This window comes from Leptinotarsa decemlineata, unplaced genomic scaffold (assembly GCF_025532065.1).
Source record: "Leptinotarsa decemlineata unplaced genomic scaffold, Ldec_3_MD MMD2_P_RNA_scaffold_7, whole genome shotgun sequence".
Lineage (NCBI taxonomy): Eukaryota > Metazoa > Arthropoda > Insecta > Coleoptera > Chrysomelidae > Leptinotarsa > Leptinotarsa decemlineata.
The window spans coordinates 4772778-5057704 of NW_027412534.1; the positions used below are offsets into that span (position 1 = coordinate 4772778).

The window sequence follows — 284927 nt, forward strand, 5'->3', positions numbered from 1 at the left end:
AGGGAACGAGACTGATGGAATGGGTGTCATGAGAAGATGGGAGAATAAACGCAATAAGCCCAAAAAGCTGCAGTGTTTTCTGGAGACTTGGACTAAATAGACAAGTCAGTCAGCTCCCAAGGTACAAAAAAAATAGACCAGTCGCTTTGCTTTCAGTAATATCAAAAAGCATGGAGAAAGCCGTAAACCAGCATATCCTCAAATATTTGGAAGGCTTCAATATCTTGAGCGATCATCAATATGGTTTTCGGAAACAAAGATCAACAGGCGACCTTTTATCGTATGTCAGCCATATTTGGAATAATGCAATCGAAAAACATGGAAAGTCAAGAGCTGTTGCGCTTGATATTTCCAAGTCTGAAAAAGTTTGGAGATTTATCTCTCTTCTATAGATACTTTCACGGGAAGTTTTCAAGTGACTTGGCACATTTTATTCCACCAAGAGGGGTGCATGTCAGATATACGCAACGGACTGTAGCTACTCATCATTTTGAGGTTCAACTCAGTACACCTCGAACTTCACTGTTTAAGAACTCTTTCATTTGGAGAACGGCGTTTATGTAGAATACACTTTCTGAGAACGTTTTTTCGAATAAATTCAATCTTCAGCGATTCAAATTCAATGTGAATCACTATTTTCGCACAAGCACCGCTCTAAGAGCGCCTTAAGAATTTTCCTGTAGTTCTTGTATTTTGTCCCTGAAAAAATAAAAAAATATGAAAAGTATGTGTGCGCATTTATTACGATACTCAATTGCAACACTCTTCTCCTGAAGACACCAACCAAGTTGCCGTCTTCAGGAGATGAAATACATGAATTCCTAGCTTGAAAACTAGAAAACTGGTCTCAAATTATATCTAACAGGGTACGCTTTCACTTTCAGACACACATCAATGATTTCGGGTGAAAAAAAAAAGAAAAATTATCAAATGATTGAAAGAGAAAGATGTTTCATATTTGAAAGCAGACAAAAACCATTATGAATGTGATATTGAACAAATCAGATTACTATGCGAGAATTGATATGTTAATTGAGGACGGTCCCTAAAATGAATAACCATGGAACTCATTGCCAAAGATTGTTTCAGAAGTGGAAAACACACTCAAGAGGTGTCAAAATTTGTTCTAACCGACTTTGAACAGTAGTGATTGTTACTCAGTTAACAGCTAACAGAAATCGAAACAAGTCATATACTAAAATGAAGGGGTTATACTTTTAGGAGTGATTCATTTTTGGAAAAGAAAGTTTTTGGCTTTCTACTACTCCATCTTGATAAAAAAAATGTGGGAATCTTCCAAAGAAAGGAAGGAACTAATCAATTCGAAAATAAGTAACCCTAAACATGAATGTATAGATCATGCAAAGGAGCAACTTTCAGGCACAAACTGGAAGAAAGCTCTCCAGAAAATTAATCACTCCTAAAAAGTGAAAAAACAAAACAAAGAAATTTATTTAGGAGACATAAACATAAATTTATTAAACATCCATAATAATGAAACAAATAACTACTTGAACATTCTAGGTTCCTAATTATTTTATTTAATATATAAACAAACCAACCAGAGTAACTAAAGATACGAATTCCGCTATTGATCATATATTATTTTCATAAGACAAGACAGTTGTTTAAAAAAAAGTTTCTATTTCACTTTTTGACTTTCGAAAAGGTAAGAGGTTCTTGGAAGATCAGACCAATTTTTTTTTTGTATAGACAATTTGGATTCGTGAAAAACTCAACCACGGAGAATGCCATAATGGATGTTCTCCAAACCACTACGAAGGCTATGGACAGGCCAACCAAATGCTTGGCCGTTTTCTTGAACCTGAGCAAAGCCTTCGATACAGTTGACCATGAGCTATTGATGAAAAAAATTGAACAACTATGGTATTCGAGGCAATGCTTTGGCTTTGATGAAGAACTACCTATCAAATCGAATCCAACGAGTGAAAATTGGACATGAAATAAGTAGCGTACAAATTGGTATGCCACAAGGGACCGTTTTGAGACCGAAACTTTTTCGAATTTACATTAACAGTATAACAAAAATCAACAATTTCATAGACGATACAATAGGCTATGCCGATGATACTGCTCTAATTCACAGGGAAACATCTTGGCATGGAATAAGAGAGACAGTAGAAACAAATTTACAAAAAATATACACGTGGCTAAATAGTACTAAACTATCACTGAATGTCTGAATGTAAACAAGAGAAAGTATCTGACCTTTTCCTCCACCCTTCGTCATCAACCCAAAAACTACAGAATAAAAATGCATATATCGCCCTGTAATAATCAAAATACTTGCGACTGTCAGACCACAGAACAAACCACGTCTGTAAAATACTTTGGAGTTATTTTAGATTAGCACCTAAATTGGACGGAACATATCAACTTTGTAACAAAAAGGCTCCGAGTATTAATGCATTAATTTTTGTGAACTACGTGACATACTGTCAAAAAAATTTTATAATACTCTATTTTTTCTCTCTTGTCGAATCTATAATAAAATATTGTATTCCTGCTTGGGGTGCAACTTTCAAAAATGCTTTTAGCCCATTACAAACCGCTCAAAATATTTTATTAAAAATTATTTTAAAAAATAGACTATTTTCAACAAGAGAGTTATATCAAGAAACCAAAATGTTAAATATTCATTCACTATATATTTATCATTGCCTAATAAGAATGTTCCATAAACGAGCAGATTTCGCGCAGAAACATTCAAGAGATACTCGATCAAAAAGAACCAGGACGTAAACATTGAATTCTTTAATAAAACGGTCACCCAGAATTCCTTTTTCTTTTATGGTCCTAAAAATATAAAAGATATAACATCCTTCAAACTATTCAAAAAAGAGGCGAAAATGTATATACATAATCACTCAGAAAAATTCCCAACTTCATACTGAAATGAATACTTACTTATGTTTTGTATATATTGTGTATATAAGCACTACAAATACACTACCAAAATTTAACAATAATACCACAATAAGCGGTTATACCCCAATCGAAATGATTCATATTATCCAATCTCATTTGAATCCTAATTTTAAATTTTCTCTCTTATCTTCTTTCTATATTCATAAAAAACGTAACAAAGCTTCACTTACATGTGAATACAATTACATAAGATATACAATTGTACAAATGCCACGCTGATTTAGACATCGCAAAACAAGCTACATTTGCCTAGCGTGAGTCTACTTCAGTGAGTCATTTTTTTTAAAAAGAAACCCATTCAACTATTCAATATCCATTATTTTATTTATTTTATTTATTTTCACATTATTGATTGTTTTGATATTAATGATTGTATGTAAAATGATTTTGAAAAAATAAATTGAATTGAATTGAATTTCAAATAAAATTCCTCCTGGCTGGAATTTAATCAAATAGGTGAATGAATGTCATTACGATGTCATCGATGACATAAGTAGATCAAACTTATTCTGTGACATTGAAAATCGTAATTCATGAATGAATTGTGTGTATTTTCTATAATGTTATCCAATTTGGCACTGAAGAGCCCTAAGGCAAGTGTCATATGGCGAAACATCGATGTCTAGCAGTGAGGATGACAGTGTTCCATGTAAGTGCAATTTGTTACCATTCATTTAAAGTAGAACTCCTGTGAATGATATCTGATTTTATTCCATAATGAATGTTTGAAATACAAACTGAGTAGAAAAACGTATCTTCTGTATAATCTAGTGTTCATATAAAAGTATTTGTTTCGAAAGAATTATTTTTCTTTCGTATAATCCGATGTTTATATGAAAGTAGCTGTTTCGGGAGGGCTTTCTTCCAGTTTGTGCCTGAAAGTTGCTTCTTTGCATGATCTACTTATTTTCAAATTGATTACTTCCTTCCTTTCTTTGGAAGATTCCCACATTTTTTTGTATCAATATGGAGTAGTAGAAAGCCAAAAACGTTCTTTTCCAAAAGTCATATACTGCATCGAGAAGAGATACATACTTATAAAAAATATTTCAAAATCAAATCTCAAAATATTTATCTCTCCGAACGTACCTATACAGTAGGTTCTAGTAAATGCAAGCCGGAAAACAGCTACTTCTACGGCTAATACCACGTTGAATATTGAATTTGTAGCATTAGCCGGGAAAATAGTTGTTTTTCCCGCGTGAGTGACAATAAATTTGTTTGAAAGTGATTTTCAATGTTTCATGGTGAATTTTACTAATACGGACTTCCATTGTCTGATATGATTCGAAACCATTAAGCAATAAATCGTGAAATGAAAATACAATGATACGAATGAAATAATCATGATAAAATTTTGTCCAGATTTTTACTTCTAATTATACAACCACTACAAGGAAAAACTCCATCATTTGTGAATAATTCAAGGCATTTTATAGAATTACTAAAGGCAATCGAAGTCACAGAGCAAGATCAATTAATCAGTTTCGACGTAGAAAGACTTTACACCAACGATCCCGTCGAAGAAGCACTTCAAATCATACAGAGGAAGCTATCCGAAGACGAGAACTTTGAAGATAGAACGAACTTATCTATAGAAGAAATTGTCATAGAATTACTAGGATGATGTGTATGCAACTGCTATTTCCAATTGAAGGACGAATTCTTTACGCAAGATGAGGGGCTGCCAATGTGATCGGTATATATATGAAGTGGTTTGAAACTCTAGCCATTGAAGAAGCCCACAAGAAGCCCTGAGTCTGGTTGAGATATGTTGATGATACCTTCATGGTATGAAACCATGGGAATACAGAACTAGACACCTATCCGAAGTACACCAACAGCATTAAACCTTCCATCATCTTTACAAGGAAGTCCACAACGAATTGCCATTCTTGGACGTATTAGTGAAGAGGACAGACACTAATGGGGAAACAGCTGTATACCAAAAATCCATTAACACAGTACAGTATCTAAATCACGAATACAACCATCATCAATCTACCAAAAGGTTTATCATCAAGACTCTAGAGGATCGTGCTTTCGGGCTCTGTAATACCACGGAACGTCTAGAGAAAGAATTAGGAATCATCAGAAAAGATCTTCAACGGCATGGTTACTCCAAAGTGGTGGTGGAACAGACTTTGTCTAGCAGACATCAAGGGCCTCGCAAGGAAGAGAAGCTGTCACAACCAGTGCTTGCCCTTCCCTACATCAGAGGATTGTCGGAGAAGATAAGAAGAATTGGTTTCAAGTACAACATCAGAACCTGCTTCAGATCCGGTAACACTATCCGTAGCAGCCTCACGAAAACCAGGCCACCAAACGCGGACTGCGATTCCAAGAATTGCATTTACCGGATACCCTGTGAGTGCGGAAAATCCTATATTGGTGAAACTAAGAGGTCATTGAATGTTCGCATTGCCGAGCACAAGAAACACACACAGCGAGGGGAAACCAGCAAATCAGGAATAGCAGACCATGTTTGGACCCATCAACACAACATCGAGTGGTCCCAAGCTGAGAAACACCATTCGAAGCAGCCTCACGAAAACCAGGCCACCAAAACGCGGAATGCGATTCCAAGAATTGTATTTACCGGATACCCTGTGAGTGCGGCAAATCCTATATCGATGAAACTGAGAGATCATTGAAAGTCTGATTTCCCGAGCGCAAGAGAAACACACAGCGAGAAGATCCCAGCAAATTGGGAATAGCATAGCATGTTTGGACTCATCACCATAACATAAAGTGATCCAAGTCCACTAAGGGCACATACTTTTCAGACCCAATGATCACTTATCTCAGGGTGTGGGGAGTGGTCATTAGATGATAATGCTGGCGTGTCCTGCGAGTATATTTGATGAGACCAGGACCCGACAAGCGCAACCATCAAGAAACATAATAATAATGATAAAACGGACGTAGTGGAAATAAAATAGTTACATATGCTTCATTAGGAGACTACAAAAAAAATACGATTGTCAGACTTCAACTTTTTAAATATAGGGATTGTTCTTTCACGTTCTGAAATTCAGTGAAATAGAAATATTGAACTTCAATATATTTACAAATGTTATCAAAATTGTTTTTGAGAAATGAAATTCAACAAATAAATCTTCATTATTTATTTAGCCAACTATACACACCTAGACAAATAATAACTACCGAAGTAAGTTGTTTTTCAACAGAGTTCCATTCTGCTTTGTTCTCTATCGCATTTTTTGCATTCCGATAATTCCTTATATCCCTAACAAATTTCTGCTTCTACAGCTATGATTATTTTTGGGTCCCACGACCAGATCGGTACGTTCGTGGGCAAAACGTAAAATCAGACGATGGGCGTTCGCTGGTATCGGCAATCAACTAAAAATGGGGTAGAGTTAATTGGTGGGAACCATATTTCAACTAACAGGAAAATTTTAAATTTGTTTGAAGCCGTTCCTTCCGTAATTGAGATAAAATATATCATAAACTCTGAACGTGCATGGAATTGAACTATATAAATTCATGGTCACTTTGGAATTATTATTTTTCAACCTCAATTTAGCAAATCTCGAAATGAATTAATTTTCAAACTTACGATATTTCCTTTTTAATTCTCCGATTTGCTCGCGGATAGTATATAAAGTTTGAAAAAAATGATAGTTTTTTCAATTTGGAAAATTTGAACCAATTAAATAGTTCTCACAGTTCTGATTTGTTAAAAAAATAAGGTTAATGTTTAAATTTTTTGGGCTAGGTACATTCGATTGTCGATTTTGTAGTTTTTTTATGTTGTCATACTCGTTTAGAACATATATTAACAGTCTCAGCTGTCTAGAATGTTTAGTTTGTTTGTGAGAGACATTAAAGTTAGAAGTGTTTCGCATGTCCAGCAATTTTCTGCTATCGCAAAAAACGGATCAACGAAATTGAATAGAATATTGTGTTAAAAATGGAATTGAGTGCTCAAAAAACTTGGACTATTGACAGTGTCATACGGTGATTATACTCTGAGTCAGAAAAATATCAACAAGTGGTATAGTCGAAGTAACCGATATAGTAATTCTTAAAGCTATCGGCGAAGTCAAAGGCCAAAAAAACCAATGCAAAGAAATAATGCCGCTACGAATTAGTCCACGTGGACTGAAGAATTGGCGGTTCGTATTGTATAATTTTTACTAACCGAGTTTTATGATTGGCTGAAGAGTCATAAAATTAAATTTGAAGTCATGTTGCGGTGACCAATAGAATGTGAGGATGGTTAGAAGAGTTGTGTTGTCAATGTTCAGTTCAGGAACTGATCGCGATTTGAGTGTTGAAATTCGATATTGGTGAAGTTATAATTAATTTTTGTTATTTGTTTAAAATGTGGCGTGCTTGGACAAGTACTAATAGTAATATCGAGTGTGATAACAACGCAGACTTTTTCCTGTGTAGTGATTCCAATAGCGCTGGTGAACAATACGAAAAACAGATACCAGTAAATAAGATTCGGATGCATTTGAATATTGAAACACAGAGAGTATGTTTCAATGTATTTAAGAATCTACATATCAAGTTTGGTTTCGAGGGAAAAAACTATTACAAGCAACATCAGATTTGACCGAAATTCCTTTCTCAATTGTACGTAAAATAGTCAAAAACAAACCTTATGAACGCAAGACGCGATTTGATGCGGGATTATCAAAACCTTTAGATGTTCATCTAAAAAAATCATTAAAAAACAATATACGACTGTTACAAAAGCAATGAGATTCCTACAATTGAAATCATCAGAAAGAAATTGAAAACTTCCGGCCAGAACGTGAGCTGCTGTGACAAAACTCTTCAGAATTGGATGAAGAAACTAGGATTTAGATTTAAAAAAATAAACAAACGTCAAGCAGTTATGGAAAGCAGAATAATAGTGGAACTGCGTAACAAATACTTAGAACAAATAACTAAATATAGACAAGTTCAACGGCAAACTTTCTATTTGGACGAAACTTATTATGCCACTCACGACACAGTTACGAAAGGGTGGACTGATGGTTCGAGAATGTGTACGCCTAACATGCCTGCAAACAAAGGATCGCGATTGATCATTGTGCATTGTGGATGAAGTAAAGGATGGGTTCCGGATTCTTTGAAATTATGTGGAAAAAACTTGAGGACTGCAATGTTGACTATCATATATATATATATATATATATACATATGTGTATATATATATATATATATATATATATATATATATATATATATATTTATATTGGTAAAGGGGAACTGCTGGAAGGTAAGGGGCACTATATCGTTTACTTGAACTATACAAGCGTTCCACAGAAGCTCGAGAACATGTGAATGACGATGCTTGCCCTGGATGCCCCCGCACAACCGATGGCCTAAGATGAAAAACAGAGGTTGTATCTTTCAATGCAACCAACTGATCTCCAGCCTTTCCCGATTCAGTAAATGTTCACTTTTATTTATTGTATCATTCTGGGAATAAAGACCTATTATTATTATTATTATTATTAAATGTTGAGAAAGTGGAGAAAATTGTTATGGAGAGTCAACGAATTACTAAAACAGAAATTGCTGAGGATGTCGGCATATCGATTGGCGCTTGCTATGCATTTTTTTCGGAATATTTGGGCATGAAGCGTGTGGCGGCGAAGTTCGTTCTAAAATTGCTGAAATTAAAAAAAAACCGTTGCATGAGCATCACTTAGGAATTGTTGAATGTCGTCCAGATTTGCTTGAAAGGGTCAAAGCTAGTGACGAATCGTGAGTATATGATTATGAAATCGAAACCAAAATCCAATCGTCCCTACCAAAGAGCCCAAGAGGGCCAAGTCCAAAAAGTACGTAAAGTTCGATCAAATGTCAAGGTTTGCTCACTGTTTTCTTAGATTACCGTGACGCAGTGTATCAGGAGTTCTTGTCACATTGTTGTACGGTTAATAAGGAGTATTATCTTCAAGTTAGGCGCCGCTTATGAAGAAGTAATACGAAGAAAACGTCCAGTATTGTAGAAAGTGAATTCATTACTTTTGCATCACGACAATGCACCTGCTCATTCATCATTGCTTGCTCGTAATTTTTTGCAACTTTTTTCTGTTCCCAAGATTGAAAAGACGGCGTTTTGCGACGATTGGGAAGATAAAAACCGAATAACAATAATAATAAAATATCTATCCAGATCACTCTGTCAAGATGATTGTTCTGATTATTGGAGTCCTTGGTGGAATAATGTCCTTTCTACCCTCGAATCTTAAAATCATACCGGCTTGTCGCACTAAGGCAGAAATCTTAGACGCACAGATGCAGAAGGCTGTCATTCTTGACTCACTATGCTTGCTCAGGGCACATGATTCTCGGACAAAATGATCACTTACCCCACGGTGTGGGGAGTGGTCATTGGTTGATAATGCTGGCGCGCCCTCCCGAATGTATCGGGGCTTCGGGGGATAGAGCCTGACCAGCGCACACTACGGTGAAAAAAAATAATAATAATATCGTTTAGAATGCATAAAAAATACATTAATACATAAAAGGTAAAGGGTTAGCCAAATGCTATCTTCCACGCCTCCCAAAAATTATACAGTGAGTGTAAGAAAATAATTATAAAAATACTTATTTACTATCATAACAATGATAGAGAAGAGAAAAAAATAATAGATCATATAGTTGCTAATAACTCTTAATATCCTCAGCAGTATTTTGGTCAATTCAACAATTTCATTGCACTACCATACATTGCTTGTTATATTGCGGCAAAAAATTGTAAAACACCGAACAACAATACTCGATATGGGGGTAAAAAGAGTTTTAACTAACCTGAATTTCATTTCTTCTGATAAGTGATACTTGAATTTGTATAGCGATTTGAGTTTGAAGAATGATATTTTGTTAATGTTTGTCACATGTTTATGGAAAGACAAATGGTTATGCCAATATTTTTAGCACTGTCTACCCAGTCAATGTCTCTGTTATCGAGAGTGAGCCTAAAGTTACACTGAGTTTTTACTATTTGTCTTTGAGACCCTATGCATAAGGCCAAAGTTTTATTTGGATTAATTTTCAGTACATGATTCGCCGAGTATAGAAATATTTTCTGCAAATCTGTGTTTATATTGGCCACGCAACTTTCTATATCGGTGTTATGAGAAGACAAATATAACTGTATATTATCTGCGTATAGATATACTTGACAATGTGATAAGAAAGTGGGGTGATCAAAAATAAACACTGAAAACATCAAGGGTCCTAAAATACTTCCCGGCGGTACACCTGAGATTGTTTTTTTTTAGGAATGACCATGAGTAATCATCCAGTTTGACCCTCTGTGATCGGCCTGTGAGATAGCTGGTCATCCATTTAAGAGAAATGTCATCGAATCCTATGAATTTGAGCTTGCTGATGAGTAAATCGAAATGAACTGAATCGAAAGCTCTACTTTGATCAAGTAGGTAGTACTAAAATGGTGACTTTTGATTGATCTCTGAATCTCGCAAGATCGTCCATTACTTTCAAGAGGGCAGTCTGTGTTCCGTGTTTTTTGCGGAACCCAGACTGCTCGCACGGGAGTATTCGATTTTCTTCAATAAAAGCTCTTATTTGACGGGAAACATTTTTCTCGAATATTTAAGGAATGAGGACAGAATGCTGATAGGGCGTAAATCACTGAACGTGGTAGGAGCATTCTTTGTCGGAATTGGAATTATATTAGCAACCTTCCAAACATCTGGAAAAATACCCTGTCTGAAGGACTCGTTGAAAATGTGTTTAACTTCATCGATACAGTGTGATATCACTAAAGAAATCATCTTGATATTTATATTGTCAATACCTAAAGCATTAGATTTTATTTTTTTGATAGCAGTCAGAATATCATCATCACATATATCGGTGAGCGAAAAGATCATAGGAGTGTTCAATTTATTAATATTGTAGAATGAGAAAGTGTTATTTACTATTGAATGTCCAGGCACGTTTAAAAAATATTCATTGATTTCTTTAGGTCTACGTAGTTCAATTGGCAGGCTATTGGTTTTGCGAGGATGATTTTGTAGTAATTTTTGTAGTCATTTTTGAATTATTTTTATTTTTGGTTCAAAACAAATTGTATATATGCTGTTTTTTCACTTTTTACTGCATCATTGACGTAGTTGCGTAAAGTTACATAGTACTGTCTAGCGGCTGCTGTCTTTTCTTTAAGATATTTAGCATGAGCTCTATCACAGGTTTTCATCATCAATTTGATATTAGAAGTTATATAAGGGGATGCTTTATGTTTTCTATTTACAGTGCAAATTGGAGCATGTTGGTCAAAAAGCATAATGATGCATTCGTTGAGAAAATTTAGTTTGGAATTAATATCTTGCATAGCATCTTGAGAAAAAAGTTCGTGATTAAAATTCGTGAAATTTCTATAAAAAATAAAGTTATCATAAGTATCTTCACCTTCGAAATCAATATCGCAAAATACCATCAGGTGATCAGTTATACAATTCATATCAAGTGTATTAGAATTTCTTGCCATTACTTCCTTACTAATGCAAATGACATCAATCAGAGATTCAGAAGTTGTTGTGATCTGAGTAGAATTTTCTACAATTTGGTTCATATCGAAACAAGAAACTAGGGCAGTGAATAGTTGAGTGTCGCGAGAGTCACAGTTTAACAAATTAAAATTAATATCACTAACTAACACCACAGTAGACGTTTCCAAATACACTCGTTCCAGTACATCACCTAACTCCTGCATACACTCCCCTACATTTGTTCCTGGTGGTGGATAAACAACTCCACAGGCTACTTTTTGTTTGTTTATATCGATTATAATCCATAGCTGCTCCAAACCATTTGCTGAAATAGAAGAGTAATATAATTTGTATTTTACAGCGATTTAATGAATAAACATTCTCCACCACCTCTACCATTATGGTCCATACGTATCAAGTTGAAGTTAGGTATAGTAACAAATTTATCTGGTTATTCTGGAGCGAGCCATGTTTCTGTGAATCCAATTATTGAAATTTTATTATTATTTATAGGATCTTTGAAATCACCAGAACGATTATTCAAAGAACGAATACTCACGTGACTGAATCTTATATTGAGTTTTTTTATTTACTGATGGAAGGAACGCCATAAACATATTTAATGTATATTGCAAGAGAACGTTTTTCAAATATTCACGTTGAAGAATTGTCTTATCGGTACTAATCTGAACATTGTAGTTGAAATTTTTTAGTCTATGTTTATTTTTCAATACCATATAGACGTCTTCTCGTCTATTCAGAATTACTTTCAGTGGTGGTAGTTGAACACCTCTTCTGCCAATCCTGAACCGCTGAGAGAGCTCAAGGACACATCTGGTTATTATTAATCTTACCTGAAATTTTTGTATATCAAGCCGAATAACCGATTTTTGAAAATTTTTGAAATTCGGCTCTCAATACAATACAAATCAACGTCAATATAAATTTGTCCAGAAATTGAAACAGTAACAACAACAAAACATGCAAATCAAAACTGCTTCTAGGATTGGAAAAAAGGCTGACATAAATGTTTTATATCTGAGAGGTACTACTTTGAAGAGGACAGAGCAAAAATCATCTCATTTTTTGAACAGACCTCGTACAATGAAATGCAATTTAGGTATATCATGCAATAGTTTGAGTGGATTGTTGTTTAAACTAAGGAGTTAAAAATGAGTGTTTCACTCATGTTTTGTTTGTATCAAAAACAACTTTTAGGGGGGGCAAAGTCTTCTAGTTAACGTTAGAAAACAAAAAGATTCATATACTATACTTGAAAAATACTACCTAACGAAAGTCCATGGTATAATAATTATTCGATACGCCATCAATGTTTTATGTTCCGAAATCTTAAGAACATTTTGTTACGTGAACAATTATTCGTATTATATCATGCACAAGTAGCCTCCCGATTACGATATGGCCAGAGCCGTAGCGACAAGAAAAACCAAGGGGGAGGGAATCCAAATTTTCCCAACCCCACCAGGAAAATGTCATAACTTTAGAAAAAATTAAAGCTGAGGGATTAGTTACCACTAAAATATATTTATTTTCTTACTTAGTTATCCAAAGATTGGCTGAATACTTATGCTCGTTAGGGTATGCACAAACAAAAATAAATTTTGGTAATTATAAAAATAATAATAATTCTACTTTGGACCAAAGTCCTTGGTCTTCCACCATATCGATCACGTATAGGAATATTTGATACAAATGAAAGGAAACAACACTTAAATAATATTGTGCTTATTGTTTTCTACTATTATTTTTTCTATCTTCACGGCCCGAAATTTCCCAACTTTGCCAAGTCGAAAAAACAGCGAAAAGTTGGGAATTTTGTAAAATTGTCACTTCAAAATTTGTGGACTGTTCAGGACTGTTCTCTTACTTGGGAGAAATTAAACTTTTTTGTTTTTAAAGAACTCAGAATCTCAAAGTATGGAATCTCCAAGTTATGCATGTTGGGAAATCCCAACCTTCTACTGGTTCTTTCCCTTTTCTTATTACCTCTCGCTTTCTTTTCTCTCATTTTTATTTTTATTGTTTTTATTCATTTTTTTACTATTATTTTTTTCTATCTTCACGACCCAAAATTAAAATTAAAATAAAGTTTAAAAAAATTTAACAATGACAAGTATTTTAATTTTATAAATGTGTGTATACGTATACACAAATAAAAATAAGTTTACTAGAATTCAACAAGTCCGTAGTTTTAATACGAGGAATTGCGCTGATTTCCACATTCCCTACTGTAAATATGTTGTATCTTGTTTTACAAGATACAACTATATGTTTTATCATCTTTGTTTCATCATATTATTATTATTTGTTTTACAGAAGTATGCGCTAGTCAGGCCCTATCCCCCGAAGCCCCGATACATTCGGGAGGGCGCGCCAGCATTATCACCCAACGACCACTCCCTACACCGTGGGGTAAGTGATCTTTGGGTCCGAGAATCATGTGCCCTGAACAAGCGCAGTGAGCCAGGTATGACAGTCTTCTGCATCTGTCCGGCTAAGATTTCTGCCTCAGTGCGGCAGGCCGGCATGATTTTAAGATTTGAGAGTAGAAAGGGCATCATTCCACCAAGGACTCCAATAATTAATCGGAACAACCATCTTGACAGAGTGGTCTGGATAGAGTCTGCGGGATTCGAAGAGAAAATATCGATATTTTATCCGTTTCTCCTCTTCTTTTCGGAATATATTCGTCTCGCCAGGAGCTGAAAACTCCACGACAAATATCGTATTGTTCTGATGGTCGAGAAGGACTACATCAGGCTTATTAGCTTGTATGAGCCTGACGGTGGGGAACGAATAGTTCCAATAAATTCGGCACTTCTCGTTCCCCACAACGGATTCAATATCCTCCGGAACATAGGGCAACACCGGTGTCTTGTCAATACCGTAAGAGTGCCGTAGATGGTAATATAGCACTCTAAGGGCTGCGTTATGTCGATGGATATAGGCCGAGACCGCATATGCTAGACATGCTGATAGTAAGTGCATTAGGGTCTCGGGCGCCTCGTGGCAGGCCCTGCACCTTGTGTCAGGAACCTCCATACCCATCACGCGACTGCGGTAGACTGAAGTGTTGAAAACACTATCCTGGCAAGCCATGATGAACCCCACAGTTATCATTATTAAGATGGTAATAATCTAACACATTTGTCTGTAGATTACTTATCTAGTAATTTTTTTCGGAGTTTGAGTGGAGGATTTGATGACGATTTATAGATATTTCAGAACAAAACAAATTTTATATCAACCAGAAAAAATTATTTTATTGAAAAGACATCAGAAGATCACATTTTTCAACAAATAAATTTAGTTTGACCAAAGTGGTTAACTGTATAAAGTTGAAAAATTATGTGTCACAAAATTCAGCACCTGAGGTAAATCTTAACTTCATACCAATTATTTTGATATTACCAATACAATTGAAGAGTAGGTACAGTAAGAACATAACATCTTTGAATTCAAATATTTGGTTTTGAAATATTTGGCTTTTTACTTCTCAACCATTGAAAAAAAAGTGGGAAACTTCTAAAGAAAGGAAGAGAAAAAAACTTTCTTTTTGTTCAACAATGTTAATGAAATCAACAGATATTTTTGGATATAGAGTTGAATACTTGAGGATACGGGTTGAATTTGCTGAACAGCATATAACATATATTACCGCTGATGCTAGCAACGTATTTTTTTGGTTTTTCAAAATTGACATTTTAGACGACAAGACTTCGACCAACAATGGAAATATTTTGCGTTGCCTGTGATCACGAAGATTATATTTCGAAATCCCAGCAACGACTGAGACGCACAGACTACTGATCATTTCTGTCGTAGTAGCAGATGAAACGTTTAGTAGTACTACCAGTTCCATTTGAACACGGCCTACTAGCCCAGATTATTTTCTCTCAAATTGTGACTAGGGCCGTGAAACCCAATGTTCTCACAATGGAAATGTCATATTGTAGCTTTATTCTTTTCAAACCCGAAATAGCCAATAATCAAATTTGAAGGGGGGTTTTAGTAAAAGGTAAAATTGAAACCTTTGGTTTAGGATAAATCCAAAACAAGCACCTTTTGTCACCAGAAATGCAAATCTCTTCTCTTGAGTTGACGTCTCCAGAAGATAAAGAAAACTCTCCATTTAGGTTGATTAATTTTTTTTTCATCTTCTGAACAACACAACTTGGATGAAGAGTTTTCTTCATCTCCTGAAGACGTCAACTGGGTTCGTGAAATGTGCGGTTATATTTTGTAGGTAGTGTTTACTTCAGCTTTCTGCACGGCATTAGCTGGGTTGGTTGTTGTTTTTCCGTTGGGTATCTGTGTAATAATAATACTTTGATAAATTCAAATTCAAATATGTCAGGGAAATTACCGATGAAAAAAATCAAATTGATTCTCAACTAGAACAAAAAAAACCGTTTCTTAGCGCGCATTGACATATTAGTTATTATGTTTGAATTGAACGGGGTATGAAAATGTGAGAATTTTTCAAAGAAAAGAAGAAAGCAATCGATTCCAAAAATGACTCTTCACCAATATACAAGCCGTTGTTTTATCATGTGGTAATATTGCTATATTCTAAACCGTAACAGATACGAAGACGATTGAATGAGAAAAAGGGTATCTGTCATCGGGAACTATACAATATAAAATACATTTAAAAATATAGTCTCACAAAAAACATCAAAACTAAAAACAACATTAACAAATCTTTCTCAGTAAGATTTTTGTCATAGGTACATACAAACATATAGTACAAAATAAATAAATAAATGTATGCGGAAATACGCTCGCACATGTACGAATACATACTATAAGTAAAATAAACAAGAAATATCAATTAGAGATGGTCATCGTAAAATTCCTGCAAGCTATAATATGGCTTGCTGATTAAAATTCCTTTGATGTCTTTTCGGAAGTATACAATGTTCAGATTTGCTTCTTTGAGGCATTCAGGCAGGTGATTGTACATTTTAACACCGTTATAAAAAAAAAGAATCCTTGATTAATGCGGAGGAAGGGATAGGCAGTTTTAGGTTATTTTTGTTACTTATGTGGGTGTTGTAATGGAAATAATTGTTGTTATATCGCAATATATTTTTTCTAACGAGACACACAGTTTCCAAAATAAAGAGTGCTACCACTGTTAATATTCGTTTTTCTTCAAATATTAGCTTGCATGATTCACGTGGATTAATCTTGTATATGTGTCTGATTGCTCTTTATTGTAATTTTAAAATAGAATCAAGAAGGTGGGAACTGCACACCCCCCCAAAAAGGTATACCGTATCTCAGGTGCGTCTCTATCATAGCATGATATGCAGTTCTTGCTGTAGAGCTTCCAAGTTCTCTAGATATAACTCTCAGTGCATAGCACCCCGAGGTAACTGTAGCCCTCAGTTTTTTTATGTGGTTTTCGAATTTCGGACCTTTGTCTATATAAAGTCCTATAAACCTAGCGCAATCTTTATTTTCAATAGTTCCGTTAGCTAAGGGTAAATTGTCAAGATCACATTTAAAAGAGATCATATTTGTTCTGCTGATGTTGAATAATACTGAGGATCGGGCCTAGTACTGAACCTTGTGGTACACCGGAATTGATTTCTAGTTTTTTTGATAGTTCGTTTGTCCTCACCATCTGACTTCGTCCCGTTAAATATGACTGAAACCACTCGAGCGTTTTTCCTCTACAATCATAATAATACAACTTATGCAGGAGTAAATTGTGGTTAACACAGTCGAACGCTTTCGCAAAATCGCAGAAGACTGCCGCGGCTACATCTCCAATGTTAATATTTGCATATACCTCATACAGAAAACTGAAAATTGCTTCATGGGTGTTTTTATTGGTTTGGAAGCCGAATTGATTTTCATTGATTACTTTGTGAGTTACAAGAAACTCTTTGAGCCTTTTTTTGACGAGTTGTTCGATAATTTTTGCCAACGTAGGTGTAAGGGAAATTGGCCGATAGTTTGAAGGGTCTTCAAGATCGCCACCTTTGTGTAGAGGAATGACTACCGATAATTTTAAGAAAGATGGGAACAATCCACTATGGAATGAAAAGTTTTTCAGTAACACAAGAGTTTCAAGGGCTTCAATTGGGAGATTTTCAAAAATTTTAATTAAGATGACATCAAAACCTACTGCTTTTTTATTTTTTTTGTCTTTGATCACTTCTGCAAGCTCATAAATATTAGTGTCTTGCAGTGTAAAGGATTCCTTAATTGATAAGTTTTCAAGGTGGATTGGTGGATCATGCGGTGGAGAAATATGTGTACTGAGTTTATTAGCAATTGTACAGTAAAAGTTATTGATTTCATCTGAGCTGATAGGAATATCGGTGAGTCTTTTTTTTTTATTCTTATCTTGTATATCGTTAATGATAGACCATGTTTCCTTCATTTTATTATTTGATAGATTGATTCTATTTTTATAGTAGTTTTCTTTTGTTAATTTTATTAGATTTCTGTATATACTACGGTATTATTCATGTATAGCAGGATTATTTGTGAATTTTTTTATGTAATGCAAGGAGCGCATGTTTTTTGAAGATACTTTAATTCCAGCTGTTACCCAAGACTTTTTCCGTTTCATTTTGATTTTTTTCAGTGGGAAAGATACATTGAATACTTCCATAAGTTGACAGTAAAAAGCAAGAAAAGGTTCTTGCGTAGATAGGGTACCATTCCAGTCTAGATTAGCACACTTTTGATAAAACCTATCATAGTTTACACTACTATAGATTCTTCCAATCCTAATTTTATTTTTTGGTAACATCTCATGAACAATATTACATTCTATAACCTCATGATCCGAAATCCCTGAGGATGTAACAGAGCATAGAACATTTCCAATGTCAAAATTACTACATATATAGTCTATACAAGATGAGGAATATTTAGTGACTCTGGTGTTTGATTCAACATGCATATTCAAATTTAAAGAATTAAACAAATTTATAAGTTCTTGTGTGGTACAAGAGTTAATATTTGAGTAGTCTATATTAAAATCTCCGCACAGGAGTATGTTTGCATGGATGGGCAAATCATTCAATATTATCTCTAAATTAGTTAAAAATAAATTTACATCAGATGTAGGTGATCTGTATAAGCACAAAACATCCAAATTGATGGTTTTTAGATAACAAACAGAGCACTCAAATGCTTTTTCTTCATTAAGGTAATTAAATTTTACTATATTTTGAGGCCGATATTTGGCCAAAGATTCCTCCTCAATTAAGATCATAGTGCCGCCATATAAGGCATTTCGACAAAATTTGGAGAGATAGGTATAATTCCCTAAATGGCAGGGCTCACTGTCCTTAAGCCAGTGTTCGGTTAGAAGTACAAAATTCGGATTATTCTTGTCTTCAAGAAATATTCCTAATTCGTCTGCTTTGCATCGTAAAGATTGGATGTTCAGCAATATTACAGAAATAGCGGATTTGCTTATGCTATTTATTACCTTTCCTGATGTTGTGGATTCTGGATCTCTAAAAAAGATGTATTGGAGCTTTCTTGATTGGAGGCTCTTATAGTTCTGTTTGGGCACATATAATTTCCTCGATTTGGTAATTTGTCTCGGGAATCTTCTTGTTCAAAACAGTATAGAAATTAGTTGCATATTGATCCCCTATAATCAGTATTTTTCTTGGGATTTCAGAAATTTTGGATATGCAATCATATCTTTCTTCATCAGATCCATAGTTACTTGAATTCATTACAATATGTTCATTTTCTGAGATATTTAACTCGGAATTTGAGAGGCACTTATCTGTGGTCTCATTAGAATCATTGTTGTAAGTTTTATCCAAACTTTCTTCGTCGGAATTTTCATTCTTGTTATATTTTAATGCATCATGCTTTTTTGCCACAGATATGTACTTTGAACAAGAGCTCTGTTTTCCTACTACACTATCAGACTGAGTATTTAATGTCTGGGTAAAGCCATCCCTAAAACTACTTCCTTCCACGCCAATGGAAAGGTCATTCATTAATGTGAATTCGTCATGTCTTTTTATGATGTCGGTTTGTGTGTGGACCTCCAGCTTATCTCTGTGGTATTTGCTTATTTCTTTTAGTAATATTTTTATTTTATCTTGCAATTCTTTTGTTAAGTTTTTTTGTTGCTCTAGTAAATGAGTTAGTTTCTCTTCCGCTTTTGTTGCTTTGATAACAAATAGTTCATGATCACTTTTTAATTTTTTATGTGATTATCTCTGTTTATACCTTCTTCATGCAGGTCGCTGATTGTTTTTTCAAGGAGATTCATATCTTCCGAATTAGAGTTATCATTATCACTGCCGGATTCATTTTTACAGCAGATCACTCTGTTACCCTGGTCGAACTTATATTTGCTTTTATTACGCACTACACAACTCCTATGAAATACGTTAAAACACTTTGTACATACGTAGGGAACAGATGTTTTATTTTTGCAGCATTTAAACACACATAACTGGGAGCAATCTGACTGAGTATCTGCTCTGGTAGCCATTTTGTTGTTGTTCTACTTTGGGCTTTGCATATGTGGCAAGTGTGATTTGGTTCTTGGGCTTTGCACGCCATAAACCGAATGTCAGATACCCATGGACGACGCTATTTAATGTAGTCAACATAATAATGAATATTCAATAAAACGTTTCGTGTCAACATGGCCACCATGGCCACGTTGAAGATCATTTTTGATGTTGTACAGTTACTTCTCGAGACCTTCGTGGTTCAGATACTGTCCCGTGTGAGTAGGTTCTCGGTATGCAGATGTTTCCCATTAGTGTCCTTCCTCTTCACCAATACGTCTAAGAATGGCAATTCGTTGTGATGGAAGGTCTAACGCTATTGACGTGTTTCAGGAAAGTGTCTAGTTCAGTATTTTCGTGGTTCCATATTATGAAAGTGTCGTCAACGTATCTCAACCATATACGAGGTTTCTTGTGGGCTTCTTCAATGGCCAGAGTTTCAAACCACTCCATATATATGTTGGCTATAACTGGCGAAAGTGAGGATCCCACTGGCAGCCCCTCATCTTGTGTAAAGAATAGGTCCTTCAGTTGGAAATAACAGTTCCGTACACAGCATCCTAGTAATTCCATAATTACTTCTGCAGGTAAGTTCGTGAAGTAACTTGGCTTGGACTCTCTTAATTTTTTCTTCTTTTCCTCACTTTCATTTTATTTCACTGTAATCTCATTTCAGGTTTTTTTTATTGTAATTGTTATTTTCAGCTACTGTTTTTAATTTTTCATTTGTATTGGTTCTTTTAGGGATTTTAAATCATTTTATATAATATTAAACAATGGAAGTCTGAACTAATGAAATTCATCAGAGCAGATGCTAATATTTGCTTGCCAAGTCACTGAATCTTCAAAGTGTTGTGACCTCTTTCTGAATGTGTTTTGTTACAACTTGGGAGAAAATGCACGTTCTACCCCAAAACAAGCCAAAAAAAATTAATGTGCGTGCGAGGGGCGTGTTCGACGTGAGTGGCGGTCTGACCTTTCACCTCGGCCGGTGAGAAACCTTCATTTTCACCGCTCGTTCTTTGGTCTGACTCACTGACTGTCCCTCCATGGGTCGGCATTCCGATTCCACTTTCTGAAGCGCGCTAATCACATTCCTCAAATGTATAGCTTTTACTAAGTTAGAAAACATAAAGAATGACCAACTGCCACAATTTAGATGAATGTACGTAGGTTTTAGATGAGTGTATTTGTTCAACATATAACAATAGAAATAATTCTATTTTCTTTCTATTCAAAACGACTTATTTTGAACTGTACAACCATATTTAGTAATATAGTGTGGACGCAAATATTCTCCCCTCCCCTCTTAGCTTTTGAACGGGGCAAGATATCAAAGTCGAAAATATTTTTATTGAAAAGGAATTATTTTCAGAAATTTTTTATAAAAAAAAACAATGGTGCTATTTTTTTGCTCAAGAAGAGTATTCAACAAGAATTCGGAACAATCCTCTTGTTGTCCTAACGAGTATCTAGTGGACTTCAAAGACTCCAGGAAATCGGTTGGAGGGAAAGATGATACATTCTTACGAAACTGCAGCTGCTCAGGTGTTTGAGTTTGATGAATAAGTAGAAAACATTCCCGTTCTCGTTCATCATTAAAACCTCATTTTTGAAATTCTTCGTCATGAACAACACTTGTAAAATGCTTTTCATGTAGCAAGTGTTTCCTAAATTATCCAATCCAATTTTATTCTCTAGATTTTCAGGACAACTCTTTACTGATTCATAAGGAAGAACATTTTCACATAATCTCCATAAGAACAATTTTTCAAGCTGCGATCGATCCTTCCACGTATAGAAGGGTTTCGTAGTGGAATCGATTCGGCTCTTGCTTCATGAAGCTCTTCCTCTGAAAGGGAACCAGTTCTACGAGGACTACAACTCATATTTGGGGGGCAAGAATGACCTGAGTCCACTGACCGCACTGAAAAATAAGATAACCTTGATAGGAGACTGATGAATATCCACATATCTCGGCTTGTTTCGAAGATATTTCAGTTTCGTACTGAAATTAGGGCAATGCATGATCTCATCAAAATTATGTGAAGGAGGAAAAGTTCCAAGGACCGAAGCAGCATTGCCACGTAGAATAGCAATACTAATTCTTTCTATCAAAAAAGAGGTAGTTGATGAGTTTTTTCTACCTTATTTTTACTGTTTTCAATTTGTTTCAAATAATAGTTATTTTTATTTAATAGTTTATTTAGTTTATTTCTATAAGTTTTGTATTCTTGTTCCAATTCGTATGTGAAGTGTTTGTTTAGTTGATTCTTCAATTTGTCCCTATTTCTAATTGATACAATTAAACCTTCAGTTATCCATGGTTTTATTTTCATGTGTTTTTGGTGCCATAATTTTATACTCGTGGGTATTTTCAATAGCAGTATTGAATGTATTTACGAAGAGATCAGTTCCGAGTTTAGGGTCCCGTTCACTTAATACTACATCTCAGGTCTCATTTTGTAATAGGTTCCCTAATTTTTTAAAGTCGATTTTTGTTGTGAAGTTTTCTCTGTTTATGAATAAATTGTTTGTTATTGTTAGGTTTTTTAAGAAAAATGTGATCAATGCCTGATTTAGTTTCAGGAGTAATATTTGTAGAGTTCAGTATGTACCTATGGCACAAATCAATATTTAGCTAGTACAGAAATATATGTATTTAGGTAAATATCGTTTTCATTTAATAAATTATTATTGATGTCACCAATAAGAACATCCATTTTGTTGGTCTGGTTTTTGTCCAGATATAAATCAAGTTCATCAATAAACGAGACCAGATTAGTTGGGTTAGGCCTGTATAAAGCAATTATTTTACAGGACACATTATTGATTGTTGAATTTATGATACTTAAGGAGACACATATAGTCAATTTGTGATTGGAAATATTGTAGTGAAGGTTTGATTTGATTGAAATCAAAACACCATCGTTTCTATCAAAATCACCATCATTATGTATTGTTGTATAACCTGGTATATTGCGGTTATTCAAAGATATATTTTTAAATCATCCACTTGAAACAAAAATGTCACGAGTTGAATTATATGTTTGAAGGTGATTGACAATGTTTCGTGATGAATTTCACTAGTTCGGACTTCCATTGTCTACTATATAAAATGATTTGAAATCCCTGAAACAAGTAAAAAAGGATAATTAAAAAAGAATAGTTGAAAATAACAATTATATTAAGCAACAATAAACCTGAAATGAAATGATAGTGAAATAACCTACAAGTAAAAATATAATAATTGAATAAATAAAAATTAAAGGAGTGAAAAAAGAAAATAATTAAAATAAAAAGTGTAGAGATTCCAAGTCACGTTATTTCACGACGTTTCGATTGTTGGTATCTACAATCGTCTTCGGGTGATGACTGGACTGATTCCTCCGAGAGATGACTATTTTATAGGCCGTTGAAATACTTTCACTTTCTCTACTTTCCATTTTCCGCTTCACTGATTCCGTGAGAGATGACCGTTTTGGCGGGAGTTGGTCATTTTTCGTTTGATGATGGGTTTCCATATGTTTCGTATATCTACGCTGGCCTGGCTGAATACGTTGTTGGACAACATGTATGCGGCTTCCTTAAATTTTCTCCTGAACCAATGTTCCTCTCTGTGCAAGATCTCAGCTTGGGACCACTCGATGTTGTGTTGATGGGTCCAAACATGGTCTGCTATTCCTGATTTGCTGGTTTCTCCTCGCTGTGTGTGCTTCTTGTGCTCGGCAATGCGAACATTCAATGGCCTCTTAGTTTCACCAATATAGGATTTTCCGCACTCACAGGGTATCCGGTAAATGCAATTCTTGGAATCGCAGTCCGCGTTTGGGGGCCTTGTTTTCGTGAGGCTGCTACGGATAGTGTTACCGGATCTGAAACAGGTTCTAATGTTGTACTTGGAACCAATTCTTCTTATACTCTCCGATAATCCTCTGATGTAGGGAAGTGCAAGCACTGGTTGTGACGGCTTCTCTTCCTTGCGAGGCTCCTGCTGTCTTTTAGCCAAAGTCTTTTCTACCATCGCTTTGGAGTATCCATTCCGCTGAAGATCATTTTTGATGATGTCTAGTTCCTTCTCGAGACCTTCCTTTGTATTACAGAGCCCAAAAGCACGGTCTAATAGAGTCTTGATGATTCCTCTTTTTGTCGATTGATGGTGGTTGGATTCGTGGTTCAGGTACTGTCCCGTATGAGTGGGTTTTCGGTATACAGATGTTTCCCACTTAGTGTCGGTCCTCTTCACCAGAACGTCTAAGAATGGCAATTCATTGTGGATTTCCTTCTCCATTGTGAAAGTGATGGAAGGTCTCACGCTGTTGATGTGTTTCAGAAAGGCGTCTAGTTCAGTATTCCCATGGTTCCATATTATGAAGGTGTCGTCAACATATCTCAACCAGACTCGAGGTTTCTTGTGGGCTTCTTCAATGGCCAGAGTTTCAAACCACTCCATATATATGTTGGCTATGACTGGTGAAAGTGGCGATCCCATTGGCAGTCCCTCATCTTGTGTAAAGAATTCGTCCTTCAGTTGGAAATAACAGTTTCGTACACAGCATCCTAGTAATTCCATAATTACTTCTATAGGTAGATTCGTTCTCTCTTTCAGGTTCCTGTCTTCGGATAGCTTTCTACACAGGAAGATCAACTAATTAGTTTCGACGTGGAAAGCCTTTACACCAACGTTCCGGTCGAAGAAGCACTCCAAATCATACAGAGAAAGCTATCCGAAGACAGGAACCTGAAAGAGAGAACGAATCTACCTATAGAAGTAATTATGGAATTACTAGGATGCTGTGTACGAAACTGTTATTTCCAACTGAAGGACGAATTCTTTACACAAGATGAGGGACTGCCAATGGGATCGCCACTTTCACCAGTCATAGCCAACATATATATGGAGTGGTTTGAAACTCTGGCCATTGAAGAAGCCCACAAGAAACCTCGAGTCTGGTTGAGATATGTTGACGACACCTTCATAATATGGAACCATGGGAATACTGAACTAGACGCCTTTCTGAAACACATCAACAGCGTGAGACCTTCCATCACTTTCACAATGGAGAAGGAAATCCACAATGAATTGCCATTCTTAGACGTTTTGGTGAAGAGGACCGACACTAAGTGGGAAACATCTGTATACCGAAAACCCACTCATACGGGACAGTACCTGAACCACGAATCCAACCACCATCAATCGACAAAAAGAGGAATCATCAAGACTCTATTAGACCGTGCTTTTGGGCTCTGTAATACAAAGGAAGGTCTCGAGAAGGAACTAGACATCATCAAAAATGATCTTCAGCGGAATGGATACTCCAAAGCGATGGTAGAAAAGACTTTGGCTAAAAGACAGCAGGAGCCTCGCAAGGAAGAGAAGCCGTCACAACCAGTGCTTGCACTTCCCTACATCAGAGGATTATCGGAGAGGACAAGAAGAATTGGTTCCAAGTACAACATTAGAACCTGTTTCAGATCCGGTAACACTATCCGTAGCAGCCTCACGAAAACAAGGCCCCCAAACGCGGACTGCGATTCCAAGAATTGCATTTACCGGATACCCTTTGAGTGCGGAAAATCCTATATTGGTGAAACTAAGAGGCCATTGAATGTTCGCATTGCCGAGCACAAGAAGCACACACAGCGAGGAGAAACCAGCAAATCAGGAATAGCAGACCATGTTTGGACCCATCAACACAACATCGAGTGGTCCCAAGCTGAGATCTTGCACAGAGAGGAACATTGGTTCAGGAGAAAATTTAAGGAAGCCACATACATGTTGTCCAACAACGTATTCAGCCAGGCCAGCGTAGATATACGAAACATATGGAAACCCATCATCAAACGAAAAATGACCAACTCCCGCCAAAACGGTCATCTCTCACGGAATCAGTGAAGCGGAAAATGGAAAGTAGAGAAAGTGAAAGTATTTCAACAGCCTATAAAATAGTCATCTCTCGGAGGAATCAGTCCAGTCATCACCCGAAGACGATTGTAGATACCAACAATCGAAACGTCGTGAACTAACGTGACTTGGAATCTCTACACTTTTTATTTTTATTATTTTCGTTTTTCACTCCTTTAATTTTTATTTATTCAATTATTATATTTTTACTTGTAGGTTATTTCACTATCATTTCATTTCAGGTTTATTGTTGCTTAATATAATTGTTATTTTCAACTATTCTTTTTTAATTATCCTTTTTTACTTGTTTCAGGGATTTCAAATCATTTTATATAGTAGACAATGGAAGTCCGAACTAGTGAAATTTAAATTATATGTTTCAATGAGTGCCAGGAACTCATCAAATTGTTAGCACTTCGAATATCAAAGTGTGTAATGTTGAACAGTTTATGTTTTGACAATACAAAATTTTTAGGTTCTACATATTCCCTCAGATGGTCTTGTTCTAGTAATCTTAACTTTTGTAAGACGGTATCTTGGGTATCTTGATCCACTAGTACCAATAACAACTGTAGTCAATTTTACTTTTTGTCAGGTTGATATGGAACTGTAGACCAACATTATTTTCCAGTTTGTACTTATCATTAGATTTGATACAATTGGCACTTTTTTCAAATTTTCGGACAGTCTTTTTGTCCACGCTCTCCATTATATAAAGGACAAATCAGTTCATTAGGGCAATTTTGTTTTTTATGATAGAACTCTTGACACTGGAAACAGCGTGGAACTGTAAGATCTTCAAAAATTCAATAGCGTTCCCAACCGATAAAAACCTTTTTCAGTCGCATTAGTTGTCTGAAAGATTGTTGACTGTTATCTCTTCCTTTTTTTAATAAAGGTTATCTTGATTTCGTCTACGGCTTCGTTTTTTTGTGAAATTGAGGTTTCAGTTTCTTCGTTCGATAGAATTTGTTGAAACATTGGTATTTTTGATGTTTCAACATTTAACCTATTTTCCATTTTATTTTGAACTTCCTTCTCCAGAATTTCAGATTCTATCTTGTTTTTGCATTTGATAACAATTGCGCCAGATTTCATGCCAATTTTTAAATTGGATGGATTAATTTTATTTATTATTTCCTCCTTAGTTTTTTCGGTATCTTGGGTAGTCTTGGGTTTTATTATTATATCGGGAACATTTTGCAGAGTTGTGGTAGGAAATGTGTTGGAGCTTCGTTGTATAGTGTCGGCGTAAGTAGGTATTGTGATATGGGTACGTTCTGTTTCGTAGTTGTTAAGTTTATCTCGTTACATTTTTATAATTTCATTCTTATTATTCATTATTTCTTCCTTATCTTTTATGATGTATCACAAACTTCCAACATATTCATTGTTCCTGCATTTTTTTCAATTAAATTTCAATGTACGTTTTTGTAGTGACATGCATTTCAATTAGGATGCTGTTATGTCGGAACTTTCTGTACGAATCAAATTTGTGCAAGTATCACAAGAAAAACAAGGAGATTTGAACTCTTTGGTTGGTTGTTTCATTACTTTGCATAAAAAATACTCCATAGTTTGCTATCAGCCAGACACAACACAAAAAGTTTGTTTTTTGTAAGAGACTTATTTTTTGCAGATGTTGAAATTCCTTTGTGTGCACAGTAAAACTGTAACTTTCTTCTATCGTTTGAAGGGATTCACTTTATGTGTTACACAAACTTTTAGAATTGTCACTAAGCTATGGATGTGTGAAAATTCAAATTTTTTCCAATATTATTACTGGTGAATTAACAATTTTTTTCGGAGCTCTCCAAAACACGTCAATTACTTGAAAATAAGGACAATATTACTTTTTTTATCAAGCAGCATCGACTACTAGGTCATTAGCTACTATTTCTCAGCTGGGAACGACAATCTCAGTTATATTTTTTGGTAGAGGTCAATTTGTTTTATAAAATTCAACGTATTTTTTATTCGGACCACATCATTCAGTAGGCTTTCTTGTAATGTGTTAAGAGTGAGAGGCCCGATTTTGCCGGGTATGCCTACAGACACGTACGCTTCATCAAAATGTGTAATCACAGACATGTTTAAAGGATTTCTGTTCATTTCATTATATTCAGAAAAGGGCATGGAAGGTTTGGACGAAGATATTTTTTGAGAAAATAAAATAGTTTTCCAAATATAATTGTGTGAAATGTCTTGTTTGAAGGAGTTTTATTGAACTTCTGCACAGGATAATGCTTACTAAAAATTCAAATATGTCTTCGTCCGAACCTTACAATGCCTATTTAGCTCACAATAAGACACTCAGTTTTCAAAAAAAATTAATTATACGATCATATTTTGCAAAATTAAATTCATACAAACGCCACTAGTTAGGCAAATTATTCACATCAGATCATCGCTAATTGGCAGAAATAATCAGAGGAAGTTTGCGGTAGTAGCCACGCTTCTAGAACAGCGGCGCGCGAATACATATTGGGAATAAAAATTTAGGACTGGATATTTCACAGGAAGTGGTCAAAAATATAATTACGGAGCGCATAACGTATATTTAGGCAATATTTTATTTATACGCTTGTAGGATTAGGTTCACTTGCAGGTAACAAACTAACCAACAATGTAAGAAATTCTGCAAGTTGAATTTGACCCAGTTCTAATCATCCGATTGATTTGAAATTTTGCAGGTGTACATAATTCCGGTGACAATGCATTATGAAATTTTTGTTAACGGAAAAAAAACAAAATGGAGGCTTCATATGGCGAACGAGTTTTGTGATTATAGTCCGATTCGAATCAAATTTGGTATCTAGGGGTTTTTGAGGTCAAAAATTATGATTCTCATGTCAACATTGGGAAATTCAACGTGGTGGCTCCAGAATGGTGGACGAGTTTTGTGATTATCGCCCGATTTATTCAAAATTGGAATCTGGAGGTTTTCAAGGTAGGCGATTATGATTTTTTTGAAAAAAAATGACGATGGAGGCGAAATAAACGAAAAAAAAAATTATTTGTAGTTGTCAATAACAAGAGAACTGGAAAGTTAAAAATAAAAATCATAAAAAAAACATTTTTAAACAAAAGCTCCAGAATGATGGACGAGTTTTGTGATTATCGCCCGATTTATTCAAAATTGGAATCTGGGGGTTTTCAAGGTAGGCGATTATGATTTTTTTGAAGAAAAAAATTGGCTCTATTCATCAACGTAGTCTCCATCAAGAGCCACATAATTATTCCAGCGCCACTCTAAAATCTCAATACCACTTTTGAAGAACGATTTATTTTTTGTTCCAAAACAGACCTCTGTTTCAGCAATAACCTCTTCCTCACAGCAAAATATGCGGTCGTTTCCTTGCAATTTCGGCCTTCAAACGCTTCAATATTTCTATATAATTTCACTATCTTCTCAAGCTGGCCGATGAATATTGCACAACGCACATCCAAAAATACCGAAGCCATTACATTTCCAGCCGATTGTTGTGCTTTCAGACGCTTTGCATGCAGATGACGATCGTTTTGATTCCGGAGTGAAAAGATGGCTCCTTGATTCATCCATTGTCACACATCAACCCAATAACTCCGGTTTGTTATGTTTAAACAAGGCCAATCACTGCTCAGAATCATCAAGACGTTCTTGTTTTTGGTCAACAGTGAGCTCTCGCGGCACCCACTTTGAACAGAGCTTTTTTTATAGTCAAGCGCTCATGCAATATTAAGCCAACACATTCTATTGATTTAATTTTAATGTTAGCTAACTCACTCATCTTCACTTTTCAATCATTGAAAACGGTTTAGTGGATTTTTTTTAATGTTTTCTGGTGTTACTGCCTCATTTGGACGTCTACCTCCGTTTGAAGTCAGCAAATCAACGTTAAATTATTGTTTGTAATGAAGCGGAGTCCTCATAATACTTCTCGAGCTATTGCTGCGCTTGAACAGTTTTTTTCCCATCAAAAAGCAGTATAAAATTAAAACAGGAAATTGTTTCTGATCCATTGTTTTGAAAATAACCAAAGTGTCTATTAGTACAATAACTCGCAAACTTATGAGTTTGCTTTCATTTGAATGTTAGTACTAACTAAAAAAGCGGTGAATGCAATAAGACTGTCATCTGTATGTGTTAGGCCCGAGACTTTTGATCCCACGTAGTATATTGTGATCTCTTCTTCTTCACTAATACATTCAGGAAAGTAAGAAGGTGTGTTAAGAATCTGTTTTTCCGTTAATCAGCTGTCGCCCCTATACGAACGACAACTCTCAGAAGTTGAGAAACTTGTGCGAGCTAAGGACTAACGAGGTCTTACCTTTTAACGTGTGATTCCTAACACGTGTGGGTTAATAGACTGGAGAACCAATGGAAGTAATAATTGGGCCTGGAGAAAGTTTTTTCTTCCAGTTTGGTCGCTGTACAGCTATAACAGTTCGCCTTATGAGAAGACGCCCTGTATTTTATTTTCAATTTTGTGGTTTCACATATTTGTCTAAATAGGAAAAACTGAAGTTCATGGGGAATCGAGAAATGTCGGAAGATTTCCCAAAGAAAACGATATCTTACTGAACGGATGTATATTATATGATTTGTACGTGCTAAAGGCACGTTTCTTAACCACAAGAAACAGTGGATTTTATTCATATTTACTTTGTAAAGGCCAGACGAAAAAACTCATTATTATTGATAGCTGGAGACACTTTGTTTATGAAACACAGTTGGGTCTTTTGAAAAGTCAGCGATAAGCTGGGAACGGTACGCTAAAAACAAATTAAAGATGGCCGAAATACTCAACGAATCACGAAGCGATCGAAAGACCTAAGTGATAGAATTGAATGTAATTTTATTCAATTTTAAGAAGGGAAATATCCGCTGACCTAATTTTGGGAAGTCGAGAGGTGTCCGTCGGTGGTTTTGGGTCGTCGAAAGGTCGAGTTGAGAAAAATTAATTAGAGGAGAATTTTTTGTGGGGGGATAAAGTCGGAAAACTAATAAAGTATTCGAAAAAAAGGGGCAAACAAGAGGTCAGTCGCGAGTTATTCGACTAGTGTGATATTCGAGGTACTTTTGGGAGTTTGGGGAAAAACCCGGTTTTTCTTTCCTTTTTGGTTGCCAGTTCAACCAAGTGAAATTCTGATTTGGTGTTTTGTGTTAAATTCAGTAAAACATAAAAGGATTAGCCGCTATCTACAGTTAAACGGAGAAAGAGAGCTATTGGTAAGAAAGTTTTAGGGTTTTTTCATCTGGTGGCTAACCATATGCTTTTATTGAAATACTGTGGGTGAACATTCATTTAAGTAGCTTGTCTCATATAGAGTTGCCGAATAAAGGGCATGTTTATGAATATTCAATCGAATGCCGGTTGAGCTTTCTCTTATGGTCTGACTAGGTTAATGTGTTCCTTTTGATGGTTTGTTTTTTTTGTTTATTTTGTCGCTTACATCATATTTGTGACTTTTGCATTTCTTATTTTTTTTAATTATACTTATTAACTTCGAATACGGTGTAGTATTGCTGATAATTATACTGGTAGGAGAAACAGGTGAAAAAGGGTAACGTAGCGTTTTTCATATCTCACATAAATAAGGGAACTCCCTAGAAAAAGTTTATATAAGAGGTATCAATGGCATATCCCGACAAAGCGCATGGAAGGACTTAGGTGAAAAAGTTTTCTATTCTAAAACAGTATCTATTTGATAAGGAGAAGCTAAGCCAAAGCTTTGGAGGGTGATCACTTCTGCAGGCAACATCTGAGAGTAAGTATCATTCTCCATTTCTAAATTTCAAATGGTGACAGCGGCAGCTCTAATTTTAAGTTTTGGCTATAGTTTTTCCTATCAAGACTGATAAATATAAAGATGAAGGTATTTTTTGTTTGGGAAAGTATCTTCCGCTTTCAGAGTTCAAACCCATCATAGGGGTTACACAGCGTTGACATGAGAGCCTTGCTTTTCATAATTCTTTTCCATTTTCCTCGGTATTGATGGCATTTTGATTTTCTACTAATAATAATAATAATAATAATAATAATAATTTTTATTGTCCTGTAAGACAATCAAAAAGGTACATTGTGTAGGAATAGTCAGAAAAGAGCTTGAAAGTATAACTAAAAACAAGACAATCCACTAAGAGTAATGCATTCATTGAAATTTTCATTTTATTATTCAATCCTTCCCTGAAGGGAGTAATAGGTTTTCTCTAGTAGAAAAGACTCAAGTGTAATTTTGAAGCTGTGGATAGTACTAGAGTTTTTCAGTTCAAGTGGTAACAGATTGAATAATCTGAGCCCTATTACATGGCATATGAAAGTCTGTCTTGTACCTGGTATCAATAGAATGCACATTTTCATTTCTTATGAAACAGTTACGGTTATCATATATAAAAACACATAATTCGAATATACAATACAGGCATGGCAATGTTAGTATTTCAAAATTTAAAAGAATGCTTTTACAGCTTGTATTTCTTGAGACTCCTGCTATACATCTTATAATCTTTTTCTGGGCGACAAAAACATCTTTGCATGAAGAGGAAGCTCCCCAGAAAGTAATACCATACCGAATAAGCGATTCAACTTGAGCATGATACAGCATAATCAACTGTTTCTGGCCTGAAATATTACGAAGGTTTCTCAGAAGATGATTCATGGAGTTCAATTTTGATATAACTGTTCCACAATGAGTTTTTCAGCTGAGAAATTCATCCAAGTGTACACCTAAAAATTTCACCGTAGAGCACGGAGAAATTTCATCATCTTCAATTTGCAAGTTGAATCTGACTATTTCTTTTTGTCTAGCATGAAATCTTATCAAACGTGTTTTTTGATTATTCAAATGTAGGGAATTTTCCTTGAACCAGGTGTTTAATTTTTGCAGGATTAAGTTACCTTTGGTTTGTAGATTTTGATCTATTTTATCTGATATAACCAGTGATGTGTCATCTGCATATAGTGTAAAATGAGCATATTTGGCGATGGATTCCATATTATTTACATATAATAAAAAAAGTATAGGGCCCAACACTGATCCCTGTGGGACACCTACATTAATATCCACATAATTGGATGTATATAACTTTCTCACATCATTATTATCATTGATGATACTGACATATTGCTTCCGTGTTGAGACAAACGTTTTCAGCCAGTTAAGTACATTTCCTTGTATGCCAATATTATGGAGTTTTATGTAAAGATTTTCGTGATCAACACAGTCGAATGCCTTACTGAGGTCACAGAAAGCCCCAATAGGGCACTCGCCCCTGCTAATTGAATTCAAGACGTTAGAATATAAAGAATGAATCACATCGGTTGATGACTTTGAATTCTGAAAACCATATTGGTTTTTGGATATAATGTTGTTCTCATTCAAATAAACGTTCCCGTCTATTCAAATATGCATATTCAAAGATCTTAGAGAAAACAGATGGCACTGTAATTGGTCGAAAATTTGTCATGTTATTTGGATCGCCTTTTTTATATATGGGAATGACTTTGCCCGTTTTAAGAAGATTCGAAAAAATTCCTGTACAGTATGAAATATTTATCAGATATGATAGGTGAGATAATAGAGCCTAAAATTTTTCTTAATAGAAACCCCGGAACTTCATCAAATCCAGATGAGTAGGTGTTTTTTTTTTGTAATTTTGGCCATAATAGCTTGTATAATTCATCTTGATTATAAGATAGCAGTGAGAACTTATTTGAATGAGTATATTTTTCTAGTGGATTGAACAAGTTTGTGGAATTCTGGGTTTTTTTAATAATATTAAATGGGGCATTTCTGAAAAAATTATTGAAGCTATTCACAACTAAAGTTGGATCTTCAATCCATTCGGCGTTTCCATTCCTTATTGATATGTTATTGTGAACCTTTACTTTGTTAGTTCCGATATAACCTGCCATGCTGATTTTGTGGGGTTATCTGAGTTGGTGATTTTACCTTGGAAATACTTTTTTTTGGTGGATTTCACTAAACTGGTGTGGATTTTTTTCTGTTGAATATAGAGTGGTTTCATTTCAGCAACAGTCTGGGACAGGAAATGAAGATTTTTCAAAGCTTCACTGGATTGCCGTACTTCGTTATTCAGCCATTTGCTACTTATATCATTTATTATATATTTTTTCTTTAATGGAAAATTAATATTGAAGTAGTATAAAAATATATCCATGAAAGATTGGAACGCCATGTTTACATCAATATTTGCGTATATACCAGACCAATCTTCATTCAATAGATCTCTCAAAAAATTTGCAATTGAGATATCATTGAAATTTCTTTTATAATAAGATTATGACCTCTGTTTTGGAGCTTCAATATTGAAGTCCACATAGACGCTTCTATGGTCTGATATGGTATTGTCAAGAATGCAGGTAATACTGTCATTAGTAAAATTCGTGAAAATATTGTCTATAATAGTTATACTGTTGATTGTAACTCTATAGTTGGCCATCTGACTGAATTATTGTCAATTTTAAAGAGGGCGCTAAGATATTCATCAATTTCAGGTAGTCATTATTTGATGTTTTTGCATCGATGTTAATGTCGCCGCAGATCATAAACTGCACATTTGGTTAGTATAAGTAATTCAGTACATCATCAAGTTTTTCTAGGAATATTTGCAAATTCCCAGATGGAGATCTATAGCAATTTAAAATGAGGAGTGTATTACTTGTTTTAGATTTATATGAAAGTGCTGAGACTTCAAAGTCTTTCTCTCAACAGAATTTTTTTATGTCAATATATTTTATTTTAATATTATTTCTAACTGACTTTTCAGAGAATCAACTGCGTTTGATCCCTGTCAAGTTCACTGTGAATATAACAGTCCAAAAGGGCTTCAATCTTCAGTTTGTTTCATTTGAAAAAGTCTCAAATCTATAAACTAATGAAAAATGTTTTATTGTTTTTCACATTTTCCCTTCAGTTTCTTATCCGTTTTTCTCTTTTGAAGATAAATTATCTGAACAATTTGGACTATACTACTTATGTAGTTCTTCACCTCTTCAATTACCATGATCGTGTATTTCAATGAATTATCACAATTTAATATTTTTATGGGGGGCAAAGTATCACCAAATTAAGCAAATTAGTAAACCCTCAATTTCACTTTAACAGACACATTCTCTGTCTTGATTTCCTTTGGAATTTTTTGTATGGACGCTCTTGAGGAAGTACTCAGAATGAGATCCGTAAGATTCATTATGAGATAATATTATAGTAACTATAGAAAATAATTTCGAGGAAAACCATTCGCGTTTACCTATATTTTGTACGAGATGAACAAGCTTGAGGTATCTCGAAAAATTAAATGCAATTTCATGTCTGTACACCCACAATTCTAGTTAATTCGTCTTCGGTACAAGATTGCGGGAGTGCACATATCACATAAAATTAAATTGCTTGGTAATTTGATGTTATCTGCAGAATACGATCATGATGTGGGTTGTGCCAAGCAAATACCGTCCCGCGATAACCATCTCGGATTTGAAATTCTTTCTTTGATTCCCAAACAGATGTTTATGTGAGATACATGTGTATTTCCAATTTTGACTTGCGTCATCTAATTACTACCTTCGATGCGATTCCTAATAACCAATTTAATTATATTGTTGGGAGATCTTATACATCTGACACTCAATAAAATACTCCGGTGTCGAGATTTGAAAATATTTTTGATGGACTCACATTTTCGTTCTAGAACAGGAAATAAAACCTATCCATGATAATAATTAGGTATACAATTTTCACAATAAATTGTATTTAACACGCGAAAAGATGTGTATGAAACTTTTATAGAAAATTAAATTTGCTACAAAAAATTTCTCTGAGTAAACACTCCAATCAACAGTTTTTGAGCTGCAGAGTTGGGAAGTAGAATGTTAATAATCAGTGATACTAAATTTTCTTTAAAATAAAACTTTTGATCTCACATTGAATATTATTTACAATAAATTCTACAGAGTTATTGAATTGTTGATTTTGGAAACGGCATTTTCTATAGATGAATTTAAATCCATAGTTTCCATGAAATCATAATATCAGTGAAAAAAAATTCAAATATTCAAGAATATTAATAATAATAATAATGATAATATTCATTTCTTTGGATGAAAAGTACAGTTGACAGAAATCAATGTACACTGAACAGAAAAAAGGTCAATTATAAAAGTAAATGTAAAAACATATAAACGTAAATAACTACATATACCCATTTTATAAAAGTCAGTCCAAATAATATGTAACCATATTATAAGTCAGTCAAAATAATATAAACAACACAATAACACAAACAGTGATAAACATTCATAAGTAATAAGAGTAACATATGAATGTAACTAGTTATAGACTATAAAAAAGTCAATAAAATATAATCAACACACAATTTCTCGAATATTTCTCAAGTATTGAAAGTAAACGCTTCAACCAAATGTGCTGAAGCTCAAGATTTCAGGTTATTTGATTGGTGAATTCTTGAATGGTGTAACAAGTCTTTTGATGTAGCATTTTTTCCAGCTGACTTCTGAACACATTAATATTTGGAGAATTCTTAAGAGCTATTGGAAGCATATTGTATACAGTGTGTAACAACGAAAACTTAACAGAGCCGTTTTTGAATATAAAAAGTAAGATTTTTAAAAAAAGCTCGGACACGTCGATTTCTAATTAAAGGGAGACACCTTTCAGACTAATCAGATTTTTTGTAATACGCACCCCCTCGGAGGGGTACGTCCGACGACCCTTATTTAGATATGGAAAGTAGGTCGAGTGGCACCTTGTTTTAAAGGTCTTCCGAATACTTTTACAACTCTGTTAAAAGAAAATTTTTGTAACGATTAGTTTTCGAGATAATTTGAAGTTGAAATTGCCATGTTAATAATTCATTAGACAGACCACTCGGTAACTTGTATGCCTAAATAAAAAAAATTTCGAGCAGTTCTTCTCATCAGTTTTTTGTTAAATAAAATCCCTTTTTTAAAATCAATACCCACTCCTCTTCTTCCACTTTTCCTTAGTACATCGTTCGATTGTTTTGTTTAAACGGGTCGTGTATTGTTATTTGTTTGAGTTATTGCTTTATTTTTTGGCAACGACCAAAACGCTAATAGAACATCAATTTTACTTAACGAGCAAAACCCTAGTAAACATTTAAGCAGAAATCACGTTCTGGATTTGGTCACAAAATTCAGGGAGACAGGTTCGGTTCTAAATAAGAAAAGAAATGTTCAGAGAAGGGTAGTGAATGACGATAATGCGATTTGAGTGATTGGTCAAGTCATCGCCAATCCCAGGTTAAGTACCAGAGGTTTATCAGCAATGTCCGAAATAAGCCATATGAACGCATGGAGAATCCTTAAAAACCAGAAATTCCATCCTTACAAAATTAAACTTGTTCATGATGAGGATGATTTTGACCGAAGACAGGAGTTTTGTGAGGGCATGAGTGAGAGATTAATGCAAAATCCCGAGCTGCTTTATAACATCTGTTTTTCGGAAGAAAGCTCATTTTATTTAAATGGTTGCGTGAATCGTTATTGGTCGGATGAAAACTCAAGACAATACGCAGAAATACATACCCAACATCCCCAAAAGTTGAATGTCTGGGCCGGAATATTAGGCAATCATATTATAGATCCATTTTTCATTGATGGAAATTTAACCCGTGATTCTTATTCACAACTTCTTGAAGAGGCAATACAACCTCGTATAGTTGAAATAATTGAACAGGATCCAAGATGTCAAGATGAATTAATTCATTTTCTACAAGACGGTGCACCACCCCCTTATGCCCAGCAGAATAATCATTTTGAAGGACAATAGATTCGCAGAAGAGGTCCAATTGAATGGCCAGCACGATCACCAGATTTAACACCACTGGACTACTTTTTGTGGGGATATTTAAAGTCTAAAGTTTATGCTACACAGCCAGCCAATTTGGATGAATTACGTCGTAGAATTATTGATGAATGCCGAGCTATAACTCCTGAGATGTTGAATAATGTAAGAGCAAAATTCGAACAAAATCTTTATTGTTGCATGGAGCAAAACGGCGCACATTTTGAACATTTACTCTATATTTCCTATGTGAGTTACCCTTATTAGGTGTTACTTTTTTTGTGTGTGCTTTAAAAACAATTATTGGGATTTATTAACCCTAAAACAGTTTTTTGAACTTTTCTGTGTCATCAGCATTCAAGGAAATCAGCAGGTTGTATTCGTTGTGTAGGTAAGTTTTTAGTATGATTCACTTTTTCATCAGAAGCATAAAATATCCACGTCAAAAGGCAACCTTCATAAGGAGGTGCCACTCAATTTACCTAAAATGTAAGGGTGGTAACCAACCCCATCTCCCGAAAAAATATCATCGTAATAAACAAATAATTCTTACTTTTTTTACGAAATCAAATGGACACGTATTAGCAGGTTGTCATAAAAAGCAAAAATTAATTTTTTTATGAAAGTTCTGAACGTAAATTGTACCCTAGAAACAATTTGATTTATTTTAAAAAGAGTTGAACTCAATAAAAATACGTTTAAATCTTCAAATTACCTCGAGGGGGTGCGTACTACAAAAAATCTGATCAGTCTGAAAGGTGTCCCCCTTTAATTAGAAATAGATGTGTCCGAGCTTTTTTTAAAAATCTTTCTTTTTATATTCAAAAACGGCTCTGTTGAGTTTTCGTTGTTACAGACTGTAATTTACACCCACTGTACTCTACGCTTTTTTCATACAAAGAAGTTCTATGAGCGTTTAGTACGATTAGATCTTGCAAACGAATATCGTGGTTATGATTTGGAAGAGAGGACTGAAAATTAGATTTATTTTTGAAAACGTATGCACTAGCCTCTAGTATGTAGGTGAATTTTTAGCTGTTTAAAAGCATCTCTACATGAATTACGCTACCCTAGCTCAGCTTTTATTCTAACTGCATATTTCTGGAGGAGATATATCCTTTTAACAGAAGCACTCACACTCTAGTTGAGAATGCTATATCGAAGGTGTGAATGGAAGTTAGCATGGTACAATGTTAAGAGTATACTAGAGCTGCAATGATTTGACATGAATAGCAGCTTTTCTTCAGTTAATCACTTAACGTATCAATATGTTGATTCCATATTGATTTTTTATCTAAAACAATTCCTAGCATATTTACAGTTTCTACAGGACTAATTGATTTTTCACTATTTTCATATAGTATCACATTCGAATCCCTTTGAACACGTCTGCTGAACAATATAGTGTTAGTTTCAGATTTGTTGAGTTTCAAATTGTTCTTTTCAGCCCACAATATAATTTTATCATATATATCCTCAGCAGTTTTATGGAGTGCCTCCATGTTGTCTTCAACAATCAAAATATTTGTATCGTCAGCATAAGTTGTAACGAATACCGAGTTCGTTTTACTGATGAACGTAATTAGATCATTAGCAAATAACAAGAAAAAAAAGGGCCTAAATTCGAACCCTGGGGAACATATTTGTAACTAACATTCCTGCAGTTTTGCCCTATAAGGCTTTTTTCAAACTAATGAAAAAAACTGTATCAGTTTGAATCAATGTATTGGATTTCCTACCACGTTACTCGTGGTAGAAAATCATCATGAAAAATGAGGAATGAAACTTTCTATGTTTTACCACTTTAATTTGTAATTGAAGTTATTAGAGTTTCGTCCTATTATGATATTTTCAAACGAATACAATACAATAATTCATACTAATATAGTTTTTTGTATTAATTTGAAAATATACCTATAAGACGAAACTGCAGATACAAATAAAAGTGGTGTGATTTTACCGCGACACGCGTCGCAGTTTTTGTAAAATAAACTGTATTAATGAATTTAATATGGATTTTCATCAAGAATCGGCCAGTTCTATTCAATTAAATAATTAAGGACAACATGGTTTTTAAAAAATATATGAGGCATTTCTTTTTCCAACTTTTTTGAATAAACATGAATTTGCCTATAACCAACTGAATTTTTGAACAAATTTTAGCTGTCTAAACGAATTCCGAAAGATTGCGAAATCTTGTCGAACAATTTGTTTGGATACTGTTTTTTTAGGCTTATAAACCTCCACAATTTGAAAAAAAGAAAGCTGAATCGATACAGAATAAATGGACGAACTGAAAAATTCACCCCGAAAAGTTACTGCGTAATATCTCAAATAATCATATCTGGAAAGTTAATTTTAATCCTGTGAATTTTAAATATTTTATATTGTAGACCTATTGACTGATAATTCAGACAACATTTCTTCTTCAATGGAAATTCTTTCAATTGAATACGACTAAGATGATAATAATAATTATTTAATTCATTGTACAAAAAACTATACGCTCACCTGTGAATGGCTTTGCCCGAAATGAAATATATGAAATGGAATAATTATTGCCTGAATGACATAATAAATGAGAATGATTTGTTTTGGGGTTATTTTTCTGAAAATGTCGTCTGTTCATTGAAAACATTTTTTATCAGTTTTTCAGATTCCCATTGTTTTCCGAATTTCAATCTGGACTTAATTTTTGACAGACCAGTTTATCCCATATTTGATGACGAGTGGTCAGAAGCGGTGTACGGTGATAGTCGTCTCCTTAATAAACATAGTTAATTCATTAGATTGCAGTACAAAATAAAATATTTTTGCTGAGTAATATTAGGTGGCAGTGACATTATGATAGCTACAATAGATATTCATTAAAATAGTCGGTGTAAAGTGCATTTTGGAACGGATTTATTTTATAGACAGTAAACTGTGAGTACCTACCCAAAATCCAATTTTGCTTGAAAGTGATACGATTGATAAGAAAACCGCAATATGAATATTTGCCCATTTTTGCTGGGACCAAAGAACTTATCAGTTGATTCGTGTTTTTTGGTGAATCCAAATTGTTCGTGATGACCACCACTAATGATGATTTATACAAGTTGATTCAGAAAGAAAATGCAGAAATAAAGCAGGAAATTAGGGCCCTACAAGATCATTTCTCTGATGAAATTGAAAATTTAATTCGTAAGAACTCCGAACTTGTAGTCGAAAACACACGTTTACGAGAGAAAATTGAGCGTCGGCAAAAAAAATATAATCTCATAGTTTATGGGATCTCTGAATCCGATAATACTTCTTCATGCAGATATAATAGACCTATGCACGAAAACATTGAACATCAATTTTTCACTGTCTGATTTTTGAGATATCTATCGAGTTGGTAAGAAATCTGAAAATGAAATTCGGCCGGTAGCTATTGAAACTTTGAATTATCAAATGAAGTTGGATATTCTAGCCAAATCAAAATTATATAGAGAGAATTTGACAACTCGTAACATACACATTGCTTTGGATCTTATTTCTGAGGATTATAATGCTAATAAATTTCTATTAAAATACTAAAGACAAGTGAAAGTCTATGATACAACATCTAAAGTCGATTTGAGAAGAAGAGTACTCACTACGAATCTGCCTCCGTCTTCAGAAATGGATAAAAAATTCGAATATATCCGCAGTTATTCCTTTTTTGATAGCTTATTTCTTAACTTCTTCGACATCTGTCGAATTTTTTATCCATTTCTGAAGACGGAGACAGATTTTGGCCTCCGAAACGTAAAAGATAAGTATTATTTCTTAATAATTTTTTTTGATAGGCAAAACTGTTAAATACGACAAGTTACTGATGAATAGAAGATTTTTCCTTGTGAAAAATACTTTGATTTTTACGCAGTAACTTATCGGGGTAAACTAAAAAGTTAGCCCTTCTACACTTGTATAAAATTCTCCATTATAATTTTTATATTTTTTCAGATTGTGGAAGGTAAAAATTACCCAAAAAAGGTCGATAAAAAAACTGATTTTTTCCTCCACAAAAAATGACTTTCGTTGAATACGGAAAAATTCTTACATTTTGTCTCTCAAATTCGGATTCCGAGTTAGTCAACGAAGAAAATAAAAAGAGAAAAATCCAGTCTTCTCCTGGGAATTCGGATCACCCCCGGAAAATAACCACTCGGTCGTTATCCCAACGTCCAAAATATTAGAATTCAATCATTTCATGGAAATAGTGTGAGTAGATATATATTATATTCTACTTCCGTGTTTGCATTCATCGATTTTTTGTTTCAATTAGGTGATATTTTTTAATTAAAATGAAATTTGGCCACATTAATTTACGTTCAATATACACTGGATTCGATGTGCTCCGGAATACGGTAAATAATAATGATTTTGATATTCTAGCAGTATCTGAAACATGGCTAAGACCTAATTGTGATGTGTCTATGTTCCAAATACCTTCTCACAAATTTATTCATGTAGCTAGAGGTACTAGAGGTGGAGGGGTGGGACTTTTCCTTAAGAAATCATTTCATTTCAAAATCTTAATTAGCGAAATACATATATTGAACAATTGTGGGTCGAAATTAAATACAACTCATCTTTTTATATTATTGGTGTTATATATAGGCCTCCAAACACGAATATTTCTGACTTCATAAATGACCTTGAAGAGAGCCTAACCATAGTCGCGCCGCATTCTGACAATATAATTTGCATGGGAGACTTTAATTTTAACGGGTTGGATATTACAGATAGGAATTATATCCATCTCACAGACATCTTAGATACTTACGAATTGAAAAAAATTATAAATTCGCCAACAAGAGTAACACAATCATCATGTTCTCTGTTGGACTACATTATCGTTCACGTTAATTTCAAATGGTCTGATTGTAGCACAATGGACTTACATCATGTTTCAGATCATTTTCTAGTTTATTGTTATGCTCCTGAAATCATTGTAAAACACAACCCTGTTACGCGAGCTTTCCGAAATTTTAAAAATTTCAACTATGTTCATTTTACAAATGAGTTAGAATCAATCTGCTGGAATCCCTTGTATCTTTCAGAAAACATTGATGAAAAAATCAGTTTTTTTTGTTTTCAAATCCACACGTTGTTCAATAATCATGCACCATATGTCACAAAAATTTTTACCAAACCTTATACACCATGGATTACAGACAATGTGAAGTTTATGATGAAAATAAGAGATAAAGCCAGAAACAAATTCAAAAAAACCGGTAAAGCTGAAGATTGGAATTATTACAAAACTCTTAGAAACTTCCACTAAATCTTCTATTGAGCGAGAAAAGAAGGCTTATCTAGAATACATTGCCTCAATAATAACCATAATAATTCTATGGTTGAAACTAAAAAAACTTGATATTCACAATAAAAAACCTATATTGAATCTTCCCTCCCATTTATGTGATCCTAACAACATGAATGATTTTTTTATTGCTTCGCAACAACGGTGTAGTAAGGTTGACCCAAATCTGGAACAATTTTACAGTAATAATGTGAATGATTCTATCACATCATTTCTTGAATTGACATTGATCACCGAAAATGAATTGTTAACCTTCATATCACAAATAAAAAGTAGATCAAAAGGATCTACTTTTTATTTGTGAGTAGTATATACTAATCGAAAACAATTTTTTGTTTCTTTTTAGCTCATTACTATATGATGTTGTTAAACGATTTTCGGTCAATTTTTCTTTGCAAATTCGATTTGAACCAAAGTGCTGCACTGCCAAAATATCCCGAAAAATTAACCAGGCATTTGGCATTGGTGGTGTTAACACAAAACGCACTGTTCAACGTTGGTTTGCCAAATTTCGTTCTAGAGAGGTAAAGTGGTCGATCTACAGTAATCCACGATAAGGATTTGAAGGCCTTGGTAAAGACTGACCCTTCACAGTGCGTGGGATGACACGGAAAAGCGATTCGAGACGTGTCCTAGGGTACATTATATTGGTCAGACTGGCAGAACATTTGGGAACCCAATCCAGCAACATCATATGAGCTATGTAAATAAGAAAACAAGTTCAACATATTCAAATCATCTTTTAGAAGAAAATCAAATCTTTAACGAAGAGTTCGAAATTTTACACATAGAAAATAAAGGTTTGAAACTGAATCATTTGGAAGCAATGGAAATTAACAAACTTAAAAATCCAAACATTCTAATGAATGACCAACTAGATTTGAATAGATCACCATTATTGAACTTGGAAAGAAAGAAAGAATTAGTATTATTGATGTAGAAGTGAGGTTATATGCTTCAGGTGGTCATAATTGAAGAGGTACCACAGGTAGAGGTTTAGGTAATTTGTTGGAGGTAGTTTCAATTATGGTTACCTGTAGTATATAAATATTAGTGTAAGAAGCAACTAGTTGTATTCAAATGTCTGGGGTGCAGATTATTCATGCCAAATACATATATATATATATATATATATATATATATATATATATATATATATATATATATGGAACCAACAAATAATGGGGCTAAGCAGCAAATGAAAGAGTACTCTTTAAAGTTTGTCCAAGCTTTCGGAAATTTAATAAATTGTTTCCATCATCAGGGATGCTACAATTTGAGCCCTCCCGAATGCTTCGGGGGATAGGGCCTGACCAGCGCACACTACGGTGAAAAAAAATAATAATAGCCTTTATTTCAGTTAAAAACCATTTACAGGGTTAACTAAGTTTGTTAAAAAAAAGTAATATCGATCCTTATATTTACAAAGTTACAATTTGAGAAAATGAATGAATATTATATAATAATTAAATAAAGAAAACTGTACCAGAAAATTAAAAATTCTTCATGAAATACTGTTATGCTGGGTCACCAATATATTCTAAGGAATCAAAATTGATATCACGCAAATTTGAAATTAAATTGAAATTATTGCAAATGCTAAAGATAGGTTGACTTTAGATACAAATTGGTTCTGGCCAGTCGGCTGTAAAAAGTGTTTGTACTTCTAGTTCTAAAATGAGGAACACAGAAATTCATAAAAGATAACACCTCCATAGCATCCACATTGTTGTGCAGTAATTTATACAGAAAAAGTATTCCAGCAAGTTTTCTGCGTAATTCAAGACTTTCAATATTGAATGTTATGGTAAGAGATTCATATGGAATACCTCTATCAGGATATTTACTATAAGGATTGAAGAGAGGAGTCGCTGGAGGTGAAGAGAACCTGATCATCGATATATATGTAACGCAGGATTCGATATGCGGTACCCGACAAAATAGTGAGATGCATTGAACAACTGACACTATTGCCATTATCCGTTGCGCTCAGAAATACTCGAGGGTATAATTACGACTTTGAAACTCAAAATTTCGACTTTAATCTCGAAATATCTACTTCAATCTCGTTATTTCAAAATTATGACTGATAGATTTTTGTTCTCGGACCTTCGAAGAATTTTGATCCGGGGGTCATAAACTACAGCATATCAAAATTTTAGCCAACTCGATTGGAATCCATTTTCGATATGATTTTTGCGGAGTTTGTTATTTTCGCTATTTTGTGGATTACGTACATGAAAATAACCATCCCTCACCAAGAAAAATCTCTAGAGGAATTTTCAAAAATGTACAGTCCCTAATCTGCAGAAAATGTGGGAGAAAATAGTTTATGTGGAGTCAAATAACACTCTTAGAAATTGCCCAGGTATACGTCTGTCTTTTTTACAAATTACATTACATATACTTTTATACACAGGTGTACGCAATCCATATGTACGCAATTGAGATAAAACCCATTCCTTGACATATTGAAAAATAATTGAACGATTGATGAATGAGAATACTCTCATCCAGGTATAACTATATAGCAATCCACTGATTGGATTTACCTCAACCTCAGTCTTCACGTCTGTACTCTTCAGTTGCGCGCGATGAACGTTTGAATACGGTCGGCATAAACGGATATGTTCATCTAACGTGTTTCACTGGTTCCCTCTTCCGTTTCATAAAATGTAAATGTGAAAATAGTTACTATGACTAGTATGTGATTTTTTTGAAGTGAGTCTTTTAGTTATTACATTTATTCATTAATTTTCATTGTACTATATCTAAATTTTCAATCAATGAAATTCATAGATTATCGAATTTTGGATTTCTGTATAACAATTATTTAGGACATTTTCATTGTGATATTTAATTTTATCTTCAACATTATTGCACTGCTATTGGAAAATTTACAATATTTTTCAGAAGTTTTAAGCGGTGTGTCTCACTAATTAATCACTCCTGAATATTCAACAGCAAAATTATAAAAAAATAGCATAATTTGGCTTAGTTGCATACTTATCATGAGTCGACCTTCAGAAAACTAACTCTCTTCAATAGACAAACTATTAATTGATGTTTTTGTAACTAGTGAAAATATTACCCCCTATATGTTACATATAGAAATATCTATCAGTTTTTACTTATTTACTTACATCTGTATCGTATTGTCAATGACAGTGAAATATATACCTATTAAATAGTGTTAGTTCCGATCATTTCACTTTTTTGCTCATGCGAATTTTCTTTTTTTGCAACTCTCAAGAAGGAATTTGAATAACCATGTTACATGCTTTTAATTTTGTTTTGAAACGAATACACAATATATGAACACACTCTGAAAATATTATAAAACTAACATCAACAGCTTTTCCATGTTTCTCATATTTTTGACACGCCTATATTATTAACACACTTATATTAGCTTCACTTGTGTTTGTTTTTAGTTTATAACCGACTCCTTTGGACTCGATTTCAACTAACTTCAAACGGACAGATCTATTTTAAACTCTTTACACTTATCAAGAATTGGCGACAATACAATAATTGCATAAGTTTATTTCATTATTACGAAAGCGTTGAAGGGCCACACAAAAATATTTTTTTCGATTTGTATAATTCTGACTTTCATCTCAGAATTCTGAGTTGCAAGACGGAATTCTGACTTGAATCTCAGAATTCTGACTTGCAAGTCAGAATTCTGACTTGTATCTCAGAATTCTGACTTGTATCTCAGAATTCTGACTTGTATCTCAGAATTCTGACTTGTATCTCAGAATTCTGGGAAAATAGGCATTTAAGAAAAAAAAATGAACATCGTCGGAGTGCGCTCAGTGAAGAGATCAAAATAAATGTTCTTCTCTCTGTCGAAGAAAATCCCCATGTCCCCACTAGGCAGATAGCTCGGGAACTCGAAATTAGCCAGTCTTCAGTGGCAAGAGTTCTTGTAGCTGCAAAATGTCATCCATATAAAATAACAATCCTCCAGGAACTTACTGATCCAGATAGAAGGCTTCAGTTTTGCGAAAAAATGATGGATCTACTAGACAGGAATGTTGTACATAAAGAAAACTTATATTTTCTGATGAATCAACGTTTTTGTTGAATGGTGTGGTAAATCGTCAAAATTGTCGTTATTGGGCAGACAGAAATCCACACTGGATGAGCGAAGGCCACACTCAACATCCAGAAAAAGTCAATGTTTGGGCGGGGATCGTTGGTGATCGAGTTATAGGACCGATTTTCTTCCAAGAAAATCTCACTGGAGCAAGATATTTAGAATTCTTGCAGAAGGACCTAGTTCCGAATTGGGCTATTTTGTTCCCTTGTCCTATAGAAGCTGACGTGCCAAATAGAAACATCTGGTTTCAACAGGACGGCGCGCCTCCTCATTTTGCAAGACCTGTCCGTGAGTACCTGAATGATGTATATCCAGGCAGATAGATTGGCAGAAGAGGACCTTATGAATGGCCACATAGGTCTCCGGATTCAACACCTTTGGACTTTTTCTTATGGGGTTACTTGAAGAGCAAAGTTTTTAAAACCAAACCGGCAAATATTGAGGATTTAAAAGAAGGAATAAGACAGGAGTGTAGGCTAATTTCCGGCGAAGTAATCAGAAATGTTCAAAACGAGTTTCAGTTACGTTTAGGGTATTGTCAGTTAGTAAATGGACATTGTAAATGGACTATTGATTTTGAATTCATTTTTTGAATTAGATAATGTTTGTTGAATATCTTTCAAAGGACAAGGAGTAAAAAATGAAATTTGGCAGGCATGTGCAAAATTAAATTAAAAAAAGGGTTGTCATTAAAAAAAATATCGATGACGTTATATCTCATATTTGAGACACACTGTATAATTTTTGTTGCATTAAAATAAGGGCACTTTAAAATACTAATCGACGTGTCCGAGCATATTTCCGAAAGAAACAACACCTTTGATTTAGTGAATTTGTTCCATGTTAGAGACTCGCACTGTTTAAAGTATCATTTATATCTTTTTTGAATATCGAGATTGCGTCAAAAAATAAATCTGCTGTAACAAGATATTCACTGGCAATCCGACAAAGTCGATAAATAGGACTATTATGACTTAGATTTGACTGAGGTGTTGGAGAAACATAAAGAACGTTGTATTATTTTTTTCAAATTAGGAGATAGCTTAGATAAAAATTGAATACAGTTAACTTTTCCATTGATCACCTTGTAAATGAAAATTAAACTGGCTATTCAGCATGTCCCCCTCGTAATGTTTTGAGGATTTTCCATTATAGTTTTATTGGTTAATTTTCAAAAAATATCGCTTTCTAGGTCGGCATCACTAAGAAATCAATAATCGGAAAAGCACATTTGTTAATAAGATATTCAATGGTTTACAGTATAAATGAAAAATATTAATTTATACCTACACTTTCAAACTCAAATACAGAACTAAATGTTTTTTTGAGAGTGATGATTGGCATCCTACCCAGAACAACATACTGTAATAAATACTGATTCAAAATACTACAATAAACACTATGGTAGGACGTTTTATCTGTTGAATAACAGATCAACTCGGACAACGATGCAGGCATAAAGCTAGTCGACTACAAAGTCAGAATTCTGAGATACAAGTCAGAATTCTGACTTGTATCTCAGGGAATAATAATGATACATTCTGTATTATAAGGCAGTTTTTTGCATTTATCAAAATATGAAGATTGTGAAATTTTTCTCATTGTTTGAATCGCTTCTTTCGATATAACTGGAGATACAATTGCGGTATCGCCAAAAACATATGCAGGCATTTCTTCTGCGAAGAATCCTGCACTGACACCTATCGGATACAATCCCACGCCTTTCGTAGTATTAGCCAGGGGAGTAGTTGTGTTCTGACGATCTCACTCCATTAAACTACTGTGTAGGTAAATGAAGACTGGCACACACAAGTCACTTATAAGTCAGAATTCTGAGATACAAGTCAGAATTCTGAAATACAAGTCAGAACTCTGACTTGCAAGTCTGAATTCTGAGATGCAAGTCAGAATTCTGACTTACAAGTCAGAATTCTGAGATGAAAGTCAGAATTATACAAATCGAAAAAAATATTTTTGTGTGGCCCTTCAACGCTTTCGTACATTATCCTGATCAGGATCGCCAGGAATAAACTATTTTCTTACACAGTTTCTGTGTGAGAGCATGTGAGACAACCACACTGTTTGTGCATGCGTAAGTATATATTTTATATAATATAAAATAATGATAACAACGATACAAATGGGCTTGAAATAGCAAGCCAAACTAAAAAGTGGAAACTGAATATTAATATTTTAACAAACTAAAAAATACACGCTTTAATAGCAACACAAACTAAAAATAATTCAAATCTAATTCAACTTTGTATATCACTAGAGTTTTTCCCAACACCAAACCGTTATTTCAACACCTCGACTCGTGTTTCGATCAACAAGTGATCATCTTCAAGAGGAAGATTAAACTAAAAATACGAACAATGTTATCCTCATTTATACCATAGATACCTCTTCACCTCTTCTAGGTACCTGCGTCTTAAGTGTCTTAAATTAATTTCACAAAATTGCCTGATCTACTAGTTTCAAACGAATATCGTCAGAAAGGAGGAGGAAATACGGATAAAATATCGAGATTTTCTCTTCGTACTCCGCAGACTCCGCAGATTACTCCGTCAAGATGATTGTTGTGATTATTGGAGTCCTTGGTGAAATGATATCCTCTCTACTCTCGAATCTTAAAATCATACCGGCTGGCCGCATTAAGGAAGGAATGTTAGCCGCACAGATGCAGAAGGCTGACATTCTTGGCTCACTGCGCTTGCTCAGGGCACATGATTCTCGGACCCAACGATCAGTTACTTCACGGTGTGGGGAGTGGTCATTGGTTGATAATGCTGGCGCGCCCTCCCGAATGCATCGGGGCTTCAGGGGATAGGGCCTGACCAGCGCACACTACGGTGAAAAAAAAATAATAATAGCCTTTATTTCAATTAAAAACCTTTTACAGGGTTAACTGAGTTTGTTAAAAAAAAGTAATATCGATCCTTATATTTGGTGTTGGTGTTGGAGAAACATAAAGAACGTTGTATTATTTTTTTCAAATTAGGGGATAGCTTAGATAAAAATTGAATACAGTTAACTTTTCCATTGATCACCTTGTGAATGAAAATTAAACTGGCTATTCAGCATGTCCCCCTCGTAATGTTTTGAGGATTTTCCATTGTAGTTTTATTGGTTCATTTTCAAAAAATATCGCTTTCTAGGTCGGCATCACTAAGAAATCAATAAATCGAAAAGCACATTTGTTAATAAGATATTCAATGGTTTACAGTATAAATGAAAAATATTAATTTATACCTACACTTTCAAACTCAAATACAGAACTAAATGTTTTTTTGAAGGTGATGATTGGCATCCTACCCAGAACAACATACTGTAATAAATACTGATTCAAAATACTACAATAAACACTATGGTAGGACGTTTTATCTGTTGAATAACAGATCAACTCGGACAACGATGCAGGCATAAAGCTAGTCGACTACAAAGTCAGAATTCTGAGATACAAGTCAGAATTCTGACTTGTATCTCAGGGAATAATAATGATACATTCTGTATTATAAGGCAGTTTTTTGCATTTATCAAAATATGAAGATTGTGAAATTTTTCTCATTGTTTGAATCGCTTCTTTCGATATAACTGGAGATACAATTGCGGTATCGCCAAAAACATATGCAGGCATTTCTTCTGCGAAGAATCCTGCACTGACACCTATCGGATACAATCCCACGCCTTTCGTAGTATTAGCCAGGGGAGTAGTTGTGTTCTGACGATCTCACTCCATTAAACTACTGTGTAGGTAAATGAAGACTGGCACACACAAGTCACTTATAAGTCAGAATTCTGAGATACAAGTCAGAATTCTGAAATACAAGTCAGAACTCTGACTTGCAAGTCAGAATTCTGAGATGCAAGTCAGAATTCTGACTTACAAGTCAGAATTCTGAGATGAAAGTCAGAATTATACAAATCGAAAAAAATATTTTTGTGTGGCCCTTCAACGCTTTCGTACATTATCCTGATCAGGATCGCCAGGAATAAACTATTTTCTTACACAGTTTCTGTGTGAGAGCATGTGAGACAACCACACTGTTTGTGCATGCGTAAGTATATATTTTATATAATATAAAATAATGATAACAACGATACAAATGGGCTTGAAATAGCAAGCCAAACTAAAAAGTGGAAACTAAATATTAATATTTTAACAAACTAAAAAATACACGCTTTAATAGCAACACAAACTAAAAATAATTCAAATCTAATTCAACTTTGTATATCACTAAAGTTTTTCCCAACACCAAACCGTTATTTCAACACCTCGACTCGTGTTTCGATCAACAAGTGATCATCTTCAAGAGGAAGATTAAACTAAAAATACGTACAATGTTATCCTCATTTATACCATAGATACCTCTTCACCTCTTCGAGGTACCTGCGTCTTAAGTGTCTTAAATTAATTTCACAAAATTGCCTGATCTACTAGTTTCAAATAATTTTTTTTAAATGATTTGAATTTTAATTTCACAATGTTTAAAATTTATTGTAATAAGGCAATATGAACAGAGAACAGGTCACAGTGGTAGATGGCGTGAGATCAAACGCGAGAGAAATACATCTAGGTGTACCCCAAGGATCCATTCTGGGACCGCTATTTTTCATTATTTTTATAAATGATATTAAAGATACCTGCACTTTGTCAAATCAGATGATTGACTATGCAGATGACACAAATATACTTATTTCAAATAAAAATACTGAACAACTAGTAAAAAAGAGTAATGTGACCTCTAAAGAAATAAGTAACTACTGCTTAAATAACGGTCTCACGATGAATGTCACCAGAAAATGTTGCACCCAATTCTGAGCTATACCTGGTAGTCTCTGCCAGTTCCATTCAGAGTAAAAAAACTATAAAATTTCTGGGTCTCACTTTGGATCAGAAAATAACATGGGAAGCACACATACAAACATTGTGTTCGAAAATGAGCACTTTCTGTTATATAATAAGAAACTTAAGAGAAACTGTTTTAAGAACATTTTATTTTGGGTTAGTTCAGTCAGCCCTACAGTATGGACTGATCTTCTGGGGTTCTTCCTGTCATTTTAAGGAGGCATTCCGTGCACAAAAGAAGGTATTGAGGACTATATTTAAAGCCCATCCAAGTTCAACCTGCAAACCTCTATTTGAACAATTTCAAATAATGACGCTGCCTTGTCTTTATATATCTCAGTTAATAATGTTTGTGAAGGAAAATGAAATAGAGTTTAAAAAAATCGTGATGTTCACTCGTATTTGACTAGAAATAGAGAAAATTTTTACCAGCCTTATTCTAGACTTGGAGTATTGACAATAATAACACTATTAATATTTTCAAGAAAAATTTACATCTATTTTTAACTGATATCTCATTCTATAGTATTGATGAGTTTTTAGACTTTTAGACTTTTAACTTTATATAGTCTAGGTAGGTCTATCTCTCTTATTTTAGTTTTGTATGATCTCTCTTTAGATTTATACGATTATGTCTCTCATTATGTGAACATATATTGTGTATATTTTTTTTCTTTGACTAGTCCGATAAATGTTATGCATTTTGTAAGTCAACACAGTTTGTATAACCTTTGGTGATGAATAAATATGAAATAATATGAAATATATTGTGAAATTAATTCAAGACAGATTGGACGCAGGTACTTAGAGGGGGTCTCTATGCTATAAATAAGGATAACATAGTGCGTATTGCGTAGATTTTCACTTGGTGATCGAAACACGTGTCAGGTGTTGAAATAACGGTTTGGTATTGGGATAAAACTCCAGTAATATTTCTTAACCCCATACACGTTATCACCAAATGACCGATTGTGCTTATCAGGTCGTTTACCGACCCTGCACTTTGAAATAGGGTAATATCGGTGATTATTTTTGTTGAAAGACTAGAGCAAACTGATAGAAATAATAATAAAAGTAAATCTTTTCGAGAATGGCCCACTCAATGATTTTCGGTGGCATTAAACAATTTCGTATATTATAATCCAGTCATTTAGGCTTAAATTAGGTAAGAATCTCGGAATTCGAGATACCCAGCTATAAGTCTGTAAATACTTGTATATGGGTTTTTTGCTATTTGTATTTATTATCAATATTGTAGAATATAAAATTCTCTACAAATCTTGTTTGAAAAAATTTTTTATACGGTGAACCGTTTTCGAGATAGAGGGCGGAGAGCGCGCGGTCACAGCATCACTTCAGGTCAACCGGTGCCTCCGGTTGAAAACGCGCCATATATAGTTGCACTTTCAAAAACGTATGAAGTTTGTTTCGATGAAACAATGGTTGTACCAGTTACTCAAGAAAAATTCTTAACAAATCGAAATAACAAAGATAAGTTCATTAATTATTGTTGAAACTGCAATTGAAGAATCAAAGTCTAAAAAAACTGCAGTTATAATAGGACAAGATATTGATTTACTTGTCATTTTAATTGGGCGTACACTGTCTTACGAACAAGAAATTTTCTTTAAAAAAGTTGGGAAAGGTAATGTAAAAACGGAGATATACTCGAATGAAAGTTTTGATAATTATCCTCATTCTAAAAAACATATTTTATTTCTGCACGCATTAAGTGGCTATGACACAACTTCTGCGCTTTTTAAAAAGGGAAAAATCATTTTTAAAAGTTTTTGAGAAACTAACAAATTTGGATGAACTAGCTGCAGCATTTGAGGAAGAAAATTATTCGGCTCAGAGATTATTAGAAAGTGGAACTCAAACCTTATTGGCAGTCTATAATGCTCCGAAATCTGTGAAAAGTCTCGATCATCTTCGTTATATGCATTACGTCAAGTCTACAAAACTTAATAAACCTGTGCAGCTTTCAAATATTCCACCAACAAGTGCAGCTGCTCATCAACATTTCAACCGTGTATATTATCAAGTTCAAACTTGGTTAGGACATGATTTGGAACCCCAGGTATGGGGTTGGGCAATGCGAAACGATTTTCTGGAGCCTATCATGACAATTTTACCACCTGCTCCAGAATATTTGCTGAATACAATTTTCTGCAACTGCAAGAGTGGTTGTGGTTCGCAATGCGGATGCAGGAAAGCGGGCTTGCAATGCTCTTTAGTTTGTGGCCAATGTAATGGGCAAGCTTGTCTCAATGCACCATATCAGAGCGACATTAATGAAGATGGAACCTTTGACTCCAAAATCATGGAAGAACTTGAGACAAATGTCGTTGAAGACGATAATGAAGACCAGTTTGAAATTTACCAGCAGCCAGAAGACGACGATGAAATTGTAGTTTTTGTACCCTTTATTCAATTTCTTTACTTTCAATAAAAATAAATGTATTCAATGATATTTTTTAATAAAAAGATTAATTCACAATTTATTTGTTTTTTTTTCATCATGTAAGAAGTTATAAATATAAATAATAATATTAATATTGCCTTATTCAAATATAATTCCTATATTTTCATTAACAATTCTGTAATTACATGGGCAGGTAAGTGTTGTTAAATAAATTAATACTGAATAAAAAGTGGATAAGTTAGGAAAAAAATGATAAAATATAATATTATACTTAATAAAAATTGACAAATATTTATAATCATTGATTTATCGATAGTTCATCAACTATATATGGCGCGTTTTCAACCGGAGGCACCGGTTGACCTGAAGTTTTTCAAACAAAATTTGTAGAGAATTTTGTATTCTACAATATTGATAATAAATACAAATAGCAAAAAACCCGCTTTTTTTGGAAATGAGATATTTCCAAAAAAAGCGCAAAAAACCGATTTTTGTGACCTTTGACCTTTAAATTTAATAGTTGCTTACACCCTACCATATGTAGGTTTTGAGACAACTTTTAGGGTGTCAATATACAAATATTTACAGACTTACAGCTGGGTATCTCGAATTCCGAGGTGAACTTACTATAATGACTGGACTATTATAGGGATCTACGCTTCCAGATCCAAAAATTGTAATTTCATTAACAAGTATTCCTAATTGAGAGAAGGTGAATAAAAAGCAATGCATTATGGACTTTCTTGACGAGCGCTTTTATCCCCATAATTTTTCAAACACAAACATAAATCCTATCACTGTCATGCATTTTGTTTGATTCCTCTTCCTCTTGCTTTATTCGTACAATATCTACGAACAAATCTCGTATGAAAATATTCTCAAAAAAATTCCCTCCACAACTCCCATATTGCCTTTTTCATTCCTTTGGTATAGATCGTTGAAGCAGCTCCCAGGCAACTGGGTGCTGTATATAGCCCTCCCAAATATTATTGCTCTCATTTGACTGACACTGTTATTCAAAGATACTTGTTGTTGTCGATCAGTCAAATAACTCTTCAACAAATCATGAACTCTACCTCTTATTCCATAAGCGTTCAGTTTTTTCAATAGAATGTCATGTGAAACAGTATCAAATGCTTTAGAGAGGTCTATGAAGATACAAAGTGCTGGTATTCGATTATCTATTGCTTCATATATTTTTTTTGATAATGCACAAATAGCATGTTCAGTTGTGCAACCTTCTCTGAAGCCATCACAAAACTCATCACAAAACAGCGTCGGCTGTTTCAATCCGCCAAGGTCTTATTAGTGGTACTAGGCTGAACTACGAATATATTGCTGCAATCAACTGTACTTAACGAACAAACCTGAGAGAATAAAGGCGATGGCATCTTCAATTAAAAATTCCGCAATCCGATTGCAGTTGAATCTGATTGACCAGCATAGGGAGGCTTTTTTATTTTACTCAATAGATGCAAATGTGCGTGGTGATCATGCTTTGATTATCACACACATTTGGATGGATATAGTTTAGATGTCATTGCCTCTCCTTATGGAAGTTTGTTCTTTTAGAACAGCAGTGTCCATCAATACGTGGTTCATTCGAACATCACTGATCGTCATCGCTTTTCCTTACTCAAGCTTGTCTCTCAACAATGCATTCGTGGCTCAGCTTAGCATCACTTCTACTGTTGATGTACTGGCTTCTTGTTCGTCGCGTTGTCTTCGGAGTATAATTTCTACGATAATCTTCATGTATTGTCACAGATTTCTGACTTTTCAGATATTCTGAAAAGTCATCTACTCTTTCGATACTTGCATTGATTAATGTCTTTATACCACGTTCAACAGTTACCTTCAGTTAAAAGTTTTTCGCAAATAAAACAATATTCCGACATTTTTATTACAAAACTCAAAACAGCACGAAATAGGTTAGGTTAAACACGTGTTTTCACTACATCGTGATGCTCAAGACTAACGGTATTTTATTTATTGGACATTCTGACACAAAGCAGGTATACGACCCTAGCCACGCACACAAATAATTATGTATACCAATAGAAAAATATTTTCACTTAAATTACAACTTCAGAGATGTATATAGGTGGCATACTTATACATATAATGAGGATTACAACTTTTTCAACTTTTGACTCGTCGTATCTCAGAAATGGTGGCTCTAAGAAAAAAAGTATCGATACATTTTTTATAGAGAATTTTATGATCTACAATTTTTATCTGAGGTTATCTTATGATAAAACCTATTGTTTTCCTGAAAATCGCGAAAAACCAATTTTTTTCGAGATTTTAGACTTTTGACCTCGAATAAATTTTTTTCCAGGCATCGCAATCATTCTGAATTTCAAAATCTCATTTTGAAATATGTTTTGAACAATTACACGCATTTGCAGCTTGTTGTAAATTTATGTACCTTCACTCTTATTTTTTAGTCTAATTTGACCGGACTATAAGCTGAGTTTGATGATTTCTATTGAACTACATAAGGAAAAACGCGATTAGTTTACTTACAGAAGTGTATGTTTTGAAAAATTTAATAGTTTGGTATAGGTGAATTATGTCTCTGATAATGAAAATTTTAGGGAAAACAACCTACTTTGTTGCCATCAGTGGGACCCCTATAACAGGGATCTCACAAAAAAGCCCACTCACAACTCAAACTGTGTATCAAAAACAGATCAATCAATGTTTAGCATATATTTCTTCATATATACAGGGTCTAAGTAAGGTACGAAACTACAGGGGGTGATTCGTGAGGCCGTTTAAAAAAGTTCTAATAAACATATTATGTCCTGAGCTGCTTAATATCGGTTGAAATTTGCCACAGTTATTTGAAGTAATGAAGCGCTTATTTAGCCCTAACTAGATTGAAGATGTGAAACTAGTTGCACACGATCATGGATACCACAGTCGGCTTGTACGGGAAGTCATAGAAATCCATAAACATATGGAAAAGAGGAGGCGATAACGCTTAACTGGATGTGGAATCCCATGCTAAAAGATGCTAAGGTAGCAGCAGTCCAACGCAATGTTACAGGTAATAACATTTCGGCCGAAGATCCTATTTCGAACAGCCCTTTGTTTGGTAATATACGTAATAATTGTAAACAGATAAATATTAGAGATAATCACTAGCATGGAGGAAATACATAACACATTATAGGTTTTTATCGACTTTTTTTTGGGTATTTGGTACCTTCCACAATCTGAAAAATATAAAAATTATAATTGAGAACTTTATACAATTGTAGAAGGGCAAACTTTTTAGTTTATCCCGATAAGTTACTGCGTAAAAATCGAAGTATTTTTCACAAAGAAAAATCTTCTATTTATCAGTAACTTGTCGTATTTAACAATTTTGCTTATCAAAAAATTGTTAAGAAATAATACAATACTTATCTTAACGTTTCGGAGGCCAAAATCTGCCTCCTTCTTCAGAAATGGACAAAAAAATTGGCAGTTATTCCTTCGACATCTGTCGAAGAAGTAAAGAAATAAATATTCAAAAAGAAATAACTGCCAATGTATTAGAATTTTTTTGTCCATTTCTGAAGACGAAGGCAGATTTTGGCCTCCGAAACGTTAAGATAAGTATTGTATTATTTCTTAACAATTTTTTTGATATGCAAAATTATTAAGTATACGACAAGTTACCGATAAATAAAATATTATTCTTTGTGAAAAATACTTCAACCATAATGATCTCCTAAGGACGCATACTTGGTTAGCGAAACGCGCGTCGAGAGACCGTAATTTTTGTTCTGGTATTGTGAAAGTGTTTTCAATAGATTTATTTGTGCACTTGGTTTGAAATATTTTATTTTTTTAATTTTCATTTCTTGTTAATAAATTTTTAATTTTCATCTAGTCTTAATAGGTCAATTTTTTGATTTTTCGGTTGTTGCTTGTATTTTATTTCATTGTAATTTCAGTTTTCTCGCTCAATATAATTCTTTCAAGGATATCAAATCAATTTATATCATATTAGACAATGGAAGTCCGAACTAAAGAAATACACCACGAAACATTGTCAATCACCTTCAAACAAAGATCTATTTGAATCATAATTAACCATGTTTCTTGCATAAAACTGGACTTATTTTTATGTGTATGTGAAAGGGCGTTATCTGAAATTGGTTTTCTGATTTGAACAACATCCTCAGATCATCTTCTATCCAGTCTCCTGTTGAGATTATTTAGTCACTTTTGTCCAGTCACAATTCAAAAACCAGATGCTGGTTAGCCATTCTAGTGTCTTCAACCATCTCAAACAAAGTGATTCCTACATTCCAAAATAATGCAAATTCGAAACAACTTTTGGCAAAATTGAAGATTTTGGAATAAAGCATTCAATCCAAATCTGCTCAAATATTTCTTTTGACAATACCGTTCCAATCATAGAACCTTCAAAAATGTCATCACCAATACAATAATGAATTTACAACAATATAGAGAACATTCAAATTATCATTAACACAATGAATCCTGAGTCTCATTGATATCTATAGACTACAAACTCTTACATGAACATTTCCACGTTCACATAGTGAGAGAATGATAAATTATTGTTGCTTCAAATTCTTGCACAAATTTGAACATTATTGTGTTTAATGCATAAACATCTCAGAATAAGTTCATCTCTTTGTATGTTTATAATTATTGTTCTAGCACATTGGTGAGTTGATAAACACTACTTTCCTTCTCGGACAATAAGAAAGGTAAATTACGATTCTTGGAACGTTTATATTCACTTGTACAATGATGAATATTAATTAGTAAGATAATATCGTGTATAATTTGGTTTGATTTTTTACATTGTTATATGGAACACGATACAAGATCTTTATAAAGATAAACAAACAAATACGCCAGATGATTGTTTTGGAATACTCATACATTCGAATATCTTCTAGATATAGTTTGTATGAAATCAAGTTATTGTGATTTTTTTGGTACTTTTCGATAAGATCTGAAAATTGTATTCAATGTTGAGATATTAAAATAAGGTATAATTGCTATGAATATCCAGAAAGACTGAAAAATGAGTTATATTTTGAATTTGAAATTGAATTTGAATTATAAAAACTTCACAATACTCACGCCTGAAACGCCTGGAGATGCTATTTTATAGCGAAGTACGTGTCGAGGTTTTGTAAACTGTCGAGTGGAAATCTCACGTTAGAGTGTTTTTAAATACGCCAACCATTTCTGAAAATAATATTTTCGAAGAATTCTTCTCAGTATGTAAAATCTGCGTGGTATTATAATCCATTTTATGGTCTTACTGAATAACGTATTCTACCAAGGCACATAATTGAAGGATTAATATTGTATTGTATGTGTCTTGAGAGAACACTTTATTCGGTATGACCATAATATGGATTATAATAATACCAATATTCTACATACTGAAAACTCTCTTGAAAAATATTTTATTTAGGAATGACTGACATAAATATCGAAGACCAAGTCATAAACAGAAAGTCATACCTCAACAATCTCAGTAAAATTTATACATTCATTCCATAAAATCAAAATGAAAAATGTACACTCTCTCCTATTCGAAATCAACCAACCAATCTTGTGATGTACTGTTTGGAACCTTTGGTGTAGTAATGAATATTACTAGAGTTTTTTCCCAACACCAAATCGTTATTTTTAACACCTCGACACGTGTTTCGATCACCAAGTGATCGTCTTCAAGAGGAAGATAAAACTGTTTTATCTTTTTTTTTCAGTTTTATCAGTTTTATCTTCCTCTTGAAGATGATCACTTGGTGATCGAAACACGTGTCGAGGTGTAAAAATAACGATTTGATGTGGGGAAAAAACTCCAGTAATATTCATTTTAACCAACCAATCATTCAATCAACCAATCAATTCACCTTGATTTGAAAATACGCCAAAGTGAGTTTCATTATTTCATTTCATTTATATTGAAAAAGGTGTATTTTTAGGGGAGATACATTTTTGGGAGAGAATGGTTTTGGCCAATAAGACAAGTGTTTAAGAGATAACAGTGTTTATGTAAGTGGAATTTCACCTCCTTCACTTACTATATTGTGGAGCAATCCTGTGAGTGATATCTGATTCAATTCCATAACGAATGTTTGGAATACGAACTGAATGGAGAAAAGTGTTCTTTGCATAGTTCAGTGTTCATATAATAGTATTTGTTTCGAAAGTATTTTTCCTGTGAATGATATCTTATTCAATTTCATGACCAATGTTTGAAGTACAAACTGAATAGGAAAACGTTTTTTTTATATAATTCAATGTTCATATAAAAGTATTACTTTCGAAAGTATTCTTCTTTCGTGTAATTCAATGTTTATATGAAAGTAGGTGTTTCGAGGAAGCATTCCTTTCAGTTTGTGTCTGAAAGTTACTTCTTTGCATGATCTACACATCTTTGTATAGAGTTACTTTTTTGAAATTGGTCACTTCTTTCCTTTCTTTGAAAAAATACAGTGTGTAACAACGAAAACTTAACAGAGTCGTTTTTGAATATTAAAAGTAAGTTTTTTAAAAAAAGCTCGATCACGTCGATTTTTAATTAAAGGGGGGCACCTTTCAGACTAATCAGATTTTTTGTAGTACGCACCCCCTCGGAGGGGTGCGTCCGACGACCCTTATTTAGATAGGGAAAGTAGGTCGAGTGGCACCTTGTTTTAAAGGTCTTTCGAATACCTTCACAACTCTGGTAGAAGAAAATTTTTGTAACGATTAGTTTTCGAGATAATTTGAAGTTAAAATTGCCATGTTAATAATACATTAGACAGACCACTCGGTAACTTGTATGCGTGAACCGTCACAATTGCCGTTATTGGTTGGATGAAAACCCAAGACGATACGCAGAAATACATACCCAACATCCCCAAAAGTTGAATGTCTGGGCCGGAATATTAGGCAATCATATTAAAGGTCCATTTTTCATTGATGGAAATTTAACCGGTGATTCTTATTTACAACTTCTTGAAGAGGCAATACAACCTCGTATAGTTGAAATAATTGAACAGGATCCAAGATGTCAAGATGAATTTAGCCATTTTCATCAAAACGGTGCACCACCCCATTATGCCCAGCAGGTTCGAAATTTTTTGAATAATCATTTTCAAGGACAATGGGTTGGCAGAAGAGGTCCAATTGAATGGCCAGCACGATCACCAGATTTAACACCATTGGACTACTTTTTGTGGGGATATTTGAAGTCTAAAGTTTATGCTACACAGCCAGCCAATTTGGATGAATTACGTCGTAGAATTATTGATGAATGCCGAGCTATAACTCCTGAGATGTTGAATAATGTAAGAGCAAAATTTGAACAAAATCTTTATTGTTGCATGGAGCAGAATGGCGCACATTTTGAACATTTACTCTAAATTTCCTATGTGAGTTACCCTTATTAGGTGTTACTTTTTGTGTGTGTGTGTGCTTTAAAAACAATTATTGGGATTTATTAACCCTAAAACAGTTTTTTAAACTTTTCTGTGTCATCAGCATTCAAGGAAATCAGTAGGTTGTATTCGTTGTGTAGGTAAATTTTTAGTATGATTCACTTTTTCATCAGAAGCATAAAATATCCACGTCAAAAGGCAACCTTCCCCCCAACCCCAATCCCCGAAAAAATCTCCTCGTAATAAACAAATAATTCTTACTTTTTTACGAAATCAAATGGACACGTATTAGCAGGTTGTCATAAAAAGCAAAAATTAATTTTTTTTATGAAAGTTCTGAACGTAAATTGTTCCTTAAAAACAATTTGATTCATTTTAAAAAAAGTTGAACTCAATAAGAATACCTTTAAATCTTCAAATTATCCCGAAAACTAATCGTTACAAAAATTTTCTTTTAACAGAGATGTAAAGGTATTCGAAAGACCTTTAAAACAAGGTGCCACTCGACCTACTTTCCATATCTAAATAAGGGTCGTCGGACGCACCCCTCCGAGGGGGTGCGTACTACAAAAAATCTGATTAGTCTGAAAGGTGTCCCCCTTTAATTAGAAATCGACGTGTCCGAGCTTTTTTAAAAATCATACTTTTTATACTCAAAAACGGCTCTGTTAAGTTTTAGTTGTTACACACTGTATATATATATATATATATATATATATATATATATATATATATATATATATATATATATATATATATAGTTGTTACACACTGTATATATATATATATATATATATATATATATATATATATATATATATATATATATATATATATATATATATATATATATTTATTGAAATAAATCTTGAAAAAATCTTGAAAATTTAACAATTGTATAACTTTTGAAAAATCATGATGAACTTTTTTCTAATGAGATTTTATTCTTCGAAAAGTTCAGGTAACCGCATATTTCATTCAAATTTCAAAATTTATTCTAAAATACCATTTAAAAAATATTTTTTGTGGTATTTTGTCATAAGCGGCCATACGGCTATACCATAATGGATGCGCGGTGTCCTATTTTCGGCATTAGATCAAAATCATAAATAATAGAGGTGAAGTTCCGGGAATTAGGACTTTTATATTGTAAATTACCTCCTCTGTCAGATTTTTCTTTAAATTCTCAAGTATTGACATTTTTTTGAGTTACTGACGAAACGCTGAATGCTTTTTTGTGAATAAAAATTGCAATATTTCATGTGTTGTGAAATCATTAAAATACAATTCTTAGCTTGCACAAGTTTCTACTTCTGAGAGTTGTCGCTCGTGAGGGTGCGACAGCTGAATGGAGAAACAGTTTTGAAACAAATTTAAACGGACAAAAAGAAACCTTGACGACAACCCGTTGTCTTTTATGCCAATACTGTTTCTCTAATGATGGGCAGGTATATATCGTACCAATCTTTCTGTAAACTCTATCCATCCAACTAACAAAGTAACCCAAACAATGATATAATAGATACGTGATCGAAGTATGATCACCACGCACATTGGCATGTATTGGATAAAATAAACAAGCCTCCTTACGCTAGCCAATTAGATTTGAGTGCAATCGCTTGACAGAATTCATTCGGGTATATCGCTACAGGGTCATAGTGGTGAGTTACGTTTTAACGCATGTTGTGTGTATATATACGGTATTTCAAAGTTGAAACTTTTTTAAAATTGCTAATTCCCCTTCCTACACTCCACCTAAAAAAATGTTCTATACACAGCCGCATATCATCAAAAAACATTTCAGCTGTTCCTTAGTGCGACTCTGTACAAGAAGCTTTGTCTGGGAGATCACGTGCACTATGCATGATAGTGTTTTGGAGCACTTTTTTGCTTAAATGGACAGAATATGAGCATGAAGTTTATCCACGTGCAGCGTGTGTCATCAATCTTTCTTCTTTTCCACGCCTCAATGATTTATTCCAATGCTTGTCTCATAATATGCTTTTTTACAAGCAACGAATTTCAAGTTCTCAGCAAAACAATTATTGATGAACAATGTACCGACTACAAAAGGCTCCAATTTAAAAGTTGAGAAACTTGTAACCTTTGTTTTAGACATATTTTGTTAAAACTTTCTCTTCTAATGTACAGAGTGTTGAAAGAAAGCCACTAAACTTATTCAGGATTCAAGGGTCGGATTTCACCCCGCCGAAGAGGTGGAAGTGACAAAGTTCAATACATAATTGGAAGATTTCTATTTCGAGAGAAAAATCGACGGGTGCGAGCAATTTTTTCTAAAGACCAAACATAAGAAATCGGCCTTGTTTTGTTTTCATTGATCGACTCAGTTACTACAATTGACAAATTTTGTACCTCAGCTTCGAGTTTTGGAGGAAGATGGTTTAATAATTAGGCTGGCAGTATATTGAGTATAATTTCAAAGAAACAGTATATTTGTTTTTGTCTACCGAGACCGTGAGGGAATTTGTCATAGTCAATTTGTCAGTCAATAAGCCAGAAGGCTTATTAATGAGACATCACAGGTATGCCTTCTATATGTTAGGTAATAACATCGCCCGATGTGTATCTTCCATTGTTTCGCAACCAATCATTTCCGGATAAACTCATTGAGATATATAAATGGTTTTTCTTTTCCATAAAATATAGATAGAAACACATTATTGTCTTATTAGGCTTTATGTAGCAATTACCATACTGAGTTTTCCTTTATTCAAAGCATTTGTCCTCAGCTGACCATTTACCGTCAGATTAACATCATATTGAAATGGTAATAACAACGTATTTGTAAAGCAATGTGTGAATATATTATCGCCTGCCTCTACAAATTATCAGCTCCAAACGAGATTACACTTTGTTTCGAATAGTTATGCTAATGCATATATGATATCTCTTCCTGTTCCTGGGGCTATCATCAAGAATTGTTTTTACATTCACGGTATTCGATAAATCCAAGGTAATGATGTATACCGTTCAATTATGTATAATAATGATCCTTTGAAATGAAATGGTCGCAGTTCTCAAATAATACTTATCAAAATAATAGTCTTTATTGAAATGACAAAAAATATCCAGCATATACTTCATTTCAATTATTTTTTTTTTCAGAGCTATTCAACTTCGAATCTCTATTTGGGGACCTCGAAATGGCGAGTGACTCTATATCAGAAATAAAGGAATGTCATAGAATTTGTAAATTTCATTTTTGGCTGCAAAGTGTTTTTTCGCAAAGATATTCAAAATCTGTTTGTATTTGGCCACAGAAACTCTCAAAAGGCTATCAGAGAACTTTCCAACATTTTTAACAATGATAATCAACAGTTTTTTTTATTATTTTCAAGGCAATAACTTTGATTCACAAACAAATCGTCCCACAAGCTATAAATATAGTTAACCAGAAATACATAATTATTCAGTACGATTTTCTTTAGAAAACTAATACTCAACGAACCTAATTAGTAAAAAAAATCCTCTATCAACTTCATTTTTTTCAATTTCAGAATTCGAATTCACTGAGAAAATGGAAAATAATGTTATTATAGAAAAAACTGATTTTTGGGAAAGAAAATTTTTGGCTTTCTACTACTCTATCTTGATACAAAAAAGGATAAGGGAATCTTCCAGAGAAAGGAAGGAAGTTACTTCTTTGCATGATCTACACATCCATGTATAGAGTTACTTATTTCCAAATTGATTACTTCCTTCCTTTCTTTGGAAGATTCCCTCATCCTTTTTTTTGTATCAAGATGGAGTAGAAGAAAGCCAAAAACTTTCTTTCCCAAAAATCAATCACTCCTTAAAATATGACCCCTTCAATTCAAATAAGATTCCTCTTGCCTGGATTAAATCAAATAGGTGAATGAATGTCATTACGATGTTATCGATGACATAAGCGGATCAAGCTCATTCCGTGACATTAAAAATCGTAATTCATGAATGAACTGTGTGTATTTTCTATAATGTTATCCAATTTGGTACTGAAGAGCCTTGGGGCAAGTGTCTTAAGGCGAAACATCCATCTATACCAGTAAGGATGACAGTGTTCCATCTAAGTGCAATTTGTTACCGTTCATTTGAAGTAGAACTCATGTGAATATTATCTGATTTTTATTCCATAACGAATGTTTGAAATACAAACTGAGCAGAGAAAAGTATCTTCTGTATAATTCAGTATTCATATAGAAGTATTTGTTTCGAAAGAATTTTTTTCTTTCGTGCAATTCAATGTTTTTATGAAAGTAGCTGTTTCAGGGTGACTTTCTTTCAGTTTGTGTCTGAAAGTTACTTCTTTGCATGATCTACACATCCATGTATAGAGTTACTTATTTTCAAATTGATTACTTCCTTCCTTCCTTTGGAAGATTCCCTTATCCTTTTTTTGTATCAAGATGGAGTAGTAGAAAGCCAAAAACTTTCCCAAAAATTAATCACTCCTAAAAATATGACCCCCTTAATTTAAAAAAACTGATCTAATCGATTTTCATGGAAGCTTTAGATTTTCACACATTTTTATTAAACACGCTTTTCTCTCACCTCTGTGGTGTATCTAACATAAATGTCTGTCGGATACAATTCAATATCCAACGTCCGCGAAGTATTAGTTTTTCAGCAGACATCTATTAGAACCCACTGCGTAGGTAGTTGAAAGAGATGAAAATTTCCGGGTTTCATTTCGAAATATTTATTTTCTTATACATATTGTAACGAATCTGAAGCAGCCGCTGACCCATACGCCAGCCAATTCATCGAATAAATACATGACTCACCTCCAAAGAATGCAGTCTGAAACCGCCGCGAAAAGTCTAGGCGAGTACCGAACAGACTACAGAATTCTACGATGGACCTTTACCGATATAAAAGGCCAGCTGCTTGTCCAGCGAGGGGAGTTTGAATTCAGAAAGTGAATCGAGCAGGTAAACAAGGAATTCAAATAGTGGAAATAAATTAAGAGTTAGTTGTTGAGTGTTGAATATAAATTAGTTTGTGATAGTGAAATATTGTTAGAAATAACTTTGTTTAAGACAGTTAATTCTTTAATTTGTTACAACTGGTGATCAGAAGTGGATTTTTAAAATAAATCTGTTAGCGTTTGGTGAAAAATCTTTGTATTACGGTGAAATTGACTATGAAACTTATTTGTATGCGCAGAGAGACTGGTGATTCGTTGTATTTCGTGAAGTGGACAGTACCGGACTACGAAAACATAAAGTGATAGACCTTTCTCCCGAAAAATTGACTTGTGAAAGTAAATAAGCGTTTTGGACTCGATTAAAACAAATGGACATATACAGTTGTGTGGAAAATAGACAATGAGAGACAAAATGTGTTCGAGGAAAGTGCGCCTATTGGATTTGGAAGTCACCTAAAAAAAAGCAAGAATTGGAGAAGAGAGAGCCTAATTGTTCTGAAAAGAAATCAGTACTTCAGAAGAGACTGTGGGATAACTTGACGGAATCAGGAAAAGATCCCGAAACATATTTATTCGAAGTTTCTGGTAGTGATTTCAGTTCAATAGTGAGCAAACTGGATGGACTTCAACAAAATTCGGTAAGCCTTTAAGAGGAGCTTTTGGAAAACTCAAAGAGTTTGGAAGACAAGCTTCTGGAAAATTCGAAAAGAAATTCCCGAGAGAAAACAAATAAGATGCTGGAACTGTGGGAAAATTCGGCATGTGCGTAGCAAATGTCCATTCAAAGAATCAACAGCAAATCAGGAAAACCAGAGGGGGTCGATGAGAAGGGGCAATCGTCGGCCTGTATCCAGCAAGCCCCCGTAAAAAACGCCATTCTCTCGCCAACGCGACGAGAACCATTAGGCAACCTTTGCCAAAACACTGGCAAGAATTGAACCGTCGAGTTGGAAGCTACGCACCGTAACAGGGGAGCCAGTCACTGTACTTGGAGAACTACCAATCGAATTGGTGTTGGGCAGCACTAAATTGAACTACCTATCGTGCATTGGTAGCGGACATCGAGGACGATGCGATTATTGGAATGAACATAATGAACTCCAAAGATGGCGTCCTACGTGTCGACACAGAAGAGCTGGTGCTTCATAGAAGAAGCGAAGAGATCACCAGGGTCTTGTTGGCTGAAGGCGTGTGCGTACCTGAGAGGGCTGAAACCATCCTCGTGGCTCGCTTGGACGGAAGTGCGAGCGGCGTAAAAGTGGTAATGTTCGAATCCAAGATATATGATGAGAAAATTGGAGGAGGAATCGCACTGGGGAAAACCCCGTTGCGTGTTAATAAGGTTTCCCTCACAGGGTTATGAATGTCAACTACTTTCCCGTGACCTGGAAGCTGGTTACGCTGGACCGTTACGTCCAGCGGCTGCATCCTGTTCGTAGTGTAAGGTGGTAATGGGAGAATATGAATTCCATTTGGTTTGCAAAACTGTTTGCTATTGAGGGAAGTATAGCTGCAATGTTTGTCCAGTACAAGAAGAACTAGATCTTTTTTGGACGCATGAACTGTTCTCTTAAAATGTTTGAGCCATTCTAAAAACAATTCTTTGGTCATCTAGCCTGACTTGCTATATCTATAAATAGAACCAGGGGGACTTTCACGTTCCAGTAAGGGTTTCATGCGTTGTCTTGGATATATTGATATTGGCGGGGTGAATGCTCTAGATGCGCTAATTGCACAGCACACGGTATGATTTTTACCGCGCTTCCAACTGGTTACAACACCAACCTGTTTTTAGCGTTTTTGGGCAAGTATATTGGATGACTTTGTATTCCCTGTCTCATCGATATTGAAAATCCGCGCAGGGAGAACTTTATAACGTTTCATTAGAGATTCAAGGTTTGAGAAAAATCGGTCAGCGTCAACTCTATTTAAAGCTTTAACTCTGTTTGAACTCGTTGCTTCTGGTTTTCTGAAACTCAAATTCGGGTTTCTTCTAAGAAAACCATACATCCAGTCGGCAACAGCAAGTTTTCTAACTCTATTGAACCTATGGCCAATTTTATTCCTTTTAGCGTATTCATATACCAAGTGCCTTAGTTTGATTTGTGACACCCCATGTTTTGATAAAAGCAAAACCTGTGTTGCAATTTCCTTTTCTTGCTCTAGTGTGAATGTCGCAGAACGCCTGTAATTTCCTTAGAAACTTTATTTTTCGAGAAAATAACAAATTATACTTTTTGACGTCTATTGACCTTTTTTGACAATCAACAACAACTTTTTTTTATAAACATATCTCATTCATAGCTAATTAAATGAAACAAAAAATGTATACTGAATGATGAACAAATAAACAAAATCTGTAACATTCTCCCCACCGTGAAAGTTCTTAAGAATTTTCACCAAATTCAACATCCACCCTACAGATTTTGGTTACAGGACGTTTGAAGACCCCTGTAGATGTTTTATACCTCGACTACTCTCGTAACATTGTCCTTTCCTGGAAATACTGCCGTGATTCTACCTAGTGGCCAAGTATTTCTCGGAAGGTGACCATCTGCAATAACGACTACATCCCCAACCGCAACAGGTTCATCATTCTTGATCCATTTTGTAGGCTTCGATAAAGTCGGTAAATATTCCTTGATCCATCTTGATCAAAATATCTCTGCCTGCCTTTGAAACTTCTTCCACTGTTTTCTTAGGTTTTGTTCTTCGAATTTTGTTGGAAATAGATTTTCTAAGGGTGAACCAATCAGAAGATGATTTGGCGTTAAACACTGAGGATCGGAAGGATCGGTTGAAACATAAGTTATTGGTCTACTATTAACTGCATACTCAGCTTCCGCGAACAATGTCAATAAAATTTCATCTTTAGGAGATTCTTCCTTTAAAGTAACCCCCAAAATTTTCTTGACCGAACCTATTAACCTTTCCCAGCATCCACCCATATGTGGACTACCAGGTGGAATGAAGTGCCATTCTATCTCTATCTCTGTCATTCTTCGAGTTAGCTCCTGATGGTCAAGTTCATGGTACAATTTTAAAAGGTCTTCATTCGCTCCCTTGAAATTTGTGCCATTATGTGAATAAAGGCGTCTGATGGGACCCCGGGGTGATATCATCCTTCTTCTGGCCATTATTGTACCATCAGCAGTGGGGAAGTGTGCGATTTCCAAGTGAATTGCACGAATTGTCATACAAGTGAAAAGAACTCCCCACCGTTTCAATCATTCTAATCATCTATGGAAGATTTTTTTTGGAATCTTATCGTCCCATCCGATGTCACTTCGCCAGATTGCCTGTAGAATAATTTTTTCCTTAATAGACAAGACTGTGAGAAAGCCTAAGGGATCAAAAATCGACATAACCAACTGCAAAACTTAGCGTTTTGTAGGAATCACCGTACCGTCAGTTATTTCTTTGGGAACCATATGATAAACGACTTTAAATGTAAACGAATACCTTATATGGGTGGTATTTTTCTGTTTTCAAAAACCTCCCAATCGTACGTCTAGACGCAGGATTGTTTTGGGCTAATGAAACCGTTGACAAATGTGGATCTTCCTGCAGAGATACGGCAATGTCCAATTTTTGATATCCGTCTAAAACTTGTGGCCGGCCACTTCTGGGCAAGTCCTTTACTTTACCATGTTCTTCGAATATGTGTAAGATCTTACTCACAGTAGCCTGGAAAATGTGATTTTCCGGATATTTTGCATTAAATAAAGTACACGCCTCACTTTGACTCCGCATTATATCCCCACATCCCAACAATATCAAGACTTCGATACGCCGCTTCTCTGACAATACCATTTTTGTTTAGCAAATTAAAAAAGAACACTTTCAAAGTACCCAATTAATGAACTAAACATACATATTTTCAATTTTACCCAGAAATGCCACAATTTTAAAACTGAGTCGAAACAATAGTTCTTATCAGGGCATTCATTTTGGTACAAAAAATGCAAGCTTTTTCTCTTTTTGAGGTACACTGGCCAACAATTGCTTGGGATGGAACTAATTTTATGTGTAAGTTTTTGATGAAGAAATAAAATCCACAGAATGTTTTACACATAAATCAATAAAATTTGTTGTGGTGCCTGGCCCGGTTGGTCAGTTCTTAAAATTTGTAAACTTTTAGAAAGTAGGTATTGGTGATCCTTAGAAATTGTTGAGCAATATATACATCACCACTTATTTGTTTATTGCAACGTTAATTCACCCGTAGATAGCACTAAGTAGGTATTTCTAACTTTTTTGGTTTTAAAAGAGTTTTTTCTCACTCCGTGGTAACCGCATGAATACAAAAAAAATAAAGGGTATGGTCAGATTCCATTTTTACGAGCTTTTCAATGAGTCCATACACGAGATAGGTTTGCATTTGAAAAAAAAAGTTGGGGAGGGTTGCAGCTAAGGGGTTGGAGAAAATATTTCATTTTATTGCAAAAAAATGCGTACAACGTTAAATCAATTGACGTGTTTCAGCGTTTTCTTTTATAAAATATTGGTTGAAAAGATATTAATTTTATTCCGGACTTTTGTGCACCCCTGTATACATAGGGCTATTCAAATTCGTTTCTGTACATAGGGATCTCGTAAACGATAAGAGATAGAGTGTCGGTTAAAGTATGGCAAAGTTGTGTATTTTAGAGACCTATTCAATGATGTAAAGAAATCGAATATAGCTCTTTTGGTTATGGAGATATACAGAAAAAACCAAAATATCCCAAATTATTTTTTGCCTTCTTTACTCGCAGACATATTGGAAATATGTCCAAATTTTGCTATGGGCACATGATGTTGGCTCTCAGAATATATCCATGAATCTTTTATACAGGGTATCATCTGACTTGGGCCCCCCCCATCTTTGAATTTTTAAATACGGACCTGTATTTTTTGTTGTAGTTTTTGGAACGTAGACGTTCACTTCATCCTGAGAAATTGAATCAAATTTTATAATTCGGGATGTTTCGGTAATATTCGATTATAATTGTGTGGATTATTCCCTTTTAAATTATGGCCCTGGAAATTGGTTGACTGAGTTGAATGAATAAAACATAATAGCAACTCTCACGTCTCCTTATGTATCGTAGAGTTTTTCGAGAGTTTTTTTTTTTCATTTTTAGGTACCTATTCATATTTTTTCCAATGCTCTGAGCGTTTTCTACAATGAACTTCGAATAAGAAAAACTTTTATGATTATTTGAAACATATCTACATTGTAAGCAGACAAAGATATATTAGCAATAATAATATCCGAAAAGAACAATGTAATTGAAAATTGAAATCATATAAAATCATCAACGGTTTGTGAGATATTTGCAAAAAACTGAAAATGGCAGATTTCATTTTTTTGATCTGCCGCCTCCTGTTTCAATAATATCAAAAAAATGACAAAAAACTATTTTCTCTATTTCATGTGCTTTATAATCTGGATGAACTCATTTTTCAATGCAACGTTTCGTTCATTGAAGTCCATCATCAATATATGTTTTTTAAATACGGACCTGTATATTGTTTCATACATTTTCGTAGTCATTATAATTACAAATTCGTTGATATGTCACAACATCTATATTTCCCGACGTTTCCGGTCAGTAATTTTGATATAATTTGCCACAGTGTTGGCAAAACAGGTCTGCAATAAAAATTTTATTTGTGGAAATTGCTTGATCATTATCATGGATAGTGTTAATTATTTTCATTAAGTAATGGGTCAGTGTATTTATAATTTAAAAGATCTATAATAAATAATAGATATTCGTTATCAACAATAGAATTGTAATAGTTTGAGATTACAGAATTAGTACCATCAGTAACTTTTTCAATTAATCATAATGGTTCATGATATTGAATCACAATGTTGAATATGTATTTTTGTAATCTGATATGTGTAGACTGAAAAGTCTTTTAGACTTCTTGCGCAGACGGGCATATAACCTAACGCGCAACAAATTATTCGTTGACACAGACGCCTCAAAATGAAAGCTAGCGAATGTGATGTTTGTCTACGTTGCATAAAAAACAATGTATTTCAACAATTCCCATACAACGTTCATCTGAAAGCATAATTTGAGGCACGTTGAATTGTACGCCCCTCTGCACATGTTCTGATGGGAAAAAATGATTCATTTCCCTTAAAATAAAAGACGATCTAATGCAATCTATGTGTTATTTATACACTTTATTGAAAATGTATTTCGAATAATTATTTATTTTGTTTCAGTAAAGACATGATCTCAACGAAACAATGTTTTCACCGGGCAAGTCACCTTCAAGAAACTCATAAATGATATGGGTCAGAGGCCGTCCCATCAAGCGGGAGGCGTCATCAACAAAAAGTTACCTTTCCCCCTTTTCCCACATAAAAGTCAAACTACACATAATCCTAACCCCGAACAACCAATTAAATTTCAGTATAAAACTCGGAGAAAGAACAATATTCAGGAATTGAAGTGTGTCCAGCAGGGTAGTGTAAATATTAACAATGTACAAGTAAGTATGTTTTAGTATTTCATTTGTATGATGTTTACTTAGTGGAATAAAATATTCTGAAAAAAATTGATTCTGAATCATGATCAACGGTAAATTTGTTTGATATGTCCAGCATATCAATCAAATTTTCATTATATTTATATTCCCTAGATTCTTTATTATTTTATTTTATGATTATCGTCTCGGCTAGATGGCTTGCATGTAGACTTGTGCACATTGACAATTGCAAAAATCAATGCAGAGTGCAACAGACTGCTGGTTGACAGTGGAAGTCACAGTATTCTGGGAATGAATTTATTCCTTCAACTGTTAACTACAAACTGCCTTAGAAAGTGGATCCTCCGGGAGAAGGAAATATTACGAGTAGATAGTTGTTGGTTCAACTTCCGGTGCAGGTGTTTTCAGTCGCAGACCCAGGACAGAGATATCAACAATTTATGCTATTGAATTGTGTACGGAGAGATTGAAAGAATCCAAACTCATACACAAGTCAATAAAAATATTCTCAGACAATGGCGTTGGAATATCTTGGCTCCTATCGAGCAATCTGAATTCACCATTACTTTTCTTCTATCTCAATGTTTAAGAATCGGAAGTGTGAATTCATATATTGGTTATCATCATCATTGATGATAAATGGTGCTGCCCTTCTGTCATGTTGGATCGCAGGTTAAAACGTTACGGCCCCCGTTGAACTGCCCTGTTTTTGTTCTCAAATAATGTATTTTGACACACCTTGTACACATTAAAGTCGTTTTTTTCTCTTAACCCATTTAAAACCACTACCAATATTTTCAGAAAAATCTCCAATTTTTTGACATATACATATTTATTCATATATACTAAAACATCTCTGGGGTTTGAACAAAAAAAAATAAACTAAACAATATTTTTTTGAGTTGCGTAAACGCAACATTGGTAACAAATGCATGAGAAATTTCAAAATATTAGTCATGATATTTCTTGAAATAGTTCGAATGTAGTGGAATTCTACATTTATTGCACATGAAAACCGTTGTGCTTTTACATAACCTGCATCGTCTTCTCCAGTTATCTGAATATTTTTCTACTATATGACAGAAGATGGTAGAGATGATGTGGAACCACGTCCTCGGATAGATTGTGCCCTACGTTTGTTGGTACTCATGAGGCTTCGTGCAAGTTCGGACCTGAAATCCAGCTGCGAAATAGGCTTATCACTATATACAAGCCGGTGAAGTTTCCCAGCATTCACTACAGAAGAATCTAGCATGTTCATAAACAATGGCAACCACCATTTTTTCCCACAAATATTGATTCGATAGTTTGCGATTGCGTTATCATGTAAATCAACGCCTCTCATATATTTGTTATATCTGGCAATCATGTTAGGTTGGAGAATCAAAGTTTCGCGTTTCTCCTTTCGATTGTACCTTTTCACAGATACAAGAGGCTGCACAGATTCACAATTGGTTGCAACTGTTACCACGGAATTATCATTCCAACGTACTATGCCAATTTCATTCACGTGATCGTAACGGGAATCCATATTACCACGCAGTTTTTTTCCTACAGTTTTATTGTTCCCTAATGGGCATTTCAGAATCCTGTTCTCGCGTACAGTTCCAGTTGCAAAATATCCTTCATTTTTCAAGTGAACTAGTAGCTTATAACTTGCGAAAAAGTTGTCGAAATAAATCTTGTAAGCTGATCTAGTTTTTAGCACTTTCAATAGACCAATAACAACCTCTTCACCAAGACCAAATTCTTTTCTGACTTTTTGAGGATTTCTTCCACCATAAGGTATGAATTGGTATAAATATCCATCACTAGAAGTTAGGCATCACATTTTGAAACCAAAACGTACCGGTTTTCCCTTCAGGAACATTTTTGCCGAATGACGATCAAAATAGGGTACCATTTGTTCATCAATCGACAGATGATGTCTGAAAACACCATATTTCAAGTAATTCGCATTCAAAATATCAACTAGTGGTCGAACTTTGGCGAATTTGTCTTCCTTATCCAGCTGATTGTTGTCAGCAAGGTGAATATCTCGCTTTATATCAAGAAATCTGTTTCGAGACATTGCATCTTTCACAAATTGAACTCCTTTATCTTCATCAGAAGACCAGTAGAGTTGTAATTGTGGAAGAGTGTGATATCCACTCAAAATCAATATTCCAAAAAATATCTCTAAGTCATACTGTTTTAACTCAAAATTGGGACGGTTATGATCTCTGGAATATTTGAAGGAATTATTTATTATCAACTGCATCACTTCCCCATCAAACATTTGCTTGAAGAAATCTAGTACTGATTTTCCATGAAGTTCCTCAACCATAGATTTTACGTCCCTTTCCTCATTTGAAGTAGCATCAATCTCGTAGTCGACAGGTGTTTTACACCAAATTATATCTTCCATCCTTGCCGCTTTTTTTGTTGGAGGCAAGGCTGCCTCATGAGGCTTATTTTCTTCAAATTTGCCATCGTTAGCCACAGGCATTATTTCAAACGTTCCTGCTAAATCTACAGGCAAATTTTCTAGTTTACCTGTCACATCCTCGTCGATATTCTCCTCATCCGTAAGATCATCGACCTCGGGTGGTATATAACAAATATCAATATCATTTTCCTCGTTCAGGTCCAGATCCTCAACAATTGCTTCTAATTCTCGAAGAGTCAATGGTCTCTTCCAGTCGTTATTGTTCATTCTACTCTGAAACAATTATGAATATTCGAAATACGCACATTGGGCAACAAGAAATACTCACTATTACTCTGCAGTCCTCAAGATGACCATATTCTAATGCACGATAACCTTCTCAACATTCCTATAGCACTGCGCATATGAGAATAAAATGGCCCTACCTAGTACCTACGCAAGGGAAGAACAGTGAAATCGTCCAGACATGAAACTACAAGTTCCGACAGGAAAATTGACGACTTCCACAACTACTACACTGTTCGTACCAATGTTGCGTTTTCGCAACCATATATTCAAACAACTTGAAAAATGTTCCACAATAATTTCATTCTCATTCGGCAAATGAGTATTATTTTAGGAAGTTTATTTCGTATGAATATTTTGATAAATGATGAAAAAAGTCAATCGGTGATTTTATAATGACTTTTTATTATTATGGAGTTTTTTGGTGGAAAATTATCAAGGAATGGTTATCGTCATACAAAATTTCAAATATTTGTCAGTACTAAAAAAATTAATTTCAGTATATTTAGATATTTCACTATTCGATACCAATGGAAGTTAATGAAAAAATCGATTTTGTCTATTGAGAAAAAAATTATATTTTTGATGTTGCGTTATCGCAACCATGGCAGTAAATGGGTTAAATGATGTATTTTGACGCACCTTGTATAATCCGCTCAATGTCCGCCGCAATTTATTTCTGTCTGAATTTTCATTCATCATTATTACTATACCATTATTTTTAAAGATAGCAGCCATGTTTTTTTCTTCAACGCTGTTGACAACATGTATACCATTTGAGTGATATGTTTTGAAACAACACCCTGTATACCTTATGATTTTTTGACAACCAGTAGCCATAATTTCAGCTCACATTTATCAGAAATGTGTCCATACCCATTAAAAGAGTTTTTTCCAACTAATTTGTATTCAATATGCTGATTTCATACTTCCCTACATCCTAAATAACCAAGGAAAAAATCAATATAAATAAAATAAACCTACCTAGATCCCGTGTTAGGAATCACACGTTAAAAGGTAAGACCTCGTTAATCCTCAGCTCGCACAAGTTTCGACTTCTGAGGGTTGTCGTTCGTAGGGGTGCGACAGCTGGTTAACGGAAAAACAGATTTTAAACAGATTTTTTATTTATTTTTTTTTAAACAGATCCCAGGTTCACATTTAACCAACATCTAGAGAAAATGGAAAGAAAGAGGGGGTAGCATTGATGCTGTTCAAACGCACATGGGGCTGAAACCATATATGATATATTGGCTGTATACCATGAGGTTTGAACCCATGATAACATATGCATATATGGTTTGGTGGCCAAAGATGAAACAAACTACGGCTAATAACAAAGCAGGGTGCCAAGACATGCATGTATGGGAATAACGGAAACAATGAAAACTACCTCAACAGCTGCATTGAAGTTGTTCTTGAATCTTCCTTTTCACATTTTGTTATAATTGGGGAAGTAACAGTGTACCAACTCAGACTGGAAAACTCACCGGCCTACATAGAATCGAACAAAACAGAAATTTCGGAAGAACGAACATCTAACATGTGGTCGAACTGTATGTCGTCTATGTTGAAGTCTTAGAACGCGAAGGGTGGAGAATGAACACTAGAACACTCATCCCAAGAATATGCTCGGCAAAAACACCTGGTGTATAGTCGAAGTAACCGGTATAGTGCATAGTTAAAGGTGTCGGCGTTCTCAAAGGAATGCCGGCATAAAGTCGATGATTTTCGATAATGGGTTTGTTTCATGATTTTTAGTTTGAAGTTCACTTGATAGAAATTTCAAATTGAAAAACAGTGCACTTTGTTTCATCTGTCGAAGTACCGTAGTTTTCCTGTAATTAATTATTAAAAATCGAATGTAGTAGGGTGGTGACATCACGCCCCTATTCCCGCTTCGTGTTCGCTTGACCAATAGGAACAATAGAAATAATCAACATTGCCAAATCATAAAATTTACGAAGCCTATAATTATCAATTTAATTATGGAAGTGTATATGAACCCGTTAACGTTTCAATTAATGAAAAATTCTCCACATGGAATAAAATGTACACGAAAAATCATGTTTGCAAATAAGTTCTATATCTAAAATCAGTACACAAAGTCGATAGATCACAAAATATTTACCTAAACTATGATTATATGCATTATTAATTAATATACAGTTATGAAAATAAAAAAATATAGCAAACTGGATTAAAGAATAATTTCAAATATTCAATTTATTCTACAATCCTCAATCTGTACAACTGCAATTTATCATAGAAAAAACCGATTCCTACATACATACCTCTTTCTAATATAGCTACTGAATTCAAGCGTCATAGGCTCGGTTGGATAATCTGTTGAATCTTCCAAAACTTGAGATGAAGGTTGAATGAGGTCAAGTATAAACAGAATTGATTGTACTCGAACTGATCCAACAAAAAATTCTGAGGTAATAATACCATCAATCATATGATAAAATTAAATTCAAATAATTTTGTTTCATACTTTCAGTAACAGGATTAACTCCAGATAATACTTTCTGTGGAGAATACTTGAAGTTGAAATAAAAAACTCTGTCATCAAATTCGATATTTTCGTTCCCCTGTCATTTATAGTCACTTTTCAAATGATTTCTATTAAGTCTTGGAAGAGTAGAATGATTGTAGTCCTTTCTTTTCAATACTTTCACCAATTTCTTTTCTCATCATTTTATCCTTTGGGAACATAAACTCATTATATGAAATAACTCACTTATAAACCAATGCGATTTCTGTTTCCTTTTGCCTTTCCGCACAATTAAACTCAGCACAAGAATGCACCATATTAATATTCAAATATATCTGTAAAACACTTTCAAAACATACACAAACTAAACTCGATGAAAAAACGAATTGTTTCTACGCGAGCTGTCAGCTAAAAAAAAGTTGAAACTCAATGCTGCAAAAACAAGCAGAATGGATCCGATGTGACATACATTTTCAATGCCAAATAAACTAATAAATTGTGATATGGTTATTCTATTTTCCTGAGAAAATGAACGATCAATTAAAATTTTCTGTAATTATTCATTAATTTTTTTTAAGAATGAAGCAAACAAACAAATAAATATACAATAATAAGATCGCTCGAATCCACGAATTAAGCATAAAAATGGACAATAATATTTGCCTTGATAACTGATATAGTACAAGTTATATAATGGTTTTCGAATGCTCAGGAACCCTAATAAAATAAATCAATTATGCATTCATGCCGCCCACCAAAAAATAAGTAATTCAACGTTACTGGTATATTAGCCATATTGTCATCCAGTCAGCTAGCGCCCTCTGTAGTGTATGCGACAATATGCCCTTTCTAATGTCAATGGTTTCCACAAACTTTGTATTCTTGTTAAAATAATTTCAAAATGAATGTTGAGCCTAGTTTTGTTAAAACTGACTCCCGACAACTTACCAAGAATAGATTTTGGAATGATCGATGAATTTTACTTGAAAAATTTGGAATACTTTGGTATCGAAATGAAGAATGAAACATTGAAACGGTAGGTGATATATTTAGCAGGTCCCTTTTATTTATATGACATTCATTTCAGACTTTGTCTTTTATCGAAGAATGGAAAGTTTTGATTTAATTTTTATTTTATCTCGGCTAAGGAACAGTATGGTCACTGAAAAGAAAAGAAAAAATATGTACAGTGAAATGTAGAATTATTCCAGAACATATCAATCCAAAAATAACCTGAAAAAATATTTTTCGGAATGTAAACTAATGACACGGAATATGCAGCAAAATAGGTACCCGCGGAGACCTACCTTTTACAAAAAAAGTTCTTTAATTATATAATTGTAACAGTTGTATTCACACCGAGTTGACAATGTTAACAACAAAAATGGCGTCTGTTAAATTGGTTCATCAGATCTATGACTGGATATTAAAAACCAATACACTTGGCAACTCCGCTTTAGACACGATCAATTTTATTGGTCAACAGACACGCGGCCAATTTAAATTCTTGCTTTTCGAATTATTCTTTTTTCTGCAAATATAAAGAGATTTTGGGATCGATTAGGCTTGAAAAGTATAATATACCCCTAACTCGATCAGTCTATAAGCAAACCTGGTATCATTTTCCATAGCATGAAACAAGCCCATCGAAAATCGAATTCCTCCAGAGTATCATTCCTCGAACTAAGCAGAAGCAGACAACAACAGGTTGGTCATCGCCTCATCTGCCTGTGAACGAGGTAACCAACTGCATATCCGAAATTTGCCCAACTTCTCGTATAAGGAAAGAAAACTTCTCACATATAGTCAGTGGGCATACTTGAAGACTGGCTATAAATCAAATCATATAAAAGAAAAATTTGTTCTTTTAGATGATGGTTACCTCGTTCACAGGCAGATGGGGCGATGACAAACCTGTTGTTATTGTCTGCTTCTGTTTGGTTCGAGGAATGATACTCTAAAGGAACTCGATTTGCAATTATCGGAAATCATATACCTTGCACTGACGAGTGGTCAAACAGCCAAAAACAGGTCTGCAAGTGTGTTCCAACAATTGAAAATCTATTGCGGCAGTTGTATCACCAACAGCATATGCAGTAATAACTTCTGTGAAGAATCCTGCACTGACACCTGTCGGATATAATACAACGCCCTTCGTAGTATTAGCCAGGGGAATAGTTGTTTTCTGATAGGTGTTAGTCCATTAACCTACAGTGTAGGGAGTTGAGACTGGCCTGAACGAATTGTTCTTTTAGTTGACTTGAAGAGCTGACTAATGTGCCAGACACGGATCCTTAACTTCTTATATAAACCCTGAACCACCTGCGGAGGTACGAGAATACTTAGTATGGAACCAGATTGGTGTATGGGTCTATAAGAAACATAACGCGTACTGGGAAAATACACTCGGAAACACACACGGGAAAAACTTTATACAGGAATGTACAGACGAGAATTGAAAAACTGCTTCAACAACCCCAAAGTGTTTTCGTTCAACATTGAAAACCACATTCAAACAAATGTATTCGACTATTCTTACATTTAACTTAATTTTTTAAATTTCAGTTGAATAATTTAAACAAACTGAACCAAAGCAGCAAGAATACAAATGTGGATGCGAGCTGTAGATTAATTAAGACACAAAACACGCCAGTAAGAACAAAGTCAGAACCTAATTTAGTACCTGAAAGAAACAGAGAGAAACATAGACACAGAAGAAAAAGTACAAAAATTAAAAACGAGTGGAAGGATGAAAATCAACAATTCGGATACGAAATCCAGGATGTTGATGATTTTCTAACGAAGGTAAGTGATAACAAGCTATTTTGTAAAGCATATCAGCCATTTTAAAAAAAAATTAAAGTGTGGTACCATTTGGGGCGAAAAAAATGAGTTATCATAACTTTTATTACAATCATCCTTCATTGGATAATGAAAGCTGTGAGAATATATGAATTTACTATCTAATAATGGTAATTTATTATTCTGATCTTTCATCAAATGACAGGTTTGAATTTTCGTTGTACAAAAATTAATGAAGTAAAAGATAAATGAACTGAAATATTGGTATAATATAACATTATGGTGCCACCACGTAATGACACATGGATTTAATTGGTGCCTTAAATTCATCATAGTAACTAATTTCTGTAACTGTTAAGATATCGGAGATATCAAATTTTGTCAGAGTTTTGGGATACCTTGTACCAATTCATCGACGCACAATATACTCATAAAAATAACAACCATTATATCATTAGTTTATTTTATATACATTATTGATTGTTATTTTTGTTGAGATAACTGTCGACGCCATTCTACTATTGACATTAGTTGTAACCAATACCCAACCAGCAAAGTTGTTTTATAATTCCATGGTGTTGCAACAGTTTCATTTTATTAGTATTTTATAATTACTTCTAAAATGCTAATTGATTATATTAGATGATCGGTGGACACAATACAGTTGTAGGCAATAGAAGTGTTTTCTAAATTTGTCATTTTAACGTTTATTAAATAAAATTGAAAAACCATTATAAAATAGTCAGTAAATTATCACAGAAACGTTTTTGCAACTAACTTATAAAACTTATTTTCCTATTAAAGTAAATTGTTATGTAGCAGTTCTATAACACTTTTCTGCGAGATTTTTATGATAGATATAAAACTATTTCAAGCTTATTTTATAACTGTTTCCTGTAGCTTTAATGACATTATTTTATTGGAATGCTTTCAAATACTATTTTATTTTCATTAACATATTGTTTTATTCAATGATAATTTCCCAACTATTTTATAGTATGGTTTATTAACTACAATTCAAAAACACTAATATAACTGTTATAAAATCAAATTGCTTTTGCTAATATATATTTGCTGCCACCAAGAATAAAATGCAGTATTTGAGAACAACCAGCTGACATCGATTCCCATTCATAGCTTTAAAAAATTCTTCAAAATTTTAGCTATGTTTAGTAAGAATATTTTTGTTTAGTTATTCTAGTGAGACACCATCGATATCGTGGTGGAAATCAGTTCTTCAGCAACTTATAAATATTTCATTTTTATTGAGTATAGGTACCCCATAAGTAAATTCAATATTTTTAATTCATCATTAATTTTAGACACTATGATATGAATATATTTGTGTATATATATGTTATACTTTCAATTTGATAATAATTCTATTATGTGGATACTGTTGGGGTTTTTTTTCGTTTGTATCCCGAATATTTGAATAAAAATAAATAATAACTCAATGGCGGCCATTTTGAACATTTATTGAGGGTATATAATAGTTTTATATTCAGTTCGAGGTGCTTCATACAGACGAAGAAATGACTTGGTGTTCCACAAAAAAACTTTCTGGAAATTTTGAGTCCCCCTGTATATTGGAAATACCAATAAAACACTTGAAATTATCCCACCTAACCTAGTGTTTCAATTTTTTTTGCGAAAAACAGGAAAAGGTTATTATAATGGTTTAGCTTTTATAATCGATGAAAGAAACTTTTTAGCCAAAACATCCCGACAGATAATATTTATCCAAACTGTATGTGAGAAATCCTTTATTCATAGAAGCACTTTTGTACAAACCTACAGCTTTAAAATTAGTCCGACTTTGCCGCAATACCATCACTCCCAGAACTATGTTACCCCTATAAAACTTAACAGTTTTATAGGGGTAACATAGTAGCTAAAATACGTTGAAATGCTTGCTACTAATACCAATTTATTTTAAATTCTAGCGATCCGGGATACTGAAATTAGATGAGCTGAAAATATGAAATACCGCACATATAGTGATATTTACAGCTGAAAAATACATAGATATTATAACATTATATTATTTGGAATAAAGTGAGTTGAGTTTGTGACTAGAAAATTAATACCTCGACAGAGTGAATTTTTGTATAATTAATAATTTTACCGAAAACATTTGTAAATGCGTGGTGCTAATAATAGGCTATATATTTGTCAATAAAATTTTATTTGCAGTAAAAATATCAATCTTCGAAACACAAACAATGTCTTTAACAGTTTTATGAGTGCAAAAGTGAAATTTTAAAATTGCTTCAACCTTACTATTTCTTAGTTTTCAGTTGATGACATATCAATTATATTTTCCTAGTGTCCAATACAAAATTACTTCTTGCGTCTTCAAGAAAACATTTTTAACACTTTTTTATTTCATTGTTATCGTTTTCGGCTGTATTATATTTTATAACGCCTACTTGGAACTACTAAAAACTCTTATAAAATTGTCTTCTGATTATTTTATAAGCGTCGCTTTAATATGTTGCAAAAGTGCAGTAAGGGAAGTCTTTACAAAACTATTTTTTAAGAGTGTTAGACAAATTTTATAGTAATGTTTATAAAATTGTTTTGTAGGGTGCCAATTTTCTATTTATAGCACTTTTATAAACACATTGGAAATATTTCTGGGAGAAATGTAGTTTTATAATTTGTTTCTCCGAAACGTTTCCGCAACTATTATAAAATACGAAATTGCTAGTTGGGTAGCTATCCTCTAGGGCGAGTACAATTTTTATGATAGAATTGGCCGATACTTGATGGAAATTCATAACTAACCTATTCAAAAACACTTCATTTACAATTTAGTGGTTTTTTGAATACCTACGTGAGATTTTCACAATAAAGTATTTTTTGAATACATTGGGTACAATTTGGTTTTCAATGCCCAACAATATCTCATCTTAGTTGACGCGTACTATGAAATCGAATGAATATAAGTATATCAAACGGGTAAGATAAGATAAGATAATTCATTTTACCACGTTCCATAATAAAATGTTTGTATATAGCAAGTCAAAAAATAGCATGAAAGTAATTTGTTAACAATCAAAATATAAGAACAAAATTCAGTATGTATGTTGACATTATAAACATTTGAAATGATTCATGTATTCTTCGACAGAATAGAAGCAAATTCTCAAAAGATAATTTTTTATTGTTTTTTTTTAATTTGGACATACTAAGCATTTTGTAACTATCGGGAAAGATAGTTGTAGAGGTTGAAATTCAGTGTGATCTTTCGTGATTTACTCAAACGACAGCGGTTTGTCCAAAATTTGTTATAATGTCTGGTATCATAGTTATGAAAGTCTGATTGCTTGATTAATGAAGTTGCTTTTTTATGAATTTCTATGAAAACGTTGTACAAAAATAATGTGGGTGACGGCATTATTCTCAATTTCAAAAAGAGGGGTAGACAATGATCCCTATAACCAGAATTAGTAATTATTCTGAGAGCTTTTTTGTGCAATTTAAAAATTATCACAGCCCCAGTTGAGTTGCTCCAGAGTAAAACACCATAGCTAATGTGAGAATGGAAGAGGGAGAAATATGTTATTTTCAGTTTATTGAAACTAGTTATATTCCTCAATTGACGCAATAAAAAAGAGTTCTAGATAATTCTTTACTCAATTGGTCAATATGACAGGTCCAAGTGAGAGTTCTATCGACAATTAACCCAAGTAATTTAACATTGTTTGCACTTCATGTAGTGGCAGAGCTTGCTGAAAACTGTAACTGTTGCGTTTTGTCTGTATTCAGTTCAAGTCGATTTGTCACGAACCAACTTTCTGCCTTCTCATCGACTTCCTTTGATATTCTAAATCAGGGGTCTCCAAACTACGGCCCGCGGGCCAAATCCGGCCCGCCCGTGTCATCAATCCGGCCCGCGACAGCCAATGATTTACTGTCATCAATCTGGCCCGCGACAGCCAATGATTACCTAATTGTTGTTACTATCGCTGTGATAAGTTGAAGAAGAAAACACAGAATGATAATTACTCGGTTTTATTTACTTGCTAGGTGAAACTTCGACAGAAATGATGACAAAGAAAACTTGACTTAAGTATCTAAGTTTAAGCATATTAATAACTAACAAATAATTGAAATGAATCACAGTAAAACAAAAACAATAATGAGATTTATGTAATTGTGATTCTCCACCGAAAATACTTTGTAGTTGTGGATCAATTTTACTTGTATCAATTATCAAAAGAGACTCAAGATACTCATCGGTTAATTGAGATCTGTAAACATTTTTTGTGTACTTCATCTTGGAAAAAGTTTTCTCATACAAGTAAGTAGTACCAAAAACAGAAAACAACCCATGACCAAATTTATGTAAATTATCAAATTGTTCCAGTGGAAGGCTCTTATAAAATTCCAACAAAGATGAATTTTGATATTTGTTCTTGAGCATATCACTGCACCGTAAATCAATAATTTCCATTTGGACTTCCGGAGCCAGGTTTTCAATGTCAGAATCAAAAGGATTTTGAAAAAACTTAATTTCATTCTCAATGACATCAAAATCTGAAAAACGAGTATCAAAATTTATCTTCAAAGCATTCAAAGTTTCGATTGCAAAATTCAGTCTCTGTAGTGTGGCTGAATATTTCACACGTTTCAAAATGTGTGAAACATGTAAAATATTCAGCGTACGTAATTGCGATTGAAATAGTATTATTTTCTGTCTGAAGGATTTGATATTGGTGTATAAATCAGGAAGAAGCTGATTTTCTCCTTGCAATCTCAAATTCAGTTCGTTCATATGATGTGTCAAATCGACATAGAAGGCTAACTTCCACATCCATTCACTCTTTCGTAAATCGGCAAAAAGGCGCTGCTTCTCATTTAAAAAAAATCGATCTCAGCTCGAAGTTCAAAAAAGCGCTTAAGGACTTTTCCGCAACTAAGCCAGCGTACGGCAGTATGATATGGTAAATCATTTTCTCCAATCTGTTGAATAAACTCGCGGAATTGTCGGTGATTCAGCACAGTGGATCTGATGAAGTTAACAACTGATATGACTGGTCTTAGAATTTCAGACATATCCAAACATTTTCCGCACAAGGACTGTTGATGAATGATACAATGTAAGACTAATGGTTTTGAACCCCCATCATTTTCTACAGCCTTTGACACAAGTGCAACCACTGCTTTATTTTTACCATACATATTTTTGCCCCCATCAGTTGTTATATATTTCAAATTTCTCCATCGAAGGTTCTTTATATTAATGGCATTTTCAACTTCTTTGAAAATATCTGTCCCAGTTGTCGTTCCGTCAATTATATCAATATCAAGAAGTTCTTCATACACTTCATAGCTTTTATCTAATCCGCGAATAAAAATCAACACCTGAGCAGTATCTGACACATTTGTTGACTCATGCAATGCTAGAGAAAACCACTCATGATGTCCATTTTTGTCAGACAGTTGAGATGATATATTTTCTGCGATGTCTTGCACCCTCCGAGCCACGGTGTTTGCTGACAAACTGACACTTTTAAATAAATTTACCTTTTCGGGGCATATTTCTTCGGCTACTGCAATCAAGCATTCTTTTGTCATTTCCCCATCGGTGAATGGTTTGCAACGTTTTCTGATTTCAAGAGCCACAAGAAAGCTGGCGTGAGTTGCAAACTCTTATTCAGTATTCGCTTTGGTAAACAATGATTGCTGCGATTTGAGTCCGCGTTTCAAAGCTTCAAATTTTTCCTTCCGCAAACTTCCTGTATACTTGGAGTAACTTTGAAGATGTTCCGATTCATAGTGTCGTTTAATGTCATAGTCTTTGAGAACAGTTATGGTTTCATTACAAATTAAACATAGCACCTTATTACTGGACTCAATCACAAAATACTGAAAGTTCCACTTTTCCTTGTAACGTTCTTCATTCGCTGTCGATTTTTCGCTTCTTTTCCATACTAACAAATCACACATAAAAACAATAAGTCAAATCAAAATACTTTTATTGACGGGTGTTACTTTATTTCACAATAGACAGTTTCGCTTCTTTCGCCTTTCCTACGCAGACTAATTCGCAGTTGCGCTGATAGCCTTTTTAGATGCAATTATAACTGCCATCTCGAGGTGATCGGAATACACTAGCTAGAACCAGAACTTTCTCGAACCAACGCGGTAATTCCAAATATTTAATTACGCCTAATGCCACCTAGCGGTTAGCTGAGTAGTACCACTACTCGCCATTAGATGTCGTTAAGTGTCACAATACACAATAATAATTGAAATGCAAAAAAAGCTTAAGTTTGTTTAGGTCACGCACTTTGCGACTATCCTAGTCTAGAAATATAGTTAAGGGCAGAAATTGGCCCTTGGAACAAACTGAAAAAATCATTATGGCCCGAAGGCCTCAAAGTTTGGAGACCCCTGTTCTAGATAGTTCAATAGAATTTTTGTCAGAATAAATAAACGTAGTGTCATCGGCAAACAAAACAGATTTATATGACTGCATGTAGTTAATAATGTCATTTACGTAAATTATGAATAGAAGTGGTTCCAATACTGATCCTTGGGGAACACCATGTTTAACGAGTTTTAAATTTGAAATGTAATTATTGCTACTGACTGCTTGATATCTATTCGACAAATATAATTTCATGAAGGATTGAGATATTCCCCTGGCGCCATGGTAATATAGTTTTTCTAATAATATTTCGTAAGAGACGCAGTCGAACGCCTTAGAGAGGTTGTAGAGCTTAACAGCTGTGTGGTTACTTTGCTAGAAATTGTTGACTATTTCACTCACCACATTGAGAACTGCCTCTGCTGTAGAGCGGTACTTACAAAAACCAAACTAACATTTGTTGAATAATTTATATCTCACAAAATATGCGTAAAGACGTTGTTTAATAATCTTCTCGCTTATTTTGTTGAAAATGGATATTATTGAAATGGTACGATAATTGTTAACAAGAGAAATGTATCCGTTTTCAAACAGAAGAATAACTTTTGATAGCTTAAATGCATCAGGAAAAAACCACTTGTGAATATTACATTTATCAATTCAGAAAGAGACTGCAACAATATTTGGGAGGTCTCTTCAATGATATCACTAGTTTCCGTGTTAGGAATCACACGTTAAAAGGTTAGACCTCGTTAGTCCTTAGCTCGCACAAGTTCTCAACTTTTGAGAGTTGTCGTTCGTATGGGGGCGACCTGATTAACGGAAAAACAGATTTCAAACAGAACAGTTCATAGGCGTCTAAGCATTTGGAATTTTTAAGTGAGCTAATTGCACTTTGAACGTCTTCTTTGGTCACTGGGCCCAGAAAAAGGAGCTGCAAGGGGCTGGAAATTTCTGAAATTCAGTAAACTGTCTTGGCATACCGTTGGTAGAGATTGAATGATATTATGTTTTAAAAAAAATGTTTTCTTGTTAACCAGCTGTCGCACCCCTACGAACGACAACCCTCAAAAGTCGAAACTTGTGCGAGCTAAGGATTAACGAGGTATTACCTTTTAACGTGTGATTCCTAACACGTGTTGGACGGTGGCACGTGAAAATCGATAGTTCAGACTAGGGCTTGAACCACCGACCAACACGGCAGTAAATTTGACTGAGTGAACAAAGCATCCACATCGAACCGCTTGGCTACCGACCGACCAGCATTATTAACAAAAAAATCATTGAAATGGTCAAGAAATATATTAGTATGAATGAACATAATTATCATAAGGTAATTTCTTAGTATGTTTAAGCAGGGCAATATAATTTTTCTTCAGAGTTCTATATGGTATATAATCCGTTGGTTATATCGGCTACAAGTTTCGAATTTGACAAAGAATTCCTCATACTTTTTAGGGATTCATCATACCACATAGCTGGTGCACATCCGTTCTTTATGATATATGTTTTTATTGAAAACATTTTTGACCAAATCACTATAAGTATTTACAAGGTGGGAAGATCAACATCAATAATTGTTTTGTTGAAACCCCACTCTACATTTGCTAAAGCTTTTTTTAGTGTCATTAAATTCGTATTTTGGGCTACTTTTCGAGAAATCGTTTTTTCATTTGAGCTCACTGCTATTTCCTCAATTATCATATACTGAGCGCGATGATCGGACAAGCAAGGCTGAAAAACTCCGCTTTTTATATTGCTTTCTTCCAAATTGGTAAATACAGGGCTATTCAAATTTGTTTCTGTACATGGGGATCTCGTAAACGATAAGAGATAGAGTGTCTGTTGAATTGTGGCAAAGTTGCGTATTTTAGAGACCTATTCAATGATGTGAAGAAATCGAATATAGCTCTTTTGGTTCTGGAGATATACAGGAAAAACCAAAAAATCCCAAATTATTTTTTGCCTACATCTTTATTCGCAGACATATTGAAAATCTGTCCACATTTTGCTATTGGCACTTGATGTGAGCTATCAGAATATGTTCATGAATCTTTTATATAGGGTGTCATCTGACTTGGGCCACCCCCATCTTTGAATTTTCAAATACGTACCTGTATTTTTTGTTGTAGTTTTTGGATCGTAGACATTCACTTTATACTGAGAAATTGAATTTTATTTTATATTTCCGGATGTTTCGGTAATATTTGATTATAATTGGGTGAATTTTTCCCTTTCAAATTACGGCCCTGGAAATTGGTTGACTGAGTTAAAAACGCAATAACAACTTCCACGTCTCCCTTTGTACCATAGAATTTTTAGAGTTTTTTTTTTCATTTTTAGGTACCTATTCATATTTTTCCATATTTCCATTGCTCTGAGCGTTTTCAACAATTAACTTCGAATAAGAAGTTTTTCATGATTATCTGAAACATATCTACAACAAAAATATATTATATATGTTTTTATGAGCAGAAAAAGAAATGATAGCAATAATAATATCCGAAACGTACACTATAATTGTAATGAAAATTGAAATGAAGTAATTTATATACACAAAAAAATTAATGGCGCAATAAATGTTCGAATTGGAGTCCTTACATTTTGAGACAAATAATGGGCCAATAAATTGGCCTGCAAGATCACGAGATCTTACTATTTTGGACTATTTTCTATGGGGGACATTGGAAAATAGGATTCACGCTGGCAGAGAGATAGAAAATGTGGAAGACTCGAGATTAAGGATTTTAAATGATTTCACAACAATGCAGCAAGTGTATTAAGGGGAATAAATAATATGAATAACCGAGTTCAAAAATGTCTCGGAATGGAAGGACTCCAAATTGAATATTTATTGCGCCATTAATTTTTTTGTATATAAATTACTTCATTTCAATTTTCATTACAATTATAGTGTTATAGCGTCGGATGTTATTATTACTATCATTTCATTTTCTGCTTATTAAAACACATATAATATATTTTTGCTGTAGATATGTTCCAGATTATCATAAAAGGTTTTCTTATTCGAAGTTCATTGTAGAAAATGCCCAGAGCAATGGAAAAAATATGAATAGGTACCTAAAAATGAAAAAAAAACTCTCGAAAAACTCTACGGTACATAGGGAGACGTGAAAGTTGCTATTGTGTTTTTATTCAACTCAGTCAACCAACTTCCAGGGCCGTATTTAAAAATTCAAAGATGGGGGTGGCCCAAGTCAGATGACATCCTATATAAAAGATTCATGGACATATTCTGATAGCCCACATCAGTGGGCTATCAGAATACCACATCAGTGGTTTTTCCTGTAAATCTCCAGAACCAAAAGAGCTATATTCGATTTTTTTACATCATTGAATAGGTCTCTAAAATACGCAACTTTGCCACAATTTAACCGACACTCTATCTCTTATCGTTTACGAGATCCCCATGTACAGAAACGAATTTGAATAGCCCTGTATATTATAAAGTAGCGGTAATTCTTGTATGTTCATGAATAATAAAAACCAAACCAGATAATGAAATTATGTCTTGTAAATCTTTTAAAGCAGTTGAGTTGGGATTAACCGCATGATTTAAGAGGTTCTCTAAATTTTGTAAAAACGTATCAAAACGGGTGGGAAAAGAACATTTTAAATATCGTTCGTGAACGTTACAAGACAGTTGCAACGATAAGAAGTGAATTGAAGGACTTAAGGACTCTGCGGTTTAGGTACTTTGAGAGAGATGAAGTTTCGAGATTTCATTTCGAAATATTTATTTTTTTATATACAATATTAAAATATCATTTCAATTTCTGTCAGAGTATTAATATATGGGATGTTTTTACCCCGCTTAGGGCTTTGTTCATGAGATGGAGCTGTTACTGATTAACAATATTTCTCTTAGACGAAGGTTTCATACATGCAGTTGAACCGCGTTGAAATTAATCGAGTCCCAGGCACTTTGCTGTTTGGGTCGAATCTTTCCTGCAGTAATGAGATGTAATACCTCGAAACTAACCCCTGTGAGTTATCTTGTAATCAATATTCCGATAAGAATTAGTAGTAGTAGACTTTATTTTAGGAATCGTAATATACAATATATAGTTATGCATATATGAATAATGTATATACATATATAATTCTACAGTGCGTCATGTATTATGATTTGATATATTCTAATAATAACTTCTTGAATGCTTTTAAGGAATTTACATGTTTTATTTCATCAGGTAACTTATTGAAACTATCTAAATCTTTAAAAAACAATGAATTCATTCCACTCTTATAGTTTGTTAGGGATCTATAAAATGTATTACATGTTCTTGTGTTATTTGAATGAATGTCACTATTTCGAACTGAATATCACTTGTAATTTTGAAAATAAAAATCCTGCTCAAATAATACAGTCTTTTATGTACCGGAGGCCATTGTAAAGTATTCAACATAGATTCAATAGGGGTATACTGGTTGCATCTCAAAATGATTCTCATACCTCGATTTTGTAGTTTCTGCAACTGTCACATTTGATTTTGGTTGAATAGATACATCAGTGTGGCACAGTAGTCAAAGTGTGGTCTTATTATGCGGTTGTAACATGTTAGTCTAGCAAAGGTTGATAAAGATTTTGAAATTCTAGAGAAAAAATACATTTCCTTACATATCTTTCTAATGGTAAGTATATTCGGCATGTTGGTCTATAATGAATCCTTGGTACTTAATTTCATTCACAATTGTGAGTTGATTATTGAATATGCTGATATTAACGTCGTTAGTATCAATCTTTCTTTGATTCGAATTTGTTGTAACAATCATTGCCTTAGATTTATTGATATTCAATTTGGGTTTATTCACTTGTAGATAAAATTCAATGTTCTTTAAAGATATATTGATATTTTGTACAGCTTCTTTTAAATCACAGTTTTCCGTATATACAAGGTTATCATCAGCAAATAAATTAATATGGTGTGAACCAGGTACATAGTTGATATCATTTATATAAAAAATGAATAGCAGTGGTCCCAAAACACTACCTTGTGGTACACCTATGTCATTTATAATTTGATCAGACATTACATCACAAATTTTAGTCCTTTGACTTCTTTGCTCAAGATAACTATCTAACCAGTTTGAAGCTTTTCCATTTACACCATAATACTTCAGTTTATTGGTCAAAGTTTTCCTATTAATTGTTTCAAAGGCACGCTTAAAATCTAGAAATATATGTAATAGATTGTGCATCGGCGTAAATACTTTATAAAAATAATCAATTTTGGTAATCATATCTTCGAAAATTTTAAACTCCATTATATAGCTGGTATATTCTCCAGTTCTGACCAGAATCACCATCACTACCTACATAATTCATAAGAAGCCACCTATAATAAATAAGTCATAATGGAAACCTATATACCTAACAAAATGATGTAATGATCAGATAAATTTTAATGAAACTTGCACGTACAGGACTGCAGATTCAATTATGTATGATGGGTTCAAACAACATAATCATCCTATTCACATCAAGAAAATTGCAGGAGATTAGAGACATTTCTGAAGAGAGCTTACATGTTTAGGGTTAATAGCTTGTTCTAAAAGTATATTATTAAACTTTCAGTTAGGTGAATTTGAATACAGCAGAGCACCCGGAAGTGGAGGAGATGTCAGACTGAAGCCCTTAAACCAGGCATTAATAAAGACAAATACATTAACCTCTGTCACAGATTTATTTTCCTAATTGACATACAGGGCTACAAAAAGGGCTATTCGAAAGTATCACATATGATTTTGACTTTTCTAGTCACACTTCATGAAATAACAGTTGGGTTGAAGTTGAAGTTCGTAGGCTAAAATAGGAAAAAAAACGTTTGATTGAATTTTTATTTAATTATTCAATATAGTTGCCTTCGAGGGCGACACAACGAACATGGCGGTCATATAATTTTTCGATACAATTTTTATAAATTCCACTAGTTCGGACTTCCATTGTTTAATATATAAAATGATTGGAAATCCCCGAAACAACTGAAAAAAAAAAAGAATTAAAAATAAATAGCTGTAAATATTGATTATATTAAGCAAAAAAAATCTGAAATGAAATAATAGTGAAATAAAATACAACAAAAAATAGAAATAAAGAAATACAAAATGAAAATTGAGATAAAATCAAAAAGTTAAGAGATTTCAAGCCAACTTAGTTCACGACGTTTCGATTGTTAGTATTCACAATCGTCTTCGGGTGATGACTGGAATGATTCTTCCGAGAGATGATTATTTATGGGTCGTTCGAGTACTTTCACTTATCCCCCGCTTTCCATTTTTTCCGCTTCTATAAGATGCCTATGAGAGTGAAGAAATAAGTAAACACAATAATATTATGAATAACGATGACGGACCTATACCAAAGAGCATACTATATAGCTTGTTGAAATTATATTGTTGGGTTTACTGATTACTACATAAGGACACATTGCAAAAATAAATTTAGATAGGCAATATTGTGAAATTAATTTTTATATATCTGAAAATTGTTTTATATACAGCTATAACAGTTAAACATATATTGTATAATAATAGATAAGGCAAAATTGTAAAATTAATTTAGGTTGGTATACCTGTATGGGTGGTCTACCTGGATGGTTTACCTGTATGGGATATCTATATAACATAAATAGCGTCAGCTTCGCGTTAGTTTCTAGTTTAATCTTCCTATTGAAGATGATCACGTGGTGATCGAAACACGTGTGGTGGTGTTAAAAATAACGATTTGGTGTTGGGAAAAAACTCCAGTAATATTCACAACAATATGTAAATAAACAGGAACCAAGCCGACAAACAAAGAATGACGAATTGATCCGAATGAAGTGAGCTGGCATTCACGAAACTGCTCGATTGAATCTGGACAAAACGTCGGTATGAGGGCCCGTAAACAAACAAAGTTATGCTGATTTCGATGTTACTATGAGGTTTTTTCGTTTTCAAGATAGTCGATGAATATAATACCATGTGCATCCCTAAATACTGATACTGTAAGCTTGACAGCCAATTGTTGCGTCTTTGTCCCCTTTGGAGTCGGTTCACTACGTGCAGTCCTCTCAGATGACGATGGTTTTGATTCTGGTGTGAAATAATGGAGTCATGTTTCATCGAGTGTCACATATCGATGAATAAATAAAAATTTTTCATGGCGAAACAACTCCAAACACTGCTCAGAATCATCAATTCGTTGTTGTTTTTGACCGTTGTGAGCTCGCGCGTCACCCATTTTAAACAGAAATTTGGCATACCCAAATATTAATGCACGATATATCCAACGCTTTATTTTGATATCTTTAGAGTCTCGGCTATTGCGATTAACTTCACTTTGCGGTCATCAAAAATTATTTAGTAAACTTTTTTATGTTTTTATCGGTAACATCCTCTTTGGGGTGTCCACTGCGTGCATCACTTCTCAACGAATGATTGTCCTGGTGCAAAGTCAAAATAATATTTATCAAACCAAGCTTTGGCGTCAACAGTATTTTTTTTCGCCAGAAATCAATACGAATTTTTTCTACATTTTCTTCGAACTAACAAAAGTTACTTCACTGAAAATGTTCTACCACATAAACATACACGCAATTCATTCATGTTTATTTTCTATAATGTTATCTAATTTAGTACTGAAGAGCCTAAGGTCAAGTGTCTTACGGCGAAACATCGATGTATACCAGTGCGGATGACAGTGTTCCTTGTAAGTGCAATTTGTTACCATTCATGTGAATGATATCTGATTTTATTTCACAACGAATGTTTGAAATACAAACTGAGTAAAGAAAACTATCTTCTGTATAATTCAGTGTTCATATAGATGTATTTGTTTCGAAAGAATTTTCTTTCGTGAAATTCAATTTTTATATGAAAGTAGCTGTTTCAGGAGGACTTTCTTTCAGTTTGTGTCTGAAAGTTACTTCTTTGCATGATCCACACATCCATGTATACTTATTTTCAGTTACTTATTTTCAAATTGATTACTTCCTTCCTTACTTTGGAAGATTCCCTTATCTTTTTTTGTATCGAGATGGAGTAGGTGAAAGCCAAAAACTTACTTTCCCAAAAATTAATCACTCCTAAAAATATGACCCCTTCAATTCAAATAAGGATAGGGTTTTCGTCAACAGTAAGAGCTATAAGGTAGGTTCAATTGTAGCAAAATTTTGCCTATTTCCGGAAACTGTTGAATAAATGGAGAAAAAAAACGGAACAAACTTTTTTGGTTCTGGAGATATACGGGAAAAACCGAAAATTCTAAAATATTATCTTTTGCTATATATTTTTCATCTGCAATACTGAAAATCTATTTACACTTTGCTGGATCAACTTTCAATAGACTATCAGAATGTGAATTGAAAAGGGATTGTTTCAGGATATATTACTTTTTGGGAACACAGATTATTGTCATAATTTTATTCAGGGACCTATATTTTTGTAGTAATTTTTGTGTTAGTCAAAAATAATATGATATTAAGAAATCAAATCGGCTTCAATATTTCTGAGAGATTAGGTATTTTGATAAATACAAATAACACCAACACAGAACATCGCGAAAGCAGAGCTTGTATGCGATGAAACTGCCAAAATTTTCGATTAAAAAATATACGTATTTTATGAAATAAACTATAGCAACAAACAAAAAAGAAATACAGAAGAAATAATCTAGACAGTAAATAAAACATTTGTATGTAGTAGTTAATGAAAATAATAATGAACAAAAAGAACTACAAACCATTGCAAACAACAGGATTTGCCAATACAAAAAAAAGAACAACATACTATGTTACTAGGACGTCAGGCTCTTAGTAACAAATTAATTTGATGTCGTTCGCCCAAAACGAATTTTTTAATTAATTTTTTAATTTTTTTTAAAATGTTCTGCCTGTCGAATGGACTCCGAAAGTATATTATAGAAAACAAGATGTTCATCTTGTTTTCTTTTATTACTCTCACTTCATTTAGTATCTGAAATGTGTTCAAATACAGTCCCGTGATATTTTCAGTGACTTTTTCTCATGTCTTACAGCCTCCAGTTGCTTAAGGAAAATAATTTTTTATTTCTCGGTCCCATTTCGGTTCAGAAGATGTTCTATCTAAAATAGATCTATCTATACTAATATTATAAATGTGAAAGTTTGTGAGGATGGATGAATGTATGTATGTATGTTTGTGACTCTTTCATGCCTAAACGACTGAACAGATTCAGATGTAACTTTACATAAATACAGCTCATACATAAGAATAACATATAAGCTACAATTTACAAAGGCTTTGTGTATTTTGGTCACAATATAACGATAAGTATTAAGTGAGTCGGAACAATTTTCACTCCCTGACAGCTATCTTGGCGTGCGCTGCCTATACTGTTGGAGTTACATGCAAATAATGTACCGTAGGATTCTTTTTTTAGAACTATTCGAGATAAGTCTGCGATAGCATATATCTACCTCTTATGTGAAAACCACTATATGCAAAATACTGAGCCATAAATATAATTAGATTGGATACTTTTTTTACAATGCGCATTTTGGAATACTTGTCAAATTCTTAAAAATTGATACAATTGTCATTTTAAATATTTAATACAGATAAACTTTGTCTTTTACAGTAAGTAATTTGGATGATTCGTTTAATTAAAAGTTATCACGATAAGATTAACTTGACTCAACGCAGTAAGCCATTACGCGTCGCGTCTACTGTAAGACGCCGGGGAACGATGCGCGAGGGTAGTTCCGAAGATACTGTAGAAATAAACTATGATGTATACCGGTACCGATGAACAACAAATAAAGCCATCTAAAGAACAAAATCAATACCAATTCATGTTTTTATTTTTTTTTAATGGTTTCAACAATGCAGAATCAAAGAACCAAGCATTCATAATCTATTTAATTACACTCATTTATTTGCGCTCTCGAAATATTAAAATCCATAAACTGCAACATACATTTGCCATTCGCTCATTATTTATTTGTTATTATTATCATTACTGAATGCCCCCACTGTTTAGTTGATTTTACCAACACAACTAATATTTTGGGTATGAATGTTAATCATTTTCAAAGAGTGTTATACGTAGTTTTCGAAATGTTTTGGGTTTTTTGAGGTATCAAGAAGATTTCTGGTGACCCTACAGATATTTCTTCAAGCCCCCTGACCTCACGGCCAGTCCATCTTCAATTGCTTACCATGACAGCCTAAATGCTAGTTCTGTTCGAGCAACGCGTAGTGAGCTATGAGTCGCTAAATGTCTGTCCGTCATTTATGCTGGAACCGTAAATTATAGGTCACGAACCGAGTTGAAGAAAATTACCGAGATTGCAATAGGCATGCAGATAATTCTCATGGTTCGTTCATGAGATTTTTTATGTCCAATTTAAATTTCAGTTGTTTGTTTCGATGATCAATGTGTCTGTTTGAGTTGAGTTCTAATTGTACAATGGTTCTTCATTCAAATCTAGAACAAGTTAGTTTCTAAAAATAACTTTTTCTGTGATTCTTGACTTATTACACCTTCCATATTTTTTTCAATATTTCCCTTATGTTATTCTGTTTTTTACTATACAATAGCTATTGTACTTAGTGAAACACGTGTCACAGTTTGTGAATTGATGAGTGAAAATATCACAATAGTGTGACATTAAATTTGTTATAATGCATTTTCATGTTTTTGAGAAATTAGCTCACAGATTTCACTGAACTGTGTATTTGGTTCTCCAACAAATGGCTATGAGATATTTCTGCAAGGGTAAACCCAGAGTTTCTTGCGACCATTGTTTATTATTTATTAGAAAAAAGATCTTGACACAGCCTTGTATTTATATTTTGAAGAGTGCCTGTATGATCCCTAAAACCTTCAGTCTCGATCAGAGGGCTTTTTCGCAATATAAGACATAGTAACTTCATGTTGACAATACCTAAGTACCCTGGCAAAAAAGTCAATTGATTATATAACATGCTGAAAAATGAATTCGATCCCCTGCTAGCACGTATCTGTTCCGTAACTGACCATATACTAATTAAATTTCATTAGTTCGGACTTCCATTGTCTGATATTATATGAAATTATTTGAAATCCATGAAAGAACTAAAAAAAATAATTAAAAATGAATAGTTGAAAACAACAATTATATTAAGCAAAAAAACCTGAAATGAAATAATAGTGAAATAGAATACAAGTGAAAATAGAGCAATTGAATTTTCCGCTTCACTGGTTTAGTGGCAGATGACCGTTTGGCTGGAGTTGACCATTTTTCACTTGATGACGGGTTTCCATATGCTGCGTATCTCTACGCCAGCTTGGCTAAATATGTTGTTGTACAACATGTATGCGGCTTCTTTGAATTTTCTCCTGAACCAATATTTCTCTTTATGTGTGATCTCGGCTTGGGACCACTCGATATTATGGGTCCAAACATGCTCTGCTATTCCTAATTTGCTGGTTTCCCTTCGCTGTTTGTGTTTCTTGTGCTCGACAATGCGAACATTCAATGGCCTCTTACTTTCACCAATATGGGATTTTCTGCACTCACTGGGTATCCGATAAATGCAATTCTTGGAATCGCAGTCCGCGGTTGGTGGCCTAGTTTCCGTGAGGCTGCTACGGATAGTGTTTTCAGATCTGAAGCAGGTTCTGATGTACTTGGAACCAATTCTTCATATCCTTTCCGATGATCATCTGATGTAGAGAAGTGCGAAAACTGGTTGTGATGGTGTCTCTTCCTTGCGTGGCTCCTGATGTCTTTTAGCCAAAGTCTGTTCTACCATCGCTTTGCAGTAGCCATTCCGTTGATGACCATTTTTGATGAGTCTAGTTCCTTCTCGAGACCTTCCTTCGTATTACAGAGCCCGAAAGCACGGTCTTATTGAGTCTTGATGATTCCTCTTTTAGTCGATTGATGGTGGTTGGACTCGTTGAATATATATATATATATATATATATATATATATATATATATATATATATATATATATATATATATATACAGGGTGTCTAAAAGACACCCTGTATATATATAAGACTAAAAGTCTTCGTAACCAAGTTACGGGCCCTCGAAGTTACAAAATGAAAAATGTTTTTCTTTGATAACTTTTCAAGTGAATATTCAAAATCATCCAAATTTTGGTAATTGACTAAACAAATGAATTCCGTCGATGAGCTTTCATGCAGGAGTCAGTTGTTTTGCTACAAAGTCAGGAACGGACTACCCCCGATGGTCCACACCCCAAAACTTTGAAATGACAGATATTTTTCAATATTTTTCAACAAAATAAGGTTATTTGGACAATTTTATGAATAAAAGTACTCGTGTGGAAAGTCGATCGGAGCAACGAGTCTTGATAAAAATGTAGTTCTACTCGACGACATGAAACCCGCTCGTCCACCATTATTTGAAATGAATAATTATCAAAGCAGAAATAATAATGATAACGTTAATTCAACAACATTTATAACAGGAATAATACAAAGTATGCTAAAATGAAGTTGTAAACAAAAAGTACAGTACCTAAATGGAAGTTTAAGTCACAATTGTGATAGCAGATATTTTTTCAAAAGAAATATCAAGTTCTGTAGATTCGTGGTGTTTTTAAACTAACAAGCTACTCTACTATGAAATATCGAATTCATTCCATATTTTGTATGTACATAATACGTGTGGAATAATCACGTTTCGTGTTGATCAGTTATCTGAATCTCATGAAACTCAACATTCAAATGTTTCAAATTCTCCTTCACAGCTAAACTGTTGAGGAGTTTCACTGATAATTATAATTTTATGGGAGAAATTCTTTAACACGAATCTAAATTTAGCTGAAAAAACGCACATCGGAAAAAATATTCACTATACTAATAAAAAGCAAACGAATGAACTACAAAAACGGCTGCACATGATTAGGTGAAAAATATCCAGGGAATAATTATGTTCCATTTCTTTCACAGATGTTGACAAAAAAACCTTTTAGAAAGTTTTGATAAAAAATGAGAAACTGGAATGCGATTTTGTTTTGTTGAGTGGTGCGTTGTCATATGACTATCATTGTATTGTCAATATTCTTTAGGATATTTTGAATTTTTTTGATATGGCCGAACAGTTTACATTCAATGAATATGCAGATATGCATGTATTTTATGGACAAGCATTTTGTAATGCTGCAGAAGCTCGTCGTCTGTATTCCGAGCATTTTCCCAATCGAACGGTACCGTCAAGAGAAACATTCGAGCGTGTCAATCGCAGCTTGAGGGAGACAGGTATGTAATAATTGATAATTAATTTGAGCACGTTGTTTTATTTCGATATTATTGTAGGTACAGTTTTGCCAAAACGAGGTGGTGAGGGCGCTCCTAGGACTGTACGTACCGTTGTATTGGAGGAAAATTTTTGGAAGCCGTCGCTGATGATCCTTCAATGAGCATCAGAAATCTATCAGAACAGTTCCATACATCCAAGTCCACTATTCATAGAATAATTAGGGAACAACTGCTCCACCCATTTCACATCCAGAAGGTACATGCCATGACACCTCAAGATTTTCCAGCACGACTGGAATATGCCAATTGGTTCATGGATAGGCAAAGAGAGGATATGACTTTTATTAATCGAGTTTTATTCACTGATGAAGCAGGTTTCAGTAGAGATGGAGTTATCAACTCTCATAATCTCCATATATGGGCCGAAGAAAATCCCCATGGGATATTGCAAACCAAACACCAACGGAAATTCAACGTGAATGTTTGGGCTGGTATCATAGGAAACCATCTTATAGGACCATTCGTTCTACAGGACCGATTGAATGGAGAACGTTATTTGGAGTTCATTCAGAACGATTTGAATGGACTTTTGGAACATGTTCCATTGCAAATCCGAAGAGATATGTGGTTTATGCATGATGGCGCTCCTCCTCATTTTAGTTTGATTGTGCGTGGCCATCTGAACCATATTTTCCACAATAGATGGATTGGTAGAGGTGGGCCATATTCATGGTCATCGCGGTCTCCGGATTTAAATCCATTGGATTTCTTTCTGTAGGGGCATCTAAAAAGCCTTGTTTACGCTACACCTATTCACACAAGAGATGCATTGTTGAATAGAATAACATTACATTGTGAAGCCATACGAAACGACCCTGGAATGCTATTTCAAGTACAGAGAGGGTGTCTTCGCAGACTAAGAAAATGTATAGAGAGAGAAGGTGGTCATATCGAGCAGTTTCTGTAGCGGATTTTTCATTTCTGTTTGCTCTTGAGGCTCTTGAGTTTCGTTAGTTAAACGTGTTTGCATTATAAAAATTCGTTATGAACATTTTACCTATCATTTCCATTTTCCTTAAAAACTAATATTTTCGAATAATGGTAGACATCTCAGGATAAATCTTGTTGAATTAACGTTATCATTATTATTTCTGCTTTGATAATTATTCATTTCAAATAATGGTGGACGAGCAGGTTTGATGTCGTCGAGTGAAACTACATTTTTATCAAGACTCGTTGCTCCGATCGACTTTCCACACGAGTACTTTTATTCATAAAATTGTCCAAGTAACCTTAATTTGTTGAAAAATATCTGTCATTTCAAAGTTTTGGGGTGTGGACCATCGGGGGTAGTCCGTTCCTGACTTTGTAGCAAAACAACTGACTCCTGCATGAAAGCTCATCGAAGGAATTCATTTGTTTAGTCAATTACCAAAATTTGGATGATTTTGAATATTCACTTGAAAAGTTATCAAAGAAAAACATTTTTCATTTTGTAACTTCGAGGGCCCGTTACTTGGTAACGAAGGATTTTAGGAAAAAAAGTTATATGAAGTACTGGTGATATTTTGACCCCATCTATACATTCCCGAGAGGAAAAGAGGAAGTCCAGGGACACCCTGTATATACAGGGTCCTGCAACAGTGGCGCGGTGTTCCATATCTCTATATAGGAAGCAGATAGGAATCTAATTTTCTATAATATTACCTTATTGCTCGAGCTCGACAAAATAAAAATATTGGCGGTCACACAGGGTGTTCGATTTTTTCTGGGCGGATCCCAACTGTGTCTTTTTAAATGGCAACCTATATTTTTTATCGCTTTTTCGGTTTCTTCATAGAAAATAAAATAAACTTTTTGTATATCTGCACTTGGAAAATATTGATGGTTTTCGAGATATCTAGCATGACAGGTTTTTTTTTCCAATATTCGTCACTCAGAATATTTGAAATTATAAAGTGGTGCCAAGTCCAGTTGAAATTTTTTTTTGGTCGAATATTCTACATTGGTAACTCTCTCAAACGATATATCTGAAATCGACCTGTGATATACAGGGTATGAAAAACCGCTTGCCAAATATTGTAAATGAAAATTTGCAAAATCTTCCTTATATTAAATAGAACACCCTGTATATTATTGATCCATAAGAAGCGCCAACGAAACCTCTACAAATTTCATTAAGTATTCCCTATGGCTAATTTCAATAGTTTTTCTTAAATGAGCATTTCTTTCGAAAAATGGTCATTTTTTCAAAGCGAAATCCATTTGACGACTGATAAGAATATACAAAAAATACCCTTTCCTTAAAATATCGCCCATTCCTAAAATTACCTGTTGCTAGATAAACAAGTTGCGAATTACACCACAAAATGGACGTTCTTGAATAGTTACAATAATTTCAAAAATCTCGGAATTTGTGCCATATTTTTTCGGTCTAAAACAACCTTTCAGCGAATGAAATATTTATTGGAAATCAAGTAGTCTGGCAAATGACAGAACAAAATATTTGGCTGCAAATGAATATTGAAATTTTTAGTCAATCGTGAAGTTGAACTGTCGGTATAATTTCATCAATCAAAAAGTGATTTGATTGATATGATTTTCATATTAGGTGAATCAGACAGGAATTGTTTATTGGCAAGTATTAACGGTATCCAGATAGAAGGCATCCAGATGAAAGATCTTTCCGAAAGGTCTTGGGACGATTCGTTGAAACTGGATCTATTAATTATTCCAAACATGAGCGCATCAAGCCAGCTACTAATGAAGATGATGAATTGCAAGTTCTTCTTGCTGTTGAAGAAGATCCTAGTAGGAGTCAACGACAAATTGGGGAAATAGTGGATATAAGTGAGAGATCAGTGCAACGAGTATTGAAGAAACATCGCTTGCATCCATACCACGTTCAGTTACATCAAGAACTACTGTATGCTGATTTCGAGAAAAGAGTGAGATTTTGCAATTGGGCCATGAACAAAATTCGTCGAAACGAATATTTTTTCAATAATATTTTATGGTCGGATGAATCGACATTCCATAAAAATGGATTTGTAAATCGACATAATTACCATTATTATGCGACAGAAAATCCTCACTTATTGAGACAGGTGGATTATCAACATAGGTGGTCGATAAATGTCTGGGGAGGCATCATTGGAGAATATGTAATTGGTCCATACTTTTTTGAGGGACATATGAATGGTGCAATGTATCTCAATTTCTTACGAAATGATTTACCAGGTTTGTTAGATGATATTCCTCTTGACCTCCGCAATAGAATGTGGTTACAACATGATGGTGCACCTGGTCACTATTCGGCAGAAGTGAGAGATCATCTAAATGAAGTATTTCCCAATAAATGGATAGGACGGAATGGGCCTGTACGGTGGCCCGCTAGATCACCAGATTTGACGAAACTAGATTTTTTCTTATGGGGATACATAAAAAATATGGTTTACGTTGAGCCACCAACTTCTCCCGAAAATATGCGACTTAGAATAACGAATGCTTTTCGCAGCATTACACCAGCTGTCTTGCGCAGGGTAGAACAGTCTTTCAAACATAGACTTCAGCTCTGCATTCAAGAAAATGGAAGACATGTTGAACATATTTTATAAAAGTTTCGTTATCAACCTTAATTAAACTCTCCCTTTTGTAGTTTTGTAATTTGCCAGTTGACAAATTTGAATATCTAGAACGTGATATTGCACGATTTATGAGTGAAATTCTGCATCCAATGAAAAAATAATTTTCCATTTAGCAAAAAGTGATAGGTACATACATTTATTTCGTTAAAAAATATTTGTTTGGACACCTTCTAATGTACAAAATTGAAACAAGATATCTTTCGTATATTTTCATCAGTCGTCAAATGGATTTCGCTTTGAAAAAATGACCATTTTTCGAAAGAAATGCTCATTTAAGAAAAACTATTGAACTTAGCCATAGGAAATACTTAAAGAAATTTGTAGAGGTTTCGTTGGCGCTTCTTATGGATCAATAATATACAGGGTGTTCCTTTTAATCTAAGGAAGATTTTGCAAATTTTCATTTACAATATTTGGCAAGCGGTTTTTCATACCCTGTATATCACAGGTCGATTTCAGATATATCGTTTGAGAGAGTTACCAATGTAGAATATTCGACCAAAAAAAAATTTCAACTGGACTTGGCACCACTTTATAATTTCAAATATTCTGAGTGACGAATATTGGAAAAAAAAACCTGTCATGCTAGATATCTCGAAAACCGTCAATATTTTCGAAGTGCAGATATACATAAAATTTATTTTATTTTCTATGAAGAAACCGAAAAAGCGATAAAAAATATAGGTTGCCATTTAAAAAGACACAGTTGGGATCCGCCCAGAAAAAATCGAACACCCTGTGTGACCGCCAATATTTTTATTTTGTCGAGCTCGAGCAATAAGGTAATATTATAGAAAATTAGATTCCTATCTGCTTCCTATATAGAGATATGGAACACCGCGCCACTTATATATATATATATATATATATATATATATATATATATATATATATATATATATATATATATATATATATATATATATATATATATATATATATATAAATGGAGTAGTTTGAAACTCTGGCCATTGAAGAAGCCCACAACCTCGAGTCTGGTTGAGAAACGTTGACGACACCTACATAATATGGAGAAGGAAATCCACAACGAATTGCCATTCTGAGACTATTGGTGAAGAGGACCGACACTAAGTGGGAAACGTATGTATATCGAAAACCCACTCACATGGGAAAGTATCCGAACCACGAATCATCAAGACTCTATTAGACCGTGCTTTCGGGCTCTGTTATACGAAGGAAGGTCTCAAGAAGGAACTGGACATCATCAAAAATGATCTTCAACGGAATGGCTACTCCAAAGCGATGGTAGAACAGACTTTGGCTGAAAGACAGCAGGAGCCTCGCAAGAAAGAGAAGCCATGACAACCAGTACTTGCACTTTCCTACATCAGAGGATTATCGGAAAGAAAAAGAAGAATTGGTTCCAAGTACAACATTAGAATCTACTTCAAATCCGGTAACACTATCCGTAGCAGCCTCACGAAAACCAGGCCACCAAAGGCGGACTGTGGTTCCAAGAATTGCATTTACCGGATACCCTGTGAGGGTATTCGGGGAAACAAGGGGAAACCAGCAAATCAGGAATAGCAGACCATGTTTGGACCCATCAACATAACATCGAGTGGTCCCAAGCTGAGATCATACATAGAGAGGAACATTGCTTTAGGAGGAAATTCAAAGAAGCCGTATACATGTTGTTCAACCACGTATTCAGCCAAGCTAGCGTAGAGATACGCAACATATGGAAACCCATCATCAAGCGAAAAACGGCCAACTCCCGCCAAACGGTCTCTCACTAAACCAGTGAAGCGGAAAATGGAAAGTGGGGATAAGTGAAAGTACTCCAATGACCTATAAATAGTCATCTCTCGGAGGAATCAGTCCAGTCGTCACCCAAAGACGATTGTGGATACTAACAATCGAAACGTCGTGAAGTAACTTGGCTTGGAATCTCTGAACTGTTTTACTTTTGTATTTCAATTTTTTGTTCAATTGCTCAATTTTTACTTGTATTCTATTTCTCTATTATTTCATTTCAGGTTTGTTTTTGCTGAATATATATATATATATATATATATATATATATATATATATATATATATATATATATATATATATATATTTGTTATTTTGAACTATTCACTTTTGATTCTTTTTTATCAGTTCTTTCAGGGATTTCAAATTATTTTATATAATATTACACAATGGAAGTCCGAACTAATGAAATTCATCATGAAACATTGTCAATCACCTTCGAACAAATATACTTTTTTTAAACACTGTAAACACCTATCGTTGGATATAGCTTATGACTTGCTGAATTAATTCCTTGTTTGTTAGTCTAAGAAACATTTTTTCAAGTATGATTGTACTTCCATAATATTTTTATTAAATATTATGACTTTCTTTTATTATGAATAACTTGACTATCCAAATTTCGAACACATCTTTGTCGACATGAATGTACAGTTCTTTGGACAATTAATTTTTTATTTCATTGAAGTTGCCAATAAGTGTTCCTGCCATACTGACGATAGTGATAGGATAAATGGTAGTGAAAGAAGGAAAATGAAACATATGCTGTGTGTATGATGGATACCGATCAAGAAATTGACGCAGATATCATTGAGACAAAAACAATTTGGAAAATAACTTAAAGCACCTAAAAAATTAGAAAAATTGAAATAACAGGAATAAATAAAAACAACAGACGTTGCTCAAACAGTAAATGAAAAAAGAGCCTGAAAGAATAAGAAAAAAATAAAAAAGATGAAAAAAAAACAAGAAATAACAAATCAAGAACAAAAAGAACAAGAAAGGATTAACAAAGAACAGAAAAAGAGTAAGGAAGAAAAGTTGGAAAACACGAGAATGGGATAAAAGAAGATGCAAATACATTTTCAAAAAGTATTTTATAACAAGAGGAGCAAAAAGAGCATGTTCCAGAGGATTGTCAGAGTTGTGGCCACTAGATACCTCTATATGACTTGTAGGCAACGATGAAGATGTCTCGAAGTGAATTAAAAGAGAACTAAGTTTCTTGATCCAAGAGATAAAACTTGGAGAACATCCAAGGAAAGCCACAGTTCGACAATATCCTAGTGAAGTCAACGTCGCAAATATCTGAGAGACGTTATGATTGGCACTAAAAAAATTCGCGAGATAAAACTTTGAACAAATGTTGTTGAGAAATGTTGTGAACGGTATTATGTTTGCGCCTTGAAAAAATACCCTACTTTCAAGAAATCGACGCCATTTATCCTCCACTCTAGATTCTGAGTAGAATCCTGTTCTAAAGAGTCGCAGTGTGAAGGCTTCACTTGATAATGTGTAAGCCATTGAGGGTGTTAAGACTTGCATTCTAACTGGGAACGGATATTCGAATAGTTTATTCGAAAAGAGTAAACATTAAATAATTCACGAAGACAAATATGATGCCACTTCAACTACTGATAGATGGAATGATAAATGAATGGGACAAGCTGGTGTTACAACCTTCCTATCATACAGGAGCGCTGCCCTTGAAACAGTTGGATATCGTCCAGTCATGCCTACAACTCAATGGAATATAAAATAACCAACAGATATTGTATAACGTTTGTGCTACCTGAAACACGAACCAGAAAATTCATGTCATGTCTAGATCGACATCTTCTACCGAGGAAGCTACGGTGTTAGCGAAACACGACTAGAAATGAAAAATGATTGTGAAAATTTTTCATTATCAAGGATAATTTACGATAATAATATATAGAACAACAATTCAGGTCCATTAACAAATCAAATACTAATAGTGCCGTGCTCAACCTCGTGTAACGAACAGTGGGGGCGTTGGACAAGTCTTTGAAATGTTTGCGTTATATATGGACTTTGCAAAGGTTTTCGATACTGTGTCGCATGAAATCCTACTTGAAAAATTGTGCGATTAGTATTGGAGGTCATGCTTTGGAACTCATGCAAAATTATTTAAAAGAACGAACACAAACTGTTGAAATTGGTAGCAAACTCAGTGCAACATTACATATTGCTGTGGATATACCCCAGGGAACAGAACTTGGCCTGATACTTTTTTTGTTTACCTACATAAACGAAATAACGCAGATTATTGAATTTTGTGGTCATATAGTGTGTTATACTGATGATAAGGCCATGCTCTTCACTGGTATATAAAAGTATATAAAACTTCTGAAATTCATGTAAGAAAAATTCTTCTCTGGCTGAATAATAGTTTATTGAATTTATGACTTTTTCTTTCAATTCAGATGGTCAGCCGCATATAAGTGACATTAAATTGCCCAAAATGACCTGCACAGAGTTATGATTTCAAATTCCCGGTTATAGAAAAAACATCCTTTAAATATTTGGATCTTGATGTTGACTAACATATGAGATGGGACAAACACATATGATATGTAACACAAAGGATTAGACTACTCATACGTCAATTTTTAATAGATCAGTCATAAGCAGAATCCATAATGAGATATTGTATAATAATTTAAACAATTTCATTTGAAAAAATAGATGTTCTTAACAGATGATCTATATCGAGAGGATAATTTAGTTAATGTAATCATCATTATTGTTATCATATCATTATCCTCCCCAACTAGCAATTTCATATTTTATGATAGTTGCGAAAACGTTTCGGAGAAACAAATTCTGAAACTGTTTTTCTCACATAAATACTTTCAATGTGTTTATAAAACAGCTACAAAGAGGAAATTGACACCGTTTTATAAAGCATTTCAGTCTTTATTAATATTTTGTAAGGCCTTTTACAAACACTACAAAATAGTTTTATAAACATTTCGGCAGTTAGGTACTATAAAATTTTTCTAACCCTTTTAAAAAGTAGTTTTATAAAGATACTTATAAAATAATTAAAAGACAATTTTATACGAGTTTTTAGTAGTTCCAAGTGATCATACACCGTTTTATAAAGCATTTTAGTCTTTATTAATATTTTGTAAGGCCTTTTACAAACACTACAAAATAGTTTTATAAACATTTCGGCAGTTAGGTACTATAAAATTTTTCTAGCCCTTTTAAAAAGTAGTTTTATACAGATACTTATAAAATAATTAAAAGACAATTTTATACGAGTTTTTAGTAGTTCCAAGTGATCATTATAAAATATAATGCAGCGTAAAACGATAACTATAAAATGAAAAAGTGTTCGAAATGTTTTCTTGAAGACGCAATAAGTAATTTTGTATTGGACACTAGGAAATTATATAAAAATAGATACATCATCAACTAAAAACTAACAAATATAAAAGTTGAAGCCATTTTAATAATTTCACTTTTATGCTAATAAAACTATTAATGACATTGTTTGTGCTTCAATTATTGATATTTTTACTGTGAATGAAATTTTATTGACAAATATATAGCCTATTATTAGCAAAAATCAAGTGCACCACTCATTTAATAATGATTTTGGAAAAAAATGTTAATTTTATGAAAATTCTCTCTGTCGACGTAATAATTTTCTAGTCGCAAACTCAACTCAATTTGTTCTAAATAATGTAGTATATAATATCTTTGTACTTTTCAACTGTAAATATCACTATATGTGCGGTATTTCATATTATCAACTCATCTAATGTCAGTATTTCGAATTACTATCATTTCGAAATGGCGTCATTCTATAAAATAATTTGGTATCAATAGCAAGCATTTCAACGTATGAAACTGTTAAGAAACACTTAGTTCTAGGAGTGATGCTATTGCGGCTGAGCCGGACTACTTCTAAAGCAATAGATTCCTACAAACTGCTTGTATGCAGATAGGATTGGATAAATATTATATATCAGGATGTTTTGGCTAAAAAGCTTCTTCCATCGATTATAAAGGCTAAATTTCGAAAAGGAGTTTTGAGCTAGTGATTTAAAGGTATATATACATGGTGCGCCACTCAAATCGACACATTTTAATCATTAATAAATTTTTTCTGTTTTTAGTACGAAAAAAACTGAAACTCGTCTGAATAAACCACTTTTCTTAATTTTTTCCAATGACCAATATTATACGACAGTATTAGGTTATTGGGACGCTAGTCAAATAAAACTGACAAATTATACTTCCTTACACATCTAAAATCAATGTCAGCTGGTTCTTCTTGAATGCTGCATTTTATTCTTGGCAGCAGCAAATATATATTTGCGGAAGCAGTTTGATTTTATAACAGTTATTTTATTGGTTTGGAATTGTAGTAAATATACCATACTATAAAATAGTTGAGAAATTATCATGGAAGTGACAATATGGTAATAAAAACAAAATTGTGTATGAAAGCATTTCAATAAAATAATTTCATTGAAGCTACAGAAATCAGTTATTAAGTGAGCTTGAAATAGGTTTATAAAGATCATACAAACCTCGCAGAAAAGTGCCATAAATCTTGCTACAAAACAATTCACTTTCATAGAAAAATATGTTTGATAAATTAGTTGTAAAAACGTTTCTGTGATAATTTCCTGACTATTTTATAACGATTTTTCAATTTAATTTTAAAATTGTTTCTATGACAAATTTATAAAACACTTTTATCTACAATTAGCATTCTGGAAGTAATTATAAAATACCAACAAAATAAAACTGTTAGAGCTCCATGAAATTATAAAACTTGGTTGGGTTATTATATAGTTACCAGAGTCTAGTATAGATGTTCCCGAACTTCAACAATATGTAATCCCTTACAAGAGTAAGAATCAGGGCAATCGATAATGTGAATATTAAAATACGACTTCACATGAAAAGCCATATACAAAGATTCATGTTCTATTATGGTCCAAAACTGTTCAACCTACTCCCAGTAGAATTGAAAACAAATAAAATAATGAATACATTCAAATATACCCTCAAGTGATTCATAATCAAGAAATCAAAAAAATGAATAAATCTCCTACATCGAATAACAGTTCCTATCGTTTGTAGCTTTTTTTATACAAGCAAATACTGAACGTAAAGCTACACTAAAGTTCATCATAAATTGATGATGATTCAATTAGGTAACTCGTATCTGAGTTATGGAACGACCGTTCCCACGGATTGCTGCTCTCACGGAAACATGATCTGCTGACAGCGGTTTTCCAAGAAATCCTTATCTGGACTTGCGAGGCGACGTTGATCATTTTAATGTTCATTTTTATTCATTCTATTTGTAACTCTTGATAGAGAAAGTCGTTTTCAATTGTACATTTATAAAATAAATATTTTTTAAAAAACACAATTCTCCGTTCAAAGTATTTAATTGGCGCAGTCGGTAGGATTTGTGCAGTGCGTTAAAAGTAATTTTTCGCGACTTGGAGTGTCTACTTCTTAAGCACAAATTCGAAAAATCGTGATCCATCGAGGATTGTACCGGACGGACCAAGAAACGACCCTACTTCTGGAGGCTACAAAGAATCATTGGAGGAGGAACTGGAGACTACAAGATTTTGGACCACCAAAATAACTGTAAGTGCCAAATTTCCTTTTCGCCTTTACTGAACCCTCTGCATAAGGATTTCGGTGAAGATAATTTAGGGCAGTTCATTGCGAACAAAATCGGTGTCTATTCTAGACGAGTAATTTAAGAAGAAAAAAAAAATCAATTTTGTGAATTTTTGTTAAGAAATTTCAATAAATCCGAATCTGAAGTCAATAATACAGAATTATTGATTAAATATTGATTCATGAACGAACTTGACGATATTTTGAATAGACTAGGCAATTTATCAGTACAAGAAAATTCAGTAGTTAGCGAAAGTAATTCCGAACCTGAACTACTATTACCAATAATAACAATGGCTCCACCACAGCAACAGAATGTTCAAATGAACTGGGATCTTTTCAAGTCTCGACTTAATAACCTGAAACCTTTCGATGGTGACAGTAACACACTTAATAAATTTATTGATAGGTGCGATTCATTGATTAATACCTATGAAACATTCAACGATGCATCCTTGAACGAACATGTCTTTGAATGCATCCAGGAAAAATTGATCGGGAAAGCAGAATACATGGTTGGAAATCGACCAGAACTCAATACTTGGGCAAGTTTGAAAAATGCTCTGAAACAGTGTTTTTCTGACCGTAGGAATATAGATTGTCTCGTTCTGGAACTAACGAGGAGTCGACCTCATAAAGGTGAAGACTTACTCAGTTTCGGAAGTAGGTTGCAACTGATTAGAAGTAGCGTGGTACAGAGAATCAGTAATGATTCTAATTTGAGTAGAGAACAGAAACTTTGTCAAATAACACATTATGATAAGGTTGCACTTGGTACATTCATTGCTGGATGTACAGGTATTCTCAGAAATAATTTACATCTTAAAAACCCAAATTCTCTTGAAGACGCAATGGCGTATGTGAACGAATACGAAAATTTTGAAAAGTTATATGGCACCGCCCAAGATAACTATAGAACCAAATTCAATACTCATAACAACAGACATACCCACATGACCAATGTCCCAACGAACACCACCGTTCAACAAACAATACCAAATCAATCACAGAGACAATTCAATTATCCCAACACCAATTTTTCGAACCCAAACTTCTCTCCGAGACCCATTTGGCCCAATCAACCAATAAATGTCCAACCCAGGCAACTACCACCCCGAAAATATCCTACTAATCGACAAGTGTTTGGTACCCCTCAAAATGTCTTCAAACCCAAACAAATTCCTTCAAATCAACTGCCAAAACCTGAACCCATGTCGACTACTTCTAGAAACCCCACTAGGATGTCCCACCAACAAATTCCTCAATACCGGCAAGACCCCAGGACCAACTTCAGAACGTAATATGGTTCAAACCAATTCCAAAACCAACCACGATTCTTCCAACAGAATCAAAACCCAAATTTCATATCAGAGAAATTATTTTCAAATGAATATGAAAACCCGATTGATTTTTATGATCAACCTACCAACCAATATCAATATTACGAACACCCCAATACAGACGAAAGCCCTGATCAAGGCAATAATTTCGAAAATGAATTCGATCAACAACCACCTTGTATCTCGAACGATGACATTTTAGACCCTGACGAAATCGCAAATTTTCAGACGGCGAGCCAACGAGACCAATCGACCTAGCTGAAATTAATCTCTCATGCAATAATGCCTTACCATATGTAGAAACCAAAAACCCAAAATTAAAACTACTTATCGATACGGGAAGCTCTCGATCGATAATCAAACCTTCGATAATTGAAAAATTATTTCCAGATAAAATATATCACTCCAATACCATTATAAAAACGGCAACTGGTTGTCGAAAGGTCAGATATCAAGCTTCAATACCAGCCTTTTCTGAATTCAATACGGATTATGAAATTGATTTCATCTTATTCGATTTTCATGACTATTTCGATGGCGTTTTAGGACTGACAGATCTAATAAACATGAACCTCAATATCGATTTGATTAATAAGAAATTGATAGGAAAAAATACTGAAATACCTTTCAAATTCAGACAACCTTCAGATTTCAGTGTTTCCTTTTCAGTTAACCCACTGGAAAAGATGATAAAAAATCTGCCAGTGAGTGTGTACGAAGGCGAAATTTTGACAATCGAAGGAACTATGAATAATCTCATTATTCCCCAAATATTGACTTTTGCCAAAAACGGATATGCCCCGATTGAAATTCAAAACCCCACCAATAAAACGATTTCAGTAAAATTACTTGAACCCCTACCTGTCACCCAATTTGTATCCTCGACATACGAAATATTCACCCTCGAATCTTTCACAAACCCCGACAGACAGACAGATGACCATTCCGTATCAAACGAAGCCGACCTGAATATCGCAGACTTAATTCGCATTGACCACATGAATTCAGAGGAAAAGACCGCTATAATCAGAGTATGCAAAGAATATTCGGATATCTTTCTCAAACCAGGAGATGAGTTGACATTTACTTCAAAAATCAAACATGAGATAAAGACTACAGATGAAATACCGGTACACACCAAATCATATAGGTATCCATACGTTCACAGACAAGAAGTCCAACGTCAGATCAACGATATGCTTGAGAAAAATATCATACGACCCAGCTGTAGCCCGTGGTCGTCCCCCATTTGGATCGTGCCCAAAAAACTCGATTCATCTGGTAAACAAAAATGGAGAATAGTTGTTGATTATCGTAAAATCAACGAAAAAACTATAGATGATCGATACCCAATCCCCAATATTAATGACATATTGGATAAATTGGGACGTGCTCAATATTTTACCACCCTCGATCTGGCCAGTGGGTTCCACCAAATTGAAATGGCCCAAAATTCTATCGAAAAAACCGCATTTAATGTGGATCATGGTCATTATGAGTACTTGAGGATGCCGTTTGGTCTCAAAAACGCACTATCAAGCTTTCAACGAGTAATGGATGAGGTCCTCAAAGACTTGCAAAATAAAATCTGCATGGTCTACATGGATGACATCATTATTTTCAGCACTGGACTTCAGGAGCACATTCAAAACCTCAAATTGGTATTTTCCAAATTGCGAGAAGCTCGTTTGAAAATTCAATTAGATAAATCGGAATTTCTTCGAAAAGAAGTCGAATTTTTAGGACATGTGATTACACCGGAAGGTATCAAACCTAATCCCCTAAAAATCACGGCTATCAAAAATTTCCCAATTCCAAAGACTCAAAAAGATATAAAATCATTTTTGGGACTATTGGGCTATTATCGGAAATTTATTAAGAATTTCGCCAGACTCACAAAACCCATGACCAAATGTCTTAAGAAAAATGAAAAAGTAGAGCACACGAAAGACTTTATTGATTGCTTCAATACATGCAAATCAATACTTATGTCTGAACCTGTTCTAGCATATCCTGACTTCGAGAAACCATTCGAACTGACCACGGACGCCTCAAATTTCGCAATAGGCGCCATATTATCCCAAAATGACCACCCAATATGCTATGCCTCCCGGACACTGAACCCAGCAGAAGTCAATTATTCGACAATCGAAAAAGAACTTCTTGCCATCGTCTGGAGCTGTAAATATTTCCGGCCCTATTTATTCGGTCGAAAGTTTACAATATTTTCCGATCACAAACCTCTTCAGTGGCTCTTTTCATTGAAAGAACCCAACTCTAGGTTGGTACGCTGGCGTTTAAAACTCGAAGAGTTTGAATACGTCATACAGTATAAAAAAGGCAAGTCAAATCAAGCAGCTGATGCCCTTTCTAGAAACCCTTCCAACGTCGATTTGAATGCCCTTGAAACTTTATCCATTCAAAATAATCCAGGTGACGTCGACGAAATAATCAGAGACATATTGACAAATCCCGAAGAAATCCCTGAATTGGACGAGACCGTTCTCCAAATTATCGAACCCCCGAGAAATCCACAGAAAATCAATATAATTTCTGACATTCAAATCATTCCTCCAAAAGAAAAAGAAGAAAATTCTGACTCAGAAACTGTTCACACTTCACTTGAGGACCCTATATGTAATATTCCCATTTCAGAGCGGGCTATAAATACATATAAAAACCAGTTAATCATCACACTTGGGGATATAGAAAAATTGAAGTGCAAGATCGAAAAAGTTTTTGAAAATTTTCGGTCATATGTCACACTACCGAGAAAAAACATCAAAAATAACATCGTCAAATTACTCAAAGAATACATTGATCCAAAACAAACGTACGCACTTCACTTTAAGGACCCTTCATTGCGAAGGCTTTTCAGCAATACGATTCAATACCTTTTCAAAAATTCCTCTTTCAAAATTGTCGAATGTCCCACATTCGTTACTGATGTAGAAACATCAAATGACCAAGAGGAAAAGCTTCAACTTTACCATACGAAAAAAACGTGTCACAGAGGTATCAATGAAATGAAACAATCTCTGAGTTCACGTTTTTATTGGCCTAAAATGATTGATGATATCCAAAATTTTGTCAATAACTGCGGAATATGTCAAAAGAATAAATATGATCGAAATCCCCCAATCATAAAATTCAATCTCACTCCTACCACTTCAAAACCATTCGAACATATTCATATCGATACATTCACGATATCGAACGAAAGTTTTACTACAATTATCGATTCCTTTTCTCGATATGGTCAAGCATACCCCTTAAGAGCCCTTACCGGTGTCCTAGTTCTCGAAAACCTTCTCAATTTCATTTCTCATCATGGATTACCGCTAAAAATTACCACTGACTCTGGTACTGAGTTCAAAAATAAAGAACTAGAAAACTTTTGTAAATTATATCGAATAGAACTTCATTATACAACTCCCAAAAATAGCAATTCCAATTCCCCTGTGGAGAGGTTTCACTCGACCTTGATCGAACATTATCGATGCTTGAGAGAGGAAAACAAGAATCTTTCCCCTGAGCAATTAATGAAACGTGCCCTCCTAGGATATAATAACTCAATTCATAGTGTCACAAAATTCACCCCGTTCGAAGTAGTGAAAGGTCACATCAATAATACGAATCCATTCGATCTCAGTGATCATATCATTATTTCAGAATACGTTCAAGCCCATAAAGACACTACTCAAAAATTGTACCAATCTATACAACAGACAAACCAACAAACCAAAGAAAAATGTATAGAAAAGAGAAATGAAAACCGAGATGAACCCCCTGATTTTTCTGATCAACAAGTAGCATATATCAGGACCAAAGCACGACAAAAAGACCGACCCAAATTCAATAAGACTAAAATACTCAAGGAAACAAAAATAAAGTTAAAAACCAACAAAGGAACCTATCACAAAAATATTGCCCGAAAGCCCATGACTAACAAAAAAACTTTGTTACAGGGAACTGACGAAAATGAGGTTACCAACCCTGACCCTAATACTTCACGTACTTCAAGTACTATGTGACGAAGACATTCAAATCAATACCATTCATAACCCCATTCTTCCCATACAATTAGGCAACGCCAAAATTATCTATAGTAAACATACATTTCTTTACTACATCGATTTGAGTCCAATTATCAATCAATTGAATAACTTAAAAATATATTTCAGTATAATCAAAAATAATTTCAATAAGGAAAACGTTACCAATCCAATTTCCTACCATGGTCTATCCGAAAATATGCTTCAGAGAACTGAATATCTCATTCAAACAACTCAGACAAAACTAGACAACCTTCAACCACATATTCGTGTTAAACGTGGCATGATCAATGGAATCGGCAAAATCAATAAATGGCTTTTCGGAACACTTGACGCTGATGATGGAAAGCGTTACGATCAAACCATTGCAATATTGGAAAAAAATCAAGAAAATATCATTCACGAATTGAATCTTCAAACCTCTCTATCAAAACAATTAATCAATCACTATAATCGAACCATTCGAACGCTCAATTCAAATCAAGAAGCGCTCGAAAACAGCTTGAAAACATTCCAGTTTGCCATTCAAAAAACCATTGTCGATCTCAAAAATTATATCAGTTTTCAAGGTGTACTTTCTCAGATCATTTTGGACTGCCAAAATATCATAACATTCATTGACAACCTAGAAGACGCAATTACCTTCGCAAAATTGAATGCTTTGCATAATTCAATTATATCCAGTTCAGATCTGGAAGAAATGATAAAATACTTGAGTCAAATTTACGATGAAAGCGAAATTCCAAAATTCGAAAATATTTTGTCATACTATCAATTCTTTGGCACACAAGTTACATTTTCGAACACGAAATTGATTTTCTCAATTCATGTTCCAATTATCAGAAACGAAATTTTTATGTTTTATCACCTGTACCCCATCATCCAAAACCACCATATTTATGTCCTCAAATATCCCTATTTGGCACGAGCAGCTTCGAAAAATCAATTCGAATCAAACCTGTGTCCATTATTGGAGGAAACATATTTCTGTATAGAAGACTACTACCCACAGGACCAGTGCACAACCCAGCTGATTGAAGGCAATATCACAACAAATTGCCAACCCATTCCAATCAACGTAGGCGAATCCATAGCCGAACAAATCACCCAAGAGGAAGTGCTGATCATTCCCGTACGAGAAGAAAGAATTTTCTCAAAGTGCAGAGCTGATCGATATATCGAAGTTAGCATCCCCACACTCGTCAAAATACCCAAATCATGTGAAATCCGAATAATCCATAAGACGTTTTCCAACAACATGAAAATTCAAAAAGGAAAACCTCTGATTCTGCCAAAAATCCATATCAACAATGTGGAAACCCCGAATGGCTACGAGACGCAAAACTTCTCCAAACTCAACTTAAACGAAATGTACGAGCTCCACAACTTGGCAGGACAGTTGTCAACAGTGAAAAAGATCGACGTAGTCGATAACACCAACAACACGTTGATCGTCGGAATCATCTTCGGATCGATCATACTGATACTGATTCTGATCGTACTGATCAGAAAGAAGATCATACCCAAATGGCTTCGCTCTAGGAAGACGAAAAAGGACGATAATACCCCGGAAATCGAAATGGTTCCTTCCAGACAAAAATGACTCCGTCATTTTTGAACTCAAGGAGGGAGGAGTTATGGAACGACCGTTCCCACGGATTGCTGCTCTCACGGAAACATGATCTGCTGACAGCGGTTTTCCAAGAAATCCTTATCTGGACTTGCGAGGCGACGTTGATCATTTTAATGTTCATTTTTATTCATTCTATTTGTAACTCTTGATAGAGAAAGTCGTTTTCAATTGTACATTTATAAAATAAATATTTTTTAAAAAACACAATTCTCCGTTCAAAGTATTTAATTTCTGCAAAAAATCTAAATCTGATACTATCCGCATAGTCTATCGATTCCCAATTGGAACGGCAATAAAAATAAGAGCACAGTCATAAACATTTCTTGCCTATGGCCCCTAGTCGCCCAGATAGTTAGTAAACGTACTATCATATTGAGTTGAGGAATAATTGCTCGGCTAGCTAGACTGGCTGAATACTAATATTTTTGTCCGTTTCACAATATTTCTTCATCAGTGCCGTGTGTTCGTGGGGTTAGGTGAGGTAGTGAATGGTTTTGCAAACCGATTTTTGAAAACTTTTTCTAGAGATCAATTACCCTAACACCAAACTGATACTGATACTCGACGCGCGTTTCGCTAACAAGGTAAACATCTTCAGGAGGAGCAAATTGATACTGAATCTAAAGACAAGGGTTAGCTGTTTATTTACCTAAAGTTTTTTGGTCCGATGTGGACTTTGTTTGTCAAATAATGATTATCCTAATTGATTTTTCGGTAATTAACGAGTGGAACCACTACCTGCAAATTAATTTGTCGGCTTTTTAATTTATTGTTGACAAATCAATTTGCAAATTCAGCAAAAGGAAAACTGTCAAACTTCACAGAATGCTATTGTGAATAGAATATGCGAGTTAACGAAACTATCTCGTTCGACAGTTCTTCGAGTCATTAAAATAGGGGATGTATTTATGGTATATACCAAAAAAATGAAGTACCAACCTTGGAAATGATTTGGTATAAATTACTTGACTGTCCCGATTACAATTACAAATCTTTAGAAACTCTACGAGGTGTCTTATTGTTTTGTGGTTTCAAGTATATAAAAAATTGAACAATCTGATGGTCATAATGGAATCGACACGCATTGTTCAACTCCGACAAGAATATTTGAGGCGAATGAAAAGCTACCGAGAATCCAGCAGATATATAATCTACCTCGACGAAACTTGGTTTGACATGATGTTGTCAAATATGGCTGGGTAGACGAAACCAAGTATTGCGTAATTCTAAAAAAGAGTATATTGTTGATTCGATGTGTGAAACACGTGGTCATATTCTCTTACGTTTGCCGCCATACTATTGTGAGTTCAATCCAATTGAAATGGTTTGGGTCACTACAGTATTCAAAGTCACCGACTTTGAATACTGTAGTGCTTGACAATATAAGGCGAGTGGTGAATGAAGTAGGTAATAGTGATGTGTGGAAGAACTTATACCACGTTATAAAAGAAGACAACAAATATTGTATGCAAAGTTCCATAAATCCGATCGTTATTCAACCCGATGATGATTCCACCTCATCCGAATATAGCAAAGAAGAATTTTGATTTTTCTAGCAATTTTGTTGGCCTCTATCATTTTGTAAATTTGTGTTTTCATTGTATTTTAGAGTTTTCGACTCGGAAATCAACTACCTTGAATTTTGAAGTTTTTCATAATTATCCATGGTGGAAAAATTCAGTTGAGATAACTTTTTCATGGGATGATCAATTGCTATGATTGTAACTACCACTGAAAAATAATATGCCGACGCCTATGTAGAGGCGGGGATTCCTTCTCTGAGCTGTTCCAATTGGTATTGGAAATACTATAATGTATTCATTTTTGCTTCAATCTGAACAAACGACTTGGACAGTTGAGTCCAGCAATGCATTTGTGGTTCAGCCCAGCACCACTGATGAGACGTATGGCAGTGCGAAACAGCACTGTCTGGTGTTGAATCAAATGCATTTGGGCTCTGGTTTCAACTTTAAGCTTGGCTGTGAGAGCTGCAGTGAAAGACACAGAACGAATCTTGTCGGCGGTGGATGTCGAAGGATAGCTTTGCAACTGACCGCCTTGAAGATACTTGTTTATCTTCAATATTCGAGGTTTGAGTTCTCTGTCGATCTCATAGGTGGTGTCTTCGTAAGGAGAGATATCATCGCCCCCGTCAACATACTCTCTGGCTTAAATAACTTTTGAAAATAATAATGATTTTGATCTTCCTCTGAATATACAATTATTTTCAGCAAGAAATGATATGATGAACTAAATTTATATATTTTGATTTTTCAGGCAACTTTAGAAAAACCAGCTAATATACCAGTTGTCCTTGCATTTCCAAGCGTACTTTATCAAACTAGGATAGGAGGATATCAATCGGAAATTTCTCTTCCTTTGGGAATGGTAGTAAACGCCGTCTTCAAAAACCAACATTGGTTGTATGTACAGACTCCACATGCTGAAGAAGGATATGTTAGTTACGCTGCCTGTTTGCCATTAGGTTAGTTTCTAGTTATCCGAAGATTCAATCAATGCATGGGTAAACTATATTTTATGCTATTTTTTTTGGTAAACTCTATATGTTCCACAGAACACGAAAATATATACCAATGTACTAATAACTAATAAATTGATGGATATAGCCGTTACTACGTGGTAGGAGATCATGAAAAATAAGAAATGAAACTTTCTGTTTTTTTACCACCTCTATTTGGACGCTGATAAGCAATACAATGTCAACCAATCCGTAGCAATTTTTAGAAAATGGCACGCAAAGTGTTCTTAACAATTTCAGATAATTTATACTGAGGCCTGTAACCAAACATGAAAATATTATATTTTCCTTCTTTTTGAACAAGTGAAGAATGAATTAGTGCAACAAAAATTACGAAAAATTGTGAGTGCATCGCAAAAAACACATTTTTTTATGTTGCTAAATGTAGTATTGGCTGTTAGTTTCTGAAAAACATGTTATGACATTTGACATGTTTTTGCTAAATATGAAATAGTGGGTTGCAATTTGACTGTCTTAATGTCAAGAAGCATAAAGCACTATTGCTCAATTGCTATTGGGGTGAAAATTTTAATGAAATAAATCATCAATAAAACACGTCAAACTACTACATCGTTTTAATGGGTTTATTTCGTGTAACGAATCTGAAAGAAATGAAATACTAATATTTCTCTTACATGAATAATATTCTTAATATCAAAATGAAAATGTTACAACAATTTTCTAGGTCTAAAATATGTTCAGAATCGTATAAATAAAATGTCAGTCTTGGTTTTCTTGTTCTACTTCCGAATTGTCTTCGATTTCAGCTCTGCCAAAACCTTCTGTATCATCAACAAAATCTTCTGATCGGACATTCTTTAAAAAGTTATAAAAAGGTTTCGCATCGACTGGAATCAGTTTCATAAGTCTTTCACTTTTGCAACTGATAGTTCACGACCATCAGGGTAAAGTATGGGGAGTTCCAACATAAAAAAATTGGGGTTAGATTTGCGAACTTTTCCACCTTTAGATATATCAATTATTCTTGTTTCCTCGTCTAGTTTTCTTTTCATATAAAGTTTCAAAGGATCACTTTTACGCATCTCAATTTCAAATGTTTGCATCCAGGATATTTTTTGTTTGTTTACATCTGTTTTCCTATTGGTGATGCGGTCCTGCATGGGCGCTACTGAAAGGAAATCTTCTTTACTCAGTCTGGTAACCGTGAATTTTTTTTACGGCGACAGTTTTCCATTACCGTGATGTAGTCTTCTGCTGTATATAGACGAATCTGTGTCTTTAAGGCGCATTCAACATCACCAAATTCTGAGTCATTTGGAGGGTAAGTATGGCCGTGTTGTAAAAATGTAAGTTTTATTTTTTGCAGTGATTTGTGATTATGGAGAATCAGCATCATTTTAATGCTTGTATTCTGGCCACTACATGAATCTGACCAAAGAATAAGTTTAGTAGTATTTGGTTTCAAATGCTCACTTATAAACTTTTGTATACAAGATCCTACATCCTGTGTGCCACGACCAGCTTCATTCTCAAGCCATATGTAAAAAAACCCTTTCCAGTACTCCCACAATGTATACCTAAATTGTGTAGAATGAACTGTCGCTTGTAATAAACAATACTAGTTGGTAATCGCGGCAAGCAATGCGTCTTTTCCAGGTCGAAAGTGAGAGTCTCCAATGAAATATCTGATTTAGAACAAGCCAAGTCTTTCTTTATTTGGTCTCTCAATTCATAAGCATGATCTAAATGTTCTTTATGCTCGTTTTCTAGTAACACCCTGTGTTCACTGGTTGCCCATGTTTTGCTTGCTGTGTAACGGTCACAACGGAAACATGTGTCTTTCTGTGGCTTTTTGAATCTGAGATTGAAATCTCTATAAAAACACTGTTTGAATCTCGAAATACTAACAGGATTTTCAAATTTTTCTTTGTAAAGGTCATACAAGAGCGTTAGATTTAGGTTCGGAGCTAAGAAATTTGCTGTCGTAGTGTTCCTACCGTAATGAGAAATATACTTAGGGAAACTTGCAATGAATTGTTTTATTTCTCCTAATTTGTCTTGTGAAATTGCATTTTTACCTCCAGAATGAACACCTCTGTTGTCGTTTATAGAAGCGTGGCGATCTGAATTTATTTAAGGCAAAATCAATCCTTGATTGACTTATGCTGAGTGTGTTTAGAAATTCTTTTTTACAAATTGAGATATTAGCCAAACGGTATTCAGTAACTGAATAGCTTCTCTTCGTTTTTGATTCGATAACGCTTCCTTGCAATATTGCACATCTTGCTTCATAGGACCCTGAACTCCAGAATCTTTCGAACTCGCTCTTGCGTTGTTCCACAATGTTTCAGTACATTTGAGAGGACATCTACAGTGATAACTGTCTCCATTGATTTTTTTTTTGCATTTACTGTCGTTCCTTTTGCACTGATATATTCTACATTAGTGTTCGTCTTTTGTTTTCTTATGCTCCTGTTTTGATCAGAATATATTCTTTTACGCCCTTTTCTAGGCCTTTCCCTCTCAGACAGAAGTGGCCCTTCTTGCTCATTATTGTTATTTTGTGGTATAAAATCAGGGTCCTCAAAATTGGTACAATCTTTCACTTGGTTACTTGCTCCACTCTCTCCATTGCTGGTATCGTGAATTACCGGTAGAAAATCAGCTACATTCAAGAGGTTTTCAGCTGTTTGATTAAGTTCTACTGTGTTGGGTTCATCTGGTGTTTGTTTGCTAGATGTAAAGAAATGGTCAATGGCTTTGGCTAATGGAGTTGCTGGATCTAGTATAATTTCGTTGGGCTCTGGTGGGGACGTTTCTATACGGTCAAGAAATTCAATCACTGGTGAACTGGATACTGTTGTATTCTCAGATACAATGTTAGAAAATAAATCACTGCACTCGGAGTTCTGATATGTGAGGCGGCAATTATTATGCAGAGGAGTATATGCAGGTGTAATTGCTTCCACAATGTTTGCCTCATGAACGAAACCTATCTCATTTCATGGAATTGTAACTTCATGTTGTGAGTGATACAGATCTTCTTTCGAAAACTCCTCGGTAGGACTAGCAGGGACTTCATCAGAGATGAACGTTTGTTTCATGTCGTTTTGTGTTGGTGTTGTCTCGGAAATTTGTTGTTGCGATGTTTTTTATTTTCATTTTTCAAATATGCATCTAATATGTCTGATGGTTTTTAAAATCGTAATATTATCAACACAAAAAAAAAACTACTTTTCGAGTCCTGAAGAAGAATTTAATTAAATTCGAAACGTCGGCAAGAATACAATTGTTTTTTTTAAGAAAAAATTGATCCCGTTGCCCAACCAACCCCTTTTCAGACATCATATCAATTCTAATCAAGTAGAAGTCGACCATGGGGACCGCAGGGGTCTATATTTGGTCATGTACTCTTTACGAATTGCACTAGTTCGGACTTCCATTGTCTAATATATAAAATTAGTTGAATTCCCTGAAACAACTAAAGAAGAAGAATTAAAAATGAATAGCTGAAAATAACAATTATATTAAGCAAAAAAACCTGAAATGAAATAATAGTGAAATAAAAGTAAAAGTGAAGTAAAAGTAGATCAATTGAACAAAAAAATAAAAATGAAAATTAAATAAAGAGTTGAGAGACTCCAAGCCAAGTTACTTCACGACGTTTCGATTGTCAGTATCTACAATCGTCTTCTGGTGATGACTGGACTGATTCCTCCGAGAGATGACTATTTATGGGTCGTTCGAGAACTTTCACTTATCCCCGCTTTCCATTTTTTCCGCTTCACTGGTTCAGTGGGAGATGGCCGTTTGGCGGGAGTTGGCCATTTTTCGCCTGATGATGGGTTTCCTTATGTTGCGTATCTCTACGCTAGCTTGGCTGAATACGTTGTCGGACAACATGTATGCGACTTCCTTGAATTTTCTCCTAAGCCAATGTGCCTCTCTGTATGATCTCAGCTTGGGAACATTCGATGTTGTGTTGATGGGTCCAAACATGGTTTGCTATTCATGATTTGCTGGGTTCACCTTGCTGTGTGTGTTTTTTGTGCTCGGCAATGCGAACATTCAATGGCGTCTTAGATTCACCAATATAGGATTTTCCGCACTCACAGGGTATCCGGTAAATGCAATTCTTGGAATCGCAGTCCGCGTTTGGTGGCCTGGTTTTCGTGATGCTGCTACGAATAGTGTTACCGGATCTGAAGCAGGCTCTGATGTTGTAGTTGGAACCAATTTTTCTTATCCTCTCCGATAATCCTCTGATGTAGGAAAATGCAAGCACTGGTTGTGACGGCTTCTCTTTCTTGCGAGACTCCTGCTGTCTTTTAGCCAAAGTCTTTTCTACCATCGCTTTGGAGTAGCTATTCCGTTGAATAGCTACTCGAGACCTTCCTTCGTATTACAGAGCCCAAAATCACGGTCTGATAGAGTCTAAGTTTCTTGTAGGTTTCTTCAATGGCCAAGAAACCTCGAGTCTGGTTGAGATATGTTGACAACACCTTCATAATATGGAACCATGGGAATACTGAACTAGACGCCTTCCTAAAACACCTCAACAGCGTGAGACCTTCTATCACTTTCATAATGGAGAAGGACATCCACAACGAATTGTCATTCTTAGACGTTTTGGTGAAGAGAACCGACACTAAGTGGGAAACATCTGTATACCGAAAACCCACTCACACGGGACAGTATCAGAACCACGAATCTATTGACTAAAAAAGGAATCATCAAGACTCCATTAGACCGTGCTTTCGGGCTCTGTAATACGAAGGAAGGTCTCGAGAAGGAAGTAGACATCATCAAAAATGATCTTAAACGGAATGGCTACTCCAAAGCGAACAGCAAACCTCCAAAGACAGCAGGAGCCTCGCAAGGAAGAGAAGCCGTTACAAACCAGTGCTTGCACTTCCCTTCATCCTACAAAGGAAGGAAGCAATCAAATTTGAAAACTAACTCTATACAAAGATATTGGCAATTCAGAACACACACATCTTCCCAATAATTGAAAAAAAATGGACCAAGCAGGTACAACAATTGGCATTCCATATTCAGTCCTATTATATGAATACAAAACGTCAGGGTGCTTGGCTGAATACTTTACCTGTTGAATCTTTCGGAACACTATTAGACGATGCATCTTTCAGAATAACAGTAGGACTTAGGATAGGTTTATCTATTTGTGTGCCTCATACGTGTGTTTGCGGTAGGTTGATGAGAAAGGTACGCATGGTTTGAGTTGCAGGAGAAGTGCAGGGCGTTCATCTCGACATCACCAGGTGAACGACATATTAAAACGAGCTATGGTGTCATCGAATGTTCCTGCAATCCTTAGGTACCAGTCGAGATAATGGTAAACGATCAGATGGTATGTTTCTCATACCATGAAAATACGGTACACCTGTGGTATAGAACTTCACTTGCGTTGACACGGTCGCGACTTCCCATCTAGCCGAAAGTTCGAAGTCTGCTGGAACTGCAGCATTGTCTGGCGAAAAATTAAAACAAAAATAATACCAAAATCTTGGTGACAACTATCTGGTCCATCCAGTAGCTTGAAACTGTTGATGTTTATGACTCGGAGTCTCTGTTATTTGCTCATGAACTCGGAAGGAGAATAGGCCAAGCAACGAAAGATTGCCGTTCTACCTCTTTTTTGATAGAAAGAATTAGTATTGCTATTCAACGTGGTAATGCTGCTTCGGTCTTTGGAACTATTCCTCCTACACATAATTTTGATGACATCATGCATTGCCCTCATTTCAGTACGAAACAAGCCGAGATATGTGTGTATTCATCAGTTTCCTATCAAGGTTAATTCGCAAGTGATTGATCCACCTTCTTTTCTTTCAGAGCGGACAATGAACTTAGGTCAATCTTGCCCCCTCCCCCAAATATGAGCTACAGTCCTCGTTGTTCTGGTTACTTTTCAATAGAAAAGCTTCATGAAGCAAGAGCCGAATCGATCCTTCTACGAAACCCTTCAATTCGATTACAGCTTGAGAAATGGTTCTAATACAGATTCTGTGAAACATGTTCTTCCTTACGAATCAGTAGACGGTTGTTCTTAAAATTTTGCTAAGAAAATTGGATTAGATAATTTAGGTAACACTTGCTACATGAATAGCATTTTACAAGTGCTGTTCATGACGAAGAATTTCAAAAACGGGATTTTAACGATGAACGAGAACGAGAATGTTTCATATTTATTCACCAAACTCAAACAATTGTTCATGGAGTCTTTGAAGTCCACTATATTCATGAAAATATAAACGATATACTCCATAATTGTGGTAGGTATCTCTCATGACTACACGAGCATTCGAAACTATAAATACAACAATTTTGTGTTAAAAATTTCACAAAATAGGTTCACGAGGACCCATTATAAGGTGGATTCATTTATACATGACTGAGCAAATAATTGGAGTAACAATAAATGAGACAGTGACTCAGACGAATCACAGGCCGAAATCGGCATGCCCTCCTGGAAGAAAAACTAAAACTAACCCTAGTAATCAGTAGCTTCACAGTATGGTGCCAAAAAAACACCTAATTAATGATAACACCAAAGCAATTTCTGTTGAATTCATCAACAAGTATGACAAACTTTGAATCAAAATATAGATTCAGATTTCTTGACACTCTCACCCAAAGCAAGTCCAGACAGCAGAATTAATTTTAAAGAACATGGCAATTTCCTCTGCAATAAACTCAATAAATTGTTCTATGCATTTACGACTTTGAAAAATAACTTTTACCAAGTACATCTGTTTGGAGATAATCTGTGAAAAAAGTAAGAATGTTTGTTATTCAAAAGAGGTTCATATAGTCTAATTCACATGTACTTTTTTTTGTAACATTTTTCAACCCCGTGCAAAAATTACGACCAAGGTGTCATTCGATTCGTATTTTTCCCTAGAAAGTTTAAGGATAGGTCCGAAAACGCGCCGATAAAAAATACAGAATGGGGCTTTAGTTTTTTCTTAATATCTCGGAAAATTTTCAAAATTTTGTAAATTTGAAAAAAGATTTGAAAAGATCAATGCATTTGCGTAAAAAAGGTCCAAACTCCCGAAACTGTAACTCGATTATTTATAATTTTTACAAAGCCCTGAAAATAGAGCCAAAAGCGGGTAGTCTGGCTTCCGCGCGCCTTTCGTCACTCTGACATATTAAATGTAAATATTAAGGAATGAAAAAATCCATGTAATGTTGGGATACATTGATAAACAATAATTCGCAGTCAAAAAATTTTCATCCCAATTTTAACGTTAATTATAAATTTGTTAATTAATAACTTTTTCTGAATTGAAAGTTAATATAAAAATCCCTATAATTATTAAACTAAAACCCTGGCATTTTTTCCTTTGGTGAAGTTATCCTTAATAGACAAAAAATAGATTACCGTTGCCAAAATAAAAAAAATTGTTATTTTCTATTTCTTTATTGACAATTGAAAATTATAATTTTCTATTGTTTCGATGTCTCATGGCTAAAAACTAATTGATAATTTTTTTTTATTTTTACAGCTATTGTTAATAAATTTATTATAAACAAATACATTGTTTATAAGCAATTCGAATTTTTTTTTGCATTATGTTAATGGAAAAAAAACATGATTTAAACAAAAAATGGTTTCTTAAAAAAATTTCTTTGTTGCTAAAAAATGCGTTTTTTAATTAGCAATCGTTATTTGCAACTAAATATTAAAATTAAGGAACCGTTTTTTTAAAATCATAAATTCTATTGTTCTTTGAAGTTTTCAAAAAACTTTTTTTAATTCTTTATTCAATTGTTTATTTAAAAAAATTTTGTTATAAACAATTTTTTTTCAATACTTTGTTCTATAATAAAAGTAACTATGTGTTTTTTGCAGCAGTGATGATAAATGACCCAAATATAATAAAGACGGCTCTTGTCTATGAACTTGCTCCCTTCCCGATGGCTTTATTTGATGACAAGGGTATCATTCGAGAGTTTAAAAAATCGGAATTGTATGACATACTGAAAACTACGACTTTTTGTTTATCTGATTTGATTGGCTGTACGTTTGTTGTTTGATGGCGGTTTTCTGTTACATAAAGTACCATGGAAAGAAAAGAAAACTTTTGGTGAAATAATTAGTGATTATAAATCTTACATTTTTAATCATTTTAACAACACAACGTCTATTATTTTTTATGGCTACGAAGAAAATTTTCGTAGTGTCAAATCATATTAAAGATTCAGAAGAGTTTCCAAAAAAGTTGCTCCTGAAATCACCTTTGAAATAGATATGAAGCTAACCGAAAAAAAAAGAATTGTTTTTAGCTAATGAAAGGAATAGTACGCTTATAGCCGACACAAACTTAATAATCAAATAAGCTATAGAAGATGCTGATACACTAATTATTCAAACAGCCATAGACCTTGCCGAAAAAAATCCAGATGAAAAAATTGTTGTAATTGGGACTGATGTAGGTCTTGCTGCTTTATTGATAGCTTTGACACCAGAGAATTCAAATATTACAATGTGGAAACCACGAGCATCTACCAAACAGTTGGATGTTATTTATGAAACCAGAAATAATAAGCACTTGAAAAATATCATTCTGTATGCGCATGCCTTTACAGGATGCGATACAACGAGCGCTATTTTCGGAAAACAATTGCTGGATATTATAGATAAAAATCCTCAGCTGATGCAATACGTGGAAGTCTTCTACAATCCCGATGCCTCTCGTCAAGATATCGAAGTAGCTGGAGAGCGAATTATGCTGGCCTTGTACGGTCAATTCGATACTAATTCAACATCAGGCGAGTGTCGTGTTTCTCGATTTTTAAGTATGATTGCGAAATCAAAGACTGCGATAAACTTAGCAACTTTACCTCCAACAACAATAGCAACACATTTACACTCATTTAGGACGTATTACCAAGTTCAGTTTTGGATTGGTAATTATAATTTGAATCCGAAAGATTGGGGTTGGATCAAATCTGAAACAATGTTCCTGCCGATAAAAACAAACGGAAAAACTGGCGCCTGACGACTTACTTAAGCTGGTTAATTGTGCCTGCATAAAAGAGTGTAATAATCGATGTGGATGTAAAAAAGCTGGTCTTCCTTGCTCATCTTTATGCAATAATTGTAAAGGTGAAACATGTTCTAACAGTACAAGGCCATCACTTGATGATGACAATGATGATATTGATATCATGATCGGTCGATTAAATGCTATCGACAGTAATCCCGATGGAAATGAAGACGACCTTAATGATTTATCAAGATTTTCCAGTAGGAGTTCAAGAATACTGTGAACCGATACTTGAAGAAGTCAAAGAGGAGGAGGTTCAAGGAACATCACGACAAGAAAATACGGAATAAACCACAGATGATGAGCCACCGCCACTAAAACGATCTAAAATATTACAAAAAAAAATTATAAAAATTATAAAAAACTTTTAACTGTACTGAACATGATTTAATAGATTTTAAAAATAACTTTCAGTATGTTTTTGATTTAGTAAATTACCTGAAAAATTTTTTTGACTGCGGATTATTGTTTATTGATGTATCCCAACATTACATGAATTTTTTCATTCCTCAATATTTACATTTTATATGTTTAAATAATTTTTTTTGTTTTCATGTCAGAGTGACGAAAGGCGCGCGGAAGCCAAACTACCCGTTTTTGGCTCTATTTTCAGGGTTCTGTAAAAATTATAAATAATTGAGATACAGTTTCGGGAGTCGGGACTTTTTTTACGCAAATTCATTGATCTTTTCAAATCTTTTTTCAAATTTACAAAATTTTGAAAATTTTCCGAGATATTAAGAAAAAACTAAAGCCCCATTTTTTCTTCACTTAATTGTTTATAATTTTTGTAATTTTTATCGGCGCGTTTTCGGACCTTTTCTCAAACTTTCTAGGCAAAAATACGAATCGAATGACACCTTGGTCGTAATTTTTGGACAGGGCTAAAAATGTCACCAAAAAGAGCTAAAACGAGTACATGTGAACCAGACTAATAAAATTAATCTTCGATCTAAAATATGATGAATCATGCAGAGAAACTTTTTACGGCAAAAAAGTCCTGACGTTATTTGGTATATATCTTCATGAATTGCTATGTCACATCCATTCAGATTTGTCATCCTTCACTCGATTTCATGAAATATACGATTTCCTTACTAGACAAAATAATGCAATTTATAGATATTTTGCACTCTTATGGTACGCCGAGGCAATTGCTTCCGACAAACTTTCAGAAAAGATTAAAAATCTTGCCGATCGCAAAAAGTTCAAACACAATTGAAGGTCTTTTTATACAGTTTTTAAATCATGAAGACAAGTGATTCATGTTTTTCATACTACTTTCAAAATTTGAATGTGCAACTTTTATACTGACCTGTCTTATGTATACAATGTCAAAAGACGAAATATAAGTATATTATTTTATCTTATTCAATCTCAATAGAGCCGAAAACAGCAAATACCTACTATATTATTTGTATAGTGGCACTATATTATTGTTAGTTATTCATAATAAGTAAGCACTTAGCAAGAGTCAACATGTTTCTGAATTAAGAAAAACACAAACACAATTACCCAATTACGACTTTTAGAGAAGAATTCCAGGTCCAGCTACTCTTCCGAAAATGGTTCAATAACGAAATATCCTTTTTACAGGAATAATTCCTCCTCCAGAAGATGACAAACCAACACCTTGTTGGGAAAAAAGTAACGATGTATTCCCCAAACCCTCTGGTAACATGACGGATACTGAAAAGCTGAGTTCAAAGTCCGACTGTGACGAAGGAGTTAGATGTAAAAATAGGTGAATATTATAAAAAAATCAGAGGTAGTTAGTCTTCTTTATGAAATATGACAATAACAATAAGCTGAGTTTTCGAAGTGTGTCCATTTATTAACTTATTTCTTGATTATGATTATTTATTTCGAAAATATTAATTTTCGTCAAGGATTCATTTAGTTTTACAGTTATTTTTACACACCTATACAAAAAAACACCCTCATTTCAATATCATACTACCTATAATAGCATTATTCATAATAATCATTTGGCACAGAAATTTTCGAATCGTTTCAAAGACATTTCGCCAAATTGACATCCCGATTGAAAAAATTGATTTTCTGTTTCATGTGATTTTTATTTGATGAATTCAACTGAATCAGTATGATATATCATTATATCAATGTAAATAGAGAAATTACGTTTGATATAATTCAATAACAAGTAAATTGATTTGTCAGTGTCCACTTTTCGATAAACTGATCATAAGAAAGACGAATTTCAGCTTTACACCTTGATCAAAGTTTACCGAATACTATAAGTTGGTTCACTCCAAGGAATTCGTTTGTCGGTACGGCTCAGGATTGCATTTTTTGCGATTTCCATAAATCATATCGCCGACAAACGATGTCCGGAAGCCGCCGGCCGCATGACAGTTATACGAGGGCAGTTCCTATTCGCGATATCTACAGGGGACGTTCCGAAGTTGAAACTTCGCTTGCTCGGTTGTATCAGACAATAAACAAAGATACGAAAGTAGTTGTTTGTCGATCAACTTCTAGAAACATGATAGATAAACTCATGAATAAATGATCTAAGAAACAGATCAGAGTGATTTACTGATGAAATGATAAACACGTTCAGGAAAACATGTTTTATTAACAAAAATAATACAATTATATAATGTTATATGTTTATAAATGATTTGAAATATTCAATTTTACATTGCATGATTTATGTTTCCTAACAATCTTCATGTCCTGGTTCATGAATTTTAAAGTAAAGTATATCCGAACTCTTGTATATATAGATATATAATAATCGAAGGGGAATTTTTGACATGGATGTGAGAAAAGAATTTTCGAATATTTTGTTTTCAAATACTGTCCAATTCCCTTCTCACTGCCGATTTTATCAAAATTTTCAATGAATATGTTTTCCATCTCTATTACATGGTCAACAATATCTCTTGATGGTACGGTTAATCCACCAAACGATGATTTGTCGGTACTGTAAGCCTTTAGCTTACAGAAAATTACATCTTGATCAAGAAGGTTTTCTGAGGATTTGCTAAAATGTATGCAAATGTCACACGAATGTTGCATGAGACATTTTTTCATGAGGTATCCTGTGACATAGACAAGAGCGTTTCCTTCGGGACTTTTAAGGTTCTTATAATCTCGAGTGAAAACCTTCAGAGGAGCATAGTTTGGAATGTCGGGTCTAGCAAGGATGTATCGACATTGTTCAGTTAATTCTGGCGTCAAACTTAACAAAACGTCATTAACATCATCCATACAATTAGCACCTTCACTAGAATCAAAATATTTCAAAGCAAATATTTTTTTGAAAGCTCTACAAAACTGTATGGGTGTTGGATTCTTTGCGTTGCCAGAACAATTTCTGATCTGTCCAAAAAAATTCTCCAAACAATCTTGATTCAAATTACACGTGAACAAATATTTATAATCGCGTTCTTTCAACATCTCCCACAAGGCAAAAACTGCTTTCAAAGTCAACTTCCACCCAAAAATGAATTTCAATTGTTTCGTGACATTTTTGCCATCGTGTTTTTTTACTTGGAGATTTTGAAACATGACATAGGCTTCTTGAAGACATTTCATCTGCTTTTCCGTTCCCATAAAAGCCTGACATTTCTCAAAATTGCTCGAATTCAATAAATCAAAAAGATCATTCATTTTTTTAATGAAATCAGCAGTAACTAATGCTTCCTTGGACAAAATATTGAAGTCAATGTATGTGTGCATAGCCACGGCTACAGAGTGACTCAAAACTTGGGAAGCCAACTTGACTTTCATTTTTTGAAAATTATTTGGATACATGTGGTCATTATTAAGTTTAGGAGCCAATTTATATTGTTTAGTTCTATCATAATTATACATTGTTTCTATGTAATTGTTTCTTGTTTCTCCACCCTGAAGTAAAAACTGATAGGAAAACAAATTGTTTCGTGTCGACTTCAGTAAGTGCGGGATATCAAACAAATATACAAGTTTATGATCGTCTATCAGAAATATGGGATTTTCGTCTGTAACATTCAAAGTTTTCACCAACTTCTGAAAATTTGAACCCTGATCGGAAACCACCCCCATGACATTTAGGCCTATACTTTTGCATCTTCGTACCGTTTGGAACAAAATATCTTTCAAATCATCAGAAGTTGCTGATGTCTTATAGAAAAAGTATGCAAGTGGTATTTTCCAATTGCTTGCCAAACCTCTGACCATTACTGTTAGAGCACTACTTGCTATGTCAGTAGAGGTCCCATTCAAACTCGTTTGGAAACCTACTATTTTGTCTCTGGAAATATCATAATAAAGATGAGATTTCAAAGATATTTCGTCTAGGCATAAAATACAATCTCTTTCTTTCTCCTTCATGAGCCCAATCCTGAATTCAATAACACGAAAAATAAAATCGTTGAAGCCTGGTTCAACAATCCAATTTTTCGTGAAACGATGAAGTGTACTTTTTGACGGTAATCTACAAATTGTTGAAAATTTTTTGTACGCTTTCGGACCAAGAAAATAAACAGTCAATGCAAACTGTTTGAATTCGTCACTATACCTGGACCCTTTTGGTGCTTTATTTATCAAAGAAAGCTGTGCTTTCAAGAGCTTACAATATTGCTCAGGATATTTTCGATCCAGAAACTTGAAAACATCATCCAGAGTAATTCCGGTTTCGTCCAGTGCTCTTTTCGATGTTGAAGCTACTGTTTTCTCTAGTGATATAATTTTTTTTCGTAATGCCACTTTTCTTGGAGTTCCCGAAGAGAGTTTAGCAGATGTTTGGCTGCATTCATCTAAAAGAAAGATGTACGTACTTTCAATAATTGTTTTCTTGTCATCGTTTTTGTTTCCGAAGCATATAAAAATAGATCAGGTAAGTATATAATATAACGAAAAGATTTTTCACCTCGTGATCCTAATTGATCCGTTTGAACCTGAGCATCAATGTAAATAAAATCCTTGCTAGTACCGGCAATGTCATCATCATCTGGAAGGTTTAAACAACGAAATTGATATTGCAAATTTCATATGTTAAAAAGTGGAATAAGATTTTTTCATCATTTGAATCTATAAACTTCACTGAACCAACCTTTCTGAGAACCATCTTGAGGCAGACGCAATGAAGGAACAGCATAGCTATGAATACGAGAATTCACAATATCATCGGCTCTTAAATGTAAGCTGCAAATTTTAATTCTATTGTGACTCTGCTCTGGGGTAAGATTAGCATATCTATGATTCCCAATGAAGCCTAATACATTTTTCCAACGTTGACACCTAAAAAAAAAATCAAGTATATCAATCGATAAACTGAACATTTTGAAAAAAGATTGAAATGAGTTTGGATTGGCAAATGCCGGCGGTATATTTCGATATGAATAATTTTATACAATAAAACCATAAAAGGTATAGATAGGTAAAATAAAAATTAATGGTGAATATATTGAATGCATACCTTTCACTGTACTTTGGGCAGCGAAAAAACGAAATACCTGGGCTCCCCACCGTACTCAGACAACCATCCACTGAGCAATACGTCGACATTTTCACAAAATAAATATTTCGAACTCCGAACGAACACAACACAATCACAATACCAAAGTTCACCGATTCTGTAGTCTTTGACAATACCAAACAATACGGACAACCTTTATATCTCGGTGCCGACGAGAACTGGTAACTTCAAGCGACACACTGTACTACCTCGGCTGGTAATTACCCGCTGTCGCTAGCGGGCGGCGAGATTTCTCAGATGTCGAAAAATGAGCGAGTGACACGTCTTATAGTATTCTGTAGTCTTTGCCTTGATATAATAATTATCAATGGGGAATGTTCATCAATTTGGGTTATTACAGCGAATGCAAGTTTGAACAAAACAAAGTTGAGTTTAATTCATGAGTTCACTTCTCTCGACAAATTCACTTCGAAAAGTATTCTAATGTTTCAAATGTTCGGTTTTAATTTTTGAAGGAATTTGTTTCTAATTCACATATTGGTAACAGCGCTTATATCAAGTTGAAATAATTTATACTTACCTAGATATTCTACTTTAAATAAGCAAAATTATCTTTATAAATCAACAATTAAGGGAAAATATATAGTTCAATACCACCTCCACAAGCCACATAAATAACAGTTGTTTTGTTATTTATTTATATAGAGGAAGGTAAGTTTGGTGCACAAAATGTCATATGTCACAGAATGGCTCGGAACATAAGTAAACAGAAAAGCACGCCTCTGAAATATATCATCTTTGTTTGTCTCACGCATGTAATAGATTCATTGTCCTTTATTAGCTATAACCGATGTTGCCAAATGGTGAAATAAAAACGAATCCCTTTAAATGTTGAATGCATTATTTCATTCCTCTTCTCTAAGTATTTGAATAATTAAAAAAAAAAAAAGGTTGAAATGATAAGTTCAAAATGCGTTGTTTTAGAGCTCGTTTATGAAAACTACTTGATTTTCGTCAGGAGGAACATTCCTCATTATGTTACTGTAGGTGAATTTTGATAAATTATTTATTTGCGACAACAGATATTGGAAACATTTCAAGAGTGTTACAAAAACTAAGTTGATAAATTTGTCCTTTTCATCTATTACTATTTCTACGTTTAGACTAGAGTTATTGAGACTCAGGTTAAAGTCTTATAAAAATATGTTGAAAAATATAGATAACTAAATATGACATTAGTCGAAAAGTCACGATGTCGTTTGTCTAACGAAGTATACCTATCTCCGATTGAAGCGTTTTTGAAAGCAATTTTTGGATTTTGAGAGCGTAAAGAGATTACTTTCCGTAACGTTAACCAGCAGTGGTTTATCTTACGTAGTAGCTTTTCGAGATGAAGTATTCCTTGGCCTTGATGCGGCAAGCCAGAATGATCGTGGAATTCAAGAGTAGTGAGGGCATCATTCCACCAAAGACTTTCGAGAATCAGAACAGCTAAAGTGAACGGCCTCTCTGTTGTTGGAGGAAGAACAACCGTTTTACGGATGATTTGAGATGAAAACTCTTTCGGGTCTTCACATTGAGTTGATACGAGTAGAGTAAGACTGAAATTGCAAGCATATTCGTAACACAACAACACCCTTGCATGTTGCAAGCCACGGCCGCGGTCCAATTTATCACATTGCCCGGCTACAAGTAGAGAATTATTCATACTGCCCGGTCCAAGTGATGAATTCAAGCTATCTCAAACACTGACTTATTATATGGACCACGGGCCGTCGGGCATTATTGATAATGGCCGGTCAAAGTGATAAATTAATGACTTTGCCCATCGCTCTTGGGCATTATTAATAATGGCCGGTCCTTATTAATAATGCCCAGTTAATCACGTTGCCCGTAACATATGTATGAACATGTATATTTATAGGAACTTTTTCATATAAAAATCATGAAGCATCTATATCTTCTTTCATCTACCATTCTTTCTTCATATCTTTCTGAAATGAAGTAGAATTTTCCTAAATGACAATTATTATGGAATCTCATGAGGATTCTAACAAAAGTATTTTTTTTATTGTTCCGAAATGAAAGTTCAAACCTCTTTGGAAGGATTTTTTTTTCACAAATGTGACAAGAAATTTCACCAGCCTTGTTACAGATATAGAATCTTAGAATTTTTTTCATATCTAATATGGACCTCGAGTATCTTTTGAGCTAATTATCTGAAAAGATGATATGTATCTTGATTGTTGTCATTTTAAATATGAATTTTAATACTTTCATATATTATTATTATTTTTATTCATCCAGCAATATTTTAATTCTTTTTTAAATTTTGTCGTACCAAATATACTTTATTCGTCCATGATCACAAGTGGTTCCAAAAAACTCAGACCTAGACCTAGACTTAGAGAAATGTCAAATCTTAAGTTCAAGAAGAATAATACAATTTTCAGAATAATGTCTACTATGGGATAATTTTATGAATGAAAAATTAAATTTTGTTAATGTAGATTTTCATCAGTATCTTCCGTTTTAGTCCCAAAGAAATATTTCTAATACCTTTTCAGATGAGTTTATTCATTGATGATGATTATCATAGTTTCTTGATTTTCCAGGTCCAGAAATGCTGCTAGTGCTTGTGGAGAAAAGAGTGTTGATAGGCTTTACCTGAGGGCAGCAGCTATTGCAAGGGGAAAAGGAATTAGACAGACTCTTCTGGTGATAACGACTGATTTCAAGGGTTCTGGAGAGAACAACATGACAGTGAAAAAGGGAGAAGTTGTTTTCTTACTTGATGCTAATATAAAAGGATGGTTTTATGTAAAGACTAAAGAAGGTGTAGTGGGGTACATTCCTGCAGTCGTTGCTGGAAATGGGTTTTTGTAAATATTGTATCAAATTATTTATTACAATAAATTATTTGCCGCAAAAAGTGCCAGTATTTTATCAACCACAAATAATTAAGGAGATATAAAAAAGTGAGCCGTCACTGGACGCCTGACAGATATCAAACATCGAAATTATTTTGTACAAGTAATATGTGTAATAACTGTCATTGCGATAGTAACATAAAATATTATTTTATTCATAGAGATCGAGGTCGAGCACCCGTTTCTTTGGTGTCGATATTTTGCCAGTTGAAAAAGCGCTTGAACTACTTTATGACTGTCGAAACTTCGAGCGTCGTTGTGGTCATTTTCAATTTGGACTAGACTAAACAAATGAATATATTGCATCCTGCCGATGATCATACGCTTGGGATAGTTGAAAAACGCTGAGATGAGGTTTTTGTGACTAGCGTTGCTGACGCGAGGGCTTGGGAGTTTTTTGGGTAGACACAAGAGGTCGACAGAAGAACATATTACCGTTGTTATTAAGGTAAGTTGGGGTAAGATCGCACGCATTTCAAGTATCGCTATATGTTAAGAATACCATAGAAGTTTACAGGAACCTTAAAAGCTGCTGATGTTCTGGATTCGGACTTACCCCATGTTAAGGGACAAGACCGGATGCATTTAAACAACTCCATATGAATATAATAGAAAGCGGCGCGGGGCTAGATCGAACCCGAACTTTCTCTATATTAAATTCCCCGTTAACATTTTCAAATAAAGCCACAAAAATATTCTGCCCTCATACCTTAAAAATTCGAACTTGCTCCGCGTAGACAAAACAACTAGTTACCAGCGGACATTTTATTATCAAAATGGTAAGACATAAAGAAGCATATCAAAAACTCAAAATAGGTATGCTTACTCAAAGTCATTAGATAAAAAACTAATAGTATTAGACTTATAATATGCTCAAACTTCTGTTTAGCACACATTAAGGCCTGCAAAATTCACTGCAAATGAAAACATACTGCCGCGGCGGTCTTCTAGGGGATTTGGCAAGAACATTTCAATGTTTTCAAAAACAATGGTGTCGATGTCTACTGGAGGTCAAAAGAACTTCTTGCAGTGTTGGTTGAGATTCGTGGTTATCTGTAGGTTGTTGTATGATTTGACCAGCGTAATACTTAATTGTTTTTTTCGTACAATACTTGGTCAACACCCAAGCATGTAGATTAAAATTTTTCGAACTTTCAACACTAGCAACGATATCCTCAAGAACTTTCTCGGAAGGTGGGATGCCAAATTTCAAACCGTTGATCTCTTCCTTATCAATCGACTGTGATGAATGATTTTCAACAATATTCATGACTTTCAGAGTGGTTTCTTTTGGTTTATGCTTAGATATGAGGGTTTTGAGTTTCTCATTCAGCGTACACATTTTTCTGATATATTTTGATTCAATCATCCGAAACATTCCTCTCTGAAAGTCATTCCATTGTACGTAATCATTTTCGTCTAGTCTGTATGTTAGTTTTTTATATAGACTATAGCTATCTAATTCTACGGTTAGTGTACAGATGATCGATTTCTAAATCAAGCCATTTTTCATTGGCGAATTTTTGGACTTTATCAGCAACTGAAGACTTAATAGGAATATTTACGTTAACAAAATTTCGAAAAACTAAATATCTTTTACAGCTCTTTAGAAACCAAATATCTGCTTGTTTAGCCTAATTTTAGTTGAATACTTACGATACAGATTCAGTTCCGTTGACCTGGCCGTCATTATGTACTTATGCTGCACTGTTTGGAATCTTTGGTGTAGTATATGTGTGTGGTGTGAATTTTTTAGTGCATCGTCTTTTGACTTTTCCCTCTAACACATGATAGGTTCATAAAAGAAAGGCATACAGTACAGGAAATAGCAGCCACTAACGGTTTCTCGAAGGGTATTGTAGATGGCATAATAAGGAAGAAGAAGTTTAGGTTAAGAATGAACGAAATCTCGACTTTCAGAAAGGACAAAAACCAAGATAAATACATCTCACTTCCATACCACAAATATACGAAGAACTTTGGAAATATTTTCAAGGAACTAGGTATGAAGGTGGTTTTTAAAACTAGTCATACACCACAGAGAATAAAATAGGTAATTTGGACAAACTCTTTGATTTTCTGGAGATTATTTCGGAGAATTATTTTGGACAAGAAAATCTCCAGAAAATTAATGAGTTTGTTTTGAAATACCTTTTTTATGTTGATGTTTTGTGATTTGATATTATTGAATATTAAGTTCTTGTTACAATACTGCACAATTTTGAGTAATTTTCAGTGTTAACAAAAAATAAAAATAACTTTGCACCAAAAACTTTGTTTTTAGTGTTAACAAAAAATAAAAATAACTTTGCACCAAAAACTTTGATTTTTTTCATAGTCCCCATTTAAAAAAAAGTGGGTAAAAAAATAAAACTTCACTTAGATGGGCATGACTTCAAATCTAGATGTATTTTTTAATGCTGAACAACTTTTCTAAATAACATTTCTCGAGATTATTCAAAATAAGAGTACGTTACTCTTGTCTCAAAATCAAATATTTGAAGGCTCCTCGTATATTACGCGTTTTACTGTATTTTGCTGGTGCATATTTAGTTTTAGGGGATGCACAAACTTTCATCAAGAATAACATTTTGTCGAAAAACCCTTCTTAAGTAAGTTTCCCATAATTATTCATTTATACCAGGGGTCTCCATACTTTGAAGCCTTCGGGCCATAATGGTTTTTTCAGTTTGTTCCAAGGGCCAATTTCTGCCCTTAACTATATTTCTAGACTAGGATAGTCGCAAAGTGCGTGGCCTAAGCAAACTTACGCTTTTTCAATTCTCAGTTACTCGTCTCGAATTCATTTCATTAATTGTAGAAACTCATAAATATAACACACATTCCTCACATAATTCACAGGAATTCTTCCATTCTTCCCATAATTCATAAATCAGAAAACAGAAATATCCACTAACTAACTTCCTTCAGTTTTGAGATATTCATCTCAAATCCTCACAAATAATGTAGAAACGCTTAACAAAAGTGAAATTGTGCATTTCTCACAAGATTAGCAAAATCATTCACCGTATAACACAAACTCAATAAAACAAAATTTCCCAAATTCTTTTTCAATTCTCAGTTACTCGTCCCGAATTCATTTCATTAATTGTAGAAACTCATAAATATAACACACATTCCTCACATAATTCACAGGAATTCTTCAATTCTTCCCATATTTCATTAATCAAAAAACAGAAATATCCATTAACTAACTTCCTTCAGTTTTGAGATAATCATCTCCAATCCTCACAAATAATGTAGAAACGCTTAACAAGAGTGAAATTGTGCATTTCTCACAAGATTAGCAAAATCATTCACCGTATAACACAAACTCAATAAAACAAAATTTCCCAAATTCTTTTTCAATTCTCAGTTACTCGTCTCGAATTCATTTCATTAATTGTAGAAACTCATAAATATAACACACATTCCTCACATAATTCACAGGAATTCTTCAATTCTTCCCATAATTCATAAATCAGAAAACAGAAATATCCACTAACTAACTTCCTTCAGTTTTGAGATATTCATCTCAAATCCTCACAAATAATGTAGAAACGCTTAACAAGAGTGAAATAGTGCATTTCTCACAAGATTAACAAATTCATTCACCGAATATCACTAACCCAAATAAAACAAAATTTCCCAAATTCTTTTTCAATTCTCAGTTACTCGTCTCGAATTCATTTCATTAATTGTAGAAACTCATAAATATAACACACATTCCTCACATAATTCACAGGAATTCTTCAATTCTTCCCATATTTCATTAATCAGAAAACAGAAATATCCATTAACTAACTTCCTTCAGTTTTGAGATAATCATCTCCAATCCTCACAAATAATGTAGAAACGCTTAACAAGAGGGAAATTGTTCATTTCTCACAAGATTAGCAAAATCATTCACCGTATAACACAAACTCAATAAAACAAAATTTCCCAAATTCTTTTTCAATTCTCAGTTACTCGTCTCGAATTCATTTCATTAATTGTAGAAACTCATAAATATAACACACATTCCTCACATAATTCACAGGAATTCTTCAATTCTTCCCATAATTCATAAATCAGAAAACAGAAATATCCATTAACTAACTTCCTTCAGTTTTGAGGTAATCATCTCAAATCCTCACAAATAATGTAGAAACGCTTAACAAGAGTGAAATTGTTCATTTCTCACAAGATTAGCAAAATCATTCACCGTATATCACTAACCCAAATAAAACAAAATTTCCCAAATTCTTTTTCAATTCTCAGTTACTCGTCTCGAATTCATTTCATTAATTGTAGAAACTCATGAATATAACACACATTCCACCATTGCATTTCAATTATTATTGTGTATTTTGACACTTAACGACATCTAGTGGCGAGTAGTGGTACTATGTACTATCATTTTCAGCTACCCGCTAAGTGGCACTAGGCGTAATTGAATATTTGGAATTACTGCGTTGGTTCGAGAAAGTTCTGGTTCCAGCTAGTGTATTCCGATCACCTCGAGATGACAGTAATAATTGCATATAAAAAGGCTAGCGGCGCAACTGCGAGTTAGTCTGCGTAGGAAAGGCGAAGGAAGCAAAACTGTCTATTGTGAAATATAGTAACACCCGTCAATAAAAGTATTTTGATTTGACTTATTGTTTTTATGTGTGATTTATTAGTATGGAAAAGAAGCGAAAAATCGACAGGGAATGCAGAACGTTTCAAGAAAAATGGAACTTTCAGTATTTTGTAATTGAGTCCAGTAATAAGACGCTATGTTTAATTTGTAATGAAACCATAGCTGTTCTCAAAGACTATAACATTAAACGACACTATGAATCGAAACATCTTCAAAGTTACTCCAAGTATACAGGAAGTTTGCGAAAGGAAAAATTTGAAGCTTTGAAACGCGGACTCAAATCGCAGCAATCTTTGTTTACAAAGCGAATACTGAACAAGAGTCTGCAACTCGCGCCAGCTTTCGTGTGGCCATTGAAATCGGAAAACGTGGCAAACCATTCACCGATGGAGAAATGATAAAAGAATGCTTGATTGCAGTAGCCGAAGAAATATGCCCCAAAAAGGTAAATTTATTTAAAAATGTCAGTTTGTCAGCAAACACCGTGGCTCGAAGGGTGCAAGACATCGCAGAAAATATATCATCTCAACTGTCTGACAAAAATGGACATCATGGGTGGTTTTCTCTAGCATTGGATGAGCCAATGGATGTGTCAGATACTGCTCAGGTGTTGATTTTTATTCGCGTAGTAGATAAAAGCTATGAAGTGTATGAAGAACTTCTTGATATTAATAGTATTCACGGCGGTATTCACAACTGGGGCAGATATTTTTAAGGGAGTTGAAAATACCATTAATAAAAATAACCTTCGATGGAGAAATTTGAAATCTATGATGATGATGATGGAGGTAAAAATATGTATGGTAAAAATAAAGGAGTGGTTGCACTTGTGTCAAAGGCTGTAGAAAATGATGGTGGTTCAAAACCATTAGTCCTACATTGTATCATTCATCAACAGTCCTTGTGCGGAAAATGTTTGGATATGTCTGAAGTTCTAAAACCAGTCATATCAGTTGTTAACTTCATCAGATCCACTGGGCTAAATCACCGACAATTCCGCGAGTTTATTCAACAGATTGGAGAAAATGATTTACCATATCATACTGCCGTACGCTGGCTTAGTTGCGGAAAAGTCCTTAAGCGCTTTTTTTGAACTTCGAGCAGAGATCGAAATTGTTTTAAATGAGAAGCAGCGCCCTTTTGCCGATTTAGAAAATAGTGAATGGATGTGGAACTTAGCCTTCTATGTCGATTTGACAAATCATATGAACGAACTGAATTTGAGATTTCAAGGAGAAAATCAGATTCTCCCTGTTTTATACAGTAATATCAAATCCTTCAGGCAGAAAATAATACTATTTCAATCGCAATTACGTAAAAAATGTTTCACACATTTTGAAACATGTGAAATATTCAGCGACTGAATTTCCCGTCAATTTTGCAATCGAAACTTTGAGTGTTTTGAAGATAAATTTTGATACTCGTTTTTCAGATTTTGATATCATTGCAAATGAAATGAAGCTTTAAATCCTTTTGATTCTGACATTGAAACCCTGGCTCCGGAAGTCCAAATGGAAATTATTGATTTACGGTGCAGTGATATGCTTAAGAACAAATATCAAAATTCATCTTTGTTGGAATTCTATGAGAGTCTTCCACTGGAACAATTTAACAATTTGCATAAATTTGCTCGTGGGTTGTTTTCTGTATTTGGTACTACTTACTTGTGTGAGAAAACGTTTTCCAAGATGAAGTGCACAAAGAATGTTTACAGATCTCAATTAACCGATGAGCATCTTAAATCTCTTTTGATAATTGGTACAAGTAAAATCGATCCATAACTACAAAGTATTGTCGGTGGAAAATCACAACTACATTAATCTCATTAGTATTTCTGTTTTACTGTGATTCATTTCAATTATTTGTTAGTTATTAATATGTTTAAACTTAGATACTTGAGTTAAGTTTTTTTTGTCATCATTTCTGTCGTTAAGTTTTACCTTGCAAGTAAATAAAACCGAGTAATTATCATTCTGTGTTTTCTTCTTCAACTTATCACAGCAATAGTAACAACAATTAGGTAATCATTGGCTGTCGCGGGCCAGATTGATGACAGTAAATCATTGGCTGTCGCGGGCCGGATTGATGACACTGGCGGGCCGGATTTGGCCCGCGGGCCGTAGTTTGGAGACCCCTGATTTATACAAAAATCAGGCTCGGACGCCTATTGGCGTCCTACGCACAGTACCAGAGTTTCAAGGATATATGCGGATGACACCATATGGCGTTAGTGGGTAAAAATAGTTGAGAAGAAAAAAATATAACAAGTAAAAAAACTATTTAAAACAAAATTAAATGACGTAAGTGCTTTATTTAAATAAATGAAATACATATATCATTAAAAATTGAACAATACCTATCACTAATGAAAGAATAAAAAAATTCATTAAAACAAAAAAAATCAAATTCAATAAAAACTAAAAAGAGAAATTCCGTAAGATTCCAGATGCTGAACTCTACGTAAAAGTAGCAACCTTATTTAGATAGGATCATAACGGATAGGATCATAACCCCAGGGAACTCGCGTTCCCTGGGGTTTCAATACGTCTTCTTTTTACACGGTCTTGACCGAAGAATCATCGTACCTAATCCAGCAGTTGTAGCCGACGTGGAAGGCATCGGTCACGTAGTGTCCAATGTTGGCATTTTTGCCTTCGTGGTAAACGACGGCGAATAGCTTGTATTGTTTCTCTGTTGGAGACTATTATTATAATTATTACATTTGCCATTTTTGATCAAAAACGTAATAAAACACTTCATTCAACTTTTTTGTGGAAAAGACTGAAACATGGCACAACACACAAACCGGGTTTAACTGGACAAGTCCTACATTCCCACAGTGTCTTTCCTGATTCTCTTCTGGCAACAAATACATCTTTTTTTTGTTGTTCTCTTTGTGGCATCGACCGCTTCAATTTTACTAGGTACGTGTTTGGATACCGTATATTCTATTCTATGTGGTATATCAGGCGCAATAGCTTTTCAATCACAGCTGAACGGTAATCATTTAATGTCATTTTTCTGTCCGAGTATTTGCATAATATCACGTAAGAATTGAACGAAAGGAGCTTCCACTATTATAAGTAGGGAGATTATAAATACTTTGATGAAATTAAATTCCAACTGTCCCTAATGAATACGTTATGGAATAATGATATTACTGACATTAATGAAATATCAAATTCATTCATCAATAATATTATTAGATGCTTGGACATACATGCACCATTCAAAAGGAAGCATAATTTCAATAATTTCGAATTGAAAGTGTGGTTTAGACGAAATCATGTCAGATTTAAAAAAAAACGCGATTTTCTTCATAAAAAAGCAAAGGAAACCAAACTAAAATGTGATTGGGATAAATATAAAATAAGTCGTAATATCGTTACCAAAAAGATAAGAATTGAAACTAAAAAGTATTATGAATCAAAGATTGACGAAAATAAAGGAAACAGTAGGACTATGTGGAAAGCACTGAAAGGTTTAGTAAAGGGAAATAGTAAACAAGAGTTCAAAGGTATACAATTTGAAAGTGTTCTTGTAACAAGTGAAGCAAAAGTAGCAGTATATTTTAATTCATTTTTCGTTGACAGTTTGAAAAATCTAACCGAAAGTATAGTACCAATAAATGATTATATTCATGTTCTCAGTTATATTATACCAACAAATGAGATATTTGGGGAATTTGAAACATTGAATATGTGCGAGTTAGGATAATTTTTTCCCTCAAGAAAAATAATACAGATGACAATGGAATTAATCTGAAAATAATCAAGTTGACATTTGAAATACTGGGAAATAGGGTTTTGGACTTGATAAATTTATCGTTAACCACTGGAACATTTCCTGATGGTTGGAAAATTGCCACCATCGTTCCTATTGAAAAAATTACAAACACCGTTTTAGGATCTGATTTTAGACCCATAAATACCCTGCCAATTTATGAGAAAATATTAGAAATCACAGTGAAAGAGCAATTGATGAAATTTATAGCGAAACATAATATTTTGATTAAAGAACAATCTGGCTTATGGAATCCCATTCATGTGAAACTGCACTGCAATTTCTAATCTCTTTGTGGAAAGTTGAGCTATCTAAAAAACGTATTATAGGTGTTGTCTTTCTGGATTTCAAAAGGGCATTCGAGACGGTCAACATTGAGTTACTTTTAATGAAATTAAATAAGTATGGACTAGATTATAAAGTATTACAATGGTTCACAAATTACCTCACATATCAGAAGCAGCTAGTTAAATATAATCAAGTGACATCAAGTACTTCAAATGTAATTTCTGGAGTCCCTCAAGGGTCAGTATTGGGTTCACTGCTATTCTTGCTGTACATAAATGATATTGTGATACATGTTAAAAGGTGTAAGATAAAACTGTTTGCCGACGACACTTTGTTGTACTGTTCTGGGACGACTAATGAAATCTCAGAATGTTTAAATGAGGAACTATTAAATATAAACGAGTGGTTATGTGACAACGGCCTCAAATTAAATGTTAATAAAACAAAATGCATGTTAATAGGTAGCAAATATCGTTTAAAACAACTGCAAGATGAACAGCTGTCATTGAATCTTTATATTGATAATGTCATCATTGAAAGGGTAACAACTTTTAAATATCTGGGAGTGGTATTAAATCAAGAATTGAACTTTAATGCACACTGTAGTTATATTCAGAAGAAAATAGCCACGAAAATTCATCTTTTATATAGATTGAAAAATAAAATAAGTGAATATGCAAAATTAACAATTTATAAATCAATAATAGCACCCCACTTTGACTATTGCAGTACATTACTCTATTTTGTGAGCAATGAAAATCTAAACAGATTACAGAAGCTTCAAAAGAGATCCATGAGGGCAATATTAAGTTGTAATAAACGCACATCTGTGGAATACATGTTGGAAACACTGTCTCTTATGTCTGCTAAACAAAGCATAACACTAAATATGCTTATATTTATATTTAAAATTAAACACAATATGTTGCCAAATTATCTGAGTGATCAGTTGACCTACACAAGTAGTATTCATACACACTCCACTAGAAATAGAATAGGAAATTTTTATATCAACAGTGAACATATAGGTTGTGACTCGTTGTAAAGTTCTGGTCTGATTGCATTTAATAACCTGCCAAGTCATATAAAAAGCTGTGATTCATTAAATTTATTCAAAAGAAAATGTAGTGAATATATTTCAAGTAATTGTCATCAATAATTCGTCTTGTTTTTCAGTTTCGTGTCTTTAAAATGTGACTTGTCTCTAATTTTATATATATATATATATATATATATATATATATATATATATATATATATATATATATATATATATATATATAGTTTAGCAGTTCCTCTTTTATTAGTTATCTCTACCATTTGGTTTTCAAATTCTGTGGATACGTAGGCAACATCTCTTCTATCCTTCCATTTTCCGATCATTATACCATCTGAATACTGGGCTTTTGATTCCCCAACTTTTAGTTTACTTTTCAAAATTTCAACAGAACTACCTTTCCTATCACTGCGTAGAGTTCACAGATTGTTTTAAGGTTTATCAAGGTTCTAGCTAATTGGCAGCTATTGTAATAATTATCCATATAAATAGAATGTCCTTTGTTGAGGTAATCTTTTGCTATGTGCTGAACAACTTTTTGTTGTTCATAGATTTGTCCAGAAAAAGGTTTCTTCCGAGATAATATAGTTCCGTCACTTTTTCATTGAAATAATTAATAACTGGTCTAATTTTATACAGACGATCGTTTGATTCGGGTTGATTTGGTTCCGGATTCGTATAAGAATGCAAACTCCTGAGTATCACCAAAAATTTATCCCGGCTCATTTGATCCGAAAAACAATTGAAATTGAATAGCCGACTGGTCCTCCAATAGTCTTGGAGTTTGTTCAGTTTCACATTGCCCATATGATAAACCAAACCAATAAACTTCAGGAGCTCTTCTTCTTTTAGATCTTTCCAATTAGTTATCCTTGACCTTTCATTACCACCCCTTGACAAATACAAGTTTTCTGCATACTCATTCGTTTCTGTTATGATATTTTCAAAAAACCCATTATCAAGCATTCGATTGTTTTCAGTAAAAAGAAAATGTTTCATACTGGAACAAATATCTCGCCAACATTCTTTGTCAGTATTGAATGTTACCTGGTGTTCTTGGTCGATTGTTTCTTCTGCCGTATTATCTATGACAAACAGAAAACATCTTTATACAGTAAACAAAACAACAAAAACAAACGAAATAAATTAACCATAATTTTTCCTTTCACTTTCTGACTCAAGGTCATCATCAGAACTTAGCTCAAAAGTTTCATCTTCGTCATCTGAACAATCCACTAACTGTAACATTTCATCAACTGTTAGTTTATTTGGATCTCTTATTGTGACTTTACGTCTTTTAACACCTGAAGGACCTGCCAGATTATTGACTACTTCACTCATATTTAAATAAGCCATAGAAAGTTTCCAAATTCTCGAAATTATGAACCACCCCGAAATCTTCTTGAACAATACTATTCAAATGTGCGAACTGAAATACAACCACCTCTGTTTAGTGCGGACTGAATACTAACACATTTATTGAGAGAAACAGATGCGTCACTCGCACAAAGTAGAATGACCAGATGCCGCCAATTGGCACCATTCGCAGTAAATGTGTTGAAATCAAGCTATGCATTTTAGTGTTGACAAAAATACTTGTAAACTACACTGTTTTCGGTTTTAATGGCTTCTTTTATTTTGATACATTTGTAATATTTTTTATTAATTATGTCACTACTTACAGTAGCTTTAATACAGTCAGTGATTTTTTACCTCTCCTTCTGATGACAATGGCAGTAATAAAAAACTTATTGCATATAGAGTTGAATATTCAATATAAAATCAATTCTGTCATTAATACAAAGACAAATGCTGATTTTTATACAAAAAATTAGAGCAAATGTCAATTCTGGGGCTAGATCCAGCTAAACTAAGAACACTAAAAGGTTCCTCATGATGTATAGCACTGTAAACTGTTACTGCAGAAACAGGAATCTCACTTACAATATCCCCAACAAATGTCATCTGATAAAACACTTTGGATCGCCCACCTGCTAATATTTTTTCTTTATGGATTTCAGCCACATGGATGCCCCTGTCATCTATGGGAAATACTGTTGAATTCGTAAGAAATCTGTAGTGCCATAAAGATAAACGAGGACCTCCACCACAAAGCTGAAATAAAAGTGATAAACATAAATTCAAGTGAATTGAAAAGGAGAGATTATTTTTTGGGAAAAAAAGCTTTTTGGCTTTCTACTTCTTTATTTTTGTACAAAAAATGTGGGAAAGATAAGATAGCGTAATAACAAAAAAACGATAATTCCTCGCAGTAAAGAACAAAGAACAACATTTTGGATGTCATCTAGCATAAGCCAGTGACACAAATATTCATCATTATGGATAAAAACAATAAGCATTGGAACACATACCTAAAACATTAAAGGTAACAATAACAACAAGTTACAACAACAACAAGTAACAATAACAAAAGTCGCTTGTACCAACTTGAAAAGGTCCATAAAGAAGGACTTCGACTAGCAATAGGAGCATTCCGTACTAGTCCAAATCAAGCAATTTTCTGTGAGTCTGGCATCAGTTCATTAACCCATAGGAGAAGAAAACTTTTATTAAATTATGGAGTTAAAATATGGTCCCAACCAAGTCATCCTAATCTTTCGATCATTCACAATGAAGCACCAGCAAACAAATCAGTAGGAAAACGAGTAGCAGATGGTTTAGATTCTTTGGATATTGAGTTACCACCAATTTTTCCTTCCTCCTTCGGAGAAATACCCCCTTGGATGCTAGCTACGCCAAAATTTCATTTTGAATGTACTAGATTCGTGAAAGAAAATACCAATCGAATTCAATTTTTCCAACTATTCCATGAGATCATGAACATATATGAAAATAGTACCATAATATATACTGATGGGTCAAAAACTACAGAAGGAGTTGGATCAGCATTTTTTTGCAATGGAGAAACTCACCAATGGACATTGAACACAATAGCATCGATATTCACAGCTGAATTATACGCCATTCTCCAAGCATTGAGATTTATCGAGACATTGGAAAGAGGAACTTATTTGATTCTATCCCATTCTTGTAGTTCACTCAAAGCCATACAAAATAGTTACAAAACCGATCCTTTAATACAGATCATATCAAATGTAATCCACATTCTCCAGAACTCTGGCAAAAAAATAATTTTTTTTTGGATTCCTGGACACATAGGAATAGCCGGCAATGAACTTGCTGATACTGCTGCCCGCGATGCTACTGGACAAAATTATTTGAATGACATCCCAATTAGAACTGAAGACATAAAAACCTATATCAAAAATAAAATAAGAGACAAATGGAATCAAGAATGGAATGAGAGTAACCATAAATTGAAAATAATAAAAAACAAAGTTGACGAGATACTACCTTTTCCATCACAACAAAAAAGAGAACAGATTGCACTTACACGATTGAGAATTGGACATACTTATATTACATCTAGCTTCCTTTTGTGTGGCTCCAGACCCCCAATATGCGACACCTGCGACGTACAACTTACTGTAGAACATTTACTCCTAGTGTGTCCGATATATTCCCAAGCTAGAAACAATTGCTCCCTTCCTGACACACTGCAACAATGTCTTAGAAATGAAAAAAATTGCTTGAAAATAATACAATTTCTGAATGAAACAGGTCTAATGAAAAAGGTGTGAATCACATGTGATTCCGGTCTGAAATACACAAGGCTAATGACCTCTGTAGTCGATGCCTCAACTCAAAAAAAAATAATAACAAAAAAAAATATAAAATACTATCAAAACCACTGACACCTATTCATGAACCACTAGCAAATGCTATAAACAAAATAATACACCACCCAGAAAAACACCCAACTTCCTCACTGACGAGATAACATACAAAAAACCTTAAAACTAACAGACAAGACACAACTAACTATCGACATCATAATATGCCAACCCACACTTTACAAAATTATCACATCCATCATTACCCAAAAAATAGAGTTGCACCTCCACACACAACATCCAAACTGAAGAACAAGAAGGCTGCAGAAAGAAAGGTTACGGATGCAAAGAACAAGTGACCATGGAAACAGGCAGAAAAACAACATTGAAACTCATATATGTGCTATATTGACTACAACAAGGTTCCCGATTCAGTATCACACAGCTGGTTACAAATACTAGAAATATAAAAAATACCAAACATAAATCACACAGTTTTCAACCAACCCAATGAAAACATGGAGAATACAATCCACCTCACCACAAATGATCCAAACACAGATATCCACACATAAGAAATAAAAATACAGAGGCATCTTCCAGGGAGACACACTAAGAGCATTTTGGTTTTGCCTCTGTCTAAATCTTATATCAAAACTAACGAACATCACTTCATATGGTTTTTAAAGAAAAAACAGAAAAAGAAGAAAACACAGTATGAACCACCTCACTTATAAATCTATATGGAGCAACATGAATCCAAATGAAATACCTCATCAAAACAACAGAAAACGCCAGTCAAGTCGCAATGAAGTTCAGGATAGAAAAGTTCAGAATTATCCAAATAGAAAAAGGAAAATGGATAGAAACTGAAAACATACGAACAATAAACCACTAATATATAAACCAAAAATATATATGCAGCAACACGAAACGTACAAATAACAATGAAACACTAAACTGGACTATACAGAAATAAAAACACAACTTATTCAAAAATATATAACACCGGAACTATACTATAACAAAACTTACCTCTAGTAACATAATCAATAGTAATAAATCTCAAAACAGAAAAATAATCTGATTGCAAATATTACCCACAGCGACTTTAAGAAAACGAAGAAATCAAACTATACTAGGACACAATACTTTACACAGACGGAACAATAGCTAGCACACAACAGACCGAATAACCGAAAATCACATATCTCATAAACATAGCTATTTCAACAGACGCAAACATTAAACAGAAAGAACTAGAAAAAATATAAAAATACACACCTCTAGTTTTAGAGATGAAAGATATATGGAGACACCCACAGGAATTACACAACAATTGTTTACTATCAACCTACAAAAAATATACATCCTGCTCATCCATACACACACACAAACATACAAAAAGCAATAGTAATGAAAACTTGTAACATGATTTGTAAATTTTCAGTACCCCAACATAAAAAAATGACCCTTTCTTCCACTTGGATTTATACCGCAGAGGAAGCAAATACCAATGAGGACAATCCCCTGTGAAAAAATAATAATGTTAATAATAATAAATTGCAGTAAAAAGATTGATGAGGCTAAGAACGAACAGGGAAGCCACAAAAACTGAAGTTTTCAGCTTGTAGGTGGCTTATGGTATGAGTGTGGGCAATCACTCAATTCCAAATATTAAATTACCCAAAGTTCAAACTATGATCGCTTTTGAAATCATTATTCTCTTAGTATTTATTTCGATATAATGCTTCAGTTGTTAGGTCTAGATTTTTTTCTTTATAAGTGTTCAGCCAGGTTTCTTTTTATAGATCATTTCTCAATTTGATATAATAAATGTGGATTATTCAAGGATAAGGATTATTCTCACAAAGTTTCAGCTAAGTCTCGTTTGCCATCTTCTGGTGATATCTGAAGTTTTTCAGCTAGACTGATTAGTTCGAACTCTGTGACTCAATTTATAGGGATGGATGTTCCCATTTACCTGCATTGCTGCCACTACCTGTGTTTCCTTACTACCTGTTTTGGCCCTATCACCTGAGCTGCCTCTCCTGCTTCTGTTATTAAACCTGTATTGTCATGTGCTGAGTTTAGCTTTTGGGGTTGAGCGGTCTGTTTGATTGTATGAAGCGATAAAACGGATCTCCATGTTGTTGGTAATCTTTGCATATTATCCTTCTTGTTCTTATTATCAGGTCGTTTTTCAATTTTGATAGCCTCTCTGATTTTTCGTGAGTAAAAGTTTTCATTGCTTGCTAGTATTTTTGTGTTATCGAAATTAATGTTGTGTCTTGCCTGCAATACATGTTGGAAGAAGACTTTTCCCTTCACTGCAACACTGAATTTCTCAAATTTCTCAAAGATTTTATGATTCCGTTTATATGAGTGTCCCATCTCATATGTCATCAATAGTTACTTCCAGATATTAGAGTTCATTTTTAGCGTGTATTTTGATGCTTTGAGAAAAAGCTTTCATGCCTAGTGTTCGGAAATGGGGAAGGTTGTTCTTATAACTAGAAAAAGGTAGAAAGTTCGTTTTTTCATGGTTAATCCTACTTTAAAATATCTTTCTCACATTACTTATATTGAGACACTTGAAATTTCTTCTTGAAACTGATATTTGAAATGTTCAGTCCAATATTTGACAATGAATTGAATGATTTTTTTCAAAAAGAGACTTACCACATAATCATCATTGAAACTGATTGCTCCTATCCATTTACCAATCTCTGGACGAACTACCTTATCACATAAATTAGGCTCAATTTTATTAGAGATTTTGAAGCTTCGTAAGTCCCATATATTAACAATACCATCCTCTCCAGCAGAAAGTAAATCATTTCCACTGAAAAAGCATATAAATTCCCATAATTCCATTTATCTACAATATCTTCAACTAACCTATTTGTTAGACAGTGGATATAATCAGTATGTTTTGAAAGAGTCTTCTGTAGCTTCCTGGTCTCCAAGTCGAAAATGTAAATATTATTATCTCCACAGCCTACATAAATATGATTTAATTCATTGTTGAGTTGCAAAGCATTCACTTCCGTTCTCTCAAAAGCATCGTTCTGATTAGGAATGTCGATGGTCCAAACTGGATGTGGATTTTTTGAGGTCTTCACAGATTTCCAGGAGTAAGCGAAAATTTCTCCAACACTTCCAACTAACAAATGAGACTGATGGGTAAGTAAACAATTAATTTGAAAGCCTTTCTTGACCACGATTCTGTTCTTCGGAGTGAGGTCATCTTTGGTTGGAACTGATTCAGTTTGAACTATTTTTGAGAGACTAAAATATTGCATTGAATAAAATTTTAACTTAAATTCAAAAGTACTTACTGAAAAACTGCCAACGAGCCGTACTTATCGCCCACAACTAGATAGTTTCCACATGGGCTGAAAGTCTGTGATAGAATTGTATTGTAGAAGTCCTTGTGAACCATAACGTCTTAAATTTATCAAAATATGAAAGAGGTTTTAACAACAGTAACATCAATAACAACAACACCAAACACTGCTAACCTCAAATCTTAGACATTCAACGTTGCCATACCTACTCTCTCTCTCTCTCTATGATAGTGGTTTTTGCTTCCATTGAGGCGCATTAAGCCACCCACACCTACTCTTTATTCCAAATTAAAACCGAGTCTGTTCGTTTGTAACTTTTATCACCGGCTCACTACAAATTAAGACGAATATGTCACTATCGGGATATTCAATTGTATCGCGGCCAGTCTATTCATTTAATCTTATCAATTTTATTAACTCATAGCACGAGAAATTGAATTCATAGAAAATAATGTTTATATATTCAATAATAAAAAACGTTCACTTGATATTCTAACGTTTTCAATAGCTGAACAATCTCATTACTTCAATTTGCGCAGTCTGAAAAATACATATTTCTATGAAAAAAATCGTTCTTCGTGTTTTTTGGGCTTCATTTCAGCCACCTCCAATGACAAATAGAGTTTACTTACTGCAATCATTCAGACAATCAATTTCACTTTTTCAAGTTTATACCTACTTTGTCGAAATTGTAGTTGACTAGAAATTTCATGTTTCTTATATATTCCACTGTTTTTGGTGACTCAAGCGTTTGTTTCTGTTTGTGCTTCACTTCAGGTTCACATTGCGAGCTTTCAAACTATAATTATTATCTAACAATGCAGTAAGGCTCTTTTAGTTTTTAATCTTTCTTTAGAATTCTTTCAGGCATTTTGTTCAAATCGTGATTTTTTCCCTATAAAAATCCTAAGATTTTCATTTTCCCTGTTATAATTCAACAGTATTTCCCATGGCACAGCTTCATTATGGTTTATCCTTGAAACAGGTAAAACAATTTTTTGAATTGCTCAATTTTTTTTGCAGTCATATCGATAAATACTATCTTTCAAAATTATTTTATTGCTCACTGGGTGATTGAGCCGAGCATGGCCAACCAAAGTTATATTTTTTAAATTGAACATCTAGTCACAAACCAAAAGTAAGTAGTTAATGATCTCTGCAGAGACCACAAACCACTTTAAGTAGTTTGTGGCAGAGACCCCTACAGGTGGGCACAACGAAATACAAAAACGACTGTGACCTTGATCATTTGCGTGAAACGTCTATAAAGTAAGTAGTTTGTGCATCTAGTATATGAATATGCCAATGAACTTCATATTTTTTTAGCTCTCTAGGGAATTATTGTTTTTGAATATCCATTGCGGCATTGCCAAGTTATTCCAGAAAAAAATATTTCGCAGATAATATTTTTTTAATTCACCACCTGTAATTGGGTGTTTTTACATCTGTGGGAAATAAATATCAAACGTTTGTTTATCAGGTTTAGTCCAAGTTTTCAATTTTAAATAGACCTGTTTTTACTATTTTGGATGGATTCCGCTTGTGATGATAAACTGAAACAATCATACGACATGGACAATGGTTGTTCAACTTGCCGTAAATCATTCAGATAAAAAACCGGCCTCAAAATTCATCATGGAAAAATGTATAAAACGTCAATGTCAAATTCAGACAGGGGGCCAGTTAGGCCCCCCAGACGCACCCTGGCGTTGGATGCGATCGGGCGTCTTTCGCCAGAGAGTGCTCGCGTCGCACACCTGCCCCCGCCAACCTTGCCAAATCAATTGGGAATATAGCCCCGGAAGTGGCAGGTCGGGATCCTAAGCTCGGATACTAGTAACTCGGTCCATCCGGAGTCCTACACCTCGAACGTCTGCCTTGGTGCCCTCCAAGGCTAGATTCGTATTCTAGTGCCCGTTGGAAGGACCGCCAGCCGTGACACCTCGAACGCTTGTATCCGTACAGAAGCAGGCGAGGATCACGGAACAGCATAAGCCGTCCAGTGCCTCAGTAATGTGGCTGCGATGCACCCATGAATGGATCACCGCAACCCTATCCCGTTACTCGCTAGTGGAGCCGCTGCCCCTAAGAGGCCAACGCCAGTTGGAGATGAGGCTCGCTAGCCTCATCCCCCCTAGAACTCATGTTAGGAAAGTTCCCTCTACAACGTTTGATGAGTAACCTCGAGGACTCTTTCGAGCATCCTCTACCACACATCTTATGTCGAAGACGTCGCACCCATTACCCGTGTAGGAGCGGGATAGGGCGGTTCGCCAACAACTTTTGGGTGTACGCCGTGTGATCTGCACCGCATACCCTTATGTTACCTCGAAGGGCATTCATATTATGAAAGCTACCTTTCCAGCGTTGGATGAGTAACCGCCGAGGGCTCTTGCGAGACCCCTCTCCCACACATCTAGCTTGAAACCAGCCAATACCTATTGCCCGCAGGTGCGGGATTGGGTTGTTGGCCGATAACTTTATTGGGTGAGTGCCGTGTGGTCTGCACCGGGGCCTGTCAAACACCCGTAAGAGAGAGAGAAAGTGATTCACCCCGCCACTTACCCCGAGACCATTTCCACTGCTGCCCTCATGTCATATTCAAGAAAGAGTCTTTTGCTCGTTTTTCTCTGTTGATTCTGAAACAAAACAAAAAACAACTGCTTACTGCACAATGAACAATTGATGGGGCTCAATGATGGAACGTATCATTGTGCCCCGTTTCAAGGAACCCTACAGAGGCCATAATGGTCTCCATCACTGTCTATCGTGAACGTGAAGAGGTAGAAATACCAAAGTAGGGCAAAATCATAATGAAATGCCATAAGAGCCAATTTAATGACACAATTACACTTATCTGGAGACGAGAAATGTTTATTTCACCTCAAAAAAACGCTCTAGTGCTCGTGGAGTCTGAACCACTACTGGTGGAAACTGACCGCTGGGGTCACCCTCAGCGCTATCTACCGGAATCTTTTTGCCCTAGACCTTTCGGTACGCACGGTAAACCACCTGTTTTATTGTGCTTCACCCTCCTTTAGAGGTGATTGTCGAAATTGAGGCCTATTTTGAGGCTGAAGACAAATCGTACTACAAAAATGGTATCGAAAAATTGTATGATCGCTATAATCGTTGTATCGCCTTCTCAGGCGATATTGAATAAATAGAATCAAAATTTATAAGAAAAAATTCTGTTAGCTTACGAACATTTTAGTATAATTGTTAAAAGTTCACCATAAATACTGTACTCACTTGTATCATATGCTGAAGCTTATTCGAATTCTAATGTATTGACGTTAATTTTGTTTTAGCAAAATGTATGTATTTTCACACTCTCTACTGCAATATAATAATTTGCATTTACCTATCAAGTCATATAATGACGTTAATTCCTCTAAAAAATTTTCACAAAATTTTCAATAATAATTTAACATTACTGCATATGCTTCTTCCGATCCCTTGCCAAACATTTTTTGACCTAAATAAAATATAATTTTTGGAACAATTCACATTTTGTAGAGTTCAACTTATGTTCAGCTTTGTCCAAACATTTTAAAACTTAGGAATGTTTCAAATGTTCCTCATCTACTCCTATCTGTTACTATAGGTTTGTTCTGGTTCTACGAAATTCAGGTTCTAGGACGTCAGGATCATGCGCAGTTAATATAGAGTGTTCTGGTTTATTGAGGACAATTTCGGATTGATGAATCCTCTGTTCTGGTTTCGACTGCGAAATGATCCTAAACTGTCGTGAACCGTCCCGAATCGTTCTTGCTCTCGAGACTGAACTGTTGAGAACTGTTCCAGTTCTCATGCGCATTTATGTAAAAATTTGTTTGGGCTAGTTACTAGGATGTTTTTTTATTTACTTGATTTGAATAATTGATGATTGAGGTTAGATAACATTTGAACTGACTACAAGGATACACTACATAACAAAATGGACACGATCAACAGTATTTTCTCATCTTCATCTCTTCATATATACGATAGTTGGCACAGTGGTCTCCTCAAAATGCGTTCTGGTTTAACCAATTGTCCGGTACTATTTCGGACTGTTTGAGATTTTTTGTTTGTACGCACTATGTCTTGCGCAGTTTCCAAACGTTTTGGGATGTTAGAACCAGAACAAACCTTACATACGATTCATTAACAGTTTCGGCACCGCCTTGCAAAACCCAATACCTTTCTACTTTTTTGTGAAATATGGAACTAGTTAGCTTAGTGCCTCATATATTTCATGTGATATACTCTAGGAAAATGAATTTCTTGTATTCACAATAATAAGTTGCTGTTGTTGCTATGAAGTGGTATCTTCTAGTTTGGTCACTTCTGTAATTTCCTATAAGAATATTATAAAACAACACGAATGAGTTATACATATTACATCATATAACCTTCAAAAATAAAATACACTCTCAAAAAACAGAATTTTTATTTTACAACCATCAATCACTGTAGCTTTAATTGCCTGAAAGTTAAATTTATTCTAACACCTCCAGCTGATTTTCTCGGTGGTAGAGAATGATACCAATATTCATTCGTCGGATGGTTCATCAGAAGAAGGCTTCCATGTTGCAACTCAAGTTTCACTGAAATGTATTCAGATAGTTTTAAGTGAAAATCAATCCTTGATTCATTTGTAAACGGCATGCGTAAGCACAATATGAAAATGAGACAGTTGTCCAGGCTAGTCGTGGTGATTTTAATCATATCTCTGAACCGGGGTGAGATGACCGAAACCACAGAGTGGGGCTGGTCTTAAAAATCGGATATGTGCTGCGTGGTCTTTGTAACGAGTATTGATGACTCGCTTAGTTTGACCGATATATTTCACAGTTCTCACAGCTCATTTCATATATCCCAGACTATTCATTTTCCCACATCTTGGCTTTAGGGTTACCTAACATTTGTTGAAGTGAATAAGAAATTTCAAAGGGTACTTTCATGTTGAACTTTTTGAAAATACGATTCAATCTGTGAGTGTATCGTGGTTCATACGGAAGAGCATAACACTTTATATCTGTATCTTTGAAAGAAGAAAAGACCAGAAAAATCTGGTGTCTGTCGCTCAACACACTTCGGATAACGGTCATAGAATAAATGAGAACCGCCTGAAATTGTTGAGATCAGTACATAAAACTAGATTTTTGAATGCTTTCGAAAGTCTGGAGATAGCAAATTGTGGCATGGGAACTATGAACAGTGACAAAGGTACCATTCCAAACAACCAATTATATCCCTTTCTATGAATCCTTTGTTAGAATTTGCGAGAACTATCACGAGAAAATATTCCTATAATTTCCACCCGATGTCATTATATAATGTGTATGGCACCCTGTTAAAATTTGCGGCAATTTTTACGAAAAAAATTTCCGCAAATTGATGTGTGTTGGAAAATAAAAGTGTGTTCTGTTAAATATAAATTGAGAGTATTAGAGTTAGGAATTAGTCTTCTTCATATCCTGAAGACGTCAATTTGGTTGGTGAATCGCGCGTCGAGAAGAGTATTATACTTCTGGTGATTGGGAAAAGTGCTTGTTTTGGAGTTTCTCCCAAAGGATACCTATACAGTGAAGCAGAAATGGGAGTTGGTACTCTGGCTCATATATGCTTGTCGCCATATAACATACCTACCATTATATATAGGTAACTTATCGGCCCACAGTAGAGCCAGAATAATTGTTAGGTTCTGGAGGAGAGCTAAGCCATTGCTCCCAGATCAAATTTGTTTCAAGATTTTCTACAGAGCTTCAAGCTCCAAGCTTATGCCTAGTGCATGTGCAGTTTGCACATGCGCCCGGCATGTGCACCACTAAGTATGTCACTGTATGTCTTCAACACTTTTTATAATGGTTAATAACAAGCGACTTAGTTTATAGCGCCAAGATATACCCTCTTCATTCCTTAAGTACTAATACTGCTAACCCTGAGCTAACGCTGAGTCTATAGAGGAGATGGATGTCGAGTTTACGACTCCATCTGACCTCCCTGTAAATTTAGTTGAGGAGCGAGTCTACAGAGGAGATGGATGTCGAGTTTACGACTCCATCTGACCTCCCTGTGAATTTAGTTCAGGAGCGAGTCTACAGAGGAGATGGATGTCGAGTTTACGACTTCCACTGACCTTCCTGTACATTTAGTTCAGGAGCGAGTCTACAGAGGAGATAGATGTCGAGTTTACGACTCCAAAGACTTCCCTGTAAATTTAGTTCAGAAGCGAGTCTACAGAGATGGATATCGAGTTTACGACTCCAACTGACTTCCCTGTAAATTTAGTTCAGGAGCGAGTCTACAGAGGAGATGAATGTCGAGTTTACGACTCCAACTGACCTCCCTGTAAATTTAGTTGAGGAGCGAGTCTACAGAGGAGATGGATGTCGAGTTTACGACTCCATCTGACCTCCCTGTAAATTTAGTTCAGGAGCGAGTCTACAGAGGAGATGGATGTCGAGTTTACGACTTCAACTGACCTCCCTGTACATTTAGTTCAGGAGCGAGTCTACAGAGGAGATAGATGTCGAGTTTACGACTCCAAAGACTTCCCTGTAAATTTAGTTCAGAAGCGAGTCTACAGAGATGGATATCGAGTTTACGACTCCAACTGACTTCCCTGTAAATTTAGTTCAGGAGCGAGTCTACAGAGGAGATGAATGTCGAGTTTACGACTCCAAAGACTTCCCTGTAAATTTAGTTCAGAAGCGAGTCTACAGAGATGGATATCGAGTTTACGACTCCAACTGACCTCCCTGTAAATTTAGTTGAGGAGCGAGTCTACAGAGGAGATGGATGTCGAGTTTACGACTCCATCTGACCTCCCTGTAAATTTAGTTCAGGAGCGAGTCTACAGAGGAGATGGATGTCGAGTTTACGACTTCAACTGACCTCCCTGTACATTTAGTTCAGGAGCGAGTCTACAGAGGAGATAGATGTCGAGTTTACGACTCCAAAGACTTCCCTGTAAATTTAGTTCAGAAGCGAGTCTACAGAGATGGATATCGAGTTTACGACTCCAACTGACTTCCCTGTAAATTTAGTTCAGGAGCGAGTCTACAGAGGAGATGAATGTCGAGTTTACGACTCCAACTGACCTCCCTGTAAATTTAGTTGAGGAGCGAATCTACAGAGGAGATGGATGTCGAGTTTACGACTCCATCTGACCTCCCTGTAAATTTAGTTCAGGATCGAGTCTACAGAGGAGATGGATGTCGAGTTTACGACTTCAACTGACCTCCCTGCACATTTAGTTCAGGAGCGAGTCTACAGAGGAGATGGATGTCGAGTTTACGACTCCAAAAGCCCTGCAAGGCTGAATCTAAGGCATCGTCAGGTGTAGTTGACGTGGTGGGAAGGTTAACGTGGGTATCAAGGTGGGAATCCAGCAACTTGACTACCTCATTAACAGAGCATATACTTTGTGCCTGCCCCGCTGGGGATCGAATCAGGTCTTTAGAGTTCGACAGAGCTGTATTCTTACTATCTGACCTGAAAGACCACTCACTATACAAACTAATCGGCTTCGTTGAGAAGTTGGGTTTATTTGGCCGAGTGTGAATAGGTGTGAGCCACAATAAACCCTTATGGGTTGCGGTGGAGGGTCGAATAGACCCACTCACTTTGGACCTAACCTAATCTAACCTGTCTTCGATGCCGAAGCAAATTTTGTACACACTGACTACAACTAGAATAGTAGTTTGTGTTTATCTGACGTAGAAGTTTCCAAAATGTTTGTACTACCAGCTTGGATTTTAGCGCCAATGTTCAATTTCCTTCTATTAACTACTATTTCTTGTATTGGCCGCATTGTTAAATAACAAAACCCATACAAGACACTTTATTATGGTTAATAACAAGCGACTTAGTTTATAGCGCCAAGATATACCCTCTGCATTCCTCTAAGTGCTAATACTGCTAACCTAACATGCGAGTCAGCGAGTATATTTAACTCATTTGCCAGTATGGGGATGCGATCTTTCCTAATACATAACAGCGATGCTTCTCCGAATAAACATAGACGAAGTTGGATATAATTTACCTGGGGGTATATTACGTTTCTTATCTCCTTTTTTCCTGGCGTCGCCGTGTTTCAGCACAAAAGTCCTTTCTTGTCCTAGTGTTAAAGAGGCTATTGGGGTATTATGATCCAATTCTTTTTCATCATCCTTGTGTTCACCCATGTGATCATTTTCATTTCGATACCTGCAAAATACATGGAAGAAAATTGTGTTTATACAGGAGTCCACTTTCTAAAAATATATAAAGAAAATATCTGCTGAGTAAGTTAAGAAACTCAAAGTATTTGTATATTGTCGTAGTAGCTGGGAGACTAATATTGTATAGGTAGATATAATTCTATACCTATTTCGCACGCTTTACGCATTTTATAGTCGCCATAATCGTCCTAAAGGGAGGACTATTCGCAATGTGGTGGATAAAACGATCGACCAACACCCGTACGTCGACGAAACGCAAGATGTGTCGATGTCACTTGTCTGTGAAAGTGTGAAGGAGAATCCAAGGCAGTCGATTTCACGTTGTTGACAAGAACTCGGACTTTCGCAGACCACAACTTGGGGAGTTTTGCGTCATGACTTGGTCCTGCATCGATACAAAATTCAACTGGTTCAAGAACTGAAGGTGAACGATCATAGACAACGACGTTTGTTCGCTGAATGGGCCCTGAAGCAGTTGGTAACTGACCCTAATTTTCATCAAAAAATCATCTTCGGCGATGAAGCTCATTTATCGATGAATGGGTATGTGAACAAACAAAATGGGCTTGTTTCATGATTTTTGGTTTATAGTTCACTTGATAGAAATTTTGAATTGAAAAACAGTGCACTTTGTTTCATCTCTCTAAATACCGTACTTTTCCCGTAATTAAGTATTGAAAATCAAATGTGATAGGGTGGTGACGTTACGAGTCTATTCCCGCTTCTTGTTCGATTGACCAATAGAAACAATAGAAATAATCAACATTGCCAACTCGTAAAATTTACGGAGCCTATAATTATCAATTTAATTATGGAAGTGTATATGAACCCGTTAACGTTTCAATTAATGGAAAATTCTCCACATGGAATAAAATGTACACGATAAATCATGTTTGGAAATAAGATCTACATCTAAAATCAGTACACAAAGTCGATAGATCACAAAATATTTACCTAAACTATGATTTTATGCATTATTTAATAATGCATAAAGTCATTATGCATTATTAAATAATTATGAAAATTAATTACGAAAATCAAAAAATATAGCAAACTGGATTAAAGAATCATTTCAAATATTCAATTTATTCTACAATCCTCAATCTGTACAACTGCAATTTATCATAAAAAACGATTCCGACATACATACTTCGTTCTAATATAGCTACTGAATTCAAGCGTTATAGGCTCGCTTGGGTAATCTGTTGAATCTTTCAAAACTTGAGAGGAAGGTTGAACGAGGCCAAGTATAGACAGAATTGATTGTACTCGAACTGGTCCAACAAAAGCTTCTGAGGTAATACCATTAATTATATGATAAAATTAACTCCAGATAATACTTTCTGTGGAGAATACTTAAAGTTGAAATATAAAAATGTGTCATTAAATTCAATATTTTCGTCTCCCTTTCATTTATAGTCACTTTTCAAATGCTTTCTATAAAGTCTTGGAAGAGTAGAAGGATTGTAGTTCTTTCTTTTCAATACTTTCACCCATTTTTTTTCTCATCGTTTTGTCTTTTGGGAACCTAAACTCATTATATGAAATAAACCAATGCGCTTTCTGTTTTCTTGTGTCTTTTCGCACAATTAAAATCAGCATAAGAATGCACCATATTCATATTCAAATATATCTCTAAGACACTTTTAAAACACACACAAACTAAACTCGATGAAAAAACGAATTTTTCCTACGCGAGCTGTCAGCTGAGAAAAAGTTGAAACTCAATACTGCAAAAATGAGCAGAATGGATCCGATATGACATACATTGTGATATGGGTACTCCATTTTCCTGAGAATATGAATGATTAATTAAAATTAAAAGTTCTTCTCTTTTTTCTGCAACGATCATCGCCACATCATCAGCAAAGCCGACCAATTCAACTCCTTCGGGCATTTTTATAGAAAATAGACCATTGTATAATATATTCCACAAAGTAGGGCCAAGAACTGAGCCTTGAGGCATGCCGCTAGTGATTTGTCACTTCCTTTGTTTCCAGAAGAATCTCTCTTTCTGATAGGTAGGATGCCATTATAGTAATCACGCTCTCATTGATTCCCCTAATCCTAAGTGACTCCAGTATCACCTGCCACGATGCACTATTGAAGGCATTTTTTACGTCTAGAGTGATTAACGCACATAGTTCTTGTTGAGCGGCAGCTCCTTGTGCAATATTTACTATATTGATCGCGTCTACAGTTTGTCTTCCTTTTCGAAATCCAAACTGCTAATCTGGCAGTCCTCCGGTACGTATTAGTTCTTCATTGAGTCGTGTGAGCAGGAGTTGCTCATATAGTTTACCTTCTGAATCAAGTAAGCATATTGGTCTATATGACGAAGGATTATCTAGGGGTTTGTTGCCTTTTCTCAAAAGCACAAGCTTAGCTTTCTTCCATTCAATTGGAAAGTTTCCTTGTTTCGCTAGCTCATTGTAGAAAGATAGGGCATCTTTCAAGTTTTGTAGGGCCACTATCTACCTATCTATCTATCTATCTATCTATCTATTTAGAACAATCAGCATGCCCTTCTATTTGGATAACGCCATAGATACTGTAATGAGGTTTTTGTACTACATACATCTGACGGTATTGCTCGAATTCTGGAAGTAATTTATTTTCAAACTGACTATTAGGTTAACTGGTAGAACAAACATGTAGTGTAGTGTTCTACACTGCAGTTTTGAACTTCGCCTTTTGGTTGTTATATCCCATTTCACCCAATGAAGACCATTATTATTATTATCATTATTTCTTTTTTTCCACCGTAGTGTGCGCTGGTCAGGCCCTATCCCCCGAAGCCAAGATACATTCGGGAGGGCGCGCCAGCATTATCAACCAATGACCACTCCCCACACCGTGGAGTAAGTGATCATTGGATCCGAGAATAATGTGCCCTGAGCAAGCGCAGTGTGCCAAGAATGACAGCCTTCTGCATCTGTGCGGCTAAGATTTCTGCCTTAGTGCGGCAAGCACTATTATTATTATTATTATTAATTTTTTTTAACGTAGTGTGCGCTGGTCAGGCCCTATCCCCCAAAGCCCCGATACATTCGGGAGGGCGCGCCAGCATAATCAACCAATGACCACTCCCCACACCGTGGGGTAAGTGATCATTGGGTCCGAGAATCATGTGCCCTGAGCAAACGCAGTGAGCCAAGAATGACAGCCTTCTGCATCTGTGCGGCTAAGATTTCTGCCTTAGTGCGGCAAGCACTATTATTATTATTATTATTAATTTTTTTTTAACGTAGTGTGCGCTGGTCAGGCCCTATCCCCCAAAGCCCCGATACATTCGGGAGGGCGCGCCAGCATAATCAACCAATGACCACTCCCCACACCGTGGGGTAAGTGATCATTGGGTCCGAGAATCATGTGCCCTGAGCAAACGCAGTGAGCCAAGAATGACAGCCTTCTGCATCTGTGCGGCTAAGATTTCTGCCTTAGTGCGGCAAGCCGGTATGATTTTGAGATTCGAGAGTAGAGAAGACATCATTCCACCAAGGACTCCTATAATCAGAACAACCATCTTGACAGAGTGATCTGGATAGAGTCTGCGGAGTTCGAAGAGAAAATCTCGATATTTTATCAGTTTTTCCTCCTCTTTTCTGACGATATTCGTCTCGCCAGGAGCTGAAAACTCCACGACAAATATCGTTTTGGTCTGGTGGTCGAGAAGGACTACATCAGGCTTATTAGCTTGTATGAGCCTGAGGGTGGGGAACGGATAGTTCCAATAAATTCGGCACTTCTTGTTTCCCACAACGGATTCAATATCCCCCGGAGCGTAGGGCAACACCGGTGTCTCGTCAATACCGTAAGAGTACCATAGATGGTAATATAGCACTCTTAGGGCCGCGTTATGTCGATGTATATAGGCCGAGACCGCATATGCTGGACATGCTGATAGCAAGTGCACTAGTGTCTCGGGCGCCTCGCGGCAGGCCCTGCACCTTGTGTCAGGAACCTCTATACCCATCACGCGACTGCGGTAGACTGAGGTGTTGAAGACACCATCCTGGCAAGCCATGATGAACCCCTCAGTTTCCGACTTCAGCCCACTCGACCTGAGAAAAGCGAACGTCAGGCACTTTGATAAGCCCAAGTCTCCAACGTTATTGAAGAAGACCCCATGCAATGGCTTATCCTTGTGTCTCCGCAGGAGTAAGGTGATCTCTGCGGTACGTACGGTAAACCACCTGTTTCATTGTGCTTCACCCTCCTCTAGAGGTGATTGTCGAAATTGAGGCCTATTTTGAGGCTGAAGACAAATCGTACTACAAAAATGGTATCGAAAAATTGTATAACCGCTATTATATTTATAACCGCTATTATATTTATTCAATATCGCCTTCTCAGGCGATATTGAATAAATAAAATCAAAATTTATAAGAAAAAATTCTGTTAGCTTATTAACTTTTCAGGATAATTGTTAAAAGTACACCATAAATACTGTACTCACTACACTGAAGCTTATTCGAATTCTAATGTATTAAAATATTGCCAGATGTTGATTTTGTTTTAGCATAATGTATGTATTTTCACACTCTCTACTGCAATAGAATGATTTGCATTTACCTATCAAGTCATATAATGACGTTAATTCCTCTAAAAAATGTTCACAAAATTATAATTTTCGGATTGATTAATCCTCTGTTCTGGTTTCGACTGCGAAATGATCCTAAACTGTCGTGAACCGTCCCGAATCGTTCTTGCTCTCGAGACTGAACTGTTGAGAACTGTTCCAGTTCTCATGCGCATTCATGTAAAAATTTGTTTGGGCTAGTTACTAGGATGTTTTTTTATTTACTTGATTTGAATAATTGATGATTGAGGTTAGATAACATTTGAACTGACTACAAGGATACACTACATAACAAAATGGACACGATCAACAGTATTTTCTCATCTTCATCTCTTCATATATACGATAGGTGGCACAGTGGTCTCCTCAAAATGCGTTCTGGTTTAACCAAGTGTCCGGTACTATTTCGGACTGTTTGAGATTTTTTGTTTGTACGCACTATGTCTTGCGCAGTTTCCAAACGTTTTGTGATGTTAGAACCAGAACAAACCTTACATACGATTCATTAACAGTTTCGGCACCGCCTTGCAAAACCCAATACCTTTCTACTTTTTTGTGAAATATGGAACTAGTTAGCTTAGTGCCTCATATATTTCATGTGATATACTCTAGGAAAATGAATTTCTTGTATTCACAATAATAAGTTGCTGTTGTTGCTATGAAGTGGTATCTTCTAGTTTGGTCCCCCCATGCAATGGCTTATCCTTGTGTCTCCGCAGGAGTAAGGTGATCTCTGCGGCTTTTATCTGAGCTTTTTCCAACTCGGTGACAGAGTTGTAGTCACCTCGTTCAGAGTCGAAAACCGAGTTCATCAGCTGCTCGCGCAGCTGCCCTAAGGAGAAATGCTCCAATTCCTACTCTCTCATGGTCACGGACCATACAGAGAAGGGGATCCGAACTCCTGACAATTTTACAGGCTGTATCCAGTACCATGCTGTCATGTAGACACTCCAAACTCAAAAGTCCACGGCCTCCCTGTTGTCGGAGGAAGTACAACCGTGGAACGGACGATTTGGGATGCAAACTCCTATAGAGATGCATCATTTTTCGGGTCTTTACGTCGAGTTGATACAACTCCTCCCAAGTCCACTTCACTACTCCAAACGAGTAGAGTAAGATTGGAACGGCAAGCATATTTGTTGCAGCTACTTTGTTCTTCCCCGACAGTTCCGATGACCAGATCTGTCGAAGTTTGTGCTGATACTTGCCGCGGAGAGAGTTTTTCACTGCAGTTACCTCTTGTGAGTGGCGTTGTTCCACCCCGAGGTAAGTATACGTCTCTCCGGCATCCAGATGATGTAGGATGCTTCCATCTACGAGCTGCACATCCTCTCCGTAGTCCTCGCATCGTCCTCTTTTGAGATGAACCATTGCACATTTGTCTATCCCGAATTTCATACCGATAGCATGCGTGTTCTTCCACCACCCTAAAGGACTGATGGAGATCCTTCTCTCCAGAGGCATAAAGTTTAAGATCATCCATATAAAACAGATGGGTGACCTTGTGCCTCCGGTTTCCGGGGTGCCACAGTTATACCCTCGAGTATTTCTGAGCGCAACGGATAATGGCAATAGTGAGAAGCAGAAGAGAAGGGGACTGAGGGAATCACCCTGAAATACACCCCTTCTGAAAGTGACCCACCCTGTTTGGACTCTTGCTTGACCAGATGTTATGGTGAAGCGAGTTCGCCAAAGTGGTATCAGTTGTTCAATGCATCTCACTATGTTATCGGGTACCGCAAGGCATCTGAGCAAATGCAAGATGAGCTCATGCGAAATTGTATCAAATGCCTTACGGTAATCGATCCAGGCCATAGAGGGGTTACGCTTATATTGTATCGAGTCCTGCGTTACACATCTATCGATGAGCAGGTTCTCTTTACATTCAGAGACTCCTCTCTTCGACCCTCTCTGCTCATATATCCGTTCGAACACTCGGTCAACTGCGGTGTGTATTCGTGTGTATAAGATGCTTGTAAATAACTTATAACACGAATTCAAGCATGTTATCGGTCTGTAATTCTTAGGAACCGACAAATCTCCGTTTTTGGGGATAAGAACGGTCCGCCCCTCGACAAACCAATCCGGAATCGGCTGCTCTCCATCCAGCCATGAGTTGAAAACTCTGGCCAGATGGCGGTGGGTACTTGGTAGTTTTTTCCACCAATAAGTGTTCAGCCCATCAGGGCCTGGAGCAGCAAAGTTCTTGGAACCAACAAGGGCCCTTCGAACGTCATCCGGGGTTATCGGGTTGCGCAGTTCATTGGGCTCAGGCTGTCGAAGCTCTCTGTTGAAAGCTTCGAACGCTAGGGCTGGAGTGTCTAATTTGAGTGGCTGCGGGTGTTCATAGATATCCTTCAAGAAGGATTCCACCTGATCAGCGGTCGGCGGATTATCCACAACACGTGTAGATTATTATTATTATTAATATTATTATATTCCAGAAGGAAAGTTTCCTTCATCTCCTGAAAACGCCAACTCGATTGGTGAAACGTGCGTCGCGAAGGGTATTGAGTTATGGTATTTCGGAAAAGTGCTTGTTTCAGATGTAGAAGTTTGGGAGTGGCCCGTGAAATAACCGACTCAAGTTGAGACGCCAAGACACGTTATAATCACATTACAGAGGAAGTGGAAGGGAAAATTTACATTAGACATGTCTCAGTTCGCAACATTTTGTTTTTCTCAATTCAAAAAAGGTATCCGTAATACGTTTTGGGCAACGAAACCTTACTATACATGCATTCATGTAAATTAAGTCCAATCAGTCCATTTTCACTTCCGTCGAACTCAAAATCATGTATTCCAGTTCCAATGATTCCTTCCGATAGCAAGAGAATACAGACGGGATTTTCATATAGTAATGCGCATTGCCTTCGGAACGAAAAAAGCAAACACGGCGAATACAATTGGAGAAGTACGAGTAGTATTTATACCCAAACCAGGTAGGATGGATTACACCTTACCTAAAGCATTCCGACCAATTAGTCTCACATCGTTCTTCTTAAAAACCATGGAAAGGCTATGTGAGCGGTACATGAGAGATAAAGTACTAGTTCACAACCCACTTCATCCAAATCAGCATATATATACTCCGGGAAGGTCTACTGATTCGGCCCTTCACCATGTGGTTGGCAGAATCGAGAGATCATTGGACAACAAAGAATCCACCCTGGGTATATTCATAGATATCGAGGGAGCGTTTGATAAAACAACCTTTCCAACAATTACCCAGCAACTATACACCAGGAATGTACTCCTGGTAGGAGAATGGATACCCAAAATGCTTTCTAGTAGAGCAATAAGTATCAATGTAGAAGGCATCAGAGTGAGAGGACTGGTCATGAGGAGATGTCCACATGGAGGGATTTTATCACCTCTTCTCTGGAACATAGTTCTGAATACCCTGATTAATCACCTCAACAATAACGGATTCTACACAATTGCATATGCAGATGACATAGTTATCTTGCAGACCGGCAAATTTGTGAACATACTGTGCGATATAGCGCAGGATGGCCTCAAATTAATAGAAACAGGGTGTAAGGAACACTTACTGTCGATCAATCCCAAGAAGACTGAGATGGTCCTTTTCACCAGTGAAATAAGTTTATCGGGCTTAAAACCTCCCGAAATCTTCAAAAGCAAACTAAACTTCTCTGAAGAAGTAAAATACCTTGGTACTATCCTCGACAGGAAGCTAACATGGAACTCTCACCTACAGAGCAGAGCAAAAAGGGCATATGTGGCTTATGAGCAAAGTCGGAGGACAGTGGGACGCGAATGCGGTCTTTCAGCCCGTGTGGTCACATGGATGTACACTGCAATAATAAGACCTATGTTAACGCACGGAACCATTGCATGAGGACTGAAAGTTCTACAAGCAATGGCCGTCCAAAAATTATATCAAATACAGCGACTGGCTTGTTTGTACATCACAGGAGCCATGAGAACAACACCAACCGCGGCAATGAAACTAATTACGGGTCTGACCCTTCTGGACCTGTAAGTTAAGGAGGTTGCGTTAATGGCCATGTTACGATTGCGCACAGCTGGTGTAAACCTCGAAGTAGGAATGGGTCGTTTTGTGGCTGGGCCTTATGGCGAGAAGCGCTAACTGCGCAACCTCTGCTGCAGGCAACCAACAATGCAATTTGCAAAATACAAATAAAACAGAACACAGAGTCAGATGCTACACATGCAATACGTATATATACAGACGGCTCAAAAATCAAAGAAGGCTCAGAATGTGGAGTGTACTCCAGATCACTAAGCCTAAGGATTAAGTGGAGACTGGGAAAAAATGTCAGCGTGGTCCAAACAGAACTGGCTGGTATCTCAATCGCCACAAACCAGAAAAGGAATTTTTGGCAAAAACAAAACAATTCACACTGATAGCAGACAAGCACTATTAGCCTTGAACAGACAGCGTGTTACCTCAGGGCTAGTACTAGAGTGCCACCAAGATTTAGCCAAAGCCTCGGTAGATAATTATCCTGAGGTTAAAGGGCTAAAGGGTTAAAGGGCACGACAGGAGTAACGTAATCGCATTGCCGACTCTTTAGCCAAGTAAGCGGCTGGACTAAGAATTTTAGGACCCAGTGGCACCTACGTCCTGATGACTTCGACAATTGCGGAATTAGCCAAATGTTACACCCATGCTCAATTGTTAAAAAGATGGGATGGAATCAAAGGATGCAATCTTGCTAGGATCACCTTGGGCGACACTGGGAAGCTGGCGCCGAAGAAATATCTGGCGATGACCAGGTAAAATCTACGCTTAACAGTAGGATTTCTGACTAGCCACTGTCAACTAAGGAAACACGTCCATAATATGGGGCTAGTGTTAACACATCCTACATCTCTATGCAGGATGTGTTAACAGGAAGATGATACTGTCAGGCATGTCCTAGGCGAGTGCCTGGAGTTATCGTCAATAAGAGAGTGTGTACTTGTGATGCAATATTTGAAACCTTTGGTTAGCTATAACATTTGAATATTAGATCAGATGATATTAGATTAGACGTATTGTAAAATTAATAGATGAGGAAAATTGTAAAATTAATTTAAGACACCAAAGGTGTGATATACCTGTATGGTGAACCTATATACTATAAATAGGGTTAGCCTTGCAAGTTTTTCCAGTTCAATCTTCCCCTTGAAGATGATCACTTGGTGATCGAAACACGTGTCGCGGTGTTAAAATTAACGATTTGGTGTTGGAAAAAAACTCTAGTAATATTCAAGAGATTGTGTGTTCGGCGAGTCTTGGCCTACACCTGCCGATATAAAGGAGATGTCTCCCAGCGACCTGTCCACCTTTCTAGAAAGGACAGGATGAGTCACATCCGGCTAAGTGCTGTGGGCTTACACTCACCCTCCCTACTATACAGATACAATAGCTGTCTCATTTTATACGAGAAACATTTTACTTACAGAAATAGTGAAAGCGTATCAAACTGTTTGCCTCTATATATCGAAAGACCATTGTAGGTAGTCACGGAGGTATTTAACATAATTGAGTACTTGAATTTTTTTCATCTGTGACAATGTGGGTATGCTAATTTGAAAACCGGTGAGTAAATTGAATCGATTTGATCCTTCAGTAGGTTAAATTCGCAATGCTCATGCTCATGAATTTCCAAGGATTTCAAATAAGTGAGTTTGTAACCCTTCTTTGCATAGTGCAAAATTTCCGTATCGTTTAAATTCGGGAATTTGAGGTTGCATTCCTAGGAATGGTTTGAAAACGTCGAATCATTTTTACCTAATGCGAAGAACCTTTCATGTTCAACATACTGTTTTAAGAAATTTCGGCCACATTGTCCCACATAATAAACCAGGAGCCCGTGACAGAAATTTTGACCCCATTTTTTACCATTTGCCTTTTTCAGAGGACATATTTACAGCCACAAGCAACAGTATTATGCGTTGAAATAATTTTTTTCCCATGTTACACATGCTTAAACATCAACGTTAGTTTGCATGAAAAAAAAACTTCTTTGACTACCATTTTATCGTCTGCCATTCATGCGACCGAAAGGCTAGGTTACGCAACCCACAAAAAAATAATTGACAGATGGTTACATGGTGTCCTGGCTAAAGCATGAATTTTTTATTTCCAAAAAAAATGGTTAACTAAAATCAATTTTTTACCGTCTGCCAAGCACAGGGTAGCATGAAATGAACGAATTTTTACAAGGCAGACGGTTTGTCGGTGTATTAATACTTTATAGGCATTAGTTAATCAACAATTTTTTAAATGTATCTCTGAAACATTTTTCACCGTATAAAACTTGGTAAGATATAAACTTCAGTATTAAAAAAACCAGAGAAAAATTAATGGCAGATGAATATACCGTTTTTATACAACTGAAAAATATTTTTTAATTTGCAGAAAACAGTAATACAAATCATCGACATTTCACCGTCTGCTATTATTTTACTTAATAATCATATACAGGGTGTCCCTGGACTTCCTCTTTTCCTCTCGGGAATGTATAGATGGGGTCAAAATATCACCAGTACTTCATATAACTTTTTTTCCTAAAATCCTTCGTTACCAAGTAACGGGCCCTCGAAGTTACAAAATGAAAAATGTTTTTCTTTGATAACTTTTCAAGTGAATATTCAAAATCATCCAAATTTTGGTAATTGACTAAACAAATGAATTCCTTCGATGAGCTTTCATGCAGGAGTCAGTTGTTTTGCTACAAAGTCAGGAACGGACTACCCCCGATGGTCCACACCCCAAAACTTTGAAATGACAGATATTTTTCAATATTTTTCAACAAATTAAGGTTACTTGGACAATTTTATGAATAAAAGTACTCGTGTGGAAAGTCGATCGGAGCAACGAGTCTTGATAAAAATGTAGTTTCACTCGACGACATCAAACCCGCTCGTCCACCATTATTTGAAATGAATAATTATCAAAGCAGAAATAATAATGATAACGTTAATTCAACAACATTTATCCTGAGATGTCTACCATTATTCGAAAATATTAGTTTTTAAGGAAAATGGAAATGATAGGTAAAATGTTCATAACGAATTTTTATAATGCAAACACGTTTAACTAACGAAACTCAAGAGCCTCAAGAGCAAACAGAAATGAAAAATCCGCTACAGAAACTGCTCGATATGACCACCTTCTCTCTCTATACATTTTCTTAGTCTGCGAAGACACCCTCTCTGTACTTGAAATAGCATTCCAGGGTCGTTTCGTATGGCTTCACAATGTAATGTTATTCTATTCAACAATGCATCTCTTGTGTGAATAGGTGTAGCGTAAACAAGGCTTTTTAGATGCCCCCACAGAAAGAAATCCAATGGATTTAAATCCGGAGACCGCGATGGCCATGAATATGGCCCACCTCTACCAATCCATCTATTGTGGAAAATATGGTTCAGATGGTCACGCACAATCAAACTAAAATGAGGAGGAGCGCCATCATGCATAAACCACATATCTCTTCGGGTTTGCAATGGAACATGTTCCAAAAGTCCATTCAAATCGTTCTGAATGAACTCCAAATAACGTTCTCCATTCAATCGGTCCTGTAGAACGAATGGTCCTATAAGATGGTTTCCTATGATACCAGCCCAAACATTCACGTTGAATTTCCGTTGGTGTTTGGTTTGCAATATCCCATGGGGATTTTCTTCGGCCCATATATGGAGATTATGAGAGTTGATAACTCCATCTCTACTGAAACCTGCTTCATCAGTGAATAAAACTCGATTAATAAAAGTCATATCCTCTCTTTGCCTATCCATGAACCAATTGGCATATTCCAGTCGTGCTGGAAAATCTTGAGGTGTCATGGCATGTACCTTCTGGATGTGAAATGGGTGGAGCAGTTGTTCCCTAATTATTCTATGAATAGTGGACTTGGATGTATGGAACTGTTCTGATAGATTTCTGATGCTCATTGAAGGATCATCAGCGACGGCTTCCAAAATATTTTCCTCCAATACAACGGTACGTACAGTCCTAGGAGCGCCCTCACCACCTCGTTTTGGCAAAACTGTACCTACAATAATATCGAAATAAAACAACGTGCTCAAATTAATTATCAATTATTACATACCTGTGTCCCTCAAGCTGCGATCGACACGCTCGAATGTTTCTCTTGACGGTACCGTTCGATTGGGAAAATGCTCGGAATACAGACGACGAGCTTCTGCAGCATTACAAAATGCTCGTCTATAAAATACGTGCATATCTGCATATTCATTGAATGTAAACTGTTCGACCATATCAAAAAAATTCAAAATATCCTATAGAATATTGACAATACAATGATAGTCATATGACAACGCACCACTCAACAAAACAAAATCGCATTCCAGTTTCTCATTTTTTATCAAAACTTTCTAAAAGGTTTTTTTGTCAACATCTGTGAAAGAAATGGAACATAATTATTCCCTGGATATTTTTCACCTGATCATGTGCAGCCGTTTTTGTAGTTCATTCGTTTGCTTTTTATTAGTATAGTAAATATTTTTTCCGATGTGCGTTTTTTCAGCTAAATTTAGATTCGTGTTAAAGAATTTCTCCCATAAAATTATAATTATCAGTGAAACTCCTCAACAGTTTAGCTGTGAAGAAGAATTTGAAATATTCGAATGTTGAGTTTCATGAGATTCAGATAACTGATCAACACGAAACGTGATTATTCCACACGTATTATGTACATACAAAATATGGAATGAATTCGATATTTCATAGTAGAGTAGCTTGTTAGTTTAAAAACACCACGAATCTACAGAACTTGATATTTCTTTTGAAAAAATATCTGCTATCACAATTGTGACTTAAACTTCCATATAGGTACTGTACTTTTTATTTACGACTTCATTTTAGCATACTTTGTATTATTCCTGTTATAAATGTTGTTGAATTAACGTTATCATTATTATTTCTGCTTTGATAATTATTCATTTCAAATAATGGTGGACGAGCGGGTTTGATGTCGTCGAGTAGAACTACATTTTTATCAAGACTCGTTGCTCCGATCGACTTTCCACACGAGTACTTTTATTCATAAAATTGTCCAAGTAACCTTATTTTGTTGAAAAATATTGAAAAATATCTGTCATTTCAAAGTTTTGGGGTATGGACCATCGGGGTTGTCCGTTCCTGACTTTGTAGCAAAACAACTGACTCCTGCATGAAAGCTCATCGACGGAATTCATTTGTTTAGTCAATTACCAAAATTTGGATGATTTTGAATATTCACTTGAAAAGTTATCAAAGAAAAACATTTTTCATTTTGTAACTTCGAGGGCCCGTAACTTGGTTACGAAGACTTTTAGGAAAAAAAGTTATATGAAGTACTGGTGATACTTTGACCCCATCTATACATTCCCGAGAGGAAAAGAGGAAGTCCAGGGACACCCTGTATATATTGCAAGGAAACAATGACAGACGGTAAAATGTTGGTAAAAGTTATGAATTTTTTTGCAAATTCATTCGCGTCTGCCTATACCTAAAACATTGCCAATTTGTCTGCCAACAGTTGTCGTAGGACATTTTAATTATGGAACTTCATTACATTCAAGAGGCAGACGGTAAAGAATGGTTCGGAGACACTGTGAAAAAATGTTAATCAACTAATGCTTGTTAGTCTACGCTGTGCTTGGCAGACGGTAAAAAATCGTTTTTAGTTAACCATTTTTTTGATTAAATAAAAAATTCATGCGTTAGCCAGAGTTAATGATTAAGCATGTGTAAGATGGGAAAAAATTCATTTAACGCATAATACTGTTGTTTGTGGCTGTAAATATGTCCTCTGAAAAAGGCAGACGGTAAATGGGGTTGAAATTTCTGTCACGGGCGGCCGATCTATAAACACTATTATACTCTGGACACTTAAGCTGATAAACTCCAGATTTCCCCATCTTGTCCACTTTATCTTTGGCATTGAAAAGGAAAATAGATAACCTAACACGCGGTCTGAATACCACTTTCACATTGTTTTTTCTGAAAAAAACCCGCAATTTTCTCTGTTATTTCACCAAAATATGTAAGAGTTACAAATTTCTTGATTTCTGATTGTTTCATCTGTAGGTAAATTCAAAGCTTTGTTTTCTGACTAACCAGCGACAGCTGATTACCGGAAAACCAGATTTTAACAGATACAGATTGAGAAAAAAAAAAAGATTTCTATATAGATAAATACCACCCATTATTCAAAACAGTACTTTACCTAATTTCTTTTTCTATACCTATTTAGTTTGATCAAACTGTTACCCATTACCAACCTGTATCTACTCCTACATATTTATGACCGTATTCAATCCCATTAATACAGTTTATTGTATGATTTTCACTATGAAAAGATTTACAAAAACCGCGACACGTGACACAATAGTTTTCTAAAGCGTAAAATTTTCATGCTTGAGAAAGCTATTGTATAGCGAAACACGTGTCGCGGTTTTTGTAAAACCTTTTATAGTCAAAATCGTACACTAACTGTATTAATGAGTTTCCATATGGATTTTCATCAAGTATCGGCCAGTTCTATTCAATGACCGTATTCATCTCACTTTTCACAAAGCATTTGCATTCTTTAACTTCTTTCAGAATTTTCGATGGACCCTTCAAAAATGAGATTGAAAGTTCAGCAACGAAAAGCAGTGAAATGTGTTTTTCAGTGGAGCAGAATAATACTCAGTAGTGTATCTGTTTAAATTTACATTCGTTCAATTTTTTTTACGAAATTTCTAAAACTCTTTCCTTTGTACAGATAGATAACAAGAAGCTCAAGGTGTTTTCATGAATATTATCATGAAATTAATTTATGAATTGTTGTACTGAGATTTGTGTATCAAATTGATTTTTTACTATTTTAAAAAAGTTGTGATGATATTTTCAACCAAATAGATTGATGAACCTATCTATCTACTTAAATCTACTCACCTGTTCACCAATACAAAATTATATTGAAATCCTGTTATTTTTGTCAAAAAAGTTCGTACGTCGCTGAGTGAAGGTATCCAGGGTTTTGCTGGAATTGTAATACCAGAAAAGGCATATGTCAAACCTTCGTCTCCATATGCCACTTGTTGCCTAGGAATCTGATGCCATTTGCCAAAAACTCGAACCTAAACACAACAAACATAGAACTGCATATATGTTGATAGTTGGACGGATGAATATATTTCAGGGCATCTATCCGTTCGCTGTCTATCAAAATCACTATCAGTATATAGTAGGACTTTAGTTATTGGGACCACGCCCACCATTGGAAGTGGAACATCAACCGGAAGGGGGTGATGAGAGGTACATAATGGTAAGGGTTTTAGGACAAGGAAATGAAAAAAGATATTAATGCTCGACATTTACATATACTCTAGTTTGAATTAAATTTCAACTACTATAAGAATGGATCCAACTTATTGTGGCAGACTTCTCGACGCCAGAGGTACTCGCACTTGTGTATAGCCAAAGGTACTCGCACATGTGCACATCCAGACCATCACAATGGGCTTGTTTCATGATTTTTGGTTGATAGTTCATTTGATAAAAATTTTGAATTGAAAAACAGTGCACTTTGTTTCATCTCTCTAAGTACCGTAGTTTTCCCGTAATTAATTATTATAAATCGAATTTGATAGTGTGATGACGTCACGACCCTATTCCCGCTTTTTGTTCGATTGACCAATAGGAACAATACGAATAATCAACATTGCCAAATCGTAAAATTTACGGAGCCTATAATTATCAATTTATTTATGGAAGTTTATATGAACACGTTAACGTTTCAATTAATGGAAAATTCTCCACATGGAATAAAATGTACACGATAAATCATGTTTGGAAATAAGTTCTACATCTAAAATCAGTACACAAAGTCGATAGATCATAAAATATTTACCTTAACTATGATTTTATGCATTATTTAATAATATATAGTTATGAAAATGAAAAAATATAGCAAACTGGATTAAAGAATCATTTCAAATATTCAATTTATTCTACGATCCTTAATCTGTACAACTGCAATTTATTATGAAAAAAAAAACTATTCCTTTATACATACTTATCTCTTTCTAATATTACTACTAAATTCAAGCGTTATAGGCTCGCTTGGGTAATTTGTTGAATCTTCCAAAACTTGAGAGAAGGGTTGAATGAGGTCAAGTATAGATAGAATTGATTGTATTCGAAATGATCCAACAAAAGCTTCTGAGGTAATACCATTGATCATATGATAAAATTCAATGGAGTAAAATGAAAAGCATTTGATTTTTTTGCAAAAATATTAATTCATTTTCTTTCATACTTCCAGCAACAGTATTAACTCCAGATAATACTTTCTGTGGAGAATACTTGAAGTTGAAATAAAAACTGTGTCATCAAATTCCATATGGAGGGGGGTTTCCCTGTCATTTATAGTCACTTTCAAAATTATTTCTGTAAAGTCTTGGAAAAGTGGAAGTATTGCAGATATTTGACAAAATGGTTTAGACTTTCACGGCTGAGGTTTTCAGTGTCATTGCTTTTCAAGTTTGAAAGCCGTGAATTTTTGAAATTCCTTCTTTTTGGAAGAAATTCCAAAAATCGACGGCTTTCAAACTCGAAAAGCAATGACACGGATTGTAGTTATTTCTTGTCAATACTTTCACCCATTTTTTTCTCATCATTTTATCCTTTGGGAACCCAACTCATTATATGAAATAACTCACCTATAAAATCAGCACAAGAATGCACCATATTAATATTAAAATTTTTTCAATATTGAATTTCACAAAAAGGATTTGAAGCTTTATTTATATCTTCTATTAATTATCTGAGAGCGCTTTCGACAGCTGGTCGTACTGTCATCTTCTAGGCAATCCTCAAACTGAACTTGTCATTCTGTCGTCTGCCTCTTTATACGGTCCGAACGTCTCAACTCAGGTATTTCAGGTACTTTAGGTAAATTTGCCTTTATTTGTACTGCATCAGGTACTATTACTTTGTGTTAGATCTTCTCTAGGAATGAGTATGGTTTTGTTTAATATATTGAATGTGAGGTCTTGTTGAGTTTTGATTTGTACTTGTTCCTCGATAAGTGACAAGTGACTGTTACATTTATAGATGTTCAAGTTTTCCCAAATGTCCATGCGGTTTCCCTTGTTGACGTGTTTTATGAGTTTTATGTTCCCTGGTGGAAAGAAATTATGTTTGTTTTGTATGGCGTGTGTTGCGAGGTTTGATTTATATACTATTGGATTTATGTATGCCTTTTTGTGCTCGTTGTACCTTTGGATCAGTTTTTTCTTGGTTGGCCGATATAGAATTTGTTGCAGTCCGAGCATTGTATACAATGCATTGTATACTCCGTATTTTTGTTAAAATAATTTCAAAATGAATGTTGAGCCTAGTTTTGTTTAAGCTGACTCCGACAACTTATCAAAAGTCGATTTTGAAATGATCGATGAATTTTACTTGAAAAATTTGCAATACTTTGGTACCGAAATGAAGAATGAAACATTGAAACGGTAGGTGGTAATATTTCAAACATTGTCTTTTATCGAAGGATGGAAAGTTTTGATTTAATTTTTATTTTAGCTCGGCCAACTAAAGAAAACCATAGATCTCTTAGAGTTTCGTGTTTTGGAACACTTAAAATCTTTTTGTCTGTTATGGATGATCTGTTTTTACAACTAGGTATAAAACATATTTAACCATTTTGGTGGTAGTAATGGTAAAATTCAATCCAAAAATAACCTGGAAAAATATTTTCCGGAATGTAAACTAATGACACGGAATATGCAGCAAAATAGGCACCCGCCGAGGCCTATATTTTAAAAAAGAATAGTCTTTAATTAGATAATTGTAACAGTTGTATTCACACAGAGTTAACAACAATAACAAAAATGGCATCTGTCAAATTGGATCATCAGATCTGTGATTGGATATTAAAAACCAATACACTTGTCAACTCCGCTCTAGACACGATCAATTTTATTGGTCAACAGACACGCGGCCAATTTGAATTCTTGCTTTTCGAATTGTCCTTTTTTCTGCAAATATGAAGAGATATATATATTGCTTTGCTGACGACAGCACACTTGTTTCGTCACACTATTTGGATTCCAGGAAATCGGCGGCAGATGCACATCTTCACCGGCAGCAGGAGGTTGCATATCTCAATGAGAATTTAGAAATAATTTCGAATTAGGGTGAAAGTAACCAGGTACAATTTAATGCCACAAAAACCCAGGCATCGGTTATATCCAAGAAAATAAATGTCGATAAGTTTCTTGGGGGTTGAAATGGACAGCAATATGTTTTGGCACAATTATGTCGCTTTTATTGATTGGAAATAAAATACAAAGGAAATATATATATATATATATATATATATATATATATATATATATATATATATATATATATATATATATATATATATATATATATTGTGACGAAACTGACCAAAAGTCAGTTTCGTTGGAAGTACGGGGTTCGGATTACTAGTATTTTTGTTCAATAAACTAGGCCGAATTTCAGTAGATTCAGTTTAATTGGTCAATGTTCAAGATAACTGTATCTGAATAAATTCGAATTGGTGTGTGTACAATTCAAAGGGTGATGCACCATTACCTGTGCCAGACGAGATTGGTAGAGAATTTCGTAAGTTTCTAAAATCACGAGGTCACACCTATCATCGAACAACCAAATGAAATGGTCGAATACATAACGATTTAAAGATAACACCCAGCGTTTTTACGGAAGGAAACAAAAACGCTCGCGCTGGAACCGATTGAACAGGTAAGGTATATATCGAAATAATTAGGCCCGGAAGTAGGCAACCATCATTTTATCGTACCGCTTCATCTGCCCCCAAAAATCCAACCTAAGAGGATTTGGATGGAAACTCCGTATTAGAGTTGGAATCTTCAATATACCGCTTCATATGGCTAGCATGGAAGGTACCACGTTCCACTTCTGATTCCGGACAGGATAAGATGTAAGTTGCATAGCTAACCCTTTTTTTTACCCTATAAGGGCCTTCAAAGAGTATTAGGAATTTTTTAGTTTCCTCTTTCAACACCGATGAGGTGGAGTTAGCCTTCAGGAGAACTAATTCGCCGGGCTCAAATGGTACAATGGCCTACCAGGGTTGAGTAAGACGCCTGACCGCTGTTCCATTCAAAGACTCCCTTGCGAGGTACACGTTTACATGATTACGTCCGACATCGAGAGAACATGGAAAATCTATCAATTCACGGACTGACACAGGAGCCCTACCAAAGTGTAACTCATAAGGGCTGAAACCGGTAGATTCATGTACCATGGAATTCATGAGCTCAGACATACGGCCTGTTTCCCAAGCCCACTTATTATTATTTTCCGAGCAAAATGTACGGAATAAACGGCCGAGCTCTCTCATCACCCTTTCTGAAGGGTTACTTTGAGGATGCCTCACCGAACTATGGATAATCTTTATACCTATCTTATGCAAGGCCCGGCTCCACGAGGCCGTGGTAAACGGGGTACCATGATCGGTTAGTACCGCCCTGGGTACCCCCATCTTAGTAAAATAATCCGAACATAGTCGGTTCAAAATTGCCTCAGTAGTAGCCTTCTTGGGAGGGTATAAAGTTACAAGTTTGGTGAAAATATCGAGAACCACACAGAGGTGTACTACGCCACCTCTGGATCGGGGCAAAGGGCCATATAAATCAAGGGCAATACAATCGTTAGGGCCATCGGGTTTTATCGAGTGTAATTCGGGATGAGGCAAAATTGAACTTTGGTTTTCTGACAAACATCACAAGAGGCTATAACTCGTTTGATGTCTCGGTACATATTTTGCCACCAAGTATCACGCCGTAGTGCAGACCAAACTTTGAATACCCCATAATGACCAAGCAAACCATGGTATTCCTTGATAAACTGAGTAACAAGGACTTTAGGAATACATAACAAGTGGACCTCATCAAAATCTTGGCGTAGGTATAAAACCCCTTTATGTAGGATGAATTTTTCGTTGATGTCATTATGGGTTTCCAAAGAAGAAATTATCCTCGACAAGTTTTCATCTCTTCGTTGAAGATCGGCTCTATTTTTCAGCTCTTCATTCAGATGACCTGAGAATTTGATCAAAGAAAAAACATTGAAACACCTATCCGAGGGAGAGGGTAGTCGGTATCCCGGATTTCGTGAGAGGGCATCAGCTACAATATTTTGGACACCAGGTATATGCTCAATCTCGAAATCAAATTCTTGTAGTGCCAAAATCCAGCGCATATGGCGCGCGGATAATATTCGACAGGTTTTAAGGAAGACTTACGCTTTGTTGTTACTCAGTATAATAAAAGGCCTACCCAACAAATAAACACGCCATTTGTTCAGAGCAAAAACTATCGAAAGAGCTTCTTTTTCAGACGAGGAGTACGCTTTTTCCCTAGGAAGTAAGAGACGGCTAGCATAAGCTAAAACCTTGACCTCGCCTTATATTTTCTGAAACAGGGTGGCCCCCAATCCGACGTCACTTGCGTCTGTTTGAACATAATATTTTTGATTCATGGTCGGATGATGAAGTAACGTCCTTTATTTCAATTCTTCTTTCAATAGCTGGAAAAAATCTTGTTGCAATTTTCCCCACGACCATTTCGTTTTTTTCCTCAAAAGGGCGTGAAGTGGCTCGGCTATACTGGAAAATCCCTTGCAAAAGATTCTATCAAAGTTGCAAATTCCCAAAAAGGCCTGTAGTTGCTTCACATTCTTTGGACTAGGAAAATCTTCAATGGCTTGAATTCGATCTTCGTCAGGTTGTATCCCTTGTCGACTAATTTTGTAGCCCAAAAATCGTATTTCTGTGAAAAATAAATGGGTAAACTCAGCAGTGGCTATACGAGTGAGGACTTGATGTAAGTGTCCCAAGTGTTCCTCATAACTATTCGACACAATCAAAAGGTCATCCAGGTACGGTATCAAGAATTCCCTGAACCCAATCCCTAATATTGAATTATTGCAATGGGAGAATGAACCGACGGCATTTAAAATGCCGAAAGGCATGACCCGAAATTGGTAGGACCTGGTACTCACCAGGAACCCAGTATATTTGCGGTCCTCCACATGTAGGGGTATTTGGAAGTAACCTGCACGAAAATCTAAAGAAGAAAAATATTTGTCTTTAGAAAGAGATAACATGATTTACTTAATTGGCCTCACCATCTCGTGGTCTCTCTCTAATACCCGATTCAGTCTCCTAGCATCAAGGCAGACACGAACCGACCCATCTTTCTTTACTGTTGTCACCAACGGGGAAATATATGAAGTAGAGGCACGTTCTATGATTCCCAACACCTCCATTTTCTTAATCTCTTTTTCCACCGCCTCGCGGTGTGCAAATGGGATGGGACACGGCTTTACAAAAAATGGTGTCTTGTCGGTGACCTTTATTCGATAAATATACTCACCAGTTAACCCTGGCCTCAAAGAAAAAACTTTTGAATGAGAATAAAGTACTTTGGCGATTTCTTTCTTACGGATCTCAGTCACATTCGAATTTGTGAGTAACTCATCAATATCTTGAACAGTTGGATGTTCGGAAATGGAGTTTGTTTTTTCCACACCGCATTAGTTTTTATCGACAGTGTATTCGAATTATAAGGAAAAACAACAGTGAAGTCATGAGTTACCCTAACCTCCGGAATCTTCACGGAAATGCCCCCAGAGTTCAAAACAATATTTTTTTTATCTAAGTCGATAGTAGCGTTCACTGCTCTCAACCAATCAATTCCAAGGATAATCGGATAACTTAACCCTGGAATCATTAAGAACTCTTGCTCAAAAATGTGTTCATTCAAATTAAAAAGTAAATAAATTTGATGAGAAATCTTCCTTTTCTTCTCCTTGAAAGCTCCTCCCACTTTCACCCTACTAACAGGAAAAAGTGGAAACTGCTTCCGATTTTCTCCCAAACTACTCCAAACAGTATCTGAAATACAACATATCTCGCTTTCGGTGTCGAGAAGAGCCGGAAAGTTGAGATAACAAATCTGTACATTTACAACAGGACACCTAGATGGTTCTGATTCGTGTACAAAATTACACTCTTCGGTGAGATCCCCCACAGGATCAAAAAACGACTCATTTATATCTAAAACATTTTTTCTGGGTACAAAATAATCATTCCCCCCAAGACCCCCTATGTGGGGACTATTACAACATAGGGGCTTTTTTAGTTTTCCGCACTTTCTTCGACAGTGGGTTCCAAAGTAACATGAGAAATACGCGGTGACCTTCCTCTCCCTGCTTCCCTGTTATCAAAATAATCAGTCCTGCGAGGTGAGAAATCTCTTCTATAGTTTGAGGGACCATTTCGTGAATACGAGGGTTTAATAGGAGTTTCCAACCGTATGTCCGCTCTACGAGGAAAATTTTCCCTTCTATAGCTTGTATTATTGTTACCAGAATACGCGGTCTGATTTGGATTATCTAATCGCAGATAATAATAAACTTGGCGTAAATTACGTAAAGCATCTTCAATTGTTGTGGCATTTATTAAACAGCATGATACTTCGGCAGGAAAATGGCGGGCAATGAGGGCTATCATAGCTGTCTCAGAAATTGATGGTTGCAAGTATTTGCATTTTGTAATGTTTTGCAAAAAATATGTGACATGAGACCCTGAATTTTTATCATACATAGCCGTCTCCAGCTCCTGGTGAATGATTGACTGTTTATTAATATTCCAAAAGTGATAAAAAAAAGCTTTCTGGAAATTTTCAAAAGTAATATTTGGATGCAGTATTGCTTCAGCCCAATCTTTTGCGCTATCCTTGAATTGATTTCCTAACCACAAAATCATGAAATCAAAAGGTATCTGAAAAACTATCAAAGCCTGTTCAATTTTTTGTAAAAATTCTACGGGGTGCACGGTTCCATCATTTCTGAATATAGGTATTAATTTCAAGACCTCTGTTGGATTTTTTTGAGAACTACCCATATCCATTATATTATTATTACCATTATTTGGAATAATTTGTGGTGCCAAATTATTCGAATTCGAACCCGAATTCATTCCTGGATTTCTGCTTTGAAATGAATTTAGGTTAGGATAGATTGGATTTAACATCTGTGGATGATATTCCATAAAATTTATATACGAGGGTTGGTTAGAATGCTGATAGGCAGGATTGAAGTTTGGAAAATTTTTCCCGAAATTCTCACTATTTGAAAGGTTTGTATGTACATTATCTGGATTTGAGGTAAAATTCCTACTACGAAAATCTGTATTTTGGCTCTGAAAAGTAGGAAATACGACAGAAACAGTAGTAGATGTGTGATTGTTAGATAGATCGGGTTGAGTCTGAAAGCTATTACTTTGAGTTTGATTATTCTGCAAATTCGAATTTGGATTTCTCGCCCTTACACTTTCAGTTTCAGTTTCAGTTCAGGACTACGAATATTTTTATTGATTCCACTTGAATATTCATCACGCCGAGGTTTTGATTTTTGGACAAGTAATTAGGTATCTGGCCCCCATTTGATGATCTAACAAAGTTCAAAGACCTTCTTCTTTGTTGTGCTTTTCCAGCACTAGTCGACAAAAATGAAATGTTCCTACCTTGATCATCTCCCTTTTTTGGGGTGGCTATTCCACTAAAGGCTGGTGGTGGTTCCTGATCAGCAGACTGCTGTGACATACCAAACTTTGGGATAGCCCCGTATTTGACTGTGGCTGTTGAGCCGCTGCTCCCTCTTGATTGTTGTTTTCTAGAGTTTTTCGGTATTGCCTTGTTACCGGCCGCTCTGACATATTCGATGGTGTGTATGATAATCTCATATAGATAAAATACTCGGGTTTTCTCTCGTCTAGTAAATATCAGCTCACGTTGACGGCGCCAAATGATGTGACGAAACGACTTTTGGTCAGTTTCGTTGGAAGTACGGGGTTCGGATTACTGTTTTTTTTTGTTCGATAAACTAGGGCGAATTTCAGTAGATTCAGTTTAATTGGTCAATGTTCAAGATAACTGTAATACATAAATAAATTCGAATTGGTGTGTGTACAATTTAAAGGGTGATGCACCATTACCTGTGCCAGACGAGAAACCCAGTCGAAATTGGTACAGAATTTCGTAAGTTTCTAAAATCACGAGGTCACACTTATCATCGAACAACCAAATGAAATGGTAGAATACAGAACGATTCAAAGATAACACCCAGCTTTTTTACGGAAGGAAACAAAAACGCTCGCGCTGAAACCGATTAAACAGGTAAGTTATATACCGAAATAATTAGGCCTGGAAGTAGGCAACCATCATTTCATCGTACCGCTTCATCATGTACAAAAATATAACCTCCTATCAAATGGCAGGATTCAATTTCTGACTATGCTACGGAGAAATCGCAACATGAACAGACCTTGCTCTTCCATCCAACCAAAAAACGTGAGCACCTATGTAAACATTGGTACGGAACCAGATTAGGACATGGACCAATAATAAGCACACAGAGTACAGTAGAACCTTCATTAGGGAACCGTCCGAGAAAAGAACTACTTCAATATAGTAGGGATCGGCTCAGAATAATTACAGGGTTATTAACTGGTCATTGTTCGCTTAGAGGACACCTGAATAAAATGGGGCTGTACAACGGAGACCTCGGTTGCAGATTATGCAATGAAGGGACATAAACAGCTCTACACATCTTATGCGAATGTGAGGCACTGAATCACAGGAGGCAGGCAATGTATGGATCTACAAAATTACGCCCAGAAGAATATGACGAACATCCAACACGGAACCTGTACAAACTACAGAATAGGGAACGAGACTGATGGAATGGGTGTCAAGAGAAGATGCGAGGATAAACGCAATAAGCCCAAGAGGCTGCAGTGTTTTCTGGAGACTTGGACTAAATGGACAAGCTCCCAAGGTACAAAAAAAGACACCGCTGATGCAGAACGTAGTGGACGTCCAAATGAGGCAGTAACACCAGAAAACATTGAAAAAAATCCACAAAATCATTTTGAACGATCGAAAAATGAAGTTGTGTGAGTTAGCTGACATTGCAAGGATATCAAAAGAACGTGTTAGCTTTATGTTGCATGATCATTTATTTGACTATGAGAAAGCTCTGTTTGAAGTGGGTGCCACGCTAGCTCATTATTGACCAAAAACAAAAATGTCTCGATAATTAAGGGCAGTCTTTGGCCATGTTTAAACATAATAGACCGGTATTTTTGCGATAAATAAAACATGGATCCATCACTTCACTTCGGAATCAAAACGATCGTCATCTGAGTGGAGAGCAACTTGTGAACCTCGTCCAAAGCGCTTGAAAGCACAACAATCGGCTGGAAAGGTTATTGCCTTAGTATTATGGGATGTGCGTGGTGTAATATTTCTCGACTATCTTGAGAAGGGAAATACCATCAACAGTGAATATTATATAGCGTTATTGGATCGCTTTCCGCATCCACCGTATTCTTTAGGTCTGGCCTCCAGCGACTTTTTTTGTTCGCAGAACTCAAACATGCTCATCAGTTAAAAGTTCCACTTGAATGATAAATCGCTCAACAAAAATGGTATTGATATGTAAAGAAATTAGATTTCTTTAATTTTGAATTAGGCGCGCTTCACGTGCTGGCATATCGATGTCAAACTTTTTAGTCTGTAGTTTTTGGTTAGAGGTTAGATTTATTGGAATGTGGCGTTAAGAAAAAGACCGAGAAATAGTTTCATATTGAGATTTATGATAAATAGTCGTTTTGAGGACACCCAGTGATTTTGAAAAAATTTTTGAGTGTACTTACGTATTTTGATGCGTAGATCACGAATTCGAAAGAAAAAAACGGCGCTCTCCCTTATTCACAAAGTTACGGCCCTTCAAAGTTCAGAAAAGGGCAACTTCCCAGCCTTCTTTTTCACAAGATGAACTATTTAAAAACACAAGCATTTATTCATTAGCTCACCTTTACACCTTATTCCTCCTTAATTGACACTTTTCAATTCAACAATCAACATTTTTCTTATACAAAACTTAATTTAAAAACGAAGGCTTACATCAGTCGTACCAACTAGGTATGCCATTAACCTTAAAAACGTAATACTTAACCTAATATAACCAAAAAGCAGCTCCGTACATTTTTTAACATTTTTATGGGAAAAATGTTGATTGTTGAAGTGAAAAGTGATAAAGAAGCTGGAATAAGGTGTAAAGGTGACCTGGTGAATAAATGCTTGTGTTTTTAAATAGTTAATCTTTTGAAAAAGAAGGCTGAAAAGTTGCCTTTTTCAGAACTTGGAAGGGTCGTAACTTTGTAAATAAGGGATAGCGAAGCCTTTTTTTCCCGTAGGGGAGACCGGGGCAAGATGAAGTTTGAGGCAGCACGGGAAGTAAGCTTGTGTGCGTGAATAGTAATCGTGTTCGAAGAGGCGACAGCGCCATTTGCACAAACTTCACTCTCCGCTAGTGTGTCCAAGCAGAGCGATCAGGTTAGAACTCGTTTTTGCGTTGCAGAGAGAAAAAAGTGATATTGCAAGTGTTTTTACGCGATATTTGATTCGAAAACTGATGTACAGACATGTAAGTACCTGTGTTAATGTATTATTTCAATCCCGAGCTCATTATAGTAGTCCAAAACATTAAATTCAAACCAGATTTTTTCGCCGGTAAAGTTTGATGTTAGAATTGCGTCATCTTTTTTACCTACGTGTGGATCGGGGCAAGATGATCGGGGCATAATGAGATACTATCCCGTTTTGCCCCGCCCTTGTGATTGAAATAACATTTTCTGTGTACTGATAATCAAGTGACTGAAAAAGGTAAAAAACAAATAAAGAAACCTGGAAAAAAGACTGCAAAGAAGATTAAAAAGAGATCTGACAAGGAAAACCTGCAGAAAAAGCGTCAAGCCAAAAGGTGCAAAAAAGAAACTGAATCGGAAGATAGTTCAGATAGGTTGGGTCATCTGCGGCGTGTGCCACGGTTGGGCTCATAATTCATGTGCCGGAGAAGATGAGGAAGATGAAGAGGCACACATTTGTGAACGCTGTCTACCCGATTAAAAAGCGTACTCGTTTTGCCCCACAGCGTTTCCCATCTTACCCCAGTTATGGGGCAAAACGGGAAATTTGTCGAGTTTATTTTTTCATTATTTGCCAAAAAAAGTTCTGTGATTTTGATTGGTACAACGTTTAATTATAAGAGAGAAATGTATAATGGTTACCTCTTTTGTTAAAGAATTTTATTAAAGAGTTTAATTTTCTTTGTATAACGAGTTTTGTCTTAGCTATCTCATCTTGCCCCAGTCTCCCCTATTCGTAATCTACGCATCAAAATACGTAAGTGCACTCAAAAATTTTTTCAAAATCACCGGGTGCCCTCACAATCAATATTTATCGGTATCACAACTCAATGATTCTTAAAAGTGCACTGCTTTGATCTTCTTATATGCATTTCATATAAAAACACATATCACTGCTAACACATACCTTTGTCAATTCTTGGTCATAGTATTCCACGGTTCGCTGAAGCTGATCGAACAATTCATCAGCTGTGATCCTCGGTAATACCACTCCGTAGTCAATATCTAAATTCTCCTTTCGAATTTTTTTCATCTCTGCATATTTTTTTGATTCTGCCAGCTCCTCTAAGGTACACTTAAGGTCTATTTTCATACGTTTCATACTAAAAAATGAAAGTCGTTGAATGGACGCAACTCTTTTATTTCACTTCGACTATAATATTTGTAATGATACAATCACCAGTAATTGTGAGATATATTCCACCTTATAGATTTGCCTGAAACACATCCATTAATGAATTTACAGATTGTTACAACTGCATTCGTTAAACGAATTGATTTACCTGCACTCCACTCATAACTCAAAGTGGAAAGTGGAGAGTCGAGAATCCAGTCAGCGACAGACTAATATTTTGAGCGCATGCGTTAGTTGTTTTAATATAGTCAGTGGTGCTTCGTCCGTGGGTGAAGGCAAGTTCAGTGAAAATTATTGTAAACTGTATAGTCTTGTACCTACTACAAAAATGACTCGAATATAGATTGGAATATACTCTCATTAGTATTTCCAACTAGAAGTCGAGAAAGGAATTGAAATTTAACCTCAACGTTCCTTAAATTTTCAATTCTAAATAGGAATAATGTAAAGTGTTTTTATTATATTCATTCCAACTCCTACCGAAACATGACTCTTTTTTGTTATTTGAGAGAATATAAACAAAATATCTCATTGCCATATTGGATAATAATAACGATTTGAAATTGCTTACTTTTTTGTGTTTGGTGGGTGGTGAATGAAAACTAACAATAGATCGATGTTTCATAGTTGTAATTATAAAAGAAAATGTTCAGACATGTCAATTTTCGAACAATATTTTTATTATTTATAGTACCAACTCATGTGGTTATCAATTTGAACATTATAAAACCAAGTAGTGAGTGGGCGATCTAAAAACATTCAAATATATGAATTGAAGGGGTTATATTTTTAGGAGTGATTAATTTTTGGGAAAGGAAGTTTTTGGCTTTCAACTACTCCATCTTGATACAAAAAAATGTGGGAATCTTCCAAAGAAAGGAAGGAAGTAATCAATTTGATTACTTCCATCCCAACAGCAAACCGTTATTTCTAACACCTTGACACGTGTTTAATCATCGTCTTGACGATGATCACTTGGTGATTGAAACACGTGTTGAGGTGTTGAAAATAACGGTTTGGTGTTGGGATCAAACTCCAGTAATATTCAAATTAAAATATATTTGGAATGTTAAGGAAACATTTTTCTACACCGAAACAAAAACACAGTCTCAAGACGCATTTCGTTAATCAAATCAGCATCATCAGGGTAACATAAAGACTGTATTTTAGAATTCTAATTTACCTCAGGTGATGCGTGTCAACTAATGATGTTCAACAAATGGATTCTTAAGAATGTGGTAATTTGTCATATACCTACCATTAATTCCTATTTTATATATTACTGACTACCTTGCCCCTTGGTTTCCATTTCTGATTATGATGTAGGAGGCTGAGTTTTTCCAAAATATAAAAGTGGTTTTGAAGACTGCTTGTGTATGTGAACGAATATTGGGCAACCTGAAAAATTATGGGACTCACGTAGTAAGCGACCGAAGGCATGTTGGTCAAACTGAGCGAAATTTAATTATCGTTCCAGTAACATGTTTTACCGATTTGGTATAGTATTTCAAAGAAGTCTGGTGCTGCAACATGCTTTTGAAGATGGCCACAGAATAAGTGAAAAATGTTTGAAATTGTTGAAGCGGATAAATTTATTCGTTTATTCACTCTAGAATGTATACAATAATGGTATAAAAAACTCTGGGTGTCATTTGCAAATAAACGAAGAAAACCCATTTAGGACCGAATGGTTGCGCATGGGTCATTATTTCTCGACTGTTTTACAGAATGTTTCCCAAAGAAATGATTAATTACATTTGTCCATTTAAGTTAAACAGTAATTTAAAGATTCGAAATGATTATAAAATTTGATATATATATATATATATATATATATATATATATATATATATATATATATATATATATATATATATATATATATATATATATATATATATATATATATATATATATATATATATATATATATATATATATATATATATATATATATATATATATGATGTGTTGTTTTTCCGGGTGTTCATCCGTTGTGTACTATTCGATAGTCGAAAAAGAGAATTTCCCTAGAAAACCAAGGAGTATATAGCATCACATGCGAGGACTGTGGACAACAATATATCGGTCAGACCAACAGACGTATATCGGCCAGAACCCAGGAGCACAAAAACTCGATAAGAACAAAACAAACCTCCTCTGCCCTCTTTCAACACCATCTACAAACAGGTCACAAGATTAATTTTGAGTCCACAAAACAGATAGCACAGGTGCAAAACCCAAGAATACGACAAATCAGGGAAGCTATCGAAATCGAAAAGCAAGGCCTCATCAACAAAAGGGATGACTCACTAAACATCCCAAGGATTTGGAAAACAATAATTAAAAACAACCACCAAAGACAAATTGATAATGAACCATCGCAGGTAGGAGAACCGCCAGAAGCCATTAACAACCCTCAGGTAGACAAAACAGGTAGGAGAACTACCAAAAGCCATCAACAACCCTCAGGTAGAAAAACAGGTAACAAATCCATACAACTTACGCAAGCGAAACCATATAAAAACACCACAAGAAGAACCTGACATCAGTTACACCTCTCGAAGCGAAGCAGTAACTCGTTTTGATAATGCCATCTGAAATGATGGCGAAACGTCGACTATCGAATAGTACACAACGGATGAACACCCGGAAAAACAACACATCATATTCTACCATCCGTGAAAACCTACATTGTAATATATATATATATATATATATATATATATATATATATATATACCGGGTGTCCCACATTTTATGTGACAGGAAATGTCTGGTTTGTTAAAGGAGATACACAAAAATGTTTCATACAAAAGTTTTAGGAGTTCCTGAGAGCTATATTTTGATATACTTTTTAAATATACAGGGTGTTTGGTGTAGGTGCTACAGACCAAAATTCCATTTTTTAAATAGAACGCCCTGTATATCATTATATATTCAGATGCTACGTTAAATTCTGATATCATTTCATGTTTGGTTTTTGAAATTCGGTTACGGCGTTACGGCGTTGTTGAGTTATTGCTTAAGATGTAAAGTCTTAAGAACGACTATTATTTTTAAAAATATCTCATACAATTATTCTCTCTGCATCAGATCACATGAAAATTAGTCAAAATTTTGGGTGTTCGAAGTAACGGTTTCAATTTTGAGTTGTGGAATTCAGTCAGGAATCCTTTTGAATATGAAACAATTGCGAAATTGAAAGAGGTGTATTCGAAAACAAATCTTTAATTAATAACAATGTAAATAATATAACTTCATAAATCATTTCATAAGAATGGTAGGTACCTAGAAATGAGTCATAAAAATTGTTCAAAGTGATGCTCATTAGATATTATACAGGCTTTGAAACGTCGAATCACTTCTCTCGTATAAGTCGCTCTTATAATATCAGGCGTAATATCACTGCACGCTAGTCGAATTTTCATTTTCAGATCATCCACATTCAAAGGGGGAGTAGTGAAAACAATATCTTTTAAATAACCCCATAGGAAAAAATCAAGCGGTGATAAATCTGGGGAACGAGCCGGCCACCGAATTGGACCCTTATTACCAATCCATCTATTTGGGTACGTTCTATCCAGATATTCAGTAACAACCTGTGAATTGTGAGGAGGAGCACCATCTTGTTACCACCAAATGCCTTGTCGTTCTGCTATGGGAATATCTTCCATCAACTGGATCAAATCATTTTCTAGAAAATGTAAATATCGTAATCCATTGAGATTTTCATTGAAAAAGTAAGGTCCTATGATGCGGCCATTGAACAATCCACACCATACATTAATACCCCAAGTAGTTTGAAAATTACTTTCGCGGACCTAGTGGGGATTTTCTTGAGACCAATAGTGACTGTTATGTCGATTCACAACTCCATTATTGTGGAATCGTGATTCATCGCTCCACAAAATTTGACTGAATATGTTAGGACTTTCATGTAATATTACCTGAATACAAGCAATGAATTCAAGTCGTCGTTCAAAGTCCGTGGGTTTCAAACCTTGTACCAACTGAATTTTGAATGGGTGGTATTTATTTTCTTTCAGAATTCTCTGTACATTAGATTTACTCACACCGACTTCTTCTGCAAGAGTACGGATAGAAACATGTGGATGAATAATAATATAAGCAAACACATTGATCTCTAAATCTTCAGTTCTAACAGATCTCGTATGATGACGATGCTTCATAGTAGAAGGAAATGACCCAGTTCGCAATTTTTCTACAACTCTCGAAAAAGTAATTCGTGACGGAATGGGTCTGTCTGGAAAACGTTCTTGGTATAGACGTTGTGCTTGACGGCAGTTTTTCTGACATTCCCCAAAAATTAATAACATATCAATGCAATCACTTGTACATTGTACATACATATATGGCGACTAATGGCAGTCAGTGAGTAGACGTGCGAAATCTGTGCACCTCAAAATAAATTCATAAAAAGGGATATACAACAAAGTGAAAAAATAAAAAACGGTTACAATAAACATAAGGTGATTTCTAATTATATAGTGTGGTGAAAAAAAAAATAATGGTTATAACACGAGATATCAAAGACAAAATAAGTACTGCAGTAAATCAGGCGCTGAATAAATGTATAAACAACAATTCCTTCTTGCAAAATATAGTGGGGAAGGTATCAGAGGCAATAACAAAAACCGCCGGAAAAAAGTTATCGCAAATTGAAGAAGAAATCGCCTCACTCCAGACCGATCTCACGAATTCAAAAAAGGAATATGATCAAAAAATAAAAAAACTCGAAGCGGAGGCAAAAAGAAAAACTGATGAACAAGTATTACATTTGACAATATACATGATTACTTTAGGGAAGGAAGGGCCAGAAAGATAAGTGATATAGGAGTTATTCATTTCAATGTACGCAGTATAAAAAAAACATTTTGATGAACTTCTGGTATATTTACAAGAAGGTTCTAATAATCTTGATGTCATCGTGCTCTCAGAAACATGGAGGATTGAGTCGGTAAGTGATTTCATTATACCACATTATACAGGTCATTACAATGAATCAAAAACAAACCAAACCAAAAAATAATTTACACAAAAAACTCTTTAGCGGCAACCGCGCAAATTGCTTCTCTTACCGACACAAACTTACTAAGAATAACCTTTCTAGGAGGAAATCTGGGTGAAAAAGTCGAAATTGGTATTACTGCCTCATACCGACCCACATAAATATAAATTTATCAGATACAGTCTGCCAGGACACTAACCATTACCAAAACCTGATGACCGAAAATGGTTTCACTTCTTGTATTAATGAACCAACAAGAGAAACTCGGGAATCGAGATCGATTATTGATCATATTTTTCTGAAAAGAAGCAAATTATCACTACATAAAATTAACTTTGAATCATCCGTTATACACAGTGATATGACAGATCACTATTCAACCCTCATATATCTGTTCACACCCACCCTTGCAACCCCAACACAAAAGAAAATTAACACACCTTCCAAAACCTTCGTGGAGGTCGCCTTGAGACACCTCAAGGTAGCCATCATACATGAGACTAACCCGTACGGTAAGGTTACCGCAGAACGAGAGAGTCTCATCAAAAAACAACTGTTGGAGGAGCTGGACAAGATCATCTTCTCCGCCTCCAGCAACAACAGCAAACCGCCCACGTTCAAGTCGTAGACATACTCCGGTGAAATCATCAGAGTGGTCTGCGATGACGACGTGACGCTAGAGTGGCTGAAGAAAGCCACAATGAATATTAAGCCATGGGAGGAGGCATCACTTGCGGTCGTCAGTGTGGATAAGCTCCCGAAGCTCACCAAAGCCTCACTCTGGATCCCGGAGGACGTCCACAAGACGACATCCGGTGAAAAGGAGAGAGTGCTGGGTCGGCTAAAGGCGCAGAATCCTGACCTGAAGGTAGCAAGATGGTGCACCTTCCATCATGAGGTTAAGATGAACCCACAAGGACACCTCTTCGTCTTCGGGATCGGAGACGAGGATATGGCTGTCCTGAAGAAGAAGTCGATGAGGTTAAGCTACGCGTTTACCTCACTGACTATTAGGGCAACAATATAAGAAACAGAGGGTACCTCTGAAGACCCTAGGTCCTTGGAAGTTGAACTACCTAAAGTGGTTCAACTTCCAAGGACCAGCGAGGCCACCTCCCTCTTAGCAGGGGAGCAGATGGACCTCTAAAGGTAACTTTGTATCCAACAACTGTCTCATGGGCAAGGACCTTGGAAAAAAAATAAAAATAATACAATGCAACCTCCAACACAAAAAGGCGGCAACGGCAACACTATGTCGCCACCTTGATGTATTGGAGGAGGCAATAGCTTTGATCCAGGAGCCCTGGATAATAAAGACCAAAATTACTGGTTTCAGCAGTTTAACTGGTCAAATTTTCAGCTTACCAAGCAACCAGCAACCTAGGACGGCTGTCTATGTTCCTAGGAAATACAGAGCGTTTCCGATGGCACAATTCAGCACCTCAGATCTCACTGCGGTCAAAGTTGAATGTCCAGTTGAGAAAGGAAAATATATGGCGTTTATAATCGCATCGGTGTACCTCCCTTCAGATGCAGCCACCCTACCACCGACCAGAGAAATGGAGGTACTAGTGGACCACTGCCTCAACCAGAGAGTGGAGCTCATATTGGGTTGCGACTCAAACTCTCACCACGTGAGCTGGGGCAGCAAGGATATCAACGCCCGAGGTAAGTCACTATATGAATATATAATACAGAAAGATCTAACAATCTTGAACAGAGGCACGGAGCCAACATTTATTAATGCCCGTAGCCAAACGTTAATAGATATCACGCTCACGACAGCCGAAATATCAAAATCCAAGACTGGCAAGTCTCGGACCATATCTCTATGTCAGACCACCGCTGGCTGACCTATACGGTAAGCCAGGATCTCAGGACTACTGTAAAATCCCGTGACACGAAGAGGACGGATGTAGCTCTCTACAATCGACTCTTAAGAGGAGCTCTGCGGGAAACAGAGGTCCTGACTCCTGGCAACAATGAAGAACTGGAAAGGTACACAGTATCTATCCACAACAAAATAGACACTGCCTATAAGGAATCCTGTCCAATGAGGATGGTTCAAACGCATGGCACAACCAACACATGGTGGGCCCTGAATTGGAACACCTCAGGAAGACAGCGAGAACGACCTTTAATAAGGCAAAACGTACAATACTCGAAGAGGACTGGGTTATATATCAAGCCAACCTTAGAGAGTTCAAAAAAGTCTGCAGAAGAAAACAAAGAGAAGCCTGGAGAGCCTATTGTGAGGCAGTCGAAGACTTTTCACTAGCTTCTAGGCTACAGAAGGCACTCTCAAATGACCACCATAAGACTATCGGCATCCTGACGAGGGAAAATGCCGACAAAGCCGCCAACCTCCAGGAGAGTGCTGAGATTCTTATGGAAATTCACTTCCCAGGTTCTGTCTTTCCTGGAACGGCGAACTGGACGGATGTACCAATAACACCCTCACAATATGACTGGCAATATGCTAGTACAGTAATTGATGAGGACAAAATAAGATGGGCTATATCAGGCTTTTCCCCCTTCAAGTCACCAGGGCCTGACGGTATAAGACCAGCCCTACTTCAGTGGGGACTGGACACTCTTATGCCACACCTGGTTGGAATATCCAGAGCCTCTCCAGCTCCGAGGTATATTCCCAGTAAGTGGAGAGAAGTAAGAGTAGTATTTATACCCAAACCAGGTAGGATGGACTACACCCTACCAAAAGCATTCCGACCAATTAGTCTCACATCGTTTTTCTTAAAAACCATGGAGAGGCTATGTGAGCGGTATATAAGAGATGAAGTACTTGTTAACAACCCACTTCATCTAAATTAGCATGCATATACCCCGGGAAGGTCTACTGATTCGGCCCTTCACCATGTGGGTGGCAGAATCGAGAGATCATTGGACAACAAAGAATCCACCTTGGGTATATTCATAGATATTGAGGGAGCGTTTGATAAAACAACCTTTCCAACAATTACCCAGCAACTACACTCCAGGAATGTACCCCTGGTAGTAGGAGAATGGATACTCCAGATGCTCTCTAGCAGAGCAATAAGTATTAATGTAGAAGACATCACATTAAAAGGACTGGTCATGAGGTGATGTCCACAGGGAGGGGTCTTATCACCCCTTCTCTGGAACATAGTTCTGGATACCCTAATTAATCACCTTAACAAAAATGAATTCTACACAATTGCATACGCAGATGACATAGTTATCTTGCAGACCGGCAAATTTGTAAACACACTGTGCGATAGAGCGCAGGATGGGCTCAAATTGATAGAAACATGGTGTAAGGAATACTCACTGTCGATCAATCCCAAGAAGACTGATATGGTCCTTTTCACCAGGAAAAGGAGTTTAACGGGCTTAAAACCTCCCGAAATCTTCAAAAGCCAACTAAACTTCTCTGAAGAGGTGAAATACCTTGGTATTATCCTCGACAAGAAGCTAACATGGAACTCTCATCTACAGAGTAGAGCAAAAAGAGCATACGTGGCTTATGAGCAATGTCGGAGGACAGTGGGACGCGCATGGGGTCTTTCACCCCGTGTAGTCGCCTGGATCTACACTGCAATAATAAGACCTATGTTAACGTATGGAGCCATTGCATGGGGACCGAAAGTTCTACAAGCAACGGCCATCCAAAAATTATATCAAATACAGCGACTGACTTGTTTAAACATCACAGGAGCCATGAGAACAACACCAACCGCGGCAATGGAATTAATCACGGGTCTGACCCCTCTGGACCTGTATGTTAAGGAGGTTGCGTTAATGGCAATGGTACGATTGCACACGGCTGGTGTAAACCTAGAAGTAGGAATGGGTCGATTGAGGTTGGGCCTATGGCAGAAAGCGCTTACTGCGCAACCTCTGCTGCAGGCAACAAGTGATGCAATTGAACCCAGGTTTGTGTTTAATAAACCCTACAAAATACAAATCAAGCAGAACACAGAGTCAGATGCTACAAATGCAATACGGATTTATACAGATGGCTCAAAAACCAAAGAAGGCTCAGGATTGGAGTGTACTCCAGATCAGATCACTAAGCCTAAGGATTAAGTGGGGAATGAGAAGAAATACCAGCGTGGTCCAAACAGAACTGGCTGGTATATCAATCGCCACAAAAGAAATAACCAAGAAAAGAATTTCTGGAAAAAACATAACAATCTGCACTGATAGCAGACAAGCACTATTAGCCCTGAACAGACACCGTGTTACTTCAGGGCTAGCACTAGAGTGCCACCAAGATTTAGCCAAAGCCTCGGTAGATAATAACATTATCCTGAGGTGGGTTAAAGGGCACGACAGGAGTAAAGGTAATCGCATTGCCGACTCTTTAGCCAAGGAAGCGGCTGGACTAAGAATTTTAGGACCCAGTGGCACCCACGGCCTGATGACTTCGACAATTGCGGAACTAGTCAAAAGTTACACCCATGCTCAATCTCTAAAGAGATGGGATGAAATCAAAGGATGTAATCTTGCCAGGATCACCTTGGGCGACCCTGGGAAGCTGGCGCCGAAGAAATATCTGGCGATGACCAGGAAAAATCTACGCCTTACAGTAGGATTTCTGACTGGCCACTGTCAGCTAAGGAAACACCTACATAATATGGGGCTAGTGGACACACCTTTATGCAGGATGTGTGAACATGTCCTGTGCGAGTGCCCGGAGTTATCGTCAATAAGAGAGTGTGTGTTCGGCGAGTCTTGGCCTACACCTGCCGATATAAAGGAGATGTCTCCCAGCGACCTGTCCACCTTCCTGGAAAGGACAGGATGGACGACGACTTAGGAGGACAACTCCTCGGGAGGATGTACAATGGGTCACATGTGGCCTAAGTGCGTGGGCTTACACTCACCCTCCCTACTCTACAGATACAGATACAGAACACATATGAGAGGGTTCGGTATGAAAAATTGAGATCTCGCTTAGAAAATGAACTGTGGGTTAATGTACTACAGCACAATGAAACACAAGAACCATATGATGCTTTTGTCAATATACTAAATTGGTATATAAAGGAAGCTACCGAAACTGTTACTTCAATAAAGAAAATATGCAAACTGAAACCATGGATCACAGTAGGCTTGATAACTTCTATAAAAACTAGAGACAACCTGAAAAAAAAACTTTTGAACGAATACTCGGAAGACTCCGAGAAGAAATATAAAGAATATAGAAACAAACTCAACAACTTACTCAAACGAACAAAAGATCAATACTATAAAAAAAATTTGATGAAGCCATTGGCAATTATAAACAGACATGAAAAATAATAAAGGAGATTTCTAAAACCGAATCTAACAAAAATCATGTAGAAAATACCACAATTATTAAAGAGAACAACGAACCCACAGTGAATAATGAAGAAAAGGCTAATTCATTCAATGAATTCTTCACAAATATAGGATTGAACATGGCAAAAAAATTGAAAAATGTTCTTTACCACGGAACTTTTTGAAAGAATCTTCAGTGACGGAGACCTTATTTCTCAAACCTATTGATGAAAACGAGGTGGTAATATTGATTTCAAAGCTCAAGAATAATTGTTCTCCAGGCCCAGACGGAATAACAGCAACCCTTATTAAAAATATACACCCCTATATATTGGGACCATTGGTCCATATAATCAACTTATTCTACCGAAATTCCAATATACCGCACCAATGGAAAGAATCTAGAGTCACCCCCGTTTTTAAATCTGGAATCAATAATTTCGCAAAAATTTTTGAACAATCACTTAAAAAAAGACTCCTTGAATTTTTCAATAGATATCAAGTACTGACTGAACGACAATTTGGTTTCGTCAACAACTCCAGCACAGAAAATGCCGTAATAGATTTCATAGGTCAAACAGTGGAAACCTTAGATAAATCATCTAAGTGCTTGGCGGTATTCATCAATTCAGCAAAGGCATTCGATACCGTCTCACATGAGATTTTATTGAACAAACTCTCTTTATACGGAATTCGAGGCCATGCATTGGACTTGCTGCGGGATTATTTATCACAACGTACACAAAAAGTTAAAATCGGGGACCAACTCAGCGGGCCATTAAAAATATCTGTTGGTGTACCACAGGGATTTGTTTTGGGACCAATCCTGTTCCTTGTATATATCAACGCCATATCCCAAATACAAAATTTCAATAGCCATATTATTTGTTACGCGGATGACACTGCTCTAATATTCAGAGATGAGAGTTGGCATAATATTTCTAAGAAAGCTGAGGAAGACCTACAAAAATTGCAAGCCTGGTTTAATAATAACCTGCTTAGTTTGAATATAAAAAAGACAAAATGCATGTGCTTCTCTCTAAACTCAGATGACCAACCGCTTATGAATAATCTCAGAATACACAAGCCCACCTGCGCTAAGAATATAATATGCAACTGCCCAACAATAGAAAAAACAACGTCTATAAAATATCTCGACGTAGTCATTGATTAACATTTGAGATGGGATGAACACATTGCGCAAGTTATAAAAAGAATGAGAATTCTCATGTTTAAATTCCACACCCTTAGAGATATACTCTCACAAAAAATATATTAATTTTATATAACTCATTAGCAGAGTCCATATTCAGATATTGTATTGTTATATGGGGAGGCGCATTCAATAATGCTATTAATTACCTTCAAACAACTCAAAACTCATTACTAAAAATTATATTCGAAAGAGATAGACGTTTCGCAACGGAGAAACTATACAGAGAAACTAAATTATTCAACATTAGATCCCTATACAGCTACCAATGTTTGATATGGATGTTCTCGAACATCTATAAATTCAACTATAACACTCTCAAAACAACAAGATCCGTCGAAAATTTACATATCAAAATTCATCTCTTCAAAAAAAGTCATACACAAAGATTCGTTTTTACAATCTTCTTCCAACGCACCTGAAAAAAATTAAGAAAATGAGTAAATTCAAAACCACCCTTAAGCTATACATACTAGAGAACCCGACGACATTTGAAATATTTTGAAAAAAAAAAGTAATCCAAAGACTCACCTCATAATCCTGCAAAGCCGATCGCTGTCCCTTCCTTCCCATTTTGTTTTGTTTTGTTTGGTTTTTCAGTATAAGAATTTTTTCTCTTTTTTTAACTTCCATCTTCATCTACATTCTCATACTTATACTCAACTACTGCTGTTATTTGATATAGGATATGGTATGGGTTTCATCGCGAGGAAATAAGAGAAAAAAAATTGGAAAAATGTCAAAATTTTCTGACATGAACTAACCTAACCTAACCCAACCCAACCCAACCTAACCTAACCTAACCTAACCTAACCTAACCTAACCTAACCTAATCTAACCCAACCCAACCTAGCTAACCTAACCTAAGGAAGTTGGAAATGGTTGAAACACGATTTGGAAGAGCGTGGTTACAATGGTGATGACCTGGCCATGCACATCTCTGGCGTCGGAAGTCCGTCACAATAAGTTGGATCCCTTCTTAGAACTCATTAAATGTATAAAAAGTCAGTTCAAACCAAAATATATGTAATAGAATGATATGAATAAAAAATATTTTTTGTCATTTCCTCGCGATGAAACCCATACCATTGTGTTCCTCTCATCGTCCCCTTTCGATTGATATGCCACTCCCCCTGATGGGCGTTATCCCAAATACTAAAGTCCTGCCAAAAGCATAAACAGGCGTTACACGCCTAGGTGTATTTTGGTCCACTCCGGATGAGTTTCAAAACAGAGCAATATTATTTGTATTGAGATATACCTATTGTATTCACCAAGGATTACTTTGTGTATTATTAGAAATTCTACTTATTTTTCCGACATTCTGTTTGTATATTGTTAACTAAATGAATAATTAGATAATCTTGAAATTGCTTTAACAGCCAACTGTTGAAAATTGTTGAACCTGCTTCAGATCTGGGAATACTATCCGTAGCAGTCTGACGAAAACTAGGCCACCGAACGCGGACCGCGATTCCAAGAATTGCATTTACCGGATATCCTGCGGGTGCGGAGAATCATACATCGGTGAAACTAAGAGGCCATTGAATGTTCGCATTGCCGAGCACAAGAAACACACAGCGAGAAAAAACCAGTAAATCCGGAATAGCAGAGCATGTTTGGACTCATCAACATCAACAAGTCCGAACTGATGAAATGTTTATTTTGTTTCGTTCAGCTCAGAAATGGGTTCCAACAAGAGCTAACTCTGCCTTTTGATAGACATATGTATGTATGTTCTTCTGTTTTATTTCCACATTGTTCGTAATTTGTACTCTATCATTGAAAGCGGTTTTTTTCCCAGAAAGTAAGCTGCTGGGGCCCTGTCTACGAAGCTACGACAAATTCCGGATGGCGCGCCAGCATTATCAACCAGTAACCACTACCCACACCGTGAGTCAAGTGATTATTGGGTCCTAGAGTTATGTGACCTAAGCAGACGCAATGAACCATGATTAACAGCCTTCTGCATTTGCCCGGCTGAAATTTCTGCCTTCGTGCGGCATGGTCTTCAAGATTCGAGAGTAGAGAGGGCAAATTCAACAAACACTTCATTGATTTCCACTAAACAGTTTCATAAAAACGCAACACATGTTTTGCCATACAATAGCTTATTCAGGCGTGAGTAAATTTCATCAACTACCGGCCGATTTCGTCACATATCTAGTAGAAAGGACATCATTCCACCAAGCACTTCGATAATAAGAACAGTTATCTTAACAAAGTGGTCTGCATATAGTCTGCAGAAAAAAATCACGATACTTCATCAGTTTTACCCCTCGTTTCGGACGATATTTGCCTCAGCAGGAGCTGAAAACTCCACGATTAAAATTGTCTTGCTCTGACGCCGGAGAAGAACTGCATCAGGCATATAAGATCGTATGCGCCTCAGGGTGGGAAATAAATAGTTCCAATGGATTCAGCACTTCTCATTAACCACAACGTATTCAATATTCCCCGTAGTCTCGTCAATACCGTAAAAGTGCCGTAGGTGGTGATGGAGCACTCTTAGCACCGCGGTATGTCTATGAATCTAGGCTGAGACTGCAAATGCTGGACAAGCTAGGTTTGTTCTGGTTCTAACATCTGCAACTATTTGGAAACAGCGCAAGATATAATACGTACAAGCAAAAAATCTCCAAACAGTCCGGAATAGTCTCGGACACTTGTTCAAACCAGAACGCATTTTGAGGAGACCACTGTGCCACCTATCGTATATATGAAGAGATGAAGACGAGCAAATATTATTGATCATGTCCATTTTGTTATGTAGCGTATCCTTATAGTCAGTTCAGATGTTATCTAACCTCAATCATTAATAATTAAAATCAAATGAGTAAGAAAACATCCAAGGTCTTCGATATTGCATAGGCTTTTCCTTGTGTTGCCGCTGGAGTGAAGTTGATCTCTCCGGCTTCTATATGGGTCTTTCGCTGAACGGGTTCCAACTCAGTGACAGAGTTGTGATCACCTCGTTCAGCGTCGAAAATGGAACTGAGTCAACCAGCTGCTCTCATAGTCGCGGACTTGCTGACATTGCAGGTTCCATATAGTACCATTATGTCATGTAGATACTTCAAACTGAAAAATCCACAGTCTTCCTTTTGTCGTGGAAAGTACAACCATGGAATGGACGATTTGAAATGGAAACTCCTATGGAACCTATGAAGCCCAGACGAAGCTCTCCGGCTTACAGAGACAGGCTTGTCTGGCCATCAGTAAAACTTGGGGTTCAGGTCCTAAAAAAATCCATTGGATTTGTGATGATTGTCAGACCAATGGCGTAATTGCCTGGTGGTCGAAGGCTTCAGAGAAAACGGTCGATGCGAAGCTCTCTGGCTTACAGAGACAGGCTTGTCTGGCTATCAGTGATGCCATCAGTACCACACAATCAGCGGTCATGGAGATCATTCTAGATCTTCTCTCCACATTTTTCTGGAGAGAAAAAGGCTGGATGGACTTTATATAGACTTCATATAGACATATAGAAATATTAAGAGCAGATAGTTGTTGGTTCACAGATGGATCAAAAACACCTTTCAGTTCCGGTGCAGGTGTTTTCAGTTGCAGACCCAGAACAAAGATATCAACCTGCCTAGGAACCTATGAGACTGTATTTCAAGCGGAAATGTGCGCTATTGAATTGTGTGCGGAGAGATGTGAATAATTCAACCTCATACACGAGTCAATGAAAATATTCTCGGACAGTCAAGCGGTGTTGGAATCCCTTGGCTCCTACCAAGCAACGTCTAAATTGGTAGCAAATTGCCAAAAACGACTCTCCTCAATAATAAAACTTAACAGATTGTCTCTGGTCTGGATTCCTGGCCATACTGGCCTGAGAAATAATGAGGCTGCTGACTCCCTTGCAAAGGAGAGTGCTGCAAGCAGCTTCATCGGTCCTGAACCTGTAATTGGCATCGCTTTAGGCTTTGCCAAAGAATTATTCAACACCTGGATGGCAAGAAGACTTATGGACTTCAATCAGAATCTTCCAGGACTGACTCACTCCAAGGCGTTTATTCACCCTTCGAAGCTCGATACCGAACAGTCGTTGGACTACAGTAGGAATGAACTACGATGTCTAACAGGCCTTCTCAAATGTCACTGTCATTTCAATCATCATATACAGAGACTCGGACTGTCGGAAGACAGTGTGTGTCACCTCTGTTTGAAAAATGATGAAACAGCAGAGTACATACTTTAATAGAATAGAATAGGAGTTTATTTAACCACATTACACTTTACATGTTTGTAGCAAGTCAATTTGTTACATATACTTACGCACAGCAAAAGTAATTTCAGATAGGATGAGTATAAAATATAATTTAAGATAAAAAGTAGAGCAACATAAAGATTAACATTAAAAACATGAAAGAACAACATGATATAGCATGTTTACGGTAGTCAGATGAGTATGTTGCTTGTATGTTGAGACTTAGGAGCGATTTTTAAAATACCCCAGGTAATCAGAGACAAAGTAAAAGCAGCCCTCCAATAGTAGTTGTTTAATGGATTGTTTGAATTTATTCATACTAAGATCTTTCAGCTTGACTGGTAAACAGTTATACAAGTTGTAATTCAAAAATTTTTTTTGTGATTTAGTTAGGCGATATCGATTTGTACAGATCTTTTCAGCGTTTCTCGTACGGTACTGATGAATATTAGAACGTTTAGGTAAGGTACTCACAATTCTGTGGATTTCTAGCAAAACATGAAAAATGAATAACGTTGGTACAGGCATGATACCTAGGTTTTTGAAAATTGGCTGACACGGTTCCCGAAAACCTACATCTGCCAATATTCGAATAACTCGTTTTTGTAACCTAAAGATATTGAGAGAACCAGGTGAGTTTCCCCAAAGAACAATCCCATAACCAATGTGAGAAAGAAAAAGCGAATAATACGTAATTTTTAATATATCGAAGCTGGTAATACTTTGAAGTTGTCGTAGAACATGAATAGTGATGGATAACTTGCTCCTAAACTGATTTGTATGATGATGCCAAGATAAGGTATTGTCAAGTGTTATGCCAAGCAATTTCACGCTATCATTTGACGGGCCTACAGTGGAGAATTGAAGGCGTTGTGTCTTATTGGTATTTACTTTTAAATTATTTGTTAGAAACCAAGTATTAGCTTTATTTTCAATGTTTCCGATATTTCTCTTAGTTTGTTGATACTATTTCCACTGTGGATTAAGGTGGTATCATCAGCATAGAGAATTGTTCTATTTACGTAGATGATAAAAAGTAAAGGCTCAAGGATAAATCCTTGAGGGACTCCATGTACTACAGGTTTGAAGCTAGAAATGGTGTTATTGCAAGAGAACAGCTTGATATCTATTTGTGAGGTACGATTTGATAAGTGTTAACAAAACTCCTCTCACCCCATGATATTGTAATTTTTCAAGTAACAGCGTGTGTGACACGCAGTCAAAAGCCTTAGATAAATCAAAAAGTGTAATGGCAGTATGCAGTCCATCTTCAAGGCCATCAATGGCATATCCAACTATATCTAAAACAGCCTGCGAGGTGGATCTTTCTTTGCGGAAACCATATTGGGAGTTTGAGAAAAAATTTGTTTCAAAATAGGAATATAGGCGTATTTTAAAATTATTTCAACAATTTTACTAAAAATTGAGATAATGGAAATAGGACGGAAATTACCCAAGGAAAAAATATCTCCTTTTTTAAATATTGGGATCACTTTGGAGAACTTGAAAGAATCCGGAAATATGCCTGTTTCAAAAATCAGATTTACTGACATGGTTAACGGGTATAGTATGATGTCGAGTGTTTTCTTGATAATGAAACTATTCAAATCTTGGGCATTTAGGCAGTTTGGATCTTTTAGAGATTTTACCGCTTCTGTGATTTCAAGCTCAGTAACGGGCTTGAGCAAAAAGGTGTTGCAGGGAGCTGGAAAATGTTTTAAGTTTTGTAAATCAGATATGGGTAATTTAGGTAAAGATTTTCTGCATTAGCCACAAAAAAATCATTGAAATTTTCCGTTGAGATATGGGAAGCAATTTGACAAGTTCTTTTATTTCCTTCGAAATTGATGATTTTCCAGCAAGCATTAGATTTATTTTTTGCTGAACGAATGTAATCATCATAAGCTCGTTTTTTAGCAAGTTTTATTTGCTGTTTACAGTCCCTCTTTAGGTACTTATATAGCTCAACATCAGAATAATCTTTGCTCACGTCAGCTATAAGTTTGACGTTAGTCAATGTCTTTCTGAAAGTTTTCAGGGAATCGTCGAACCAGATTGATGGAGATTTATTGGTAATTGGTGTGGATTTCCTCAGAGGCATGTGTTTGTGAACCAAAGAAGTGTACCTGTTGGACAAATATGAAGCAAGCATGTTAACATCGGTGGAGCAAGCATGTTAATATCCCAGCTCGTTTCCGAAAGGGAGGATTTTAGTTTATTCAAAGTTGCTTTGGTTATTCTCCTGGAATAATTAGTTTTATTGATTAGTTTAGGTTTTTCATTTAAAATGACATAATGGGCCTTGTGGTCGGCTATACAGGGTTCAAAAACTCCTGTAGGTATGAATATAATCACTATTCAAATTTATGAGAATATTGTCGATTTGACTAGAGGATAAGACTGTTATTCTAGTGTCTTCATGTATCATAATATTTAATCCAAAAGAACGCAGTAGGCAATGGAGCTCATTGAGGACATTTGAATCGGTTTTAAACTCAATGTTGAAATCTCCCAAGATTATTATTTTCGTACCAGCCTTCACCATATCATTTAGGAGATTTTCTAGATTACTGAAAGACGAATCGATATAGCCATTGCAAGACCTATAGACGATGATGATTTTAATTTTAGAATTCATCAATTCTATACCGCAAAATTCGGCATTCAGTTCACTATTATACAGCTGTAAGTTTAAGGGGTGGAAATCAAAAGTATTTTTTATAAATAGTGCAGTATCTCCATGTTCTCTTATTTTTTCTACAGAAATGGTTTGCGAGAATATAACCATCTAGACTGATATTATTGATAGTTGCTTCTCTCTGCCAATGCTCAGAAATATACCTACTATGGCAAAGTTAATTCTTTTAAATAAGCATTGAATACTTCTATTTTGGTTGAAATACACTGAGCATTTACATGGAACATACTCACCGTGTCTGAGTCGTTAACAGCATTTTGAAATTCACAAAAATTTACTTCAAGTTCATTAATTACTACTCTTGGATTAGGGCGTCGGAGTTCATTTGAAAATTTTCTTTAAATTTAAAACGTCTAATAACGGATCCCTTGAGAGATAGATGACATTATTGAAGCTATAACAAAAGCATTTGATATCATCAATTATAAAATACTTTGTGCTATATTAAATTTTTTTAGGTTCAGTGATGGATCAGTGATGTTGATATCATCTTATCTAGATACTAGATTACAAAAAGTACAGATTCATGATATTTCTTCTACTTGGAGAGAAGTTAAAACAGGAGTACCCCAAGGCAGCATATTAGGCCCACTGTTTTATACCCTCTATACTGCCACATTCATCAATAAGATGAAGTCTTGTAAATATATGCAGATGACTCTCAATTATATTCATCTTTCAAATTTTAAGATACAGGTCAAGCAGTAACCGATATAAATTTTGATTCAAATACGATTCTAAAAGTGTTCACTGACCATATGTTGAAAATCAATCCATACAAATCAGTAGCTATTATTTTTGGAAGTGGAAGCATCAGGGAATGAGTAAAAAATCACTGCTTGAAAATGGAAAACTCTGAGATACAACTCAGACCGTGTTAGAAAAATTTGGGGTTGATATTAAATCATAAACTAAGATTTCATGAACATATAACCTACAAACTTGAAATTGCTTATTCATCATTGAAACTCATATATCCCCCTAGACAATATTTGGATGTAGATGTCAAGAAAATGTTATGTGATTGATTAGTTTTATCTCATTTCAACTACTGTGACGCTGTTTATCATTCATGTTTGGACAAGAACAACAGGTGTCGCATACAAAAAGTTCAAAACTCTTGTATCAGGTTAATATTCGGTATCAGAAGAAGGTCCAGAATTTCACACAAATTATCAGATTTGAGGTGGTTGAATATGTTTAATCGTAGACTTCTTCATGCAACATGCATATTCTTTAAAATATTCGAATATAGGAATCCTCCCTACTTACATGAACGTTTGTTTTATAGAACAGATATCCATAACCTGAATTTGCGTAAAAAGACAGTGCTAAACATTCCTGTACATAAAAAAAATATTCAAATAATATTTTTCCTATAATAAATATCTCCATGAATGGGCAAACAATTGTTTTTACATGTCAGAAACTGTTTTTGAAAGTAGGTTTAAACATCATCTGTTCAGCATTCAGAATAACTAGGTCCTATTCATATATCTATATCTTTATATTATCTTCTCTTTTCTTCCCTTCTATTTCTTTTTTTTTTCTTCTTTTCTTCTCTTCAAGCCCTCATTTATTTACTTTTATACATTTTCGGCATTGTGGAAGAGCAGACGCGAATGCAAATTCGCGGTCTGAACCAAAAGCCATTTGCAATCAAATACAAAGTGTTTTTATTTTTCTCTCTCTTGTATGTTGTCATTTGTTATCATCTTGTTTTTTGATGGGCAATAAACTTATTATTATCAATAGACCCACTCACTTTGGATCCAACCTAACCTATGTAGGTGCATCATTTTCCGGACTTTATGTCAAGAAGACAGCTCCTCTAGGGATTATTTCACTACTCCAAACGAGTGTAGTAGGTTTGGAACGACAAGCATATTCACAGCAGCGACTTTGTTTCTCCACAACAGTTTCGATGACCAAATTTGTCGGAGTTTGTGCTGATACTTGCCGCGGAGACAGTTCTTCACTGCCCAATTCTTCTTATCCTTTCCGATAATCCTCTGATGTAGGGAAGTGCAAGCACTGATTGTGGCGGCTTCTCTTCCTTGCGAGGCTCCTGCTGTCTTTTAGCCAAAGTCTGTTTCACCATCACTTTGGAGTAGCCATTCCGTTGAAGATCATTGTTGATGTATAGTTCCTTCTCGAGACCTTCCTTCGTATTACAAAGCCCAAAAGCACGGTCTAATAGAGTCTTGATGATTCCTCTTCTAGTCGATTAATGGTGGTTGGATTTGTGGTTCTGATACTGTCCCGTGTGAGTGGGTGTCAGGTATACAGATGTTTCCCACTCAGTGTCGGTCCTCTTCACCAATACGTCTGAGAATGGCAATTCGTTGTGGATTTCCTTCTCCATTGTGAAAGTGATGGAAGGTCTTACGCTGTTGATGTGTTTTAGGAAGACGTCCAGCTCAGTATTTCCATGTTTCCGTATCATGAATGTGTCGTCAACGTATCTCAACAAGACACGGGGTTTCTTGTGGGCTTCTTCAATGGCCAGAGTTTCAATCCACTCCATATAATGGCAATGACTGGTGAAAGTGACGATCCCATTGGCAGTCCCTCATCTTGTGTGAAGAACTCGTCCTTCAGTTCATAGTTGATCTTTCTGCAACCAATTTTGTTTTGTTTTCCTATTCATTTCTATGTTCATTTTCACATGTCTAACTTCTTTGTTGGGCATATCAATCTATTGAAACTAATCAGAACTGGGTCCATTCTTTCATCGAAGAGTAAACGCAAAAATTTGCTTAACAGACGAAAAATAAAGCTGACGCCTAGTATGTCTAATTAGAGATATCAATAATTTGAAGGATTGTGGGTATTTTTTGTTATCTCTGTATGATCTTTGGAGTGATTTTGAAGTGGCTATTATTTCGACAAGAACAGTATAAATATATAATGTTTCAAGTATCTCCTCATAGTTGCGTCCTGCTGTTTTCAAGGTGAGATTGATATAAAATTGCTTTTACCTATTTCTATTGAAAATTATAGTAATTTTTCAGGTTTCTATCATCTCTCTTCATGTATGCTTTCATGTATGTTTATTTCGAAAGGTTTGATAATATTGAAAGTTATAGTTTGAATGAATTCAATTAATTTATCAATCTTAAAACGATTGAAAAAATGTCTGTGCAACAAAAAATAAAAATTCTCTTTCCACGAGTGTTGGAAAGCAACGTTATTATCACCCAAAATACTGATAATTCAATTCAATTGTTTACTTACAGAGAAAAAAAAACAGAATGAAACTTTTTGCCTTCTTCGCAGCTGTTCTGTTGGCGGTTGATGCTTCTACTGACAAGGACCAATGGGTGGCATTCAAGGTAACCAGTTTTTCATAAAAGGGTTTTGTGTTCACCATTCGTAAAAATGTTTCTTGTTTAAACAGTTCGGAGTTGAATTATTCGCAAGTCTTTTAGAAGAAAAAATGTCTAAGTGGCTCATATGCCTACCTCCAAATTCACTCGATCTTTTAACAATTGCTGATAATATATTTATCACCTCTAGGACATCAAGTAATTTATGAGTATGTTGAATACAATGTCAATGATCAACTTATCTATAAATCACCTCTCCTTCTAGAATTGATATTGTATTATAATGGTTTTTTCAAAATCTATTTGTTCTACAAAGAACTATTAATTTTCCTAATCGAGTTTGTAAATACCTACTGTTGGATTGAATACTTATTATCATAAATAGTATCCCATAATCATTGAAAATAAGTATTTCAGTCCATTTCCCTCCAGAATCAAAAATCAAAATTATTCATTGCATATTTCCCTATAACGAATCTAAGGTCCAATGTACAGAGTATATACAGTGCATTTCTTTAATGTCCCCTCCTTTATTTTTTGAACTTTATTTTGAACATGAAACCTTCAAGATGGCGACTGGGCGCCATCTGGGAAAAAATTCTTGTCTTGTGACACATAATTTTGAAGCTCCTGAATATGAAGTCAATATCTTCACCTACTACACAATGGCGAAACATTCAATAATTTCCTGAAGACAAACTCATTATTGTTTGAAGGTGATTGACAATGTTTCATGATGAATTTCACTAGTTCGGACTTCCATTGTCTACTATATAAAATGATTTGAAATCCCTGAAACAACTAAAAAAGAAGAATTGAAAATGAGTAGCTGAAAATAATAATTATATTAATCAAAATAAACCTGAAATGAAATAATAGTGAAATGAAATACAAAAAGACAGAACGAATCTACCTATAGAAGTAATCATGGAATTACTAGGATGCTGTGTACGTAACTGTTATTTCCAACTGAAGGACGAATTCTTTACACAAGATGAGGGACTGCCAATGGGTTCGCTACTTTCACCAGTCATAGCCAACATATATATGGAGTGGTTTGAAACTCTAGCCATTGAAGAAGCCCACAAGAAACCGCGAGTCTGGTTGAGATATGTTGACGACACCTTCATAATATGGAACCATGGGAATACTGAACTAGACGAATACATCAACAGCGTGGGACCTTCCATCAATTTCACAATGGAGAAGGAAATCCACAACGAATTGCCATTTTTAGACGTTTTGGTGAAGAGGACCGACACTAAGTGGGAAACATCTGTATACCGAAAACCCACTCATACGGGACAGTATCTGAACCACGAATCCAACCACCATCAATCGACTAAAAGAGGAATCGCCAAGACTCTATTAGACCGTGCTTTTGGGCTCTGTAATACGAAGGAAGGGGTTGGTAAGGAACTAGACATCATCAAAAATGATCTTCAACTGAATGGCTACTCCAAAGCGATGGTAGAAAAGACTTTGGCTATAAGACAGCAGGAGCCTCGCAAGGAAGAGAAGTCGTCACAACCAGTGCTTGCACTTCCCTACATCAGAGGATTATCGGAGAGGATAAGAAGAATTGGTTCCAAGTACAACATCAGAATCTGCTTCAGATCCGGTAACACTATCCGTAGCTGCCTCACGAAAACCAGGCCACCAAACGCGGACTGCGATTCCAAGAATTCCATTTACCGGATACCTTGTGAGTGCGGAAAATCCTATATTGGTGAAACTAAGAGGCCATTGAATGTTCACATTGCCGAGCACAAGAAACACACACAGCGAGGGGAAACCAGCAAATCAGGAATAGCAGACCATGTTTGGACCCATCAACACAACATCGAGTGGTCCCAAGCTGAGATCTTGCACAGAGAGGAACATTGGTTTAGGAGAAAATTCAAGGAAGCCGCATACATGTTGTCCAACAACGTATTCAGCCAAGCCAGCGTAGAAATACGCAACATATAGAAACCCATCATCAAGCGAAAAATGGCCAACTCCCGCCAAAACGGTCATCTCCCACGGAACCAGTGAAGCGGAAAATGGAAAGCGGGGATAAGTGAAAGTACTCGAACGACCTATAAATAGTCATCTCTCGGAGGAATCAGTTCAGTCATCACCCGAAGACGATTGTAGATATTAACAATCGAAACGTCGTGAACTAACGTGACTTGGAATCTCTCCACTTTTTATTTTCATTTTCAAGGCACCATACTTGGTCCAATTTGTTTCACAGTATATCTTAATAACTTTATTGGGAAAGAAAAGTTTTGGCTTTCTACTACTCCATCCAGGGAGGATGGCAGTGTTCTATGTAAGAGCAATTCGTTACCATTCATTTAAAGTAGAACTCATGTGAATGATATCTGATTTTCATTACATAACGAATGTTTGAAATACAAAGTGAGTAGTGAAAAATATCTTCTGTAGAATTTTTTCATTCATATAATTCAATGTTTATATGAAAGTAACTGTTTCAGGAGGACTTTCTTTCAGTTTGTGTCTTAAAGTTACTTCTTTGCATGATCTACACATCCATGTATAGAGTTACTTCCTTCCTTTTTTTGGAAGACTTCCTCATCCTTCTTTTTTTTGTATCAAGATGGAGTAGTAGAAAGCCAAAAATTTTCTTTCCCAAAAATTAATCAATCCTAAAAAATATAACCTCTTCAATTCAAATCTCAATAACCTGTTTAATCTCTACACTGATGGGACAATTATAAGCTACGCAGACGACACAAGAGTTTTTTAAAAAGCCGAAAACTGGAACTCGCTCATCACTAAAGCACAAAATGACTTTAAAACAAGCATTGACTGGCTCAATTTCAAACTATTGACTATAAATTATTCTTAAACAAAATATTTAGCCTTTTTGGTGAATAACAAAAACTTACCCCTTGAAATCAGAGGTGAAAACAGTATCGTGAAAATCACACAAGCTACAGAAACAGAGTATCTCGGTGTAATGATAGACAATCATTCAAAATGGAACTTACACATTAGGAACTTAGTGCAAAAAATTAGAAGCCTATTGCCTAAATTCAAATATTTAAGAAACATTCTTGAAGAAAAATATCTCATAATGCTGTACCTATTGCGCATTAGTGGAATACCAACTGTGATATGGCATAATAGCTTGGGAAGGGGCATATAATAACATTATAAATAATGTTGAAATAATTCAAAAATGGTTTTTTAAAATAATATTCAGAAAACCAATTACCTACCCAACAGATGACCTTTACAAGCTTGGCAATATCGTATATGTAAAACAAATATTTCATTTGACATTTGCTGTTGACCAGAAAAAAACCGGAGCAAAATATTTCTAGATTATTCCTACTCCAAAATGTAAAAACAATCAACATCTTAGTTCCACATGTGACTAAAACTATATCCCAGAGATCTAGCATGTTTCTTGGGCCAAAGATTTATAACAATCTACCGAATGAATTGAAACAACTAAAGTCATTATCTCTGTTCAAGAAGAAGCTGAAGTTATGGCTCATATTAAAATCAAGAATTTCAACACATCGATATGAAAAATACATACTATGATTGATATTAAAGTTAGGGCTATTTGAAATAATTTCTTTCACACACTCGTTCTGTCAGATTTTTCCGTAGAAATCTGAGGCATGCCATCATCACATCAACACGAATTATACTTTCCTGATTTTGATGATCACGCTTGCCCCATATTTCATGATTGATTTATGACGTAAATATAACGTTTGAAACGATTCTTTTGTACTAATTATCCTTACTTCACAACAAATTATAGTTACAATTCGTATATTCTGCTGAATACTCTCAATCTTATCGTTATGATAACCTGAATAGTAATTTTATTTTTATGGAATTTTTGGTATTATTATTTAGTATTATTTCCTTGGATAAAAATTAAATTGTTTACACTTTCCTTGAGCCATTTTTGTTCCAACTTTGGTCTACTGCTCTTTTTATAATTAAGCTATATCTAAAACTCTCAAGCTAGTTGAAAACACATTCTTCTGGTTAACCTGTGATCTTATTTTTACCCTTGTTTTCTTTTCCTTTGATTTGACCGTATTTCATTTGATTCGTCAACATCACACCATAATAATAGGTCACCACACACAAGCTGATAATATCAGCTTCGGTGGATTTTTTTTATTCTAAGCCTCATATTACTAAGTTTTTCAGAATCGTTTTATTCTGTAACAATAGAAGGTCTGTATTTTTTTTTTCGCTATTTATGGATAAATATTATTATTTCAATAGTAGGAAGATACCACTTCAACAATCTCTAAAATGTTCAATTCTCGTCCATTGGAAGGAAAAATTGAAGCGATTTTTATTTACGGTGCGACGCGTAACTTTCACGAGACCGAAATGATCCTCAATGAACGTTCTTCGAATCGTCCTATCTGTAGAAAATATTTGAGGATAGTGTACATAACCAAAATCCCCAAGTCATCCGTCCATTCCGGAAGAACAACAAGTGCAAATAATTGGTAAGATGGTATTAAATCCTAAACAGTCTACTTTATCCGTCGCGAATGTTTGTGAGGTGTCTCCTTCTACTATGTGGGGACTTTTGAAGAGAAATAGGTATCATCCATACAAAATTGAAATGTTACACCAATTAACTGAAGATGACCCTGATCGAAGAACATAATCCTGCGAAATCATGGCGGAAAGCATTGCAAGGCATCCCACCTATCTCCACAATATTTGTTCAAGTGACGAATGTATTTTTTTTAAATGGCAATGTTCACAGACAAAATTGCTGTTATTGGAGTGACACCAACCCTCACGTTTTCCGGGAAACAAATATCCAATGTCCAAAAAAAATTACCGTTTAGGTAGGAATATTGGGAAACCATATTGTAGGACCTCTATTCATTGATCAGAATTTAACAAGGGAACTGTACTTGAATATGCTGGAAACTACTGTTGACCCTCTCATCACTGAAAACGTCGCAGCGAATCCTAATAATTGGATATGGATATCGTATTCCAACAAGATGGAGCACCACCACATTTCTCCAGACAAGTAAGAAACTATTTGGATACTATTTTTCCCGATCGTTGGGTCGGCCGTCGAGGTCCTAAAGCAGGAGTCTCCAAACTTTGAAGCCTTCGGGCTAAAATGATTTTTTCAGTTTGTTCCAAGGGCCAATTTCTGCCCTTAACTATATTTCTAGACTAGGATAGTCGCAAAGTGCGTGACCTAAGTAAACTTACGCTTTTTTTGCATTTCAATTATTATTCTGTATTGTGACACTTAACGACATCTAGTGGTGAGTAGTGATACTATGTACTATATTTTTCAGCTACCCGCAGGTGGCATTAGGCGTAATTAAATATTTGGAATTACCGCGTTGGTTCGAGAAAGTTCTGGTTCTAGCTAGTGTATTCCGATCACCTCGGGATGGCAGAAATATTTGCATATAAAAAGGCTAGCGGCGCAACTGCGAGTTAGTCTGCGTAGGAAAGGCGAAGGAAGCGAAACTGTCTATTGTGAAATAAAGTAACACCCGTCAATGAAAGTATTTTGATTTGACTTATTGTTTTTATGTGTGATTTGTTAGTATAGAAAAGAAGCGAAAAATCGACAGTGAATGCAGAACGTTCTAAGAAAAATGGAAGTTTCAGTATTTTGTGATTGATTCCAGTAATAAGGCGCTATGTTTAATTTGTAATGACACCATAGCCAAAGACTATAATATTAGACGACACTATGAATCGAAACATTTTCAAAGTTACTCCAAGTATACAGAAAGTTTGCGGAAGGAAAAATTTGAAGCTTTGAAATGCGGACTCAAATCGCAGCAATCTTTGTTTACCAAAGCGAATACTGAACAAGAGTCTGCAACTCGCGCCAGCTTTCGTGAGGCTCTTGAAATTGGAAAACGTGGCAAACCATTCACCAATGGAGACATGATAAAAGAATGCTTGATTGCAGTAGCCGAAGAAATGTGCCCCGAAAAGGTAAATTTATTCAAAAGTGTCAGTTTGTTAGCAAACACCGTGGCTCGGAGGGTGCAAGACATCGCAGAAAATATATCATCTCAACGGGCTGATAAAAATGAACATCATGAGTGGTTTTCTCTAGCATTGGATAAGTCAACGGATGTGTCAGATACTGCTCAGGTGTTGATTTTTATTCGCAGAGTAGATAAAAGCTATGAAGTGTTTGAAGAACTTCTTGATATTGATAGTATTCACGGAACGATAACTGGGGCAGATATTTTCAAGGGAGTTGAAAATGCCATTAATGAAAGAACCTTCGATGGAGACATTTGAAATCTATAACGACTGATGAAGGCAAAAATATGTATGGTAAAAATAAAGGAGTGGTTGCACTTGTGTCAAAGGCTGTAGAAAATGATGGTGGTTCAAAACCATTAGTCTTACATTGTATCATTCATCAAATGTGCGGAAAATGTTTGGATATGTCTGAAGTTCTAAAATCAGTCATATCAGTTGTTAACTTCATCAGATCCACTTGGCTGTATCACCGACAACAGATTGGAGAAAATGATTTACCATATCATACTGTCGTACGCTGGCTTAGTTGCGGAAAAGTCCTTAAGCGCTTTTTTGAACTTCGAGCAGAGATCGAAATTTTTTTAAATGATAAGCAGCGCCCTTTTGCCGATTTAGAAAATAGTGAATGGATGTGGAAGTTAGCCTTCTTTGTCGATTTGACAAATCATATGAACGAACTGATTTTGAGATTGCAAGGAGAAAATCAGCTTCTCCCTGATTTATACACCAATATCAAATCCTTCTGGCAGAAAATAATACTATTTCAATCGCAATTACGTAAAAAATGTTCCACACATTTTGAAACATGTGAAATATTCAGCCACACTATAGAGACTAAATTTCCCGTCAATTTTGCAATCGAAACTTTGAGTGCTTTGAAGATAAATTTTGATACTCGTTTATCAGATTTTGATGTCATTGCGAATGAAATTAAAGTTTTTCAAAATCCTTTTGATTCTGACATTGAAACCCTGGCTCCGGAAGTCCAAATGGAAATTATTGATTTACGGTGCAGTGATATGCTTAAAAACAAATATCAAAATTCATCTTTGTTGGAATTTTATGAGTCTTCCACTGAAACAATTTGATAATTTGAATAAATTTGCTCGTGGGTTGTTTTCTGTTTTTGGTACTACTTACTTGTGTGAGAAAACGTTTTCCAAGATGAAGTACACAAAGAATGTTCACAGATCTCAATTAACCGATGAGCATCTTGAATCTCTTTTGATAATTGGTACAAGTAAAATTGATCCACAACTAGAAAGTATTGTCGGTGGAAAATTACAATTACATAAATCTCATTAGTGTTTTTGTTTTACTGTGATTCGTTTTAATTATTTGTTAGTTATTAATATGCTTAAACTTAGATACTTAAGTTAAGTTTTCTTTGTCATCATTTCTGTCGTTAAGTTTTACCTTATAAGTAGTTGAAACCGGGTAATTATCATTCTGTGTTTTCTTCTTCAACTTATCACAGCAATAGTAACAAAAATTAAGTAATCATTGGCTGTCTCAGGCCAGATTGATGACAGTGAATCATTGGCTGTCGTGGGCCGGATCGATGACCCTGGCGGGCCGGATTTAGCCCGCAGGCCGTAGTTTGGAGACCCCTGTCCTAAAAGATGGCCAGTCCGCTCGCCAGTTTTGACACCTTCGGTCTTTTTTTTATAGGGCTATTTGAAGCAAAAGGTGTACGAAACTGAACCTGCTTCAATATTGGATATACGGCGCGGCGGATAATAATTAATATTTGTAGAGACATTGACGTTACTGTGTTCGAACATGTTCGGCGTGAGGCTGTTCATATGTAAAGAAGTTCTAGGCAAACATTTCAAGCATTTTCTGAACTGACCTCATAATATGTAGTTAAATTTCAATGTATTCAGGCAATTATAAAAGGTTTCGCATTTTTTTAGTAGTTGGAGATATTGACATTATATTCCAGGGTTGTGAAGCATTTGTCAGGAGCTTCAAACTGATGTATCACAAGACATCCCTTTCCATTTAATTTTTTTCCCAGGTGGCGCCTAATCGCCATCTTGAAAGTTTCATCTGTCAATTTCACTTCAAAATAGAGTATTCATGCATTAATTTCATTATCCAAAATTTGAATTCCTTGAGTTGACTCGTTCAAAAAATAAAAGTGAGGGGATATTACAGAAAAGCACTGTATACAATATTCACATTTCTCCCACAAACTGGAATGGGTGGGGGCAAGAAAAGAGTTGATAAAGGAAAGGGGGGATCAGTAGGATGATAATTCGATATCGAGCCCCAGGACGTCTACAGGGTGAAACGCCTCCTCATAGACCCACGACAGGCCGATGGGAGGCACCCCCGCTGGTTTTAACGGGTGGCTCTCTGCCCAACAGAGCTTCTTTCCAGCATCCAGTCTAAAACCTTTTCCTTCCTGCCGAAGCTCACGCGAGATTTACCGAGATGTTGCGATTCCGATACCTCATATCTAAGTGTACTAAGCGGGTGTTACAGGATCATCACTAGCTCCCTGGAAAAAGTTCATGAAAAAACGAACTTCGCTGCCACACGCTCCATGCCCAGAATTAAAAAACGCATGGCATGCGCCAAGCAATACGCCGACATCCTCAGCAACTTCTCTAACAGTGATTCTCCATAACAATTTTCTTCACTGTCCCAATTTCTTCATCGGTTGTTGATCTGCTGGCGCGTCCAGGGCTAGCTTCGTTATTCACATCTTCTCGACCTATCCTGAAAAACTTGTACCACTTATTAACATTTTTATCACTCAGATTACACTCACCTTATGCCACTGTCAACGTTTCAAGGGATTCTGAGCACTCAGTTCAATTCTTTACACAGATTTGGATACAAGTTCTTTGATTCATTATTTTTGGTAGCAGAAAATCGCTGAACCGGCAAAATAGTCTAATTAACAATTTCAAAAACATGAAAAATAGTGATAAAGGTCCTAAAAATATGAGTGATAGCTCTTTCGATTCGGAATCACCTCTAGAAAAATGTTTCTGAAGGATTTTGGTGCAGGTAAAAAATTGCAATTGTTATTAATAAAATAAGATTTAAAAAAATGGTACCTATTAAGTTTTTCGTTGATAACTTATAAAATATCAATATTTGAACAATTTTGAAAAAAACTCGTTCTGATAAAAAAGTCACGACTCCCGAAACTCTATCTCCATTATTTATAATTTTAATTTGACGTTGAAAATAGGGTTTCGCGCGGCTGTTACGGCATGCTCGCGCTGCCGCTAAAGAGTGTTTATCAAAAGAATCGTAAAATGTAATTTCAAAAATTTGAAAAAAATCTAGTATCTTCTTAACACTTGAATGAATCGAGTCGCGTAGAAAAGAAAGTTTTATCACAATTTTTAAAAAAGTTATTCAATTGTTAAATAACAAATTTTGTCCCAATCTTCGTTGGCATAAATAATGGGATAAAAGGTATAAATAATTGGCCTGTGAATTTTAAACTTCGTGGAGCCCTTTTGATATATACTTCATACAATCCTGCGATGAGAGTTCATAAAAATTTATTGATTTTTAATTATGATTTTTTATATCTATTGCAAAATGAAATATCTGAAAATTGTTGATAACATTTTTGTCAACTGATATTTAGCTATGTCTGTTTTCACATCGAACAATGGCAGTTATCAACATGGGATATGAACTTTTTACATAATTTGTTTATTGAATTGTTTCAAACAAAGAGAGAAATTCAGTATTTCTGAATTTTTTTTGCTGTTTTGTTGTCTCTTCAACGAGTTTTTTCAAAATTGCTCAAATATTGATATTTCATGAGTTATTTACGAAAAACTCAAAACCATTTTTTTTAAATCTTATTTTGTTAATAACAATTGCAATTATTCACCTGCACCAAAATCCTTCAAAAAAATTTTCCTAGAGGTGATTCCGAATCGAATGAGCTATCGCTCATACTTTTAGGACCTCTTTCTCTATTTTTCATGTTTTTGAAGTTCACCCTAGTTTTGTAACAGCCCACGTAAAACTGTTGGTAAATATATTCATGCACACATAGCATTGAAAACAAACAGGAAGTACCCAGTATCGAGACTTGATTTACACCCAGGTCAACCCCAAAACGATCTGTTCTCTGTAGAGTAGGGAGGGTGAGTGTAAGCTCACAGCACTCAGGCCACATATGACCCATTGTACATCCTCCAGAAGAGTTGTCCTTCTAGGTCATCGTCCATCCTGTCCTTTCCGGGAAGGTGGACAGGTAACTGGGAGACATCTCCTTTATATCGGCAGGTGTAGGCCGAGACTCGCAGAACACACACTCTCTCATTCGATAATTCCGAGCACTCGCATAGGACATGCCTGGCAGTTTCACCTTCCTGTTGACACATCCTGCATAGAGGTGTGTCCAATAACCCCATATTATGGAGGTGTTTCCTTAATTGACAGTGGCCAGTCAGAAATCCTACTGTTAAGCGTAGATTTTTCAGGATCATCGCAAGATATTTTTTCGGCGCCAACTTCCCAGGGTCGCCCAAGGTGATCCTGGCAAGATTGCTTCCTTTGATTCCATCCCATCTCTTTAGGGATTGAGCATAGGTGTAACATTTGGCTGGTTCCGCAATTGTCGAAGTCATCAGGCCGTAGGTGCCACCGGATCCTAAAATTCTCAGTCCTCCTTTTGAGACCAGTACCGAGGTATTTCACCTCTTCAGAGAAGTTTAGTTTGATTTTGAAGACTTTGGGAGGTTTTAAGCCCGATAAACTTCTTTTCCTCGTAAAAAGGACCATCTCAGTCTTCTTGAGATTGATCGACAGTGAGGGTTCCTTACACCATGTTTCTATTAATTTGAGCTCATCCTGCGCTCTATCGCACAGTGTGTTCACAAATTTGCCGGTCTGCAAGATGACTATGTCATATGCAATTGTGTAGAATTCATTATTTTTTTGGTGATTAATCAGGGTATCCACAACTATGTTTTGGATATTCAATCTGTTTTTATCGGTTTCAGAAACTTTGATTCGATAGAGATAATAGAAATAACTTACTTTTCTGTAGCAAACCCATGGCAAAACCTACAAAAGTCTTCTAGAGGAAAGGACTAGATTCGGAATATTCCAGAACAATCTGCGAACAATCGAAGAACACAATGCCAAATACGAAAGAGGCGAAGAAACCTACTACTTGGGAGTTAACCATTTTGCTGACATGACACAAGAAGAATTCTCGCATATGCTCGGATTGCAGAATGGAGAAAGACCAAATTTAAACGCAACTCTTCACGTTTTTCCGGAAAATTTGGAAGTGCCAGAATCCATCGACTGGGTCGAAAAAGGAGCAGTCTTAGATGTAAAAAACCAGGGAACATGCCAATCTTGCTGGGCATTCAGTGCCGTAAGTAAATGATGAAGTAGATTAAAACGTTTTTCCATACTGCAAAATACCCATAAAACGTTGTTAAAGAAGAAATTATTAAATGATTGAGAGTAAAATTCTTCAGTTCCCAAATCGAAACTAAACTTTTCACTTGACGAAATGGTGCCATAGTTGTTTATGTTCATCCAATAAAAAGAACCAGAAAAAGGATAAATGTCCATAAGTTTTCGTAGAAAGTGCCCCTAAAAATTCGTTCAAAATATCTTTGTCTTGACTTTTATTGACAATTCAGTAAATCATTTTTGAAGTTACCTCAAGAAGTGCTGATGAAAATTTCGGCATTTCGACTGAAATATCTCCCTTGCACTTTGTGCGACGTTTATCTGTACGATATATATCTGTTTCATATCAAATACGAATTAATGTTAAGAGTGGAAGGTGAGACGAAAACTTTGATTTTCCTGTGATTCAGTATCCATATATTTGGAAGACATTATTCCAGATGATTTTTTTCTTCGGGTTTGGAGAGAAAGAAACTCTGTCAAGAGTTTTATCAATGTATTTTTCCTTTGGTAGGTTTCTCTTCTGTGAGTAAATCACTTATTCACTCAATTCCACTGAGTGGAAATAAAAGTGAAAAGAAGTCTACAAATGTGAAAAATAAGTCTATAGGTCACCCTTATCCTGACAAGTCACCTTTTCCCTGATAATTCACCTTCCTCCTGACAAGAAGTGAGTAGAAATGTAAAAACCATGTCTATAAATTTGCCAAGCTTAATAAAATTAATGAAAATAGTCATTCATTTCCTTAAGACAGTTACAAACCATATGGAAAAAGTCAGTTGCTTACATTTAAAATACAATAATACCAAAAAATTGATTTCACCGCAAATTGCCACAACAAATATTCATTCTCACTGTTCTGTCAAAAAGGATTTTAAATTATGTTGAATCATTATTTTGTCAAGCAGTTTCTCATATTTGAAGGAATTGCATTGTATATTCTAGGAACCATATGACTGGGACCATCGGTGACTTATTTTGAATTTTCCAAATGGAATTTGTTTCTGTCCCAAATATATTTCATCATTATTGTCGAATACTAGCATACTCAACTCTGATATGACTACACATGGTAATATTAATATTTTCAGTTTCTTGAATATATCTTTGCATGAATCAGATTGTGAAAGCCCCGTCATTGATCGTAAAATTCGTTTTTGTGCCACGAAGATATCTTTTGCAACAGTAGATACACCCCAAAATATCACACCGTATCGTAGCCTACTCTCAACTTGTGCATAGTAGAGCTGTATCAATTGATCAATATTGAGTTCATGCCGCAAATTTCTGAACTGAAAGGCAATCGAATTCAACTTTGAGATTAGGTAATGGGAGTGAGCCTTCCAAGTGAAATTTTGATCTATTCGTAATCCTAGTTGAAATCGATGAACCCGATTCGTTTGATTGGAATGACAACTCATGACATTTTTTTTGGATATGGTGAAACCTCAGTGCTTGCATTTTTGAAGTATTTGAAAACAAGTAATTTGCTGAAAACCATTCATTCAAAGAAGTCAACACTCCATTGCATTTTTCACGCAAGGAGGGGTCCATTTTTCCAGATATGATTAACGACGTATCATCAGCGTACATTGTCAAGAATGCAGGAACAAAAAGTTTATCCAAATCATTGATATAGAACAGGAACAGAATTGGCCCCAATAAGGACCCCTGAAGGACACTAATGTCTGTTTCAGTTTGTTGTGAGAAATGCGTGTTAATTGCTACATATTGTATGAGTATAAATAATGTTTGTCCAATCTAGAGGACAGCCTACTAATACCATGCTTATACAGATGTTTCAGTAATATGTCGTGACTGATACAGTCAAATGCCCTGCTGAGGTCACAAAAGATTTCAATATGGCCCTCTTCTGCCTCAATATATTCTATTATTTTCTGATAATAAGAAAACACCGCAGTCTTCGTAGATTTTTTGTTCAAATATCCATGTTGGTTTCTCGAAATCAAATCATATCCATGACAAAATGGCATTAATCTTTCTAAAAAAACAATACTCGAATACTTTGGAAAACGTTGACGGTACTGTGACTGGTCAGTAATTTTCAAGGCTCTGACGACGACAGGTGTTCTGGTATCTGGTATCTGTAGAGTAGGTATGGTGAGTGTAGACTCACAGCATCAAGGCCACATGTGACCCATAGCATCAAGGCCACATGTGATCCATTGTAAATCCTCCCGAAGAGTTGTCCTCCTAGGTCATCGTCCATCTTGTCCTTCCCAGGAAGGAGAACAGGTCACTAGGAGAACACACACTCTCTTTGGCAACCTTGAGGTGTCTCACGTGGCCTCCGCGAAGGGTTTGCAAGGTTGCGCGGCTTCTTCAACCTTCTCATTAAGGGAGCTTTTCTGCAGAGGCAGCCGGTTCCTTGCCTCTATTCAAGGCGGAGCTCTTGGCGCTAGCCGCAGGAAGTGCCCCTGCTGTTGGAGGTGAACTGCTATGTCCTGGTTCATTTCAAGTGATAGATTGGAGTGGACATTTCTGTTCTACTCCAGCCACCGCCTTAGTTCGAAGTGAGTACTTCTGACCAGCATAGTGATTGGGTTTTGTTGTTCCTGTTTTTGTGTTGTTTCATTCATGTGTGTTTCCACGAGTAGGCTGATTACAATGAGATTCTGCCCAGTTCCCCAAGGAGGTCGTACGTGACCGCATATTATCCTGCGGCCATTCAGCTTTCGGCACAATACACCTTAGCTTGTGTAGGCTGGTCCACGGTGGCATGTTTTGCAAAGGATTTTGGGGGGTTTTAGTTCCCCTCACCCTACTTATTTCTGTCACTGACCAGGAGTCCGGTGACCCTGTCCGTAAGACCACATTGGCTTCCCGTCACGTATCATGAAATCAGAAGAAGGTGGTTTTACGAATGAATTGAAACTTGTGAAATCAATACGCAGTAAAATTAACGAAAACGATGCTATATCGACTAGAGCAGATGAAGGCAACATTGTGGTTGCTATTGACCGAATCGACTATGTCATTGATTTCTTGAATTTAAGAAATTGTGTAATACTGAAACGTAATCCAACTATTTCTTCACAAAGACAAGTGAAAGATTTTTTGAAAAATTCAAACATACTTTTGTATGTTTGGGAAAAGTTCAAATTAGCATTGATGAACCCCCCAAATTCCAAAATTATACTCACTCATGAAACTGCATAAACAGACTTATTCAATTAGACCAGTGGTTTCCTTTGTCGCTGCATCATCAGTGAAATTATCTGAAAGGTTAATCAGTATCATCTTACATACCTCTACCAAACAACGCAAAATTACTATCCTTTGATGTGCAGCATACCTCCTGATGATTCTATTACTTCAGTAATAGAAGTGTTAGATAAAAATAGGCTTCTGGCTTCACGCCAGATGAAGCCATTGTATGGCGAAACACGTGTTGCGTTTTTGTAAAACAATTTAGTGAAAATCTCACAATAAAGTGTTTTTGGAATACGTTAGTTATGGATTTTCATCAAGTATCGGCCGATTCCATCATATATAAAAAGTACATGGATAAAGTTAAGAAAAAAATTGATGCAACTCTGCAGAATCAAAGCGGTCGACATCAAAACCAAATGGCCCAAGTAAATGAAAATCTAACAAAAATGCGAGAGCAAGTAGATCAATGCCAAAATCAAATAACTCAAGTTAATGATAGAGTAACAAAAATGAGTAATGATATTCAAGAACAGGATAATGTGAACAAACGATTTGACACTGAATTTCAGAAACTTTATACCAACTTTGTTCAAATGGTACAAAAAATATGGTATGCAATAACAAGGCGGTGGCGCGTTACAAAAAATTCAATCAGCAATATGTAAGTAATATTGAAAATATTCAAGCAGATTTGTTAAAGAAAATAACAGAAATTACCAATTTGCTTCATTCACATAACAAAACTTTGAAAATTAAACAAAACGACATGATGGAGCACTTTCAAGGTGATATCTCCAAATAAATTTCTGAAATAAATTCGGATTTAGCGAAGGTACAATCTGATATCAAGAAAATCAACAAAATGTCGTTCATAATAAATTAATAAGTTTAACATTCTCGACCATCAGTCCGTCACATGGCTTCCAAAGACAAGATTCAACTTGTTCGTGAACTGCATAAACCTATTAGAAAAAATTTTCGACGACGTCATACCGTTATCAAAGGATTGGATGATCTGTGGCAGATGGACTTGGCTCATCAAAATTGAAATTTCAATCTCATTTCAGTTGTCATCGATTGTTTTTCGAAATTCGTGTGGACTCGACCGCTAAAATCGAAAACAGGAAAAGATATCGTCAAAATATTTTCAGATATTTTGAAACATACGAAACGTTGTCCAAAAAATCTACAAATCGATCAGGGGATGGAGTTTTACAATGATAAATTTCAAACTTTAATGGAAAAACATGGAATAAATCACTCCAATACATATAGCATCATGAATGCTTCTATGGCTGAACGTGTCATAGAACGTTAACCAAGAACCAACGAAAAACAAATTCTCAATCAAACATACTCCCACCTGGAAATAGCTGGGTCAAGAAAATTTAAAGTCGGTGATGGTGTGCGAATCAGTAAGGCGAAACACGATTTCACCCAATTGGACTACGGAATTATTCAAAATTGTCAAAGTTAACATTACTAATCCCGCCACTTTTATGCTTGAAGATATGCATGGTGCACCTATTAGAGGTGCTTTCTATGGGGAAGAATTGCAAAACACTGCAAATACTGATATATATCTTGTGGAAAAAGTGCTGAGAAAAAAGGCGAAAGAATGTATGTAAAATGGCTCGGTTTAGATAGCAAGCATAACAGTTGGATAGAAAAAACAGATATTTTTGATGTGCGCGTATGAATTCAATTCTGGAAAGCAGGTACATTTTTATGTAGAAGAGTGGTGGGTGGGTTATATATGAATTGAATGTATATTGAAACAAGTTTGTACTCTTTCAATATCAGTGAGCAGTGTGAAGTCCGCCATTGTCATTATCGTCACACACACATACATCAACATGAGGTCTGAAGATAGTGGTTATTTTAGTGATGATACCAATATGTCTGATTACAACAAAGAATTAGATAGAATTTTGATGGAATATGAAGCGTCTGCCAAAAATGAATGTCCTTTACTGCTACAAACTGTGTTTTCCCTTGGAGGTTATGAAATAGAGGTAGGATTATCTCCAGCTAGAACATTCAGTGCGACAATTATTGTGAAGCAACCTTTCAAACCGAAGAAAATATCGGTCAGCCTATTCGAATGGGCTACTTTAATCGAGATACTCATACAGAAGAAGACTGAATTTTTCGAAGAAGACCTTTCAAACATCTCCAGATGAGTATGATCCTACGATATTCGCTTGTGGTGATTATTGTGAAGTCACACAATTAGTACATGATGATACGAAGTGCTTAGCGATTGCGAAACACGGTATTGAATTCCTGTTTTCCGAAGAATAAATATAACAAGTAATCCAAGCTGATAAGAATCACATCGAATTGCCTTATTGGAAAACATTAACTTTTGTGTTGATTATTATAGTATGATAGATAGTATTAAAAGATTTTTCTAAGATAAACTAGACTTTAATTCTGGAAAGTTAGAATTATTAGAAAGATCTTGAAAAATACCAAATATTTTATTTTGTAATGCTTTTAAAGAATACATTTTTTTATTATAAAGTAAAAGTTATAAATGAATTATGCGAATGAAAAAAAATTCGGTTTATTGAAACAAACGCCTGTTTTTTTGAGCTGGATAGCAACCAAATTCTCATGAAAAATTTCACAACCATGGAACCTAAAACTTGCAATCAAGTTTTTGGCACCATATCTTCCATTCCATTTCCTGCATAATTTCACTATTTTATGTTGCCTTATATTCTCTATGGTCTTACCAAAAATTCAATTTATCATTAATTGAAAAAGATTTTTTTCGAAACTACTAATAGCTTAAGTTCTCAAATTGGTGTTCAACTCAATGTATGATCGCAGCCATGCAGATCGACTGAATTTCAAAACTTTATGTATTTTTGTTAATATTAATCCGTTAGATAAAGCTTGTTTCAGATTTCTATAATGTATAATATATTTATTTTTATCATAAAGTGTAGTCATTAATTTTGGTAGTTTAGAACCGAGCGGTATTCAATGTTCAGCAGCAAATGGAAAGTCTTCATGTGAATCATGAAGCTTTTTTGGATACTCTAAATCTACTTGAAAAATAAAACCTTCTGACGCATCGTCTGCTATGGTCATTATGTTTATATAATCATCATCACTTTTTGATACAATGCCAAATTTATCAACATTTCCAATCCATTCGAATCCCACTGAGGGTAAAAATTCACTCATAGCCAACCCATAAAGATTATTCACATCTAAATAAAGAATATGCTTAGATGAGTTTGAAGGATCATAATTCGGCGCATATTTATTGTTAGCCTCTGAAAATCGGTTGCTGCAAACAGATATTCCACCTTTTAAGCTTTTTTATATGAATGAAATCATATCAACATCCTTCAATAATTCTAATTCACACTTTGTATGCTTCAACATGCAATCCCACGTATATCCAGGCATAGTGTGATACCATGCTGGATCTAAAGGGTATGTATCTCGACATTATTGCCTGAACTGCTCAAAAATATCTCCAAGAAGTAGAATGTCTGTTTTTAAATACAAGTCGCGGTATTCCCCCAAATTTTTACATATGAAAGTATTTCAAACCTTCTGAGCATGGGCATACTTTTTTCGCTAATGTGTTCATCACACAATTTATCATAAACATGTTCAATTGATGGTATTGAAGTTTCATACCCACTCAAATTATGAAAAACTACGGAAACGACAAACAGTTTTTTGAAATTCAAAATTGCAGGCTTGATGTGCATATCCTCTGAGTCGACCTGTAAAATGGTCGTGATAGCCAACAATCACATCCATAGCTGAAAAGGTTTTTTCACAAATATGATATATTGTCACCTCACATGAATTGAGCTTCTCCACTACAGGTACGATTGTTTTTATTTTCATATTTATATTTTTTTTAAATTTCAGCCATTTCATTTGCAAACTGACTCATACAATTTTCTCCTCTGTAACTATTGAAATATGATAATTTATCATCGTATGAGCATTTCAGGTAGTAACCTGCACTGAAAGGTACGTGTTTTTGATATTTCTTCGTTTTTCTATCGGAATTAACATTAGAATCCGCGAAATCTTTCAACTGACATTCAAAATCAGCGTAAATTTTGGATTAGGTAGATTGTTTGTATTCAAAATTCCTGAAAACTACATGATTGTATTTAGGAACCGACATTTTACAATTATTCGAATCCGAACATAATTCCTCAAGTTCAGTTAATTTACTTTCACCAGAAAAATAATTCACGCATCGGTCACAAATGAATATTTTACTTTATGCAGCTAGCATCTGTGAACCAAGTAATTTCCCTAAATCTTTATTCCAACAATGATGAAATTTGATTTCAAACTGATTATCATCATCATCATAATCATCTTTTGGTGGAGCATCGTAATTATTCAACTCCGTAAAATATTTGTTTTGAATAAGAAGCAAATTTACATGTAATGCAAACTTATTTTTCGTCTAGCAGGCACTACGTTATGAAAAAGTTTTTTATCATTTTCAATCAATTTCAGCGCAAAAACATTGACTGATATATTATTTAATTTTTCAAATTTTGAAATATCGTTTAAAGGCATAGGTCCTTTCGATTTCGCTGTGAACAATACAGCAGAATAATGTGGATAACTCGTTACTCGATCTGAATTTTTACTAACAGGATATAATGTACTGACTATTGCCCAATAAAAACATGCCTGATCAGAATTTTTTACATTAATACACGCCTTTTTATTTGAAATTCCTTTGCTAGTTCGATGAAGGATGAACCGTTGCCTACTTCTTATTTATTGCCTTTAGATAAGGCAGCTCCCGAACCCCGTTCGGAAAACTCGGATATTTTCATGAAAATCTCTTCTTTGATATTTTCAGCTAACCAAACATATAAATCAGTCGATGAATCTATAACAGTATTTTTAGTATTGACATATTTGAAATCATAAATTTCATGAACGTCGTCATCTCCCTCCATTATTTTTTTAACAAACTCTCCACAAAATATAGTATTGACTTTAATCAATGTGAAAATTTTCAAAATGTTTTCAATTTTCTGTTCAAAAACTTTGAATGCATCATATAAAAATTGTCCTAAATCCTTATTATATGAATTATCCGGCTCTTGAAACCTGACATAACATTTTCCCATTTGACTCTACTTGGTGAATTGAACTTCGACTGCTCGACTGAAACTTTGATTACACAACAATCAAGTTTCTGGTATTTTTATACGATAGTGGTTATCGGTGTCCACACCCATGTGATTGCAATATAAAACATTCTGGAAAAACGTTGAGATTCAATTGTTTTCTCACATTGTGACTGTTTGCTCCAACTGCGGTGTGAGAAATATCAAGTTACAGTACTTCCTGCAAATATGTGCGATTTGCAAGTTGATTATTTTACTTCTCATTCAACATCGTTTTTATTTCATAAAAAATTCTCATTTAATGAAAAAATGAATTACTTTAAAAATTTCCATCATATTGAAATAAAACAACCCGTATATTTATCAAATTTTTATATTACATGTAGATTCAATTTTTTCTGAACAAGTTTCAATACAATTATCACAATTAAAATGAACGTACATGCTGATATTCGCATACCATTGTAAAAAAAATTTTCATTTCATTTTTCATATTCTTAATGTTGGTTATATTGAATAAAAGTAGATATCTCTGTCGATTATTTCCAATAACAATCTCAATAGATTGAATACGTTTCAACGGATATGTTGATGATGTAGGTAATGATCTCAAAACACTAGCTTCTTGCTGTCGATTTATTTCTTCAGGATTCCACTTTTTACGGTTTCACGATAGACAAAGGTTATCTAGTTGCTTTGTCATTTCAGTTTTATCTTCAAAAAAACTGATGTCTTTTTTTAAAATGAACAATTTCTCTTCGAATTCTTTTAATTTGAGTTTATAGTATTTCGATGACATTTCGGTTGATACTGAGAGTTTTTATGTAGATCACCGATAAATAGGTGAGATGTAAGCAAAATTAAAATCTTCTTGGTCCACTTCTACTGATGATGTCAACTTGGTTAACGAACATGCTGCTCAGTGTTCTTCTGACATGTTGGATCACACGTTAAAACGTTAGACCCTCGTTACCGTTCTTTTTTTCTCAAATGATATGTTTTGAGGCACCCTGTAGAATTATCATCTTGATTAACTGCTCCTGATGATGCTAACTTGGTTAATGAAAATGCTGCTCAGTGTCCTTCTGGCATGTTGGATCGCACGCTAAAACGATAGAGCCCCGATAAACTGGCATGTTTTATCTTAAATCATGGTAGCCATTTTTTTACGTTAGTAGCCATTTTTTTTTCTTTACCGCTGTACTGAATGTCTGCCGTTATGTTTTTTCTTCAAGACGATTTTTCCTTCATTATTATTATTATACCATTATTTTTATAATTCAACCGTGTTGCTATTACGCTTAATTTTTTACGCACCAACTCGAACAGCTCTTACTGCCCTTCTTACATGTCGAATCGCACGTTGAAACATTTGACCCTGCTAATCATCGCTGTTGACGACGTCATTTTTCCCACGCTCAATTTAAAAAAACCGGCAACACCTCACAAGCCACATCGCCCCCATAAACAACGCTTTATTTTACATCCGACAACACCGAACTGTTTGCGCTGCTATCTTTGAAACTGATCAGCTCGCTACCATCTCCATCTCTCTCACACTCATATGAAAAACCGACCCCTCTCACTTCTACACACACGCTCTTATGAAAACCCATCCTCTCGCTCTGACACACACACTCTTATGCAAAAACAAATTTGAGGTTATGTGCAAACATTGAGGCACCTTCCGCCTTGTATTTTGTATGTCTACTTCATTGACCGTATGTTGGTATGTCTCAAACAAAATTATTTTCAATTTAACAATAATATTCATTTCTCTTCAAAAGGTTTAACTATGGGAAATTTATCAAGCCCTTTACCTACTTGCAGAAATTTCCATGGATAATCTAGAGAAGTCGATCTTTAAACACCCTTTGATTAAGAATTTCTTGTATTGGCATGGATATGTGGATGACGTTTTGGTATGTTTTACAGGTACTAAGAGACAATTCGATACTTTTCATAGGGATATTAACAAAATTCATGATAACATTAAATTCGCTATTGAAGTAGAAGCAGACAACTCAATCAATTTTCCGAACTTAATAATTAGTAGAATGAACAACAAACATGATTTTCTAATTTATCACAAACCGTCCTATACGGATATTACTATACATCACGATTCTACCCATCCATATCAACACAAGTAGCAACTTATAATAGCATGATTCACAGATTAGTCAATGTTCCTCTTTCAATAGATAATTTCAATAAAGAACTTAATATCATCAAACAAATTGCGGTTAACAATGGGTTCAAAGCCGAATTGATTAACAAAATACTTTTCAAGAAAGTCTATGCAAAAGCGATTCGAGACCGTTTTTCCTATTGATAAGGTAGATAATCGAAATTATAGAGTTTTATCGTATCTTGGACAAACAACGAAAAAAGTGGCACAATTTTTGAGGAAACGAGACAATAAAATTGCATATAGAACAAAGACGGCTCAAAAACCAAAGAAGGCTCAGGATGTGGAGTGTACTCCAAGTCACTAAGCCTAAGGATTAAGTGGGGAATGGGAAGAAATACCAGCGTGGTCCAAACAGAACTGGCTGGTATCTCAATCGCCACAAAAGAAGTAACCAAGAAAAGAATTTCTGGCAAAAACATAACAATCTGCACTGATAGCAGATAAGCACTATTAGCCTTGAACAGGCATCGTGTTACCTTAGGGCTAGTACTAGAGTGCCACCAAGATTTAGCCAAAGCCTCGGTAGATAATAACATTATCCTGAGGTGGGTTGAAGGGCACGAAAAGAGTAAAGGTAATCGCATTGGCGACTCTTTAGCCAAGGAAGCAGCTGGACTAACAATTTCAGGACCCAGTGGCACCCACGGCCTGATGACTTCGACAATTGCGGAACTAGTCAAATGTTACACCCATGCCCAATCCTTAAAGAGATGGGATGAAATCCAAGGATGTAATCTTGCTGGGATCACCTTGGGCGATCCTAGGAAGCTGGCCCCGAAGAAATATCTGGCGATGACCAGGAAAAATCTACGCCTTACGGTAGGATTTCTGACTGGCCACTGTCATCTGAGGAATCGCCTCCATAATATGGGGCTGGTGGACACACATCTATGCAGGATGTGTGAACAGGAAGATGATACTGTCAGGCATGTGCGAGTGCCCGGAGTTACCGTCAATAAGAGAGTGTGTGTTCGGCGAGTCTTGGCCTACACCTGCCGATATGAAGGAGATGTCTCCCAGCGACCTGTCCACCTTCCTGGAGAGGACAGGATGGACGATGACCAAGGAGAACAACTCCTCGGGAGGATGTACAATGGATCACATGTGGCTTAAGTGCGTGGGCTTACACTCACCCTCCTTACTCTACAGATACAGATGCATATAGAACAAGTAATACGTTGGGAAAGTTACTTAAAAATAATAAAGATAAGACATCCAAATTCGAGAAATCAAGAGTATATAAATTAAAGTGTGGAACGGCCCCTTAGGTATATATTGGTCAAACTGGCAGAACATTTAGGAATCGAATCCAGGAACATCATGAAAGCTACGTAAATAAGATAACAAATTCAACATATTCAAATCATCGTCTAGAATAAAAACATATCTGAATCATTTGGAAGCAATGGAAATTATTCAACTTAAAAATTCAAACATTCTAATGAATGACCAACTGGATTTGAATAGATCACCATTATTAAACTTGTTTTCTTGAAAACTGAAAAAGAATTATTATTGATGAAGATGTGAGGTAATATACTTCATGTGATCATATTCGAAAGGTACCTTAGGTACAGATTTAGGTAATTTTTCGGAGGTAGTCTCAATTATGGTTACCTGTAGTATATAAATATTAGTGTAAGAAGCAACCTGAAGTATTCAAATCACTTGATGAAGCTACTGTGTTAGCGAAACATGTTGTGATATATATTTTTCAAATAAAGTTTGTAGAGATCAAATCGTGAGGGGTAGTTTATGAAATTCACTGAGTGAGTAGGAATGGGGAAATCAAGTCTATAAATTATCCTTTTTCTGATGAATCACCTTCTTCTGACAAAAACGTATTTTCACATCTATATTCAAATGTGAAAAACAATCTAGTTCAACTGAGATCTAATGGCAAATTTTATATATTTTTTTCAAGACCGGTTCACTGGAAGGACAAAACGCTATCATCAATAAAGTGAAGATTCCGTTGAGCGAGCAGCAGTTGCTCGATTGCTCCACTAGTTATGGAAATGGCGATTGTATTGATGGTGGTCTTATGACTAATGCTTTCGATTACATCAAGGACTATGGAATCGAGGCTGAATCTTCTTACCCTTACAAGGACGAACAGTCCACTTGTCAATTCAATGACGAAAAAAGTGTTCTCAGAATCAAGGGATACAAAAAATTGCGATCATATGAATCAGAACTCAAAAACGCAGTAGGTAAGTTGACTTTGATACTATGAATAATGGAGGAGGAATAAAAGAGAAGAGCAAAACTTCTTTGAAACCCCTAATTGCCTATTCAACCAGAACAGTTCATTGAGGTTACTTGAAGTGGTTTGATATTCTTTTCCAGCTCCAGTTTGGATCCATAACGAATCAAATATTGCAGAAACTGTGAAATAAAAATCTTTTCAGAACAACGGTTATCATCACTGCCCCAATTTCGAAGATTTTTCTTCATAAGTGAAATGAAATTATAAATGACCATAATACTTGCTTCTCGTAGGTACCATCGGTCCCATATCAGTAGGAATTCAGTCAAATTCATTGCAATTATATGCCGGAGGAATCTTCAATGGCGGGTGTATAGGTCCATTGAATCACGCAGTTCTTGCCGTTGGATATGGTGCAGAAGACGGGAAGAAGTTCTGGAAGGTGAAGAACTCCTGGGGCAGCAAATGGGGAGAAAGTGGATTCTTCAGAATCGTGAGAGATGCTTTCAATATGTGTGGTATTGCTTCTTCGACTTCCTACCCACTTCTCTAGTGATACTGGGGTGTCATAATTTTGAAACGTATTAATTTCCACTAATTTTTTTCATTTATTGGTGTTTCTGTATTTATCTCCAATAAAGCATGAAGTTCTTCGAACTTCATGCAGCTGCATATTTTCACTCAAATTCACTCTTTTTTCAGCCTATAAAATGATAATGAAGGTGTTGATTTCTGTGTCATAATTTCAACATAGATTTATTTTTAAGTAACGTAGACTCACTGTTTTTTCTGTTGACTTTTCTGTGTGAATTTTTAATAAAGCATCTATTAAAACTCATTTGGTTCAATTGAATCCTTATCCTGAACAACGAATAGAGAATTTCGATGTGTTGCAGATAAAAAAAGAAAACAAAATGTGCAAAATTCTTGTTGCCGCCTCATTTATGGATTTCGTAAGTATGATTCAATTTCTGAAGCCTTTAAAAACTCCCGCTGGCTCAATATGAAAAACCGTACAATTCATCATTTGGGTTGTTTTGTTCATAAATTGATTACTCTTCCCCATTCTCCCCTTTTAATACAAACACTAATCAAGAAACATTAGACATGAGAACAAATCAACTATGCCACAACATCGCACTGCACAGTTTCAGAGATATTTTTTTTGGGGCTGTAAAACTCTATAATTCCTTGCCCGAGCAATTGAAGAGATTCGATATCATGGAAATTCATATACAAATATAAAAATTATATCTATGACAGTCAGTAATGTCAACTTTTGCTCATTGGTCAAATTAATAAACAACAGATCAAATGAATTTAATTATTTATCAACTCTCTTTAGAGGATAATCACAAATTATTATTTTTATTTATTTTTCTCATTTCGTGGTACCATCACTGTTAATTGTCTTTTATTTTTGTATGTTCGCGTGAATTATGGAGTGGTGCTTGTTGGTTGAGTTAGAATAGCTTTGAGCTAGACTTCGCCAATGAGTACCAGAATCTCCTGTGACGCATTTTCATTTTGAAATGTATCTTTGTATTGTTTTTTTATGTTATCAATGAAGCCGATTTTTTTTCCACCGTAGTGTGCGCTGGTCAGGCCCCGAAGCCCCGATACATTCGGGAGGGGGCGCGCCAGCATAATCAACCAATGACCACTCCCCACACCGTGGGGTAAGTGATCATTGGGTCCGAGAATCATGTGCCCTGAGCAAACGCAGTGAGCCAAGAATGACAGCCTTCTGCATCTGTGCGGCTAAGATTTCTGCCTTAGTGCGGCAAGCCGGTATGATTTTGAGATTTGAGAGTAGAGAAGACATCATTCCACCAAGGACTCCAATAATCAGAAATCTCCATATTTTATCCGTTTTTCCTCCTCTTTTCTGACGATATTCGTCTCGCCAGGAGCTGAAAACTCCACAACAAATATGGTTTTGGTCTGGTGGTCGAGAAGGACTACATCAGGCTTATTAGTTTGTATGAGCCTGAGGGTGGGAAACGAATAGTTCCAATAAATTCGGCACTTTTTGTTCCCCACAACGGATGCAATATTCCCCGGAGCGTAGGGCAATACCGGTGTCTCGTCAATACCGTAAGAGTGCCGTAGATGGTAATATAGCACTCTTAGGGCCGCGTTATGTCGATGGATATAGGCCGAGACCGCATATGCTGGACATGCTGATAGCAAGTGCATTAGGGTCTCGGGCACCTCGCAGCAGGCCCTGCACCTTGATAAGCCAAGGTCTTCAATGTTATTGAAGAAGACTCCATGCATTGGCTTATCCCTGTGTCTCCGCAGAAGTAAGGTGATCTCTGCGGCTTTTATCTGAGCTTTTTGCTGAACGGGTTCCAACTCGGTGACAGAGTTGTAGTCACCTCGTTCAGAGTCGAAAACTATACCGAGTTCATCAGCTGCTCGAGCAGCTGCCCTAAGGAGAAATGCTCCAATTCCTGCTCTCGCATGGTCACGGACCATGCAGAGAAGGGGATCCGAACTCCTGACGACTTTACAGGCTGTATCCAGTACCATTCTGTCATGTAGACACTCCAAACTCAAAAGTCCACGACCTCCATGTTGTCGGGGGAAGTACAACCGTGGAACGGACGATTTGGGATGCAAACTCCTAGAGAGATGCTTCATTTTTCGGGTCTTTACGTCGAGTTGATACAGCTCCTCTCGAGTCCACTTCACTACTACCAACGAGTAGAGTAAGATTGGAACGGCAAGCATATTTGTTGCAGCAACTTTGCTTTTCCCCGACATTTCCGATGACTAGATCTGTCGAAGTTTGTGCTGATACTTACCGCGGAGAGAGTTTTTCACTACTGTTAACTTTTGTGAGTGGCGTTGTTCCACCCCGAAGTAAGTATACGTTTTTCCGGGATCCAGATGGTGTAGGATGCTTCCATCTACGTGCTGCACATCCTCTCCGTAGTCCCCGTATGCTCCCCTTCTGAGATGGACCGTTGCACATTTGTCTATCCTGAATTTCATATCGATAGCATGCGTGTACTCTTTCACCATCCTCAAGGACTGATGGAGATCCTTCTCTCCAGAGGCATAAAGTTTAAGATCATCCATATAAAACAGATGGGTGACCTTGTGCCTCCGGTTTCCGGGGGTGCCACAGTTATACCCTCGATTATTTCTGAGCGCAACGGATAATGGCAATAGTGAGATGCAGAATAGAAGGGGACTGAAGGAATCATTATTATAAGTTGTCGTATCTGAGGCCCATCAAATATTCCGGCTTTCAATTTTCCTTTACTAAGTGCAGGGAATTTGATGGACAAGTAGTTATAACAAGGACGATTCTGGTCTAGGGCCTTTACACATTGTTTCATCAGCTCTAGTTCTATATGTAACGGAGGTATTATTATTTTCTCTCGGTCGACCAATGCTTCGTTAACTACGTTAGCTTCTTCTTGAACAAAAGCATCTCTAGAACGCCATTTCCTTCTACCTCAGTGTTGGTCTTTAGCCCTGCTATCACAAAGACACAGGAAAAAAGGATATTTTGTATAGTCACCTTGTTGTCCCAGGAGAAAGTTCACCATCTTGAAATCAACACACATCACCGAGTGATGTTGGTCATACTTGATGTTTTTTAGCACCAGCGACATTGTTTTATATTCTTCTTTCAGTTTTGTGTAATGTCCAATTGGTATATTTCCATATTTGTTGCCATCATGTAGAAGGACACACTTTAAACTCCGTTTGGAACTGCCGAGTATATACTGTCGGAGTATACACCAGATCACTGGTGTATACACCCATTTTTTCTAACAGTCCTTCAATATTGTTACAAAAAACCATATCATCTTGCTGAGAAAAAAAAGAAAAAGATATTTTTCTCTATTACGGTATTATGTAATTTTGGTGTCTGGGTGAAGAAGTTCTATTTCCTTCAGTCTGGAGGCAAGCAACTCGGAAGAATCCTTTGGAAGGATCAAATCTTTAATAAGATCGCTTAGCTCTTCCTGAGTAAAGCGCTCAGGACGTGTTGAATCCCCGTCAAAATCACTGTCGTCTTCCTCAAATCTATTAGTCTGTAGTTCATCAGATAACGTTTCGACATTATCCACTGGTAACGTAGGTAGGCTGCTGAATTTTGGAATGGGTATCTGCTCAAGCTGATGAGGAATCGGTCTTATTGCTGAATGCAGGTTAGGATATGTCCACGTATGTCGATGGATACGATTAATGCCCTTTATATTCACAAGACAGAAATAGCAATCGTCACAATGATTTTTTGGTTCCCTCCATACCATTGGAACATCTAACGTTCAAACATTTTCGTTTTCCTTTCGTTTTCTACTTTCCTTTACAATGTACTCGCAAAAACGTTCGGGTTATTCACACAACAATGCCTGCTTGTAGAAGCCATGGTTTTCAGTTGCCGAAAACAAACTCTTGCAACGAAACACAAGTTCAGACTAAATTTTACAATGAAATGCAGTCGATTTTATAGGAATTTATTAAGGCCATTTCCAAAAAGTACACTTCAAATAGAAGTCATTAGTATGCATTCGTCTTAGAATTTGTTAAGTTTGTTTATAAACATATTGCAATTATAGTGGTGGAATATACAGAAATGTAAGAATATTTAACCTTCCGCAGATAACGTGAAGGAAATTATAATTTTTGATAACGTCGGTCTATGAAACCGACCTATTCGAAAATATAAAAATAAATGTATATCATTTGTTGATAACAAATTTGTATATTATGAAAGTTTATCTTATTCTCTATGCGTATATATCAAATTCATAATATTTTTGTTGTTTGAAATATAAAAAGGAGAGGTAATAAAAAAGTGTCGATTTTATGAACAGGCCTTTAATCGATTCAAAGTAACCATACAAAAAAAGGATCTGGATTCGATAAAACACGAAAATAGTTACTTGCATATTGAAAAATGTGAAAAATAAACTTCAACTCTTGAAATCCATATGGACGACTGAAACTATTACTCCAAATATTCAGCTTCATAATCTTCATGACAATCTCTACATAATCCAGTAAGGTGCTCTAGACACAAATATTGTGCAATAATATTTTGTTCTTCGACTTTTTTTAGTGCTGCAGTACGTACATCGTCCATGAGTTTGGTTCTGAGGAACAACATTATTAGTTTTTATTAAACACATTTCAGAAAGTCGTGCACGGATTATCCTTGGAATATTTTGCTGCTGAGCTCGTCGACGAATATGTGGATCGAGCAATTGAAATCCTAAATCTTCTAAGAATTTTCTTCTGCTAATTTTTGTTTGGTTATTCGAGTTATAAATTATATAACTATTTATTCCAGCAACATTCATGGCACTATAAAAAATGACCATTGGCCAACGACGAGTTGCACGAGCGCAATTGTAGGCTTCGCACATTTTGTCTACAACATCGACACCTCCTTTCGTTTTGTTGTAGTCCATGATTATTTCTGGTTTGCCAGTTTCCTTGTCAACACCATCATCGTAATGCATTGTCGATAATAAAAGCACATTTCTTTTTCGGCTTGGAATGTACGAAACGAGTGTACACTTATCTCTAAAGGCAAACATGATAGATTTTTCTGGTCTAGGCAACAACATTTGAGGAGCATGCCCATATTTCTGAAGCTTTATTTTTGTGACGTATATCTTCTTTGGGGCCAGGTAAATGAGTGACAATATTTTCGGCACGTGTTCGTACATTCCGTGCTGTTGCAGGATATTTTCGCCACATCGTAGTTCCATTTCTACCAATAAAGCAAGGTATTCTCGCAGCTTGAATTTCTTGTTCTTCAGGAACAAGCAAGTTCTGTTCATTATCAAACTCCTCTTCCAATTCTGTATTTTCAATAGTTTCTATATGATCGTCTATCAAACTCCCCTCGTCATCATCTGGTTCAACCTCTGAATCAGTTGTAACTTCTCTGTGAAGCCGTAACAACCATTTTTGTTCCCTTTCGTAATCCATTATGAATGTATCTATCTTAAAAAACAACAAACAAGTTTTTTTTTGGTGGGCTGTGTAATGAAGTTCTTTATATCTGATTATTTTATTAAAAAAAACAATTCATTCTGTGTCATCAGTGAGTCGGGAATTTCATTAATTCATAGATTAACTTGAGATTTGACTGTACGGTGGTTTATGCCTCTAATAACAAAAACGACATAAACACGTATCACTGTTTGTTAGTCAGCAAATAATTTATTTTAGAAACATATATATTCATTACGCGACTGCGGAAATTCGGTTTGTTGAAGACACCATCCTGGCGGGCCATGATGAACCCTTCAGTTCCCACTTCTGCACACTCGACCTGGGGAAAGCAAAGGTCAGGCGCGTTGGTGAGCCAAAGTCGTTGATGTTGTTAAAGAAGACCCCTTATCCTTGTATTGCCGTAGGAGTGAAGTAATCTCTGCGGCTTTCACAGAGGCTTTCGCTGGACCGGTTCCAACTCGGTGATAGAGATATGATCACCTCGTTCAGCATCGGAAGAGAAACGTCCCAATTCCTGCTCTAATGGTCGCGGATCATACAGAGAAAGAGATCCGAACTCCTGATAACTTTCCAGGCTCCACTCAGTACCATTCTATCATGTAGAAACTCCAAACTCAAAACTCCACGATCTGCCTGTTGTCGTGGGAAGTGCAACCGTGAAACGGAATATTTGTGATGCAAACTTCTATGGAGTTCATCATTTTTAGGACTTTAAGTCGAGTTCATACAGCTTCTTTCGGGTTCATTTCACTACTCCAATCGAGTAGAGTAAGTTTGGAATGACAAGCATATTTACAGCAGTGACTTTGTTCTTTCCTAACAGTTCCGATGACCAGATCTGTCGGAGTTTGTGCTGATACTCTCCGCATAGACAGTTCTTCTTTGCCGTTACCTCTTGTGAGTGGCGTTGTTCCACTCCAAAGTAAGTATACGTCTCTCCGGCATCCAGATGGTGCGAGTCGCTTCCATCTACGAGCTGCGTTTTCTCTACGAATTCCCCGCTTCGTGCTCTTTTGAGATGGACCGTTGCACATTTGCCTATCCCGAATTCCACACTGATAGCATGCCTGTCCTCTTCCACCTCAATGGTAGTGGAATTATTATTATCATATGTTACATTCATCAGGGTTCGCTATGGTCATTCAAAAATGTATTATGGTTGTAGAAACTTATCTACCTTGAACTGTTTCCTTTCTTTTGTAGGAAACGCTTGTGCTGTTAGCTATTGAAATAGGTAGATCATTTGGTCAAGGTTCAGCAACGGGCTAGTTTCATGATATTGAAAAGGATCCTGGTGTGCTTATAGACTGATCGAGTTAGGGGTATATTATACTTATCAAGCCTAATCGGTCCCAAGATCTCTTTATATTTGCAGAAAAAAGAACAACTCAAGAAGTAAGATTTTAAATTGGCCGCGTGTCTATTGACCAATAAAATTGATCGTGTATACAGCGGTGTTGCCAAGTGTATTGGTTTTTTAATATCCAACCACAGAACTGAAATATAGTGATCCAATTTGACAGACGCCATTTTTGTTGTTATTGTTGTCAACTCGGTGTGAATACAACTGTTATAATCCGATTTGTTTGTTAATTTTCTGATTAAAAAACGTTGTCTCTCATATTTTTATGCATATTTATAAACTCATATACCAACTATAAATTGTTGCACTGATAACTTTAATCCAGTTTGCTACATTTTTTGATTTTCGAAACTGCATATTATTAAGTATGTATAAAATCACAGTTTAGTTAAATATGTTGTGATCTTTCGATTTTGTGTACTGATTTGAGATATAGAAGTTACTCCCAACCATGGTTTCCGTGTACATTTTATTTCATGTGGACAATTTTTTCATTAATTTAAACGTTAACAGGTTCATATACACTTCCATTATTGAAATTTCTGTGATATCAACATGAAAATGTCTACGGCCGGAGATATTTCAAAAAAAACGTTTTTATTGTGATTTGGATCCCATGTATAAATAATTATCCCTTTCAATGCATTTCTTGCACTTGTTTCTAAGATTTAGTTGTCAAAAGTGGGTGTGATTTCACTTTGAATCACGAATGAATCAGAAACTGTTTATACGCTCCATGAATTTCACGATTAGGCAATTTTGATTATTCGTATTGTTCCTATTGATCAATCGAACAAGACGCGGGACTAGGCCCGGTGACGTCATGGGCCTAGAAAGTCCGATATATACTAATTAATTACGGGAAAACAATGGTATTCAGAGAGCTGAAACAAAGTATACTATTTTTTTATTTGAAATTATTATCAAATGAACTGTAAACCACAAATCATGAAACAAGCCCATTGACTATGTTTGAAGTTAAATTTGGACGCCACCCAATTCTTTTCAAAAGATTACTCAGATCTTGTCCTAAAAGGGAAAACAAGATGCAAATACTTTCATTAATCACAATATAATAATGGAACATATTATGACATATACAAAAAAGTAAAATATACTCATAAAAGCAATTCCGTGGGAATTGATTTCAGTCCCAAACGACAAAATGGCGAACAGAACCAAAGCAGTGACTGCCATCAGCAAAATAAAGAAAATCAAAAGGAAATCTTCTCCTACATTTAAGATCAACTCATACATGAGGTGAAGGTTCTCCAGAAATCCCTCGTCTATAAAACCTTTCAATGAAAGGAAAAATTCAGAAATGTGGTTACCAAAAAAAGTTTCAAAAACTCACTTCATACCGAGGTTAAATTCAGGTCCTTACCCCTAGTTCATAATAATGCAAGGTAAGGTAAGGTAATGTAATGCAGAGAGGTAGAGTAAGGTATCCATTTTTTAACGTTGAAGAATGAAGAATTGTCATAGTGATTATAGGTTTTGGTAATTTTTGGGTTGGCAGGAATACATAAACAAATATTGACATTACATTTCATTTCCATAATCTTGATAGCAGCAATCATTCATATGAAATAAATAATAACTTTCATTTGTATAATATTATGGAAGACGCATATTTTATATCTTTAATAGAACAATAATTTATGATAAACAAAAAAAATTAAACAAATTAATGAAGGAGAAGGCATGGCAGGTGATTGCCAAAATAATAGGGCTACCAGAGGAGCAATGTCAAAAATATATTGGGGCTGAAATTTTTCACAGAACAACGCAAATTTCCTCAATGATTTTATGGGTTGTGGTCTCTCCCAAATGGTATGCCCATGCCTCCGACTGTTGGGAAGTTTCTTGCGATAAATAACTGAACAATTTTGATCGATACATATTTACAATTTCAACAATTTACTTTACTGGAGTGTTATAGCCAATTTCTCTTCTGGAAATATCGATCCATATATTTTCTTCAACAATGAAGGCGCTAACAATTTCACTAAATGTTCAAAACATATTTTGTTCATTCTTGTGTACACCTGAGTCTTTCTGCTTCTCAGAATGGGTCTAACATTGAAGCTCCTCCTTTTTCGTTTCTTTCTCTTGAGTAAAAGATACACACTTACCATCGTCACGATCGCGGAAATTTTTGTATTTATATCCATCAAAAGAGAAATCAAATTTCACAATGTGACGTTTACGTTTATCTGGTGAAATTACCTTTACACCATTCGGATATATCCGTCAAAGTTCGTAGTATAGCGCTTTCTGATTGGTCGGATGTAAAAATGCAACGCAGAATGTTGAAAATAGCCGACTTGTTACCTTGCGTTACTTTGCCTTACCGACTTTACCTTATTTTACTTTTTATCTAGAACGCAAGTGTGTTTTCTCAATGCTTCAACTTTCTCACCTTACCTTATCTCTTTACCTTGCGTTTTTATAAACTAGGGGTTACAGGAACAAACAAAATATGGTCACTAGACATGGTGCCCAATCAACGCAGGAACATTTAAAGCATGGATAATCCACTCTGGATATTCATTTATTTTGCTTTGCTTTTAATTTAATTTGCTTTTTCTGTCGGAGTACACTAATCTCGACTAGCGTCGTTCCTCAAGTACTTCGATTCTGCCCAAAAATGTTTAAACAAGTAATTTAACCTCACTATACAATTTCTTAGAAAAGTATATGCTAAAACAACAAAGTTCTACCACAAAAGGAGTCTTGTTGATGAAGGGGAGGCCATCTGGTGGACGATAGCCGAATTTGTAATTTGAACACGTTTTAACATGTTGATTAGACATCAAGAACAAGTATAATTTCACCACAGACCAGAGCACAAAAAATTCTCAACTGAAAGAGGAAGCTATCGTTGAATCAATTTACATCTGATACGATATTTCAGTGTTTTCCAGACAACTTGATATACTTCACTAATAACATTACAGGTTCTGTTTGACATTTCAGACTATTGGAAAATCAATTGGAAAGAATGCTTTCAACTGAAAATATATTATCTGTGGTTCAATCAAGATTTCGTCCTGACTTCAGTATCTGCATCTGTATCTGTAGAGTAGGGAGGGTGAGTGTAGACTCACAGCACTTAGGCCGCATGTGAACCATTGTACATTCTCCCGAAGAGTTGTCCTTCTAGGTCATCGTCCTTTCCAGGAAGGTGGACAGGTCACTGGGAGACATCTTCCTTATATCGGAAGGTGTAGGCCAAGACTCGTCGAAACCACACTCTATTTGGCAACCTTGAGGTGTCTTACGGTGGCCTCCGTGAACGTTTTGGAAGGTGCAGTGACATTACTGTCGTTGCGCGGCTTCTTCAACCTTCTTGGGGTTCCTTCCATGGAGGTGCACAAGTGAGGGAGCTTTCCTGCTGGGGCACCCGATTCCTTGCCTTTATTCAAGGCGGAGCTCTTGGCGCCCGCCGCAGGAAGTACCCTTGCTGTTGGAGGTGGAGTGGGGGAGAAGGAGGCTGCACTTATAGTTGCTGCCACTCCTACCACCTTCGCTCTCTTTCTCCTTTTGGCCTCGGCGCCGCAAATGCGCTTACGCCTTCGCTCTGTATTACATCACGAGGTGATCTGCTATGTCCAGCCTCAATCCAAGCGGAAGATTGGGGTGGACAATTTTGTTCATTCCCAGCCACCGCCATAGATTGAGGTGAGCATTCCTGTCCAGCTTCGGGATTGGTTTTCATTTTTGTTGATTCTGTTTTGTGTTTGTTTCATTCTTGTGTGTTCCCATGAGTAGCAAGGGAAGAGTTGGTCACCTCTGGCAGAGCCCCGCATTACTAGAAGTAGGCTGATTACAATGAGGTTTCGCCCAGTTTCCCAAGGGGATCGTTCGTAACCGCATATCACCCTGCGGCCATTCAGCTCTCGGCACGATTCCTTATACCTTAGCTTGGGTAGGCTGGTCCACGGTGGCATGTTTTGCGAAGGCTTTTGGGGAGTTTTAATTCTCTCACCCTACTAATTTCTGCCACTGACCAGGAGTCCGGCGACCCCGTCCGTAAGGCCACATTGGCTTCCTGGACAGGGCTTCTAGTCCCCTGGCCGTTTCCCTATTCGCTACCTGGGGACGCGCCCGATAGGTAGCCCAACCCATGGGTGACCTTAGTATAACAACAACATTAGCAAAACTCACAAATGATATATTTGGTGTATGGAATCGGAAACAGTGTACTATTTTGATTCTACCATGTATTTATTTTTCAGTTATCATACATTGTTGATGAAAATCTTAAATTAAATATGCAGGAAGTTCATAATGGCAAAAAGTTGGTAAACCTTATGATCCCTGTTATAGAACTGGGTAAGTGGGGTCATCGGCAATACCACATAGGTTGTTAGCATCTCTTTTGATTCTGAAGTACCCGTTTTCTCCCCAGATTTTTCCCCATGAGTTTTTGACTCTCCAGAACTTGGTTTCACCAGACCACTGGGATGCCTTTCCGTAACCTACAACAAGTACGCCATGATCTAGGTCATGTGAACAGCCTTTTCCGCTGATTATTCCTGAATAATAAAGTTGTAATGGATCAGAATTCATGGCAATCGATATGGGACCGATGGTTCCTAAAATCAGAATATTTGGTTCAGAGGTGGTCGTATCAATAAACAAACATTGTCCTATAAAGTTCTACTCACCAACAGCTTTTCTGAGCCCCTCTTCAGATGTGGTCACATTTTTGTACCCTTTGATTTTCAAAATTGTTTTGCTTGCATCGTACTGGCACTCAGTTTGCTTGCGTATGTATGGATAAGACTTCTCTGATTGTATACCGTAGTCTCTGACATATTCGAATGCGGCTGACATATCACCTCCTTCTTTACAGTTACCATTGCCATAAGCAGCAGAACAATCGAGTAACTGCTGTTCACTCAAAGAGATCTTCACGTTGTTCAGAATTGCGTTTTGTCCCTCCAAAGCTCCGGTCTTCAAAGAAAGTAAACATGAATTTCTAAATACGAAAAAAACAAAACTTCGATGCACGTTAATTAGCTGGCAATATCGAAAGTACAATGAAATAAATATTCATTATGGGTTGTCTATCACTCGAATATTGATTTTCATTTCCATACGTTATGAAGTTGCATGACTTTTTCGTAGAGTGAATTTTCGTGGAACAATAAGTATAGAAAACTTTTAGACATTCATGAAATACACGTGAATTCATCATGAGCTGAATGAACAATACCAATATAAATTCCCGTTATTGGTCAATTTTCTATTTTCTTTAAATATTTTTCGAAATGCTAGTCGAATATTCAGGATAGCCCACTTTCGAATAGTGACATCATCACCGTTTCTAGTGGAGCTTCTAATTTTTCTACAGTATCGGAGTGACCTTGCTGATCTCATTCTAAGAATGTATCACAAGTTGTTTGTATTTGGTACAGAGTGAGCTGATCTGTATCTGTAGAGTAGGGAGGGTGAGTGTAAGCCCACAGCATTTAGGCCACATGTGACCTATTGAACATCCTCCCAAGGAGTTGTCCTCCTAGGTCATCGTGCATTCTGTCCTTTTCACGAAGGTGGACAGGTCGCTTGGAGACATTTTCGTTTTATCGGCAGGTGTAGGACAAGACTCACCGAACACACTCTCTTATTGACATTAACTCCGGGCACACTCGCATGGGACATGCCTGATAGTCCCATCTTTCAGTTCACATATCCCGCTCAGAGGTGTGTCCACTAGCCCCATATTCTACTGTTAGGCATAGATTTTTCCTGTTCGGCGCCAGCTTCGCAGGGTCGCCCAGGACGATCCTGGCAGGATTGCATCCTTTGATTCCATCACCTCTCTTAAGGAATTGAACATGGGTGTAACATTTGGCTAGTTTCGCAATTGTCGAATTGTCTGTATATATGCGTATTGTATTTGTTCTGGTTTATTTGTATTTTGTAGGGTTTATCAAACACAAACCTGGGTTCAATTGCATCACTGGTTGCCTGCAGTAGAGGTTGCGCAGTAAACGCTTCTCCCCATAGGCTCAGCCTCAATTGAACATTCCTACTTGGAGGTTTACACCAGCCATGCGCAATCGTAACATGGCCAACAACGCAACCTCCATAACGTCCAGAGGGGTCAGACCCGTAATTAATTCCATTGCCGCGGTTGGTGTTGTTCTCGTGGCTCCTGTGATGTTTAAACAACCCAGTCGCTGTATTTGATATAATTCTTGGATGGCCATTGCTTGTAGAACTTTCGGTCCCCATGCAATGGCTCCGTACGTTAACATATGTCTTATTATTGCAGTGTAGATTCAGGTGATCACACGAGGTGAAAGACCCTATGTGCGTCCCACTGTCTTCCGACATTGCTCATAAGCCACATATGCTCTTTTTGCTCTACTCTGTAGGTGAGAGTTCCATGTTAACTTCCTGTCGAGGATAGTACCAAGGTATTTCACCTCTTCAGAGAAATTTAATTTGCTTTTAAAGATTTGGAGAGGTTTTAAGCCCAATAAACTTCTTTTCCCTGTGAAAAGGACCACCTCTGTCTTCTTGGGATTGATCGACAGTGAGTGTTCCTTACACCATGTTTCTAATTATTTGAGCCCATCCTCCGCTCTATCGCACAGTGTTCGATAGAATGATGTACGAGCTGATATACAAATATCCAGAATGAAAAATAAACGTAATACAATGAAATGTCATGACAAATTTTCATCACCACGATTTCTTTCAGATCTGGCATCATATGAAATTGAACTTTTGTATCCCACTGTTGTTTGCCAGGCAATCTAGTAACCTAAATTATATTTCTGTTGTATCACAATGAAGATAAGAGCTGAAACCTAGTTTGATCAATTGAAATGTTACCGGGATCACATATCTTTGTAACTATACAAACTACTTACAGCACTGAAAGCCCAGCAAGAACCACATGGATTTTGATCTTTAACTTCCAAAACTGCTCCTTTCTCGGTCCAATCTATGGAATCTGGAACTTCCAGATCTTCTGGAAATACTGTAGGCGTGGCATTTAAACGCGGTTTGTTCTTGATTTGTCCCTTGAGGATGTCTTTGAACTCCTCATGGGTCAAATCAGCAAAACGAGTTACTCCCAAAAGGTAGGTCTCCTCTCCTTTGTCATACCTGGCATTATGTTCTTTGATTTTTATCAGGTTCCTTTGGAATATTCCGAATCTAGTTTTTTCTTCCAACAAGTTTTTGTAAGTTTTTCCATGGGTTTGCTGTGAAATAATGTGAATCAAAATCATAGAATTCAATGCAGAAAGTTGTTTTCAATAAATTATTCGGTAATACCATCAAGGAATATGATATATATCGGAAAAAATCTTGGACCAACAATTTAGAGACAAAAACATAGAGGAAATAATACAATCACAACATATTATGAATAAATATCATCATTATTACACAGAAAGGCATGGTGTTATATAAAATCACTGTATTTGCAAAATATTGGATCATATTAGAAGATATTGACTGGGTTGATGCATCTTTGCCATTAATTTTGATGCCAGAAGACTTTAGAGTGATGTCTGGGATCTTACGAAGTTTCTTTGTCGAATTTTCACCGAATTTGATTATTCATTGGTTCTTTATTTTCATGCTGCACTGAGATTATATTATATATTAGTTCAGGGTAGATTTTATATACAGAGTGATTCGTGATGAGGGCTTATCAAAATACTTCGAAAAGTACAGCGAATTTGAGGACTGATAAAGAACAACAAGTTATTGATAATGACTGATACATTTGAGGCACTCTCAATTCTGAATTCACTAATATAGTCTTTATTAAAGTGGGCGATAACGCCCCCTTGTGGGCGTTATCAGTAAAGGGCACAGAGAAGATTGGGGGGCGTTGAAGCGGTTTACGGGGGCGATGGCTAATTTGAAAATGTTTTTTTGCTCTCAACACAACAATTGCTCCTTTACGCTTAACGCGCGTTTCCTCGTGTGACGCCATCTAGGGGACTAGACAATAACTATTTCTTGTTCGATAGTTGTCAAACTGTAAGCGGTAAACTTCAATGCGAAGCGAGAAGTTTCTAGTCTCCATTTTCGAAAGTACTAGTACAGTTATGTCATTCGACGATATTACGAAAACAAGCTCCAAACAAGCGGTGGATAGATATTATCCGAAAAATTCCTTTGAGCAATAGTTCCATGTGAAGACGAATTGATGAGATGGCTGAAAATATTGAAGAGTCATTTTGCAATCATCTGAAGACTTTTGAATTCTCAATTCAGTTAGATGAGTCCACTTTACCAACCAATGAGGCATTGTTGTTGTCATACGTGAGGTTTATTAAAAATGAGAAAATATATCAAGTACTACTATTTGCCAGCAATTTAGAGACGGATACAAAAGAAGAAACCATTTATAATGCACTGGAAAAATTTTGTGATGAGAAAGAAATTCCACTGAAGAATATTAAATCATCTGCTACGGATGGCGCTCCGGCTATGACAGGACGTCACAAAGGCTTCATACCGTACTTAAAAAATAAAATTCCAGATGTACTCGCTGTACATTGCGTCATTCATAGGCAACACATATTTGGTTGCGAAAAATTTGAGTGAGCGCCTCTCTCAATCACTGCAATATATCATCAAAGCAGTCAATGAAATCCAAAACAGCTATTCGAATGACATATTATTTAATCATCTTTTTGTTGCTAATGATGAATATTTCAACCGATTGCTATTTCACACACAGGTGCGTTGGTTATCAAGAAGTAACTGTCTGACTCGATTTCACAAACTATTTGACTCTGTAATAGAGTTCTTGAAAAACAAAGACAAAGAATTGCACGACATCCTCATCACTTCAAAGAATGATATTGCATACTTGACAGACCAGTACACATTATTCAATGATGTCAGTCTCCAACTTCAAGGTAACGACTTGAATTTGATTCAATGCTTTTGTAACCAAATTGCTTTTATACAAGAATAATATCGGTAGACGTGAGTTTCGCAATTTCCCTAATTTGTCAGCAGTATCCTTCAACAACGACGACTTGCTTGTTTACTGCCAACATTTGGAGAACCTCCACAGAGATTTCGCAGAACGATTCCAGGACATTTCAAAATTGGAAATAATGGACTGGGTGTTGGATCTTTTTTCAAATATCAACACAGCAGGGTCACCCCAGCTGGAAGAAAAACTCATAAAACTGATAACGACCTAGGAAATGAAAATAAAATTCGAAAATGGATACCAAGAATTTTTGCTATAAAAGCCCATCCCGCAATTGTACCCTGGTCCATCGCCCAACGATTTTTGATAGCTTTCTCATCATCGTATTTGTGTGAACGTGGATTTAGTGTTGTGGCAACGTTGCTAACTGAAAATAGGAATCGGTTGCAGATTACTGAACGCGGTGACTTACGGCTGTTTTTGAGTAAATTCGAAAATCATCAAATTTGATAACATGAATAAAAGTTTTCCTAATATTACAAAATGGTGTTTTACGTTACTCTCATCAGAAAGTCTTATTCTCACATAACACACATAATTCAATTATCAAAATAATGACTGCGATTGTGATTCTTCAGATGTAGTAAAGTAAAAAATTTGGGGGGTGCTAGAAAATAATTAACTCTCGAAGTGGGTGGTAGACAAAATGAGTTTGAAAACCTCTGCACTAATATCATTCACTCACATGAGTTTGATGTGAAATATTGTTATTTAATTTTTTCAATTTCAATAATGAAATATCTAATCTAATTATTTTTGCATATAATTCCCTGTACTCAAACGATTCGTACAAATATTTAATTGCTCAGAAAAAATGCTGCAATGAATTGACATTTGTTTGGATTGAAAGGGGTACTTTTTCGGGGGAGATTAATTCCTGGGAAATGGAGGTTTCGGCTTTCTACTTTTCCATCTTCATACAAAAAATCGTGGCGATCTTCCATTGAGAAGAAACCAAGTTATTTCAAAGTGAAATTGTTTTTTTTTGTAAAGTGAAATGTAAGTGAAATTTCACCTCTTTAATATACTATTTCGTTAGCAATACTGTGAATGATTTCTGATTCAATACCATAACGAATGTTCAGAGTACAAACTGAATAAGTGTTTCAATGTTCATTCTAGAACATATTCCAAAAGTATTTTTTCTGCAATTCAATGTTCATATGAAAAAAGTCGTTCCGGGAGAACTTTTTTCTTCCAGTTCGTGTCTGAAAGTTTTTTTTGTCCCTGACTTGTCCATTCAGTCCAAGTCTCCAGACTACAGTCACTTAGGCTTATTGCGTTCATCCTCCCATCTTCTCTTGACACCTATTCCATCAATCTCGTTCCCTGTTCTGTAGTTTGTACAGGTTCCGTGTTGGATGTTCGTCATATTTTTCTGGACGTAATTTTGTACGTCCATATATTACCTGCCTCCTATGATTCAGTGACTCACATTCGCATAAGATGTATAGAGCTGTTTCTATCCCTTCGTTGTTCTATCCCTTCTGCAGCTGAGGTCTTGTCGTGAAACAAAACTAGTTTGAAATTTCACGAGCTCCAGTATAAGGACCGCCCACTCAGAATGAACAATACGAAAACGCGGAAAAACATTGGTTTTCCCAAGATATTTCAGCTTAGTTTCGAAAATTAAGATATGAAATGTCGTTTCCTAAGCGATAGAAAAATCTTTTGCAAGATTAGTAGCCTTCGCTAATTTTTAAATAGGGAAAAAGCTGATTTTATGGAAAATGGCTTTTTCAGTCAGCTAGATAGGGAAATCGTGCTTTCTTCAAAGAAGCATCGATAGAGATTCTTAGCAGCTATCGTTTGACACCTCGATCACGTTTCCAGTGCTCGTGGGTCAATTTTTATTAGCATTTGAGTTTGAAAAATGTAAGATTTTTCAAACGCATATTTTTGCAAGAAGGAATAGGAATATCGAGACGCGGCATAAGACTTTTTGTCTTAGGATGCTGAGATCTATATGAAATCAAGGAAAACGAAAATTCAGGTTTTTCGTGATTTTCCGAAGATTTCCGAGTGAGGCCGAAGACTGTTAGATTTCATTTATCGTACAACGCAAATTGAGGAAGCGAAACGAAACATGAAAAGAATGAGACAGAAACAGCGGCATATAGACGTCAATGGAAATTAGCAGAGCGGTATTCCTACTTCAAAGCCCAGCGCCTGCATAAAAACAGGTCGTAAACGCTGGCAAATCCATACGAAATGAGTTTTTTTCGTAGTGGAACTATTGAAAGTAGGTCAGTCAGGATCGCACGGCTTTTGCGATCTCTGGTTGGCTGAAAGGGGCGCGGAAGAGAGCCCGTTTATTTAGGATAAATATGCGGAGTTCCGTGTCACGATAGTTAGTCGAAGTCAAAGTAGTGAACAAGTAACAACGATTTAAAATATCCGAAGATATTTTAAAAGTTTCAAGTTGCGGTCAGGATTTTTTGAATGAATTCGTGTCTCTGGTTCTTTTCAGAACTAAATAGAGACAAAACACATCATTGGAGTCTTCAGGAAGCTGCGGTTAACACTATATAGCCAATTTGGAGGAATTTTTACTGGAATTTGGAATTCTCAGGATCCCTTGAAACCAAATCAGGATATATTAGTGGCTGGATATTTATTAGAGGAATTTCCAGGACCGTGGATATTTTGGGAGCTGTTACAACGGATACTGGAGCAGATTATTGGCTAAATATATTATTGTTGCACATAACCATACTTTACGTTTGTCCAGGTTCCTTTTGGCACCCCGCCGAAGGAAAGCAGCCCAAATCCTGCAAAGGAAGAGCAGGTCCCTACTAAAGTTGCTCGGTCTCACCCACCCGATCACCTTGCGGTGTTAAAGATCGAGGTGTTTAGAGATTAAACTCGAGAGGGTCAAGACATCATTAGTTACGTCCTTCGGGCGAACGACTCAACTTAACCGTTGGGACCTTTCCAGGACTTCGATACCTTTCCACCTAATCCTGCGAGCGGCCCTCATCCTAGGGTGCTGTTCAACCGCTAGGCTCCTTGTTCCTACATCACTAGCTCAGTTCACCCTGTAGGCCTTGGTTAGGAAAGTAGCTTTCGCGAACCAAGGGTGAACTTAAAAACATAGATTTCCGTGAATCCTACCCTCTGACTATTTCCTCGTCAGAGTCATAGTAGGGACTTTTGAAATCGAAATGCAGACTAGGGCAAGACAAGCGCGAGCGCAACTTGCCGAGAATACACCAATGCTAAACCGCGAGACTACAAGTTTCGGTCAACCCAGTTCCTTGTCAGACACGCTTAGCCGCCTGAGTGCGACTTCTACAAGCAGACGCGGAATCCCCCAGGAATCTGTTTTTGAAGGAAACAGTATTCCACGAACTCCGGTAGAGTGGGCCAGTCTGAGGTCTCACTCTACACAACGCACACTTTTCGCACACGAGGACACCAGTGCCTCCCCCGTGGTCGCAGAGCGACAAACCCTGAGCATTGGTGGTTTTTCCGCAAGTCGAGTAGCTAGAGAACTCGACATGTCACAAAGGACAGAGTCCTCAAATCGCGATAAAACCCCGCGAAATAGTGAAACAGTATTAAACCGTTTTAGGGCATTAAATACGCCGAACACACTTCGAATGGATCAAGAAACATTCGCAAGAGAACGACGGGAAATGCAACTCCGAGAAAATGGACATCGTCTCCGAGGAGAGGTGTTCACCAGGATCGGGAGCCCGCACCAGGCCAGCCTTCGTCAACTGCTCGAGATGCGAGCCGAGTTGACAACGCCAAGAACGGCCTCCCATCGAAAACATCCACAAAGCGAACCCCAATTAGGGTCTAGCAGGATGATAAATATGGAAACGCAATCTCCTATGTTGAGATCGGCTCCGAAAACGAGCCAACAGCGGTTTTCATCGGAACCGCAACAACCGGAACAAAACGAGATTTTTAACCGGCGGCAACAACCGGCAGGTTGTCTGCCTCTAGATTTGAGAGTTTTCCCCGAACGACAGGTTTTGAGCGGAAATATTGAGGCGGTGATACCTACGATTGTAGTGGAATCACCAAGGGTGAGATTTCACAGGGTGTACAGCCATCCTGTGACAACCATAACCCGAGAAATGTCGAAGCCATTGTCAACCCCGACAAGGGAATCATGCCATGGACAGCGTTTCCAAAGCAAAGAAGGCTTTGGGGATGCTGGCCACCAGGAATACGAACGAAGCGTTGAAGCAAGGGTCGTCCGACGCCAGGCGTCGCGATGCCCCCAGGGGGAAGCATTTAGCGATCCCTGGGACGAGCGGGGTGCGTCGCGCACAGGAGCGCCTCGCACTTCGAACGAGCTGGATACTGACGACCCAGCGGAAGCGCTGGGGGGTGGAGGAATGCCAGGGGGTCACCCTGAAGCCGGGAGAGGCTTGGGGGTGGCTTCATGGCGGGGTCAGTACCTCCACACCAATGTGGAAGAGCAAGCTGAAGCAACACAACCTCCCGTTGCACCCAGGCGAGAACTGAGTCCTGAAATCCCAGGGACTCAGGTCTGGGAGGCCAGCCGGCCGCAGCAACGAGAAGGGGTAAATCTAATGCACGGGGGCGGAGTCGTGGGACACGCCCCCCCAGGCGTCATTACCGCCGACCACTTTTACCCCCCCGGAGGACAGTCTCCGTTGTACAGCCCCATTTCATTCAGGTGTTCTCTAAGCGGACAATGACCGGTTGGTTAGTAACCCTGTAATTATTCTGAGCCGATCTTTACTCTATTGAAGTAGTTCATTGGTTCTTTTCTCGGACGGTTCCCTAATGAAGGTTCTACTCTGTTTGTTGCCAGGTACTTTTATCCAGTACTCTGTGTGCTTCTTATTGCTCCATGTCCTAAACTGATTTCGTACCAATGATTTTGGTACCCCCCAGAGCTGGTTCAGGACCTATATATGAGGTTGATGATCCGTGCCTAGCGCATTCATCAGCTTTATCATTACCTGTGATTCCTGAATGTCCTGGCAGCCAGTACAAAGTTAATTTGTTCATGTTTGCAAGTTCATTCAGTTCTTCATGGCATTCCCAGACCAGTTTTGATGTCACCTTGGAGTTTGTCAGAGCCCCTAGTGCACTCTTACTGTCTGTAAAAATATTGATCCGCTCATTTCTTAGAGAACTCGATTTAATAAGCCTTGCACACTGCAAGATAGCATACACTTCCGCCTGAAAGATGGATGTGTATAGTCCTAGCGGAATACTGTAGTTTAGATTTCTATCCGCTCGGTATATTCCAGCTCACATTCCATGTTTGGTCTTCGATCCATCTGTATACCAGGTGTTTTTTCCAAACATGTTTTCGGGATGACTAATGGTCTTCCACTCTTAACGGCTTATGATTTTGACCGTGAAGTTTGTGTTGAAGGTGTACTTCGGTCTCATGTGGTCCGTGCACACATTCAATATGTGCTCCTCCACATGTTCCGAAATTTCTGTTCGGTCCGATCTTTTGTAGTTCGGTGAGTTTTCCAGTCTGAATTGGCCCATCCTGGCCCCATTATCACAAAGTGTAAAGGAGGTAGATTCAGGAGTGTCTCCAATGCAGCTGTTGAGGTGGTTCTTATAGCTTCCGTCATTCCCAAACATGCAAGTCTTTGCACCTTGCCTAGTTTGTTGCTAGCGGTCGCCTGGTTCATCTTTGGCCACCAGACCAGAGATGCGTATGTTATCATGGGTTTAACCACCATCATGTATCACCAATATACCATGTCTGGTTTCAATCCTCATGTTTTTCCATAGGTGCGTCTGGCGAGCATCAGTGCTACCTCTGCTTTCCTTTTTATCCTGCCCAAGTGTTGGTTCCAGGTCAGTTTGGAATCTAGAATTACTCCCAGATATTTAACCTCCCCCAACACTTGTATTCCTTCACCTCGAAGTTTTAGAGGTCCTAGATCATCCGTTTCAGTCCTCTTGGTGAATGCTGCTATGGTCGATTTGGATTGGCTTATGTTAAGCTCTTCTTCTTCGGTCCATCGTGTTATAATATTCGGGGCCTGCTGCATGTATCCCTCCACTACATTATTGTATTTACCCTGGACTAAGATGACTAAGTCGTCTGCATAGCCCAGTGATGTATACCCATTGTGGTTCAAGAGACATATTAGCTCGTCCATCACAAGGTTACTTAACAGAGGCGATAGAACCCCCCTGAGGACAGCCCCTTGCTCCCCGTGCCACGACTGTTTCCCCCATAATGGTTGTATATACCATTCTTCCCCTAAGCATCCCTCTTCTCCTCGACGCCTGGATGATTTATTCTAACGACTTATTGTCAAAAGCGCCCTCAGTTTTCAAGAAAGCAGCTAAAAGTACTTCCTTGTTTTTGTAAGTATGTTCTATTTTTTCTGTTAACCGACATAGAGCCGTTTCTGTTGACATACCTAACCTGTATGTCTGAAAGTTACTTCTTTGCATGGTCTACACATTTTTATGAATAGTTTATTACGAAATTGATTGATTTCTTCGTTTCTTTGGAATATTCTCATAATTCTTGTTTACTAAGATGGAGGGGTAGAAAGGCAAAACCTTCCTCAAAGAATTCTGTTAATTTCGACCAGGCTACATGGAAAATATAAGTTTCAGATATCTGAAAATAGTCATTCACATTGAGAAGTTGATGATATGATTTTTTTGTAAATACACGTTATAAAATTAGATCAGCTGATTCATATGAACCGAATATTGTTCAAACAATCATCACTTATAGAAAATGCAACAATGTTTCAGATCGAACCTCTACTGAAAACAACTCATCCAGTTCCCACCAAGAATGACACAGTAATCAAAAGTGGAGTGCCAGTTGATTCCCTAGTCCTTTGAAGGAAACCAACTATCTGTTTATTATGGGTCAATGAATGCTTGCAGCAGCATATATTCGAAAATAATAAATCGACTTCACTGCAAAGAAAGGGTGGAGTATCAGCAAACTTATTTCTCAACTATTGAACCAGATTTGGAATGATTTACATAGATTTTCATTTTACATGGAATCCTTTAAAATAGTTCACGAAATAATAATCCGAAAGGTGAGGATGGAGAAGAGAATCTTCGAATAGTGAATCGTGAAATTGTACACGAGTAAATGTAACAACACATTCATCGATATCCTAAGCATTCAATACAGAAGTTGATCAGACGCCGACAAGGAGTATGAGTAAAAATCAGAAACTTGTCAAGGATAAATTCAGATCAATTCCCCAAGCTGTTAACATTGTTGGAGACCCTCATGTTAAAGAGGCCCTGCAGATTGATCATTTCCCAATTGTTTCAGAGTATGCAGAGGAAAATAAACAAGTTCACAAATTCAAAAAACCAACATCAATATACATGAGTCAGTTTCAAGAAATATAACTTCAAATTCCTCATTCCGTTGGTCCAATGATGGGAAGAATCATCGCATCCTTGATTACTGGAAAATAAACAGCGGTGACAAACATATCACCAACAGCTACAACACAATTAGACCAGTGATACATTTCTCAGTCAAAACCCTCGGGCTTGATGGGTTGAAAAATATTGGCAACACCTGTTTCATGAACAGTGTAATTCAATGTTCATCAAATACGAGATGGTTACTGGAATATTTGAAAAAGGATGAGTACATGAAATATATCAATACTAATATTTCTAGTACGGAGGGTGCTTTAATCGAAGCTTTCGCAGAAGTTATCCAGGAATTGTGGTCAGAAGATTCATTTGAAAGAGCAGTAAACACAGTGTCCTTTAAAAGTCAGATTCAGAGTTTTGCCCCTCGATTCATGCGTATAAAAACGCCCAGACGTTCCTTCGTTATCTTTTAGAAAGTTTACATGATGACGTTGATAGAAAAATTGAGCGACAGCGGAAAAGCACAAGAGTCATGGCTGATTTATTTGAGTACATTTAACTCTAAGATTGAAGATAGTTTCGTTAGTCAATTAAAATCCACGATGAAGTGCACACATTGTGGATACTAATCTGTAACCTTCGATCCTTTTTGGAATTTGTCACTCCCCAAACCACGAAGAACTGGCAATTGAATTCATCACAATGCTTGGAATTTTTCACAAGAGAGGAAATTTTGGATGGACATGAAAAACCGACGTATTCAAGTTGCAAGGAAAGAAAAAAATGCACAAAGTCTCTATCGATCCATAAGTTTCCTGGTATTTTAGTCATCAATTTTGACTTTGACAGAAAGATTCAGAGGCAAGTTAAATGTTGCCATCGAATTTCCTTTAGATGGATTAGATATGAACAATTATGCAGCAGACAATTTGACTACTTGTCGTTATAATCTATATGCACTTTCGAATCACAGTGTGTCTCTATACAGCGGACATTATACAGCATTCTGGAGACATCCTTATACTGGCACGTTGCACGAATACAATGATTCACACGCATCACCAATTTCACCAAAATCGCTTGTGAGTGGAGATGCATACATCCTCTTTCATGAAAAGGAGAAAACGAGTTCGCACCTTTGAGCGTTTTGAAAAGTTATTTGTGAACTGTTGATTTTAATGTTTTAATGAATTATATGTTATTGTACATAATTAATTGTAATTTGACAATCTAGGACATGTAACGCCAATTACAGGAATAAATGCAATATTTTAATAGTGGAAGTTGATAACCTGTAATCCCTCAGATACGACTTTACATACATGGATGTTCTACTCAATTCGCTTGAGAAATTCAAACTCACTACATTTGCAATTCAGTAAAGAATATAAATTTCAAATTGGCCTTATTCGACTTTTTATTCTGGTGTTTGAATGACTTTGACTCTACTTTAGGAACTGAACTACTTATTGCGGCAGTTGTATCGCCAAAAGCATATGCAGGAATAACTTCAATGAAGAATCCTGCACTAAAACCTGTCGAATATAATCCAACGCCCTTCGTGATATTAGCCAGGGAAGTAGTTGTTTTTTGATAGGTGTCAGTCCATTAACCTACAGTGTAGGGAGTTGAACTAGATTGTTGAAAAAATGTTTACCTTGAAAGCAATCCATTGATCTTCATTTGTAGAAGCAGTGACTCCTATCAAAACAGTTGCGAAAATAGCCAGCAGCTTCATTTTGATTTTCCTGAAAAAAATGTATCACTTAGAAATCATCAGAAGAAAAGTTCAAATTTAACTGCTTCTTTATGTTATTCTTGTTAAACTATAATGTGAGATTTTCATCAGACAGTTCACAAAACCGCAACACAAGTTTCGCTATACAATAGTTCAGACTTGAAAACGCCTAATGTAGCTCATACATGAAAACGCTTGATGGAGCTATTGTAGCTCATACACAATAACTCCGAATGACGCTATTGTAGCTCATACATGAAAACGCTTGATGAAGCTATTGTTACTCATATACGAAAACTCTTGATGGAGCTATCGTAGCTCATACATGAAAACGCTTGTTGAAGCTTTCATAACTTATACATGGAAACGTTTGATAAAGCTTCCGTAGCTCATATATGAAAATGCTTGATGAAGCTATTATAGCTCATATATGAAAACGCTTGATGACCCTATTGTAGCTCATACATGAAAACGCTTTTTGAAGCTTTCATAGCTTATACATGGAAACGTTTGATAAAGTTTCCGTAGCTCACATACAAAAATGCTTGATGAAGCTATTATATAGCTTCATCAAGCATAATGTTGCTGTTTTTGTAGTAATGTCTTTGAAAATATTTTATTGAACTTATGTTTGTCATACATTTAAGTCATTTCTAGATGTAACACATACCTTTTTTTTTATTTCTACCATTCTAGTTGATTTGTATATTATTAGGATATCCTATTTAAATAAAGATCTATCTATCTATCTATTATAGCTCATGTATGAAAACGCTTGATGATCCTATTGTAGCTCATACATGAAAACGCTTGTTGAAGCTTTCATAGCTTATACATGGAAACTTTTTATAAAGCTTCTGTAGCTCATATATGAAAACGCTTGATGAAGCTATAATAGCTCATGTATGAAAACGCTTGATGACCCTATTGTAGCTCATACATGAAAACGCTTGTTGAAGGTTTCATTGCTTATACATGGAAACTTTTTATAAAGCTTCTGTAGCTCATATATGAAAACGCTTGATGAAGCTATAATAGCTCATGTATGAAAACGCTTGATGATCCTATTGTAGCTCATACATGAAAACGCTTGTTGAAGCTTTCATAGCTTATACATGGAAACTTTTTATAAAGCTTCTGTAGCTCATATATGAAAACGCTTGATGAAGCTATTATAGCTCATGTATGAGAACGCTTGATGGCCCTATTGTAGCTCATACATGAAAACGTTTGATTAAGCTTCCGTAGGTCAAATATGAATACGCTTGATCAAGCTATTGCAGCTCATACATGAAAACGCTTGATGGAACTTTTGTAGCTCATATACGAAAACTCCTGATGGAGCTATTGTAGCTCATACATGAAAACGTTTGATGACTCTATTGTAGCTCATACATGAAAACGCTTGATGAATCTTCCGCAGCTCATATATGGAAACTCTTGATGAAGCTATTATAGCTGATGTACGAAAACTCTTGATATGAGTTCCAATATGAGTACCAATTCATCACATAACTTCGAATAGTGGAAAATGTAAAGTTCAAAAAGATCAGAAGAACTAACCATACTTTTAAGCAATTATCCGGACATGTTGATTGATTACTGATTGACAAATATTCGATATTGGCTAGCTTGGACAAATCGAAAGCTGATTCGGAATTTTCAGTATAGTTTCGAAGTCAAAGCCACAACATTATGGGTTTTCAGCTCACAAAAAACTACGGTTGGAGGATTATAAAAATGGTTGAAAAAAAAACAAATCATATTTGGTCACCAATCATATCAAAATCTATTATGGAAGTAACGATAATCGACTTACCTCAATGAAACCACAGAAGAAAGTTATTTCTAGAACTGAACGTATTCTGAATTTATACTAATTTTCTCTTTGTCATTGAGATTACTTCACAATAATCTCAACTACGTATACGAATGATATCATATTGATCGTATCTCTAAGACAATCGGTTAGTTTTGAGAATTTTCCAAAAGTAACACGAATCGACCTGTCCAAATTTTTTTTCTGACATGCTTACCCTCGCTTCTGTCCGTTCGTAATTATAACATTTTCATTAAAACCTACTCAAATAACACCTCTGCACGTGTTTCTTCACAAAATAGCGTTTTCAGTAAGTACTGAGTACGCCTCAAGAAACTATAGTGGAACATGATGTCGATTTTACCAACTTTACCCATTCATAATATACAGTGCCGATGTAAATAGTTCTCCTATCTTAACTTTAGAACGTGGCAAAGATATCATCAGAGTCGAACAAATTTTTTAGTAAAAATCCAATCCAGAATCCATCACTTGCCGGTGAGAGAGTCTCATCAACTTTTTTTCCAGATGGAAACCAGGTTCTTTTCTAAATTTCGATAACCGGTAGCGGAGTTATTCATGTTCGAATTTGGCACTTCAGTATGAGTATATTCCTATCCCAGATCCAGCGAATGTGAATAATGACCAGCGCTACAAATGCTCTTTACTGTTTTGATGCAGATGTGAAGTGCATCGTCGTTGTAAACATTTCATTGAGTTCAATTGTGTTGTATAAAAGGCATCTTTTTGAATACCTTGTAACTTGAATATGGAGTTTTATTCAAATGATTCCGAGTATATCAAATAACAGTGTATTTGGTCCTCGGGCATATACCGAAACTTCTGTGTATCATTTTACTCGTTTATCCAATACACTCACTGGCACAATTAATACTCCACCTTACTTACAATGGTATTCTTATTTATACCATAGATACCCGTATGGTATCTATGATATAACATTGAAAGTATATTTAGTTTCATTTTCCTCTTAAAGATGATCATTTGGTGATCGAAACACCTGTCGAGGTGTTTAAAATAACGGTTTGGTGTAAGGAAAAAACTCCAATAATATTCATTACCAAAAAAAAATCTGTTTTTCCGTTAATCAGATGTCGCCCCCATACGAACGACAACTCTTAAAAGTTGAGAACTTGTGCGAGCTAAGGACTAACGAGGTCTTACCTTTTAACGTGTGATTCCTAACACCAAAGGTTCCAAACAGTGCATCACAAGAGCATAAAAAATGCTATTTGATTTCAGGAAAAGGGAAAAGGCTAATAGTTTGCCACATTGGAAGTAATGACGATTCGTTCCAGAGGCGCTGTGTGCTTTTGAACTAAAAAAAAAAAAAGATTTTCATAAGGAAATAGATGAAAAATCTTTTAAAAATCAAGTAAATCTGATATTCAAGACTGACCGCGTTCTGAAAGTACTCAATTTGGAAGAACATTACTCAAAGTGGAACTTTCAGTTACTGAGCATAGAAAAAAATATGACGTGAACTTGTGATATTGACTTGAAATTCAAGGAACATGCTAATCAAGTAATCAAAACAATAGCTTACAAATTCAACTATTTAAGTAGATGTTCCCCATATATGAGCCAGTGGTCTAAATTATTAGTCTACAACTCCATAAAACTTCCACCTTTGAATTATTGTTCTAACATTCTGTTTTTTCTCAATCAAAATGATTGTTTCATTATATAATCTAAATGTTTTATTCATATCAACTATATGTAATTTTGATGTGATATCTGTATATAATTTTTCTGGTGCTTTTTTTGTTCATGCTAAATGTTTCTATTTTTATTGACTATATATTATTTTAATGTAATATCTGTATACAATTTTTCTTGTATTTTTTTGTTCATACCGAAAGAAACTTCATTTTTTATATTTCATTCATTATAATCTATTGTATATTAAAATGATATAGCCCAAGCACAGGTTTATTCTTCTGTTGGAACTATATTTATTTGTCGTTAACTAAGATCATTGTGTATTTCAATTCGAATGGCAAATAAATATTATTATTTTCTTTCACGTAGTGTGCGCTGGTCAGACCCTATCCTCCGAAGCTCCGATATATTCGGGAGGGCGCGCCAGCATTATCAACCAATGACCACTCCCCACACCGTGGGGTAAGTGATCATTGGGTCCGAGAATCATGTGCCTTGAGCAAGCGCAGTGAGCCAAGAATGACAGCCTTCTACATCTGTGCGGCTAAGATTTCTGCCTTATTGCGGCTAGCCGGTATGATTTCAAGATTCGAGAGTAGAGAGGACATCATTTCACCAAGGACTCCAATAATCAGAACAATCTTCTTGACAGAGTGACCTGGATAGAGTCTGCGGAGTTCGAAGAGAAAATCTCGATATTTTATCCGTTTTTCCTCCTCTTTTCTAACGATATTCGTATCGCCAGGAGCTGAAAACTCCACGACAAATATCGTTTTGCTCTGGTGCTCTAGAAGGACTACATCAGGCTTATTAGCTTGTATGAGCCTGAGGGTGGTGAACGGATAGTTCCAATAAATTCGGCACTTCTCGTTCTCCACAACGAATTCAATACCCCCCGGAGCGTAGGGCAACACCGGTGTCTCGTCAATATCGTAAGAGTGCCGTAGATAGTAATATAACACTCTTAGGGCCGCGTTATGTCGATGCATACAGACCAAGACCGCATATGCTGGACATGCTAATAGCAAGTGCATTAGGGTCTCGGGCGTCTCGCGGCAGGCCCTACACCTTGTGTCATGAACCTCTATACCCATCACGCGACTGCGGTAGACTGAGGTGTTGAAGACACCATCCTGGCAAGCCATGATGAACCCCTCAGTTTCCGACTCCAGCCCACTCGATCTGAGAAAAGCGAACGTCAGGCACTTGGATAAGCCCAAGTCTCCAACGTTATTGAAGAAGACCCCATGCATTGGCTTATCCTTGTGTCTCCGCAGGAGTAAGGTGATCTCTGCGGCTTTTATCTGAGCTTTTTGCTGAACGTGTTCCAACTCGGTGACAGAGTTGTAGTCACCTCGTTCAGAGTCGAAGACCGAGTTCATCAGCTGCTCGCCCAGCTGCCCTAAGGAGAAAAGCTCCAATTCCTACTCTCTCATGGTCACGGACCATACAGAGAAAGGGATCCGAACTCCTGACAATTTTACAGGCTGTATCCAGTACCATTCTGTCATGTAGACACTCTAAACTCAAAAGTCCACGGCCTCCCTGTTGTCGGGGGAAGTAAAACCGTGGAACGGACGATTTGGGATGCAAACTCCTATAGAGATGCATCATTTTTTGGGTCTTCACGTCGAGTTGATACAGCTCCTCCCGACTCCACTTCACTACTCCAAACGAATAGAGTAAGATTGGAACGGTAAGCATATTTGTTGCAGCAACTTTGTTCTTTCCCGACAGTTCAGATGACCAGATATGTCGAAGTTTGTGCTGATACCCTGCCGCGGAGAGAGTTTTTCACTGCAGTTACCTCTTGTGAGTGGCGTTGTTCCACCCCGAAGTAAATATACGTCTCTCTGGCATCCAGATGGTATATACGAGCTGCACATCCTCTCCGTAGTCTCCGCATCGTCCTTCTTTTGAGATGAACCATTGCACATTTGTCTATCCCGAATTTCATACCGATAGCATGCGTGTACTCTTCCACCACCCTCAAGGACTGATGGAGATCCTTCTCTCCAGAGTCATAAAGTTTAAGATCATCCATATGAAACAGATGGGTGACCTTGTGCCTCCGGTTTCCGGGGGTGCCACAGTTATACCCTCGAGTATTTCTGAGCGCAACGGATAATGTCAATGGTGCGATGCAGAATAGAAGGGGACTGAGGGAATCACCCTGAAATACACTCCTTCTGAAAGTAACCCACCCTGTTTGGACTCTTGCTTGACCAGATGTTATGGTGGAGCGAGTTCGCCAAAGTGGTATCAGTTGTTCAATGCATCTCACTATGTTGTCGGGTACCGCAAGGCATCCGAGCAAATGGAAGATGAGCTCATGCGAAATTGTATCAAATGCTATACGGTAATCGATCCAGGCCATAGTCCTGCGTTACACATCTATCGATGAGCAGGTTCTCTTTACATCCAGCGACTCCTCTCTTCGACCCTCTCTGCTCAAATATCCGTTCGAACACTCGGTCAACTGCGGTGAGTATTCGTGTGTATAAGATGCTTGTAAACAACTTATAAAGGCGCGTACACATCTGGCGAACACATGTGGCCGAAGCCTTTCGACCGAATTCATTCGATAATTCCGGCGTTCGACGAAAAATTTGCTCTGCCGTCCACATTACGGCGAACGAATTCGTTTGCAGTCATTCGTTCAGTTTCGCAGGTATTGTTGGCGATTCGTGGCGCGAAAGTTATTTGTTTGATCTAAGTTATAAGAATGGCGTCTGATGAGGATATCATTATAGCAAGTGCGATGTATATTATTATTATTAGTGAGGCGGAGGCCGAAGCAGCGGAAGAACCCCCCAAAAAACGACGACAACGGCGCTGGTGGACAACATCATTGTTCAAGAGCAGAAGTCGGTACAGAGGAATAGACTTAATTAATGATCTAAAAGCTGAAATGGAATACGGAATGTTTCAAAATTTTTGTAGAATGAATTTAACTGATTTTGAATGGTTATTACATGAAATCGGTCCAAAAATCTCGAAAGAAGATACAAAGTTCAGAGAAGCGATACCGCCGGCAGAAAGGTTAATGGTAACCATGCGATATTTAGCTACTGGTGACTCATATACAAGTTTGATGTATACCTTTGAAATTTCAAAGCAACTCATTTCAAGAATAATACCAGAAGTTTGATCTGCTATAATTGAGGCTCTTAAAGAATATGTAAAGGTAAGTGAAATAGTTATCTAAAATGCTTTAAGTATTTATTGGAAACGTCTCGAGTTTACATAAAAAACATCAAAAAGTGCCCTAAGTACTATCTGTAAATGAATTTATAAAGCGTGTAATGGACGTCTGCGAATTATCTGTTTGCTGCAGCGTCAGGTTTGATGGGCTCGCCAGAAAAACGGACTCATTTTCAGGAGAAAATGGGCCAATTGATGCTGAAGGTGATGCGAAAGAAGTACTGGTGCTTTGAGTGTCTGAAGAATATTGATTATATGGATTGGGTGTTGTGTTAGGCGTGATACTCGTATAAGTTTGTTGATTGGGTTGAAGGAAATAATATTGTTTATGACCAATGGAACTGATTGGGGACACGTGATGCTCATAAAGACCTTTATCCGCCTTATACAGAATATCTCCAATTAGATGTTCCACCTCGCTTTGTGTATGAACGCTGTATTTTCTATGCTTCGCCGCCACATGCTCTCCAAAAATTGTGCTATCGTCTCTCGGTTTTCTACTTGCAATAGTTTCTTGTAATATTTGATATGCTTCCTGCCCTCTAGAGGTAGCTGTCCCACTGCTTGTCCCACGTTCCCCAGAAGACACAGGTAGTACTCGTTTGACTTTCTTGGGAGATTTAAAATCTGATTTTTTTTGAGCGTTGTTCGTTCTGGTACTTCTGTTTCTTGTGTGTCATTATTATTTGCGTTACTAGCAGTATCTTTTTCCTCTTCCGTCTCTTCCTTCTCCTCCTCTTCTACTGGATGTTGACTCCTTGGTCGAACCATCTCCTGGAAAGTTTTTGGTTTTAGAATTTTTTACACTATTGTTTTTGTTTTTATTTTTAGATGCCTACAACTGAAGAAGAATGGCGATATATTGCGGAAAATTATGAAGCTCAATGGAATTTTTCTCACTGCCTTGGTGCCATAGATGGTAGACACTGCATACTACAGGCCCCAATACACAGTGGCAGTGACTATTTTAATTATAAATCAAATTTTAGTAGTTTTGTTGGGAGTTGCTGATCCAAACTATTGCTTTTTGTTTGCTGATGTTGGCTGCCAAGGCAGGATTTCTGATGGAGGTGTACTAAAAAACTCCATGTTCTGGAAAAAACTTCAAAACTATGAGCTTCATCTACCACCTGATGACATTCTACCTAATGGAGATGTGAAAGTTCCTTATGTATTTGTAGGAGATGATGATTTTAGCCTCAGTGAGCATTTAATGAAAGGGTATCCAGTAGAACAGAAAAAAGGTTCTAAGAAACGTATTTTTACCTATAGACTCAGTAGAGCAAGGCGTATTGTTGAAAATGTTTTCGGCATCATGTCAGCTGTTTTTAGAGTTTTGAAAAAAGTGATGCTACTATCACCTGAAAAAGCAACTTTGGTAGTTTTAGCTTGCGTCTATTTACACAACTTCTTACGAAAGAGTAAACATTCCCGCAAGAATTACACACCACCAGGGACATTTGATGAGGAAAAAAATGGAAAGATCATTCCTGGACTCTGGAGGCAGGGAAACGAAAATAGAAATGCAGAGTCCTTTCTTCCAATACCTAAGATAGGACGAAAAAGTTCGGTAAATTGTGAAGCGAAGGTAGCGTGAGTTGGCAGAATACACATGCATAAATATTATTCGACGAATAATAATAAACTTCTATCTTATTACTGCCTAGACACTGCGGTCTTAAAAATGCCCTCCCTATTTTTTTTCCAATAATACCTAAGTATGGAGTTCAATTCTCATTTTTTCAAGTTTATATCTCATTTATGTTCAAACGAAGAAAAGGGAGATTTTTTTCGGTCGTACTGTATACAGTACGTCATAATATTTGCATATGTAGGAATATTTCATTTCATAAAAGAATAAATATTTTGACTTACCTCAGTGTTTTTAGTTTCTTTTGGTATAAACTTATCCATCAAGAAAAGCATATCTTTGAAAGCGAACCAGCTAGATTTAAAAATTGTGTCGGTTCCTGAGCCAGTTTTAAAAGAGTTGTCTTGTTTTTGTCTCTCACGTCGAAATGACGTTAATAATGATTCCATTTTCTTTTTAACCTCCCCTGTATCGCCTTTCATAATTTTGCTGATGTCGTTCCAGGCATCAAGTTTCTTTATTTTATTTTTGTAATCATTATGCACTGGATTCCATAAAACTTTCCGCTCTCGATATAATTTAATCAATTTTAAACAAGCAGAATTAGTCCACTCCATTATCGCAAAATAGAAATGAAAGCAAAATCGCGACGACGTTCGACACTTGTATGAGAAGCGTACACACTAAACCCAGACGAAAGAATTCGTTCTTCAATTTTCTTTTGATGTACCGCCCGACGAGCGAACTCTCGCGAAGGCAAACGCATGCGTTGATTAGCATTTGTTGGGGCGTACACACTTACCGAAGGCGTTCGGTCGAAAGGCTTCGGCCACATGTGTTCGCCAGATGTGTACGCGCCATAACACGAATTTAAGCATGTTATCGGTCTGTAATTCTTAGGAATCGACAAATCTCCGCTTTTGGGGATAAGAACGGTCCGCCCCTCGACAAACCAATCCGGAATCGGCTGCTCTCCATCCAGCCATGAGTTGAAAACTCTGGCCAGATGGCGGTGGGTACTTGGTAGTTTTTTCCACCAATAAGTTTTCACCCCATCTGGGCCTGAAGCAGAGTATATAGGCAGCAGGGCTTCTAAATCAAAACCCCTTGTATTTTCTTATGGAGGTTCATTCTGGCAATTTTGGATCCTGCGACCAATCAGAGCGCTCCAAATTGTCACGTGACCCAGACGCATCGTCACGAGTACACCACACTGGCGCCACCTATGAGTCACTAGCTGAACTATCAATTGGTTGAAGAAGGACACTGTAAACATTAATCTTAGCGCCACCTATGAGTCACTAACTGAACTATCTATTGGTTGAAGAAGGACACTGAAAACACTAATCCTAGCGCCACCTATGAGTCACTAGCTGAACTATCTATTGGAAGATGAACAACGTATGTTCTGGCTCACCGGGAGTGGGGGTAACCTATCAGCGTCATCGAAATCGACGCAGGATGGAACGAGTATAGTAGCGATTTAAGCGTGGAACTCCGCCCCTCGGCCCCCTTGGTACTTCACCTAACCTATCGGCCCCCTTGGTATTCCACCTAACCTATCAGCTCCCTCGGTCCCCTTCAGTCACGTGATTTTAAATAAAAAAAGTTTATAGTTATGAGATTCGAACCTGGGTCGTCCGCGCCGTAGACATTGTCCTTAGCCTCTACACCATCGTAAGATATTGAAGTTAACTGCGAATGTTGGGTATTTATAGCGTTAGTTTTGTCGGGACCGAAATTGACTCATTCATTATACTTGACAGCATTTTTATTTTTGATTTCCGTAGAATGTAATCGTCATTATCATATTGAAGATAGGAAAATATACTTAGATTTGGGAAATAATTATTATTTCATGTAAAGATGTGTATGTGTGTGTAAGAGCGAGAGGCGCGTGTGACGTAATCGATGCAAAGAGAGATGGAGATTGAGGTTTTACCGGTTGCTAGTGCAAGCAGGTGTTGCCAGTTGTACAATAAATCAATGTTTATGGAGTAATGTAGCGTTGCCGGTTTGAAAATTAAGTTATAGAACACACAGAGTCATCTATGAGTCACTAGCTGAACTATCTATTGGTTGAAGAAGGACACTGTAAACACTAGACTCATAAGACTATACTTAGATTTGGGAAATAATTAATATTTCATGTAAAGAGGTGCATGCGTGTGTGTAAGAGCGAGAGGCGCGTGTGACGTAATCGATGCACAAATTTACGTGGCTTTGCGTATATTGAGAGATTCATTTGAATAATTCATCGTACAGAATTGTTCCATGTCCTGTTATCAGTAACCGCACAAAAATAAGCGCTCGATTCATCGATACAAAAGTATATGGAAACAAGAAAAGTTATAGAACACACAGAGTCATCTATGAGTCACTAGCTGAACTATCTATTGGTTGAAGAAGGACACTGTAAACACTAGACTCATAAGACGGCATCTGTCAAATGTGAATACATGCCAGCATGGCAGGTTCGGCGTTGCCAGTTGTACAATAAATCATTGTTTATGGGGCAATGTGGCGTTGCCGGTTTATGAATTAATCGTGAACTACTCCACGAAAATTAAAAGCGCGAAAATGATATATCAATAATAATGAATCAGATTTAATAAAAAACATTACAGATTAATGAGGCTGTATCGTTTCAAAGTGTGATCCCTCAATGTTACAAGGTATCTCAAAATACATCATTGAAAACAAATATGGCGTCGAAGTGTACAGGGTGCGTCAAAATACATCATTTAAGAAAAAACATAACAGTTCCACGAGGCTGTAAGTTTTCAACGTGCGATCCTTCAATGTGTACAAGGTATCTCAAAATACATCATTGAAAACCAAATATGACGTCGAAGTGTACAGGGTGCGTCAAAATATATCATTTAAGGAAAAAAACATGTCGATTTGAAATATGATATTAATGTGAATACAGGGCGTTTCAAAATACATCATTTAAGAAAAAAACATTGTCGATTCAACAGAAGTCTAGCGTTTCAACATGTCGGAAGTCTCGTAACTTTGTTAACCAAGTTAGCATCATCAGGAGAAAGAGGAAATCCAAAAGTGTCGAGAGGTTGATCTTAGTGGACTCAACGTGAGGGTGCGAATGGGGAAGCGAAGTATTCGACAATGACATTTCAAAATACGTTGTTTTCCATGCGTTTTCGATCGTTTTTCGTGCGTTTACGATCGTTTTTCGTGCGTTTACGATCGTTTTTCGTGCGTTTTCGATCGTTTTTCGTGCGTTTTCGACCGTTTTCCGTGCGTTCATTCGTTATCGTTTCATCGTTATTGTCGTAACGGTTTTTCGTGTTTCAATATGACAGTCATTTATCATTTAACGCGTTTCGCTAACCAAGTTAGCATAATTAGGAAATGACTAAAGTCCATGCTTTGTCATATGAAGATTCATTTTGCGAATTTTCAGACTCTTGAACGGAACCTTGTGGAACACCCAACATAACTTCTGTTGTTACAGAGTAGTGTAGGTCAGCCAATCAGAATGGAGACATCAAATATTGCTCGATTGATTGTGCTAGAGTAAATTGAACTGGAGAATGAGGGTCGAATCATAATAATAATAGTGATGAAACATTAAAAGCTTGAAAGTGACGTAGTCAGCGTGGGAGGTGGTGGCGTGTGTGAGGATTTGTGGAAATAAATGAGTTATTAAAAAAAATAATAGCGCAACTGTCAGAAGGGCACTGAGTTGTATATTCACTAATAATGATCGTATCGTCGCACACAGCACGTCAAATGAAAGGATAAGAAATGGAGGAAGAATTGCAAATTCAACAAACTTGTAATTAAAAAATGTTGGTCTATGAAAAACTATAAGTTTATTCCAATTGCAGAAGCTTGATTCAAAACGCAGAATTTATTGAGAAAGAAAATGAAAAAATCATTGGATACTGAAACATATGATATATTTGGATTCCTTAGGGTGAGAAGATTTCGAATCCATCAATAAACGACCACTTCCGGTTTCCACTTCCGGTCCTCCGATTTCGATGACTTCAACATCAATGGATTCGTTTAGATGTCATGAAACATAATTAATCATTTGTCGAAGCCAAAAGGGCCTTATAACCTATTTTCATTATACCATCAGCAACAGACCGATGTGGGTACTCATTTCAAATGATTTCATTTGTAGACAATGAAAAATATAATATCGAGCGCCTAATGTGAAACAGCATAGGAAGAATTGCAAAGAGAATCATTGAAAAAACTTCGGATCGCCACGTACATCATGTCAAATGAAAGAAGAAAAATTGCAGAATTCATCTATAAAGAAAAAACAAATATGGTGCAACATGTCAGAAGGGCACTAACCCACATCTTCATTAATGATAACTGAATCTCAACGTGCAGCAAATCAAATGAAAGGAAAACGAATGCAGAATTCATCAACAGAAAAAAAAACCGAGACGATGCCAAGAGGGCACAAAGTTGTATCTTCACTAATAATAGTCGCATCATCACATGTAGTACTTAAAATAAAATGGGAAAAAAAAAGCAGAATTCATGTGTTTGTTGCGCTATTATTAGTGAAGATACAACTTTGTATCCTCTTGGCATCGTCTCGGTTTTTTTTTCTGTTGATGAATTCTGCATTCGTTTTCCTTTCATTTGATTTGCTGCACGTTGAGATTCAGTTATCATTAATGAAGATGTGGGTTAGTGCCCTTCTGACATGTTGCACCATATTTGTTTTTTCTTTATAGATGAATTCTGCAATTTTTCTTCTTTCATTTGACATGATGTACGTGGCGATCCGAAGTTTTTTCAATGATTCTCTTTGCAATTCTTCCTATGCTGTTTCACATTAGGCGCTCGATATTATATTTTTCATTGTTTACACATTAAATCATTTGAAATGAGTACCCACATCGATCTGTTGCGACTAGTATAGCGAAAATAGGTTATGAGGTCCTTTTGGCTTCGTAAAATGATTAACTATGTTTTTGACATCTAAAGGAATCCATTGATGTCAAAATCATCGGAATCGGACGACCGGAAGTGAAAACCGGAAGTGACCTGTTTTTGACGGATTCGAAACCTTCTCACCCTAAGGAATCCAAAAATACCATATGTTTCAGTATACGATGATTATTTCATTTTTTTTGTCAACAAATTATGTGTTTTGAATGAAACTTTTGCAATTACATTACACTCGTAGTTGTTCATAACCCAACAACTTTTAATTTCAAATATGTTCAATGATTTTCTTTAAATGTGCAATTCTTTCTATGGTGTTTCACATTGGGCACTGTATATCATACTTTTCATAATCTACAAATGAAATCATTTGAAATGAGTACCCACATCGGTCTGTTGCTGCTGGTATAATGAAAATAGGTTATAAGGCCCTTTTGGCTTCGACAAATGATTAATTATGTTTCATGACATCTAAACGAATCCATTGATGTTGAAGTCATCGAAATCGGAGGACCGGAAGTGGAAACCGGAAGTGGTCGTTTTTTGATGGATTCGAAATCTTCTCACCCTAAGGAATCCAAATATATCATATGTTTCAGTATCCAATGATTTTTTTCATTTTCTTTGTTAATAAATTCTGCGTTTTGAATCAAGCTTCTGCCATTGGAATAAACTTATAGTTTTTCATAACCCAACATTTTTTAATTACAAGTTTGTTGAATTTGCAATTCTTCCTTCATTTCTTATCCTTTCATTTGCCGTGCTGTGTGCGACGATACGATCATTATTAGTGAATATACAACTCAGTGCCCTTCTGACAGTTGCGCTATTATTTTTTTTAATAACTCATTTATTTCCACAAATCCTCACACACGCCACCACCTCCCACGCTGACTACGTCACTTTCAAGCTTTTAATGTTTTATCACTATTATTATTATGATTCGACCCTCATTCTCCAGTTCAATTTACTCTAGCACAATCAATCGAGCAATATTTGATGTCTCCATTCTGATTGGCTGACCTACACTACTCTGTAACAACAGAAGTTATGTTGCGTGTTCCACAAGGTTCCGTTCAAGAGTCTGAAAATTCGCAAAATGAATCTTCATATGACAAAGCATGGACTTTAGTCATTTCCTAATTATGCTAACTTGGTTAGCGAAACGCGTTAAATGATAAATGACTGTCATATTGAAACACGAAAAACCGTTACGACAATAACGATGAAACGATAACGAATGAACGCACGGAAAACGGTCGAAAACGCACGAAAAACGATCGAAAACGCACGAAAAACGATCGTAAACGCACGAAAAACGATCGTAAACGCACGAAAAACGATCGAAAACGCATAGAAAACAACGTATTTTGAAATGTCATTGTCGAATACTTCGCTCCCCCATTCGCACCCTCACGTTGAGTCCACTAAGCTCAACCTCTCGACACTTTTGGATTTCCTCTTTCTCCTGATGATGCTAACTTGGTTAACAAAGATACGAGACTTCCGACATGTTGAAACGCTAGACTTCTGTTGAATCGACATGTTTTTTTCTTAAATGATGTATTTTGAAACGCCCTGTATTCACATTAATATCATATTTCAAATCGACATGTTTTTTTCCTTAAATGATATATTTTGACGCACCCTGTACACTTCGACGTCATATTTGTTTTCAATGATGTATTTTGAGATACCTTGTACACATTGAAGGATCGCACGTTGAAAACTTACAGCCTCGTGGAACTGTTATGTTTTTTCTTAAATGATGTATTTTGACGCACCCTGTACACTTCGACGCCATATTTGTTTTCAATTATGTATTTTGAGATACCTTGTAACATTGAGGGATCACACTTTGAAACGATACAGCCTCATTAATCTGTAATGTTTTTTATTAAATCTGATTCATTATTATTGATATATCATTTTCGCGCTTTTAATTTTCGTGGAGTAGTTCACGATTAATTCATAAACCGGCAACGCCACATTGCCCCATAAACAATGATTTATTGTACAACTGGCAACGCCGAACCTGCCATGCTGGCATGTATTCACATTTGACAGATGCCGTCTTATGAGTCTAGTGTTTACAGTGTCCTTCTTCAACCAATAGATAGTTCAGCTAGTGACTCATAGATGACTCTGTGTGTTCTATAACTTTTCTTGTTTCCATATACTTTTGTATCGATGAATCGAGCGCTTATTTTTGTGCGGTTACTGATAACAGGACATGAAACAATTCTGTACGATGAATTATTCAAATGAATCTCTCAATATACGCAAAGCCACGTAAATTTGTGCATCGATTACGTCACACGCGCCTCTCGCTCTTACACACACACATGCACCTCTTTACATGAAATATTAATTATTTCCCAAATCTAAGTATAGTCTTATGAGTCTAGTGTTCACAGTGTCCTTCTTCAACCAATAGATAGTTCAGCTAGTGACTCATAGATGACTCTGTGTGTTCTATAACTTAATTTTCAAACCGGCAACGCTACATTACTCCATAAACATTGATTTATTGTACAACTGGCAACACCTGCTTGCACTAGCAACCGGTAAAACCTCAATCTCCATCTCTCTTTGCATCGATTACGTCACACGCGCCTCTCGCTCTTACACACACATACACATCTTTACATGAAATAATAATTATTTCCCAAATCTAAGTATATTTTCCTATCTTCAATATGATAATGACGATTACATTCTACGGAAATCAAAAATAAAAATGCTGTCAAGTATAATGAATGAGTCAATTTTGGTCCCGACAAAACTAACGCTATAAATACCCAACATTCGCAGTTAACTTCAATATCTTACGATGGTGTAGAGGCTAAGGACAATGTCTACGGCGCGGACGACCCAGGTTCGAATCCCATAACTATAAACTTTTTTTATTTAAAATCACGTGACTGGAACGTGACAAGGGGGCCGAGGGGTTAGGTGGGGTACCAAGAAGGCATGAGCGGTGATGTGGAGTACTAAGGGGGGCCGAGGGCAAGGGGGTCCACGCTCAAATCGCTACGATACTCGTTCCATCCTGCGTCGATGACGTCACACGTTTCCCCCACTCCTGTTTGAACCAAAAATTGCAGAAAGTTTAGCTCCATAAGAAAATACATGGGATTTTGAGCCAGAACATACGTTGTCCATCCGCTGGATGGAACGAGTATCGTAGTGATTTAAGCGTGTAACTCCGCCCCTCGGCCCCCTTGGTACTCCACCTAACCTATCGGCCCCCTTAGTACTCCACCTAACCTATCAGCTCCCTTCAATCCCAATAAAATTGAATGTTTGGTGGTCATACAATCGGAATAATAATGGAAATATGGTTAACGGGTGTTGGTCATAGAGCATCAAACACGTCTACAAAGCGTTGAAACGTTGTTTTTTTCTATTTCCAAACCCCTTGTATTCAACGGATTCGAAATGATAAACAATAAATATTGTCATCTATGGTGTATCGCAACAAACATCCTCCAGAGGGCGCAACCAGTGAATTTAATGGAAACCTTCGTTACACACTACCGACACATACTTAACTTTAGTAGATAGAAGCGTTCCGTAGCTGAGTTTTGTTGTTACAGATATTTGGAAAATTTGAAGAAATTCAAACATTTTTCTGCAGAAAAAAACCGCTCTTCACTGACTTGTTGTACTATATCTGATATTTTTTTGGGGTTCCACCTTCTGCTTCAATAAGTTTATTGAGGTTCAAATGGACACCAATATATCTTGGAATAATCACGTCGCTGGAATTAAAGAAATTGCACGCATCATTCGATACCTAACCAAGCATACCAGAACTTATAGTCACCGTAAGATCTCCTTTGGTATCTTCTAAACATTTCAGTTTTGAGTGAATGAATCATGTCAAATGCGACGATCCGACTATTATTAATGAAAATATGGTTCAGTACCCTTTTGGTTGCCTCTTTTGTTTTTTTCTTTGATATGCTGCACGTGACGAAGCGACTTTTATTAACAAAGAAGCAGGTTAGTGCACTTCTGACATGTTGCGCCATCTTTGTTTTTTCTCTGTCGATGAATTCTGCATTCGTTTCCATTTCATTTGATGTGCTGTACGTTGAGAACAAATCATTATTAACGAAAATACGGCTCATTGCCCTTCTGATATGTTACGTTGTCTTTGTTTTTTTTTTCTCTGTCGATGAATTCTGATTTTTTTTTCAGTCAATGTACTGCACGTTGAGATTCAATTGTCATTAACGGAGATGTGGCTCCGTTCCTTCCTGACATGTTGCGTCATCTTTGTTTTTTCTTTGTCGATAACATTTTGCATTCGTTTCTCTTTCATTTGATGTGCTGCACGTTAAGATCCAAATATCATGAGTGAAATTGTGACTTAATGTCTTTCTGACATGTTGCGCCATCTTTGTATTCTCTCGTCAATGAATTCTGGATTTTTTGTCCTTTCATTTGACGTGCTATTGTCACCTCACAAACCACAAGAGGGGACTAAATCATCTGTCGGTAACAAATAAGACAGATGGGTATCCGCGGCTAAGCTAAACAGTGGAGACGGGAGTGGGTTAAACAACTTAGCAAATTTCAAATAGATCTTAATGAGCGCCAGGTAAATTTAATCCTCCAGATACCCTAAGTAACTCACAATATCAATAACTTACCAATTAATATTGGAAATAAAAGATAAAAATCCCCAATATGATTTATTCAGTAATCCTAACTTACATGGATTAACCAACAACGCTTCTAAGACAACAATGCAATATTCACACTACTACGCGATGTTCAAATGTCCATACAAGAGCGCGGTGTATCTAACCACGAATTCAATCAGCCATAAATTACGGTAGTAACGACACTCAAAAACTACAATACGTCGAGTAAAACTACCACGAAAATTGAGTAGGTGAAATCGTAAATACTAGTATCGGATGGTAAGACAAACTCGTTTGCGTCGCGTGAGCTCAGGCGTAGGCGCATCGGTGTCAATCAGCAATCGTGAAAGGAAGAATATACCTCAATTTCCGTTTCACAAATATCTATATCAATCAGGTATCAATAAACAACTCTTAATCAATAAACGATAAACAACACTATATCAACAGGTATCAATAAACATAAGGGCAAACAATTATTTAAATATCTCAGTATTGCACAAATTTTCAAATAAATCAATTATAACTTGCGTGCTCCTTTTGGGCCACCCGGTATATGGTGTTAGGCTACCCTGTAGTATGGCGGAAGTGGATCACCTTGTAGTACTGCTGAGATGGATCACCCTGTAGTACGGCGGAGATGGATCACCCTGTAGCACCACCAAGATAGATCACCCTGTAGGGCACGACAAGCTGGACCAGTAATGGATCACCAAATAAGATCCAGAAAGAAAATAGGGGAAAAAAAAGACAGGAAAAGAAAAAGGAAACAGGAACGAAGACAAAAAAAAACAGGAAAAGAAAAGCAGGAAGAAAAAAAGCAGGAAGAAAAAACCCTACGGAAGAAAATTCTCAATCAGAATCAGATGAAACAAGGTGAGATTCAACCCCCATTCAATAGGACTATTTGACTAATCAATACCCCTGGTATATTTTCATCAAGCAAAGTAGCAAGATAACAAGAGTATATTTTTGGGTGCCCTGTATAACCATATGATCCGTAAAAATCAAAAAAATTGAATGAGTGTTGAAACCTCTCTTCAATACTAATATTCATTTGAGATATAACGATGGAATCAGAAATTACTAAACTCATCAAAAACACATTTAATGGTAAAATTCTTACCCTGGCCAAGGGGTTTTCTATACGTTTCTTCGTGTGCGGTGCTCTGCACGGAAGTCCTACTGGGACTTGATGAGTGACTGAGGGCCTTCTGTTTCTTATGAATCTAGAGACGAGAAACGAAGGTTGTAGAATTGAAGAAGTGATATCATAGCTAAGATCACATGAGAGATGCGACAGTGATTCAGACATACCTAATTTCGGAAATCCTCCCACCTGGCACGAGGTCGGTAACCACCACAAATCCTCAAAAGAGCTTAAGTTTCAGACTGCAAATATCCACACCAAAATGACCAATCAGTCTTCCACTATACAATCCTGACTTGTAGAAATAATCCCCGTGAAGGATGGCACAAATACAACCAAATATATCCTACAATCAGTCTGATGGTACCCTTTGAACTCCGAACCAAGCTCACCGAAGGTTAACTTCCAAATACTAAGCGACTGCCACATCTGACAGCTAACCAGTTGTTGCCACAGTGCATCCAATCTACACTACAAGCACCAAGGGGGCGCTGTGCACAACATCATAAATCTAACAATTCCTCCACAGCCACTTGATACATCATCAACAAGTCCATGACCCATCAAAACTCCTTCTCAAAGCAATGCAACCCTAAAACAACCCTTGACAACTTGAGTAACCGATAAATCCTCCACCCGTGAACAACTGTAGAACTAGTTCGGTGTAAGTCGACGGAACGATACTACGAAAGTTCGGCAGATGTCAACCAACAGCTGTCTCTTAACCTTGTTTACGAATATTTACAAAATATATTGTTCCCACCTATTTTTCAACTATTTACCAATCCTTATTCATGCGATGGAATAGAAACATATAAGGTAAGTCGCCATAACCTTCCCTTTCAGTACAAATATTAGAGCATTCATATTATGCAGAATATTTACCGAAAATATCAAACAGTATTCAGAAACCAGAGCTAACTAATATTGTTTTTCAGGCGATATGGCTCTAATATGTCAGTAATCCTTCTGGAAGTAATGAATAACGATCTATGCAAGAAATATTCTTGGAAAGATATAGGGAATAAGGCAGACAACGGCAAAAAAAAATGATAGGTGAAGAAAACTGAGAAACAAACAATAACAACTATTTCAACCTAGCGAGGAATTTCGGATCTCCAACGTCGATTGGCAATAGGAGAATGCGTAAGTACTGGTCAAAGCAGTTAGTCAGGGAGCATACATTTATTCTTATACATTTCAGGTATGGTTTTCTATGGAACGGAAGATTCCCATTACTATGATGTTAAATGAATAAAATCTACTTGTAACTTAATTACATTGTTAATATCCTTTGAATAAAGATCTTAAAAGGTAAGGTAGTGTTTTGAAAGGTCACATAAGAGCAGTTTGATCTAGTGCTAAATTGAAACGTAACACTATAAGCGAAGATTTGATTATTATCAGCGAATATACAACTTAGTGCCCTTCTGACAGTTGCTCCATTTTTTTTTCTAATAATTCATTCATTTCCACAAATCCTCACACATTTTCTACCACGCCACCACCTCCTACGCTGACTACGTCACTTTCAAAGTTTTAATATTTTATCATTATTATTATTATTTTTCGACCCACATTCCCCAGTTCAATATCATCTAACACAATTATTAGACCGATATTTGATTCCTCCATTCTGATTGGCTGACCGACACCACTCTGTAACACAAGTTAGTTTTAATGTTTTATCACTATTATTATTATTATTCGACCCACATTCTTCAGTTCAATTTCATCTAAAACAATCATTCTACTGATATTTGATTTCTCCAGTCTGATTGGCTTACGACACCACTCTGTACCAGAAGTTAGGCTGATTGTTCCTCATGGTTCGGTTCAGGAGTCTGAGAATTCGCAAAACGAACCTTCATACGACAAAGCGTGGACTTTATTCATCTCCTGATGATGCTTACTTGGTAAGCGAAACGCGTTAAGTGTTAAATGACTGTCATATTGAAATAGGAAAAAAAACGACAATAACGACGAAACGATAACGAATAAATGCACGTAAACTGTTCGAAAACGCACGCAAAACCGTCGCACGCAAAACTGTTGAATACTTCACTTTCCCCAATTTCGAACGTTAACTCTACAATACGACTCAGCATTATTTCTGCCAAAATTCGATAGAGAAGGGTTATGGGGGGTTCCAAACGACATATTTCAAATATTGATTCACTCTGTATGTATGCGCTTATATATCGTAGAATTTTCAATACGATTTTCACCACACTATGGCAAAATTTCCAACA

At 35.9% G+C, this 284927-nt stretch overlaps 6 protein-coding genes across 9 annotated transcripts; 2 read left to right on the forward strand and 4 right to left on the reverse strand.

Moving 5' to 3' along the window:
• Window positions 1–30699: 30699 nt before the first annotated feature.
• LOC111515123 (uncharacterized) lies at window positions 30700–139009 on the forward strand. 2 transcript variants are annotated; one of them, XM_074170246.1, is made up of 6 exons: window positions 30700–31110; window positions 73010–73278; window positions 81051–81290; window positions 121347–121554; window positions 132246–132393; window positions 138693–139009. In XM_074170246.1, exons 2-6 carry the CDS (start codon window positions 73078–73080, stop codon window positions 138961–138963), a joined length of 1068 nt encoding a protein of 355 aa, XP_074026347.1. In that variant the 5' UTR covers window positions 30700–31110; window positions 73010–73077; the 3' UTR covers window positions 138964–139009. The 2 variants fall into 2 exon arrangements, with proteins under 2 accessions (XP_074026347.1, XP_074026346.1); XM_074170245.1 differs by lacking the exon at window positions 30700–31110 and adding an exon at window positions 45653–45780.
• Window positions 139010–150363: 11354 nt separating this feature from the next.
• Window positions 150364–156007, reverse strand: thoc6 (THO complex subunit 6). 2 transcript variants are annotated; one of them, XM_074170253.1, is made up of 5 exons: window positions 155796–156007; window positions 155356–155745; window positions 155137–155299; window positions 153908–153984; window positions 150658–150874 (listed from the first exon to the last, which is right to left on the reverse strand). In XM_074170253.1, the coding sequence occupies exons 1-5, from the start codon at window positions 155897–155899 to the stop codon at window positions 150802–150804; spliced, it is 807 nt and encodes a 268-aa protein (XP_074026354.1). In that variant the 5' UTR covers window positions 155900–156007; the 3' UTR covers window positions 150658–150801. The 2 variants fall into 2 exon arrangements, with proteins under 2 accessions (XP_023026027.1, XP_074026354.1); XM_023170259.2 differs by lacking the exon at window positions 153908–153984 and having other exon boundaries at window positions 150364–150874; window positions 155796–156004.
• Window positions 156008–160224: 4217 nt separating this feature from the next.
• Window positions 160225–192444, reverse strand: LOC141480341 (DNA oxidative demethylase ALKBH2). Its single transcript, XM_074170254.1, has 5 exons — window positions 192348–192444; window positions 192051–192246; window positions 179524–179708; window positions 163840–164003; window positions 160225–160396 (listed from the first exon to the last, which is right to left on the reverse strand). The coding sequence occupies exons 2-5, from the start codon at window positions 192243–192245 to the stop codon at window positions 160257–160259; spliced, it is 684 nt and encodes a 227-aa protein (XP_074026355.1). The 5' UTR covers window position 192246; window positions 192348–192444; the 3' UTR covers window positions 160225–160256.
• Window positions 192445–213607: 21163 nt separating this feature from the next.
• Window positions 213608–239063, forward strand: LOC111510204 (cathepsin L-like proteinase). The gene is made up of 5 exons (XM_074170259.1): window positions 213608–213677; window positions 213963–214058; window positions 225127–225462; window positions 237941–238229; window positions 238519–239063. Exons 2-5 carry the CDS (start codon window positions 213978–213980, stop codon window positions 238776–238778), a joined length of 966 nt encoding a protein of 321 aa, XP_074026360.1. The 5' UTR covers window positions 213608–213677; window positions 213963–213977; the 3' UTR covers window positions 238779–239063.
• A 10727-nt stretch (window positions 239064–249790) lies between these two features.
• LOC141480337 (cathepsin L-like proteinase) lies at window positions 249791–263709 on the reverse strand. Its single transcript, XM_074170249.1, has 4 exons — window positions 263552–263709; window positions 252470–252805; window positions 250253–250541; window positions 249791–250180 (listed from the first exon to the last, which is right to left on the reverse strand). Exons 1-4 carry the CDS (start codon window positions 263630–263632, stop codon window positions 249906–249908), a joined length of 981 nt encoding a protein of 326 aa, XP_074026350.1. The 5' UTR covers window positions 263633–263709; the 3' UTR covers window positions 249791–249905.
• Window positions 263710–266638: 2929 nt separating this feature from the next.
• LOC141480336 (uncharacterized) lies at window positions 266639–274151 on the reverse strand. Of its 2 annotated transcripts, none has more exons than XM_074170247.1 (2): window positions 272214–274151; window positions 266639–271112 (listed from the first exon to the last, which is right to left on the reverse strand). In XM_074170247.1, the coding sequence occupies exon 2, from the start codon at window positions 268514–268516 to the stop codon at window positions 267665–267667; it is 852 nt and encodes a 283-aa protein (XP_074026348.1). In that variant the 5' UTR covers window positions 268517–271112; window positions 272214–274151; the 3' UTR covers window positions 266639–267664. The 2 variants fall into 2 exon arrangements, with proteins under 2 accessions (XP_074026348.1, XP_074026349.1); XM_074170248.1 differs by having other exon boundaries at window positions 272214–272774.
• Between the last annotated feature and the right edge of the window lie 10776 nt (window positions 274152–284927).

Excerpts from the sequence above, each read along its gene's own strand:
- LOC111515123 (XM_074170246.1), top strand. The coding sequence starts at position 73,078 with ATGGGTCAGAGGCCGTCCCATCAAGCGGGAGGCGTCATCAACAAAAAG. Across the intron at positions 121,555-132,245 it reads CGCTGCCTGTTTGCCATTAG|GAATAATTCCTCCTCCAGAA; the intron begins GTTAGTTTCTAG and ends TCCTTTTTACAG. Across the intron at positions 132,394-138,692 it reads GGAGTTAGATGTAAAAATAG|GTCCAGAAATGCTGCTAGTG; the intron begins GTGAATATTATA and ends TTGATTTTCCAG.
- thoc6 (XM_023170259.2), bottom strand. The coding sequence starts at position 155,899 with ATGGTTCACAAGGACTTCTACAATACAATTCTATCACAGACTTTCAGC. Across the intron at positions 155,300-155,355 it reads ATCCACTGTCTAACAAATAG|TGGAAATGATTTACTTTCTG; the intron begins GTTAGTTGAAGA and ends ATGCTTTTTCAG. Across the intron at positions 150,875-155,136 it reads GTTTCAATGATGATTATGTG|CTTTGTGGTGGAGGTCCTCG; the intron begins GTAAGTCTCTTT and ends CTTTTATTTCAG.
- LOC141480341 (XM_074170254.1), bottom strand. The coding sequence starts at position 192,245 with ATGAAACGTATGAAAATAGACCTTAAGTGTACCTTAGAGGAGCTGGCA. Across the intron at positions 179,709-192,050 it reads ATGACCAAGAATTGACAAAG|GTTCGAGTTTTTGGCAAATG; the intron begins GTATGTGTTAGC and ends TGTTGTGTTTAG. Across the intron at positions 164,004-179,523 it reads AATTTTGTATTGGTGAACAG|GTATCGAAATGAAAATGATC; the intron begins GTGAGTAGATTT and ends TGTATTTTGCAG.
- LOC111510204 (XM_074170259.1), top strand. The coding sequence starts at position 213,978 with ATGAAACTTTTTGCCTTCTTCGCAGCTGTTCTGTTGGCGGTTGATGCT. Across the intron at positions 214,059-225,126 it reads ACCAATGGGTGGCATTCAAG|CAAACCCATGGCAAAACCTA; the intron begins GTAACCAGTTTT and ends ACTTTTCTGTAG. Across the intron at positions 238,230-238,518 it reads AGAACTCAAAAACGCAGTAG|GTACCATCGGTCCCATATCA; the intron begins GTAAGTTGACTT and ends TGCTTCTCGTAG.
- LOC141480337 (XM_074170249.1), bottom strand. The coding sequence starts at position 263,632 with ATGAAGCTGCTGGCTATTTTCGCAACTGTTTTGATAGGAGTCACTGCT. Across the intron at positions 252,806-263,551 it reads ATCAATGGATTGCTTTCAAG|CAAACCCATGGAAAAACTTA; the intron begins GTAAACATTTTT and ends ATTATTTCACAG. Across the intron at positions 250,181-250,252 it reads GGGGCTCAGAAAAGCTGTTG|GAACCATCGGTCCCATATCG; the intron begins GTGAGTAGAACT and ends TTCTGATTTTAG.
- LOC141480336 (XM_074170247.1), bottom strand. The coding sequence starts at position 268,516 with ATGAACTCGGTCTTCGACTCTGAACGAGGTGACTACAACTCTGTCACC.